General features: G+C 38.8%; 13 protein-coding genes and 2 non-coding genes across 49 annotated transcripts; 3 read left to right on the forward strand and 12 right to left on the reverse strand.

Moving 5' to 3' along the window:
* Nucleotides 1-25,635: 25,635 nt before the first annotated feature.
* On the reverse strand, nucleotides 25,636-29,665 carry LOC127953660 (60S ribosomal protein L3). Its single transcript, XM_052552915.1, has 9 exons — nucleotides 29,525-29,665; nucleotides 28,583-28,775; nucleotides 28,199-28,367; nucleotides 27,738-27,873; nucleotides 27,014-27,200; nucleotides 26,632-26,792; nucleotides 26,437-26,538; nucleotides 26,127-26,342; nucleotides 25,636-25,748 (listed from the first exon to the last, which is right to left on the reverse strand). Exons 1-9 carry the CDS (start codon nucleotides 29,525-29,527, stop codon nucleotides 25,704-25,706), a joined length of 1,212 nt encoding a protein of 403 aa, XP_052408875.1. The 5' UTR covers nucleotides 29,528-29,665; the 3' UTR covers nucleotides 25,636-25,703.
* Nucleotides 25,821-25,955, reverse strand: LOC127953968 (small nucleolar RNA SNORA54). Its single transcript, XR_008153394.1, has one exon. It is a non-coding gene; the product is annotated as a small nucleolar RNA SNORA54 (small nucleolar RNA).
* LOC127953970 (small nucleolar RNA U83B) lies at nucleotides 26,858-26,953 on the reverse strand. Its single transcript, XR_008153396.1, has one exon. It is a non-coding gene; the product is annotated as a small nucleolar RNA U83B (small nucleolar RNA).
* Nucleotides 29,666-30,937: 1,272 nt separating the features above from the next.
* Nucleotides 30,938-41,314, reverse strand: LOC127953663 (probable mitochondrial glutathione transporter SLC25A39). Of its 5 annotated transcripts, XM_052552921.1 has the most exons (13): nucleotides 41,148-41,305; nucleotides 39,791-39,850; nucleotides 39,069-39,178; nucleotides 38,732-38,791; nucleotides 37,730-37,780; nucleotides 36,583-36,692; nucleotides 36,440-36,507; nucleotides 34,576-34,700; nucleotides 33,941-34,114; nucleotides 33,738-33,847; nucleotides 32,660-32,741; nucleotides 32,386-32,469; nucleotides 30,938-31,837 (listed from the first exon to the last, which is right to left on the reverse strand). In XM_052552921.1, the coding sequence occupies exons 3-13, from the start codon at nucleotides 39,163-39,165 to the stop codon at nucleotides 31,719-31,721; spliced, it is 1,080 nt and encodes a 359-aa protein (XP_052408881.1). In that variant the 5' UTR covers nucleotides 39,166-39,178; nucleotides 39,791-39,850; nucleotides 41,148-41,305; the 3' UTR covers nucleotides 30,938-31,718. The 5 variants fall into 5 exon arrangements, with proteins under 5 accessions (XP_052408881.1, XP_052408882.1, XP_052408880.1 ...); XM_052552922.1 differs by lacking the exon at nucleotides 39,791-39,850 and having other exon boundaries at nucleotides 32,386-32,466; nucleotides 41,148-41,314; XM_052552920.1 differs by lacking the exon at nucleotides 39,791-39,850 and having other exon boundaries at nucleotides 41,148-41,314.
* Nucleotides 41,315-45,554: 4,240 nt separating this feature from the next.
* Nucleotides 45,555-50,312, reverse strand: LOC127953685 (60S ribosomal protein L27). The gene is made up of 5 exons (XM_052552952.1): nucleotides 50,231-50,312; nucleotides 49,688-49,770; nucleotides 49,445-49,614; nucleotides 48,313-48,423; nucleotides 45,555-45,646 (listed from the first exon to the last, which is right to left on the reverse strand). The coding sequence occupies exons 2-5, from the start codon at nucleotides 49,766-49,768 to the stop codon at nucleotides 45,598-45,600; spliced, it is 411 nt and encodes a 136-aa protein (XP_052408912.1). The 5' UTR covers nucleotides 49,769-49,770; nucleotides 50,231-50,312; the 3' UTR covers nucleotides 45,555-45,597.
* A 781-nt stretch (nucleotides 50,313-51,093) lies between these two features.
* LOC127953644 (RUN domain-containing protein 1) lies at nucleotides 51,094-57,084 on the reverse strand. Its single transcript, XM_052552887.1, has 5 exons — nucleotides 56,371-57,084; nucleotides 54,821-54,979; nucleotides 54,494-54,692; nucleotides 53,682-53,777; nucleotides 51,094-53,596 (listed from the first exon to the last, which is right to left on the reverse strand). Exons 1-5 carry the CDS (start codon nucleotides 56,749-56,751, stop codon nucleotides 52,725-52,727), a joined length of 1,707 nt encoding a protein of 568 aa, XP_052408847.1. The 5' UTR covers nucleotides 56,752-57,084; the 3' UTR covers nucleotides 51,094-52,724.
* A 937-nt stretch (nucleotides 57,085-58,021) lies between these two features.
* Nucleotides 58,022-86,033, reverse strand: grna (granulin a). Of its 22 annotated transcripts, none has more exons than XM_052550929.1 (35): nucleotides 85,927-86,000; nucleotides 85,576-85,661; nucleotides 84,751-84,888; nucleotides 84,190-84,327; nucleotides 83,720-83,848; nucleotides 83,414-83,498; nucleotides 83,151-83,257; nucleotides 82,616-82,766; nucleotides 82,428-82,523; nucleotides 82,228-82,325; nucleotides 81,959-82,112; nucleotides 81,787-81,878; nucleotides 80,383-80,536; nucleotides 80,186-80,277; nucleotides 79,917-80,070; nucleotides 79,745-79,836; nucleotides 75,543-75,696; nucleotides 75,346-75,437; nucleotides 75,077-75,230; nucleotides 74,905-74,996; nucleotides 71,198-71,351; nucleotides 71,001-71,092; nucleotides 70,732-70,885; nucleotides 70,560-70,651; nucleotides 70,292-70,445; nucleotides 70,094-70,185; nucleotides 65,390-65,543; nucleotides 65,193-65,284; nucleotides 63,783-63,936; nucleotides 63,584-63,675; nucleotides 63,226-63,465; nucleotides 60,893-61,168; nucleotides 59,800-60,042; nucleotides 59,471-59,719; nucleotides 58,022-58,871 (listed from the first exon to the last, which is right to left on the reverse strand). In XM_052550929.1, exons 3-35 carry the CDS (start codon nucleotides 84,886-84,888, stop codon nucleotides 58,719-58,721), a joined length of 4,563 nt encoding a protein of 1,520 aa, XP_052406889.1. In that variant the 5' UTR covers nucleotides 85,576-85,661; nucleotides 85,927-86,000; the 3' UTR covers nucleotides 58,022-58,718. The 22 variants fall into 22 exon arrangements, with proteins under 22 accessions (XP_052406889.1, XP_052406888.1, XP_052406894.1 ...); XM_052550928.1 differs by having other exon boundaries at nucleotides 80,186-80,286; XM_052550934.1 differs by lacking the exon at nucleotides 60,893-61,168 and having other exon boundaries at nucleotides 85,927-86,033.
* A 1,024-nt stretch (nucleotides 86,034-87,057) lies between these two features.
* On the forward strand, nucleotides 87,058-90,615 carry LOC127953662 (interferon-induced 35 kDa protein homolog). Its single transcript, XM_052552919.1, has 10 exons — nucleotides 87,058-87,250; nucleotides 87,738-87,767; nucleotides 87,842-87,913; nucleotides 87,997-88,155; nucleotides 88,257-88,373; nucleotides 88,629-88,773; nucleotides 89,370-89,476; nucleotides 89,589-89,775; nucleotides 89,862-89,968; nucleotides 90,051-90,615. Exons 2-10 carry the CDS (start codon nucleotides 87,756-87,758, stop codon nucleotides 90,261-90,263), a joined length of 1,119 nt encoding a protein of 372 aa, XP_052408879.1. The 5' UTR covers nucleotides 87,058-87,250; nucleotides 87,738-87,755; the 3' UTR covers nucleotides 90,264-90,615.
* Nucleotides 90,616-90,816: 201 nt separating this feature from the next.
* On the reverse strand, nucleotides 90,817-100,385 carry LOC127953658 (branched-chain-amino-acid aminotransferase, cytosolic). 3 transcript variants are annotated; one of them, XM_052552910.1, is made up of 11 exons: nucleotides 100,338-100,385; nucleotides 98,614-98,688; nucleotides 97,950-98,150; nucleotides 97,016-97,126; nucleotides 96,765-96,884; nucleotides 96,513-96,676; nucleotides 95,047-95,189; nucleotides 92,576-92,661; nucleotides 92,133-92,273; nucleotides 91,965-92,039; nucleotides 90,817-91,867 (listed from the first exon to the last, which is right to left on the reverse strand). In XM_052552910.1, the coding sequence occupies exons 1-11, from the start codon at nucleotides 100,353-100,355 to the stop codon at nucleotides 91,826-91,828; spliced, it is 1,176 nt and encodes a 391-aa protein (XP_052408870.1). In that variant the 5' UTR covers nucleotides 100,356-100,385; the 3' UTR covers nucleotides 90,817-91,825. The 3 variants fall into 3 exon arrangements, with proteins under 3 accessions (XP_052408870.1, XP_052408869.1, XP_052408871.1); XM_052552909.1 differs by having other exon boundaries at nucleotides 97,950-98,311; XM_052552911.1 differs by having other exon boundaries at nucleotides 98,588-98,688.
* A 1,267-nt stretch (nucleotides 100,386-101,652) lies between these two features.
* On the reverse strand, nucleotides 101,653-104,091 carry LOC127953673 (17-beta-hydroxysteroid dehydrogenase 14). The gene is made up of 9 exons (XM_052552939.1): nucleotides 103,696-104,091; nucleotides 103,573-103,611; nucleotides 103,374-103,477; nucleotides 102,961-103,027; nucleotides 102,691-102,782; nucleotides 102,504-102,608; nucleotides 102,355-102,422; nucleotides 102,119-102,215; nucleotides 101,653-102,044 (listed from the first exon to the last, which is right to left on the reverse strand). The coding sequence occupies exons 1-9, from the start codon at nucleotides 103,781-103,783 to the stop codon at nucleotides 101,901-101,903; spliced, it is 804 nt and encodes a 267-aa protein (XP_052408899.1). The 5' UTR covers nucleotides 103,784-104,091; the 3' UTR covers nucleotides 101,653-101,900.
* LOC127953649 (potassium voltage-gated channel subfamily A member 7-like) lies at nucleotides 104,054-113,652 on the forward strand. 4 transcript variants are annotated; one of them, XM_052552894.1, is made up of 3 exons: nucleotides 104,054-104,198; nucleotides 107,166-107,881; nucleotides 111,987-113,652. In XM_052552894.1, the coding sequence occupies exons 2-3, from the start codon at nucleotides 107,195-107,197 to the stop codon at nucleotides 112,896-112,898; spliced, it is 1,599 nt and encodes a 532-aa protein (XP_052408854.1). In that variant the 5' UTR covers nucleotides 104,054-104,198; nucleotides 107,166-107,194; the 3' UTR covers nucleotides 112,899-113,652. The 4 variants fall into 4 exon arrangements, with proteins under 4 accessions (XP_052408854.1, XP_052408852.1, XP_052408853.1 ...); XM_052552892.1 differs by lacking the exon at nucleotides 104,054-104,198 and adding an exon at nucleotides 105,675-106,343; XM_052552893.1 differs by lacking the exon at nucleotides 104,054-104,198 and adding an exon at nucleotides 105,675-105,884.
* Nucleotides 113,605-116,229, reverse strand: LOC127953680 (fibroblast growth factor 21-like). The gene is made up of 4 exons (XM_052552947.1): nucleotides 115,949-116,229; nucleotides 115,599-115,676; nucleotides 115,237-115,340; nucleotides 113,605-114,249 (listed from the first exon to the last, which is right to left on the reverse strand). Exons 1-4 carry the CDS (start codon nucleotides 116,100-116,102, stop codon nucleotides 113,929-113,931), a joined length of 657 nt encoding a protein of 218 aa, XP_052408907.1. The 5' UTR covers nucleotides 116,103-116,229; the 3' UTR covers nucleotides 113,605-113,928.
* A 1,020-nt stretch (nucleotides 116,230-117,249) lies between these two features.
* Nucleotides 117,250-140,161, reverse strand: LOC127953639 (excitatory amino acid transporter 2-like). Of its 2 annotated transcripts, none has more exons than XM_052552880.1 (11): nucleotides 139,772-140,161; nucleotides 128,660-128,803; nucleotides 126,276-126,428; nucleotides 125,894-126,147; nucleotides 124,670-124,775; nucleotides 124,343-124,469; nucleotides 122,881-123,114; nucleotides 122,052-122,246; nucleotides 121,120-121,254; nucleotides 120,545-120,977; nucleotides 117,250-119,455 (listed from the first exon to the last, which is right to left on the reverse strand). In XM_052552880.1, the coding sequence occupies exons 2-11, from the start codon at nucleotides 128,796-128,798 to the stop codon at nucleotides 119,240-119,242; spliced, it is 1,992 nt and encodes a 663-aa protein (XP_052408840.1). In that variant the 5' UTR covers nucleotides 128,799-128,803; nucleotides 139,772-140,161; the 3' UTR covers nucleotides 117,250-119,239. The 2 variants fall into 2 exon arrangements, with proteins under 2 accessions (XP_052408840.1, XP_052408839.1); XM_052552879.1 differs by lacking the exon at nucleotides 139,772-140,161 and adding an exon at nucleotides 134,973-135,150.
* A 9,743-nt stretch (nucleotides 140,162-149,904) lies between these two features.
* Nucleotides 149,905-159,824, forward strand: LOC127953652 (uncharacterized). 4 transcript variants are annotated; one of them, XM_052552900.1, is made up of 3 exons: nucleotides 149,905-150,428; nucleotides 158,111-159,466; nucleotides 159,584-159,824. In XM_052552900.1, exons 2-3 carry the CDS (start codon nucleotides 158,130-158,132, stop codon nucleotides 159,636-159,638), a joined length of 1,392 nt encoding a protein of 463 aa, XP_052408860.1. In that variant the 5' UTR covers nucleotides 149,905-150,428; nucleotides 158,111-158,129; the 3' UTR covers nucleotides 159,639-159,824. The 4 variants fall into 4 exon arrangements, with proteins under 4 accessions (XP_052408860.1, XP_052408859.1, XP_052408858.1 ...); XM_052552899.1 differs by having other exon boundaries at nucleotides 149,906-150,424; XM_052552898.1 differs by lacking the exon at nucleotides 149,905-150,428 and adding an exon at nucleotides 151,110-151,450.
* Nucleotides 159,825-163,502: 3,678 nt separating this feature from the next.
* LOC127952482 (liprin-alpha-3-like) lies at nucleotides 163,503-202,443 on the reverse strand. The gene is made up of 30 exons (XM_052550960.1): nucleotides 202,321-202,443; nucleotides 200,828-200,992; nucleotides 199,015-199,089; nucleotides 198,859-198,918; nucleotides 198,655-198,783; nucleotides 185,799-185,891; nucleotides 184,918-184,970; nucleotides 184,704-184,797; nucleotides 183,069-183,203; nucleotides 182,867-182,950; nucleotides 181,898-182,029; nucleotides 180,424-180,486; nucleotides 180,225-180,304; nucleotides 179,526-179,691; nucleotides 179,239-179,432; nucleotides 177,784-178,024; nucleotides 177,572-177,705; nucleotides 177,307-177,458; nucleotides 176,078-176,171; nucleotides 175,905-175,986; nucleotides 175,494-175,694; nucleotides 174,288-174,350; nucleotides 173,619-173,645; nucleotides 172,675-172,850; nucleotides 172,368-172,465; nucleotides 169,326-169,501; nucleotides 167,534-167,602; nucleotides 167,193-167,355; nucleotides 165,557-165,615; nucleotides 163,503-164,335 (listed from the first exon to the last, which is right to left on the reverse strand). The coding sequence occupies exons 2-29, from the start codon at nucleotides 200,936-200,938 to the stop codon at nucleotides 165,569-165,571; spliced, it is 3,192 nt and encodes a 1,063-aa protein (XP_052406920.1). The 5' UTR covers nucleotides 200,939-200,992; nucleotides 202,321-202,443; the 3' UTR covers nucleotides 163,503-164,335; nucleotides 165,557-165,568.
* Nucleotides 202,444-204,541: the final 2,098 nt, after the last annotated feature.

Genomic DNA, 204,541 nt, shown 5'->3' on the forward strand with positions numbered 1-204,541 from the left:
TAACTGAATTACTCTATAATAAAAGTAACTCGTTACCAGGGAAAGTAACTATTTGAGTTACTGCCAAAAAAAAAAATCACCACATCACCATCATCACCACGCCCAACTGATAACCAGTTCTGCACATTCAGGATTTTTTCGGCCCTACTGGCTGGGAAAACTATTTTCCCGAAAGTGGACCTTATTCAATGTTACCATCAGGTGCCAGTCTTCAAGGAGGATATCTCAAAAACAGTGGTGATAACACCATTTGGGCTTTATGAATTTTTGCGAATGCCGTTTGGTCTCAAAAAAGCTGCACAAACCTGGATTTTTTTTATTTGTGTACTTAGATGACATTTTAGTCACCAGTGCCTCCACAAGAGAGCACCTCACTCATTTGCAATTGCGGTTCACTCACCTTGGCCAACATGGCTTGATAATTAACCTGCCAAGTGTCAGTTTGGCCTGGCTGCTATCGACTTTCTTGGTCACCGGATCACAAGCAAGGGTGCAGTTTCCCTACCAGACAAAGTCGATGCTATTACAAAGTTTCCTGTTCCCCACGCAACGAAGGCACAGCAAGAGTTTTTGGAGATGGTGAATTTCTATCATCGTTTCATTCCTCAAGCAGCTGAGCTTATGTACGCTTTGTACAAGGCCCTCTAAGGACACAGCAGGAATACACAGATCAGCTGGTCAGTGGAGATGACTATGTTGTTTGTGAATGCTAACCCGCCTTAGCACAGGCAACCGTGCTTTCCCAATCAATTCCAGATGCCCCCATTGCTATCACTACTGATGATTCAGACTGTGCGGTGGGTGCTGTACACGAACAGCTGGTAGATGGTGTTTGGCAACCCCTTGCATTTTTCAGTCGGCAGCTCCGCCCAAATGAGCAGAAGTACAGCACTTTTGACATAGAGTTGCTCACACTCTACCTGGAAGTAATTTATTTTTAGAGGGATGTGTTTTCACAGCGTTTGTGGATCATAAACCCTATGTTTATGCTATGTCCAAAGTTTTTGAACCCTGGTCATCACAACAACAATGCCACCTGGCCTTTATGTCCTGAGTTCATGACAGATATAAAGCAAATCGACAGAAAAAGCAACATCGTGGCAGATTGCCTTACTAGGGCCACTGTGCAAGCAGAACACTTGGGTATAATTTTGTCCAGTTAGCAGCTGACCAGCAATCTGATTCCGATGTACAGGCTTACAGGACAACTATCTCAAGTTTGAAAATATTCATGGTGGCAGGAGTTACGCTGATGTGTGATGTCTCCAGAGGCCACCCTCGTCCAGTGATACCTGTGGAGTGGAGGAGAGCAGTGTTCGACAAGTTCCACAGTTTGTCACACCCTTGGCGGGAAGCTCCACAGAAACAAATCTCATCAAAGTTTGTGTGGCATGGATTGAAAAAGTATGTGCAGAGCTGGACTTCAATGTGTGTGGCATGTCAGTGGGCTAAAGTGCAAAGACACATGAAAGCGCCACTGGAAACTTTTGAGGTACCAGAACAACCACTTTGGTTGTGCATTTCGGCACATCATTGGACATATCTTCTGACCCCATCCCTTAATTTACATCTGTGGGCAGAGGTGGCTCAGATCCTAGGTGTGCAGCTTCACCATACTACGGCCTTTCAGCCTCAGGCCAATGGGCTGTGTGAATGCTTTCATCGCTCTCTCAAAACTGCATTGAGGGCAAGTCTGACAGATGGAGTGAGCAGCTACCCTGGGTCCTCCTGGGCCTGTGAACGGTTCCCAAGGAGGATCTACAAACTTCCTCAGCTGAGTTGGTGTATGGTCAGGCTCTGCGGGTCCCAGGAGATTTAATCGCAGACAGCACAAGGCCATGGAATCCATCTTCTGAACGCTCTGCCCTCCTGGACAGAATCAGTACTTTCAAACCTGTTCCTACTTCTCAGCATGGACTGAAGGTAGCTTAGATTCCCAAAGATCTCTCTACGGCTGAGTTTATTTTCATTCGTCATGGCGCTCACCATCAGTCTTTGCTGCCTATGTAAGGTGGCCGTTTTCTAGTTCTGGAGGCTGGAGTTTTTCTGGAACTTCTGGAACTTTCCTGGTCGACATCAGAGGCTGTCCAGAATGACTCACTGTTGATCGACTTAAACCAGCTCATGAAGAAATAGGTCAGCAGATGGTTCCCACACTGGCTCCTAGGAGGGGTCGCCCAGCCACCAACAAAGGGATGGACCCCAGGGAGGAATCTCAGACTGTTAAAGAGGTTCAACATGCTGCAGACTCAAGTTACTGCATGTGTTCAGGGAGAAGTGTTCGAGCCCCAAGCAAGCTGCTGTTGCCGGTGTGGGTGAATTCTGGGGGGGCCTGTGTGGGCAAGCAACCCACACATCACTGATACATAATTGACACATCACTGACATACACACACACACATGCATATTTGACATGTCCCCTTTAAGAGTTAGAGAGTTTTGTTTATGTGTAGTTAAGACACCTAAAGTGCGAAAATAATAAATATACGACCTGATGCAGCAATCTTGACTCTTGAATCTTGATTTTTGATTGTTTACAAAAGCTACAAATACTTTGTTTGTCATTTTCACCCATCTTACTCATGCTGCCACAAATTATTTTCAACCTTTACTTATATAAATTTTACCAAGGTGACAAGCTGACAATCAGAACTTGCACCTAAATGTAAACGAAAACCTGATGTTTAAGTTTGGAAGACATTCACATGATCAAACATGTGTGTAGCGCTGTTCGATCAGCACAGTATCACTTAGACACAAAGACTTGTGCTACACTTTTTCGAACAAGCTGCATCAGTGCTATACAGTAGCCAGTTAGCAAGTCGATTTCTTTTTCTCTGACTCTCTTTGGTCCTGATTCTGTTGCTAGGCTTAGAGAGGCCGTTTGGGATTAAACTCTAAAAATATGGTGTCCCTGACACACTTTCCCAGTGATCCATCATGGTGGTTTCACTCTGTCACAGACAACTCCAGCAGAGTGTGACTGAAGTCAGCAGTGAGCCACAGATCATGTTCCTGTGAGGTCACCCACTCTAGTCCTGTTATAAGCTCACTTCTTCACTCTGATCTCCTCATTTACTTGCTCACTCTGACAAATTAAGGCACTCAGCGTTTAGTTTATGGCTAAGGGGTTAAGGATATTGTGAAACGGGCTGTGTTAACCCTACCATTTAGAGGGCAGTTATACTTTATTTTGTAAGGCACAGAGATGACAGTAAGGTTCTGTCATCCTCAGCTGCATACAGGGTCTAAACTTAACTTTTTGCTACTCAAAAGAGTAAATGTATCAGCTGTGACACAATTTTCAACTATTATTTACATTTAATATTTTTCTCATTATAATTATCTTATTTAAGCCATTTCATCCTTTGTTTCATTAACAGTTCATGCAGTTCATGGGAATTATTAAACATCAAAGATAAACTTCTGACGATAAACCACTGAGATTTAATCTGTTTACAACACACAATGTTTTCTTAGAAAAATCAGTTTGTATATCTTCATATGACTTAAACCTGGTATTATCAAATGTTTAAGGCAAGGCAAGGCAAGTTTATTTATATAGCACATTTCGTACACAATGGTAATTCAAATTGCTTAACATAAAAGAAAGTAAAATAATAGTAAAGAAAAATAATAACAAGCATTTTTACAACTTTTATGTACTTTAATGTACTTATTTAAGATTAATTTAAAACAGTTAAATGATTTTACTTTTTTTTTTTTACTGAAAATATAGTGCAATCAGGCTGGACATTTCACAGTGCTCATTCAATAAATGCACAGCTAAACAGATGAGTTTTAAGTCTAGATTTAAATGTGACTAGTGTTTTAGCACATCTGATCTCTTCTGGAAGCTGATTCCAACTGCAGGCGGCATGATAACTAAAGGCGGACTCCCCTTGTTTTGTGTGAACCCTTGGTATTTCTAACTGACTCAATCCTAGTGATCTAAGTGGTCTGTTAGGCTTATATTCAGTGAGCATATCTGCAATATATTTCAGTCCTAGGTCATTTAGTGACTTATATACGAGTAAAAGTACTTTAAAATCAATCCTTAATGTAACTGGAATTCAGTGTAAGGACCTGAGGACTGGTATGATATGCTCAGATTTTCTGGTTCTAGTCAGAATCCTGGCAGCAGCGTTCTGGATGAGGTGGAGCTGTCTATTGGTCTTTTTGGGAAGGCCGGTGAGGAGCCTGTTACAATAGTCCACCCTGCTGGTGATAAAGGCATGAATAAGTTTCTCCAAGTCTTGGCTGGAAACAAAACATCTAATTCTTGCAATGTTTTTTTAAATGATAGTATGCTGATTTAGTTACTGCTTTGACATGACTACTGAAACTAAGTTCTGTCTTCAGAATCACACCAAGATTCCTGACTTGATTTTTAGTTGCTTGACCCCTAGAGTCAAGGTATGCATTCACCTTGAAAACTTTGTTTCCCAATGCAGTGACTTCAGTTTTTTCCTTGTTTAACTGAAGAAAGTTCTGGCACATCCAGCTATTAATTTCATCAATGCATTGGCAGAGGGAATCAATTGGGCTGTAGTCATTTGGAGAAAATGCTAAGTAAATCTGGGTATCATCAGCATAGCTGTGGTGGGCAATTTGTTTCTTTCTCATTATTTGACTTAGTGGAAGAATATACAAGCTAAACAAGAGCGGTTCAAGAATTGACCCTTGTGGGACTCCGCATGTCATGGACGTCCACTTAGACTTATGCTCTCCTAGACTCACATAATAGCCTCTGCCTTCTAAGTAAGACCTGAACCATTTGAGTACCATCCCAGAAAGCCTGACCCAGTTTTCCAGTCTCTCTAGAAGTATGTTATGATCGACAGTGTCAAACGCAACATTGAGAACTAGCAATCTGATTAGCAAGTTTAAGATCTATTCAAAAACACAAACCTTCATACAGACAGTAACTTTAATAAATATATTGTATAATTGTGTGTGTGCTTCTGATTTATCAATTAATATAGATTTTTTTTTGGGGGGGGGGGGTGGAGACAAACATTTTTCATGTGGTGTAACTGTCAGTTTGAACTGTCAGTGAAGACTCCCTGCAAATAAAAGATATAAAAGCTGTCATTATGTGGCGATACCCTTTCAAGAGGTATTAATACAATATGTACCATTTACGTAAGGATATATATATATATATATATATATATATATATATATATATATATATATATAGATATAGATAGATAGATAGATAGATAGATAGATAGATAGATAGATAGATTGATAGATAGATACTAATGTGTCCATTTAAAGTACCTTTATACATCTTTTAGGGGCAAATATGGTAAAAGGGTACCACCCCAGGAACAGTTTTTGTACCATTTTTCTGAGAATGTAGATTGTGAAAAAAGCATTTTAGCCATGACTTTGAGGTTAAACTATCTCCTCTCTTCCCCACAGGCCTCAGTAACATCATTGGCATGATCGTGTACATATCAGCCAATGCGGGGGATCCCTCAAAGAGCGACTCCAAGAAGAACAGCTACTCGTATGGCTGGAGTTTCTACTTTGGTGCTTTGTCCTTTATCATGGCTGAAATGGTGGGCGTGCTGGCCGTGCACATGTTCATCGACCGGCACAGGGAGCTGCGGGCAGGCGCGCGGGCTGCAGATTACCTGCAGGGCTCTGCTATCACACGCATCCCCAGCTATCGGTACCGCTATCGGCGCCGCTCACGCTCCTCATCCCGCTCCACAGACCCCTCGCACTCCCGCGATGCCTCACCAGTGGGCTTGAAGGGCTTTGGGGCTCTACCCTCCACCGAGATCTCCATGTACACACTCACCCGTGGGGGTGACACCCTAAAGGGCGGCCACGGCACTCCCACCACCACCTACAATTCGGAGAGGGACCACAACTTCCTACAGGTCCACAACTGCATCCAGAAGGACTTGAAAGACTCATCCCACACTAACACAGCCAACCGACGCACCACCCCCGTATGAGGCACAACCTCCCCCCATATAGATAGCTGGGTGAGGGAGACGGGAGCAGGGCAGAGAGGGGGCGGAGGCCCAAAATATTACAGACAAAACTTCATGTACCATGTGTTTTCATGATTTGGAGAAACCGGGAGGATTTTTACATTTCGATCAGAGATTACACATGTATGCATGACTTTGCCATTTGCCATTGACAAAATGATGCTGGTTTGGAATGAAGAAAGGCTATAAGAGATATGCAGAGGGGTTCTTTCGGCCCGTGACATGGGAGCTGTAGCTTGTGACATTGATTTGACATGTTTTTGTTAAGGAAGCATTTCACCACCCATCAGTCTACATGGATCAGCAAGCTACTGCTCCCTCATAAAGTCTTCTTCCGCTCTCCACTATATTCATCATATTTATTTGCTCATTTGTTATTTGCATTAAAAAAAACTGTGAACCACTGCAGTAAGGTATTCAGTAAGAAATAGCCCGGTCTGCAATCTCTTACAAAAGGTACAATATATATACATATAGTATATATATGTGTGTGTAAATATATATTAATTTTATAAATAAATCAACATAATAATCAAGACTTTTCAGAGGCAAAAAAAAGTCAAACTGCTGTTTGCTGGAGCTACGACTGTAGCTGGACGACTGATGAAATCACAGAGAATCTTCACTGCAAAGCTGCTGTACCACGAGACTGACAAAGACGTGCAACCTTAGACAAAATTCTATTCTTTTAAAAGAACCTTCTCATCTTTTTCTCAGTCCCTGTTTGCTTCCTTTTTTTCTCTACTCTCGCATTTGGTCGTCATGGGAGCGAACGACAGAAGAAGAAAAAAACGCAAACCCCTTGGCTGGCACGAGTGACAAAAAGGGGTCAGACTTCGCTGAAAGACTCCAGAAACGACTGCCAAGACGAAAAAAAGGGAGGAGGGGGGAGGAAAAGAAGAGGATGCTGAACTCTTAATAAATACTTGCAAGAACGCAAGCGACAAATAAAGTACGAAATATTACGAGTGACTCACGAATACAAAGATTAAATGCATGCTATAAATTTACAGCAAACCTGCTCTTGAAACTTAAGTTTTAAAGGATAATGATAATTATAAAGGGAAAAGCAATGTTAAAAAAGTTCAATATTAATGTTTTGTGTACTTTCTATTTTGGTTTTTATTATTATGAATTACATTATTATTATAATTAATCATTATAATAATATACTTTGGTGATAAACCAAGCAAACAAAATATGACAAAACTGATTTTTTTTTATTAATTCTGAGTTGGTTGTTTCTTTCTATCCAAGTGCATTTCATTTACTCCTTTCTTTTTCTCGGAATCACACGCCTTAGTCATTTCATATTTCTATGGATTCATTTTAAACGTGTCGTTTTCTTTGAAGTGAAATCTAAAGGTGCCAAAACAGAATGATCCTAAACTTGGATGCATCAAGTCCTGATGAATAAACAGACAAACCCAAGGGGGAACGAACTCGATGCTTCTCTGTGTTTGCAAACCCTCACGCACCCGACGAAGTCTAGAGCGCCATTCAAACCAGCAGAAAAACAGGCCGTGTTGTGAGCGAGCACGAGGCTTTCCAAATGAGTCAGACGTGAGTAAGTAACAGTAGGGAAGTGAAGTAACAGGCCACGTAATTACTCATCTGTTCCAGGCTCATCATCTATATGTGGGAAATGGTCTCTTAAGTATGTAATGTATCTGTTGCGCTAATAATGAGTGTGAATGATTCGGCATGTTTTGCTCTGCTCTGATGGAGCGAACCCAGAAAAATGGAGGGAAAAAAGAACGTGGCGGGAAAGTGTGCCATGTTCCAGAAAAACAGAACACAGGTTTGTAATAAAACATGTGACCTACTCAAGCGTTCTAGCATGCTTAAATCATCACTTTCATTTCCGAAGACCTTGGTGTAACAGGTTCGGATTTACACATATAGGACAGAATAGCTTCAGAGAGGGCTTGAGTTTTACTTGCAGAATGAATACATATAAGCATGAATTCATGCTCAATAAGAGAATATGTCAATCTAGACAACAAGCTTTCCTGTGATGAATTAATTTTCTCATGCAGATCTTTTTTTTCTGCTACTATACATATTGGATTCAGGCCTTCTTAATATATGCCGGAATATGATCCACTGTCTATAAGCGACAGCCATTTTGCGAGTCTTCCCTCCACCAAGGAGGCAGAGAGAGTGTGGAATTACAATCACACGCAAGCTGTGCTTTATGCCTTTTTCAGTTCTCTGAATTAAAATGCTTCCCTCATTCTCCCACTCCGTGTATTCGCTCATCCATCTCCCTCCATCTTGTTGGGCCAACATGCTTGTCCTTAATTTGCCTCCCCTGCACAATCTCTTATTTTTCCCTCCCTCTGTGAATCATCTACTTGCATACTATACCCCTCCCCCACCTATCGCTCTTGCTCCTTTCTTTTTCTCTCGCTCTCTTTTACATCTATCCTCCTCTCTGTTACACATTCATCACTCGCTCTGTCCTTTTTCTCCTTCATCACATTCCGACATCTCTTGCATCAACTTTCCCATTCTTCTCATCCGGCAAATCAAATTCTACCCCCCCCAGCTCCCTCTCTCCTCATTTCAATATTGTGGTAAAAGGGGAAAAAATCAACGGATATAAACAGACAAATCAATCATCAGGTAATAGCCTCTTTGTTCCCGAGATCAAGATTACTGGCTGATGAATGAACATGCTCACTCTTTAGTTTCTTCTAAATGAGTCGCTGTCTCTCAGACTTTGGGATGAAGCGGCATGTTTGCTGCCTCTGCTCAAATTTCTCTGTGCTTTTATGTTTTTAGACAGATTTTAGGGAGCCGGAGTAAAACAGTAGCAAAACTTGAGAGCTTGTTGATTTAATTGAAAATTTTAAGGTTGTCCCTGACTAAAGATTTTTCCGGGAGACTAGTCATTCATTTGAAGCATTAGTCAACAAATCACATGTTTATTTATAAACCATTTAAATCATAATACAGAGCCTTTAATTGCCTTCATAGCCTAAGCGCTCAAGCACGCGCATAAAGCTTGCCACAGCGCACCGGCAGAAGTAATGATTATGATTGAGGAAAAAAATAACAGTAAGGAGGCTACAATAACATTTTTATAATTTATTGATAAACTAGCTTTCTTTGTTTTTGGTTAAAGAGATGAAGTCGGCGACAGTTGTGATGCACCTGTATGCATGTTTCACATGGATTACATAATCTGAGAATGTATGTTTCCATTTGAATTGGTTCATTTGAAAGTAGACATTTCGTTAGATATATTTTGAATGCCTGGGTTAACATTAGATTGAGCGCTAATGTAAATTTGCTAATACTTTTCAGAGGATAAGCCATATTTGAGGTAGATGCATGTACGCAAGCGTTTGGATGTCCTGCCCGATGTAACTAGCCTATATTACCACATAAACCGGCCGTTAAGATCTGTTAGTCATGAACTGCATGACTTCGCTCATGCATGACTTCTCTTTTTTTTTTTTTTTTTTTTTCTGCAACTAAGCAACTAATACAATTTTGGTCGACCAAGCCTCTTCTAGTCGACTAATTGTTAGTCGACTATTAGGAGGCAGCCCTATAAAATTTACACTCACAGCTCTGATTTGGAAAGCTGAATCTTTGTTTGTAAATACAGACAATAATCTAAACACCCGTGTTTTGATTCGAAGCTGCAGATTAAGAGTTACAAATAAGTAAAATGACATTCACCTAAACAGAATGAGACACAAATGTAGAACGTATTTACTTTTGCACTTTACTTCAGTTTCGCTGTATAACCTCGAGTTGGCACTTGCAGATCAAGTTCAGATCTTAGTGCTTTGACTATTGCTACTCCTTTCGTGATATTCCTGTAGCAAAACTCACTAATGCACTTGTAAATGCAGATGTCGAGAGAGCAGAACTGGGTGGTGGGGCTGGGGTGGGGGTGAAGCCCTTTTATATATTAATATATTAATATTGACATTATGACAAGTTCTCACATTCAAATCAACAAGTATTCAAGTTTTGCTACCTTCATACAATAGGGGGCATAAGAAAACTTCCAAGGGGCAGCATGAATTTCAATTTAAGTGAAACAAAACAAGCATTAAAATAACCCAAAATAACTACAAATAAAGATATTTTTATTCATCCGCTGAACAACTGGGTAGATTTAAATTTTATTATTATTATTATTATTAACTTTTCCAGTAAATCACAAACAAATGTAAAGGTCTTGGGGCCATTGAATATGGTTGTGGACAATTAGGAGCTTTGGAATCAAAAAGATTGATAACTACTTAACTAATATCTATTACAATTTATGTTAGTTATATTTTAGTGACATTAGGCAAACAGCAGAACTTCCTGTAAATCCCATAGTAAAATTTTGAATAATAATTTTTGTCTGATTTCTTTTCCTAAAATTCCTTGTGAGATGATAAATGTAGAAAAATAAAATATGAGGAGAAATAATTGAGAAATATAAGTCTTAAGCTAAATATATAATATATTTTTAAAAGTATTGCTGCTAGGAAAGGGAGACATTACAGGGCAGCTCAGTATTTTTGGTTACTGGCCTTTTATTGATTTTTCACATGTATACTTATTTTTATATAGTGTTAAAAAAAAAAACATCTCCTTTATGATTTTCATTTCAATTCTAATATGTATACCAAAAAGGGACTAAAGAAAATGAGACTCTCTGCTTTATTCAAAGAAAGATCTGAGTGCAGGGTTTGCAGGGATGTCAGTGTGTATGTGTATGTGACACTGACGATGTGGCTGAAGGCTTACAGAGAGACCTACATTTCCCTCTCCAACGATCCCATTCAGTGGCTGGGAGGCACAAACTGTCAGCCTTTAAAAAGACTATTAAAAAGATATTCCATGTCTAAAGTGTGTCTTTCTCTCTCTCTCTCTCTCTCTCTCTCTCTCTCTCTATACCACCTGAAGCTCTGTTCACACTTACAGAGAATTACAGTAACTAACTTACCGTACCAGAAGTTGTTCATTTTCATTGATCATTTTCTAATTCATGTATGGTCCACACTTTGAATGGAAAAATATTTGCAAGTAAATTGCACATATTTCATTAGATTATGAAGGATATCTTTCCAGTTTTTGGACTGCTCTGAAAGGAACACTTCACCCAAAAATTACAATTCTGTCATCTTTTCATCGTTATCTTGTTGTCCCAAACCTTTATGAGTTTTTTTTTTTTTTTTTTTTTCTGTTGAACACAAAAGATGTTTTGAAGACAGTTTTGGTTTCCATTGACTTCCACTGTACAGACAAAAAATTCAATGGAAGTGAGTGGGAAACAAAACAGTTTGGAACGACATGAGGGTGAGTAAAAGGATGGCAGAATTGTTATTTTTGGCCAGACTATCAGACTACCCTTTAAAAGCATATTACTGTTCTATTTGATTAGTCTTAGTCCACATATTAAAACCATGTCAGAAATTGTCAGCACTCTTTTTTTTTCTGCAAAAATTTAAAGGGGTATATGATGTGATTTTGAGTGTTACAAGATCTTGTTGCATAAAGAAGATCTGTAAAGATGCAGACTAAAGCCTCAAATCCAAAGAAACATTCTTTATCAAAGTGAAGACTGTCCATGCCCCCCTAAAACGCCTTGTTTAGACACACCCCCACATGTCTACATCACTATGGGGGAAGATTTCCATAACACATGACGCTGTGTGACAGATTTTATGGAGGACTGTTTCCCCGAACCTGCAGAGTAGCCTACAATGGTTCTGTGCTCAAAGGCTGTTTCTATAAAATGGTAGACTTCCCAACTTTGCAAGGACAGTCAGGTGCTTCTGACTCAAAGCCTGTAAGTACATGTTTTATATTTAAAGGATTTGCCACTGATGATTCAAACGCAAGTTTTGAGCAGTGTAGAGTAGCACTTGTTGTTTGTCGTTTCTCAGATCACAAATGCTGATATGGTTTAATGTTAACGCGGCGCGATACGCAACGCAACAAGTAAAAAGACAGTATAAGTCATTATAATAAATAATTACACTCACCTAAAGGATTATTAGGAAGACCTGTTCAATTTCTCATTAATGCAATTATCTAATCAACCAATCACATGGCAGTTGCTTCAATGCATTTAGGGGTGTGGTCCTGGTCAAGACAATCTCCTGAACTCCAAACTGAATGTCAGAATGGGAAAGAAAGGTGATTTAAGCAATTTTGAGCATTGCATGGTTGTTGGTGCCAGACGGGCCAGTCTGAGTATTTCACAATCTCCTCAGTTACTGGGATTTTCACGCACAACCATTTCTAGGCTTTACAGAGAATGGTGTGAAAAGGGAATATCATCCAGTATGCGGCAGTCCTTTGGGCAAAAATGCCTTGTTGATGCTAGAGGTCAGAGGAGAATGGGCCGACTGATTCAAGCTGATAGAAGAACAACTGATAGACTGAAATAACCACTTGTTGCAACCGAGGTATGCAGCAAAGCATTTGTGAAGCCACAACACACACAACCTTGAGGCGGATGGCCTACAACAGCAGAAGACCACACCGGGTACCACTCATCTCCACTACAAATAGGAAAAAGAGGCTACAATTTGCACAAGCTCACCAAAACTGGACAGTTGAAGACTGGAAAATGTTGCCTGGTCTGATGAGCCTCGATTTCTGTTGAAACATTCATATGGTAGAGTCACAATTTGGCGTAAACAGAATGAGAACATGGATCCATCATGCCTTGTTACCACTGTGCAAGCTGGTGGTGGTGTAATGGTGTTGGGGATGTTTTCTTGGCACACTTTAGGCCCCTTAGTGCCAATTGGGTATTGTTTAAATGCCACGGCCCACCTGAGCATTGTTTCTGACCATGTCCATCCCTTTATGACCACCATGATCCTCTGATGGCTACTTACAGCAGGATAATGCACCATGTCACAAAGCTCAAATCATCTCAAACTGTTTTTTTTTAACATGACAATGAGTTCACTGTACTAAAATGGCCCCCACAGTCACCAGATCTCAACCCAATAGAGCATCTTTGGGATGTGGTGGAATGGGAGCTTCATGTCCTGGATGTTCATCCCACAAATCTCCATCAACTGCAAGATGCTATCCCATCAATATGGGCCAACATTTGTAAAGAATGCTTTCAGCACCTTGTTGAATCAATGCCACGCAGAATTAAGGCAGTTCTGAAGGTGAAAGGGGGTCAAACACAGTATTAGAATGGTGTTCCTAATAATCCTTTAGGTGAGTGTATGTCCCTACTGAATAAAAGAAAATACCTAATTTGTTATGGGTTTTATTGGTTTTGTCTTGTCGTGCCGGGACACCTCATCACAGTATGGTAAAGGGCAATAGATTTCCGTCAAATGCTTGAGGTATTCAGCCAATCACAACGCACTGGATAGCTGGCCAATCAGAGCACACCTTTTTTTTTCAGAACAATGAACTTCAAACGTGTTTCAATATTATAGATTTTGTGGAAAATAATGTGTTTTTTTTTAAACCCTAAACCACATAAACACATTGCATTACACTAAATAAACAACATAATGTTCTTTTTAGCAATGTCATATGACCCCTTTAATATTTTCAGCAATAAATCTTATTTTTATCAGCAGTAAATGTATTTTTTTTGGTAATCAAAAGCTATGGCCAGTTATGAAGCACTACAGTGAGAAACAACAGTGACCTGGTGACCTCCAGCACTCTTAGTATAAATGAGGGTTGAATCTTCAAATATTGTCTTTGCATTAGATTGCTGTTTTTCTATCCGTCTTTCTCTTTTCCTTACCCGGAGTGTCAATATCTGCATCTTGCTGTGAGACAAGATGTTAGGTATTAGCCCCTTGCTGTGTACCTGTCAGTGTCTGTCTACCCATCTCCAGCCTTCTCTTTCCTGCTACCTCTCCATTTGACACCTCACTCTGTCTCTTCTCTCTCTCCCTCCATTCTTATCCCCCATCACTCTGTATGTCTATCCACGCATATCTGTTTCCTTTCTCTCTCTCTCTCTCTCTCTCCTGTTGTGGTGATCAAATGTGCCTTGTGTGTCTCACTGCAGTGCTGTGTGATCAGAGTGGAGAGTGAGCAGAAAAGAGAGAGACTGTGTGTGTGGTTGGTTTCTCAGAGACCCAAGGAACATGCTGTCCCCTTCTGGCTGGGAATACTAAAGGCACAATCCCACAGCTGCTGCCTTTGTGTCTCCATCCCCTGACCACACTTATATAAGCCCAGACCACAAAGCCAACTGTCCAACAGGCCTAAAATTCAGTGTATCTCTATCATCCTTTCAAACGGTCAGGGATGAGACACGACACAGAGCTGTGCTGTGTCTGTTTTTTGGGGTTATCTCAAGCTTGTGATGCTCAGCTGGGATCTGAGCTCAGCTGAGTCTCTTCAAATGAGACTCAAATACTGAAACAGGAAATAAAAAATAAAAAAGCTTAAAGCTTATTTTATTTTATTAACAAAATATTTTAGTTGGTCTTGATTTTTTTTTTTTTTTATTGGACCAGATTACATTTTATGCTGTATAATATATTGCCAAATGTATTGGGAAAACCCCTTATAATGAACATATATGACTACTTTAGTTTTTTCTATAAGATCATATCTTAATGTTTAAGCATATAATGATATTCAAGGGAACTGTGTGCTTCTAATATTATAGCAACAGTTTGGACAGGAAACTTTTCTATTCTAATATGCCTCTGTGTATAAGGCAGCAGTTCAAAAATAAATGATTGATTCAGTTAGTGTGGAGGAACTTGACTGGTCTTCAGAAAGCCCGCTGAACACCTCTGGTGTGACTTTAAATGCAGACACCAATGACTTGTCCATATGGGTAAAGCCATTATAGACACTTTCAAAACTGTTACAACAAAGATGGAAATTATTAAAATAAATCATTAAGATTTATAAACTTTATATTAACAGTATATTGCATAGCTTTACTATACCACACACATAGTTATGCGAGTAGCCTATAGGTCTAAAGCCTACTTATATTTTATATATATTAATACAAAATCAAACTAAAGATCATAATCAAGTCTCTTCTGCTTGCATGTTTTATCTAGAGTTTTGTTTATATGTGCAGACTAATCGGACAAAGCCGTAAAGCAAAGAAACTCCGCGAACTACAACTAAATTGGTTAATGGACTAACTGTTACTCAAGTGATAAAAGACTATTTGACAATGTAATGAATGTAAATTATGACACAACACATAAATGGAGCAGATGAGCAGCCCGTGGCTAATTATTAGCTGTTATCACCCATTACTCACCACGATGTCCAACCGTTTCTCCATGTCCCTTTGCACATGCATGCAGACTGTGTGGGGTGCACAGCTCCGCCTCTCGCCCTCTAGTGGTAAGGTGAGAGTTAGGTGGGCCTGTGTTCTGCTCAGGAGTCTGCTGATGCTGCTGCTGGCTTTTAGAATGCAGCTGTGTCCATAGGAACCAGCTCAGAATACTGATTTCACAGTGCAGCACTTGTGCATCGGGGCTGCAGTCAGGCAGACGCTAGCCAAAAACTGTCCACTGTCTCTACCGCATCTATCTTCAGAAAATAATACCAATACATGTGAATTATATTCTGCAATCGCAAATAGAAACTCATACTGAGGGGTTTCAATGCAGTCCATAAAGGATAAATAAAAAAATTAATTAAATAAATATAGAAATGACAGCCGAAGACAATGAAAACATATATAGATATAATCTTTATAGTGTGTATATATACATACAGTACAGACCGAAAGTTTGGACACACCTTCTCATTCAAAGAGTTTTCTTTATTTTCATGTCTATGAAAATTGTAGATGCACACTGAAGGCATCAAAACTATGAATTAACACATGTGGAATTATATATGGAATTATACACATAACAAAAAAAGTGTGAAAAAAACTGAAAATATGTCATATTCTAGGTTCTTCAAAGTAGCCACCTTTTGCTTTGATTACTGCTTTGCACACTCTTGGCTTTCTCTTGATGAGCTTCAAGAGGTAGTCACCTGAAATGGTCTTCCAACAGTCTTGAAGGAGTTCCCCGAGAGATGCTTAACACTTGTTGGCCCTTTTGCCTTCAGTCTGCGGTCCAGCTCACCCCTAAACCATCTGGATTGGGTTCAGATCAGGTGACTGTGGAGGCCAGGTCATCTGGCGCAGCACCCCATCACTCTACTTCTTGGTCAAATAGCCCTTGATGCCTTCAGTGTGACTCTACAATTTTTTTTTGACATGAAAATAAAGAAGACTCTTTGAATGAGAAGGTGTGTCCAAACCTTTGGTCTGTACTATATATATATATATATATATATATATATATATATATATATATATATATATATATATATACACTCTCATCTTATTAGGTACTCCTGTTCGATTGCTTGGAAACACAAATTGCTAATCAGCCTATCACATGGCTAGATGTTGTGAAGACAACTTGCTGAAGTTCAAACCGAGCATCAGAATGGGGACAAAAGGGGATTCAAGTGACATTAAATGTGGAAAGGTTGTTGGTGCCAGACGGGCTGGTCTGAGTATTTCAAAAACTGCTGATCTACTCGGATTTTCAAGCACAACCATCGCTAGGGTTTATAGAGATTGAAAAAGAGAAAAAGAGAAAATATCCAGTAAGCGGCATCTGTGTGGTCAAAAATGCCTTGTTAATGTCAGCGGAGAATGGGCAGAATGGTTAGAGATGATAAAAAGCCAGCAGTAACTCAAATAAACACTTGTTACAACCAAGGTATGCAGAATAACATCTCTGAACGCACAACACGTCCATCCCTGAAGCAGATGGGCTACAGCAGCAGAAGACCACACCGGGTCCCGCTCCTGTCAGCTTAGAACAGGAAACGGAGGCTACAATTCACACAGGCTCACCAAAATTGGAAAATAGAAGATTGGAAAAACAATACCTGCTGCGACATTCAGATGGTAGGTGTGGTAGGCGTAAAGGACATAAAGAAATTAAAACATGGTTTCTGAAGTTCTGAAGGCAAAATGGGGTCCAACCTGGTCCTAGCAAGGTGTACCTAATAAATTGGCCAGTGAGTGTATATATGTTTTCTTTATGTTGCACAGATGCTCTTGCCTATTAAAAAACATCAATGCACTATAATAATATTAGCAGACATAGACCCATATTAGAAGTGCATTTAGGCATTATATCCTCCTGACATGTAAAACAGCATAACCAAGGACAAACATATTTTAAATATATATTTACAGTTAAATCAACAATAAACGCTGTTTGTAAGTGTTTAGAAGCTTCTGTCACCTCTCTACTACAGTTTTGGCCCATTCCACACCTGAAAATGCTTTCAGATCACTGTTAATCTTTGGTTTTCACATAGCCACTGCTTTCTTCAAATTCAGCCAGATATTTGAAATGAGAATTAAGCCTGGAGACTGAACAGGTCACTCAAGTAAATTCTGTGACTGATCCCTGTACCAAGCAGTAGTAGATTTGGATGTCTACTTTGGGATGACTGTCCTGCAGGAAAGTCCATTGATCATCAGCTTCAGTCTTTGCACCAAAGGCATCATAATTCTTGTCAAAATGGCCTGATGCTTCAAAGAGTCCATGATGTCCTTCATACAGTCATGATTTCCACTTCCTTCTACAGTAAAGAAACCCCATAACAGGACTGATCCACCTCCAAGTTTGAGGATGGAGATGGTGTTCTTCTGCTTATGAGCTTATGAGCATACCGCTGATCCATGGGTCTAAAAAGTTGCAGTTTGGTCACATCACTCCATATAACATTCCTCCAGAGCTCCACAAGTCTACACAAATTTATTTTATCAAGTTCAAATTGTCCTTTGTTCTTCTTGATCAAGAGTGGTATTCTACAAGATGTCTCATCATAAAGGCAATACTTGTCTAGTGATCTTCTTACACACTGCTTTGAAATGGTTTTCCTCCTTTCATCGGCTCATCTTGCAAGTCTTTGGCTTAGCATTGCAGATTTTTCTCAGTTGCTCTGATTAAACATTTTATGATACTGTGCTTTTTCTTCCACAACCTCAAAGATTTTCTGGTAAAACACACTTTAAGCTAAGGAATAAGGCTGACAGCTGTGTCTCTAGGAACTTTCAATGTCTTGGAAATCTTCATATAGCCTTAGCCTTACTAAAGTAATACAATATTTCTTCTCTTTAGCTTTTGTGAGATCTCTGTTGACATTTTTGCTACTCAACACATGCATGGGCTAACTGTATGTGTAACGGCTCAAGCTAATTCTGTTTTTAATAGAGTTTCTAAAGGCTTAATTGTGTTTTGAGACTGTTTTATTTCCCACCATGCAAATAAGTGATTTAAAAACAGCAATGGGGTTGAATAATTATGACATAGCAGTATTATTAAAAAAATCTTATAACTCAAAAGTATTACATTATGTATGGACAATATCACTTTTAATATGCCAGTGAACTGTTATAGATACAATTTTTATTTTATCCTGGATCTTCAGAAAAGCTTGTATTTGTAAAGTACTGCAGTCTCTAGGGGGTTGAATAATTTTGAACACAACTGTATATATTTATAACTTTATTATATATTTTTTTATGTACGAATCATACACAGCAATGGTATCTTGAGTTTGCTAACTGAGAGTAACCAGCACATTTTTAAGAGCATAAATAATGAAATGAAGGGTAGTTATAACATGATAGGGAGGGGAAAATGAGGAGGGGTGGAGAGCAGAAGTTAGGACAGTGTGGGGAATAGCTGTATGCCGTGCCAGAGCTACTTACATAAGTGCACTGCACAGAGAGGAAACCAACACAGACTTGCCCTTCAGCCACAATGACATTCTGCTTCGGCCCTTTCATCCCTGCGCTTCTCTCTTTTACTGCACACTCCATTATTATATCTCCCAATAGTACCAGAAAGACATCTGCTCCTCCCTCAAAATAGAGTTTGCTTTAATTATAAGTTAATAGTTCTACTATGTACACACAAATAACATGAATATATATATATATATATATATATATATATATATATAAATAAAAATAAATAAAAAACACGGTATATAGTGCATAACAAAATCACTTGATTAATCACTTGATTAACTGTTAATAAATAATATTAATAAACAAATAATTGAACACCATCACATTGTTATTTTAATAACAGAAATATCGTGTTTTTTAATTTTAAACAATGTTGAAAATACATGTATAGGGTAAGTGAAAGTTTATTAACTAACTGTGTCTAGTCTTAAAAAAGTATAAATTTTCTTTTTTTTTTTTCCCTTCAAGACCGGTCATAATACGACTGGCTAAAATTCTAGTTGGTCAAATACATTTTTTAAATACAGTCTTAGCATAGTGGCTGTTTATGCAAATGGATCCAAGTATCTTCAGCTATGAAGTATGTTAATACAAACATTAAAGGGATAGTTCACCCAAAAAATGAAAATTGTGTCATTACTCAACCTCATGTCATTCAAACCTGTAAGACCTTCCTTCATTTTCAGGACACAAATTAATAAATTTATGATAAAATCCAAGAGCTTTCTGACCCTCCAAAGACAGCAACACAACAGCCAAGTTCAAGACCCAGAAAGCTAGCAAGGGCATTGTAAATAGTCCATGTGACATCAGTGGTTTCTAACATAATGTTACTAAGAATACAGTACTTTTTGAGCATAAAGCAAATGAAAATAAAAATTGTATTCAACAATTCTTCTCCAAATCATGTCTTCCATCATTATCTAGAGTACAGTATTGTTCAAAATAATAGCAGTACAATGTGACTAACCAGAATAATCAAGGATTTTCGTATATTTTTTTTATTGCTACGTGGCAAACAAGTTACCAGTAGGTTCAGTAGATTCTCAGAAAACAAATGAGACCCAGCATTCATGATATGCACGCTCTTAAGGCTGTGCAATTGGGCAATTAGTTGAATTAGTTGAAAGGGGTGTGTTCAAAAAAATAGCAGTGTGGCATTCAATCACTGAGGTAATCAATTTTGTGAAGAAACAGGTGTGAATCAGGTGGCCCCTATTTAAGGATGAAGCCAACACTTGTTGAACATGCATTTGAAAGCTGAGGAAAATGGGTCGTTCAAGACATTGTTCAGAAGAACAGCGTACTTTGATTAAAAAGTTGATTAGAGAGGGGAAAACCTATAAAGAGGTGCAAAAAATGATAGGCTGTTCAGCTAAAATGATCTCCAATGCCTTAAAATGGAGAGCAAAACCAGAGAGACGTGGAAGAAAACGGAAGACAACCATCAAAATGGATAGAAGAATAACCAGAATGGCAAAGGCTCAGCCAATGATCACCTCCAGGATGATCAAAGACAGTCTGGAGTTACCTGTAAGTACTGTGACAGTTAGAAGACGTCTGTGTGAAGCTAATCTATTTTCAAGAATCCCCCGCAAAGTCCCTCTGTTAAAAAAAAAGGCATGTGCAGAAGAGGTTACAATTTGCCAAAGAACACATCAACTGGCCTAAAGAGAAATGGAGGAACATTTTGTGGACTGATGAGAGTAAAATTGTTCTTTTTGGGTCCAAGGGCCACAGGCAGTTTGTGAGACGACCCCCAAACTCTGAATTCAAGCCACAGTACACAGTGAAGACAGTGAAGCATGGAGGTGCAAGCATCATGATATGGGCATGTTTCTCCTACTATGGTGTTGGGCCTATTTATCGCATACCAGGGATCATGGATCAGTTTGCATATGTTAAAATACTTGAAGAGGTCATGTTGCCCTATGCTGAAAAGGACATGCCCTTGAAATGGTTGTTTCAACAAGACAATGACCCAAAACACACTAGTAAACGGGCAAAGTCTTGGTTCCAAACCAACAAAATTAATGTTATGGAGTGGCCAGCCCAATCTCCAGACCTTAATCCAATTGAGAACTTGTGGGGTGATATCAAAAATGCTGTTTCTGAAGCAAAACCAAGAAATGTGAATGAATTGTGGAATGTTGTTAAAGAATCATGGAGTGGAATAACAGCTGAGAGGTGCCACAAGTTGGTTGACTCCATGCCACACAGATGTCAAGCAGTTTTAAAAAACTGTGGTCATACAACTAAATATTAGTTTAGTGATTCACAGGATTGCTAAATCCCAGAAAAAAAAAATGTTTGTACAAAATAGTTTTGAGTTTGTACAGTCAAAGGTAGACACTGCTATTTTTTTGAACACACCCCTTTCAACTAATTGCCCAATTGCACAGCCTTAAGAGCGTGCATATCATGAATGCTGGGTCTTGTTTGTTTTCTGACAATCTACTGAACCTACTGGTAACTTGTTTGCCACGTAGCAATAAAAAATATACTAAAAACCTTGATTATTCTGGTTAGTCACATTGTACTGCTATTATTTTGAACAATACTGTACCTCTGCACATAACACATGCGTGTGGTGCTGCTGGCATAGAACATGCATGTGCTGAGCCTTGTTTACATGCAGAGGAATGCACACGCATACATTCTGGTACTCTCTATAATGGCGGAGAAATAAGTTTCTGAGCCTGGGAACATTTCAGTTGCATTGCTCTCTATTTAGGGTCAGAGAGCTCTCGGATTTCATAAAATATATTCATTTGTGTTCAGGCTAATTTGAGTTTGGAGCAACATGATGGTGAGTAATTAATGACAGAATTTTCATTTTTGGGTGAACTTTTAATTCACTCATTATAATATAGTTTAATCTACAAATATAACACTATTTTGTAGGAATTATAAACAGGAGTGAAACAGAACCCATTAAAAGGTCTTTGAGCCAATGGGGATCGCTCTCAATGGAAACCCTTTTTCAAGGTAGGACCCGAGTTGTCTTAACACAGGCTCAAAAAATGACTCTTTGAAATCAGCTGTTTTTGATAATGGAAACCACAGAACTGCATTCCAAGTAACTACACACCTCAGCTGCTACATCATTAAGCACCATTGAAAAGGCCGTCTCGAATGAAAGGATCTTTGGAAGGCAACCTTCATTTTCATGACCTGCATTGTATTTTGAAGGATGCATCAAGTGTCTCCTTTGTGTCTTCCAGTCACTCACTATTCTTTACACATATTCCAATTCATGAAAAATATCTGGTGAGAAATGAGGAATGAACAATGAACATTATTATTATATTATACTTTCATAAAAAAAAAAAAAATCAAAGACAAGTGTTTTCGGAGATAAAGGTATTATATTTTCTTTTGCAGTGTACAGTATTGTTCAAAATAATAGCAGTACAATGTGACTAACCAGAATAATCAAGGTTTTTAGTATATTTTTTATTGCTACGTGGCAAACAAGTTACCAGTAGGTTCAGTAGATTGTCAGAAAACAAACAAGACCCAGCATTCATGATATGCACGCTCTTAAGGCTGTGCAATTGGGCAATTAGTTGAAAGGGGTGTGTTCAAAAAAATAGCAGTGTCTACCTTTGACTGTACAAACTCAAAACTATTTTGTACAAACATTTTTTTTTTCTGGGATTTAGCAATCCTGTGAATCACTAAACTAATATTTAGTTGTATGACCACAGTTTTTTAAAACTGCTTGACATCTGTGTGGCATGGAGTCAACGAAACTTGTGGCACCTCTCAGCTGTTATTCCACTCCATGATTCTTTAACAACATTCCACAATTCATTCACATTTCTTGGTTTTGCTTCAGAAACAGCATTTTTGATATCACCCCACAAGTTCTCAATTGGATTAAGGTCTGGAGATTGGGCTGGCCACTCCATAACATTAATTTTGTTGGTTTGGAACCAAGACTTTGCCCGTTTACTAGTGTGTTTTGGGTCATTGTCTTGTTGAAACAACCATTTCAAGGGCATGTCCTCTTCAGCATAGGGCAACATGACCTCTTCAAGTATTTTAACATATGCAAACTGATCCATGATCCCTGGTATGCGATAAATAGGCCCAACACCATAGTAGGAGAAACATGCCCATATCATGATGCTTGCACCTCCATGCTTCACTGTCTTCACTGTGTACTGTGGCTTGAATTCAGAGTTTGGGGGTCGTCTCACAAACTGCCTGTGGCCCTTGGACCCAAAAAGAACAATTTTACTTTCATCAGTCCACAAAATGTTCCTCCATTTCTCTTTAGGCCAGTTGATGTGTTCTTTGGCAAATTGTAACCTCTTCTGCACATGCCTTTTTTTTTAACAGAGGGACTTTGCGGGGGATTCTTGAAAATAGATTAGCTTCACACAGACGTCTTCTAACTGTCACAGTACTTACAGGTAACTCCAGACTGTCTTTGATCATCCTGGAGGTGATCATTGGCTGAGCCTTTGCCATTCTGGTTATTCTTCTATCCATTTTGATGGTTGTCTTCCGTTTTCTTCCACGTCTCTCTGGTTTTGCTCTCCATTTTAAGGCATTGGAGATCATTTTAGCTGAACAGCCTATCATTTTTTGCACCTCTTTATAGGTTTTCCCCTCTCTAATCAACTTTTTAATCAAAGTACGCTGTTCTTCTGAACAATGTCTTGAACGACCCATTTTCCTCAGCTTTCAAATGCATGTTCAACAAGTGTTGGCTTCATCCTTAAATAGGGGCCACCTGATTCACACCTGTTTCTTCACAAAATTGATGACCTCAGTGATTGAATGCCACACTGCTATTTTTTTGAACACACCCCTTTCAACTAATTCAACTAATTGCCCAATTGCACAGCCTTAAGAGCGTGCATATCATGAATGCTGGGTCTCATTTGTTTTCTGAGAATCTACTGAACCTACTGGTAACTTGTTTGCCACGTAGCAATAAAAAATATATGAAAAACCTTGATTATTCTGGTTAGTCACATTGTACTGCTATTATTTTGAACAATACTGTATATTAATCACAACTGTCCATGATGTAAATCAACGGGAGACCAGACAGTTGCCATTCACTGCTTTAATAATATAGTTAATTAACATTATTTCAATATGAATTTTTAATAGTATTTTCGTGCAGTGACTCTTTGACCAATCAACACTGGAAATTCAATGTGATTAGACCAGTATGCTAATCAGCCAAAAATGGCCCCCTTAGCTTCTTTTTCTGAGTGAAATCTAATCCGATTCTAGGATTCATGCATCTTATAATCCAAATGATATAATTTATTACTTAAAAGATCTTTAAAAATGAAATGTTTTAGGGTGAAGCGACAGAATATCTACCATGCGAGGAAGAAAGGCCTAAACAGTGTGCAAAGAGCTTCCAGGCTTCTTATTACAATGTGAAATGATGGGGAAGCAGTTTTGCAAAGAGGCAGTGAGGACAAAGAGTCTTAATTAGGTGAGCTCCCTTCGGACTATCGTAAACAAAAGCCTCGATTCCAACTTGACGACCCCAACGCTCAGAGGGATGCTCTGTTCTCAAGGACAACATCTAGAGGCTTTGCAAGCTTAACTATTGTTGTTTGAGATTGCTATAACAACATTTATACACGAGGAGAACAGACAGAGTGTGAGGTTGCAACTAAAGTCCCTGGCAGCCCTTTTCTATGATGTAATGGTGGGAGTGGGGAGAGCCAGCTGTTTCTTTGGTATGGACATCTGGGCACAAGTGCTGTGGGGTGTTGTGTTTGGACAGATGAACATGACAGGGAATGGTAGAATTCCTGACACCGCCCTCATCATTCCCATCAGCCCTCATTTACAATGAAGCCGTTGTCAGACAGAGGCAATTTGAGTGCTTTGTGATTTTAGCAGATTATAGACACACTGAGACAAATGCTTGTCAAATATGGAGAATTACAGAAGTAGCATATAATGCAAGTGTTTTAATCAAGACGAGATTACTGTGAACTTTGCCCATGTTCCCAACCAACTTTTGTCCTCTAGAGGAGCCCTGTGAACATACAGTACTAATTAAGGCATATACAGCATTCATTATAGACCAAGCACCTGAAGACCAGGAGTTTAGCTGAGTCAGTGGGATACACAAAGCTGCCATTGATCTGCTTTCTGCTCTGCTGCATTGCTTTTCTGGAGCAACCTTTGACAGAGGTCATACATGGAAAAAGTTAGACCACATTTGTACAGTGGCTGAGAGAGCTCAATGCGCCGCAACTTTAGAAAACACGTGCAAACAGAAAAGGCACCAGCAAATCGAGAAAACAGACAGAAGGTGCTGCAAATGCTCACAAATTTGTATTTGCGGCACTGTCAAATTGAAGTGGTTTTACAAATTTGCAGGTATTCTATTTGCAGCACATTGAGCTCTTTCAGCCACTGAACATTTGGGCCGAGTCCTACATCCAAGATTAAGTGACTTATAATTTGGTTTGTGTCAGACACAGCAAAACATGTAGATGGTGTGGACAATTGACAACGTTCGCTGCACAACACAAATTTTTTTTTTCCCAACATGCATGCTTAAGGATTGAAAGGAATAAATTAGGCACAGTTAATGGACTTCTAGACCTGGCAGTCATGTACAAAACTCTTTAACCCCAGGGTCATTTTTATATTGCATATACCTTACACAATTTGGCGGGGTATAGATTTATACAAAAACAACCCTAGAGAACAAGCAGCTGTACTTGGGGAACCCTAAATTTCTTGCATTACAAAGCCAACACCGTGGGGATGGTCATGTCACAGAGGTTGAGAACCGCTACACTTTAAAAAAAAAAAAAAAAAAAAAGTGGAGAATTGAGAAGAAATGCAAAGACGTTAGACCATTAATTTGATTTTTATTAAACTCTGCAGTATTGCATGACAACAGATACATAAGAGTAGGATTATGACATTTCCTCCTTGGCAAGGCGGTCTTTCTTGAGGGGCCCCTGTTGAAACAAGAAAAGATTGGTTACCAGCCCATTTAACTGATTTTAACAAAAAGGTACATGACTGGTATAAAATGTTGTCAGAGAGTGAACAGGGAGAAAGCACAAGAGTGGCACCACTCCCCTGCCTCACTGAGCTTTTATCTTGCACTGGAATGGAACCCAAATCTCAGATTGACAAGCTGAAACAGGTTACGAACAGTGCACTAATCTGCAGAGGTCCATGGGCAGCGAGGCAGATAGGTGTGGTGTGTAAAATTAAGCGCAGAATACACAATGCTACAGAACATTCAGACAACGCCTAATTCAGAATTATTCTGGGTGCTCGGGTCACAGCAGGGATAAAAGGCCGAGTAACCACTGCAGGCATGCACTCACCATGAAACTCTTCTTTTCCTCGATGGTCTGGAAACGTCCATGACCAAACTTGGAGGTGGTGTCAATGAACTTGAGGTCGATCTTCTCCTGGGCACGGCGGCTGGTCTGGACCAGAAGAGATTTGCGAAGGGTCAAAACCCTCTTCCTGGTTCCAACCACACAGCCTTTCAGCATCAGGAAGTCATTGGTCACCTGACCATAGTGCACAAAGCCACCCTAATACAGAAGAAAAAATAAAGTTAGCTTAAATTTAAGACTATACAACCTTAAGTAACTGAAAACCCCATAAGGCAGAAATCTGCACACTCACCAGGGGGTTGATGCTCTTGTTGGACAGATCATATTCAGTAGCGGCGTTGTTCTTAACTACTTTTCCATCCTTGGTGTGATAGCCAGTACCAATCTTGTAGATCTAAAACAATACATCATGAGAAACAAGACTCAAGAGGAAGATCATGTAAAACTGATCCTACAGGATCGCTAGGGTCTAATCCTGGGGCTTCACCTTCTTGTTGATCTCCGTGCGGTGGTGGTAGCCCTTCTGACCGGCACGAGCCACAGAGAAAGCCACACGAGCAGGATGCCAGGCTCCAATACAGGCCACCTTACGCAGACCACGATGGGTCTTACGGGGCAGCTTTTTTGTGTGCCAGCGGCTTGTCACACCTACAAAAATGGTTTCTTTGATTAGAAAGTGCTCTAGGAAGCTCATTGGTTTAAGATACAGTAAGTGTGCTGTCAGAAGGAAGGCAGCATGGGAAATTTCCTCATGCGTTTCGGGCGCCATGCCTGACGCGATTAATCCATGTCTTTCATCATTGTGCACAATGGTTGTTAAATCAAGACTCACAGGAAGACAAAAGCTGAACAAAAAGACATCCACCTACCCTTGTATCCGTGACCCTTGGTAACCCCGATAACGTCAATCATCTCATCCTGACCAAAGACGTTAGCGATGGGAATGGGCTGCTCAAGCTTCTCTCTGGCCCAGTCAACCTTGTCAGCGATGGAGCCTCCGTTCAGCTGAATCTCCATCAAATGAGACTTCTTCTGTCTTAAGGGCAGCAGGCGCATCTACAGAAAGTGGGATGGTTGGTAAAGCGCCATTTAAAGTCATGCAACAAATTTAAATAATAGGGTTCACAATGTGTTGCACATTTGACAACAATTTTGAAGAATAAGGTTCATTACACTGGTAAAGATTCATGAGTTTTGACAATTTAAACTTGCGATTTAACTTTTTCCATTATGTTGGTTGGGGGGAGGGGGGTGTAAAAAAGATATTTGGGTTCGAAAAGTGAATGTTCTGTTCCTGTGGCTCAAGTGGTAGAGCTTTGCTTTAGCAGCACAAGGTTTTGGGTTCAACTCCCAGGGAACACATGTTAAAAACTGTTAGCCTGAATGCACTGTAAGTCGCTTTGGATAAAGGCGTCTGCTAGATGCATAAATGTTCTTGTAACAAACACATGGAATTGATTTAATGGTATGGGACCAGTAGTGACATTTTAAATGAATAGATATTTAGGCCATAATCTCCTAGCCTTTTCAATAAGCATTAAAGTGGTCACTAAAGCTCACAGCATTACTTTGTGCCACAGCTTGTAAGCTCACCTGCGTGTGGGCAATGATGCGAATGATCTGGCAGTACTTCTTCATGGAGGCAAAGTCTTTCTCCAGCTGCTTCTTGCCCTCTTCATCTTGCCACCTCTTGCAGTACTTGGTAAAGGCCTTCTTCTTGGACTTGTACCTAAACGTGGCACAGAAAGGTTGGCACAGCTCCTTCATAGCCCAGCGGGCTAGAGGAAGGAGACTGGGCATGGCTGCTTGCCCATCCCTCGTGGTAAAGGGTGGGCATTAACACTAGGTCACTTCGGCTCATGGCACAGTTTAAGCCACCGTTTCCACCAGCCAGAGGAGCCCGGAGCTCATCAGGGCACTAGGCACCTGAGCGGAGCTGCACCACACCGACACATTAGACTGGCTCAGAAGAAACATGACAAATGTTTATTCTGGCCAGCGACTATCAGCTCCAGACTAAAACCCAATCAGAAGTTACCTAAAGCAAGCCTTACCAGTTCTTATAGAAGCGACGCTTGCACTCATCACTAATGTGCTCAGCAAAGATGGTCTTGAAAGAGCGCAGGCCACGAGGGGTCATGACGTATCCAACAACACCCACCACAATCATGGGCGGAGTCTCCACAACAGTCACAGCCTCAACCACCTCCTTTTTGTTGACCTCTGAGAAGCACAAAAAGCACAAGTTAGTTTAATTGCAAACCAGTATGCCCATTTACAACCAGGATTTTAAGGAGTTAAACTTTTCTCAGAACTCGACATTCAGCAAGGGTTTAAGGCCCAAATATGTCCGCCCGTCGAGGTGATCATCACTGGCAGACATCCCAATAGCAAAAAAGACTTCACACAACATGCAACACCTGTCTGCTTCAACTTACTTGAGCCAGGTCTATCGACCTCACGGACAATGTGGGTCATGCCAGCCTTGTAGCCAAGGAAAGCGGTCAGGTGAACAGGTTTGCTGGAATCATCTTTAGGGAAACTCTTCACCTTGCCACGATGGCGTTTGCACCTCTTGCGGGGCAGGAAGCCCAGAGAGCCGTGGCGTGGGGCCGAAAACTTACGGTGAGACTACAAAAAAAAAAAAAACAGCTCTGAATTAATCTTGCGAAGTTACTTCTGTAACGATGCACCATTAATTGTGGGGAAAAAAAGCCTGCGGTCTTCATTTTTTTTTCTAGTAAACTCCCTTATCTTTGCAACTTACACTAGATAAGCTTAATAGTGCAATTTCTTAAAATTACATAAGGCCATAAGAAGAAAAAGCCGTTAACGTTAGTCAAGTCTTGAAAACGCAACTCGTTAGGTCTCCTGAATTGCACGTAAAAAATTATCTTGCACGAGTTGAGTCAAATCGGTATATCTTAAACTAATTTTACATTAATTGGGTCGCCATTTGGAAATACCAGACACTACAAGAAAATACTGACTGCTCATTTTATCTAGTTAATAAAATTTACTTCGACGCTTAACTTGCTAAGGCCCTAAAAATTAGCGCAGAAACCATCTTCCACATTGAGAAAACAAAGTCAGAAAAATAACAATTTAGGTAAAATGGTTTATGATATCTCGGTTTCATTCTTGTGCCTCCTAAAACGTATTTAACTGTAAGAAATTCAAAGCAGAACAGGACGCTGCCATTTTCCCCTTCGGTCAAACACACACAACATGAGCAAACGCCTAGACACAACGGTTACCGTGTATAATCCCTGCAAAACATTCGTTTGCCCTCTGTGTGTAATATTCAGCACAGGATGTGTTCGAAATCAGACGGATGACTTAGATTTAGGGTGGATTGTAAGGCAGAGTCAATCACTCACCATTGTGGCCCCGGTCCGATTGAGAGAGAGAACGACAGAGAGGCGGCGCTTCGCTTTAAACGAAGACGCGCGTTCGACGCATGTGCGTCACTGCATACGTCTCTCGTAATGGCGGTCCTCCAGTGGCGTCGCCCTCTATGGGCCAGTAATGCACTGTCTGCCACATGTAGATTAAGTATATTAAATATGAACTTCATTCGAAATTAGTCTAAAAAACAATATTTGTGCCAACTCATTTTTTATTAGATTTTTTTTCATGTCCGCTATAATGGACGCCAGGACTGAACATAAAAATGATCATATTTTAACCATAGTTTAATCAGTAGAGTTTGTGCACTATAGTTGAACTAGTGTTTAAAATTTTGAAAAGAACTCAAACTGTAAGAATGACCAATGCAATGAGAATGTGGAAAGAAAATGATACGATCGGTGTGAATCTGAGTATATGTATAAATGTTTTTATGACTATGTGAATGTGTACTTACTTTGTAGATTGTTTTGATGAATATGTTTGTGTGCATCAAGGCATCTGTGTGTGTGTGTGTGTGAGTGAGGGCCAGGGGGTGTTAGTGTGTGTGTTGCTGTTTATTCACTGATCTCACATGAACAGTGGCTGTTTCTCACTAAAACCAATGAAACATTGATTGACAGAATATGGTCACTTTGAAGACATACCTGTAGATGAAATCACATTAATATTAATTTAATTAACATAAATGTTCATAAAGAATTAACATTATTTGTAGCTCTGTATTTAGCTTTGAAATGCTTCTGCAAATTTCTCAACCTCTTATACAACTAATTAATGAGGTTCCTGCTGATATCTTTCAAGACCTGATGTTCATTGCAATGGATATTACATTTAAATTGGATATTAAATTGAAAATGATAATTTGATAGTCTTAATTTTATAATATATGCAAGTTGATGGGCTTCCTCTTCTTCCTGTCTAGGTTCATAGTCATGTCTCTTTTTTCTGATGCCTGTAGCCCAATCAGATAAAGTTAGGAGTCATATCTTCACTGTGATTGGTTGATCAGTGACCAATCAGTGACCAGGCATTGCTCTTATTATAAAAACATAACATTTTATTGGTTTAAACAAAACAAACCAATCCATTTCAATGGACGCAGGCTCTAAAGGAGTTAATGGTAAGTTTCTATGCAAGTTTAAATAAGTCATAAAATGTACACCACCAAACCTAGAAGAAGAAATAGGTTGAGGTTTATAAAATATTTGCTAACTTTCAAGTACGCTATTTATAAAATTTTAATTAAATTTGATCATTTAAGTCACCCTCATGTCTCTGTCTAGAGGAACAGACAACACACAACCTTCTCACATTCACTCAGAAATGACACAATGACTAATTTTGTAGTATGATTCACGTAGAGTGCAGTAATACACATTACATTTCTTAAAGGTCTTTTATTAAATAATATCTGAGAACTGTAATAATTTCAAGTCAGCAATAAGTTTACAGCAGTTCATATCAGAACTAAATGCAGTGAACATGTGTAGCAAACAGGAGGAGACCAGAGACCCATCCACTACACACAAGAACAATTCTTGCCTTACAAACAAACAAAACAAAAAATTGCATTATATTCTCAATGCAAAAACAAAACTTCAAAAATGTTCTTGTGGCTATTCCCAAGTCCAGTGCCCATAAAAAGACAAGTATTTTACTTCAGGAGAGTTAAATATTTGCAAAAAAAGAAAACAAATAAAATATTTTTTTCTGAAAATAAAGACACTGTTCAGTATTGAGTAGTTTATCCATTCAGTCCATTTGTCGGCTGACGTTTCTTCGATATGAACAGAAGAGAGCAGCACTGTCTTTAATGAAAGGGACTAAAGACATGTTTTACAGAAACAACAACCTGGATGTCACCTTCAACCGGCAGCCATTTCAATAAGTGGGGCATTATTGGGAGGTAGTGCTTCTGCCAGCATGCTTTGGTACGGTTACTTAAGGCATCACAGGGTTTGTGGGGAATTTGTGCATTTATTGATGCATCATAACACAAGTCTTTCATCTCAGATGCAAAGAAGTGGTTTAAGTCTCACAGCTTTTAGTCCTTGTGCCAGTCAGTAGGCACATATCACCCAACAATTAAAGTATTTCAGAGCACTAAAGTCATCGATGTTTGCAGTAGTTGCTGAGGAGGAGCCTCTGGTCCTCTCGCTCATCTCAAAGTCCACATCTCGCCTGATTCAGATTACGCTCCTGAAAGAAAGTTTTCCCGAACTCATAAGTGCTGATCATGACTGCACAGGCGGGAGCAACTTTGATCACTCTTGGAAGAAAACCTGAAAAAAAAAAGTCTGTAATTTCAGATCCAGGGTGGTCCGACCCAAACCTAACAATACAGTTCTATGCATAAAATATATTATACATCCAAACAAAAAGCTATATTTTATAGTATTATATTACTACTCCTTTAAATAATCTGACTAGGGCTGCATGTTATTAGAAAAAACTGACATTGTGATATTTCGATTCTCCGTGTTTTATTGCGATATGAATTTCCACCAGATGACTTAAGAAGCTATATTTGGAAAGAATACATAATTCAAGAAAGAGTAGGATGATTATTTTGACAGGGGCAAACAAAAATATGCGCTGCTGAACATGAGCTACAATGAGTGTAAATAAGTGCTGCGATTCAATCTGAACCTGGTCGTGAATATGTTTACAGAAATGGCAGCGTGATATGACAGTGATGATTTTATTTCAATATATGGTGCAGCCCTAATCTTGACTTTAACAAACAGGCCTCTTTTAACTAATGCCAATCTCTAGTTAGTGAAGTTATATAACTACTCTGACGTCAGTATCATTAGATCTTAGAGCTTACCTGCAAACAAACCCCTGTATCCCAGGTCTATCCAGATATTCTTCATCATGTTCCACGTGGAGGAGGGTTTCTTCACAGAGACTGCTGTGAAAGGTCAAAATGTCAAGACATCTGATGCCTGATAAATGTAATTAAATCTAGCTTAAGTAATCAGCTCCGAACTGTTTTTAAAAGAGAGTCGTCACCGAATGACATCATGTGTCAGTCAGCATGCAGGTTGCATTACTTCACTCTTTCCAATGTGTTAACAGAGAAACGACAGAAGCTGCTATACCTCCGAGTGCCTCCATTTCTCCTAACTGGATCTGCCTGCGTGTTTTCACCACGTCAAACGGCAGGGTCAGAATTGCTGCGATCTGTGTGGAAAAAAACAAAACATGATATTCTGATAAACCAGGAGGGTATGAGAGACATTAATTATTTTATTATTACTTTAATTGAATCAGGTTTAAAAACAGATTTAAAATTGTATGCATAATGTTATATAAAATATGAAAAAAATAATAATTATATTATATTATATATATATATATATATATATATATATATATATATATATATATATATATATATATATATATATATATATATATAAATCTGTTCTTTTAAACATTATTATAAAAAAAATTGCTATCACAGTTTTCACAAAAATATGAACAAGTATTCAACATTGAGGATAATAATTAAAAGAGAGGTTTCTTGATTTCTGAAGGATCAGGTGTCACTGAAGTCTGGAGAAATGATGCTGAAAATTCAGCTCTGCATCACAGGAATAAATGACATTGTACAGTCTATTCAAGTAGAAAACATTCAATTTAAAATGTAATTATATTTCACAATATTAATATTTTTCTGTATTTTGGTCAAATGGTTAAAAGGAGAGATTTATTTGGGAGTTAAAAACACAAAACAGAAAAACTTAAATCTTAATTTTAACTTTCTATATATTAATTTCAATACCTAATGATTATTCTATTTTCATTGCAAAAACAATACATTTCAAAATAATTTTGTATTTTTTTAATGTAGTAACATTAAGTATGTACTACAATTATACAAAATGTAACTTGGCCTTTAGTTAGATTTCAATTCAAAAGACCAGTGTCACTCATGTCCTGTATTCATCTGGGACAGAAGTTACCCCAGCATTTGTTCTCATGCTAAATGCCCTTGTTGTTAATCAGTCAAGCCAGATAAGGTTATCAGACTCTGCTCACATTGTTTTATCTTTCTCACCGAAGCTTTATGTAATCATTCATAATCTCCTGTTTATTAATTTATAGCCATTGGGTTTCTTATTTAAAAGTGTCAACAAGTCAACAATCATATCCGGCTTTTGAGAGTATACTCACGGCTCCTGAGACGGCCCCCGCTGTAAAACTGATGGTGAAGGAGGTCTGTGGAGCCCTGTATCGCTCACACAGCTGTGCCTTCACTAGCTCATAGTTAAACCAGTACAGGGCTAAGGGGAAAGACACAAAAACAGTCAAACACTGCATCTGGGGAACATCAGCTCACCATCACGCTGTCAGAGAGTGTACAGGAGGTCACTGACCGGAAAAGGGCACGTCCCGTAGGACAGTGGGTCCCCAGCCTCTCCAGAGAGATAACCAGCCATCCTGAGCTACAGCCGAGCGGATGCACACCATCAGCTCACTGTACGGTAGCTTGCGGGACTGCATCTTAGTCCGAACTAACTCCAGAGGGCTGATCACAGACACCGCTCCCACTGAGCAGCACAGAGAGAGGAGGAAAAAAAACTCACACCACAGCAATAACTAAAAACAAAACTAGGGATGCACCGATAGTAACATAATGTTTATTTTTTTCCTAAATACATTTAAATCAACCATTATACATTTTAGAATTGCGACAGTATAAACATTTAGCAAAAGATTCCAATTAAGAGTGTATACACTAAAGTTCCAAAGTGTGGGGTCAGTAAGAACTCTTTTTTTTTTTTTTTGACAGAAATTAATACTGTTATTCAGCAAGGATTAACCCAACAGTATTGACAATAAAAACTGACAGCAAAGGCAAATATAATGTTACAAAATGTTTTTGAGTAAATTCAGTTCTTTTGAACTTCAACTCTCTATTCAAAGAATCCTAAAAAAAAAATTATAATAAAAAGTTGTAAATTTTGTACACAGCACTTGTATGAGACGACAAGGCAAAGTAAATTCTCACATCTTGCTAACCCTCCTGCTATGAGAGGGATATGGTCCCCCTGATAGCCCATGCTGTAACGCAGGAAGTCTCGCAGCTGGTCGTAACAGGTGAAATAGATGACTGTGGCAGGAACCGCCATCACCCTTCAAACACAAACACACTCACTGAAAACAACCGGTGCACTAATTACAAATGGGTGTCATTCCCAAGACTGATGTTTTTTGCTGGTTTGCAAAACCATGCGCTTAAGTGAACCGACCCCAAAAAAGGTTAATCACAGTGAACTTGATACAGACGTTCAATCATTATCACGTTATTTATACATTTACAAAGTCAAAGGGTCATTTGCTTGCACAGCGTCTCCTGCACCGCTATTCGGTAAAAAACATGTCATTTTATTTACAAATAATGACCCTTGTGAGGCCGTTCTTTTAATGGATCCCTTCAATACTCTCGAGTTCGTCTCTTGTAGCCAGACCTTCAGACTGACGGCTGTAAGTCTGGAATCCAAGGCAGATTTCTTTGGCCAAGGCTTATCTGAAGCTGTTTGACCGACATGTCATCTGTCTGAATCAGTCTACAGAATCCTTCACTTAATGATCTTTGTATCCATCAAGGCATTTACATAATTAAAGGGGGGTGAAATGCTATTTCATGCATACTGAGTTTTTTTACACTGTTAAAGAGTTGGATTCCCATGCTAAACATGGACAAAGTTAAAAAAAATTAAGTTGTACGTTTGAAGGAGTATTTTTGTTCCAAAAAAACCTCTTCCGGTTTGTCACATGTTTCGGAAAGTTTTTTTCGAGTATGGCTCTGTGTGACGTTAGATGGAGCGGAATTTCCTTATATGGGTCCTAAGGGCACTTCTGCCGGAAGAGCGCGTGCTCCCGTATAGCACAGCACTGAGAGCACAACAGGCATTCACTGATCAGAGCGATTCACTGATCAGTGCGAGAGCGTCGCAAAAAGTCACAAAAGAAGTGTGCTTTTGGTTGCCAGGGTAAGACAACCCTGCACAGATTACCAAAAGAGAAACACCATTAAGGGACCAGTGGATGGAGTTTATATTTACAGAGCATCAACGGAGTTGTGCAAGTGTTTGTGTTTGTTCCCTGCATTTCGGATTGCACATTGTTTATTTCTTAAGGATGATGCAGTCCCAACTAAAAAGGGTCACGATTGTGTGTTGGAACCACATGCGGTGAGTAAAACTGCTTCAAATATCTCTGTGTTGTTAACTTAGCTATCGGCGCGTAAGCACATCAAGTAAACAACATGCGATGTTGGCATCAAACTGCACTTTCCACATGTACAGCTTAAAAAAAAAAAAAAAAAAAAGATGACAAAGTGCAACTTAGTCATTTTCCAAAACCGCTAAGCAAATATATACAGTTTCAGTACATACCACATAGCATACCGCCTTTGCTGATGCTGTTCTTGTTAAATTTCAGCCTCTGGATCTGTGTCACAGCTTCCACATGCTCTCAACTTAAAAGCCTACTGGCGCTCGTGATTCTTTAGCTCCGCCCACACGTCACGCCTCTAGGCGCTCGTGTTTTTCCTGGAAAAATTGGTACAGACTATCTTTCTCTTATAAATATAATAAAACTAAAGACTTTTTGGAGTTATGAAGGATGCAGTACTACTCTATAGGTACTCAAGATTAACAGGATATTGAGTGAAAACGAGCATTTCACCCCCCCTTTAAAATCGGACTTATTTCATGATCTGCGCTTGTTAATAACACTGCACTTCTTCGATTAGAATCAAAGTCTTTAGACTGAGCTGGAGTTACAGCACACGGTTTATTAATAGACACACAAAAAACAGGTGTTAATGTTTATGTAACTCTACACTGACATTATGATGCTGCACTTACAGTGTGGGAGGAAGTCCGCTCCACAAAGACCTCAGCCCCTCGTTACGAGTGATCTTTACAAATGCATCCTGACAAACAAAGAAGATCATTAATCAAGTGTGTGTGTGTGGTCACAGTTTGGAAAGATGGGAATAAGTTCTCACCACGGTCCCGCTGAAGTGTGTAGGGGTTTTGTACCAGCTGGAGCAGCTCGACATATTCTGACACACATAGACATGGTCCATCAACCCGTTACAATAGAGGAAGCATTTCCCTAAGAAGACAGCCAAAATGCAGCAGAATAAATCTAATTTGCAATCATTTTGCAAATATATTACCAATGGCCAAGTACCCAAAATACCGTACTTAGAACTGATTGCAGTGATCAATTATGAAAAAAAAAGACTTCAAAACACTTGTTCAAAACAATTTTTAATCTTGCAATTGGTTGAGGTAGAATTAGGTAGGTTAAACAGAAACTTTGTTAAATTTGTGCACTATACATATCGTATGGGTTCAAGTCAACATGAAATGACAAATTCATTTTTTTTCTAAATGTATGTTATTGATCTAATTTGATGTTGATCTGTGCACAATCCATACATGCATATAATGTGTCTTTTTAAAAACAAATTAGCTTAACTCAATCTTCCAGTGAAACAGCAGACTTCTCTTTGGTGACATATGCTGGACTTAAGTCCGCTTAAACCCTGACCACTTTCTTACAACTGACAGCAAGCTTGTATTCAGATCTGCCTCCAGCCAATCAACAACCACTGAATAGGCAATGAAGTCACTATCATGTTCAATAATCTGTTTTACTCAAATGTATGTCACGATATAGAAAAAAAGAAGATCTGTTGCTACTTCTGTTACCTTGCAACAATGCAAAGAGACGGAAAAGAAAGAAACTTCTAACAAAAACAAGCAGTCTTCGTACTATTTCTGGACATTACACAAAACAGCTTCAAGGTAAGATCTACCTGGCTTGGATCTTAGTTTGTCCTAATGAGTTCTGTTAATGGCCACTGCTATAAACACGCTGAATAAACATTTACATACAGCAGAGTAGACCTCGGAATAATTTTTGAATGCATTTTTTTCCATCTTGTTGACGTTTTTACATATGCACACATTTGTCATGTCTGTCTGCAATGTGACATTGGGTTTAGCCCTTCACAGATCTAGTATATAAGCCAAAATGTGATTTAGTAGTTTTGCAGAGTGCATTGGGAATTCTTTGAGAGCTGGTTAGTGAAGCGAGCTTCTGGGCTTTGGGAGGGGACCATACAGTTCACACACAGTACTCACATTTTGAAGGATGGATGACCCTAGCCCAGGGCCTTGACTCTGATGCTACAGCTACGAGAGAGAGAGAGAGATAGAAAGACATCTCATAGGCCTCATGCTGGTTTGCATTTGCTATATGCACTGTTATCAAAAGCTTACAGCAGGTTATTAGACTACCATTCAAATGTTTGGGGTCAGTAGACTTTATATAAGAATAAAAGAGAAGTTAAACTTGTTATCTAAATTGATAGTAAATATATTTATAATGTTCCCAAAGATATTTATGTGAAATGCTTTTGCCACCAAAGAATTCTAAAAAAACATTAAGCAGTTTTCAACATTTATAATATGATACCTGATAATAAATGTGTTTTCAGCACTAAATCAGCATATTAGACAGATTTTTTTAAGGATCATGTGACTCTGAAGACTGAACAATTAAGCTTTGCCATCACAGAAGGAATAAATTACTTTAAAAATATATAATAAAATACAAAACATTTATTTTTTCATTTGAAAAAGCTGAATGACTGTAGATTCATTTTTGCTGGTATTAAACGCAGAAATAGGTCAATTTCCTCTAGCCCAGCTTAATATGCACTGAAAACTGTATGTAAAGCCATGTCTACGTCAATATGCCCAAAACATTTAAACACTGTAGTGCTATCAAAACCTTGTTTTGTTTGGATTATGACTGACACAACATAGCAAGGCTGATACAATCAGTGGGGTAAGTTTGGGGCAGGACTGAGTTTAGCAAGCAGCGACAGACAAGGGTGTTTTATAAGAAACCGGTTTGAAATCAGTCACTATTTTTACTATTTTAACTGGTGTTGCTAGTTAGTAGCACAGAAATTATTCACTTTAACTTTAAAACACACATTTAAGCTAAAAACGTACTTGGAGTAGAAAAAAAAACCCTGATGTTAAACTGGTCTGACATGTCTCATGTCTAGAGTAAATGCATGAAGTTTAATCATCTGTCATTCTTTCTGTGAAAACGTAAGAGTTTAGTATCTGTACCTTGATAGAGGGGAGCTTGCTGGGCTTGAAGTCTGATCTTCACTACATCCAATGGTGTGACTGCAGAAAGAGAAAAAGTATCAAAAGTTAGCATTTTGATTCCATCTCTGAAGTATAAGGCTTGCACAAGCACAAAGCTTCCAATGTCAAATTAAACTATAAAACTGTCAACCCAGTTAGGCCACTTTATGAACACAATTAGATTACATTCAGTATCACTCCAAAGTTTGGGGTCAGTACATTTTTTTTTTTATGTTTCTGAAATAAGTTTTTAAGCTTTTAAGATATTACAAACATGTTCAGAATTTCTACTGAATAGAGATATGATTCTTCTCACCAAAAAGAGATGTTAGTAGAGCCCCAGTGCCAGACGCCAGCATCTGCTGCATGGGTGTGATAGCAGCCGAGGGCCTGACCACGGGCCCTTCCCCCATCCTGCCGGCCCACCTGAGAAACACAACGGAGCACTCCTCTAAACACTCAAGTTAAGCTTACATTTCATTTCATGGTCCTGTTTTATAGCTCCTATCATCGGGGAGACCTGCTGATCTACTCAGTCCTCTGAATAACAGCGTAATGTATTCAGATATTAAGAGAAAGCAACCGCTAGAGGCAGTGATGATCATAATGGCTAAGCAATAGTGTACTGCTATCTTATCTATTGAGCACAGAGCCGTGGGTGGTTCACCCGCCCCTTAGCCCCAGTATAAGACACAATTTAGCATGTGACTTTGACCGACCCCAAGTGCAGCCCGGATGCATGCACCATGCAATGTGTTCAGTGTCGAAGATTTGGGCAGACTGGCATCATTTGCAAGTCAATGCAAGTCAGATCTGTCAGCATTTGCTCACGTTTTCATGTTTCAGGCCTGTATTCCACGGAGCATAAAATAAAATATTTTTGAAAAATCTTAGTGACAAACAGTTTCGGTTCACATTGACTTTCATTGTATAAGGGGGAAAAATGAATCAAGACTGTTTGCTCGTCAACACACTTTAAAATCTCTTCTTTCATGTTACAGAGACTCATACACAAGACATAAGGAAATAGCATCTTACTAGTAGAGGGTAGAGGACTGGAGAATTTTAATCATCAGACTGGTATTACCTCCTACAATACTGAAAAAAATACAAAAGCTAGAGCAAATAGTACAGCTTTAGGCTACTGACACAGAAAGGAAAATCCATATGCAACTAACTAAAAGAGGAACAGAGCAGATAGTATTTATCAATGAGCACAATGATGGAATTATGAAGTACAGGGGGCTGCTGCCAATACACAGTCATATATTTCTGCTGCAATGCTGTAACGTTCATCAGTGCAAACCCCTCGATCTATCTCATGTGTTAAGACACTCCAGAAGAACCATTGAAGTGCAGTCCATCATCTCTAGGGCTGCAAAACAAACCCTAAACAGCTCTTAACTCACTCCTTCACATCCCTTCTTCCAAAATATCAAGCACAGCTCATAGATGATGCAATACAAATACTACTGCATATGCAGAAAAACTAGATCATTGAGAGAATGACTAGTAAAAAATTATTAGTTGAAAAAAAACACCATATTCACTTTGAAAATAATCAGACAAATGTATAGATCGCACTGAATCAAGACAATCTTAATTCAGATAATGCCTTGCCAAATGAATGTAGCAAAAGTCATAATATTTAATCTTATTTTTTTCCCCCTCATATTTTCTAATCTACATCAGAATATTTTACTAAACATTTAAGACACATTTAACATTAGAAGTAGAGTCATGTGACCCTGGAGCACAAAACCTGTCGCCAGACAAAAAAACATTATATGGGTCAAAATTTATTTTCTTTAATGCCAAAAATCATTAGGATATTAAGTAAAGATAATGTTCCATGAAGATGTTTTGTAAATGTCTTATTTATTTGACGATGTATAAATCTCAATTCCCAAAAAATGACCCTCGTGACTTGGATCTGTGGCCTAAACGGTCACAAATTACATTAAAAGTAATAGGTTTGAAAAATGTTACGACTGCTAACGTTGTATCTTTGAGCCAAGGAAAACAAGACGAAATTCAAAAACAAAGAACAAAACGTCCTGTTTACGCAAAAGAAACGCAAGGCGAGGAAGCTGACCAAATCATGGGTAGCTAACATTTTGCCTGTCCCGAAAAACAGACTATAACTGGCCTGGTTACTGCTAACGTTACTGGTTACAAATAAACTGAAACGGCTGTAAAAGGTCTCGATGATTAGATGACTCTCCTGCATCAGCCCAGTTTCATGAGCTGTGCGCTTGATCGCATTAAGAGCAATGGCGCAAGATGGCACATTGCCTACAGAGCAGTGATAGCAACCGAGCGCTTTTGAAGCTAATGGAGCAGAAATGGCAGTGCAATCAAGGAGTAAGCAGGGCTGCTCGTGCAGACAACTCACCTTTTGTCTAAACCGGAGGGTTTCCGCGCATCGGTTCTGTTCGTGTCATTCTGAAGCGAGACTGAGAGGCTCCTCCGTCGCGCGCTCGGAGCGTCTCAATGCGCACAGCGGCGCGTCGCAGCGGGTGTACTGTACATCAAAACACACGGCGTCCCCTGGCGGACGATCTGCTGCCAAATACACCAACGGTTCAGGGTTGTTTGTGTCATGAAGCGAGAAAGAAATGGGCTAATCGTGTCACGTTGTCCTCTAGGCAGTAAGAACTATAGAGGAAAGGAGTAAATTGAACACGCATATTTATATTTCTGGATGTCTGCTATCAACTGAAATTATTATTAGACAGCGTACCATAGAAACATGATATATATGACTTTAAAAAAAAAGTTACATAAGAAATACATTAATAGTTTATTAATAAGGTTATTAACATGCTATAATGGACTGCAGAAGCATTGTTATACATTTCAATGATTAAGGTCGCAGGGGAAAATATACGCAAGTTCCTCCTTCTGGTATCCACAAACATGAGGACATTTACCAAACTGAGAGATTGATAGCTTTAACTATTTTGTTGGAAAAATCTTGTTTTCTTTTAATGTTTATTTTCTTTCTTATTAAATATTTTAAAGGAGACCAATAGCATCCAAGACCAAGGCCATCTCAAATAGGGATAGGTATAAATTACATATTCAGTTCAGTTACATATTCAAAATGGCTATTCAAAATAAGTTTAAAATATATTTTTGGACCTGGATAACTTGCGTTGACAAAATACATTTTTACTCGTAATGTAGAAAATTGTCAAAAGAACAAATAGAAACGGTTTGGTCTAAAACATATTCTATGCTTATCAGACTATATAAATATATACAGGCCCGGATGGAAAATTTTGGGGTGAATTATCCCTTTAACATGACAATTTAACTTTCATTAAGGTTTTAGGTCTCCGTTTTGTGTACAGAACTACAGCTTTCCCATGATCAGTCATGACTATAACCACATTCACTTTGTCATAGTACTCCATTACATACTTTCACAATATACAGAACAGAAACACAGGCTTGTTTTCTGCCTTACAACCTCAAGAGGTTTATTAAAAGGTTTCACTCTCAAGTCCTGAGAGATCACTTCCCTCACACTAGCATGAAATTAATTAACACTATAAGCTTGTCTTTTTTTTTTTTTTTTCATGCAGAGAGAAATCACAATCAGGGTTACAGCAAAAGGTTTATTTTGCGATTCTGCAGTTCATTGTCAAACACAGCATCAACAGGTTAGGTCATCCATTTCGAGCAAACGTAGCGGTCATAGGGTGGATGTCACCGTGATGCCTTTGCTATTATATGGCTCCAATATTCAAGAGTTTAAAACAGTTGTGGAAACTAAAACGTGTTGGTCTGCATTACCACCAGTGGTGTCAAAAGTACTGGCATTCATTACTCAAGTAGAAGTATAGATACTAGGGTTTAAAAAGACTTTTGTAGAAGTTGAAGTATCAACTCAAGCTTTTTACTCAAGTAAAAGTGTAAAAGTACTGGTTTAAAAAACTACTTAAAGTATAAAAGTAAAAGTAATGTAAGGGGAAAAAAATGCCATTAAGAACAAAAGCTTAGGCCGCACCACAGGGGCCTATTGTGCACTACCCCTCCTCAAAAAAACATTTTTCTAAAGGCCATAGGCCATAATGACTATAATGTTATATTAAAATGTTCATGTTGAAAAATTTGGGATGCACTAGGCTTCCTGTTTCAGCCGCATATATGAAAATACAAAAATGGTGTGCACATCCCAAACATCCAATTAGGACACAGGTGCAAGACAACTGAATGATATAGACAAATAAAGAAGTGAAGTCTGAACACTGAAAACTACTGCTCCAGAGGAATTTAATCAAGCAACGTTTCGACCTTCAGGTCTTCCTCAGCCGCATATATGCCCATTTAAAATGAACGCACTTTAGTACAATCCAAATACATTAAAGGACTAGAGATATGATGACTAGTTGCCAATAAGTATTGTTATGGTGCAAAAAGTCAAACTTCAGAGGCTTGTCATCAATAACTTTTAATGGAATGTTTATGTACATCCATGATTAGCTGCAGGAATCTGCGAGGGCAATGGACAAGAACATTGGTACAGGCTTAGTAACAATTACACTTGTATGGTTGTCTATTTACAGTAAACATTATAGTGCTGTCAAAATGAATGATTAATCCAAGTGATTAATCAAAAACTAAAACTGAAAAAGAAATCATAATCCTGATACTTTCTTGATTGATAGCTTCTTGTATTTGGTCCATACGTCTGCTATGTCCAGTGTTGGGGGGTAACGAGTTACAAAGTTGGTATAGCCTACTTATCACAACTTTGTCAATCGCATCGTCAATCGAAAACGCTAAATTATTCAAACGTCTCGCCACCGAACTACCTACAGTAGCTTAATGTGTGGAGGACGAAGAAAAAGCACTCATTTGGTAAATGAGCCAGTGAGAAATAATAACTTTTAAGTAGGGTCCAGTGCCTTTTCAATACTTTTAAAACGGTACCGGCTCCTAAACGGTGCCTGAACCGATACTTTAAAAAAAAGAACCACAAAAAAAACTATGGATAACTTTAAAGAACATTACAAATATTTTAAATAAATCCATAGCTTGTTGTGCAAGTTGTGCTTCCCTTAATCTAAGCCTAATAAATGTATTTCACAATCTGGGTCATTATTTAATACAAAACCACACATAATGTTTCTACTGTATCTCTGTCACTCACTCTGATATTTAGTTAAGATGAGTGCTGTCTGTCACTGTCTTAAATCAGTTCTGTGAATTACTGTATGGTCATTCTTTATAAAGTAGCAACAATGTCGTTTTTAAAATACAGTACTGTGCAAAAGTCTTATGGAAAAATGAGTATTTTCTCCCCAAAAAGGGTTTTAAGACAGTTATTTATATCTTTTGCTGTAGTGTGTCAGTTGGAAATATCAGTTTGCCATTAATTTTAATAATAATCTAGTGCGATTTTGAATGCACAAGCAGTCTGACAACGGCAAAATTAATGTTTGGAAATGTAAACTGATATTTTATACTGACACACTACAGCAAAATATATAAATAACTGTCCGAACACCATTCTTTTAAGTGAAAATACTAAAGTGTCTAAGACTTTTGCACAGTAGTGTATGTATAAAGTCCGTATGATTAAATTAAGTATATTTAAGTAAGTGTAATTAAAGTATGTGTTCGTTCATGTGTTAAGGGCTAGATTTTCGCTGGAGGAAACGGCTGTGGTGTGATGAGCGAAAACTTTACAGATAAGAAACCGACTGCTACCTCGTGACCTTTTGTAAACTGTATTTATGACAAAGAACTGCACAGATATGGATATTCTAACAATCTATCGATAAACACACACCTTGTGTTCTCTGTTTGTTTAAGTGCGCATGCGCTGCTCCGTTCGCGGTCTGCGCCTCTGCGGATTGAAGAGCGCGCTGAAAGACGGGAGGAGACCGGTCTGACGCTGGTTTCATGTGAAATTTAAGCGGACTGACTCTGAGGCGATCGGATACCGTTTCCATACCCAACCCTACTTTTAAGAAATATATTTTTTGATAAACGAACCCAAAACTGTCTATGTCCTTGCTGGAGTGTGATCTGATTTGTGTCATGTGCAGGTGCGATGGATCGCGTACAAACCAATAGGGTGTCAGAATGGTATATGTTTATACTTCTCATCCAACCACAATCAAATTCACTCCATCCGGATGGCGCGATTTATCTGGATAGGTTTTTTTTTATTTTTTTTATTATTATTAATGATGACAAGCCGGAATGTAAACAAGCCGAAATGAAACAGCAGTAACGAAGCTATTTTTAAAATGTAAGGAGTAGAAAGTACAGATACTTGCCTGAAAATGTAAGGAGTAGAAGTAAAAAGTCGGCTGAAAAATAATCACTCAAGTAAAGTATAGATACCCCAAATTTCTACTTAAGTACAGTAACGAAGTATTTGTACTTCGTTACTTGACACCTCTGATTACCACTAAGCTATTTGTTATGCAGCGTGTTATTACATTTTGTCATGTAGCTGACGCTTCTATCCAAAGCAACTTATAAATGTCAACAAAAAGAGCAATAATATGCAGGTGCTATGACAAGTCTCAATTCAATCAATTAAATGATTTCATGTATTAGTTGTATTACAGTTGTTAATCTTGTTCACAAATCTTTTACGTGATGCAACACTCTAAATGATGACAATGTGAACAGTTACTTCAAACAAGACAGAGGACCCTGATGGCAATAATGAGAAATTATAAACGCATCAAGCAATATATGAAATAAATTGAAAGACTAATATCATGAGTAATACAAGATAATAATCTAAAACCAACAGAAATAAGGCAAGGACCACTTTGTGAGATTTTTACAGATTTATTTGTGAAACCAATGAAAACTTAGAATCGGAGCTTCTGGAAGAACCATTTGTTCTTGCCTGTCTTGTATCTGTAGAAGAGAACATTCACTTATCAACACATGCAGGACAATACATGCTTATCATACTGAGAGTATCAAAGCAAATAGAATGTACAGTGCCCAAGAAGATCAAACTGTTCCTACAGTCATCTCTCTGAACACAAGTCAGCATGTGGGTTTCAACTAGGGGTGCAACGGATCATAGATGACTCGTACGGTTCGGCACGCTTGCGGTTTGTGGATTACCGGTTACATTTAACCATCATATAAAGTTTTTCGTTTGCATGTGTTTTTTTTTTCCTGCCAATTTACCCATTCAAACCATTTTAAACCATTAGAGCAAAAGAGCATGCACACGCTTTTCTTCCACTTTTCTTCCGCACACATCCGAATCAAGCACACGCAGAGAAACAGAGAGGAACGATGCACACAGATTGATTCATCATTCACTCTCTTTGAGCGGAAACATACACAGTTATATTAAAATACCCATTTTGGCAAGTATTCTGGTAAACACAGTCAGTAATGTCTTAAGTGAACTGAAACAGCTGAGAAAGCAAGCAGATGTGTGTCAGTATATTAGGTATGTGCATTCGGTCTTAAAGAGACAGCAGCCTATACACAAATCTGCCGCAAACTCTATGGGCGCAGCCATCTTCCTTGCCGCCATTTCTGCGTGCCTGCGAAGTGTGACGGTGTGACACTTGCCGGTGCACTCTAATGACATTTCAATGAAAGCGGATCCTGCTCATTAAAGAAAATGGTGAAAGGGAACATTGGGTAGATGATGTCAGGCAGTGGCCAAAACTTACTGATAAAGGTCATTTATTGACAACATAGTGTAATAATGTGAAAATATGTAATGAAATTAAGTGTATTAATTGATGACAACAAAACCAAACGCTGTCATTACTAGCTGTGTTGCTAATATGTTCAACAAGCTTCATAAGTTTCAAATACCTATTAGGCCATCCTTAAAAATATTATTGTTATGTGTTTATAATATCAGTTATATAATTTATAATATCCAACCGACCCAATTAATATTTTTTTCCCCCTTTTAGTCAGAACGACTTTTTACTCTTCAGACAACTAATACAAATGCAATAAAATGTGAGACACACGCAATTGACGCTCTCTCACACCACACATCCATTTTCCCACGCACAGAAAAATCGAAGCAAAGAGGACACGGAGACCGACAGACTAGACAGAGCAGGTTACTTATGATAGAAAAAAAAAAAGCCTCAGCTCTTAGGCCGGTGACACACTGGATGCGTGGCGCAAGCGTCTCAGCCGGGTGGCGTGTCGGTTTTTAATTCGGCTCCCATGTTAACAGGTTAGAGCTTACAGACCGCCTGTGTGAGACGCGCGTCTCAGGCGCGGCTCGAGCCGCACGGAAAACGCTTGCATGCTAGAAATAGAACCGACGCCTATTTTTACCGCGACACGCGCGGGTGTTGGAAGCTTTTCCAGGCAAAATATAATAGGAAAATGTGTTTAAATGTCATTTTGTACACAAATACATATGAATTCCTGATATTTTGATATTTGAAATTCTATAGGTTGACATAAATTCAGATATAAATGTAATTTAAAAAATAAATAAATTATCGATTTTCAAATATTGCACCTGTCAAACATAATCTATTTCGCCGTCAATACTTTTGACGGTGTCCTTTATCAGTAGGCATAGGTGTAGGTGTGTAAAAAAAAAGTATGTATTGTTGTAATGAAGACATGAGCCTGGTCTGTCAACGGTCTCCCTCTACAGCAGCAGCGCGCCAGCGCCGCGTCAGGCACGCTTCTGGTGTGTAAAGACACAGAATCCGCCACGCTTCTGGGACGCTTCAGACACGCGGTGCTCACGCCACGCAGCCAGTGTGTCACCGGCCTTAGATTGTCAATTTTATTATGAAATACAAACAATAAATACGATAAATTTACAAAACTCCGTTCGTAAATTTCACAAGCGGTTTTATTCCAGGCCTGTAGTTTTGTGCTGTTGTTAAAACAGCCAACCACACAACACGCTCTTCCCGGCATCACTGGACAGTATACGTTCTAAAAAAACTACATAAAAAAATAACGTTTCGTACAGCTAACATCTGCTACAGCCGCCTACAGGACCAACAAGCTATTTCTGCTACTTCCTTAGCAGCAAGGCATGCAGTAATGGCGGCGCTGCTTTACTTCCGTGTTTTGCCGGATTAGTGTATAAATACCTGCTTCTGTCTGCTATATTTAACTTATGCAGTGAAGAACACTATTGTGTTATTTTACAATTATTACATTTCCACACCTAAATACTAGTGTCACTGCCTTTACTAGTAACTAGGGTGTATTCATCCATGCATGTAATTTGTCATTAGTTTATTTCATTAATTCATTAGTGCAGCATGTAGTTTAAGCTGTGGCCAAGAAGCACTTGAAACCTTCAGTAATTATTAAAAAGCTAACTTTTTTCGCTGATCAGAAAATGATCCGATCCGTTGCACCACTAGTTTAAACCCACAAGACTGAGTAAACTTGACAACACTTTTTCTGCATCAAACATATGTCTACACACTACACTGCAATGAGACGTTTTTATGAAGTTTTAATTAGTCCTTAACGTAACATGTAAGCATTAACAATCAAAAATTTTCAATTTAATTGTAAAATTGAGTAGTCAAGATCCGATGATAAAAACATACCTCTCCTCAAACTTAACCTTGGCCTCTCTCCTGGCTTTGCGCTTCAGGGCAGGATCCCTGAAAACATCCTTGTTGACAACAGTTTTGTCCAGAGGAATATCAACAGAGTATCTGGGGAAAGATGATACATTAACTAGATAAATATACATAATTTAATCAGTAGACATAACTCAGCTTTTGTGATTAGTTAAGATATTGAGTTCTTTATATTCTAACAAATAAAGGTAATCACTAAAGCTTTTGAAAATCCCAATATATAAATCCCAATTATTATACAAATAAGTATATTTGGCACACAGGAGATGACAGACAGGGAAACTCATTCACCATTTCATTGGTGACAGCACATCATTCCGCCAAACATCTCCTTTTGTATGTTATGTGGATAATAAACAAAAGGTATGTGATACGATGTTTTATTGTTGGATAATTTTATTCACAAAAGTCTCTCTTAAAATATGTTACAAGCAGAGCTCATGCAAACATCCACATCGCTGTAATCAGATGTGTTTTTTTTAGCTGTACAAAACTGCTGCTTGATACTGCAAATTGGAGTGTCATACCTTATTATTTCTTTGTATTATCTTCATCAATAGTTCAACTACACAAAGATAATAATAAAAACCATAACTCAACCTGAATCAGTCATCAAACACTGTGTCTATATACACGCTACTGTTCAAAGTTTAGGCTCAGCAGGGCTTTCTTTGGAAAACAGTGCTTTTATTCTTCACGTTCTCATTCAAGTGATCAAATCACAAAGACATTTTCATTTACTTTCCATTCATTGAAAGAATTCCAAAACAAAATGTCAACAACTATTTCCAAAACTGACAATAAGTAGTACTTCTTGAGCAGCGAATGATTTCTGAAAGATCATGTGACACTGCAGACTGGAGGTAATGATGCTGAAAATTCATTCCCCACTGGGAATGGGTAACAAATATCTTTCTGGATACTTTAGATCGGTCGTGTGGGCCCTGTGTCTCACCTGGCTACCCGTTGCCAGCAATACTACTCAGAAAGTTGCCCTGTGTAACATCTGCCTTACTCTGAAAACATCTGTCAATTCTAATACGGAAGCTGTATGAAGATGTGCACAGACTCCTCTGACTGTTCAGGATCTACATACCTGGTTGGCATCAGGTGGTTGTAGTTGAACACCTTCACGAAGGCCTTGATCTTGGACCTCTTGGCAATCTTCTTCTTGCCCATGGTTGTGGTGACTTTCCGAGGGTAGCGGTCGATGCCTGCGACCAGAGCGTGGCTGTAAGGACGGTCCGAGGTGCCATCATCAATGTTCTGAAGAGAGCACAACAGTGTCAGCACACACACTCAACACGACTCACATCACACCGTGAAATACTGAAGATACCTTGACGATCACAGCTTTGCGTCCGGCGTAGCGTCCAGCCAGGACCATCACCACCTTACCAGGCTTCATAAACTTGCCCATGTCTGAAAAACATTAATTATTATATGACATGTGGACTGCAAATCTCCAGAAGCACAGATCTGAAATGTAAGCTGTATCTTCTGGGCAACACGTTTATAAAATACGATCGGTCTTAACATAGCATTGTGCTAAATGATAAATAAATGGCTGTATGGAGACGATCACGGAATAACAAATAAACTTTATTTGATCGGGTTCACATATTGCTTCTTGCACAGGTGTAAAATTAATAATAATACACGTATTCGCTCGTGGACGGGGACAGGAAGGCGATCCTGTCTGAAGCAGGGAGACGTAGGGAACTCTAAACCTATCATCATCTCATGCACACGGAATATTCAGACGATAAACACTTTCAGAGCTCGACAGGGATACTCGCTCTATAAGCAGCGTGAAAGGAAGCCCTCGGGTTTTATTTCTTTATCGATGTTCACGGATTGTTTTCTCATATCTGACACTTACTGATGGTGCTCTATGGCCGACGAGATCGGGAAAGGAAGTAGAACGGGCGAGCGTGACCCTTGACACTTACGGCGAGTGACGTACTTCCGTCGATTTGTTCTACGGAGTGCACACCACTGATCTATGCCTTTTTCCTTTGCCTATGTTTTTATACAGTCTATGGTTTCTTCACATTTTTTATTTCCTAAGCAAGTGTTCAATATCTATAAATATCTATTGCTCTCTCTCTCTCTAAAATGTCTCTTCATTTCCCTGCTCTTGTACATTTTGTACAAAAAAGTAAGCAACAGTAACTTTACGTGTAAGTAAGGTGTTGATTTGAAAAGTTCAAAGAAAAAAAATACGTAATAAAGCGTAAATGTCATCATATTATTTTCATGAAACTTTAATTATTGTTTGAATGTAAATGTATTTCTGTAGCCATTTGATTAAAAAAAAAAAACCTCGCGTTTATGATAGTGTATTGGCTATTTAAAATAATAATAATAATTAAAAAATACGCTTAGTGTACTTTTATTAATTTCTTGTCATTTTATTCTATTTTAATTATATATTTCTTCATTTAGTGTTCTGCATCTTGCTGCCTCAATTCAAATTCAGAAATCCAATTAGAATTTCTTGTGATTATAATTCTAAATCCTTAATTTCACATTCAATTTACAGTTCTAGTTTTCAGAAATACAAAAATGCAAATGAAATTGAATAGAAGACAAATCTCAGTTAAATTCTGACTAACATGAAATTGAATAAAAACTTACAACTATAACCACAATTACTACTATTAATATAAATATAAAATAAAATTACATCTTCTATAAAAGAGAGCTGAAGAGAAGAGAGAAAAAGTAAATGTGACCCACTCATAGAGCATTCGGAACATTTAATCCATGAAATTACTGAAAAGAGACCATCACAACATCCAAAAACGATGGCACAAATTTTATAAAAGGGAATGTAATTGACCCAGATTTGAAATCACTAGTGAAATAATTGATAGTCTATTTCTTTCTAAGAAGAGGTACAAAGACAATAATAATTTCTTAAATAGATTTGATAGAACAAAACAAACAAATAGACATCAAAATAGGCCCAAGCATGTATTCAAACTGATATATTACTATAAAAAAGAAGAAAATAAAGGAAAGAATGGGGTGGGGGAGACTACATTAAATAAGGGTTAGCTAAGCAGCCTTAATAAATGCATCACAACCATTCCTCCATATTCTAATGCTGCAGAGAAATACACAGAGTACAGATTCCATTTCCATGATATGGGGTAGCAGACAGTCCCTTCTTACTTGATGAACGTATCAGTGAATCAGTATTCAGAGTGGTTTAAGGAACCTGGAATCAGATCAGCTACAGTAGCACGATACAATCCCAAGGATTGTACATTCAATATTTCAGAACAGTAAACAAGGATTGACAAAGCACAGAAACGGCAGGTTTTCAAGCAGAGCCTCTGAATGCTGGCATTGCAAAACAGGCCATAAATAATTCAGTCAGTTCCAATGCACAGCATATCAGACACATATTCAGCAAATGACCTCATTTCATTCAGTTCACATGCTGTTCATGTCCTCCGGCGAGCGGGCAGCACGACAACAAAGATGCAGTTTTCTACAATCATTTTTAAGGTGTCACCTGGCTGGAAGGGCCAGGCTGTGGAAAGGAGTTAGGGAGAGAGAAGTGGTTTTCCAGTGATTTACAAACACTAATGAACATCTTTTTGTTTGTTCAGAATGACCTGAGTGTGTTGCTTGACCTAAGAAAGATGCAATAAAACAATGAACCAGTGATATGTGCTATGCCACTGTTTGAAATGCAATGACCCTTAATAATGCAACTGTAATCCAATCTTTAATTAAAACATCCTATGATTTGTCTGTGAACCACTGTAAAATAATGTAGTACAAGCTCAGAAAATGAGGGCATTTGGCTACATAAATTTAGAACCAAAAAAGATTAGTCACTATTTTGTCACTGTGTGTGTGTGTAGAATATGTTATATAGATACTGTAGTGCTGTAGATCTCAAACATTTGCAATGGCCCTTGAAAAGACTTCAAGTAATAACTCATTCTTCTACATAGTGGCTGATTTTGGTAAAAGCTTAGCATAACAAATCCATTCAAAGGTAATGTAGAGGCATTTACTCAGGGACACTAAACAGAGCACATTTCCTTTGTGTTGTGACCCATGCAGCATATTAAAACCTGCCTTCATCATCATCCTCTTCAGCAACAGCAACAGACCCAACGGAGTCTCAAGAAAGTGCACAAGTTGCTTCATTTCCAATTTTTAATTCCAGTGTACTTGTTGATCTGGGAGCATCTTTTAAGTTGATTGAAATTAATTTTATATATAATGTTGTTAGTGTTATTTCTATTAGTGTTAATAGTGTTATTTTTTATATATATTTTTTAAGATTATGAGGGTTGGGATGGTTATCCCTTTTCCCTCAACCCAACAAAATTCCCATTTATTTATTTTGCTTAGAATGCATCTTTGATGTTTTTAAGCTGCCTGACAGCCAGATCTACAGGAAGGCTGAATTTGAGATGGCTGAGGTGGCCCAAGATACGCAGGGCACCTTCGAAGCCCGTCTGGGCCATGTAGCTCCAGGGCTGGTAGTGTGAGTGGATGAGTGTCCCAGACTTACACAGCAGGTTGAGCCAGGACACAAGCCTCTGTTCATTGAGCGCCATGCACACCAAGGCCTTAAACTCAGAGTCTGCGCTGCGCTTGAATCGCCCATGCTCTTTAAGAACCGTATGGATGGCCCATAACAGAGACTGCTTGGGTGTGACCGTCACAGGACCGTCCCCTACAGGTAAACTGAAGGACTGAGAGAGCTGGCGGGCGGGCGATTCCACAAACGCCTGGCCATTTTTGGAATGATAGTACTTGACGAAAAGTTCCCAGGGATGCAGGCTCTCGGGAGAAGAGCTGAAGGGCAGCAGGCAAGAAATGGGGGCAAGGACCAGGCTCATGCCTTGAGAAGGAGCGTAGAGTCCGTGGGCCAGTAGGTCCCGGAGCGCCAAGGCCAGTTCTTTACGCACAGAAGCGGTGAGTTCGTCCCGAGGTCCTCCAGGCGTCAGACAGGCAGAGTAGCTGACCACGTGTTCGTCCTGAGAGCTGGGCTGCTGGCGGGAGGCTTGCAGGCGTACACGCTCCACGGCTCCTTCAAGTTTCTGCAGCAGGGGGCCGAAATCTTGAGCCTCGCCACCCTGAGACCACATGTTCTGGGGCATGTGACCCGCGGCACATCCGAACTGACTCAGAGCAAAGATCTGCAGCACCGCTAAGGCTCTCTGGATCAGCTGAAGCCCGGTTTCCCGCATCCTCTGGGCCTGTTCGGGATCCACTTTGGAAAGAGAGAAGGGATTTAAAGTTACACGTCCGAGCTGTAGAATCAAATGTAAAATTATTATGAAGTGAAGTATAATTACCTCGCTTCATCCCTCCAGTGGCTCCAGTGTTTGGTCCGGCAGCACGGGCCTGTTGGCTCTTCACACCATCATTTAACAGAGGGTTCCCCACTTCATCTGAACGGAGCAAGATCAGGATGGTAATCTAGTTGTATTTATATTGCTCCAAATAGCCACATCAAACTTAAAGCACAGAAAACCAGTACAGTGGGCTCTGCAGATAGTGGCATAAAGCCTAATGATATTCACTACTGTTCACTACTTTATTGATATATGATACTTTAATTTAAGAAATATACATTAAACAGAGCAACAACAATCTTTAAACAATTGTTTTGTAAAAAAATAATAATAATAAAGCCACACAACTTTTAATATTTAAAATATTTAATATTGTTTCCAGAGCACCAAATCAGCATTTAAGAATTTTTTTCTGAACCAATGAGGATTAATATTAAGAAAATATTCTCGAACACAAACTTGAACTGAACTGGCTCAACAATTGAGTCGTTTCATATTTGATGAACTTTGCAACACTGACACTGTTATTAAACTGAATTGATTCAACACTGAAGCTGAATTAAGTTAGATAATGACACTATTGTCTGCAGTAGAGCTACTTTATAGCCGAAACTTCATTTGGTTCATAAATGATGAACATAAACAGTTATTTTTCTGTTTATTACTGTGAAGCTGCTTCGAAACATTCTGTATTACAAGACTTGCTTAAAAAGTAGTGCTGCAATTCAGCTTTGACATTCTAAGATTTTAAAACAGTAATTGTTCAATTGTAATAACATCACATTTACTGTAATTGAGATTGACATCCTCACCCTGTATGAAGTTAATGAACATCTCCAGGTCTCTGATCTGGGTCTTGAGCTGCTCCACCAGCTGCTCTTTGACTCGAGCCGGGTTGACTATCTGAGCTATAGCCGCGTCCACTCTCTGTCGCAGCTCCTCTGGAGTGAGGTTCCCAATGTCTTCATTCAGATTCACATCCAGCTTCTTAATCAGCTCATCAATGATCACCTACATTACAGCATTGAGGTGGACAGACACTAAATCAAATGTCCAAACAATGGTTTTAAGGGGAATTACTTTGACCGATAAATCTTCAGAATGACGTCAGCAGCATGAGAGTGTATTATCAGATGTACCTTCTGTCTCTCCATGACCACAGACTGAGGCAGGGAGTCATAGCTGCCCTCCTGGTAGGCGAAGCGCTCCAGGTCATCAAGCTGAGTCTTCAGCTGGAGAATCAGCTCCTTCTGCTTCTTTCTCTGAGCTTCCAAGCGTTCCCTCTTCTCTCTTTCACTCTGCATATTATAAAAACACAAACACAGAGTCAAAGAAGCTTTAAAAAGTGTTTACATTGCAGCTAGCTGAACATTTTTGCATATGCTCTGGTGAAGGATAATGAGATTTTAATTAGTTTGCTCCATTTGGTTTAGCTTTGCTTATCCAGAAATGCAAAGCCATTCAGAATGGCTATACACACACACAACACAGTTATAGTTTAACTACAGTCCTGTTAAGCTTGAATGTTTGAGCCTCCGGGGAACAAAAATGTAACTGATTAATATAAAAAAGAAAAAGAGACTGAACAAAAGCCAACCAAGTATTAACTCTTATCATATCAGGAATACTTAAAGTAAACACTGAAGATTAAAGAAAGACTGCACAAGGGTCATGTGCATAGTACTCACCAATTTATCCTGCAAGCAAAGAGTGCAGAGGAGGAAATAAAAAGAAAGCAATGCATTTTAATGGCAGTAACAAGATGCTCCAGCAGGAAGAAATACAAGGGGAAAGTGATGGGAGCGTATTGTTACAGGAACTTTTTGAGGTCTATTGAAGAATTCAAGGCTTACTGAAAATAAAAACAACACTGATGACACTGTGGATCAGATGTTTTGTCAAATAGGGGACCACTGAAAAGTTTAGATATATATAAAATAATAATAATATTATATATATATATATATATATATATATATATATATATATATATATATATATATATATATTTCAAATACATGTGATCTACATCAGGGCTTTTCAATATTTTAGACACCACAGGCCCCAAACATGATCATCTTCAAGTGAGGGACCCAATCCTATAATTTAGAAGACATTACATAGTTAAAAAAAAAGACCCAAATTACACTGTGGACAAATAGTTATTTGGAAAATATTTACCCTCTGTTTACTCTCTGTTGAGTTACATTATTACTTTTTCTACTCATTATATCACTGTACTGTTGGATGTATTATTTATTTGCTTAGTTTGGTCAAAAATGTTAGTTATAATAATATAAGATTATTATAACTAACATTTTGATCATGTTTGGGGCCTGTGGTGTCTAAAATATTGAAAAGCCCTGATGTAGATCACATGTATTTGAGACCGTTTCAGGCCATTCTCCTTACGAAGCACTTGTTTTGAGTCATATTTGAGATTTGAGAAGCCTGTTTGCTGGTCTAAGCTAACTTGAAGTGGTCTAGCTGGACCCCCAGCCTGGCCATGCTGGTAATATCTGGATTGCCAGCTGGTTTCACAGCGCCCAAACACCTTCAAAAGACTAGCAGGACTATGACCAAACTGAGAGACCAGGTCTTGGGTTTTGGGAGATCTTGTTTTTTTTTACTATGTTTTGTTTGTTTCTGCAGAGTAGAGATCATTATGACAGAAATCAACGGAACTCACAGCGTTTTCCAGCATCTGAGCATCCTGTGCCCTGCAGCCTATAACATGAGGACATCCTTTGAAAGCAAACTCCTCGAGCTCCAGCAGCATCCTCTCTTTCTCGTCGCTCTGCGCGTGGACGATCTGTTTCAGCCGAAACTGCACTTGAGCGAAGTGAGACGTTAATGCGAGGAGCGACGAGTTCAGCTGCTCCTGCTCATCCTCCAGCTTCCTCAGCCTGGACACCAGGTCTGCATCGCCGGACGACACAGAGACAGCCCGTGTGCCCCTCTTCCACTGCTCATCCTCCGGGCTGGCCACGGCCCCCACCGGCGCCCAGCGCTCCCCAGCTTCCGCGAAGGCAGCCTCGCTGTCGGAAGTGGACAGATCCTCCGTCGACATGTGATTGATAGTTGAGGCAGACAGCCTGGCTGTCCTTAAACCGAAAACAACCTCGACCAACTTAATCGACGCGCAACTATTTTAACGTGAATTCAGAATAGACGCAGCCGTCGCTTTAGCAGGTGCAGCGCAGTGTAACACTCACGTCTTCAGAAAACATTGCAACGTAATCGAAACGACTGAGATCTTGAGGCAACGTGGAACCAACTCACCAGAGTTCCAACGAACGCGTCGTTCTATCAATATGTTCTATGTATCAACGAATGCACGGGCAGGATGTTTACGTCAGTGCGTCATGACGTCAGATAAACGCACACAGTTAAACCGAGGGCTTTGCACTTTGTTGAGCGTTTCTGTCCATATTTACTCTTCCTTCCATATTGTCTGTGTGTTTGTTTTAACGCAACGCCCTTAGTGTCAGTGGGTTGGACTGCGTGTCAAACACACCTTTGACTGTTCTGACCTGACCCAGCACAGATTTCCATCATGGCACGATCGACCAGGGGTGCGTTCCAAAAGCATCGTTTGCTAACTATGGTCGCAAGTTCTGTTGAACAAATGAACTTGCGACAATAGTTGACCTTCGGGAAACTAACCTCAGGTTGATTTGGTAGATCCCAACTGCAGCAAGTGACAGTTGAAGGATTCTTGGTCAGTTATATGGGATTTCTGATGCCCTCTGCCTGCTATGAGTTAGTTGCTGTTGTGCCAGTTTTTTTTTTCAATTGTCCTTATTTTCCGGGTTCTTTCTTATTAATCTGCATAATAATCAACTTAAAATCTGGTGTACTGTTCTTAGTTTGTCTCTAAATTCTGGTTAACTTGTCTTAATTTGTCTCTAACTAAGTAAGACAAACAAATAAGCTTAGGCTGGTCTGTTCTTTCTTTTTCTTTCTTTCCAATTACCCAGAAAATTACAGCCTAAGTTGTTTATACAGACAAATTTCATGAAAGATTAATGCCTTTATGGATTTGTTTTTACTTTTAAAAATTACATTCCCCACAAAAGGAGTGGTGTGAAACCGGAATTAAATGGTGAACTGGTTGATCCGTCACAGCACATGACATTTCTACCTTAATTCTAACCTACAACCTTGATTTTGAGAAAAAAAATGGACATGGTATTTTTCCTTTGTATTTGTATTTTTTTTTTTTTTATAAAATACAAAATATCATATTTAAAAATATTCTAATTAATGCAAATTTGAAATAAATTGAATACATTTGAATTTGGATACATTTGAAAGAGAAAAGAAGGAGCACAATACAATTTCCTTTTATCTCTCTTTTATTTCTCTTTTAGAGCTGACAAGATTTCAGATTGGCCACATTTTTACTTCAGAAAACTTTTTGTAATCTGTCACAATTCTCAATCAATATAACCAGCATTTAAATCAATAAAAAAAGACAATTATACAAATCATGGTAAAAAAAAAAAAATCAAGATCCTGAAATAAGGAAGTTACACAGAAAAGGTGATGTTTGCTATCTGAAGAGATTCATTTAATATGTTTCCTTATCCTGGGCAAATGTGTCATAATCATAAGACTGCACGATGTCAAGTCTGAACAAATGTAACCTATAAATCTTTGAGGCCTGTGGTATTAATTTGTACATGCCAAGTTAAAATGAATTAAATCCAGCCACTAGAGGTCATCTATGCTTCAGTATGTGTTACATCTTTCCATCCTTCCATAGTCAAATAATTCTTCAGATAAAACTGAGCAGGAAACTATGCACAGCTATGAACAATGTACACTTTACAATAATGACACCTTCTTAAAATGTACAAATGGCTTAGTGGATAAAATGTAGTTTTACTGATAGACAATGGAAACATATTAGCCATCATAGTCAGCTCTAATGAAACTGCAAAAAATCAGCCTTTGCATTAAACTTTCTGATTAGCTTTAATTAGTACTTTGATAAATGTAAAATTTTTATTTTATATTTTTATAAATCTTTTTTTATAGAGTAATAGCTCGATTATTTTTGGAGAAGAACACCCTCCAGTTGTCCCAGTTGTTCCAGTCAAAGCCTACAGCTGAAGTACAAGTTCCACCCGCGCCACATTTGTATCCAGCAGGGCAGCAGTGTTTCATATCGTCACAGCACACGGCCTTTAGAGACAGCGATAACAAAGGAAAGAAAGGAGTAAGAGAAAGTACAAGGACAAGAATAGATTAACATTACTCTTTGACCAGCATTTAAAGTGACAGAAAAGTCAACAGAACTGAAATCACAGGACAGTGTGCTCATTTCCATGAACATATTAGTTAATTCTTCCATACAACTATTATGCACTGGAACTCTAAACTGACATCTTTAACCCATTAACTTCTTCAAATGAATTTTATAATATTGGACCTATACTATTAAAAAAGTTTCAACTATTTGTGTGTGTATAATGAAGCTCATTGGTGTTCAAAACAACATCAGAGCCCAATGGTTTTTATTGTAAGGACAAAAAAATATAGAACCAAAATATCTCCTTTTGTTTTCCCCCAAAAAAAGAAACCTTGGAACAACGTGGGGGTGAGTAAATGATGGTTTAATACTTTACCTTTGAAGATCTGCAACTAGTTTCAAGTAGGTATGTGCTTGCAAAAATATTTGAATGTGTTTTTCTTCTTGTTTTATGCTTAAAATAACACACAAATAACTTCGCTAATGGTAAAAATGAATTTCTGGGTAAAGGTTTTATTGTTTAATGCATTACCTTTGGGGATGGGCAACAGCCCCAGGTGGTCTTGGAGGTTGGACAACATGTCTCACTGTCTTTGCAATTATGTCCACCTCCACACTGAATGTCATTTTCTGTGACGCTCGACTGTGGCTTTTGGTCATCAATGTGGGCAAGTGGGACTTTTTCCACATGCAGCCAGCTGGTTTTTATGCAGGAGCGTCTACGCAGGTCACACCTGTAGCCTTTGGGACAGCAGTGCTCCTGGTCTGGGCAGCAAACAGCCTAGGGCATAGAAGAGGTGCATTAAATCTATTGAACATGAGTAGATTTTCTGTAGCCAGTCCATACACACATATTCTTACCTCAGGAAGAGGGCAGCAGCCCCATTCTCCCGTGGACAGATGGCAGCAGGTCGAGTCTGCAGAGCAACTCATCTGCTCATCGCACTCAACAGCGCCGAGATCCAAGCTTGGTGCCGGTGTGCTTTGAGCAGACATTTTATTGTACCAGGGGATCACCACATCTCCCCTGATGCAAGACACCCTGGTCACATCACACTTATAGTTAGCCGGACAACAGTGTTCCCCATCTGTGCAACATACAGCCTGAGAAAAAAGAAAATGAGAAAAACATATGAAAAACATATGGGCAATCTGACCTTCACAACATGCTCTGTGTGTTTCAAAATTTGCAAAACAAATTACATATAGCCTATTTCCATATAAAAGTGTTTGTGGGCAGTAAGACTATTTTAATCTTTGTGAAAGTCTTTTATTCTCACCCAAATGTGTTTATTTCATAACAAATGCAGTAAATGTAATTTAGTTTATTTCTGTGATGGCAAAATTCTTTTTTCATTTTCAGCCATAACTCAGTGTCACATGATCCTTTAGAAAATCATTCTGATACGCAGAGTTAATGCTTGAGAAACATTTCTTCTTATTATCAGTTGAAAATGTTGTGCTCCTTAATATTTTTGATAATCATTATTATTATTATTATTATTATTATTTTTACGATTCTTAGACCTCCACAGAACAGCATTTATTTGATATAGAAACCTTTATGTAACATTTTAAATGGCTTTACTGTGTAAAATGTCTTTTGATCAACTTAAAGCATCCTTGTTGAATAAAATTATTCTATATAATTTCTTAAAAAAAAGTAAAAAAAAAAAAATTTGATTTTTAAACAATATTGTACTTGGTGTCTGTTTTCGAGTCAGTAAGGACTGTGCTGCACGCACACGGAAGTAACTGGAACTATAAACACACTTTAAAACAAAGGGCCTTCTCAGTAGATAAACTTGAATAGATTCAATATCATGATGATACAACTGGAAAAACAGGTAGTTTAGTAAAACAACAACCTGCAGAACATGGCTCTGGTGAGAATTTAGAAGATGTTTAGCACAAATAAACATCCTTGTGTTATATGTAACTGAATCACACTCACATTAGGCAGAGGGCAACAGCCCCATTTGTTGGTTTTTGCAATAAGACAGCAAGTAGTGTAATCTGGACAGGAAGTTTGTAAATCACACGGGACCCTGCTATTGTATTTCCCCACTTTGTCTTTCACTTCCCTGTGCTGTTTCTGTTCCTCCTTAGTTGAGGGTTGATTAATGTCAGTCATAGGTACAGATGTGGTGTTGCTAGTGCAGGTGAGTGTTACAAAGTCACAAGTGGTGCCGTGTGGGCAGCAGTGGATATGATCCTTACAACACACAGCCTGCAGACAGAGCAACCTGACTTTTAGTTATTTTCTTATGATTTATTCTTTATGATAATATAGACACTATTAGTATGTGATACAACTTGTCTAAAGTAACTTAGTGCCTTTTGGTAGCAAAATACATTTTTAATGGGTATTTATTTATTTATTTCCATCATTAAACAAGATAAAAATACTTGTACCAGAAAATAAAATAAAAATAAATAAATATATATATAATATTAAAGCATCTTTTTCTTTTTTTTAAAGAATCTAATACAAATGTACTAAGGTTATAATAAATACATCATATTTTAAAAAAAAAAATCAGTTTTAAATAAATGCTGTTCTTTTGGACTTTCTACTCAAAGAATACTTTAAAAATGTATCGTATTCCACAAAAAAATTTGTTTATCTGCTTACCCCCAAGGGCATACAAGATGAAGGTCACTTTAGGGCCTTTTGCACCGCTCTAGTTCCAGAACTAAATGTACAGTATTAAAGTACTGGAACGATTTTGTGTGAACTATTTCCCAGCACCATTTAAAGAGTTGCATTCGCACCAAGAGTGTGTACTAGTAAATGATGTTAGCTGGTCGACAGCCATTTTTATTTGTGTGCGATGTTCAACAATGTTAACAAAGAAGAAGAATGTTAACAACAGGAGGATGGAGGACGCTGTGATCGGAGCTGTGTTTTCTGTTGTGTCTAATGGGTTTCACAATAATGGACATGGAATGTCGATATATAAGTTAAGCACTGAAAGAATGGAAAGGAGGACTAAGAGCACTTCAGCGTCCGTCCCTTTATCGCTGTTCATCATACTTGCGAAAAATGTTGACCGAATGTTTACAGTATGTTACAGCATTTTAATTCATGGCAGGTGAGGACATTTTCAAACACATCTGGCCAATCAATGTCTACTTACGTCATGGTTAGTACCAGTTGTGCTGGTTAGACCCTGCTCCAGAGTAGGAGCTAATTTGGTTCTTGAAAAAGGCAGTCCGGTACTAAAATCGCACCTAGTTCTGGTGATATGAAAACACCCAAAAGTGGGTAGTTCCACAGTTAGTTCTGGTACTATGAAAAGGTTCCCTAATTGAGATTGTAGATAGAGTGTCAATGGTCCATTTGAGAGATAGGTGGCGGTAATGCACTTATAAGTCTGCAACCCGCTGTAAAGCAAAAAAGAAGAAGAAGAAGACTCCTCAACGGCCTGCTGTTGAGAACGCGCACAACAGGACGTGCTCAGGAGAGTTCTAACAGTTCGGACATTGTGAGAATCAGAGGTAAAAAAAACTATATAAATACTGTTCAGTTTCTTGCACAGATCGATCGTTTCGCGTCCTTAAACATCACTGTATTGTCACGAGCCTCAGAGTTTAATTTGGTTTTATTTGTTTATGACTTTTTGTTTTGTTTTATTGTATGTTTTAGTCCTGATTCCCATCCACTTACATTATAAGAGTGACAGACTGCAACAGTTTAAGCTAAAAATCTTGGTTTGGGTTCTACTGAAGAAACAAAGTCACCTACATCTTGGATTGCCCTGGGGGTAAACAGATAAACATAAAATTTTCATTTTTTGGTGAACTATCCCTTTAAGCAGTACAACTGTTTCCATAATTGAAAATAATAAGAAAGCAACAAACCACAAACCACAGCATATTTGCATGATTTCTGAAGAATCATGTGACACCGACTTCGCTATCACAGGAATAAACTACCTTTTAAAGTAATTAAAAAATAAAAAACTTTTTAAATTGTATTAGTCTTTCGCTTTAGTACTTTTTTTCTATCAAACAGAGGCACCGTTGGTGAGTGTAAGGGATTTTTTGTAAAGGCAATAAAAAATCTATCTGACCTCAAACTTTCAAGCTATGGGGTAACTCTCTGAAAATAGGTGTTCGACCACTTGGTTTCTCAAATAAATGTTGCTGAGCACTTAAAGAATATCATTGTGAAAGAGGAACTGAGGGACATTACCAAGAGTAATAAAATTCAAAGTTGAAAACTTTTCACATTTGGTTACTCATGCAAGATAAGATTTCTCCTCTGAGAATACTATACTATACCTCAGGCAAAGGACAGCAGCCCCAGTCTCCATCAGTGTTCTTACAGCAAGTGCTGGAATCAGGACAGATGTGATTAGAGTCGCAGTTCACATTCCCAGGTGACCTTTGACCTGCTCTAGGTAGAGCAGGCAGTTTCTCAAACCAAGGCTGAGATCCTGAAGGTTCATCACAAGATCCAGCAGCAACGTTACATGTCGTATCATGTGGACAGCAGTGGATGAAGTCATCACAACACACGGCCTATAGAGAAAATTTAGTTATTATATCAAAATATCTTTCCTTTTGTTCCACAGAAGAAAGAAAGGTTAAAATAATTATTATTCTGTGAATTATTCCTTTAATAGATCAATAGATTTACCTCAGGAAGAGGACAGCAGCCCCATCCTCCTTCTTTATTTTTACAGCATGTGCTTCCATCTGGACAAGATTTGGTGCTATCACAGGTAACATCTGAATACATTGAAGACACAAGAAAAGATAAAGAAAGTTCAAGAACAAATAAAATTTTAGTTTTGTAACATTTGTCTGTGTGTGCTGTATTCAGAGCTTTGATCTACCTTGTGTAACAGCCACATTCTGACTCCTGATCAGTTTGACAGGCAGCTTCTCAAACCAAGGCTGAGATCCTGAAGAGTCCTCACACTTCCCAGCAGCTGTATTACATTTCTTACCATGAGGACAGCAGTGGATGAAGTCGTCACAACACACAGCCTATTGAAAAATTTAATGTACACCTTTAACTTAAAGGTCCTATGACATTTCACTTTCACTTTCTGAGGTTTTAAAGATTAATATGAGTTCCCCTAGCCTGTATATGGTCCCCAAGTTTCTAGAAATTTGAATCGGTGTAAATCGAGATTTTTCTATCTTTCTCTGCCTTTGAGAAAATGGAAGCTCAAACGGGCTGATCTTGAATCTCCTCGTTGTGACGTTGCAACGAGAATTGTTACCTCCCCTTTCTCTGCTTTGCCCGCCCAAATATTTACATATAATTCAGCACAGGCGTTACAAACAGACTTTTATGATATGGATTCGACAGCACCGGCACAAACAGTGAGTAACAGTGATTAATGCCTGATCTGTGATCAGTGATTTCTGATGTGTAGCTAATCATTCAAGTTCACACAGACTTTCTTTCTAAATCGTTTAATACTGTTTATGCATCAGTGAATCAAGCCAGTGACTAAACGATCAACTTCGCGTTGTTTCTCTTAGTAGCATGAAACAAATCTGTTATTTAAATTGTGATTTAACTACAGAGAGCGGTCAAAGAAAGCTCACTTTTTTTCCGGAGCTGTTACACATCGCGAGTATATCTGCACACTTGCCCAAACTGCCGTTACAATGAATGACGCTGTTATGCTGCACAACGGAGCTCTTACTGTATTCATGTGTTTGCTGTTAGCTGTGGTGAAAGCATTTTGTGAGAGAAAACGTGTTGCAATAATGACGAGATCACTGCATCCACGCGATAAACAGACTCTGTCTACTCAATGCTCATCACTGCAGCCTGTCATGTGATGTGGAAAGATCGAACATTTTTTTATATAATCCACACTTCCACGATTCATTAATCTCGACAGCTGTTATTGTAAAAATAAATCTATATATATAACGTTATATTTGAGAGGGGTTCCACATGAACGCAAATCGAATGCAAAGATGTCAGCCAATCACAACAGTTGTGGTTTACTCGGAGTCTCACAGCAGACACGCCCCTTTAAACAGAGCATTCAAGCCAGAGGGCTAATGTCAGGATCTAAAAATGCTTTTTATTTCTAAATTTTAAATGTAAAAATCATACTAACAATATAATTACACCTAAGAGAACATTAAAAAGCATTTAAAGATAAGGAAATGATCCATGTCATGGGACCTTTAATGCAAAACACAACTCTGCAGCACAATTGGTTATATAAGGTTATATAAGATATAATGGTCAAGCTACTTGTCAGTGGGTGAATTACCTCAGGCAGAGGACAGCAGGCCCATCCTCCTTCTTGAGTCTTGCAGCATGTGCTTCCATCAGGACAGGCCGCAGTGTCATTGCAGGGAACATCTGAATGCACCGAAGACACCAGAAACTTTATAAACGCTTCAAGAACAAAGAAAATGGTGGTTGTTTACAGTGTCTGTGTGTGCTGTATTCAAAACTTTGATCTACCTTGTGTAACAGCCACATTCTGACTCCTGATCAGTTTGACAGGCAGCTTCTCAAACCAAGGCTGAGATCCTGAAGGTTCATCACAAGACCCAGCAGCAACGTTACATGTCGTACCATGAGGACAGCAGTGGATGAAGTCATCACAACACACAGCCTATAGAGAAAATGGAGTTATTGTTATCAAAATATCTTCTATTGTGTTCCACAGAAGAAAAGAGGTTAAAGGGGATGTCTAATGCTATGTCATGAAAATAAGTTATTTATAATGCTAAAGAGTTGGATTCTTGTGCTAAACATGGGTTCGTACAAGTTTCAGATGTCAAGTTTCTTTGTTTTTTTTTTCTTCAATCATGGCTCTTCATGATCTCATGAAGGGGGGAATTCCACACATTGACCAGAGTGAAAGTGCATCCATCATCGTGCTTTATTTGTCAGCGATACACAGGACTTTCTCAGTGTGTTTTTGGTTGTGAGGGAAAGACAACCTTGTTCAGCTTCCCAAATAACCCATTGTTACATGAAAACTGGATGCAGTTTGTTTTTACGGGGTCAGCAACAGAGATTCGCAAGTGTGTTTGATTGTTTCTGTTATTTCGGTGACTAATGTTTTAAAAAGAAGACCCAGTTCAACATTGGATTTGCACATTGTTTGATACTGAAAAATGGAGCGTTCCCAGAAATAAAAACTCCCGGTCATGATTCGGAACTACAGATGTTTCGTGAAACTGCATAAAATTTCTTTGTTTTCTTGGCAACTGGCACTAAAGTGCTCATAAGCTCCGCCTATGGCATGCTTCCAGGAGCCCAGGTTCCTTAAGGGAACGAGCTGCGTTGAAAGCCAAGACGTCATAGGCGGGTGACATCATTGACCAGGAAGCTTAAAGGCATGTGTGGCAATGCCAGTGTCAGCATCTAGGAATGAAGTGCTGGGAGGGGTGCAGGGAGTATGGCCTAAAGATGCAGTGTCTTGTTCCCTCGAGGAACAATAACCTGAGACATTCCTCTTCAGGAACTCGAGCTGCATCTAAATGCTATGGGAAACGGGGTGCCCACACTGCTAGACTTCCAAAACCCTGCCTATTGTGTATCTGAAGAGCCAAGAGTGGCTTGCATATCAAGGCTATATAACCTCACAAAGGTGGAGGGCATGGACCATCCTGCAGCGTTGCAGATATCCTGCATGGATACACATGCTAAGAAGGCCTTGGAGGCCGCCATACCCTGTGTGGAGTGAGCATTGACACTCATCGGCAAGGGGAGATTAGAGGACTCATAGGTCAGGTTGATAGCCTCAACTAACCAACGACTAAGGGTCTGCTTAGTTGCAGGAAAACCCCTTTTGTGGGGGCCCATAGCAAACAAGCAGTTGGTCTGTCTTTCTCCACAGGGCAGCTCTGTGGACGTATGTGTCCAGCGCTCGAACTGGACACATGCAGTTAAGCTTCTTCTGGTCGGGCTCCCAGAAGAGAGGAGGGCAGAAGGCCTGCAGCACTATCAGTTGTGGTGTGACAGAGGGGACCTTTGGAACATAACCCGCTCAAGGGTATAGAAATGCATTGGCCATGCTGGGTGCAAAGTCAAGATGAGTAGGGGCCACTGAGAGGGCCTGAAGGTCTCCAACTCTCTTTAGAGAAGTAATAGCCAACAGGAAGGCAGTCTTTATAGCCAGATGTTGATCTGATATCTCTTGAATCGGCTCGACTGGAGTTTTACAGAAAGCCCCTAACACCACAACCAAGTCCCAGGGGGGAACACGGGACTATACTGGAGGCCTCAGCCTCAGTGCACCATGGAAGAAACGTGTCACTAGAGGGTGTCTTCCCCAATGACTGGCCATCGAGGGGGGCATGGTAGGCCGCAATGGCCGCCACGTAAACTTTTAAGCTGGAGTGGGTCAACCCTGCAGAGAACCTGGCTTGTAGAAACTCCAGAACTGTACCAACTGGGTAGTTAGCTGGGTCAAGCTGACAGTTTCTGCACCACGAGGTGAAGAGTTTCCACCTCATGGCCAACAGTTTCCTCATTGAGGGAGCTATGGATTGGAGGATGGTCTCAACAACCTTGGTTGAGAGACCAGATTCTATTAGTTGTGCCTCCTCAGGGGCCATACCCACAGTTTCCACAACTCCGGGTGAGGGTGAATTATTGTATCCTGCGCCTGTGAGAGTAGACATGTCCTGACTGGGATCTCCCATGGAGAGCCGTCTAGGAGCAAAATCAGATCTGAGAACCATACTTGGCCCAGCCAGAACTGGGCTACTATGAACAGCCGAACCCCTTCCCGGTGTACTCTCGCCAGAACTCGGGGGAAAAGCATACAGACGAAGCCTCAGCCAAATCTGTACCATAGCGTCCAGTCCCAGAGGAGCTGGATGAACTAGAGAGAACCAGAGGGGACATTGTGATGTCTCCTGAGTTACAAAAACGTCCACCTGAGCCTTGCCAAAAACTCTCTATATCTGCTTCACCACCTCGGGTGAAGCATCCATTCCCTGGCCCTCGGCCCTTGTCTCAACAGGACGTCTGCTCCCATATTGAGATACCCAGGAATATATAGTGCTCTGAGTGAGAGGCGTCATTTGTCCTGTGACCACACAAGGTTCTGGTGCGCTAATTTGTATAAGGGTCACGAACGCAGACCTCCTTGGTGGTTGACGTAAGAGAACACTGATGTGTTGTCGGTGCGCACTAACACATGGCGACCTCTCAGGTCTTGGAGGAAGTGTTTTATTGCTCGATACACGGCCAGCATCTCCAGACAATTGATATGGCATGTCAGATGGTGACCACTCCACAGACCATGGGCAGGGTGGCCACTCATGACCGCACCCCAGCCGGTGAGGGACACATCCGTTGTTATTGTTACACAGCGACAAGGAGCTCCTAGCACCGGGCCCTGATTCAAGAACCAAGGTTTCTTCCACATGTCTAAGGCACAGATGCATCATCGCGTGACCTTGATAGTTCAAAGTGGATTCCGCCTCGGGGAAAATCCCTGGGTCTTGAGCCACCACTGTTGGGGTCTCATGTACAGCAGGCCAAGAGGTATCACATTGGACACAGCTGCCATCAGACCCAGCAGTCTCTGAAACTGCTTGACAATGAGTGACTGGCCTTCTCTGACTCTCTTGACTGACGTGAGGATTGAATCAATACGAGCAGGGGACAGACGTACTTGGATCATGGTCACATCCCACACTACGCTTAGATAAGTGGTCCTCTGTAATGGAGAAAGTAGACTTTTCTTGGCGTTCAGTCTCAAACCCAGCTCCCCCATGTGGGCAAGAACAGCTTCTCGATGTTGAACCACCATCTGTTCTGATTGATCTAAAATCTATCAATCGTCGATATAATTTAGTATGCGGGTGCCCTGCAGTCGCAGTGGAGCCAAAGCAGCATCCACACACTTTGTAAATACGCGGGGTGAGAGTGCAAGTCCGAACAGAAGTATCCGATCTTGGTATGCTTCGCCCCTGAAAGAGAACCTCAGAATCTTCCTGTGTTGTGGAAGGATGGAGACATGGAAGTATGAGAGATCTATGAGATCTTTGAGATCTATCGTGACAAACCAGTCCTCAGACCTGATTTGAGATACAACATGCTTGATGGTGAGCATCTTGGACTTCAGTTGCATAACTGAGCGGATTAACTGACGCAGAGCTATGATCGGACACAACCCCCCATCCTTCTTTGGAACTATGAAATACCCGCTGTAAAACCAGGATTCCCTGTTGTGAGGAGGACCACCACAATGGCCTCTTTCCTTAATAGGGTATTCACTTCCTGTTCCATAACCAGAGCCTGCTCAGGTCCGACCACAGTTGGAATAACCCCGTTGAATTTCGGCGGTGGAGAGCCGAACTGAATGCGATAGCCTTTTTCTACAGTGTGCAGGACCCAATGAGAAACATTTGGCAGTAGTTTCCACGCTGCTAAATAATCTACTAAGGTAATCAGTCTCTCAAGACTGACCTCTGGTGTTACTTAGGCAGCTAAATCAGTGCCCGTGGTTATGCTCGCGGGCAGAAGAAACTGAGAGCAGTGCTCGCTGGAAGCCGCTGCGCCCTGGAGCTCTGGCAGGGTTGGCAGATCGACTTCCCGAGGACACCGAGGAGAGACAAGCACCGTGTGATGCGGTATACATTCCCTCCAGCAGATCTATCTGTGAAAACCCAAAGAATGCAGCCACCAGCACCGTGAGGTGCGCTGGTGAATGCTCCCTCCTCAAAGAGAGCCTTCCGGGAGCAAAGCAAATGTAGTGGAAGATGCTTGCGATGCGGGCAGTCAGCCCCCTCGAGAGCCGACTGTGCATGCTCCACTCCCAAACAAGACAAAAAATTGTAAATAAGACTCACAACACAGATTGAGACTGACAACACACAGAGAACTTGCTGAAATGACAAAAGGCTGACTGCCGCACGTGCTTTTAAGCTTCCAGGTCGATGACGTCAGCCGCCTATGACATCTTGGCTTTCCATTGGGCTGATTACACATGTGATTCAGAGCGCTGTCACGCAGATGGAATTCCCCATAGAGTTTCGACTTAGCTCAAGTTCCTGAAGAGGAACTACAGACTTTTTGGAGATATGATGGATGCAATACTTCTCTATAGATACTCAAGATTAACACGAGAATGGGTGAAATTGCGTTTATTATGTCCCCTTTAACAAAATTATTATTCCTTTAATAGATCAGTAGATTTACCTCGGGAAGAGGACAGCAGCCCCATCCTCCTTCTTTATTCTTACAGCATGTGCTTCCATCTGGACAAGATTTGGTGCTATCACAGGTAACATCTGAATACATTGAAGACACAAGAAAAGATAAAGACAGATCAAGAACAAATAAAAATGGTAGTTGTTTACCGTGTCTGTGTGTGCTGTATTCAGAGCTTTGATCTACCTTGTGTAACAGCCACATTCTGACTCCTGATCAGTTTGACAGGCAGCTTCTCAAACCAAGGCTGAGATCCTGAAGAGTCCTCACACTTCCCAGCAGCTGTATTACATTTCTTACCATGAGGACAGCAGTGGATGAAGTCGTCACAACACACAGCCTATTGAAAAATTAACGTACACCTTTAACTTAATGCAAAACACAGCACAAGATCAGGATTGGTTATATAAGACAGAGATATAATGGTCAAGCTACTTGTCAGTGGGTGAATTACCTCAGGCAGAGGACAGCAGGCCCATCCTCCTTCTTTAGTCTTGCAGCATGTGCTTCCATCAGGACAGGCCACAGTGTCATCGCAGGGAACATCTGAATGCACCGAAGACACCAGAAACTTTATAAACGCTTAAACCATGTCTATGTAAGCTGTATTCAGAGCTTTGATCTACCTTTTGTAACAGCCACATTCTGACTCCTGATCAGTTTGACAGGCAGCTTCTCAAACCAAGGCTGAGATCCTGAAGGTTCATCACAAGACCCAGCAGCAACGTTACATGTCGTACCATGAGGACAGCAGTGGATGAAGTCGTCACAACACACAGCCTATTGAAAAATTTAATGTACACCTTTAACTTAATGCAAAACACAACTCTGCATCAGGATTGGTTATATAAGACAGAGATATAATGGTCAAGCTACTTGTCAGTAGGTGAATTACCTCAGGCAGTGGACAGCAGTCCCAACCTCCTTCTTTAGTCTTGCAGCATGTGCTTCCATCAGGACAGGCCGCAGTGTCATTGCAGGGAACATCTGAATGCACCGAAGACACCAGAAACTTTATAAACGCTTCAAGAACAAATAAAATGGTAGCTGTATACTGTGTCTCTGTGTGCTGTATTCAGAGCTTTGATCTACCTTGTGTAACAGCCACGTTCTGACTCCTGATCAGTTTGACAGGCAGCTTCTCAAACCAAGGCTGAGATCCTGAAGAGTCCTCACACTTCCCAGCAGCTGTGTTACATGTCTTACCATGAGGACAGCAGTGGATGAAGTCGTCACAACACACAGCCTATTGAAAAAATGTAGTTATTGTATCAAAATTTCTTATTCGTTAACACTTTATTTTGAGGTGTCCTTATTACACATCTTACTTGTACTTACTATTATAATAACGATAAATTATGCATAATTAGATGCAAGTAACCCTAAACCAAACCCTAATCCTGACCCTTACCACACAGTAAGTATATGTAGTTAATTAAGATTACTCAGTACTTAAATGTATCATTACACTGTAACGAGGACACCTTAAAGGGGTCATATAGTTTACATTTTTCCTTTCTCTTTGGAGTGTTACAATCTCTTGGTGCATAAAGAAGATCTGTTAATTTGCAAAGACTAAAGTCTTAAATCTACAGTGGCCGAGAGAGCTCAATACGCTGCAACTTAAGAAAACAGAGGAAAATTGAAAAAACACCAGCAAATGAAGAAAACATCTTCATCAGTTTGACCATGCAAGTGTTGCAAATCATAACAACACATGCATATAACGAAACGCGCTGAAAATCCTTAACAACACATGCAAATTAAGAAATGCTGCACATGCTCACAACACATGCAAATAACGAAACGAGCTGCAAATCCTCACAGCACATGCATATAACGAAACCTGCTGCAAATCCTCACAACATATGCACATTAAGAAACAATTAATGAAAAATTGCAAATTTATTTTCATTAACCTTGAAATTATATTTAGCTGAGGATATAAAAGTTAGCCATCTTAAGTAACATTTTACATTTAATCATGTAATTATTCATCTTATTTAGGCTAATAATATCCAAAAGATAAAGGGATCATGCAATCAGAGTGTTTTTTTTCTTTCTTTTTTTTAACTCACCTTTCAGTTCACCAACAACTCCACTGACCACTGCACGATAAGCAAATCCCAGCTGGGTCCGACACTTTTTGGGGTCTCCTTGAAACATTTCCATTGTGGTCAGTGCTATTTGCAGAGCGTTTGTTAATTTGCATGTGTTGTGAGGATTTGCAGTGTTTCTTAATTTGCATTTGTTGTGACGATTTGCAGTGTTTCTTAATTTGCATGTGTTGTGAGGATTTGCAGCGCATTTCGTTAATGCATGTGTTGTGAGGATTTGCCGTGTTTCTTAATTTGCATGTGTTGTGAAGGATTTGCAGTGCGTTTCGTTATATGCATGTGTTGTGAGATTTTGCAGCGCATTTCGTTATATATGCATGTGCTGTGAGGATTTGCAACACTTGTGTTGTCAAACTGATGAAGATGTTTTTTTTTTTGCTGGTGTTTTTTTCAATTTGCATGTGTTTTTATCAAAGTTAAGAGTCAACCACGTCTACCTAAAATGGCTCATTCAAACACACCCCCACATGTCTATGTCACAATATGGGAGGATTTGCATAAAACTGCCCAGATGTTCAAGCAAAGAAATAAGCCATAACTTTTATTATCACTGTTGCCACCGACGCCATGTCGTGGAGATACTGTGTGTTTTGTTGTGAAAGCGAAGCTTCTTTGTTTGGCCCTCCAAAAGAGGACACAACTAGAAATCAGTGCTTAATTTGTATCTACAACACTATTCCAGAACAGATCAACCCAAATATTCAGATGTGTGCAGCACATTTTACAGAGGACGGGGATTGTTTCCTGAGAAAATTGCCTACAATGCCGGCGTCTGTTTCTATAAAGTGGGGCAATTCCAACTTTGCAAAGACAGTCTGGTGCTTCTGAGTCACAGTCTGTAAGTACGTTTTCATATGTAAAGAATTTGCCACTGATGATTCAAACAGAGTTTTGAGCAGTGTAGAGTAGTGCGTGTGTCATGGTTGTTAAACCGTCGTCTCTGCTTTGCACTATTTGGGTGGAGTTTTGTGTCTCTCGTCAGCACTGATCGTTTCATGTGGGCGTCTCCGTTTATTGTTCATCAGCCCCAGCTAGGGCTGTGCAAAAAATCGAATGAGATTTTCATGTACATCTCATCAGTAAAGTCACTCCTGTAATTAGCAGTATTATCTCCAGAACGTGTGTTCAGATCAGGGTTGCCAGGTTTTCACAACAAATCCTGCCCAGTTGCTTCTCAAAACTAGTCCAAACCAATCGCGATTCCAGGAGGTTCCCAGATAAAAAAAAAAATTGCTAAAATATATGTTTTTTTTTGGCATGGTTGTCTTGTAAAAAATTTGCATTTTAGGGGCTAAATATCACGTTATTGGTATTGGGGTTGCTTCGAACCGCGGACATAAAAAACTACCGCAGACTTGGCAACACTAGTTCAGGTGGAGCGCCAGTTACTACACAAGAGCCGTAGTCTACCGAAAACTAACACAAAATCGCTTTCAAAATCGACGAAGAATCATCACCGATTTTAAAATCGATTTTGTGTAGATTGTCAGTGAATTACGGCTCTGTGTAGTAAATGCCAACCAATGTTGCCAAGTCTGTGGTTGTTTTTCATGTCCTCGGGTCGAAGCGACAATACCAATAACGTGATATTTATACCATAAAATTCAAATTTTACCAAGGCAACCATGCCATAAAACTTACATTTTAACCCCGGAAAGCTATTTTTTATCGGGGGAACCTCCTGGAAACGCGATTTTGGACTAGTTTCAAGAAGCAGCTGGGCAGGATTTGTTGTGAAAACCTGGAAACCATAAACTGAACGCACATGCTGGAGATATGCTTCTAATTACAGGAGCGTCTTTACTGATGAGATGTGCATGAAAATCGCGTTCGATTTTTTGCACAGCCCTAGCCACAGCTGCCACTCATTACCTGATCCCTACTTATTGCCCTGTCTTTCGTCTTGTGTTTGTCAGATCGTTGTTGAAGCTACCTGTTGTATGCCTGGTTTCTCATTCCTGTTTCTTCTCTGTTCATCTCGTCGTTGGATCCTCTCACCCCTTGAACCCCACCCACTCTACACCACATCGGAGCGCTCATCTCAGTTCCTGTGTCACGCTCTCCTGCTGTCTCAACTCATCGCTACTTCCTGGATCACCGTGATATCTCTCTACATACCTGTTGTCCCTGCTGTTCATCTCTGTTCACTTGACTCTCTCAATAAATCATTTATCATTTACTTGCACTTGCTTCCTCACCATTATTACCATTACAGCTTGTTGTTTGTCGTTCTTCAAATCACAAATGCAGACATGGTTTTATGTTTATGTGGCGCCATACGCAATGCAATGCAACAAATGCCTTGTTAGTAATGGGATTTATTTTTTTGTTTTGTCACGCCAGTGTTCAGACCGGGACACGCATCACAGTATGGTAAGGGGCGTGACTTTTCTGTCACATGCTTGAAGTATTCAGCCAATCACAACAAATTGGATAGCTGGTCAATCAGCGTACACCTCGCTTTTCTGAATGATGAGCTTTGTAAAAACCTACGCATTTCAGAAAGGCGGGGTAAAGAGGAGAAACAATAATGTACAGTATGAGGAAAATAGTATGGTTTTTTTGCCTTAAACCACATAAACACATTGCATTACACCAAATAATGTTCTTTTAAGCAATGTAATATGACCCCTTTAAAATAAAGTGTAACCTATTATTCCTTTAATAGATCAGGTGATCTACCTCAGGCAGAGGACAGCAGGCCCATCCTCCTTCTTGAGTCTTGCAGCATGTGCTTCCATCAGGACAGGCCACAGTGTCATCGCAGGGAACATCTGCATGCACCGAAGACACCAGAAACTTTATAAACGCTTAAACCATGTCTGTGTGTGCTGTATTCAGAGCTTTGATCTACCTTTTGTAACAGCCACATTCTGACTCCTGATCAGTTTGACAGGCAGCTTCTCAAACCAAGGCTGAGATCCTGAAGGTTCATCACAAGACCCAGCAGCAACGTTACATGTCGTACCATGAGGACAGCAGTGGATGAAGTCGTCACAACACACAGCCTATTGAAAAATTTAATGTACACCTTTAACTTAATGCAAAACACAACTCTGCATCAGGATTGGTTATATAAGACAGAGATATAATGGTCAAGCTACTTGTCAGTAGGTGAATTACCTCAGGCAGTGGACAGCAGTCCCAACCTCCTTCTTTAGTCTTGCAGCATGTGCTTCCATCAGGACAGGCCGCAGTGTCATTGCAGGGAACATCTGAATGCACCGAAGACACCAGAAACTTTATAAACGCTTCAAGAACAAATAAAATGGTAGTTGTATACTGTGTCTCTGTGTGCGGTATTCAGAGCTTTGATCTACCTTGTGTAACAGCCACGTTCTGACTCCTGATCAGTTTGACAGGCAGCTTCTCAAACCAAGGCTGAGATCCTGAAGAGTCCTCACACTTCCCAGCAGCTGTGTTACATGTCTTACCATGAGGACAGCAGTGGATGAAGTCGTCACAACACACAGCCTATTGAAAAAATGTAGTTATTGTATCAAAATTTCTTATTCGTTAACACTTTATTTTGAGGTGTCCTTATTACACATCTTACTTGTACTTACTATTATAATAACGATAAATTATGCATAATTAGATGCAAGTAACCCTAAACCAAACCCTAATCCTGACCCTTACCACACAGTAAGTATATGTAGTTAATTAAGATTACTCAGTACTTAAATGTATCATTACACTGTAACGAGGACACCTTAAAGGGGTCATATAGTTTACATTTTTCCTTTCTCTTTGGAGTGTTACAATCTCTTGTTGCATAAAGAAGATCGGTTAATTTGCAAAGACTATAGTCTTAAATCTACAGTGGCCGAGAGAGATCAACACGCTGCAACTTAAAGCTGCGGTAGGTAACTTTTGACGCTCTAGCGGTTAATAAACAGAGCTGCTTGCATCTTGCGGAAGAACATCGTAGCCAGAACTACTTCTCTCTGTTTATGTCTATGAAGAATCACAACGGTACTGGGTTACTCCGCCGCGGTACCCCCGAAGCAATCTAAAATAGTCTGAACATAAACACTTATTATAGATGCACCCTAGTGATTCAGGACAAGCTAAAAACATGGTTTGGAAAATGGATTCATGGTGTACTCGCTTATTATATACATTTTTCTACATTTTGAACACAAACAAAGTTACGGACCGCAGCTCTGATTGGTTGTTTTCTTACCGGGATCGCATGACTTTCTGCAAATGGCAATAGGACCACTGGGAGGAGCCAGAGGAGCTTGATTTTTTCACAGATTATCTGTCTCATATTCTACTGTCAGGACATAATGACAGATTTAACAAATATGTAAAAGAATATATTTTTACAAAAGTTACCTACTGCAGCTTTAAGAAAACACATGCAAATTGAAAAAACACCAGCAAATGAAGAAAACATCTTCATCAGTTTGACAACGCAAGTGTTCCAAATCATCACAACACATGCATATAACGAAACGCGCTGAAAATCCTTCACAACACATGCAAATTAAGAAAGGCTGCACATCCTCACAACACATGCATGTGACGAAACGCGCTGCAAATCCTCACAACACATGCAAATAACGAAACCTGCTGCAAATCCTCACAACATATGCACATTTAGAAACAATTAATGAAGCATTGCAAATTTATTTTCATTAACCTTGAAATTATATTTAGCTGAGGATATTAAAGTTAGCCATCTTAAGTAACGTTTTACATTTAATCATGTAATTATTCACCTTATTAGGCTAATAATATCCAAAAGATAAAGGAATCATGCAATCAGGGTGTTTAAAAAAAAAACCTTACTGTTCAGTTCACCAACAGCTCCACTGACCAGTAGCCACTGCACGATAAGCAAATCCCAGCTGGGTCCGACACTTTTTGGGGTCTCCTTGAAACATTTCCATTGTGGTCAGTGCTATTTTCAGCATGTTTGTTAATTTGCATGTGTTGTGAGGATTTGCAGCGCATTTCGTTAATGCATGTGTTGTGAGGATTTGCAGTGTTTCTTAATTTGCATTTGTTGTGAGGATTTGCAGTGTTTCTTAATTTGCATGTGTTGTGAATGATTTGCAGTGCGTTTCGTTATATGCATGTGTTGTGCGATTTTGCAGCGCGTTTCGTTATATGCAAGTGTTGTGAGATTTTGCAGCGCATTTCGTTATATGCATGTGCTGTGAGGATTTGCAACACTTGTGTTGTCAAACTGAAGATGTTTTTTTTTTGCTGGTGTTTTTTTTCAATTTGCATTTATTTTTATCAAAGTTAAGAGTCAACCACGTCTACCTAAAATGGCTCATTCAAACACCCCCCCACATGTCTATGTCACAATATGGGAAGATTTGCATAAAACTGCCCAGATGTTCAAGCAAAGAAATAAGCCATAACTTTTATTATCACTGTTGCCACCGACGCCATGTTGTGGAGATGCTGTGTGTTTTGTTGTGAAAGCGAAGCTTCTTTGTTTGGCCCTCCAAAAGAGGACACAACTAGAAATCAGTGCTTAATTTGTATCTACAACACTGTTCCAGAACAGATCAACCCAAATATTCAGATGTGTGCAGCACATTTTACAGAGGACGGGGATTGTTTCCTGAGAAAATTGCCTACAATGCCGGCGTCTGTTTCTATAAAGTGGGGCAATTCCAACTTTGCAAAGACAGTCTGGTGCTTCTGAGTCACAGTCTGTAAGTACGTTTTCATATGTAAAGAATTTGCCACTGATGATTCAAACAGAGTTTTGAGCAGTGTAGAGTAGTGCGTGTGTCATGGTTGTTAAACCGTCGTCTCTGCTTTGCACTATTTGGGTGGAGTTTTGTGTCTCTTGTCAGCACTGATCGTTTCATGTGGGCGTCTCCGTTTATTGTTCATCAGCCCCAGCTAGGGCTGTGTAAAAAATCGAATGAGATTTTCATGTACATCTCATCAGTAAAGTCACTCCTGTAATTAGCAGTATTATCTCCAGCACGTGTGTTCAGATCAGGGTTGCCAGGTTTTCACAACAAATCCTGCCCAGTTGCTTCTCAAAACTAGTCCAAAACCAATCGCGATTCCAGGAGGTTCCCAGATAAAAAAAAAATTGCTAAAATATATGTTTTTTTTGGCATGGTTGTCTTGTAAAAAATTTGCATTTTAGGGGCTAAATATCACGTTATTGGTATTGGGGTTGCTTCGAACCGCGGACATAAAAAACTACCGCAGACTTGGCAACACTAGTTCAGGTGGAGCGCCAGTTACTACACAAGAGCCGTAGTCTACCGAAAACTAACACAAAATCGCTTTCAAAATCGACGAAGAATCGCCACCGATTTTAAAATCGATTTTGTGTAGATTGTCAGTGAATTACGGCTCTGTGTAGTAAATGCCAACCAATGTTGCCAAGTCTGTGGTTGTTTTTCATGTCCGCGGGTCGAAGCGACAATACCAATAACGTGATATTTAGACCATAAAATTCGAATTTTACCAAGGCAACCATGCCATAAAACTTACATTTTAACCCCGGAAAGCTATTTTTTATCGGGGGAACCTCCTGGAAACGCGATTTTGGACTAGTTTCAAGAAGCAGCTGGGCAGGATTTGTTGTGAAAACCTGGAAACCATAAACTGAACGCACATGCTGGAGATATGCTTCTAATTACAGGAGCGTCTTTACTGATGAGATGTGCATGAAAATCGCGTTCGATTTTTTGCACAGCCCTAGCCACAGCTGCCACTCATTACCTGATCCCTACTTATTGCCCTGTCTTTCGTCTTGTGTTTGTCAGATCGTTGTTGAAGCTACCTGTTGTATGCCTGGTTTCTCATTCCTGTTTCTTCTCTGTTCATCTCGTCGTTGGATCCTCTCACCCCTTGAACCCCACCCACTCTACACCACATCGGAGCGCTCATCTCAGTTCCTGTGTCACGCTCTCCTGCTGTCTCAACTCATCGCTACTTCCTGGATCACCGTGATATCTCTCTACATACCTGTTGTCCCTGCTGTTCATCTCTGTTCACTTGACTCTCTCAATAAATCATTTATCATTTACTTGCACTTGCTTCCTCACCATTATTACCATTACAGCTTGTTGCTTGTCGTTCTTCAAATCACAAATGCAGACATGGTTTTATGTTTATGTGGCGCCATACGCAATGCAATGCAACAAATGCCTTGTTAGTAATGGGATTTATTTTTTTGTTTTGTCACGCCAGTGTTCAGACCGGGACACGCATCACAGTATGGTAAGGGGCGTGACTTTTCTGTCACATGCTTGAAGTATTCAGCCAATCACAACAAATTGGATAGCTGGTCAATCAGCGTACACCTCGCTTTTCTGAATGATGAGCTTTGTAAAAACCTACACATTTCAGAAAGGCGGGGTAAAGAGGAGAAACAATAATGTACAGTATGAGGAAAATAGTATGTTTTTCTTTGCCTTAAACCACATAAACACATTGCATTACACCAAATAATGTTCTTTTAAGCAATGTAATATGACCCCTTTAAAAAAAAGTGTAACCTATTATTCCTTTAATAGATCAGGTGATCTACCTCAGGCAGAGGACAGCAGGCCCATCCTCCTTCTTGAGTCTTGCAGCATGTGCTTCCATCAGGACAGGCCACAGTGTCATCGCAGGGAACATCTGAATGCACCGAAGACACCAGAAACTTTATAAACGCTTAAACCATGTCTATGTAAGCTGTATTCAGAGCTTTGATCTACCTTTTGTAACAGCCACATTCTGACTCCTGATCAGTTTGACAGGCAGCTTCTCAAACCAAGGCTGAGATCCTGAAGGTTCATCACAAGACCCAGCAGCAACGTTACATGTCGTACCATGAGGACAGCAGTGGATGAAGTCGTCACAACACACAGCCTATTGAAAAATTTAATGTACACCTTTAACTTAATGCAAAACACAACTCTGCATCAGGATTGGTTATATAAGGCAGAGATATAATGGTCAAGCTACTTGTCAGTAGGTGAATTACCTCAGGCAGTGGACAGCAGTCCCAACCTCCTTCTTTAGTCTTGCAGCATGTGCTTCCATCAGGACAGGCCGCAGTGTCATTGCAGGGAACATCTGAATGCACCGAAGACACCAGAAACTTTATAAACGCTTCAAGAACAAATAAAATGGTAGTTGTATACTGTGTCTCTGTGTGCTGTATTCAGAGCTTTGATCTACCTTGTGTAACAGCCACATTCTGACTCCTGATCAGTTTGACAGGCAGCTTCTCAAACCAAGGCTGAGATCCTGAAGAGTCCTCACACTTCCCAGCAGCTGTGTTACATGTCTTACCATGAGGACAGCAGTGGATGAAGTCGTCACAACACACAGCCTATTGAAAAAATGTAGTTATTGTATAAAAATTTCTTATTCGTTAACACTTTATTTTGAGGTGTCCTTATTACACATCTTACTTGTACTTACTATTATAATAACGATAAATTATGCATAATTAGATGCAAGTAACCCTAAACCAAACCCTAATCCTGACCCTTACCACACAGTAAGTATATGTAGTTAATTAAGATTACTCAGTACTTAAATGTATCATTACACTGTAACGAGGACACCTTAAAGGGGTCATATAGTTTACATTTTTCCTTTCTCTTTGGAGTGTTACAATCTCTTGGTGCATAAAGAAGATCGGTTAATTTGCAAAGACTAAAGTCTTAAATCTACAGTGGCCGAGAGAGCTCAATACGCTGCAACTTAAGAAAACAGAGGAAAATTGAAAAAACACCAGCAAATGAAGAAAACATCTTCATCAGTTTGACAATGCAAGTGTTGCAAATCATAACAACACATGCATATAACGAAACGCGCTGCAAATACCTGTTGTATGCCTGGTTTCTCATTCCTGTTTCTTCTCTGTTCATCTCGTCGTTGGATCCTCTCACCCCTTGAACCCCACCCACTCTACACCACATCGGAGCGCTCATCTCAGTTCCTGTGTCACGCTCTCCTGCTGTCTCAACTCATCGCTACTTCCTGGATCACCGTGATATCTCTCTACATACCTGTTGTCCCTGCTGTTCATCTCTGTTCACTTGACTCTCTCAATAAATCATTTATCATTTACTTGCACTTGCTTCCTCACCATTATTACCATTACAGCTTGTTGTTTGTCGTTCTTCAAATCACAAATGCAGACATGGTTTTATGTTTATGTGGCGCCATACGCAATGCAATGCAACAAATGCCTTGTTAGTAATGGGATTTATTTTTTTGTTTTGTCACGCCAGTGTTCAGACCGGGACACGCATCACAGTATGGTAAGGGGCGTGACTTTTCTGTCACATGCTTGAAGTATTCAGCCAATCACAACAAACTGGATAGCTGGTCAATCAGCGTACACCTCGCTTTTCTGAATGATGAGCTTTGTAAAAACCTACACATTTCAGAAAGGCGGGGTAAAGAGGAGAAACAATAATGTACAGTATGAGGAAAATAGTATGTTTTTCTTTGCCTTAAACCGCATAAACACATTGCATTACACCAAATAATGTTCTTTTAAGCAATGTAATATGACCCCTTTAAAAAAAAGTGTAACCTATTATTCCTTTAATAGATCAGGTGATCTACCTCAGGCAGAGGACAGCAGGCCCATCCTCCTTCTTGAGTCTTGCAGCATGTGCTTCCATCAGGACAGGCCACAGTGTCATCGCAGGGAACATCTGAATGCACCGAAGACACCAGAAACTTTATAAACGCTTAAACCATGTCTGTGTGTGCTGTATTCAGAGCTTTGATCTACCTTTTGTAACAGCCACATTCTGACTCCTGATTAGTTTGACAGGCAGCTTCTCAAACCAAGGCTGAGATCCTGAAGGTTCATCACAAGACCCAGCAGCAACGTTACATGTCGTACCATGAGGACAGCAGTGGATGAAGTCGTCACAACACACAGCCTATTGAAAAATTTAATGTACACCTTTAACTTAATGCAAAACACAACTCTGCATCAGGATTGGTTATATAAGACAGAGATATAATGGTCAAGCTACTTGTCAGTAGGTGAATTACCTCAGGCAGTGGACAGCAGTCCCAACCTCCTTCTTTAGTCTTGCAGCATGTGCTTTCATCAGGACAGGCCGCAGTGTCATTGCAGGGAACATCTGAGGCTGAATATAAAGAAGGCAATGACAGAAACCATTTGAGAAATTTAATTTTTTATGTACACATATAAAACATGTATGTATTGCCATCTAGAAACTTGCACATACTCTTTGGTAGTGCACCAGGCAATGTAGTCATTTGCTTGCCAGCAGTAGTGATTTGTCTGGTTGTAGTGAGTTCAGCTTTAGCCCTACTTTCTACAACTTTTGAAGAATAAGGGCAAATACATGAAAATGCTGAACTGCATTAGTTGAAGTTATCAGAAAATTAATAACTGTCTGGGATAATAGCCTACATTTGTGATCTTCCCATTCAGCTCTAAGACGAGCAGGGAATTTGGCCCACATAGGCAGCTCCTGATTGGTGGAGGACATGCATTTGGAGCCTTCAACATCACAGACACTGTCCTCTGGACAACAGTGGATTTTATCGTCACAGCATACAGCCTACAGAAACCACAAACGACAGAGGAAAGAATGCAAGAGAAAAAACATTCATGAACAAATTAAGAAAAGTTTATTCAGCAAGGATCCTTGAATTAGATCAAAATTGTCTTTAGCAGCTGTCTAACAGTAATTAAATTAGCATATTATAATGATTTCTCATGGATCATGTGACACTTTGCCCTCACAAGAATAAAGTACATCTTAAAATATATCACAGAAGTACATTGATGAATAAATATTTAAAAAGTTTTTTTATTTTAAAATAAAGAAGAAAATTCAGTTTCAAAATCTATATTTATTTAAAGACTGTGAAAACTTTCTGAACTGAGAACTCTATGTCAACATGTCTCTGCACATATTACTGTATTTCAGCTGGGCCGATACCTTTGGTATGGGACAGCATGCCCACTGACCATCTTCTGTCCCACAACATGTGGTGTCCACGGGACACTCTGAGGTCCCATTTCCACAAAGAACAGCTTCGGCTGGTTCTACAAACAATCACAGGAAAACACCATGAGATGCAAGTACATCCTATCCAAATTAATACAGCGAATCTCTAAATTAACCTGTTATAAATGTATATGGGTCTTTTTTAAATAAAGCATCTTTCAATTGTTAAACGCTCTAGTCCACATCTTCCATACCTTTTAGTTTGACACAGGAATTGCTGTCTGCACTGCATTCATGGTCTTTTGCGCAGCAGTGTTTCCCGTCTGAGCACACAAGGCCCTGAAAAGGAGAAACATTATATATGTATATTCTTACATATATAATATAGTATATATTCCTATAAAACAAACAAAGAATAGAAAGGAGTATATATCTAAGGGGTCAATGTTTTAGCAACACTATGCTTCTTTTGTGATGAGGTGAGAGGCCTTTCAATACACCATGTCTTGGACAAGGAGATAGTGGTTTTGGGCCCATGTTCCTGTAATAATGTAACTTACCTGTGCTACAGGACAGCACCCATATGAAGAAGCCATCAGCAGACAGGAGAACTCAGCAGGACAGAAGGAGCCATCGGGACAGGTGATGTCGTCTTCACTTGCAGGTAATGAGGGAATCATTCTGAATGACTGAGGAATGAGGATTGTTAAAGGAACACTCCACCCAAAAATTTAAATTAGGTCACCATTTACTCAACCTCCAAACCTGTATCAGTTTGTTTCTTCTGTTGAACACAAAAGAGAATATTTTGAAGTAGGTTGGTCACCAAACAGTGGACGGTAGCCATTGACTGAAAAATGGCAACCATCTGTTTGGTTACCTACATTCTTCAAAATATCTATTTTTTTATTAGGTTGAGTAAATGATGACAGAATTTTCCATTTTTGAGTAAACTATACATTTATAACATAAGAAGCAGCTTTGAGTACTCTTTTATTTATATAGTTACTCATACTATATAATTTCTCACTTTGGGAAGGTCTGTCCGTTTAGCCGGTGTCCTCTCCACAAACAGCAGTGTATGTGTAGCGTTTATACACATGGAGTCCATAACACTGCACAACATGTCTTCAGGACAGCAGTGCAGGTGATCCTCACAACACTCTCCCTACACACACACACACACACAATTTTGCCCATGCATGAGCTGACTGAGCAATACAGTACTGAAGCTGGACATTTGACAGACAACCTCCTGATTACAGCTTCATTTCTATGCGCTCTTTGTATATCATCAAAGTCATCAAAGAGTGATTTGCATGTTGATATTTTATGGGTGCCTTATCATATCCCATATTACAAGAGCTAACAGTGTGAATGTGCGTCAAAAAGGGTTCTATTGAGGAATATCTGAGAGAGTATAAAAATACGAGCAATAAGTTATAGTAAGTTCCTTAGCATTGTGCAGTTTACCTACCCTTGTCTGAACTCAACTGATTTCTACAACCTTTATTGTATTTATAGAAGAGTACCTGACACTATTCTAAAATGAAACTGTCTTTATGTATCTGTCACAAGTTCGGTCTCTCACATGATGGAAAGGGCAGCAGCTGAACTCTCCGGTGGGATCCTGGCAGCATGTCTGGCCTGCCTCACACACTTCATTGTTGGGGCACTGCGAGCACGCAACCAGAGTCACCAGAGCGAGGCCTAATGTCACTTTCAACATCTGGATGGAAAGAGATAGAGTTAACACGTTAAAAGTAACAGATTTGAAATATGAAATGTGTCTGATGTGTTTTAGCAGAAAATGATACACGCTTTCACTGTAACCCATCAGACCTTTATATCTCAGATGCAGGGTTGCAATTTAACAAACATTTTCTGATGTATAATTCACTGTCTCCTCTTTTGTTGAGCTATAAAAATCCAAGTATATCATTTTAATTCTTGTATCACTTCCTCTTTCACATCTAGAAATTTGAAGCAAAAGCTTACCAGAGAAACTATGCTGAACTTAGAAACATTAACTGAAACTCAGGATTACAGTCAAAATGTCTCAGACAAAGTGGTTCAGTCAGCAAAATGCTTTTTGTTAGACAGTTGGTCAGTGTCTTATTCTCATATTTCTAACTGAGGGCAAACCAGGGCATCAATCAAATTAAAATTGTGCAGTTTTATTTCCTTGTTTTGACAAAGGAAATTCCCCTTTATGAATGTCAATCCACACCGAGACCGAGACTGGTTATAGCACTAGGCTTCTATGGCAGCAAAAAGGGGAAACTGTGAATGTGGTATTTTCCCTTTTTTTTTCAGTTGCTATTTCTCACTGAGCATAATGGTAAAAATAAAATAAAATATGTTTCATAAAGAAAATGTTAAAGAAAGAGAGAGGATGCACTTCAGTTCATCTTACTATTGATTGTTGAATGAACAGGTGGATTTGTAAACGGCTGAAGGTGAATGACCAGTCCGTGGATCCGTGGACTCCAAGTTACCGATCTGTGAGCAGACATAAATAGATAAGATAAAATAATAGAAATCCATCATGCATTAATTATATTTTCCCCTTTACTACATCAATATGCCACATAAACGTGAGTAAGTTCCCCTGTAGGAAAAAAATCTGCCATAGCAACGAGTGACGTCTAATTCTGCACAATAAATCTCAATGAGCAAAGCACTTTTGCATACAACTTTTACCATGCTGTGCAAAAAAAGCACAAGGTCGTCTGAGACGAATGAGGGAAATAGCTACAAGACCTACCTTGTCCCCTCGCAACGATTCCACACTGTGCTTGAATTAATTAATGTTTGCCCCTTAAATGCAGAGCTCTGTCAAGCTCCGCCTATATAAGAGGACAGCCTTTGGATAATGTAACTGTGTCTATCAGTAACAGAGGTGTGTCATACGTGGTTTTATTTCTTTGGAAATGTGCGTGGAAAGATGACTAGTTTATAATAAACAATTATAACTAGACTGAAATTAAATTAAATTAAATTAAAAGGCAGCATGTTGTTCATACAGCCCTAGAATAATTACTCTTTACTTTGTATTGCTCACATTTGTAAGGCACTTTGAATAAAGTAAGTCTTTTCAATTAACCTAATGTAAACAGCGTTTCATTTATGACATCATCAACACAACCAGACTGATACCCAGTTTTCCCGTAGCCTGCAACTTGGATATTAAACTATAATTTGATATAGATATCAGTCTTATAGATTTTTACAACAAATATCTATATTTATTGTGATTTTTGATATGTAAATTAATAACGTACAAGCGACCCACATAATAAAATACTATAGTAATACTATAATGTTTTTGAACCATATAGTAAAGTGAATTATACTGTATAGCTATAGTACTTACAACACTTTGCCAATGAATGCTACAGCATAGCTATTGTATTAAATATAGTTAACTGATAAACTGTAATAAACACTGTAGTACTTTATTTTTCTCTACATTAAACTGTAGTGTATTGTAGTATAAAATACCCAATGGTTAAAGAAAACCTAGTACAGCATTGGGTAAAGTAAACTGTTTATATTACTATAGTTGTTATAATACCACAGCAACTATAGAAATACCACACCAAATTAATTCAAGAAGCATACTTTGCTATAGTATGGTTCAAAAACACTAGTAGGCTATTTACTATTGTCACAGGTCGTCGAGGAATGAGAACAGCAAATGAAGATACATCACTCAAAACAGACTTTACTGAGACTTCAGACTGGGTACAGGCAGCACATGTCATAAGCTATAACCTACCAAGACTGGAACAGAACCAGGTCTATATTACACACATGGTGAATGAGAGAAGTAAGCAGGAACAGCTGGACAAGGATTAACTAATCAGAAACCATTGAAACTAATGAGAGCTCACAACAGACATGACAGGAACTAAACTAAACGTAATCGTGACAACTATGTGAGTACTGTTATAGGCTACTGTTAAAGAATGATATTATTGTTTAACACCACCCCCTGGTGAGTAAAGCTCGTGTTGATATATATTTCAAGGATTACAACGCCTGAAACGAAAGCGAAACTGCTCTCTCTAACGGTTTGCTTCATCACGGTAAGTTTTTCATCTGTTTATTTATTTATTTTTAGGCCTATGCACAAAACAAATTGTCGTGAAACAACACAAAAGTTATACAATTGTTTAAAAGACTGCCGTTACAAAAAGTTACTATGTTAACTGTGTGTTGCTTTATTGTTAAAAATGCAGTGGTGTCTAAGACAAAGCGTAGGCTAGGCCTAACTTTATGACAAGCGAAAGAATGTAAATTAAGCATTTACGAGCACTAATAAATGTAAATGTGTGCTGGCGCCTAAATTAAGTGTCAAATAGGTTTCATTTAAATTGTTTTATAGCGCTTTTGGTGACGTCAACAACACATGCTGTTGAACTTCATGTAGTTCATGCTACAGCTTAAGTTTAGTAGCCAAACACAACCAGCAAATGTTCAGACGTTAAAATATTACGTTCGATGGAAAACAAGGTGCTAGTATAGATTATAAACTCTTCTGTCCTAGTAATAATACTTCCTGTTTGTTTACAGGTTCTTGCGTAGGTAGAAATGTCTGCTGAGGTAAAGGAAGACTTTTATTTTATTTTTGGCATTCGAGACTCTATTCAGTACAGTGACCCTCTTTCTCTATTTAGGATTTCAGCATTGTTACAGACTGTGAGTCTCTGAGATGTCAGGACAGTGTACTGGAGATCAACAAATACAAGGTGTGTCAATGGCTTTTAAGTAGTACCCGTCAACCAGAAAACAAGCTAGGCCTATTAACCATTGTCATCTCATCTGTCCACAGGCACAATATGAAGCGTTAGTGAAGGAACAACAAATACTGAGAGATGGAATAGATACCAACAAATACTATGCCAAGGAATTTAAACAACGAGCTAATGAAAAGAAAGCATTATCTGAAGAAGAAAACCAGAAACGTATTAAGGCAACTCAGAAAGAGAAGGTCTGTTAAAAAAAAATACATAAATAAAAAAGACCAGACACTCATTGTATCCCTTAATTTAAAGACATTTAAAAACTGTGGTAATGGGTTCCTCTGTGCAGGAGCGATGCAGAGCTGTACAGGAGGAGAACGCCAAGCTGCAGAAGGAGATCCTGAGACTAAAGGAGGAGATGCAAAGCCTGGACTGTAAAAACAGCACTCTGAAAAAGCAAACTGAGGTTCAAAAGTGTCAAAATAAATATATTCACACTTGTTTTTGTTGCATCCATTGCACTGAATTGGCTGTGTGGCTCTACAGTATATCAGTACAATATATTGAAATACTTTTTTAGTAATCTATACATTTTCTATAATATCCCTTGTATTCATGCAAATTTGAACCTAAGGTCACATTGTTTATTTAAAAACAAACAAAAAAACATGAATGATTTAACAACTGTGAGAATTTTAACAAGGTTCTACGTTGACTGCAGATCTCTACAGCGGTGCCTGAGAGGAAGGTTGTGTTTCGGGGAAATACAAAAGAGGGAGCCCATGCTGTGAGTTTTGATGTGAATCCCCGAATGGTTTATCCGATGGAGGGTGGAACCGCACTGATCACCTTCGAGGAAAAGGATGGTATGTAATTGGCCAAACTAGAATCATAGTGATAAAAAAACAATGTCAAAAGTGCCTTAAAGTTCACCTGTAATAAAGAACAATTCGTCATAATTGTGTCTTGAGTCGCTGGCCAATAGCCAAAAAAACATTATATGGGTCAAAATTCGTATTTTTTTTTTTATGCCAAAAATCATTAGGCTATCAAATAAAGATCATGTTCCATGAATATATTTTGTAAATTCTCTGCTGTAAAAATAAAAACACAATTTTTGATTAGTACTATGCACTGCTAAGAACTTAATTTAGACCACTTTTTTTTTTTTTTTCAATTCCAGATTTTCAAATAGTTGTATCTCGGCCAAATATTGTCCATTACAAACCTTACATCAATGGAAAGCTATAAATCTCAGTTTAAAAAAAAAAAACCTTACGACTGGTTTTGTGGTCCACATAATGTTTTAAGTCATTTTAATTCATCTCAAGGCACCCTTGTAAGTTTGTCGAGTATCCCTAGCGGATCTGGGCTGTCTGGTTATGAATCACTGCCATAGATTTTCCCCTTGTGACTTATTACTTTAACCTCTATTCAAATCTCTGCTGATATTCCATCTTAGTGGCTCAGAAAATACTGAACCTAAAGGATCATTCGGTGGAACTTGGAGACTGTACCATCAATGTGCAGGCAAAACCCATTCAGTTCCTGGTACCCAGCTATGTTGAGGTAATGGAGACAAGCTGACTTCCATTTACCAACATGGATTGTTTGTTTTGGATTGCATTGTGTTCGTATGGACTAACGTGATCCAAAACGACTCTCTCTCTCCATCTGTTAGATGGAAACACAAGTGTGCCCACGCAGAATCCTAGTCTCCAACCTGCCAAAGGAAGAACCAGAGGAGAGAGTACTAGACAAACTGGACATCCATTTCTCTAAGAAGAAGAATGGAGGCGGCGAGGTGGAGGACAAGGACATGCTACATGACTCTGGCACTGTGGTCATTACCTTTGTAGATGATAACAGTAAGTTAACTAAATTCATTCAGTCTGCCACATCTCCGTGCACAATGCTTGTTTTGTTTTTTTCAACCGTTTCTATTTGTCTTCAGTTGCTAAACGTCTTTCTGACAAACAAGATCATGAGGTAGACTTTGGTAGAAAGAAGTACAAGGTGAAGGTCACTCCATTCCTCAATGGCGAGATTTCACAAATGAAGGTATGAAGTATAGAGTATGTCACAATTTCAACTCTCAATGCTGTATAGTTTCTGATGTAAGCTGGCTGTTGCTCCCTATCAGATCTGTGACTCCGAGTGCATGCGCACAGTGCTGCTGACGGGCATCCCTGACATCATGGAAAAAGATAACCTGCAGGACCACCTGGAGATCCACTTCCAGAAGACAGCCAATGGTGGAGGAGAGGTGGAAGGCATCGCCTACAACCCTCTAGGCCACACCACCCTGGCTCTGTTTGATGAGGACTCTCCTCAAAACAGCCAGAGTGAACGTTAGAAACCTATAGACTTGACCGAGCAAACTCCTAATTTGTATGCATCTTGCAAAAAATTATATTGTATGTATCTCTTTCCCTCTTATTTACTGTAATATTTACTGTGATTTTTGCAATACACAAATGGGAAAACCCCCCAAAAAATAATATACACTTTTATATATTTTTTTTTTTACATTTCAGCTTATTTGTTTAGCTGTTTCGATTTTTAGCCAGTCGTTCTATTATTTTTGTCTTTCCAGTAGTGAGGAATGTTGGCAGATATGGGCTTAATAGTCATAAAAAAAATTAACTATGCAAAATAGTCATAAAAAAATTAACTATGCAAAATTAAAAATGGTACTTTTTCTTATACTTTCTGATTTATTTTATAATATATGAGCCAGACATGTTTTGGGTTTTTGAAATTCAGCAAATAATGGGTGCAAGAAGTTTCTACACATATTACATCCACCAAATATTTATGTTGATCAAAATCTATGCTTAATAACCAAGCAAACTAGACTTTCAGAAACCAATATTTATAGGCGGTTGAAGCCAAAGGCATATTACGCATTTGGATGAAAATTTAATTTATTTGTAAAAATACAGAAACAGAAAAAGTAAAGAAATCTACTCTGAAAAACCCTTCAAACAAAACAAACCAATCATGAGTGCAGTAGCAGCCCACTCCATCAGGCACTTAGACAGAAAAGATGTGGAGTAGTGCATGGATTAAAATAAAAAGGAAAAAAAAGTTTAAAATGAAGGGGAAAAAAGGGGGGAGGGGTTCATAATAAGCTGATATGTATTCTAAACATTAAAACAACACCAAAAATAAGTTAAAACTAATACATTATACATGTTCAGTGAATGCTATACATTTCACAAACACATGTACATACAGGTCACATTGTTGTTCTGGATATCATATAGATAACACACACATAGAGTCTATTAATGATCACCTATCTATGATTATCACATCAAGACTTTTCTAGGGGTCTCAAGAGCTGCTATGTCTGGGCCGTCCTGAAGTCCTTTGTGCGTGCATAAGTTCAGCTCATGGTTTTAATTCATCTAAATCTGGCGATAGATAACTCCTTGAATGTGAATTCAAATGAATAGCTGTCTGTCCTCTTACTAGTAAGATAGAAAATCATGACTGTTCTCCTGTTACACAAACAAACAAGCAGCTCAGTGAATTAACATTTACATTAAAATGATTACATGCTGAAGCCTGAACCTGATTTCTTAGCACCATTCCTGCAATATAAAAGTTGAAATGTTAATAAATAAATAATATTTTAGAAGACAGCAAAAGATGATAGGTTGACAAAAATAAAAGTTTACAGATTGGATCAGTAACTATTGCAAGGAGAAAATATTAGTTTGTTGCTTATGACGCTTGAGCTTAGGTTTAAGGATGATCTCTAGTGCTACAAACTATGCCATACTGATTTCCAAGCAAGCATGTAAGGACATTAGGAAAGACTGCGTATATTTAATAGGTTTAATAACAGCCCTGTCTGTTTAGTCCACACACAAACACTTGAGATGAGAGGTTTTAGACCAATCCGATCAGTTAGATGATCACTGGTGCCCAGTCCCGCTGAGTGCGTCCATACTGTACATAGAGATACGGGACAGAGGTTAAGACAGTGTAACAATGGAACGAAAGAAAGCTGTTATTAATTCAAGGGCTATTTGAAAAACGTCTCTACCTGGATGTCAGTGAGCTCCTTATGGAATCTCTTGGCAAGGTCCGGTCCGTTCTTCATTGTGGGAATTTGGTAAGTCTAAAAGATTGAAATATCAAGAACTGTGTTTGCAGTAAAATGTTTATACTGGCAAGATACTGTCAGAGGACATTTGCATTAGAGAAGCGTTACCTGTCCTCTATAGAGAAGACTGCCAACTGGACACACCACACATGCAGTGCCCGAACCGAACACCTCCAGAATCCGTCCGTCATCTAAAGCGTCTATCAGCTCCTTCATTAAAACTCGGCGCTCTGTCACTTTAAAGTCCCCCTGAAAAAGACACGCAACCCTTACAAACAGTACTATGGCAGAGCTATGATACAGGTATGGCAACAGATGTCTTGGTACTTGATATGCAACATGTCACTGAACAATTTTCCTATTCATATACCATTGTATTTTCATTGTATTACATGGTATTAAAAAGAATGCCATACCATGTCCTTAATGTGTCACTAACTTGAATATTATCATACATATATGGTTTTGCAATCTAGACAGGTATTAATGTTTTAAAGAACATGTGAAGGTGAGAGTTGAAAAACTTCCCCCTTTCCATTCTTGTTTCTCACCCATTCTCTGGCAAGGTCCAGCAGAGACTGCCTGGTGACTCCTGGAAGAATTATTCCATCTAGAGGAGGGGTGACCAGCTCTTTCTCTGTAAAGATGCAGCAAATGCATTCAAATTTACCACCAGCAGAGGGAGACGATCATTCTTCAAGGAAAAGAAAATGACTAAATGTTAACATCTTACATACAGCAGGCCACACTGCACACGCAGTTAACTTGACTTAACCTTGCTGTTTTGAGAGTGAGAAATAGACCAGAAGCAATATATGCTCTCAGTGATTTTCTTGTCAGGGCTTCCATACCATTTGGATAATTAGTTTTTTTATTATTTATTAAAATGATATAACATACTGTCTACAGTTACAGCTGGCACTTAAAGGAATAGTTCACAGAAAAATGAAAATTCTGTCATTAGTTACTCATCCTCATGTGGTTCCAAACCTGTAAGAACTTCATTCATCTTCAGAACACAATTTTTGATGAAATCCGAGAGGATTCTGAACCTCCATAGAAAACAACACATCTACCACGTGTCCATAGGTGCCATATGCAAAAATTGAGGTAAAAATATCCATAACATGACCTACACGCATCAAAAGAATGAGAAGAAATAAGAGCAATGATGTCATTAAAAAAATGTCAAGTTATAGTGCTGCAGAGATATCAACCTTAATTAGCATTAGCATTACTAGCCCCGGCCCGACAGGTGTCGTAATACCAGTTTCGGCCATGGGAGGCGGTATGCGGGCAAGATAACCACCAGCCGACCTGCAATACACTAATAACTCGCGCGGCTTGTCGGCGTGCCTGAACCTGATGTCAATCATGTGGAAAGTACAGCCCACTACTTCATTTCAGTTCAGGGAAGAGATAGAAAGGATGTCTCAAGCCCTTGGCAAGAGACCACCACCCGCTACAGGGAAACAACCGCGCTCGGAATCACAAATCAAATCCGATAAGAAAAGGAGCCGAACCAGAGTAAACATCGGCACTGCTTTTAATCGCTGGAGACAACTGATGGACCTGAAAGAAATGAGGTACGACTCCGAACTTGCAACATTTCTTTTGGATTGTTAAGTAAGATGCTGTTAGTATTTCGCTAGAAGTTTGTTTTATATGTTTGTGTATTTTTTTTTTCGGGAAATTATAACATAGAAATGTATCGAAGGCTGTTCGATAAACGTGCTAATGTTAGCGATGGCTAACCGTAGCTGCGTTTGATAATTAGCTAGCTATAACTTAACGTTACCCATTTTATTATATCATAACTAACCTGCTCTGTCTAGTCTGTTGGTCTCCGTGTCCTCTTTGCTTCGTGGTTTTTCTGTGCGTGAAAAAATTGATGTGTGGCGTGAAAGCGTGTGAAAAGAGTCAATTGCGTGAGTCTCACGGTGAATGCTTGAGTGTTGGCACATTAATTCCCAAGCAGAATAAAGGACAGGTTGATTATTGCTGTTTAGCGTTTGTATTAATCTATGATGCGTCCCTGTTTGCGTACAGGGACATACAAAATAAATTAAAAGTGATACGTGGACCAAGGTGTCTGAGATTGTTCATTTTAAGTAAAGGATCATAATATTTTGTCCACAACAATATTTAATGAGGTTAACTTATAACTCCTTGTGGTTAGTCTGCATGAGATCAACAAGCTTGTGAAGGCGAAGTGAACGCACAGTTATGCTTCGGCTGTGGCTGTAGTGTTGTTGTGAAAGTAGGGGCGGAGCATAGAGACTATGCCGTTTCTCGTTTGTTACTCTAGAGTAGACCAATTCACTTTATTGAGGCATACTGCCCCCATCTGGTATGGAATGGGGAGTATGACTTGATTTTTTTTGCCAAACATTACAGATGGCACCTTTAAACACTGAATCTAAACCAATCATCCAAAAATTTCGACCTTGTTAGGGAAGGATGACAAATATGCCAAAACTCAGTGTGCAAGGACCTTTAATCTCGTGAACGCACATCAAAGACTGACACAGAAGAGAAGACATTTTTGAATAAAGTTGTTATTTTTGTTTTCTTTGTGCACAAGAAGTATTCTCGTAGCTTCATAAAACTACAGTTGAACCACTGCTGTCACACGGACTATTTTAATGATGTCCTTGCTACGTTTCAGGGCCTTGAAGGTGGTAGTTGCATTGCTGTCTATTACTTAAAAACATCTTAATATGTGTGATGAAGATGAACAAAGGATTTACTGGTTTAGAACGACATGAGATAACAGGAGTAATTAATGACAAAATTTTCATGAGACAACCGCTGTGGAGTACCCAGTACCTGCTTGACCTGTCTTATCCATGAACAGAGAAGTAGCTCTGGCTACAATATTTTTCCACAAGACGCATGTAGTTTTGTTTATTAACCACTAAATTGCCAACAGTAACAATGTGTATACAATGGGACCTAAAGCACACGTTTGCACCTACAAACACACGTTAGGACTGCAGAAGTTTTTGATTCTCCCTCTCACCTCCTTTCTCTGTGGTCCAGTAGATGAAGAGATTCATGGTTCCGACCTCAGTGATCTCCTCATTCTCTCCGTACAGCCAAAGGACCTGCTGGCATTTCTGCTTGGCCGCCTCGCTCTGAACAGCAATCGTCGGCCCGTAGTTACTATGAGATGCACATGAGGCCACAAAACATTATTACATTGAAACATTTTAAAGGAAGAGGTTTATAACAAACAAATCATAATATAAACAGACATCAGATAATCTGAACACTTGCAGAATTGGACCTTCCATGCATAATGGCACAGTAAGATACGGACTGATAACAGAGGTGAGCGGGGACAGATACAGCACATAAACAGAAACCAGAGCTGCATTAGTTGTAAAGGGTCAGCAGACTGCAAGGAATTTACAACGATGCCAAGTTGCAACTTGTCCATGTCCAGCGTACTGCAGCCTGTGAAAGCTGATGAATTCCTCTGGATAACCTCAACGTGAAAAGCTACTTCAAAACTCCCAAGTGTCAGGAAAATGGTGGGCTATACTGCACAATTAGGTCCATATACATTTGGACACTGACTCAATTTTCATAACTCCATGTTTTTTATGCCACCAGAATAGAATTTGTTGAAATGGGGATTTGGTGGGTTTTTGTTAAATGTGAGCCCAAATCGTCACAATTAAAAGAACCAAAGACTTAACTACTTCAGTCTTTGTGCAATGACTTTATTTAATACACGAGTTTCACAATTTGAGTTGAATTACTGAAATAAATAAACTTTTCCACGACATTCAGATTTATTAAGATGCACCTGTATATGCCTCAAGTCATTCAAAGGGCAATGGAGTGTGAAAAGAAAAAAAAACTAGCAGAAGTGTAATTGCTCTTCTGCAATTCATGATCTAACCATTAAAACAAATAAGAAGATGCATCAGTATTCTGCAACAAGGAGGAATTGAAAACGGAACCGTCTTACCCACAGCAGCCTCGAAAAAAACACTTTCTGATGCAACACTACGGAACAGTTAACATTTGAAATACTTTCGCTTATACACTTCAGAAAATGGTTTCTGAAAAGAGTTCTGTGACTTATTTCTGCTTTAATTTAGCAGGGTAAACCTGACAAAGTGATATGCGGTGCTAATAGAGTCTCATGAATACAGAAGACCATCTGCAAGGCCAGGATTTTCACTAAATAAAAAATTTAATTTCAGAGGTTTTTTTTTTTGTTTTTTTTTTACCAAACCCTGTTGTATATCCCCATAACACTGTATACGTATCATACAACCGTTCTAACACGTTTGCGCCTTTTATTTGTAAAGTTTGATGTTGGTTGCCATTCGATGCCATTGTGCAAGCAGTACATTTTTCTAAACTCTCCTTTTGTGCTTCATAAAACAAAGAAGGCCATACGGCATCAGGACAACCACAGGAGAAGTAAAGCAATTATTTTTCATGTTTGGTGAAATAATTGTGAAAACCCACCCTCCCATCTTGTATTCTCCAACGCCGCCCCTCCAAGCCCGGACATATCGAGGATCTGCCAGCAGTGACACCGGACTAAAGCCTCCAGTTGCAAAATAAGGTCCAACAGGCCCAATGATGACAAAGAGCAAAGCTTGACCGGCTCGAGACACACCTAGAGAGGGCTGCAAGGAGAAGGAGGGTCACCACTAAAGATAAAAAAAGACCAAAATCATTCAGTAAATTATATTTTAATACCAAAAGTTTTTTTACTTCAGTTCCTATGAACGTTGGTCTGATGTACAGGCTGGCGTCTGTGGAGTAAGGAACCCATTCTTGGTCGATCTCAATCAGCTTATTGATACACTTTATCAGTTCGTCCTTATCAAACAACTAAGAGAGATACAGAGAGAGAATATGATGATGGAGATGGGAGAGGATTGGCTAAGTGGAAATGTGATCAAATCACAGGGAATTAATCAATAAGCTGAAGTAATGCCTTATGGCATAAGATAAAGACTAACAGGCAGACAGCTCCTCTCCGTGCTCCGGTACATGCGCTCCATATTCAGCAGAGGCCTGAAGAGACGGATGCGGTTATCTACTCCGCGGAAAGCCTTCATGCCCTCAAATAGCTGAGAATAAAACAGAATATCAAAAAGAATTAAATTAATGAAAGATTTCTAAAAAAATAAATAGGACATTTTTGGGGAAATTAGTCTTAAAGACTAGTAAGGCCTACAGTTCACTCCAGTTCAAAATGGATCATATTAAATAAACCTGTATATTAAGACAAGGTCAAATAACTGTGCAGAAGACTCATGGACATACTAGCTGTAGCAATACAAATACTCCGTCTTAATAAGCTTACCAAAGGAGTTACAGCTAACTTATTATATTTTTACAATTCAAAATAGCTGTTTTCTATTTTAATATATATGATATAGATGAGTTCTTATGATGGAAGCCATTCCTCCAGTCTTTAGTGTCACATGATCCTTCAGAAATCATTCTAATATGATGATTAGGGGCTCAAATTCTTATTGCTACCAATGTTGAAAACAGTTGTGTTGCTTAATATTTTTTTTTTTTTGTTATCTCATACTGACCCCAATCTTCAGAGAGTTATTGCATATAACATGATTGTCTAGCTGCATAATTAACTATATACTCATCAAGATTATTTAATGTAATATAAATTTAACTTATTTGATGTATAAGATGTATAAGATTTAGAATTATAAACAACCTATACATATATAAAATAATTATTATTATTAAAGGCAATGTATCAAAAATAAATGATTGCAATTACAATACCAAGGAAAACACTGCAGATATTTCATTTCTATATTTTCAATTCAGGTAAAAACACCAGACTTGGGAAATAAAGTCAATTATTTTTTGAATAAATGACAAAAAGGTACTAAGAGCCATGTGGCTCACACACTGCCTCACCTCTATGGAGTAATGCAGGGCTGAGGAAGCGGGGTGAAGGGACAGATTCTGGAAGGGCTTGATCTGAGGTGCCTCCCATCCTCCTGCTGCAGACCAGCTGACTGTCAGCATGTGGTCTGAAAACTGCTTGCCAAACACAAGGGTTGAGGGGTCTGGCTTTGGCTTCAGTACAGGGTTCCTCTCTATGGTAAGATCTGCAGCCTGGCACAAACAACCGCGGAGAGAGAGAGAGAGAGGGAGAGAAAACAAAAAGACAGAGAGGGGCAGGGAGTAAAGCGGGCACGTGGAGAGATGTTTATTCATTATCACTGATTGGACATGCATTTGAAAAATTAATCTGGATTCATCATGCCAGTCAAGCTCTTATAGAAATTGAATTTAATTAAATTGTGGTGAGAAGGGAAGAGAGGAGAGGGAGAGGGGGGAAAGCGTGCAAGAAAGCAAAGGCACAAAGAAAAGAGACGTCAGATCCCACAAGGTGACACCGATGCCTGTTTAAGTGAGAAAATTCAACTCTGGATGAACCTTAAAACTTGTGAACGTAAACTCTGAGCCAACTAAAAACAGACACACAATCACAAGACCTGGGAGGCCCAGACTGACTTGTGGTGGCATGGATATGAAAGTAGTGCACAAACCTGGCACAACAGGTTAGTTTCAGTACCTTGAAGGAGGAGCTGATGAACCGCAACGACCCACATGACAGGGAGAGAGGCTGAAGAAATCGTCCATTCAGGGCCTTAAAACACAGAAACAGAGTGTGACTTCGACCGTTGCCTTTCATAGCCCAATCAGACACAGAGCATGTTGTTCTTGACAGCTGTTTTTGAGCCCTCGTGAGATGTGAAGGTTTATTATGTGCCAGCTGTATATACCTGCATAACAGTGCTTTCAATAACTTAAAAAAACCCTGAGTGAACAAGCAAAGCAAGGAAATCGGATGTGTGTTTGCCTATTTTACTGTAAGACACAGCTAATCCTACTTCTATTAGTGTTTTCTTTTCTTTTTTTAGACATTTGTTTACATCATAAATAATGTAGTAGGGTTACATGATAGCTCTGATGGGTGACCTCACTAAACTCTGTGCATAATTTGGCAGGCAAAAGGATCTTATGGCAAGATGTTTTACCATTAGTTCCTGAAAAACTAACTAGCATATTTTACTGCAACTAGTATTATTTGAATTATTAATAAGTAATCCAATAGGTGCTAGAATTGTTTTCAAATTCACTATAGTAACTATTCATTCAATTCTCTTTGCTACTCACTTCCAAAATATGGCCAAGTTAGGTAAACAAATTGTTAGCCTGAATGCACTGTAAGCCACTTTGGATAAAAGCGCCTGCTAAATGCATACATTTTATTTAACTAAATATAACACCAATGCTACAGGCATCAATTTTGGAAAGAATTCAAATGCAAAAGTTGCAACTATTCAACTATTATATTATTATATTATATTTACTATTATATTGGTTCAACTAATATTACTCAGCTGTAAGATAAAAAAAAATCATACTATTTACGCAATGGCTTTTTACTTGTGTACATGTAATGACAGGTCAGAATTTTATTGTTCAACATTTCAAATTAAATTTCATTATTAAAATCTAGTATGATTAAACATTATATTACATGTAACTAAAATATAGGTACTAGCCACTCATGACAAGATACAGGTAGAAAAGGAATATCAGCAACAAATGGATGGTCAGAAGTAGGTCTGGGTAGTTAATATAGACACCTTTTGATTACATTTGCAAACTGTAACCAGTAAAAGTGGAATAGTTCCTTGTTGGACTAATAGCAAAGGAATAATAGTCACACAACTGAAAAGGCATTGATTACTATTACTGGAATGAATTATAGCATTCGTATCTAATAAATAGTTACAAGTAAAATTAAAATTGTAAATCCTACTAATCGTTTTAGAAATATTAATAGTGATTTCTTAGAAAAGTGCTGGCAACGTAAAAAAAATGTATTATATTTTTGTGAACGATTGTAAACACGGCTTGCAATAGGCGCATGCGTTCATACGGAAATACGTGGAAAACTGCGCTCTCTCTCTCTCTCTCTCTCTCATTCATCAGGCTTTCATCCGCGTCTGGAGATTTACAGACAGATTTGAGTATGAGCAGCAATTCAAAGTGACCCTCCTATGTTTTATATAAATATAAAATCAAACACTTAAAAACGTGCAATTATGTGATAACTGAAACATCCGTGTTGTCGATTCGCAATGTCCATGATCTGCTGTTTAACGGTGCTAAATTCGGTTCTGTTAAATATACTCCAGATAGGGAGTTTAGACAGAGCTGTTAATTATTGACAGCAGGATGTGGTGTAAGGGGGCGGGGGATAAGTGAAATGATCTTTGAACTCACCGTCCTGATCGCTGCCATCGCTGCCGTGCTGAGAGATGAATGGTAAACTAGTCCCGGACTCTCTGCGTTCCGGATTGGTCCCCATAAGAAAACAGCGGCAGAGTGCTCAGGGTTTGAATTCTTCAAATGTATAAAAATTAGTGTATAAAACACTCATATAATAAGATTAATAAATAGGTATGTGTCGATTATATCATCATCATCATCAATATATTTATCATCTATATATGAATTTTAAAAGTCATTAATGTTACAAACAAAACTATTCTTGTCCATTAAAGGGTTAATAGTGACCCGCGGGTGGGAGTGACAGGTGTCTTGCATCTGATTAGATAAAAAAGTAAAGAGTCAGTGCCGGAGGTGGGGGGGCGGTTGTATGGGGAAACATTCCGGTCATTGGCCAGTAGTTCATTCTGGTCATGAGGCATTAGTCCAATCCCGTTAAACGATTGGCTTTTGGACATTTGAAGAAATATATTCTATGTCAATATGTTATATGCCTTCAGCTGACGATGTGTTGAAAATAAAAATAGCCTCCCACTTGTGTTGGTCACTATTGTAAACCAGGCTGTTTGGCTTTAGATTACAAAGAAACCTAGTTTCCATTTGCATATTAAATTGAATTGGGTTTTCTTTCTTTGAATTTAATTTTAATTAGGCATTGCTACCAAATTTACACCAATCTGATTATTATTTACTGTCTTGTAACTTACATATAATGCGATGCATTTCCAGCTGTTTAATATCGTTGAGGACTAACCACAGCATTTTGATATCAAAAGACTAACAACATTATCAACTTGTTTTATATCATAATATCAGAATAACCCACATTAGTGGCATAGGCCATGCTTCTGACATACTTTTTCTAGCTAATATTAAGTAAAATAATATGACAGCGGTGAAAATTGTATATATATATATATATATATATATATATATATATTTATGAATACAAATAATTTTGTGTTTGAAGCAAATCACAACCTGTCAAAAGAACAATCACTACATCACAATTGAAAAATTGGATTATTGTGTAACAAACAGTCCATGGAATGTTTACATGTAAACATCAGTAAGTCTTTGCACATTCATGGCACTGTAATTCATAGTGCAGGTCCCTTACATATACTATTTAACTAAAATTTGTATTTAAAAAAGGAAAAACTCAGCATTTAGATTAATTAATTAAGATTTCACCGATACCCCCAAAATGTTGATATACAAATAAATGTAGTTGGCTCTAAATTGAACAATTATTGCACAATTTACCTGATCATAAGTGAATGAAAAACAATTTTCAATTGCTTGGAAATTCAGTAAACGTTCAATAATCTGATTGTTTAATATGAAACTTAACCTCACTCAAATAAAAGTTGTGCAAATCGTTTCGCACAACGATTTGAAATTCTGCAATGATTAAAAAAAATTTATTGGTTACAGTGAGAACTAGTTACACTGAGAACACAAATAGTTGCACTGAGAAGCAGCATGAAACAAGCTGTCAGATGAAAAATTATGCCCCGTTATCATTTCATGGGCCTTTCCATCACTGTCGTCCGGTTATGGAATTTGGCTTTTGAAGCCGTAATTCAGTTCAGCCCCTCCGCTCAGAAACAAATCTATCCCAGTACAGAAAGTGGCATCAGCTGCCAAAAAGAGGGCCGCTAATCCACTCTCAGTCTCCGTTCCCATTCGACCAATCAGCTGTTGAGTAGAAATATGTTACTAGAATATATTCAGCAGAACAGCATTGCATATTCAACCTTATGAACACCTACCTGAGCATTTTCTCCCCCCTTAACAGTGGCAGCAGCGTCTTCTGTGCGGCCGGCAAGCTCCTCCCACAGAGGCGTCATTATATTGCTTGGAGAGATGCTATAAAATAGTTTAAATGTTAATAAACAGCATGTTCACAGATGGAAATTCAATTGGATCTGAACAAGAGAAAATCCTATATACTTTAGATATGAATAACGAAGTAAGGGACAGCTTAGATGTTAGCAGGATCACTCACCAGTTCACTCTCACTTGATAGCGACTCTCATCCACAGCCATTGCTTTAGTCATCGCGGTGATCGCCCCCTTGTGTATATATTTGAGCATTACTGTTACTTCCAACTAAGATGATCAAGGAAAGCACCCAGGACAAGCAGAGAAACTCACCTTGGTTGCCACATAGGGAGCAGCATCTTTCTGACCTATTGAGGCCACAAGGCTGGACAGATTGATGATGTTTCCTTGTGTTTTACGCAGATACGGCAGTGCATACTGACCCGGGGTAATGAAAAGAGGTTAAAAAAAAGTTGTTGTGCACAAGAGACTCAAGTTTTTTTTTACATCACTTCCTTACCTTTGAAGTAAGGAAGTAACTGATGAGGTTCAGATTAAGCAGGTCTCTAAACTCTTCCGCTGTGGTTTCATCTGTGGTCTTGTGAGGGGGGTCTGGCAGGGGATTTTATATACAGAAAACTGTTTATTTATTAATTTATTATACATTTATTTATTATTATAAATATTTTTTTCTCCAAAGAAATCCAAAAGGCCCTTGTTAAAATAAAGAGTGTAGAACAAATAAAGAAGTTTAAATAAAAAATAAAAAAAAAGGGTGAATAAAACTTACGCCAGCCAGCGTTGTTCACCAAACAGTCTATTTGTCCAAACCTCTCGATCGTCACATTGATTAATCGCTTCAAGATGATATACGACAATCAAATTAGTGAAACAATACATTTTGAACTATACATTAGTTTTGAAAAAGTCTATGCATCATGTAAATGTAAACTACATTATAATTATACTTATTTTATATGCTTAACCCACAAAAAAGCACAAAAATCGTTGTATTTTATATTACTGATCTCAAGTTTTACATGGAACCCTTTTCAAAAATGAAAAAAAAAAAAAAAACATAAAAGTTGAACTGCATTAGCTAAGTTTTACTATTATTGTATCCATTTCCTCTGCATTATGTATTTGCTCTTATGTATATACAAGTTTAAGAAGCAAAAATAAATGAGTAAGACAGTGTGTTACCTTGATGTCGTCCTCTTTTGTCACGTCACATGACACAAACGTGCATGATCCCAGTCCTTCCTTGTTCAGCACAGACTCCAGAGACTGGCCAGCTGACCACTCAGCTGACAATCGTAAAAAAAAAGAAAGAAGGAAACGTTATTGCATTTATTGGCGAATGAGCCGTACAATCGAAAGGCTATTTAAATCAATCACATACTCTCTTGTGCGCAGAACACAACTTTGGCTCCGTTTTGCACTGCAAAGCAAACACGAAATCAATTTGACTTACTCCCTTTACTTCCGATAACTGAGTGGAAAGATAAATATGTTAAACCCTTACCAAACACTTTAACGATGCCCCTTCCAATGCCTCTAGTGCCCCCAGTAACGATGACAACTTTGTTGACATAACGCTGCGCACAAGCCATATGTTACAAGCTACGATAAACCTTCACTTGTGCAGCAAATGTAAATAATGCCAACTTTCTGCACAGGCTGACAGAGTCTGCTCGAGTAAGAGGTTTCTAGTGTAATCAAATCATCTGATAGAGAAGTGGTAGTGACCGATCGTGTGTGTGTCAACTAGAGATGATCGCTTCCTGGACGAATCGAATATGTTGAAGTTATTTTAGTAAACTTGATGAACCGGTTCGCTGAGTCCGACTGGATCGTCTGAAATATGATCCTATCCCGGTCTCCCAGCTGTTCCTGAGTCAACAGCGCTGCCCCTGCAGGTGCTCCAGCGGACTGAACCGAGAACAGATGTCTCTGTAACATCATATGTGACGTGCACAACCGCTGGAGAAAACTGAGCATACGTGACGATGGGCTGGAGTGTGTGAGGTTGGCAAAGCAGCTGTATTTTGTAACACATTTACTTTGTCCCAACAGATATTATCTAGTAAAAAAAAAAAAAAAACTGAACACTACCAATATAAATATTTCCACAAAAATCATCCGTGAATATCCTTCTGACTGAACTAGAGTTGCAGAAATGAGTCAAGAGCACTGATCTATATATAGATCAGTGGTCAAGAGTCACTTTATGAACGAATAAGTTACAGACGTGGATCGAGGACTTGAAAGAGAAACGAAATGCAATTTCCTTTTGGGTTCTCATGAATAAGGTGAACTCACTAATAAGGTGAGTTTTTATATGCGTTTACATAGCATTCATGTATTTGGGGCTTTTTAAAACTTGAACGAGTTACTATTAGGCCAAAGGCGAAGAACACGTGGACTTACGCCACCCAGCGTTGTTTACAAAACAGTCTGTTTGTCCAAAGCTGTCAATTATTTACAAATTTAAAACTATGTGACATATCATGAAATGAAAAGTACTTACACCATTAAAATTATTTTAAACGAAAAGCAATAATTTATTTATTCACAAAATAGCAACAACAACAACAAAAAAACGTATAAGTTATTAGTGATCTCAGTTTTAATATGGAAAAGGTTTTAATATTCAAACTAAATCCTAAAACCATAAAATGATAAACTACTAAAGCTTTTTCACATCTATGTAATTGTTTTATTCTTCTAGACCTACTCTTCCTTCTCCTCCTCCTCCTACTAATTCTAATAATAAGGATTATTGTAATAATTATTACAATTATTATTTTATATTTGTATTATTATTTGATGGATTAACATGTAAATCAGCTATGAACTTACACATTACTATTTTTTAGTAATTATTATTATTTTATGTATTGATCAGGTTAATCGAAACATACAGTCCAAGGGAACCAGTTTGCAGGGGGCAGGGGAATCAAGTTCCCCAGAGTGTCAACAAAGACGTCACAGGTTATGGTTCTTGTAGTTTTAGGTGTTGCTAAGAAGGTAAGAACTGAACTGAAAAAAAAAAAAAAAAAAAAAAAGATTTATAAGAATTATAGTAACCTTTGTTCTAGATGTTAATGTTTAAACATTAATTGTTATATTAACTGAGATTGGAATATCTGTAGAATATTGGAATTTTTTTATTCATTTTATTCATATAGACTATTTTAATGAACTACAAAAGAAATACACAAGTGACTTGGAAACCTATGTCATTAGTCTGGAAAAAATAAAAGAAAAAAGTTAGTTAGGAGTTTTTGTTTTGTGTATAATTAATTATTTGTTGGCAGAAATGCTGGGTTGGGATGAAATAACAAATAGCAAAAACCTGTTATGCATACATAAATAAAGGAAAATGATATAAAAAAAGAGATAAATGAAATAGACAGGCATTTTAAGGTGCTGGTGCTGGTACTGGTGTGACGATGTTTGGGACAGTGAGCTGATGAGGGGACGAGGGGCTCTGGATTGAATTTCAGCATGACAGCATTCCCCAGCGCTGCGGTGAGTGTGAGAGGGAGTGAAGACAGTGACCTACAAACAGCCTCAAGAATCTGTGGGCTACTGCACTGACCAAGGCCAGGACAGAGTCTGTGGTTCAGGGTACAGGAGAAAACTCCTCCTGTTGGACTCGTAGGCTATAGACCGTCTGGCAGTAGATACACAGCTCATGGTGTGGTGCAGGTAGGGAAGAAACACGAATAGCGTGGGGTAACTATTCTGGATTTACGGACACTAGTGGCAGAGGGTAAGTGGAGGGACAAACAAGGCGCCTTCTCAGAAACTTTTCAACGACTCAAGCCTCTATATTTCTAGTAGCTACTACATTTCCGAATTTTGGGAGATATTTCCTCGCGAGGGATTGTGAAGTTTTTGTTGAACATTTTTCACCCCTTAACTTCACTTAAAGTCTTGTTTTATTCTCGAAGTCAGGTTATTTTCCTGTCTTTGTATACACAGCTCTCTTAACATTTTTATTTTTATTTTATTTGTCTGAAAGTCTTGTAGTCTTATTCTCGTGGTGAGGGTCAAAGTGGTAATGGATCTGTCTGCAGGAGTCAACACAGGGTTCGGACAGAGTACATGAAATGTTGGTATATGATTTCATGGAACAGCAGGAGAAGTTTCTGCAGAAGAATTTAAGTATGGATACTATCTTTAGTTACATAACTGGAACATGACTGTATACATTTACCAAATTCTTGTTGTGGAGCAGTTTATTTATCTGTTACACATTTTAATTAAACATTTTACTACTTGGAAAATAGATAAAAGTACTTTGTATTATACATTTGCTTTTATTTTAATATATTAAATACTATTGTATTGCATATACTCAAAAAAAAAGATTTTGATGTACAGTAAATGAAAAAAAACTTTCTACTTCAAAAAAAATTCAACATGTTATTTGTTGTTTGTATTTCTAATTATTTGCATTTTTTGCAATTTCTGAGTGTAATGTTATTAACAAAGTGTAATTAAGTTTAAATGTTTTAAATTACATTTAAAAAATGTAATTTTTTATTTTTTATTTAATTTCATTTTACATTTTATAAATTTAAATTACATTAAATTTGAAGATGCATCACATATGTTTTAGCATTTTTTTTCAAATTCTATAATAATTGCATTTAAAAAAATATTTCCACACCTTGAATTGACATAGTTGGACACAATTATTATGGAATGATATAACGTTGAAATATATACATAATATTGACTTATATTGACTTACAGAATAGCAAATAAGTGCAAAATTATTTAACAATTGAAAATCTTTACTTAATATTGAATTAAAATAAACCAAATATATCTGTAATCAGAAAATGTATTCACAAGACTGTCAGATACGATAGAAGAAATGTCCACTTCTGTTAGTGTTACAGCGGTTATAGGTTTCTACAAACCTTTAACTCCTGGGTTCATGCTTGGCTGAGATGACTGTGTTTCTATTCAATATAACAGACTGAGTGAACAAGAAAAAAGAAGAAGAGATGGACAAAGGAGGAGGAGGAGGATCGGATGGGGAAATGGAGGTCAAAAAAGAAGCAGAGGAAGAGATCAGCGAAAGTGACAAGAAGCTCAAGGACCAGCGCAACAAGGCAGAAAAGGGTGACAAAGAGAAGGGTGAGAGTAAGAGAGAGAGTCGACGATCTGGTTCAATGTGGAGAGGAGGCTGGGCGCTGTCTGAACGTCTGGCCATCAATGTGTCAGGCATGCGCTACGAGACACAGATTCGAACCCTGGCCCAGTTCCCCGACTCTCTGCTGGGAGACCCTCAGCGCCGCCTGCGCTACTTTGACCCACTCCGCAACGAGATCTTCCTGGACCGCAATCGATTCTGCTTTGATGCCATCCTTTACTTCTATCAGTCTGGAGGTCGGTTACGGCGGCCTGCCAATGTGCCTCTGGACGTCTTCATGGATGAACTGCGCTTTTATGAGCTGGGTGAGGATATCATGGCTCGCTTCAAAGAGGATGAGGGCTTCCCCAAGGAGGAGCCTCGACCCCTGCCAGACAATGAGATCCAGCGCAAGCTGTGGATGCTCTTTGAGCACCCCGAGTCCTCTGGAGGCGCCCGCATCATCGCCATCATCAGCGTGATGGTGATCGTGCTCTCTATCCTCATCTTCTGTTTGGAGACGTTGCCTGACTTCAGAGTAGAGAAGGAGCTGAGAGAGGTGAGAGGTCGACGTTACAGTGTCTGACTCAACATGATTTACACTACTGTGTGACACACATAGTTGAATGATACTAAACACTAGCAAGTTGTTGTCAGTTGATATCACCATACAGAAAATGCAGGATTTATTTTTTTCATTAGAGTAGACATATTGCAAAAAAAAAAAAAAAAGAAAAGAAATTTGAGCAACAACCTCTAGCAAAGCCAGAGCAATAATTAAGAATGTTAGAAGGGCTCTTAGCATGAAGCAGATGGTTTCTTGAGCGTATACAGATAAAAGAGCATACATTAAAAAGTATTGTATTACTCGGCATGGAATGGAAATTCTCTTTGCTAAGTGTGTTATTAATGCATGTTGTTGATCTTATTGTGTACGATTTATCCATCTTTCTTGGTTTTCTTTTTTCTGACTTCATAAATTTTAATAACATTTAATAACTTGGTCTTCTGTTGAAACTAAAGCTGATGTACTTCCCCAATAATTAAAGGGATAGTTCACCTAAAAAAAAACAAAATTATCCCTTTAATGACCCTTAAGCCATCCTAGGTCTGTATGACTTTCAGAGTAATACAACTGGAATTATGTAAAAAAATATATATATATACTGGCTCTTCAAAGCATTATATTGGCTGTGAATGGGTGAAAATAAAGCAAAATAAAGCGCATGAATCCATCATAACAAGTGCTCCACACAGCTCTAGGGGTATTTAATAAAGGCCCTACTGAAGCGAATCGATGCATTTTTGTAAGAAAAATATCCATAATTAAAACTTTATAAACAGTTTTAAGTTGATCATGCAGATTTGATCTATTTTGACCAGCAGAAAGCTGCTTCGTTTGAAAGTGACTTCAATTTGATCTGAGCTTATTTCTCTTGACAATAGAGACTTTTTTGCATATTGCCTATTGCATATTAAAGTACAGACAAACTTATCCAAGTAGTGTGCTGTGTAAATTTACATTGCATTCTGAATTTCTATCAAAGGTAAAAAAAAAATGTTTAATGCTAAATGATAACTTTTAAGAGCACAGAGGCATTCTTACTGACTATACGCCTATACAGATTCACATACAAATATAAAAATGCGTACACATTTCAAATCACACATAATAATAGGATAAGTTTAAAAGTGTGAGAAGTTGCATTAAAAAAAAGAAAACACAGATGAAAAGTTCAGGAGCAGTGTAGGGTTATTGCTGAGATTATTTTAGACGTGTCGTTAAATCTGATCCACAGATTGGGAGCAGAGACTCTGGGGGGGTTGGTAAACAGTCAAGTGACGTGTCCGTGGAGAGATCGGCTCACACAGATAGAAAAAAATGGGAAAGAGATGAGAGATGACAGGTGATAGTATGAAAGAGCGCCTGTGCTTGATCAAGTGAGAGAAAACAGAGAGACGCAGGGCGGGTTAGGGGCAATGAGGTAAAAAGTTAGTAAAGAGTATCAAATTAGTTTCCCAGCAGCGCCCCGACTGCTTCGGCACAAGACCGCAACCTCCACACGCTGCCAAAGCAGCTCAGTAATTCTGCATGGATCAGACCGTCAACGAGCAGTAAACTAAAGCTAGTGAGAGAGAGATTGTACATTCTCAAGTTTCACCTTAGAGATCTGAGGTGCTATTTTTAGAGTAAGGACAACCCTTCAGAGCATATCAATACAGATACAGGAGCTTGTATTAATACATAGACCTTGAACGCTGAAATAGGAATGGAAACACACTTTCACAACATCCTATGATCACTTTAGCAAAAGCTAAATAAGCACTACGATAGGGAACACTTAATAATAGCCCGACATGAGATCAGACACACCACACGTGCATACAAACTCACATCTCACATGTCGTTTTCGAATCTTCTTTCTTGCGATTCATAAATCTGTTTTCCATGCAAACACGTGCTTAGCTTTGAGTTATGACTGGAAATTCAAGTAAGGCTATACGTGTTTATGGATACATATTTGAAAATAGCCCTACTCTGGTTACCTCTTTACATACTGATGTGGTTTGTGCTCGTGTACACATTAGATCAAGTCATTTTTTATGGAGTCAGGGTGATAAAGAGTGAAAATGACTGACCTTTGAGTGACAGGTCATGTTCTGTGACCCTAAAAGCAGAATGGGACATTCAGCTTCACTCAAGAAGTGGGTGTCAAATGGGCAACCAAATAGTTTCAGTCAGGCTCTTGTTAGGCAAAACATGTTTGGTGTCAAGAGAAGTTTCAGAAATGATCTTTCTATATTGAACATGGTTAGTGTTCATGTGTCTGTGTGTGTTTTTATTCATTTTAGATAACAGAAAATATGGGCTGTTCCTCGAAATGAGACCTGACGGCTCCGTTCTAGGGTCGCAAAAAAGAAAATAATGTCCATGTTTTGCACACCTTCGAAGCATCCTAGTTGTATGTGACTTTCTTCTTTTAGATGAATACATTTGGAGTAATATAAAAATTGTCTTTGCATTTCCAAGCCTTTCAATGGGGGTAAATGGATGTTCATTGTCAACAGATCCGAAGATGTGAAATAAAGTGCGCGCATCTGTAATAAAACGTCCCTAGCATGGCTCAGGGGGGTGAATAAACTCCCCCTGTAGCGAATCCATGTTTTTTGTAAGATAAATATCCAGATTTCAAACGTAATAAAAAAATAAAAAATCTCTCCTGCTCATTGTTAGGATGCGGAATATTTTTGAGCTATTTTCATCTTATGGCTGTGCTTTTATTTGTGTTTTTAGCTCAATAGGGGCGAGATGAAACTGTCTTCTTCTTTTATTTTTTTGGCTGTTACAGGTCAGCGTTGAGGTGTATACCGCCACCTATATTGGAGAGTGCAACATCATGACTTCCTGGTGATCTTAAATTCTTCTAATTAAACCACTTTCTTCCTCCCAAAAAAATCATTATTTCCATGGTAACTTCAGTCTTGATCATTTTTTATTCCTAAAACACTTCTAATGTTCCATTCCCTTCCAAATGCATTGTTTGAGTTTTTCCTCTTTCTTCTCTGAATTTCCTGCTTTTGTTCATGTGAACCGGATGTTGCTGCAGACTTTATTTGTGATGTATTTCCTTCTTAAACTGAATACTGAGTAGATTTGCACTCCTCCTCTCATCTTTCACTCGCAGCAAACTAACGGTTGAAGGTTGTAGTTCAGCAAATTCTTCCCAAAGCCATGGCTCATGCGTCATCATTCCGGAGAACAAGCAAATGATCAGATTTTGATTAAAGATTACCAAGACAAATCATTTTTTTCATAGGATTAACTTGCACGGATTAATTGTTCACCTTAAAACTAACCATGTGAACTAACAAAATAAATACTGTACATTTTGATTTCATGCTGGGTTCTTTGGGAAGCTGAACAAGGTTATCTTTCCCTCGTCAACCAAAAACAAAATATCAAATTCTTCTCAAGCAATTGTGCCGACGACTTCTGTAATCCGAATAAAGCACGTACAGTTACTCTCATTCTTCTTTTATATTGGCATAAAAGGCCGTGCTCATAGAAAAAATCCAGAAACTTATACAAAGCCTGAAGAAGTATATTTAGCACAAAAATAGTCCATCATATGTCCAACTTGTTTTTTGAGCCTTTGGTCATGTGCGATATATGTTTGGAAATTCAACTCTTTAGTAGTGTAAATATAAGTCAAAATGCATGAAATAGCATTAAAATCCCCTTAATATATGAATAACGAGATAGATTTAAAATTAGTTCTAAATTTAAAAGAATACATACTTCATTACACATTTAAAATGTATACATTTAATATATACAGGTTTTACAAATGAGGATGTCCACAAAATGTTATCAGATTTAGCTCACTTCTGGTTCCAAATGTATTTCCAAAATTCTAAAATACACACACACACATATAGCTGCACAGTAAATTAAAAGTATAAGGTTGTAACCACAAAGAAAATATTTCAACTACAGTATATTGAAAGCACACAAAATAAGCTCAACATATGCCTTCCTTGAACATGCAAAATGCACGTCACGCTCTAGCTGTGTTTAATATGTTTTTGAATGTCATATGTTTTTATCCCATTTCTGCATCTAATTTCTTATCTTTTTTTTCTTTACTCTGTATCTTTTGCAGCAAATGGCATACCAGGCTTTCCTTGCCGGAAACAATACCTCGCACATCCCAATGTCCTCTCCCTTCCAAGATCCATTCTTCCTGGTGGAGACCATTTGCATCTGCTGGTTCTCGTTTGAGCTAGTGATGCGGTTCTCCTGCTCTCCCAGTAAGATGTCCTTCTTCAAGGATGTGATGAACATCATAGATTTCTTTGCCATTATTCCCTACTTCGTCACGCTCGGCACGGAGCTGGCCAAGTCTAAGGGAGCGACGCCGTCCATGTCCCTGGCCATCATTAGGGTCATCCGTCTGGTTCGAGTCTTCCGGATCTTCAAGCTGTCTCGCCACTCCAAAGGCCTTCAGATCTTGGGCCAGACGCTGAAGGCCAGCTTGAGGGAGCTGGCGCTGCTCATCTTCTTCCTCTTCATCGGAGTCATCCTGTTCTCCTCGGCCGTGTACTTTGCTGAGGTGGACAACCCGGGAACGGCCTTCACCAGCATCCCAGAAGCCTTCTGGTGGGCCGTGGTCTCAATGACGACAGTGGGGTACGGCGACATGTACCCGATGACGGTGGGCGGAAAGCTGGTGGGCTCCATGTGCGCCATCGCCGGCGTGCTCACCATCTCGCTTCCCGTTCCCGTCATCGTTTCCAACTTCAGCTACTTCTACCACCGCGAAACGGAGTGTGTGGACAACCAGGAATACACACACGTCAGCACCTCCCTTTGGGAAGAGGAAGAAGGAGGGGAAGAAGAAGAAGATGCTGAGGAAGAGCCTGGGGAACAGGGAGACTGTGTTCCTCTTGAAGGAGGCACGACCTATATGGGGATCTGCGGCCCTCTTAATGGGACTCTCCTGGCTGGACTTTGCACAGGACAGTCCGGAGTGCAAAGTGTAGGGAGCGTTTACCCGCTAGTCACCCAAGTCTGAGAGACTGGAGATCAAAGAGGAGGAAAGAGAGATGGAGGTGTTCCTGTGCCATGTTTAAGGTACACTGCCTCACTGTGATTCACTGAATATACGTGGATGATGGGAAGGAATAAATGCAAGAAACACAAAACAGTTGATGAAGAAGGTACAAAATGCAGATGCATTATCTTAAGGAAAGGTATGAAGATGTTAAAAAAACATTGACTTTTATAACACGTCTTTAAACCGCCTTCCTAATGTTCCGGTAACCAAACGTTTTTTGACATCACACCCTTTCCACTGAACTTTAAATCAATGAATGAGAAACTATGTTTATCTATTTAGAGAGTGGCATCTCAATGCGTTTTGGAAAACTAGCTGAAGATGAGCTGAGCTGTGTTGTGCAATGAAAGCGCTTGCACCTTTGCTTTAAAGATCTTACTGGAACTGTTGACATATTTATTGTCTGACTTAATCGTAGGAAGAAGCGCCATGCGGTGTCATTTAAATGTCATGTATTTTGTCGCCCGTGTTGCAGCCATGAATGTGCCAGGGATTTGTGTGTCCCGATGAATGGATCAAGTCTTAAGTATCATTCATCTGGAACAGTTTTGTGTTACTGCTGTTCTGACATTGGTGAAATGCTTCTGTATTCAAAGGCTTTTTAGGAAAATATGTACAGTGATTTACGATGTGTGTGTGCTCCATGAATTGTGTAACGCTGAGCCATGTTTATATATTATTTATTAAAATTTTTAATGACACAAAAATCATACTGAAGTGAATCGGTGTATTACAAAAACAACAAACCAACTGCAGGTGGAATCTTCTCCAGCTGAATTTAAATATTTAAATGCACAATTGTATAATTTTTAATATAACAATATTTAAGTTAAATTAATTTAAATAATTTTAGACCATAGCAAATAAATAAATAAGTTCTAATAAATACAGTTTTGGGCAAAGAAAAAACACAGTGACAAAACATTTTTAAACATTGCAGTCCAGTGATAATGTAAAGCATGCCTCCATAACCGATGTTCTGCAGTCTTCACTTCCTAGTGTGCAGACTGGGACTGAAGACCGTCTCAATATGTGAGTGATGTCCTATTCCTAACGGGTCGTCAGAGTCCAGGTTTATGTCCTTAATGTATTGTTTGCCCCCCTGTATCTGGCTGTCCTCTCCTTTCTCTGCCATTGCCAACTGAGTTTTCACAAGAGGGAGGAACCGAGATAGTGGGGCGCTGTGTTTCAGCCCGGACTTCTTTGAGAGGAGCGACACGGGATTCTTAGTGTGTGGAGAAAGGAAATAAGAATATCCATCTGGCAGCAGCAACTCCTGAAAGGTGCAGTCTCCTTCAGTGTAATGTGACTGAAAAAGAAAAGAAAACTCAGAACCAGTGAAGTTCATGTACCTTAAATAAAACTAACAGCTTACTCAGTGTTTACTACAGGTGTTGGCAAACCATGTCAAATCAATTCCACATCGAATAAATAATGAAATACAGGATTCAAAAACGTGTGTAGAAAAACAAGATGTGTAGAATTATGTGTAATAAAGTAAAATCAACATTTCTACAAATCTAGAGTCTATCTATTTGAGTAGTGAAGAGAAAACAAATTATTAATTGAAAAAATATTTATATATCAATGACTTTTAAATGTTGTGCAAATCATAAAAAAATACACAAATTGTTTTTTATGTGTGTTTTTGAAGTCTCTTATTATGACTAAGGCTGCATTCATTTGGTTGCAATGTAATTTATTATTTATATTTTATACGTAAATATATTTTTAAAATGTCATTTATTCCTTTGATGCAAAGCTGAATTTTCAGCATCATTACAGCTTTCGGTGTCACATGATCCTTCAGAAATCCTTTTAATATGCTGATTTGCAGCTCAAAAACCTTCCCAAAATCTTTTTTCAAAATCTTTTTTCAAAATCATGGTTGACTTTCTTTTTCAGGATTCTTTGATGAATAGAAAAAAAATACCTTTATTTGAAATATATTCTCTGTGACATTATAAATATCGTTTATGTCACTTCTGTTCAATTTAATGCCACACTGCTAAATAAAAGTATACATTTCTTCTTTCTTTAAAAAAAAAAAAACTCAGTACCTTGACTATCTAAAGTTTAAATAAAATATCATATTATAATATTGTATTTTTTGCTTGTACAAATGGAAAAACAGTAAACGCCATAGTATCCATTTTATCTATACACTGCTAGGCTAGAATGGTATCTTTTTATCAATTGTCACTTTTCAGTTTTATAATATCTTAATTAATCTGTTTTTAAATAACCATGCTCTTTTGGATGTTTCACATTTGTGAAGATGTTTGAATGTTCAGACCTGTCCTTTCAAGTTGTCCTCATCATCCACGCAGAGGAAGAGCGATGTAGCCGCGCTCTGGATGACCGTCTCCCCGGCTTTCACCGAGCGCAGGTTCAGCACACCTGCAGCGCAGCAAACACACACATCACCTTCAGACCTCTAATACTGCCACTAGAAGATATTCTCATATCATCAGCCAAAATGACGACAATTTGTTATTATTTGCATAACCCTTGTTATCACAGATATTATGAATTGTTATCTTTTCTGATAAGGTATTTGTCCTTGAAGGACATTCGGAGAAGTAAGGATTACTTAATGATTACAATACTCCGACAGTAAACTGTGCTCTTCAACTCATGTTTGCAGCAGTTGCTTACAGTCGGGCTTCCTTTCTTGCGACCCTAGAACGGAGCCATCAAGTTTCATTTCGAGGAACAGCCCATATTTTCTGTTATCTAAAATGGATAAAAACACACACAGACACATGAACACAGTTATTGCCATTACCTCAAGCCAGTCTTTGCTCTTTAGGAAGAAAACACAGTACAATTGTAGCGCAAAACGAATGCCCTTATATAAAAGGCACAGGACCATGTTGACAGAAGAATGTAGCACACATCACAGTCACCCACAATAAGCAGATCCTAGCATCTATTTAGACTCTGCAGCTCAAAATGAAGCAGAAACCCATTTGCAACAATTGTAACAGGTTAAAGGTTAAGGTTACCTGTGTAGAGCAGGCATTCCCTGACTTGTGTGCTAAACGGCAGAAGCACGCTCTCTACAGGAACATACATACACCAATGAAGAGGAGGACACAGAGCAAAAAAAATGAAAAAACAGGCAAAAAGCATGACTGGCGGAGTCGAACAGGTGCTCATCAGTACAAATGGATGGTATTCAAAAGTTGAAATATTCTCAAAAAGAAAATATCTGTAATAATAAACCTTAGAACCGACTTAAAATGTAAATGATATATAAAAAGTAAGAGGCGAACAAATTGCGATGTCCCCAAGACCTCCAGATGTTGAAGATGGTCTACACAGAAGACATGTCTCTGTAAACTTGTATTTATACGGTGCGCAGGAGAGAGCGACAGAGAATCCATGAGTCACTCGAGTACGAAAAGGAAAAATGATAACAAACTTGTTTTCAGGAAATGAAGGAGGAAAAACTGATGGTAAATCTCACATGGCCACGCCGGATATGCCACTGATCTCAGAGGACAGGGGACCCCCCCGACTTTTGTACTAAGAGGAGAACATATAGAATTGAAAATTGCATATTGCAGATAAATCATTGTTTATTTAATAGAAAGTGTTTCAGTTATTCCCAGTATTAAGAGACGATGGGAGTGGAGGTGGCAGTTTAAACAAGAACAGATAAGAGGCCATAAAAAGCACTCAAAGGGGGTTTCATGCTCATCTGAGCATTCATGACAGTAAGAGAGGACATTACACTACCGTCCCATCAGCTAGAGAGGGCAGTGTGGCATCAAGTGAAACTTTTGAATGAAAAAGTTCAAGTGTGCATGTCTTATCTTAACAAAAGTTAGCACAAACTGTCTGTCAATAATTGTTAGATCCCTGTAAATGATTAAAGACTGTAAATACGGAGGTGTAATTGAACAGCTGGACTCCATCAAGTGTTGACCGATGTCTTTTATCATACAGTCCCTAAAGAATCACATCCTTTTCTCCAATTGCCATTTTGCCCGTTCATCTTAATGCAACTACTTTAAGCTTTCGCATTCCGTCTCGGTGACGTCCAGGGTCCCCACGATAACGTCAGTGTCCCCTGTTGTCCTGGGACGAATGAGGAGGATTGACGTCTTTCTGGCCATCTGCTGCTCTCTCCCATCCTTTGCTTTCTTTGAGCGGATTAAGTGTTGTGATGTCTTTGTCTCATCATTGTGCAAGGAAATGTTGAGCTTGAAGGGATTTTGTTCGCCCAGACGGGATTTAAACATGCCTCGTGCTGACAGCGACTCTTACACAAGAGGCATTAAAGGACAAAGCACTCGATAAGTTAAATAAATCATTACGATTTTATTACGCACACCATAGACAGCAGCTGATTTCACAGGAAAATGAATTGAAGTCTATCAGACATGATAAATACATGAGTCAGACAAAATACATTATGAATAGCAAGCTAAGTTTGACTAATTCGAGTGCAACGCTAGACAATAAACATAATCCATAACAGCAAATGACAACAATATTAACATCAAAGTAATTCTTGAACTGTAAAGGAGGGAGAAAAATATTGCTTTAGATCTTTCGTAGTTTAAAAGAAATCCGTCTCAGAGATACTAATGCCAACAAATGAGATGATTGTAGATGTACAGTTAGATTACTGAGCTAAAGTGTCGATTGCTTATGATTTAGGAAGGTTTTGATGAGGATTACTGAAATCTGAGACTTTGGTTTAATGGCAAATCTGTTTTAACACAACCATTCACAAGTTTGGGGTCGCTAAGATTTGGAATGTTTTTCTAATATTGACCAAGGCTGTATTTATTTGATCAAAAGTACAGTAAAAACAGTAATATTAGGAAATATTATTACATTTTTTCATCTGAATTTTCAGCAGTCATTACTCCAGTCTTCAGTGTCACGTGAGCCTTCAGAAATCATTCTAATATGCTTATTTTTGCTGCGCAAGTAACATGTATTATTGTTATTATTATTATTATTCTTGTTTAAAACAGTTGCGCTGCTTAATATGTTTTGTGGAAAAGTTACATAAAATATGCAACATGTCATTTCAGGATTCTTCATTGAACAGAAAGATCAAAAGAACATCACACAATCTGTCACAGAAATCTTTTGTAACACGATGAATCACTTTACAGTCACTTTCGATCAACTGAATGCATAGTTTCTGAATAAATTATTCATTTCTTTAAAAAATGACTGACCTTCAACTTAAATTTTACTATTATAATTTAATATTATAATTTAATATATTATATTTTTACAAACTATTGTAATTTAACAATGAAATAATTTGTATTTAAAAGAAAATATTGCAATTATTTGGCAATGTGTTGTTAAGTATGAAAAGTAACTAAAGAAAAAAAATCTAATTTGTGTGTTTTTTTATTTATTTTATTTTTATAATGGACTGGATGTGAGTGAAAACTGCACTGGCATTCATACAGCATGACCGTGGACGACTTGTGCAAGAACAATAAAGTTGGCTGTCAGATTTGTGTAACTGCATTTACACTTCTGGTAATGCTGAGGTGTGTAAGCCTGATGTCATAGTCACACCCACTAATATAAACAGTGTATTGGTAAATCTGTACATGCAAATGATGTTTTAGTGTATGATTCACATTTTAAAGACACACGGAAATGGAAAAGAACATGAGGGGTACGTTGAGAAAATGGATCATGTTACTCAGAGCTGCTTGTGACGTCCTCGCCACCGTCAAAAGAAGAACCCAACAAATCATAAAACGGGAGATTTGGAACAACTTCGGACTGTTTATAGGAACCAACTGCTTCGACTCATTTGAATGGCCTGTTGTCATTTTGTTTATGTTGCACTGGCAACTGAACAGAGGACATCTAGTCTATAAAAGTAAACTAAGGCAGCTCAAGTGAGTCAAGGCTATCTTTTCCCTAAACCATTGAGTAAGTCTGGGATTTACAGAGCAGTGCAGTGACATCCAGTCTTATAACCAGTATCCCAGTAGCCTAGATAAATTATATGACAGGGAAGTCAACGAATAAATAAAGTCAAGATTGGCAGAGCACGTGCAATAAACGCGCGGAGCCACTCATCCGGTTTACAGTTACAAACAGTTGCTAGACTATAAAGCTGAAACACAGTGAACCCTCCATTGACTTACATCACGTTTCTCAATGCAAAACAAACACACAACGAACCTAGGTACTCAAAGTCTTTGCCAAAACAACAAAAATGCCAGCGTTCACCCAGAAAGGTGGGTTCTGAGATACGGAAGAAGTATTGTGGAAATGTGCTGCAGCTTTGTCTGTGGATCCCTTCAGGGCAGGTCACAAAGTGGGATGTTGTGGCGCCTGTCGTACGCCGTGTCGTCGCTTTCTTCTCCGTCACTCGCCACATCCATCATTCTTCCCTTCTCCTCGTCCTCCTCAGTCTCGCTCCCTTTATCCCGCTCCCGCTCGCGCAGTCTCTCTCTTTCTCTGTCTCTTTCCCGGTCTCTGCCTCTCTCTCGGAAACCTCTGGGAAGAGTGGTAATCTGCGGGATGCAAAGTGACGGGCGACTTTAACAGCACATTCACATCAGAAACACCTCAGTATAAGAACATCGGAATTACTTGATCAGACTTAAAATGACTAGTTTACTCACCCTCATGTCAATACAATGTCATTTTTACAGAAAAAGATGTTGCAGTAAACACGCTAAAGTAAAAACTATTTATTGATTAACTGTAAGCTGACATATACAGTGGAAAACTGTAAATGGTTCACCATTGTGGTGAAATTACTGTCAGATTTATGGTTGCAAGTAAACCTATGAATTTCTGGATTATTTCCAGTAAGAGGGCATTCCCCCCAGAGCCACATCACACATCATATATAAGTCATTTGCATATTCCTATTTTTGTTTTTTATTACTCTGATGGCGTTTTGTATTTGAAACCATTTTATTATGAACAATATGTGATTTAATTAAATATACAAGTATAATTAAAATATACAGACACCAAAACCTGAAACACTTTTCTGGAAACCACAGCTGATCATAAATTTAACAACATATTTTTTGTGCACTTTTTCTGTGTTGTGTTGTGTAGTGTATTTGTTCTTCCGCAGAACTTGGTCACTCTTTTTCATGCAATTACAAAGAACAAGGATAGAAGTTTTCAAAGGATGGTTAAAAAGGGTGCCAAAACAAGCTCCACAGATCAGTCGCATTTGCAAACAAATTATTCAGATTGGTGAACTGGAAATAACACATCACTGTCAAGATCAGACTCAAAAGAAAGACTTGTTCACGGATCAGACGGTGTAACTTCTCTAATGAAGAAGCTTAACAGTGAATAATGACTTAATGGCTGTCTGTTTCTTGCACAAAAAAACTACCTAAAAACACTGTATTTGTCTCATAATTAAAAATTGGGAATACAGCACACCAGTTTAATCACTTTTGTATGGAAAAGAAAAAGAGTGACTTTTGCGTTCCACAGAAGAAAGATGGTCATCCAGGATTAGAACAACATGAAGGTGAGTACATTTTATGTGACCTATTTGTGCAAGATCAATCTGTGCACTCGTAACTTAAAAATCAAACCATAATATAGCTATTTTCTGAACAAAGCCTCACCTGGTTGTCATGAGTGGGCAGGGCGCAGTATCCAGGCTCCGTCCTGCGTAAAAGGCGAGGGGAATGTGTTCGGAAAGGCCTCGGGGAGTGAGAGCACACGGAGCGAGGGGAGGGCGAGCGGATGGAGTGAGGTGATGGAGAGCGGACGGAGCGGGGCGAGTGCGGGATAGAGTACGACTGAGACTGTGAAGGGGTCAGAGACGGGGCGTGATGGTTGAGCTTTGGGGGGCGCGGGGAGCGAGGGGGCAGTTCGGGTGGTTTGAGAGGGTCTATGAGGTCTATTTCAGTGAGGAGGGGTGGAGGGGGGACAAACTCCTCGTCTGATAGAGGGATCTCCCCGTCGATCAAGGCAAGCTCTGCCCGTGATAGGTGGTCCACAATGCCCGCCCCGAAAGAGTCGCCCACTACGTTAATGGAGGTACGCATTCTGTCACTGAAGACACACAAAAGACAGCTCTAAACGCTGACACAGAGCAGCTCAGGACAGCTGTTTATGTTCAGAACATCAGTTGATCATTAAAGCAAGGCCGTCGTCAGGGCCCACACATAACACAAACAGAGCTGTTTGAACTCACAGAATCCAGTCGACAGCGACGAGCAGGCTAATGTCTTGGGTTGGAAGGCCCACAGCGGTCAGGATTAGCAACATGGTGACCAGACCCGCACTGGGAATACTGGCCGCTCCCACACTGGCTAAAGTCGCTGTCATACTGCAGAGAGAGAGAGAGAGAGAGAGGGATTATACCACCACGACTGAGACAGTATGGGGCGGCACTGACAGATATGATCTACTGAGGGGGTGAAACAATAGAAATTCAATGGTGGAAAGATGGAAAAATACAAGAATTGGAAGAAGATGCTAGCGCAGTTCAAGGAGGAACATCTGTGATGTAGCTGCAGGTTAAAGTTTTGTTTGGTAACTGTATTACAATTATAGAGCCATAGTAATAAAAGGCAATTCTAATAACTGGAATAATAACCAGATTGTTATAGCACAACACAAAGGATCATAAAACCAAACACGTGACTCATAAATCAGGACTGCATTCAGACTGAATGTGAGAACTAGCGGGCAGATGTTTAAAAGAGACAACAAATGACATTTTATACAGAATCAAATATTACCTGAATAAAATAGGATGTAAAATAAAATAAAATAATTTACTACAATTTTGCGGTCATTAAAATGTGATGGTAGCCTACAATCTAAGAATGGTATTTTATATAATTTTATATTAATATTATATAATATATATAAGATCTGGGTTTGTATTTTCAAAAGTCAACCCATTTACAAGTGAATTCTAAGGAATCAAGTCTTACCGGAATAAAAAAATGAATAAAATGAAAAAGGTTAACTGAAAAGGTTCTCTGAATAACCTAAAAGCTGAATCCCTCCGTGGATAAGGGGATTTTGTTGTGTGCATGTGTTGTAATGCAAGGATTTCTTTATTGCAGCCGCTGCATAAGCCACCATTTGTCTTGTTTCAGCTCCACATCTCCTTACCTAACAGTGACAATCTGTCCTCCATCGAGGGAAATGTCATTCATCTGGGCGATGAAAATGGCTGCTACGGCCTCATACAGTGCAGTGCCATCCATGTTTATGGTGGCTCCAATGGGCAGCACAAAGCGGGTCACACGCTTGTCAATATTTAGATTCTCCTCCAGACACCGAAAAGTCACTGGCAATGTCCCAGCACTGAAAAAGAGAACGTTAAACCTATTATAATTGTCTAACTAATGCTAATTTGTTGTTTGAAAAATTGCCCTGACTAAACATTATTTCCAAAAGAACCCACAAAACCCGTAATAAAAATAAATAAATAAATAAACAAAAAGAACCGGTTGATAGGATTGCATGCATATTCTGTGCCAAACTGACAGTTGGTTTGACATTCAGAAAATAGTTTGGTGCAACAGATGTAAACCCAGATTTATTCATAAACAACTCTCTAAAATATGTTTCCATAATTTCCCATCCATTTACACTGATTAATCCTTCTAGACTTGCATTCTGGAGAACATCAGACAACTTGTTCGGCCAGATTACATAGTGTGGATGATTTATGTGCTGCCTAAAATATAAGTCATCCATCTGATGTTTTTTTTTTTTTAAGTTGTTATGTTGGAGTTTATATTAAAACATTTGAGACCACATACCAGTATAAAATATATATATATATATATATTTTTTTACATGAGAATGTGTTTGGGCTGTGCTACATGTAAAAGAGAGAAAAACAGAGATAGATCTTGGTTCTCAAGATAAGTGACCTTTAACTCTTTAAGTCAGAACAGCATGAGACACATGAGGAGTGGTCTGCTGTCTGTACCTGCTGGCCGTTCCCAGAGCAGTGATCCACGCCTGGAAGATACCAGAGTAAAACGTGAAGGGGTTTTTCCGAGTCACGGCGAAGAATATGACTGGCAGGATGAGGCCGCCGTGAATGATGAGGCCGACTATGACTGTGACCATGTACATGCCCAGCTGCCTCGCCATCACTTCCAGGTCACCGATAGCAGCAATTTTCCCACAGATGAGGGAGGCAATGCCTACTGGAGAGTACCTGAAGACAGATCAGTTGAGTTATTAGTCTGGTCAGTTTAGCTGTTTACAGTTGATGTCAAGTGTTTTGTTGTTGTTGTTGTTTATGTTGCTGAGCGATAATACTTCTCTAACAAGCAGAATAAAAAAATTTTTTTTTTTAACAATCAATCAATTTTGTTTGTATCAACTATGTATGTATGGAAAATATATATATACTGTATACATATATATATATAAAATACAGTATTTAAGTAAATACAATTTTATTAAGATAAATAATATATGTTTAAATAATAATAACACATATATCTATACCTATATATTTATATCTATATCTATATCTGTATATCTATATCTATATATATCTATATATCTATATCTATATATAGATAGATATAGATATACAGTATATATACAGTATATATATATATATATATATATATATATATATATATATATATATATATATATATATATATATGGTCTGAATTTAATTAATCTGAAATGCTGCTCATAAATATTTCACAGTGTGTTATAGTAAGCAACAGATGATCTTTATTGTACCATTTGGAAAACACAGAACACAGTTGGGACGGTCTCAGGGCTGAGCCGGGACTGTCTTTGATGTCATACGCTTTTATTTTGGGCTGTTAACTTATTCCATGCTGTTTCTTTTTATTGTTAAAGATGTATTAGAATATGAAACGGACATGTTCGTTCCCACTGTCTCACTTCTCTTGTGCTGTAAAATGGCCTGTTAGCATTTCGGATCAAGCATTTCATTTCTGCAGACATGAATCATACTGTAAGTTCAGTGCTCTATCAGTTTTCTGCCAGCGTGTGGGTATCTGTCTGCGGTTTATGTGTCGGAGGATATATTACATCCAGAATAATACTCCCACATTTACTCCTGGGAACACAAATACGAAGTTGCACTCTCTCAGATTCCTGTGCTGTTTTCTCCCTGACAAATCCCCCTCTTTCCCTCTTCCTTACATGCTATATACCATTCCCTCACTCTGCTGAACTCCTCTGAACATGTTTCAAACACAATAATTCCTTAGTAAAAAAAAAAAAAAAACCTTCTACACTTCAGTAGCCTGTTTAATCCCATGCTTCAGCAATCAAAACATGGAGAGATTAATGAATGTTATTTATGAGTGGATGACAGCCATAAAATGGCTAAAATAAATTCATTTGTTTCAGTTGCAACAGATATATAATCATAATAAAGACAGAATACTGACCACATGATCATGGACACCATCTTCATGATGATCTCATTGAGGATGTTGAAGAAATCACTCATGAGCTTCCCTCTCTCGCCCATTTTCCCCATGTAGATTCCAAATGTGATGAAGAACCCAATCAAACCTTACAACACAGAGAGGTGAGAAAAATGACCATTAAAAACAGTGACAAACAGAAATTCATCTATTGAGAAATCATAATATTTTTTGGTTTTTCTAATAATGCATCACAAATTGAAATGACTCTTTTTGATGTTACTTAAAATTTCATCTATGCTGTATTTTGTGTTTTAAGTACAGAAAAACCCCAGAATATACTCTAACCTAAAACATTCATTCCCCACTTCATTTCCAGTTTTTTCCTGTTGACAAGGATCGGTTCAGTTTGGTTCTGGACTGGGACGGCTACTTTTTTGAGCACCGTTTGAACCTGAAAAGGGAAGAAAGAAATATATGTTGATTACGTGTATATTTTTATGTGTATATTTTTATGTATATACACATACAATTTATTTTCAGTAATTCAACTCAAACTGTGAAACTTGTGTATTAAATAAATTCAATGCACACAGACTGAAGTAGTTTAAGGCTTTGGATCTTTTAATTGTGATGATTTTGGCTCGCATTTAACAAAAAGCCTCAACAAATTAGAATACTTCATAAGACCAATAAAACAAAAAAATCGATCAGCATTTAACATCTAAGCACCATGAGAACTATTAGAGAGCAGAAGCTCTGCAGGCTGACAAATCGCTCTGTCATTACACACAGACTGATCTGAATCACTGACACGTGAGGAAGTGGGATCTACAGGGAACCAATGCAAATTTTAGACTGTTTAGTTTATTTTAATGTTTAGGCCCTTAAACAACTGCATGTACTCTGGTAACTAAGTTGGATGAAGGAATTACAACTTACAACACAGATGAAATTGCAATATTAAAACAATAATTGGACAATAAGTGTACTGTTTTTATCTGACAGCAGGAAAAAACTATGCTTGAATGAAAATAAAAAAATAATCATCCAACGTTAGGATTGCAAAATAAATAGGCCACTTTAAAAGATAATAGAAAATGATTCTCGTATTGTTTGTAGGAAAAATTCAACACAAATTCATCCTTCACTTGTTAGAAGCAAGACAAACTAGGCAGATGGACAGGACAGGTTGCTCAAAAACCATTAACAAACAATGTAAAAAACAACAGCAGTGAACCAATGGCGGCAGACAGCCTGAAACTATAGGTCAATTGGGATGTGACCCAATATACATCACGAGCAACCCGCTGTGCCACTGTTCTGAAAGATTCACATTTTCTAAACATCAGAAATGCAGAAAGATGAATTTTTTTTTTTATATTTTCAATAGAGCACAAATATAGAGAAAAGTCCTGAAGAGAGAGACACAAGTCATCAGAGACACAGACTCTCATCCATGATGTTTGTGGGCGGTACCTGGTTTCATGGTAAACCACTGACCCCAGATGCATACTGGGTGATCTTATGATTACATTTAAAACTTTCCAAAGCTCAAGCACATTCTTTTACCTGCTGAAAACAGGCCTGGACCAGGTTCTCAGGGAAAAGGTTCCGGATCAGATCCAGAAAGGCATCCATACTGCTGACTTCTTGGTTCTTGGGGGCGGAGCTGAACTGACTGGACCTGAGTTTTGGGTTCCCAGGGTGTATTCCAAGCACCAGGATGACCCCTAGAACAGCAGCGATTACTGTGGTGGACATGTAGTACACCATTGCTCTGGAGCCCATTCTTCCACTGGAGCGAGCATCCAGACCGGCCAGGCCTGCGAGCCAGACAGAACAAGAGAGAGATCTTGCATCAACAAAGATAAATGGATTCTTTTCTGGTGATATAGAGACTCTGTTCCCATTTAGCAATCTTAAAATACAACACATGTGTTTAAGCACTGACCTGTGATGAGACTGGAAATGATGAGAGGCAGGATGAGCATCTTCAGCATTCTCATTAGGAGGTCTCCCGGAAACGAAACCAGCATAAGAGTGTTTGCGTCCAGATCAGGAATATAACGCAGCATCATGCCCAGCACTGTGCCCGCTATAACACCTGTGAGAGTGTTGATTAAACAGTTATGTTTGGCCTGCTTATTAAAAGTTGTATGGATCATTGTAGGACACTGGGTATTTCACATGCACCACTGCATAACTGTCCTGTATCTGCAACATATCAAACTACTGTTGTATAAACAGTGTCACTACATTGGGGCCAAAAAATTTGCTGAGAACTTGCTATTTTGGTATTTGTCTACATTTGACCTACCGATGACCACAGTTATGAAACGACAGACAAGGTTTATCTTTTATATTTCTAAGAATGTATAATAGGAAAAATATTTATTTGATCCCCTGCTGATTTTGTAAGTTTGACCACTTACAAAAAAACAAAGAAAAACAAAGGGTCTGTAATTGTTATGGTAGGTTTACTTTAATTTATAGAGACAGAATACCAAACAATCCAGAAAAAAACACATTATATAAAGGTTAGGAATTGATTTGCATTTCAGTGAGTGAAATAAGTATTTGATCCCCAAGCAAAACATGACTTAGTACTTGGTGCAAAAACCCTTGTTGGCAAGCACAGAGGAAAGACGTTTTTTTGTAGTTGGTCACCAGGTTTGCAAATATCTCAGGAGGCATTTTGGTCTACTCCTTTTGACAGATCCTAAATCCTTGAACTTTCTTAGTTGTTGTTTGGCAACTCAATGTTTCAGCTCCCTCCACAGATATTTTACAGGATTGAGGTCTGGAGACTGGTTAGACCACTCCACAACCTTAATGTGCTTCTTCTTGAGCCACTCCTTTGTTGCCTTGGAGGTATGTTTGGGGTCAGTGTCATACTGGAAGACCCATCCGTGACCCATGTTCTGGCTGAAGGAAGGAGGTTCTCATCCAAGATTTTAAAGTACATGGCCCCTTCCATATGCCCCTCAATGCAGTGAAGTCATCCTGTACGCTTAGCAGAAAAACAGCCCCAAAGCATAATGTGCTTGACTGTAGAGATGGTGTTCTTGGGGTCATAGTCAGCATAGTCTCTCCCACCAAACATGGCGAGTGGAGTTAATGTCAAAGAGCTCAATCTCAACACATCTGACCACAGCACTTTCTCCCAAACCTTCTCTTAATCATTTAGATGTTTATTGGCAAACTTTAAACAGGCCTGTATATGTGCCTTGCGGGGCGTATGTCAGTATGTAGTATGTTACCAATGTTTTGCTTGGTGACTATGCTCCCAACTGCCTTAAGATCATTAACAAGCACCTCCCGTGTAGTTTGGGGTTGATTCCTCACCTTTCTCATTATCATCCTTACCCCATGAGGCAAGATCTTGCACGGAGCTCCAGACCGAGGCCGATTGATGGTTGTTTTGTATATCTTCCATTTCCGAATAATCCCACTAATAGTTGCATCCTTCTCACCAAGATTCTCGCTGATGGTCTTGTAGCCCATTCAAACCTTGTGCAGATCTACAGTCTTGTCTCTGACATCCTTTGAAAGCACTTTGGTCTTGCTCATGATGGTGGGAGAGGTTGCAATGAAAGATACAGATTGTGTGGACAGGTGTCTTATACATGGGCTGACATTAGGACTAACTTCTTAAAGTGACAGGTTTAATCTGTGTTCCACATGAACTCATACCCAATCTGTGGGAGCCAGAATTCTTGTTGGCTGGTAGGGGATCAAATACTTATTTCACCCACTAAAATGCAAATCTATCTCTAAACTTTATATAATGCACTTTTTCAGGATATTTTGTTTGGTATTCTGCCTCTATCGTTAAAATAAACCTAACATAAAAATTACAGACCCTTCATTTCTTTGTAAGTGGGCAAACTTACAAAATCAGTAGGGGATCAAAGAAATATTTTCCTCACTGTAAGTATAAAGAATAAGTAGATGAAAGCTGATGATAAAAGCTGACAAACTGAGATGAAATTGGTGGTATCATACATTTATAAATTGTTTTTGGACCCTAGTAATATTTCAGTTTTCATGACCATTTCTTTCCTCTTTCCAACTGCTACGCCTCTTTTTGCATACGCAATCAACTAATCTCTTCCCATATATTATCAACAATTTTAGAGATAATACCATCTCTCCTGTTTTGTCCTTATCACCTCACTATGACTTGCTAGGCTTTATTAGTTTATGTCCACCAAACAATAAAATGGCACATTTATTTAATACCCTTAACTTCCAAGGAAGGAGACACAGACAGATCTGAAAATGTGTACAAACACTCCCACACATGCATACATGCACGCACACACAGAAGCACACCTAGCACGGTGAGGGCAAGGAGCAGGTTGCGTGAAAACCAGCCACATTGTTGGTTTGTGTTGCCTTGTAATTCTGCGTCCACTCGATCTTCCATCTGCAATGCTGCACTTTTCTGGTTGCCCAAATGCTTATTCGTCATTCTGTCTGTATAAGTCAAGAGAAAAAAAGAAAGAAAGAAAGAAAGAAAGAAAGAAAGAAAAAATCCAAGGTAAATAAACAGTGATGCTAACTTTAACATCCTATGCTTCACTTTATGCCTCCAGTGAACTCGGGTTGTTCAATGGGTCAGGGGGTCAGGTTTTTGCTGGTTAGCATGGCCCAGTTAGATCCTGCTGGTTGGATGGATGGATGATGCTTCTCCAGTTCTTTCTACTATAGAAAAGTGAATCTAGAACATGCCAGTATAGCCACTGTCATCTTGCGATAATGATGCTATTTATCAATACACTATCAAATAATGAACTAAAAGCAAACTTAACCACCTGATTCTTCAATGCAGAAGTAAGTCTATAGGTGAGACTTATGGTTGATTAGCAGAAGAAGAAGAATAAGAAGAATAGCAAAGTGCAAGTAAATGGTAAAACTGTTTGCACTACTAACCGGTGTGTTCATAATTAAGATAATAAATTGCAATTATATGGAAAGACACACCAATCTGCATTATCAACCAGTAAAACAAGCTGTTTTTTACAGCTAAAAATAGCTGGAGGCAAATGAGACCGGAAGCCAGACCCATAAAATTTACAAATGGCCGTGTCCGCTTTTCAGGAAAAACAAGGAGGATTTGAAAATGTTTTACATACGTCAGCATGATGAGGATTATACTTAAACCATCTTTGGGAATTTTTTTTATTTTTAAGTGTAATTTATTTATTTTGCCTCAAGTACCATTTGTTTACATATAGGGTTTATGACCTGTACTACAGCCAGCCACCAGATCTGAACATCAAAATGTTTTGGCTTCACCTTTAAAGGACATTTGCAGCACATTTGGTTGATATCAAAATGATTAAATTCTACTGCCAAAGGCGGTTTCTCCATTTTTGTAATGTTTTTGAAAGTAGTCTCTTATATTCATTAAGGCTGCATTTACAGTATTTGACCAACACAACAGACAGTAAAAAATATATATATATATATTCTATATTCAAATTTCGAACTCAAAGCAAATTTAAATTTTCAACAAAACTTTTTGATCAGTCTACACTTAACAGTTTGGACTGCCAGCTTAGAATAGTTATGTTTAAGTTCTTTAATTAGCCAGAACAAAAATAAAAATATGTTTTAAGTCAGGCATTGAGGAAGGTTGTTATCATCTTGCACAGAACGTACGCAAGCTGAGTAATAGCCATTAAGATGAATGGGAATTCAAAGGTATTCTTTTCTCCAGGTCTGGCAAACTTCCTTCATCATGCCTGGTTTCCAAAAATTGCTCTAGACAAATACTAGTGCAATGATGAATAAGTAACAATGAAAAATATATTTCCCGATACTTCAAGCTCTCCTTCTGTCATCAGTGACTAAGCAAAACAATTCACCAGAATTACAACAAACTTAATGTGTGTATTAATGTCATATTAGTCATAGAAAACACAAATACCACAGAAATAGATGAAGTAACATTATGTTTGGTAACCCTTGTTCCTCGAAGGAGGGAATGGAGATGTCACATCAGATGACTGACGAATTGGGATCTCACTTAGAGAGACCAATCCACTCGGAGTGTAAACTAAACAAGCCAAAGCACACTGACATGTGATAATTACATCCAGCTGTTGCTGATCACAGTGTGGGTATAAGTAGGCAGCTGGTGCAGCGCATATCCAGGTTTTCGCTGAGAAGCTGAGCTAGTAACCCAGCTGCTCAGTGGTAGTACAGAAGCTATGGTGTAGGGACGTGATGACCGACGCTGACCAACGAATTTTTATCCCTACCAAAAGGGCAATAGCTACTGCCCCTTTCAGTGTCCTGTGGAAACTTCCTGCGCCGCTAATTTTTGGCACAGTCCAGGGATTACTACACGAAGACCAGCTACTACTGCTATGGCATGTCTGGCTGCTGAGGGGATGGAGGAGCTCGACAGGGTCTACTGTATGGGCTCTCTGGAGTGTTTTTAGCAAGCCAACCCAAAGCCGGGGCCTCTAAGTGCTTCTACCTGCTTGAGGTGAGAACACAGGAGGATACTGGCTCCATACGAAGGCTACAGAATCTAGTGAACGTGTTGCATCCTGTTGCATCCTCCAACACTTCTAGTTGAGTGAGCTTGCAACCTAAATGGGCAGGGCCACCCTGTGCCTGAAAAGCCAGGGTGATGGTACCACTTTCCAGTGGGCCATCCTCTGCTTGGAGATGGCATTCCCCTTCTGCTGGCCTCTGTGACAGACAAAGAGCTGGTCTGAGGTCCTGAAGCTTTGTGTTTGGTTTATGTAGCATCTTAATGCTCGGACGGGACAGAGCAAAGCTAAGGCTGGGACTGCCTCCTCTGGGGGCTGCGCTTGCAGGCTCACTACCTGATCCCTGAAGGGAGTAGTGGGAACCCTGGGCATATAGCCAGGCCTCAGGGTTACCTGAGAGTCAGACAGCCCAAACTCTAGGCACGATTCATCGACCAAAAATGCGTGCAGGGCCCCTACCTTCTTGATGAAGGCTAATGCAAGCAGAAGCAAGGTTTTTGTCAACAGAATCCTAGACTCGACTGTAGTGCTGTAAAGTCAGGTCCCAAGAGGTTATAGAGGGGGGCCGTGGAGGATTTAGTCTTCTCATCCCCCCTAAGGAACCTGATGATCAGGTCATGCTTCCCTAGCAACTTCCCTTCTACGGGGTCGTGGTTAGCAGCAATCGCAGCAACATAGACTTTGAAGGAGGAGGGAAACAGCCTTCGCTCCAACCCTTGCTGCAAGAAGGACAGCATGACTCTGACCATGCATCTTTGGGGGTCTTCTCTGTGAGAAGAGCACCACTCGATGAACAGGTTCCCCTTTAAGGCATAATTGTGTCTCATAGATGGTGCTCTGGCTGAAGTGATAATGTCAACTACCTTTTGGGGTAGGTCACCTAGAACCTCTGTGTCCCATCCAGGGACCAGAAGTGAAGTTTGCAGTGGTATGGACGCTGGTGCCACACGGTGCCCCATCTCTGAGTCAGTAGATCCTCCCACAAAGGAATCGGCCAGGGAGGTGATGTCACGAGGAGTATTAGTTATTGGAACCAGGTTCGGGTGGGCAAAGAGGGTTCCACTAACCGGACCTGATCATCGTCCTCCCTGACCTTGCACAGTGTTGTGCTAGAATGCTCACAGGGCAAACACATACTTGCACAGGCCCCGCAGTCAGCTGTATGCCATTGCGTCAGTGCCGAGTGTTCTCTCGGTCAGGAAGTTAAAGGGTTAGTTCACCGAAAAATGAAAAATAATGTCATTAATGACTCACCCTCATGTCGTTCCAAACCCGTAAGACCTCCATTCATCTTCGGAACACAGTTTAAGATATTTTAGATTTAGTCCGAGACCTTTCTGTCCCTCCATTGAAAACGTATGTACGGTTTACTGTCCATGTCCAGAAAGGTAATAAAAACATCTTCAAAGTAGTCCATGTGACATCAGAGGGTCAGTTAGAATTTTTTGAAGCATCGAAAATACATTTTGGTCCAAATATAGCAAAAACGACTTTATTCAGCATTGTCTTCTCCTCCGGGTCTGTTGTGAGCACGTTCAAAACACTGCAGTTTAGTGATATCTGGTTTTTGAACACATCACTCGATGTAATCGGATCTTCTTGAACCAGTTAACCAAATTGAACTGAATCATTTGAAACAGTTCACATCTCCAATAAGCATTAATCCACAAATGACTTAAGCTTTAAAAAATTTTAATGTGGCTGACACTCCCTCTGAGTTAAAACAAACCAATCTCCCGGAGTAATTCATTTACTCAAACACTACACTAACTGAACTGCTGTGAAGAGAGAACTGAAGATGAATGCTGAGCCAAGCCAGATAATGAACGAAAGATTGACTCGTTTCAAATGATTCAGTTCGATTTGGTTAATTGGTTCAAGAAGATCCGGTTACATTGAATGATTCGTTTGCGAAACGGATATCACTAAACTGCTAAATCTAAAATATCTTAAGCTGTGTTCCGAAGATGAACAGAGGTCTTACGGTTTTGGAACGACATGACGGTGAGTCACTAATGACATAATTGTAATTTTTGGGTGAACCATCCCTCTAAACAACAGACAGTAAGATGTTTCTGGGAGAAGATCTACTGGGTGAAGTTCTCCACTGTGTGTTAGAACTTCTGGGTCGTGACCACTCTTGTGCAGGTCCTTCAATGCCATGACCTGATGAACCGGCAACAATGCCATGGCGTGTAGGGTAGAGGCAGCTTCTCCGCAGGCAGCATAAGCACTGCCGGTCAGGGCCAAAGAGTACCTATAGGCCAGGGAGGGGAGCAACGGCTTGCCCCACCAGGTAGCAGTGGTATTTGGACACAATTGCATTACAACCGATCGCTCCACCCTGGACTTTCGTATACCCCTGTGCTGCACCACCATCAAGGGTGGTGAGGAAGGATGAACCACTGGGGTGGCTTCTGGCAGTGAACAGTGCCGTCCATGACCCAGAGAGCTCATCATGCACCTCTGGGAAGAAAGGCGGGCAAGTCAAGAACCAGCATGAGCAACTCCAAGAAATCAATCATCCAGCCTCGAGGGTTCAGGATGCGGTGGAGGATTCCACTCAAGCCCGACTCTCTCAGTGGCCCGGAAAAGCATAGCCATCATTCCCAGATCTGCATCCACATCCGCATCTGCATCATCAGTTCTTTCGGCAGCTCCACTGGCTGTGAATTGTTAGCAGAAGGAGGATCCTTCAAAAGTTGGATCCTTAGAGGAGAATTCTGGGAACTGCTCTTTTAGTGTGCTGAAGCTCACTGGGGAGATGGCCGCCTGCAACTCAAACATGGAGTAGTGAAGCATGATGTGTGCAACCCGCTCGACACCCTGAAGCACCATACCACCAGCATGAAAGCTTCCAGAGAGCGTTCTGAACTCGATCAGTTAGATCACTCATAGCAGAAGGTCAGGAGAAGAACACTGAAACCAATTGGCTCCGAAACAAAAAGCTGAATATGTGCTGCACCAGCTGCCTACTTATGCTGTGATCAGCAATAGCTGGATGAAATAATTGCATACCAATGTGCATTGGCTCGTTGAATTTACATTCGAAGTGGATTGGTCTCTCTTAGCGAGATCCCAACTGCGATGTCTGAGACTGATGAACTATTGTTGTAAATGGGAATAACACCCTCACAAATAATGCACTGGTCACAATGTTTTGCCTCAGCAACACAGGCTGAGAAAAGATTCCAGCAGGAGTGTGATGGCAGGTTCATGCATTTGCATTAGAAATCCTTGACCGACCCTCTGCTGTGTTTACGTCAGCATGCCGACACATAAAACAACAGATTACCATAATTGGTCAGTATTATTTTCATCTGTCGCCATTTATGCTCATGACGCCAGAGGCCAATGTATCGCACAGCCTCATTTCATTGTATTCTTCTTTTTAATATTTAAATTATTTATTTATGACTGACTATGACCAAGTCTAAAATGCATAAATAAACAAAAGGTTTATTAGAAACTTCCAAAGCAACATCTGCACCACACAACATGATGCTTTTCTCATCCACATCAAGCAGTTGCCAATTCCGTCATCCCTATGATCGTCCGAAACAGTCAAGCAAGAGATTTACTTATTCACCTCCTCACATCACATGCATCTTACAGCTGTTTCTCCTATAACACGCTGCCTTTTTTATAATAAGAACTCAAATTATGCTGAAATGGAGCCCTGCTTCGGTTTGAAAGTTACTGAGATCACAGATCGCACAGGAACAAAAACACAAAGCCTTGCAGGAAAACATTATAAACCCCTTCCAATCGTTTAATCTTCTAAACTGCTATTTTTCAAGCGCTCCCTTACACGCACACACAGACACACCCATATATACACTGTCAAACCTCCATATGGGAATCATACAAAGCTCCTGCTCCTTTAGAATACCATGTGACTGCCAAGTGGGACCAATAAACATTTCATCAGCCTCGGCCCATTATAAACATCTGCCTAAAGCCGGACACTGATCGAGGTAGGGGAAACTCAGGGTTGAGTAATGAGACATATAGAATAAACACACGTGTTCAGAAGAAAGCAACAGCTGAAAGACAGAGCGACAAACATTTGTGAATTGCATCATCACAAAGAATAAGTCTTTTTAATAGTCTTTTAACTAGATGAGAGGAATACTTACCCGAGTTTCCCGTCTTGGCCTTTTTGCCCTTTCCCTTCTTACCGTTTTTCGGTGTTGTTTGATTCTGACTCTTTGAACTGCATTTCTCTTTCTTTCTCTGGATGTTCCCTGTCCTGTTCATCTGTTTGTTCTTCATGTCAGATTTAAACTATAACAACAGTTGCTGCTCAGACATAAAGACAGATTGGCAGCACTGCTGAAATGTTTTTGGGTTTGTTTGTTTTTTTGGAGGGTGAGGGAGGGAAGTCATTTGCCAAGTTTCAATTGCACAAACATAATCCTCTGTGAAGCCTCATGTGGAGAAGAGAGAGAGAAAGAGTGAGAAAGAGAAGCTTATGACCCGTGAGTCTGCATCCCTTTTACAATACCTCACAATTTTTTCATTTTGAGCTTAAACCTGTTTTCACAAAGGTCTCCACATTCAAATGCAGGCAACAACATGCCAGAACCGCATGTATAAAAATGAAGCTCTGCTACATTCTGCTAATCCCTTTGTTGGAGAGCTGCTTTGTATTTTTAGAGAGGAGGTTACGTGTTGTAACCAAGTAAGTGATTTTAAGGTCAGGATGTTAGTGAAACATTGAGTAATGACAGTCAACAAGTAAGGCACAAAGACTTAAATTCATTAAAAATTGTTAACCTTTGCAATAATAAAGAGCAAGTACTTTCACAATGAAATGCATAATTTCTTAACCTGTTCTTAAGACATAATGCAGGTCTGTAAGATCAGCCAGAGTCACAATGCATCCTTTTTCTTTTCCACCAATCCATGCTGATTTATGAATAAGAACATGAATAGGATTGGCCACCTATAATGTAAGAGCTTTGGCTGTCAGTCAGAAGATAATATTAAAGTGGTAGTTCACCCGTAATACCAAAGGAAATCTTCTTTCATGTTCCAATGAAGATGGAAAAAATCATACATGTTTGGAAAACTACAGCTACTTCTGGTTGTCTGCAGAGTCTCCATGGATATGTTTGAGCGAAATTGGCGATATTGGAATATTTGGTAAGATATCGGGCCATTACTTGGGCCCAGTGCTGCATTAAGTACCATTCACACAGGATGTGAGATGGAATATCAAGATGTGTTTTTAGATTAAAAGATTTAGATTTAGATTTCTAATCAGCATCAGAAAATGCAAAGCAGATGGTGTGAAGCATTTATGTCTATTTTTATTACTTTTAGGTTTTTCCACCCATTGTGTCCTTCAAAATACTAAAAAAGTCATAGGTGATAGATCGTATAAGATTCTGTGTATAAGAATGAGTAAAGCTGTTTGTTGTTAGGATGACATTTTTTTAAAAGTTTTTAAGCTGGTCTACCTCAGTGGCCCAATAGCACTCGTCAATGTCAAAATGATCAAGATCGCCAATCAAATCAAAGAAGGCAGGTCTTACCGTCACTGTCACAACGCAATGAGAGTTTGTGTAAAGTTTGTGTTGTGCGAAATTTCTGCATTTTGAATTGAAAATATGCGATCATTATTAATGTAAATCATAAATGAACGTGACAAGAGATGTTTGCGTTTTCGACTATTAGACATACAAATAAAGAGTGAATGTGCACATTTTTATATAAAATGTTATTTTCAAATTGTGTAAATTGATTACTACAATTGAATAACTACAAACTTATCTTATTTTAGCATTCTTTTACAGAACAAGTTCAGTTTACAGTTGCAAGCTCTCTATGACAGAACATGATACTCAGGAATGGAATGGATGAAACTATTGGCCACAAGCAAAACTACAGCTTAAAAAAACAATCTCGGTTGGCCTCCTTTTGTAGATCACACAGTGTGGAAATGAAAGATTCTGGTTTTGTTGATCAGTGTTCCAGAAGATGTTGGATAGAGAGAGATATAACTTTTACTTCTCCAGTCAGAAGACTTGATGTTGCGGTCAAAATAAAAACCCTGGAAAACAGAAAGGCCTGGGGGAATCCCTTTAGAAAGCTAGCCAAGAAGCAAATTAAGCATTTAAGAATGACAAAACGATTAGTGTAATGGAGCTAAACCTTGACCAAGCCTGGTTTAAGACAGTTTAGCTAGTCTCCCGATCTTGACCAGCTGACTAAATCTGCTATTATAACCATCACACGGACACCTGCTAACCACATAGCTGCTTTTTTCCACCCTTTTGTTTTCTGGAGGTAAGTTGGAGGAGGTAAGAATGTGTTTCTTGTGGTTTGGCTGCCCTTATTTGCAGGAGCTTCAGTAACAGTGTGGAAGATAGCAATCAATGTCAAAAAAAGAAAAGAAAACAAAAGTTATGCAACAAGTTTGAACAACCAAATTTCTCTCACATTACAGATAACTTTCTCCAATTGGTGGCTTAAACTAAACAGGAGAACTACTGAAGAATATGATCTTATGGATATTTGTTTCAAGATACATTCTGTTTTAAGTTTCTGTTTGTTTGGTTTATTATTATAGTCATTTTTGCATTTTCATATGCATATGTCTATGTTTTATTATTTATTAATCACTTTTTCTTTTTTTGCTAATTTTCTAGATCAAATACGATTTCAACATAGCTGGGTAATTATACATTTTGGGAGGGTAAATCATACAGATTTTTTTTTTATTTAATTTTTTTTAAAAGTAATAATGCAAAAAGTTTACTGTGACAGGTAGGTTTAGGTATAGGGTTAGTGTAGGGCGATAGAAAATACAGTTTGTACAGTATAAAAAAACATTACACCTAAGGAGAGACCCTACAAGGACAGCTGACCAGACTGTGTGTGTGTGTGTTTGTGTCTGTGTGTCAGTGTGTGTGTGTGTGTGTGTGTGTGTACTGTATGTGGATTATTTTCTGAGGTTGATTGTTTGGTGTGGGCTTTGCAAGAGGATAGAGATATAATCCCATAACTCCCTGCCTCAGTGAGAAAATTGAAGCAACACAGTGACAGACTGGACACCAGTTATTATTCAACTTCACACATGAACTATGCAAATTAGACCCATCCACATAATCTCATTATATATGGATGGGTTACAATACATTTCAGATAAATACTTAATCCACTTTGAATTTAAACTATATATTTGACCAGTTACATGATCTTGTTGAGCTACAGGAATTCTTTATTGTTATAGAAAACATCTTAAGTATTATATTACATTCCAACCATCAAATGCAATTAACTATTTTATTAATCAGCGTTTTAAATTTGCTTTTAAATAACTACACTACATTTATGTATTTGGCAGATGTTTATATCCCAAACATGTTACACTGCATTCATGGTATATGTTTTTGAGGTCAGCATTCCCTGTGAACCAAATCATTGACACTGATGTTTTCAATGCCATCCACTACTGTTTGAGCTACAAAAAATGAAATACATTTAAAATACATTCAATTATATATATATATATATATATATATATATATATATATATATATATATATATATATATATATATATATATATATATATATATACACACTTTTTTTTTATCTAAATTGTACATTAAATAAACTTTTAAATACATTTTACTTAAACCAAAATGAATTATGTTACATTTTCCAATGGGATAATAATAATAATACATTTAATAAAAAGATACATTCTGTAAAACAAGTCATAATATAAGTAAACAATTTCTATCCTCAATTACGAAACATTATTTTAAGGAAGTTTAGGTATTTTACCTGGACAAAGAGATAATAAAAAAATATTAAGAACTAGAAAATAGAAACGAATGTATCTCAAGTTTGCACACATGAAAAAAAAACAAAACAAAACTATTGCATATTATTTCAAAGCCATGCATCTTAATCTTTTACCAGAATGCTATCATAATATGTCACTAAACAATAAACACTATTTTAGATTGATGTAAAGCAATAAAATGTATGCATACAGTAAAGAGATAACGTTTTTAATTATTTTGCCCGTGTTTAACATTAAAAGGGTGATCATGCACATCTGCAGGTAAGTCCATCTGGGGGCTTATTCCTTTGCATGTGCAGACGTGTATGGGTCATCTTGCTTAACCACACACATCCGTGCACACACCCTCCCCCTTACCCCTCTATCTCTGACTATAATCTGAGTGTATTAATCTGTTGTTTGAACTCCTTAAGCACAGACTGTCTATCACATCTGCTCGCCTCACCCTGCTAAAGCTTTACAATTTATAAATCCCCAATTCCCTCTTCTCTGTTTCTCTACTGCAAGTTTTTCCCTAACTAAGCCCCGAGGAACCCCCATTTTACCTTCCTAAATCCATGTCAATCTGTCCTTAAGCTCCATGTCTGCACAATCAACTCTTTCATTACTTCATTTCTGAAGCCGCCCTGGTCTCCACTCATTGTGACAGCGATATATGTCTCAATCTAGCGATCAATCTGCGACTGGCTGACTCCTCTTTCTCTAGTGGCTCTAATGAAGCATGCCTCATTCATAATCTGCACTCTTAAAACCATCCATCATCTCTCTGCAACTTCACACTACCACTACACTCAAAAACTGCCCAACCAGGGCTATTTGTTAACCGATATGTGCTGCAATGACATGTGCAACGACAACACTGAGAGGAATTTAAAGGCAAAAAGGAAATGCTGTGCACGCTTCAACAATCATGGACAACCGGTGATAATTATGAGCAAGAAATCAAGTAAAGTACTTTATGTCCAATATACGGTGTTTTAGCATGTCATAATATAACAAGCCCAATTAAATGAAGCATGAACAAAAATATAGATACAATTATATGGCATACGGAGAAGGTAAGGGACAAGTTTAAATGGAAACAAAAACAGCATCATGCATGAGTTCATTGCCTTACCTGTGCTGTTGTGCCTTCTCCCATCCAAAAAGATTTAGGCATTAGGTAAGAGACATGTGAAAAGAATAGACAGAGGGTGATAAAGAGAGAGAGATGGAGTGAGAGAGAGAGCAAGAAAGAGATGAGGCAAAGTCACAGTCTTTGCGTCATCTGAGAAAATTCTCAGATTAATAAAAGCGGTTTGATTCCCTGAGCCGGGCTTGCTCGCTCAGCTTCTCTCTCTTTTGCTCTCTCTCCCTCTTTTTCTCATTTTCACACTGACACTATCCCAATCAAATCTATTTTATTAATCCTCCAATATCCTGCTATTCTGTCAGCTGTGTCTGCTTCCACCAACTAATACATAATCAGACTAATTCACTGAATTATGGCCAGACAGACGGATGGACAGACGGACAGATAGATAGATAGAGAGAGAGAGAGAGAGAGAGAGAGAGATAGTAATACATGAATGACATCAGAATTTGGAGGCTATGTTAAACTAAGAGGAAGATGGAGAAATAACATTAAGATGTAGGACATGTTCTTAATCTCAATGTGTCCCACTTCTACCCACTGGATGGCGATGTGGCTCTGTTTCTTCATATATATATATATGAAGCTGAGGGGCGGGGCTTAGGACAGGTATTTGCATATATTGTATCACATCAAATACCTAACAACTTAGTCATAGGAAAGAGGAAGATTGAGTAATCGTCATCCCCTGTCACCTGAAATCGTTACTTTTATAGCTGTGTTTGGCTGCTGTGAACCTCATAAAAAATGTTTAGTGATTTATGCATCTCTCAGATTCACAACAATGGTATGATAAAACCACACACAGGCTTATTAGATCTCCTGGATGTAATGGTTTAAACACGTCCAGATGCACTGCTGAGAACTCAAAGTGCTCTACTAAATCATTACTCAGCCCTGAAGGCTTTAATCAGTAGCAAACCAACTCTTTTAGGCTCCAACCACTCACCTGGATTTATTTGTTGTGGAAAGAAAAGAACACATAGGGACTCACTGTGCCAAACTGCATCAAAACAAACACTGCCACAGGTAAATTAAAGTTTTCCCCCATAAAACATCTGTATGGAATCCGGTAACATATTGAGTAAAAGACATAAATTACTTAATATGATTCCATTTTTTTTGCAGTTAATGTCTATATGAACAAAGACCCTAGTGACTTTTTTTCTACTTTTCATGGCACATATTATTAGATCTGTCCTGTCACAGTTGAATGCAGAGGAAAACGAATACTGAACATGTTAAATGACCCATTACAGTGTCAGCTGGTTTTGTGTGTCTAGAGAAAGATAATGTAATAATACTAATGTGACAGTGTTTCTCAGCTTCAGTACACTTCTTTTAAACACCTGGATCTTACAGGGATAGTTCACCCAAAATGAAAAAAACTCTCATCATTTATTCACCATCCCACCTAATAGGGAACATTGCCAAAACTTTTGCTAACATTCTGGCAAGGTTCTCAAAGTTCTTCTATTAACATTAATAGAATTTTCGTTCAAAGTTATCTTGTCTTTAAAAACATTTTCAAAAGCTTGTAGCACAAAATATTATTTAGAAATTGTTAGTGGAACATTTATTTGTAAGTTTTATAAAACGTTTTAGTTGGATGTTCATCTAGAAAAATGTAAATGTTACTACTTGTTTTAGAATATTCAGCTCTTCAAAAAAAAAAAAAACATTCAGATGTTTGCAAAATGATAAAAATGGAATGTTCCCTGCAACGAAATTTGAAGACAAACATAAAAAAAAAAACAAGGAACATGCAGAACATTACATAATGGGATTAGTAAAACGTTTATTTGATTTTTTCTTTTTCTTTTTTTTTGTAATGTTCCAAACCTGTATGACTTTCTTAATAATAGTAATATAGAACTGTTTTTGTACATGAATGTTAATGGGGTGCGAAACATCACTGGACCTTCACTTTAAAAACATTTACGGGAAAACTATGTTAAGACAAATGTACTGTACAACATCACATTGCCCCCCCCCCCAACACAAAGTTATGCAATGACCCCAAAAAAAGAAAGGAAAAAAAAAAAGAAATGACAGGAAAATCTCTTTCCACACATACACAAATATACAACAAACACATACATATATGCATTCCAGTCACTATCACACACCCTGTCCCACAGGACTGACAGATGGAGGGGCAGAGGAGAGCTACAGAAGTGGGGCGGCCTCTCTGTCTATTCCCCTCTCTCTCCTGCTGTCTATTGTGCAGCGGATGGGCTGTAAGTCTATCTCCTGCTAATTGCCACAGTGGTTCAAACACAAAGTCTGCCGCTGAAACCGTACCCAACAGGGTGTTGTATAGTGAGTTAAATTTACAATGTGTTACATTTCTCCTTCAGCATACATCAGGGAGGAGGGAAGTGTACCACATCAGTCAGAATTGCACAGCAAGGGCACTGATTTATAAACAGTCTCTAATTTGACATCTAGGCAGCAAAACAGTTATTTTTTTGAGCGCACTAGTGATTTTGGTGACTATTTGTGACCATTTAGACAGAAATTCCTGTCTTGACGATTGGAGACAACATTTATCGCAATGGAAACCGCAACAACCGTGTTCCCCAAGTAAAATACGGTTCATGCTACCCCCGCTGAGAAAAAGGAGTCACGTAACTTAAAAAGTTGCAGTATATGATACAACTTCTAAAGGAGTCCCAGGAGCTGTTATGAATGGTTTGTATTGCACTGGAGAAAGACAATGGTGTGAATGCTATTAAGACTCTTTAGGTACAATGAGATAAAACATGTCTTATACTTCCTTTGCAACCTGAGCCAATTGTTGTCCATCAAAGAAACTTTAGAGAAACAGACTATCACCATTCAAATTAAATTAAAGTGTTCCTATAGCTCAATTGGTAGAGCATTGGGTGTTCAATTCCCCGGGAACACACGATAGGTTAAAACTGATAGCCTGAATGCACTGTAAGTCGCTTTGGATGAAAGTGTCTGCTAAATGCATAAATTTAATTTAAATTCTAAACCAACCAACAACTTTTGCAAATGGAATGCTTTGCATCCATTACAGCTTTTTGTTCCATTTTTCCACAATAATTAGACTGACACACAATAATATGGAACAGATTCAGACCACAAGAAGTGCATCTAAAATGGGGCTTAATAAAAACATTGCCACACAATTGTTCTTATTCCATGATGTTTGACATTTAAAATCACTTTCTTCTCCCCATCTCCAGATGCAGTTTAATTATGGGAACTTCAAAAGCCTGTTCCTCTTCATTCCCTTTCGACAAACTGTCATACATTTCTTTAATGCTTTTATTAGGAAAACATGCTGTGGCTGATTACTTGGTGGCATAAGCCGATTTAATTTAAGGAACAGACAAAGCATAATTAGTTTGGTCTTGTAAAACATGTCAATGCTACTCTGCCTAAATAACTATCATCTGTGTAATTATCAAATAGCAAACATGTCATTTATGCAAACCTCAAGAAAGTCCACTCATGGTATATAAACGAATGGAAGAGATAATGTGCTCAATATGACTACAGTCAAACCTTCAGACAATCATCTCACAAACAACAGCATGTAACACCACCAAAATCATCATTGTTTTAATTCCCAGGGAATGCATGGAATGAGAAACTAAATGCAATGTAAGTTGAAATGCCAAGTTCTCTCATTAAATGCTAGATAGGGCAGGCTGAAGGGTAATTAACACAAATTGATGATATTCACAGCGTTGACTTGGCACAAGCTGATTGGTTCAAGTTGCATATGCAGCCAATGAGGTTACTGTTTTACATTTAAATGGCTGGTTAGCATTCACTTGAGCTGTTTGCAGCATCTTCTGAAACCCTCCACCTCCCCAGCTCCACCTGTATTGAACTGCTTATATATGTTATTTGTGCAGCAAAAGAATGTCTCACAGTACTGTATTCACAGCACCATATCAGCATTATGTAATAGCTAGCAATAAATTGTATGGGTGAAAATTATAGATTTATTTTATGACAAAAACATTAAGATATTAAGTAAAGATTATATTCCATGAAGATATTTTGTACAATTCCTAACACAAATATGTCAAAACGTAATTTTTGATTAGTAATATGGATTGTTAAGGATGTCATTTGGACAACTTTAAAGTGGATTTTCTCAGTATATATATATATATATATATATATATATTTTTTTTTTTTTTTTACTCAGCTTACAGATATTTAAATAGTTGTTTCTCAGTCAAATATTCAAACTACACATCAATGGAAAGCTTATTTACTCAGCTTTACTCAGCACATACATATCCTAATTTCACATGTCCTCTGAATTTTGCAGTTCTTGGTTAAAATTCTCAAGAGAACTTAAAATAAACTACCTGATTTGACTAATAGCAGATGGTGCTTGTATGAATTTTGAATGCCAAGCTTCAATGGTTCAGTGAAAATGTGAAATGTTTTGGAAAAAAATAATATTTGAAAATGTAATGAAAGAAATGCAAAACGCTAGAAGAATTCTCACAAATTCTCTTCTTATTAAAAATGTTTTTGAAATAAATGAAGTGGGAGAACTGTTTTATATTCATGTAATTCATTCTAAATTAACTGCAAGAAACAAAATTCAAAATAAAAATCATCTTGCATTGTGGTTTTGTTTCTATGTCCTTTTAAGCTGTCATACATGATTGTATACTTATATAGAATAGATTTGGTTTTACTTTGAAGAATGTTTCAACTGTTTTTACTCTTACAATTCAAAGACCACATTGGACCCCATTTACTTTCATTGTATCTACAAAAAAAAAAATCAAATCAAAATATCTTCTTTTTTGTTCCATATAGGAAACTCACATAGGTTTGGAACAAAATGAAGGTGAACAGATGATGACAGAATCTTCACATTTTTGGGTGAACCAAATCAGTGGTCCCCAATCACTGGGTTGCGAAACGCGCATTAAGCGCGAATGGTGCTTTTTGTGCATTTAGCGTTTGACGCGAATTCGCGTCTGCCGCCCCAGTTGAAAACTTTTAACTTTGCCGTCAATTCGCGCCGCGTTAACCAATCAGGAGCCTGCTAGGAGTCACTCATTCAACAGTATGTTCCTGCAGCCTCCGGTTGTGCAGGAATACCCTTCTCCACTCATTCAACAAGGAGGAATGACTGATGTTGTCAGTGAGCAGTCAACCGGAGCTATATGACAAAATAAACAGGAATAAAAAGGACCTATGTATCTATCTATATATATAAACATATTAATAGATAAATTGAATAAAGGCCAAAGATAAGAAACGTTTTATTTTACCCCAAACTAATTATATTTTATCTTGAACCACTAAAGAGACATCAGAGCCAGCGGCAAATGTCAGAAGATCTATTCGAGGTGAGGCTGCTCTCGGCGGATACATGATGACGGAGCTCCCGCTGATCGCATGGAGCTCATCTCCGAGATCGGCGAAACACATTTTTTTAAATAGACGCTGTCATTATAAATAAACCGCATATTTGAGTTTAAAACAACTACATTCTCGCCTGAAATACTTTTAAAACTACATTTCATGACACAATAACAGTAATATTTTGAAAATTATCCGAATAAAAATGTCGGTTGAAAATGCTGTGTGAATTCGCGTCTGTTGTGAAGTTAGGGCCGTTTCATAGTCAACGCATCTGTACGCATACTCGTCCGAAGCATCGTTACGCTTCGGCCGCCATTATGCGTCGGTGCGTAGCCAAATGTGTCGTCCTAGTTTTTGATACGCGACGCGCCGATTCACGCAATACTATGCGTTGTCGGTGGGGGCGACATTGCAAGTATTGTACATTAATTCAAGTATATTGTGTTTACAGAATAAGAAATTTGAATACAATGGCGGGCGAAGAGGAAAAATTATGGGAACTTATACGTATTCATCCACATTTATACGATAGTTCATCAGCAACAGAATACACTCCTCTACAGTTGCCATTGTGATCTGAATATCACGCGACCTGACTCTACTACCCCCTGTTGCGTGAGCGGTGTATTGCATACACGCATCACCCGTGACGCTTGCGTTCACTGTTTAGACTATGAAAGGGAGCCCGTCGCTCGCGTCGCTCGCGTTTCTCGCGTTGACTATGAAACGGCCCTAAATTTCACGCGCGAATGAAGCAAATTACTCGCGAATGATCTCAAAATGGTCAAGCGGCAAACTAGGCGGGGTAGACGCGAATTTGATGCTCTATTCGCGTTTGGTGTGAACACAGCATTAGAGTTCTATATTTTCATTGTATGTGATTGATATGGAGCAGCAACTTGGCGATTTGATTGTTCTGATCCGTCATATATTGGATCGCAGTTGGATCGCTAAATGGATCGCAGTTGATCTGTTATTATACGTACGGACCACAGTTATTAATTTGCCAAATTACACATTTAAGTGATTTTAAACCACAAAAATAAGAGACTACAGAGAACTCAATTAGCAACTCAAGTGCTGTTCTTGCACACCCCCAAAGACCCCCCCCCCACCTCCAGTTTGGTCAGTGAGGATATTTTCAAAACATTAGTGGTGTGAAAAAGGTTGGAGACCCCTGCTTTAAGGAAAGCAAGGCCTTTCTCAAGGACAATCACAGTCTATGCTTATCTTCTCAAGGACACGACTTACGGATAAACTCAAGGAGTAAAACATAAAGCTATTAAGACGGCATAAGAGCCCACCGGATGCCTGCGGCAACAGCGGTCCACCACACTGTACTCAACCAAGAACCATTGGGACTGCTAGCCCCATTTCCATACTCAAATCAATGGAGGAATATTTCAAGTTGCTTGTTGAATGTTTTTCTCTAATGGCTTTCCCTCTATTGGTGTTATGAGGATTGTAAAAACGAGGCTGAGGGTGAGTTTATAAAAACGGGCTCCATATGAGATATAATCAGATCGTTTTACAGAAAGCACACACAGCATGGAGCCACACTTTTACGTGCTTTATAAAGCTGACAAGCTTTCCCTCGTGCACTATCGTTCCCTTTAAAGTTCAAGCATTTTTTCTGCTTCCCTCCATTCCATATGAATCTGTTTCTCATTAAGGATTAAACAGAGAGTTAGGTTCTCCATTCCCATAATTAAGGAATTCCTAAAATCAGTCTCCCCTCTTAAATCCCTTGGTCTAACCCTACACTTTTCCCAGTAGCAAGGCATTCCACGGATTCGATACCAAGCCCCTATCATATCAAGGTGTGTGAGATTGTGGATTAGTCTGTGTGTTTTGTTAAGAACTGCACTCCTTTGTTCTTGACCTCCTTTTGTCTTACTGCGAAATCCAATTTCAGGCCTCAGTAACCCTCTCTGATCCCAAATACTGAAGAAATGACAGCAGTCGCACTTTCAAGCTGGACACTGACGAACACACCCTTAATGCTGCGGGACCTGACACATCAATCAAAGGCGCTTCTCCCTTATCCGATCCGTGCTCCTACCTACGACCCCTGACTTCTGACCTCTAGCCTGTCTGCCATGGTGGGTGCTGTTGAGGGTGGACCCACATGACGGGGGCTAATTAGGTCAGATTGCGGCGAACTGCGCATTACAGCCAAAATTGGAAACACATGCTGTAGCCCACAGAGAGGGAGAGAAAGAGAGAGAGAGAGAGAGAGAGAGAGAACACACCAGGAAAGAGGTAATGGTGGCGCTTGGGGTGAATAAAATGGGGGTAATGTAAGGTGGTTCAGTAATGAAGGAGATCTATGAAATTGAAGAGTGTGAGGGGGGATAAAGAAAGGAAAAATGAATTTAATGAATGAATGACACCTCTCTGAGACCATAAATCTAACCTCAGGCCCAGGAGAGCGTCTGTGGACAGCATACTGGTCTCCTTGACAGCTCCGCTATTTTCAATAATTGCTATAATGGCTATGTAACAGAATGTAATTGCTTTGATATTTGAGGTTTGAGGTTGGATATCCATTGCCATGGAAATAAATCCAATGTAGACACACACTATGAACAAGGGACAAAGAAAACAAAATGTACCGCAAGCAAAATTTTCCAAAGTTTAAACGAAGACTGAACTAATATTAACATTTATATGATTAAATAATAAATATTACATTTGATTATTACATTTATTATTAATATTATAATTCTTTATTTTTTTTATATTATCAATTCTTGATAATTTTACATTTATTGAATTTTTATTAAACTATATCATAATTTTAATATTGCTTTTTGTAAGGTTAAAAAAAACAAAAACAAAAAATTATAATATTTTAAATACTATTATTATTTTATTTCGATTATTATTAATACTAAATAAAACTGTTACAATTACTTACGTTATTGTTTTAACTGTATTTATGTTTACATTTTAATAGTATAATGCATTTATGACTTATTAGTTCACCGAAGCCATAAAAAAAACATTTTGTTACTTTTAAAATAAACATTAAAAAACATTTTAAAAAGGACACATTTCTCATTTTAATTTTGTTTAACTTAAAATAATAATAATAATAATAATAAAATAAACAAACATTAATAGAAAAAACTATATATACAAATATCTTTAAAATTATAAAAAAAAATAAAAACAATTACATTTTCTAATGAAAATAAAAACAAAATATTTACTCAAAAACTGTAACTTATAGTGTATTAATCATACTAAAACACTAAAAGATTAGCATCTATTTATTGAGTGTCTTTTGCAAAGCTCAAGGTCATATTACGTGAGAATGACTGTCTCTTATCTGTGGTATGGTTACGGCATCTTAAAGATGTGCAATTTCATCAAAAGCTCTCATGTATGACTCAGTGTTAGTGACATGCGGTGTGGTCCTTGTGTGACGAGTTGCCCTGTAGGTGTTTGGGGTGTAGGGTGCTAAAAGGTCTTTCACAAAAACAAGTAATGCTGGTTCACACTACTACTTGATAAGACCTTTTGCATGACATGCAGAAATGTATTTTTATCCTCCAACAATTAGCCATCAGAGCTCTCTGTGCATGTGCGTGTCAGTGTGTTTAGCCATCTGAGTGCGAGTGTGTGAAAGAACTTTTGTACCTGCATTTGAGTTTGTCCCTTCTTCCCCTTTCTACCTTTGTTCGCCTGTCATCTCACTCAATACCTCAGTGACTCCTCGCTCTCAATCATTCTCTGTTCCTGTGGCTCTCTCTCATTCTCACTTCTTCAATCTCACCAATACGCCCTGGGGTTGAAATATCTAAGTGCATACGAAACAAGTTCAGACAAAACCAGAGAGACAGAATAGTGTTAAGGAGGTAAAGACTGGGAATGAATGGCACTAAATGCCAAGAGGGAGGAACAGCGTCAAGAGAGGACAGGAGCGAAGATATGAGGGGGCTTGACCACATTTTAGACCTCACTGAGCTTTGTTTGTGTGTGTGTGTGTGTGTGTGTGTGTGTGTGTGTGTGTGCTCACCTGTGTTTGTGTGTGTTAAATATGAAGTTCCACACCGGTTCCCCATTCCTCATTTGAAAACCTCTTTTCTGTACCCCTCTCGTTCTCTTATTCTCTCCCCCGTCTCTCTCATCCCCTAACTCTTTCACAGACAGTCTCACAGGGGCAGGGTTGTAACAGAACACTTCTCTCTTTTGTCTCCTTTCTTTCCCTTATCCTTTCATCTTTTTAAACTTTCTGGGGAAATGGGTTTTGGTGGGATGCAAATTTCTGCTAGGTGAAAGGAGGGGAGAACGAGAGATGGAGAACGAGAACGAGAGAAGGCAATATACATCTCCTGCTTTAAAAAAAAGGGTTAGATGATGTAAAAAATAAAATAAAGATATCGAATTGCCCCCTTATTCAAAATCCAAAATCCAATCTGTGCAGATCACCATAAACTGACATGAATTGAATTAAATTCCACTTTCCCCTACTTTTAGTTACAGTTATTAAAAGCTAAAAGGTCATAAGGTGTAGACGAACTTGCTTGGGGTGATTAGTTTTGACTTAAACTCAATTTAATGACAATAAATCAGTTCCTACCACAGTGCATCCACTAGATATAAGCCATTTTCCACTCTCTTATGGTTTCCATTATGAGAACTCTCAACACCCACTGACAGCAGATGGTCCTCGTCCTTTTTTCCCTCCACCATAATGTATTCTTTCACTCTGTCCATTCCTCTTCTTCTAAACCAGCCCTCTTTCACTCCCACTGGCTGTTGTCCCCTCAACGCCTTTCATGAAGATTCCTTACCTTACTTCAGCACTCAAACCTTCCCTGCGCGGGAACTTATGCGTTCACTTTACGATCTTTTTTAAACGAGTATTTCAGATTAAACGTTGCACATTTATAGCTCAGAGCTTGCGATTTGTGGTCTGACTGCTGGAAAAGTAGAGCTGACGCTCACGCACGTAGTGTCAGAGGTGTATCATTGCTTTGGTTGTTCACCGTTTGCATGCCAATCCTTTAGAAAGTCGCGCGTAAAGAAAGACCTGAGATTAAAAGGCGCGTTTTAAACAGATAACCGTGGAAGTACAACTCGACGTGGACCTTTCTGACTGGACTCCGAAGATGATAAGGAAGACTTCTGCAGTTTGAACGATGTGAATCGAGAGTTCTTCTGGAGATTTCGTTACGTTTTTGCGTGACACTGACGGACTGAATCAATGTGGTTTTCTCCGAAGATACGCGTGGCCCGAGACTCACCTAAACAGTAGGTGCTGCGTGTTTTCAGTCACTTTTTATTTGTATTTAGCATGTTAGCGTACTACGGGTATTGTGTCTACTGCTGATAACATATAAAGTGGTGTAATGACAGATAGTCAGTTTATTTGGGTTCATTTTTGTAACAGTTAATTTAATGTGAAGCAGGTGTTGATTGGACTCGTTGACAGGTTGTCAAGCTTTGGAATTAACCGAACGCAAACGAATCGTTCATTTGAGTCGAATCTTTACGGTTCGCAAAATATTTCGCTCACTGAATTCAATCCGAGCGAGTCTGTCAATGAACCGAGTCTCTTTCGATACATGAGCTCATAGTATGTTTACGAAAACAGCTGGTTTTAATAGAATTTTATTAAAACATCCTTTCCAGCCATGTGGTGTAGATACGTTTCAGTATTGTTTATTGCAAATTACATTTAGGTAAATTATGTTTCAAATGAGCTAAATCATGGCTGAAACATACTGTTCAACAAATCACAATAAAAAATAAAAAATATATTGAAACGGCAATAAACAGCAATTGTCTGGACATGTAAGCCTGATATTTTTGCTGAACCGGTTAGCAGAGCATGTAATATGAGACCCCATCATCACGTACAGTCATTTAAACAGCTTTTTCTTCTTCTTCTTCTTCTTCTTCTTGTTTTTTTTTTTTTTTTACCTGAAACGATTTCTTTGAAAGAACCGATTCATAAAAATGAGTTGGTTTGATTACCAATCGGAATTAAAGCGATCTTGAGAAGCGTTTCCCCCGGGCCTCGAAAGGGATTAGTGAAAACTATTTTGGCGAAAGACCAAATATGCTTGATCTAATATTTTTCAACAGTAGGCTAGGCGCTAGCGAATCGACAAAACTAGAAATTTATTTGCGTTCAACGGTGCGGTCCCGTCGCTCGCGTGCGGTGTGCGTTTAAATCGACGCTCTCCGCTGTCCAGCTCAGGTGTGCAACCTCAGCGTACCTCGGAAGAAGCTTCTCTGAAGCCAGTCCAGCATGCTGTTTGAAATACACAGTAGGTGTGTTCTTGTTTTTGCATTTACAACTAATCAGAATGACATCATAATCCAAATCGTTTTATCGTATATACTTTGAAGGAAGTTTTAAAAAACAAATGCATGTTAGATTTACACACGAGAGTAGTAGTTGGTCAGTGTTAATGTGTTTACACATTAAAGGAGTTAAAGGGTGGGAGCTGGCAGCCATTAAAACAATAGATAACACATGCAGATCCTGTCAGTCACCTGTCCAGCTAGCGTTTGAAAACAGAAACCAAAACAGAAGCTCACAACTTTTGTTTACTTCATTATGAATGTTTCTGTAACTCGGTGATCCTCAAACCTGGCTCGCGAGATCCACGTTCCTGCAGAGTTTAGCTCCAGTCCTGATCAGACGCACATACCTGTGTGATTTTCTAATGACCCTGAAGACATTGATTAGGAAACTCTGGTGTGTTTGATTAGGGTTAGAGCTAAACCCTGCAGGAAACTGGATCTCGTGAGCCAGATTTGAGGATCACTGCTGTAACTGTTTTCTCACCCCTGTGACACATAAACAGCCACTGAGACAGAACACGTGAGAATAAACCTACAGGCATTATAGGGATACTCCAACACAAAATTATAGTTTTGTCTTTAATCACTCACCCCCATGTCGTTCCAAACCCGTAAATGCTTTGTTCGTCTTCAATTTCAGATATTTTGGATAAAAAAAGGGAGGCTTGTGACTGTCCCATTGACTTTCCAAGTAAATTACACCGTTGAGGTCCAGAAAAGTATGAAAAGCATCATCTGAATAGTCCATCTGCCATCGGTGGTTCAACCGTAACGTTATGAAGCGACGAGAATACTGTTTGTACACAAGAAAACCTCAACCTCCTCTGTGTCTCTCCACATCACCGTTGCGCCATTTGGGAGAACATCCACTGAACACAAGCAGTGTGCGCTCTTCTGTGTCAGCCGCGACACAGGGATACGTTTTCTACTTGTATTTACGATTTGATTTGAATGAAAACAAATGTTTGCGTTGAGCTCAGATTCTCCAAAATGGCGCTACGCTGACATGGAGAGACACAGAGGAGACAAATTGTTGAATAAAGTCATTTTTATTTTCTTTGCGTAGAAAAATTATTCTCGTCACTTCGTAATTTTAGGGTTGAACCACTGAAGGCAGATGGACTATTCTGACGATGTCTTTCATACTTTTCTGGACCTGAAACCGTGTTTCGAAGATGAACAAATCTTTTACGGGTTCGGAACGACATGTGGGTAAGTGATTAATGAGAAAATCTTCATTTTGGAGTGGAGTATCCCTTTAATGTGAACTCTTCCTCCAGTTATCCAGACAGGATCGGAAGCAGACCAAAGTTCTTTCTCAGAAGAAAGAGGGAAAGTGTGGATGGAGATGAATATCCTTAAGTGTGAGAGGAGTAAGAGGAGTGTGTGTGGAAGCCATTTTCAGATGTGTTTAAGCTACTGATTTCTCAGCTTGCATTACATTGCCTTGACCAGAAACATCTGTACAGCTAGGTTTGTTTTAATGTAAATTATTTAGAGACAAAAGTTATTTTACGAGAAAGACGAGGGACAAGTTATGTATGTTTTGAAATAATAATCCCTGTCTGCCAAGAACTTTTTGTGCAGTATCTTTTTAGGAAAGATGTCTTTCTTCCTCTCTTTCTCAATTTAAACTAATATTAAAGAGGTCAAACAATTGTTTATCTTTTTTTTTATAATTATAATTGTTATATATTATGATTGGCGTCGCCCCATGCTTCAGTTAAAGCCTTATCACAAAGTCTGCAATAAAGACATCTTTATAAAGCCACACAAACTACAGTGATGCAATTAAGGAACTATACAAAGCCTAAAAAACATTTCCTAGAATTTTTTTTACTTTGATTACTTAGAACTTAGAAAAATGACTTTCTTTACTTTTGAATCATTTTAAATCCTCTTCCTTATTTTTTGACTGGGTTTGGTTTGGACAGATTGCTAAACACTGAATAGCAATGTGTAAACGTGGCTGGTCACTGGTTTATATTTTCAGCTGTCTAATAGGAAATCTTTGGAAGCTGGAAGCCATTTCTGCAGTTCAGTTCAACAAATGGTCTGGTTTTTGGACTGGATAAAATGTTTTGAGTTCTCAAAGCTATAATACAAATAAATATAAAATATATCAATGTAAATAAAAAAATTCTACAATTAAATTTCGTCATGACACGACCTGTTTAACTTGATTTTGAGTCTTTATGTTTCATTTTCCCTCCACGTCTTTGTGGTTTGATAAGGGAGTTCAGCCTGTGCTGCATTGGACGCTTATGGCCGAGTGTATAGGGTGAGTGGGACGATGGGAAAATTCCAAAATTGTCAGTCACGTCAAGTCTGAACAGGGGGATTGTGGGATGTCTGTCGTGAGTCACGCTGTTCGGATTGGAGAGGATAAATAATGAATTCCATACATCTGCAATAATTGATTTGACAGGCTTATTATAGAGTGATGGCGTGAAGTGGTAGTGGATCCTCTGGCTGACTTCCAGTGAAAAATCTTAGAAAGAGGTTGTTTATAATGCGGGTTTCAAGTTTTCAGTGGCATGAAGCCGAGAATAGAACGAGGTGGGAGAGCCGAAGTGTTGTTCGAAGGTGGCTTTTGTCTAGAAGATGGCAGATTACGCTTGTCATGGGGGTGGGAGCAGTGGGTCAGATCAAAGATATGTGTGGATGTGTGCGCACAGGTTCCTGTGAGGTAGAGTGTGTAAGATCGGGTTAAACATGCGGGTTCATTGTGTTCAGGAGCTTGGCATTTTTTTTGTGAGGCTGGAGGCTCATTTTTGAGCTGCGCGTAAGGTGAGGAGAGAAAGTGAGGGGCTTCTCTGGATGGCAGAGTTTGTGAAGCATGTCATTGCTGCAAATGGAGCGCGCTGATGAAGTGATTCTGCCTGTCGCCCAGCGTCTGCAGATATGTTTCCTGCACGTGTGTCTGCCTGCCTACTGTTTGTGTTCCTGTTCCAAAGCAAACATACATAATAACCAGCAAGTCTTCCTCTCAGGTCACACACACATATACATGCACTACACCCTTTTTCACGTAGGTGTGCACACACACACACATACTACCGTCAACCATGAAAAGTGCTTTTATGTTAACACATAACTTTAGTAAATAAGTTTTTTAAAATGCAGTTTATACACAAAGTAATTTAAAAACAGTTCTTCTATGTTAAACATGCTTTTTATTAATGGGAAAAAAAAACACCCATGACTGTGTTTCAAGTTCAGCAAGTCTCCTAAAACATCAGACAGTTTGACCTTTTTATGACAAGGCTAGATTAGTTCAGTTTACTTGAAAAATGCCATGTGGTGTGACATCTAAAAACTTGATTATCTTATCATGAATATAAACAAATATTTGAAAATCATTGTCGTTACTTCAAAATTGTTTTAATATAGATTCATATGAATGTATATAATCATATATTTGAGGTGTAGAGAAAATAATTTAGTACATTGATTTGATGGTTACACATTTTTAGAGTCATTCAGTGTAATCTTTTCTTGAAAATGGAGAAACCCATTTTCAAAACCATATGAAACCAACTCGAGTGCAAAGAGTACATTTCTAAGAACTTGTCTTCGTGGGTTTCAAACAAGATTTGTCCTTTATTGGACTCGCTTGTCGTTGACCTTTTAATCTAAACGTAGTCTAAATATTGTGAAGCAATACCTAAATATTGATTCTTCCATGCTGTCCTATATGTAACTTCATTTCAGCTGTCAACAACATGCTGGGATTTAATGATATTTGTTTTGATATTGTAGCATTTTGTAGTTTCTGAGATAGCATGAAGGCATGTCAGATGCATAAAATATGATTCTGTCATCATTTGCGGTTGTCCAAGGCTATAAATCTCTCAGCGAAAATACCTGAAATTCTAATATGTGCACAGCTCCCTTAAGCAATATTTGCATTTAAAAGATGATAGGAACAGTTGTGATATGTGCAAATGAGGCTCTATGTTGAACGTAAACAGGAAGTAGGCACTTATACGTGTAGTGCTCCATGTCCCGGCATGTATACGTGTGGACTTGGTGACATTCTTTCCCTGCATGTGACCGCAGGCTCAGTCGTGCATTATGTGCGAGTGTGTTTGCTTGCTTTGAGTGTTATTAGAAAACCGTGTCCGGGGCGGGGTGCTGTTATTATGAGCGTCACAAGTGGTGAGTTTGCACTTCACACACAACCTTTCTGTCCACCCACTCTCTCCCTGTGAGTCTAATGATTATCTATTCTTCTCAAAGGAACAGTCACTGGCTTTACTCGCCCTCAGCCCCCTCCTGCATTCTAGCGTGTCCCGCCTGGGGAAACCCAGGAGGAGTTTTCTCAGTTGAAGCCCCATGACTGACATTCTGAGAATTCTTCTTTTCTTGAACTCTCCTTCTCTCTAAATGCCTCTCCCTCCCTCATCTCTCAGAACAACAACAACAGGACTGATGAGTGATTTACACCTGGCCTTAACATTGGAAAGGTCGAGAGCATCCCTCACTGTATCATCAGCAAGATGACACACTCTCGGTCTGTGTGGTCATATTTTTCTTGTCAAGCACTTGCTAGAAAGCAAATTGTCTACATTTTTGAGTAGATGTGTTTTTGTTGCCGTTAAGAGCATCGCACCTCATAGCTTACATACTTTATGTAGTTTGGACTCATTTTTTATTCATTAGGTATAAGGTATAATGTCATATGTCCATATGAACTTCCATTTAAAAGTTTCCGGTCAGTAAGGTTTTACAAAGATTGTTTTTTTTTTTTCTGCATCAATGCATTAAATCAAAGAATCCTGGAAAAATAGCACTACTGAGCACAATATCTGCATATTTAAATGATTTCTGAAGGTTCATGTGACACTAAATACTACTTTGCCACAGGAATAAATTAAATTTATACAAATATTAATACAATACTGTATTTTTGATCCCTTAAATGCAACCTTAGGGAGCATAAAATATTATTGTAAAAAAGAGAAAAATAAAACAGCCCCCGATCTTTTGATCAGCAGTGTATTTTATGTATTGTTTGATGATATTTTGGTTTCTGTACTGAATTAATCTTTTGCCAAATGATGAGGCGCATTTATCATTTTTGATGTGATGGTTTTGCTTCCACCTGGTGGATGACAGTATGAGTGTTTGCTCATTTAGTGCTGAAAGTCATCTTCTGTCAGTGTAGTTTTACTCTGACCCCCACTAAATAAGCACATAAATCACTACAACTGAGCAGGTAACCACCCAAGAGCTTGTTTTAGGTAGAAGACTACTGAACTTTGGCGTTCCTGTCAATAAATAACCCAAATCTCTGAGGTATTCTCAGTACTGCAGAGAGTCATATTACAGAAGCATGTGAATACGGGATCATCAGGTCAAACGTATGGAAAAAAAAGGATATAAGACGAGCACAAAGAACAAAAACCTACAAATAAAAATCATAAAAGATGACGAAAAGAGCATTTATTTGAGGCCTAAAGCAACATCATCTTCTTTTATTTATTTATTCTGTTGTAAAGTGGCATCTTTTTGTTTGCCTCTGTCATACTCCTAATCTGTAGAATTTACAACCTTTTCCACACATGCCAGGGTTGATTGTGGTCTCGTGTGAAGCTAGGCCAGCCCCGGACCAACACTGTTCATGTCTTTATTTCATGCGGGGCTTTGCCAGATGTCGGCTAGCCGGTGACTTCATGTCTGCGCCAAGCAACCGGAGCAAGCGATAGTGAAGCAAGTTTGCATCTTTTTTTCCACCAACATGCCAGAGCTGTAAAGCTTTTAGGCTTATTTTACCCTATTTTTATGAGCTGGCATCGAGCCTGTTCTTTTGAAATCCTTTTTTTTCACCTCAAGAGTAAAAAAAAACGCTAATTGCGAATTTGATCTCCCAGTTCTGATTTTACATTCTCAAGTCAGCATAAAATGAAACACCCTATCTATTTTCCATATGCATGTTGTATATCTAATTGTGTGCATTTCATCCATACAAGTGTTTTTTTATTTTTTTATTTTTTTATTTCAAATAATCTTCTGGAGAAACAACAGACTTCTCTCGAGTGAGGTATGCTGGACTTTTCCGGTAAACCCTATCAATTTATTACAATTAAAAGCAAGCTTGCATTAAGATCTGCCTCCATCCAATTGACAACCAATCAACAGTTACACTTGGACAACTGTAGGTAATCAATAGGTGTGTTGGAAAAAACAACCAAAAAAAAAAACAAGTCCAACATCAAAGCAACAAAAGAATAAGCCCCACACACCCTTTGCACTTACAACTGTATCAAAATATATGATGAGGTAGGTTTCATCATGTATTACATCATTGATTTTGATTGGTACTGTAATGGTGTGTCCATTTGTTGCAGCGATGTGTTGTTTTTAAATTGGATTGTCAGAACTGTCCGAACTGGCACCGAATAATACATTTATATTTTGATACAATTGTAAGTGTGGATAGTGTGCAGGATTTATTCTTTTTTGTTTTGTTTCGTTTCAACAGTCTGTTACACTCAGATGAATTCTGTTTTGCTAACATTCTAATCATTCCAAAGTAAATATTTGTGATGTCATCTTAATCGCCACTGTTCTTTCTTTTTATGTGCTTTCTAATGCTTGCTTTTTTTTATCAACTTCTAGTTGACACGTCTTGGGAGTGATGCACTGGCTTCCCCTGGTTGCCATGGTGATCGCCTCGGCCCTGCCTTTCTCTCAAAGTCCTGTGCCCAGGCTTGTTGCCGCAATGATAAAGCCTGGCAGAAACCACAGTGACAGCAGCAGCAGTGTCCCGACAGCTAACATCAGCATGCTGACCAACTCATCAGTGGACCATGACTCTTCTCACAACAACTACAGCACACATCACATAGCTCCTCACAGAACAGACGATGAGCAGAGCACGTTTGAGGAGGACCATATATCCAAAGGTAGAGCAGACCAAGAGATTCTTCAAACAGAAGACATTTTTGTCAATAACCCAGAGCAGGACCACACAGGTGGAGGAAGGACTACGGGAGCAGATGCCTCCAGGCCGCATAATCCTAGGAAATACAAATCACCAAAAATAGACAGCTCCAAAAGCAATGATATTCTCAAAGACTATCAGCTTGAACGTAGCCAGTTTCGTGAAGAAAGCAGTATTGAGGCAGAGACTTTCCTTAAAGATGATGGGAAGGCAAGAAGTGAACTGAAAGACGGGCCTCTTGAAGGTCCCAAGGTCTCTCTGCAGAGCTCTCCAGTGCAGGAACATCTGGACGAAGCTCAGACAAATGCGAAAGAGTTGCTGCAGCAATATGGAGGATTTGATGACATAGGCCTACGAGAAGAAGATCAGCTGCTTTTGCTGGATGCCCATCCGCGAGTACTCTTCTCCCCGGCCCTTTCCCCACCCAAACACCCGCCTCTGCTCTTAATGCTGGAGTTGGGCTTATTGGCCGATGACGTTGAGGATGAGGAAAGTCATATGATGGATCCTGCCACGTCTGGCCACGGAGCCGACAAAGAAACATACAGAAACTTACTCTTGGGCCTCTCGGATTCTGACGGCCCCGTTCCAGGTGTACGCCGCAAGCGTCAAGTCGGCCACAGCGTACAAGAACGCTCCGTATGCGAGGCCGAAACCGGGTGGGTAACCAACAAGAAGACGGCGGTGGACTATTGGAGCAACACCGTCACTATTCTGCAAGAGATCCCAACCAAGACTGGGCCGCTCAAACAGTATTTCTACGAAACAAAGTGCCGTAAGCCAGATCCAAACAGGAGAGGTGAAGTGCAGGCGGTGGAGGGGACCAGCTGCTTGGGGGTGGATAAGAAACACTGGATGAGTAAGTGCGAAACCAAGCAGTCGTACGTACGTGCGCTCACCTCGGATCAGAACAAGAGGATAGGATGGAGGTGGATCCGTATTGACTCCTCCTGTGTTTGCGTACTGCTCACTAGAGGAACGTACTACACTGAGAAGAAGTTGGAGAGGGAAAGAGGGCGAGAGGGAAGAAGGTACAGATAGCTCTGACTGTCTGAACAAAGGATTGACGCAGAGTTCATGTGAATAAAAGAGCGTTTAAAGGACTGTATCTGTTCTGGTCAACTGTGTGGGGGATATTTCTTTTACAGATGTTCCTGCATCTCACTTGACAAAATCTTAACGCTGTACCACTGTGAGGGATAGTCATGAAAATCACCCTCATGTTGCTCAAAACCGGTATGATTTATTTTCTCCTGTGGGACACAAATGGATACAGCAGTGGAGTTTTTGGACAATAAGGCTGATGATACACGGGCAACTTTTTGCTGATCAACTTTGGGCAAGGTTGCCATCTTCTCAGTGGGAAAATGCTGAAGCGACATTGCTCAAAAAGTTGCCCCATGTATCATCAGCCTAAGTCACTTTTAAACATGTTTGCATTTCAATGCATTAAAAACTAATTAAATCAAACCTAATGGCATCTGCTAACAAATAATGCCCAAGCTTTTCACTTTTCTGAGCCACTTTTTTAAAAGTTGTTTTTACCAAGGTGTATGAAGTCAAGTTTATGCAGGTTTTTGTAGTAGAATAGTAATCAGTTTGACCCCCAAAAATGACTTTTTTTTGTCTTCATTTTGAACAAGATTTTAAGACCAGTTAACCATAAATTTGTACTTGTGCAACATTTCTTTTAAAAAGAAATGCCTCGTTTTGATATTTTCACATATAATGCTAAAAACATGATGGATTTTTAAATGTGGCTTAAGTGTCCAAATATTGTATATTTAATGAATTTCATACAACAAAATCCAGTGACTTTCAAGTTGTTACGCTCCAGAAAAGTACTTTGAAAAGAATCCATGGTTGTATGGACTAAATCAAAGTACCTTTTGAGAAAATTCAGTTCACTCTGCAGCCATATTTGCAATGCCTCCAGGTAGGTATTTAAAAGGGATAGTTCACCCAAAAATGAAAATTTTGTCATTTATTACTCAGCCTCGTGTTGTTCCAAACCCGTAAGACCTTCGTCCATCTTCAGAACGCCAAGATATGTTTGATGAAATCCGGGAGCTTTCTGACCCTCCATAGACCTTAAAGGGGGGGTGAAATGCTCGTTTTCACTCAATATCCTGTTAATCTTGAGTACATATAGAGTAGTACTGCATCCTTCATAACTCCAAAAAGTCTTTAGTTTTATTATATTCATAAGCGAAAGATAGTCTGTACCGATTTTTCCCGGAAAAACATGAGCGCCTGGAGGCGTGATGTGTGGGCGGAGCTAAAGAATCACAAGCGCCAGTAGGCTTTTGCGTTGAAAGCGTTTGGAAGCTGTGACAGCTGTGAAGGCTGAAACTGAATGAGAGCAGCAGCAGCAACTACTCGCTCCGAGCGGGGCTCGAACCCGGGTCTCCAGTGGGAGGCGGACGCACTAACAAGGAGGCAGAGATATTTGAAGCAGTTTTACTCACCGCCTGTGGTTCCAACACACAATCGTGACCCCTTTTTCGTTGGGATTGCATCATCCTTAAGAAATAAACGATACGCAAATCCGTCGTCAAACTGGGCTTTGTTTGTAAAACAAGCATTTTAGAAATGCAGGGAACAAACAAAAACACTTGCACAACTCCGTTGATGCTCTGTAAAAATAAACTCCATCCACTGGTCCCTTAATGCTGTTTTTTTTTTTGGTAATCTGTGCAGGGTTGTCTTGCCCTGGCAACCAAAAACACACTCCTTTTGTGACATTTCGCGACGCTCTCGCTCTGATCAGTGAATCGCTCTGATCAGTGAATGTCCGTTGTGCTCTCAGTGCTGTGCTATACGGGAGCACGCGTTCTCCCGGCAAACGTGCCCTCAGGACCCATATAAGGAAATTCCGCTCCATCTAACGTCACACAGAGCCATACTCGAAAAAAACTTTCCGAAATTTGTGACAAACCGGAAGGAGTATTTTTGGAACAGAAATACTCCTTCAAACGTACAACTTAATTTTTGAAACTTTGTCCATGTTTAGCATGGGAATCCAACTCTTTAACAGTGTAAAAAACTCAGTATGCATGAAATAGCATTTCACCCCCCCTTTAATGTAACTGAAATGTTCCCAGACCCAGAAAGGACATCCATAAAATAGTCCTTGTGAAATCAGTGGATCAACCGTAATTTTTACGAAGCTATAAGAATACATTTTGTGTGCAAAGTCTGGAAAACGCAAGTTTCTGTTGCGTTGTGGTCTACGGAGGGTCAGAAGGCTCTCGGCTTTCATTTGAAGTTTCCTAATTTGTGTTCTGAATATGAACAAAGGTCTTACGGGTTTGTAAAGACATGAGGATGAGTAATTAATGACAGAACTTTCAACTGTACCTTTAACAAATGTAAGACCTATCCTTGTGAACGGGGAAATACTGAAACCCTATCAAATAATGGCCAAACTCACATTTAAATGACATCTTTCCAAGTCGGCAAACAAATCTGACATGATCTGTCCCATAAAGAATGTTTCTTAAGCTCTAATAGCGGTAAAAAGCATGTACTTAAGGTTGCGCAAGTCTCAGATTTAAGTGAGAAATGGAGATTGTGTTCCTGTTTCGCCAATTTATAGCAATAAAAGGGAACTGTTTTGGGTAATAATATGTCTGCTGATATTCCAAGTCTTGTCAAGTCATGTAAGAATGCGGCTGAAATGTTAGTCATTCAATTGCGTTTTTTTTCTAGACGCATTCACTGTAACTTATTTGGTGTTTCATGAAACCATATACTGGTTTGAAGTTATATGAGGTGACGATGAGTTCCTCCACTCTCCAGTCCATATCTACTTCTCGCTAGGCCAGTGTGTAAAGTCACACAAACAAGAAAACCTCATTACTGAGAACGATTTTTTCCGTACTTTTCATATATTTTTGCATTTGTTTTTTGTATCTATAGTATGCAGACAATAAGTTATTACTGTTGAATTAGTATGTAAGCGTAAGTACTTGATATTAATATATTTCCTATACAATATGTGAAACATATACATTATGCAAATATGTGTATTTATAATAACCAAAAACAATTGTGCTGTTTGGAGGTTAGCAGAATCTCTAATTGAAGGCATTCTCGTTAGGTGTCCTTCAAATGCCTGTCCCAAAACATGTGCCTCTTCGGTTTCAGTGTCCGCTCCGATGGTTCACCCATGTACTGTTCACTCAGCAAATGTTACAGAAATACAGTTAAAGAAAGAGTGTTGGAAGAAATGAACTGTAGTCCAATTCCCTGAAAGCTGTGGAAGTCTGTACACAGGGTCTGATGTCATTTTTCACATCGAGTCATTGTAATAAAAGTATTATTGTAATCTTTGTAAGGTAGATACTTTTGCATATGTTTTTTTTTACAAAGTAGATGGAAGAGTGAGAGGGGCTTTAGTAAAATGCAAAGTGGAATATATGAATATGTGATTGTAGTTCTATTTGTTTTGTAATAAAAAACAGGAAGTACTTTGACTCACAGTGGTGGAAATTCGAACAAACCTCTCCTCGCACACAAACGAGCCTCTGAAAACTCTTCAGTAGCATAAGGAACGCTTTATTTTATTTTGATTTCCATCATTATCATCATTATCATTATTGTTTATTTTGCAGACATCATTTTCGATTTGAATCACTGTCATCCTCATCGACAGTAATGGTTTGTTTTTGAATCATAACACAATTTTGTCAAAATGTACACATACAAGTAGCATATCTGAATGACCATGTTTTTTTCTTAAGATTTTATATTTTTACGCTTTAAACTAGATAAAATTAAATTACAGTTATTAAATGAACATGTACATACAGTTATTCAATACATACATAAAGAAAATAAATATAGTTATCATAAAAATAAAAAGTAAAAATGAAAATACACACATTTTACAAATTGTTCCCCAAGCTCTTTAACCTCATACGTTCATGTACACATAATTTGTATTTTTAACTTCATATTGTCTTATTCCCCCGAAGGTTTTAGATCGTTGTCGTCTTGGTTGTTTGACATGCATCGCAACACAGAAGCTAAACGTTTTCTCTCACTTTGGCCCTCCCTCCCTCCCCATCCCCCGTTTCACCGCTTGTCGTCTTTTTTTATGGCTTGCGTTGTTAGAATGATTCCGTCCATCAGGACTCATGTCTGCTGGTCACTTGCTTGGTCCGCAAGCATCGATCTATCTGCCACCACCAGCTTCCCTTCATATGCTGATACTCTCTGCTGACTTTTAGTCTTTAATCTAAATGCTTGAAGATGAAAAAAACACCTAGAAGTAACTGAGCAAGAATTGTGCCCTCGGCAGCCTCGCGCCTAGCTCTCGCTGCGGTCTTTCTCAGCTTGTGCTGATTGAGAAACACATACAGTGAAGTGTTGGCCTCACACAGCCTGACCCCTCCACTGTGCTCTTAAGAACACTTCCTCTGGCCCTAACCGTATGTAAACATCCCTGAAGTCCAGCTTGAGTTGCCACAAACATCCTTTGCTATCAAGAGACTCAAGAGACCAATTGCAGGCGGTCAACGAAAGCCATTCTGAGGAACTAGGGCTGCGGGCAGCGCCATTGAAACGAAGGATGGAAAGACGAGAGAGTTCATCTACAGATGTCCCATCAGCACAGACACAGGAAGTGAGAAGAGAGAACGACAGAAAGAAAGATTAAACAGTCATCCGATTCCTCCAACCATCCCATTTCTTACCACTCTTGTGTCGTACATTCTTCATGTTGCTCTTTTTTTTTTTTTGCTCTTTCTCCATCCCTCTTCTGTTATTGCAGAATGGTCAGACCAGTAGAGTTATATTTATAAATGTATATATTCATTGCTTTTTTTCTGCTTATCCCCCCTCCTCCCCGTGAATGAAATGTAAAGCCGGTTCCAGCTCTCTGACAACGGCGCCTCCTGTGTGCGAAAGACACAATTATCAAACATTGTCAACATTTCGTGCATAGACATTCATCAATAAAGCATCGATTAAGTCTGATTTATGGAAGCCAATTTCTACCACATAAGAAAAAAAATTATGTTCCGAGATATGGAAAAAAAGATATGAGTTATAACACTGAGGCATAATTTTGAGGGTCGTAAATTATTTTATTGATATATACGTAATTGATATTAAGTTTCAAATAGAAGTAAATTGTTATGACGAAAAAGTTAACTTTTTCATGTCACATCTCAATTTTGACTGTTTGTCATATAACTTCTACATGACAAATGATCAAATATTAAGTCGTAACTGACAAAATTTTTTGAAAATGATGAGTTCCATCAAAACGTTTTAGCTTTGTATGTCATAACTGAAACTTTTAATCTCATGATTATTGTTATAATTTTTTAGTGATCAAAATTATGGCTTTTTTATGTCACAAACATATTTAGCAATGCATTATTATTCTCCCTGTGTGGTGAAAATGGGCTTCCATACAGATGGAATCTGCAGACTGTTGTTTATTTTTCTGAATTTAGGATAAGCTGTGCATTTTAAACCAGTTAAAAGTGTTAAATGTGCTGAAAGTATGACACTGCTGGAAGCTGGAAACGAGGGCTGTTTGTGTGTGAAGGACTTCAGAATTCTACAAAGTTTTGTGGCCACAGACTCCATGTGGGCCTGATAATGATTCACACACAAACCCAAAGCACATGATGAATCTCAATAAAAACATGAAAAGCGACATCCTTTCCAAAACAAGTTTAATGTCACAGACATATAAAGAGCGAGCAAAATACAGAGGAGTCTACTCCATTACAGAAACCCAAGGAAACCCAACAGAATGCTAAACGCGCTTCAGTCAAACTCATAAATGAGCAAATTTTCGCGATTTGGTATTTACAGGCATCAGCAGAGGGTAATCTTTGCTAGTGGCGTACCACAAATCTAGGAGGCCCTGCCCACACACGGTCGTTAAGTACTTCCATGACATACTTTACTCTTTATCCTGTTCTGTTAAAAAAAAAAAAAACTCTTTATCCTGTTATGTTAAATAAAAAAATGTAATTTTTTTTTTACTTTCTAGATTTAGAAAGTCTGTTATTTATTTATATATATTTATTTATTTTTTCAAATTATCTATAATAATACATCTATGTTATAAAAAAAAAAGCTAGCTATTCATGTCTCACCTTTGCAGTCCCTCAACAGGAGTAGGTCCTCACTGAGCCAGACTCTGCCCTTGGAGATGCTGAAGAAACATAAGTGAGAGATGTAGCTGTGAAATGTATTTCTAAACAGCATTATACAGCATTCACTTCAGCACCACTTTCTCATAAGGAAACAATCTTCTTAAAAAGTTTATCTGAAAACTAACACAAAATCCCTCCGTCATAAAGTTATTTCAGACCTAATTGTGGGGATTTCCACAAAGCCTCGCTTATCTTCTTCAGGTCTTTAGGTCCAATCTTTTCATTAGTTTTTCCTCTGATTCATCATTTGTTATCTGCATTATGGTATGTCCTATTCTATTGTTTGCTGTGAAATAGTATACAGTACTGTATGTCTGCTTACTGGTCACGTGTATGTTGTATTATGTATATTAGTATGCAATATTTCACACACAAAGAGATCAAACTACATAAATGCACTAATCCTGTATAACTGACAGTTTCTCCACATCCTGTACCAGTATCTAGTTCTGTATATCAATTTTGTCAATGCATCTTATAATATTCAGAGTGCCATACACAAATTTGAACCCACAAACCCACAGAGCACAGACATTTGGCAAAATAACCCAAAATGAGTTTAAAATAGCAGATTTTTTTTAATGGTTGGCATGCATGCCTGTGACACGTGCCCCTGGGGAATTGCTGTGCCATTTCCTGACCCCATCAGCTTCAGACATCTTTCAGTTTACAGGTATTTCTTTCTCACTTAAGACATAATCACTGCAAAAACTCATAAAACACAATTGAATAAGATAATTTGCTACATTTCTACAGTATTAATGCCATATTGGAATATATTGCTAATACTAAAAAATTAAGTACTATAAAAAATGTTTTGATGTAGCTGGTAACTGCATTAAGGCCTATTCAAAAGAGGACAATTTGGAACTAGATTTGTACTGTATAGTAAACATAAACCATGTAACATATTCTGCAGGGAATTTTAAACAGCTGTCATTCTTGCTTTGTAAAAAAAAAAAAATAATGTTACAAAAGTAAACACTAGATAATGCTGCTTGTTTGTGTTTTTAGCTCATCATTTTGTGAGTGACAAAGTGTTTTTGTTGCTTGACAAGCTTTACTATTGTTATGGAATTACTGTAAATGATTTGATTTGAGACTGTGAAGTGAAGTGTCTTTTTTTTTGATTCAGTGCATTTTGGGTGTGAAATTATATACAATATATGTACAATATACAAGGACTGTTTCCTGCTCCTGGGAGAGTAGACTTCAATGCCGGTGTTCTGACTCACAGTCTGTAAGTATGTTTTCATATTTTAAAAATTTTCCACTGATGATTCAAACGTGAGTTTTGAGCAGTGTAGAGAAGCAATTGTTGTTTGTCGTTTCTCCAATAAAAAATGCAGATATGGTTTTATAAACAACGGGTAAAAGGAGAAACATAGAGGAGAAACATTAATGTACAGTATGTGGAAAATAATGTGTTTTTTGAAACTTTAAACACATTGCATGACACCAAATACAAAAAACAATGTTCTTTTTCAGCAACGACATATGACCCCTTTAAAATAACTGTAATAGGATTGTTTTAAATTAAAAAAGGGTCTTGACAGTGGAGAATGTGCAAGCTCACCATCGCTCTGGACCTTCCTCAGGGTGACTGAAGGGGTAGAGATGGCTGAGGCACGGAAGTTAGCAGGCAAGGTCTCTGAGGAGTCAGAGGTCACGCCCCTCAGATCTTTCTCCCGGAACATCTTCCTCCATGAAGGGGAGCGTGTGAACGTCTTGGTGCCATCCTACAGGACACAGGAACAGAGGAAAAACACCAGAATCACTTCTGAACTCAACTATCAGTCATGTCATCATGGCGTCTGACTGTTGAAAGTCCTGTAAGAGGAGTGTCATTCTACTTTCAGTGGTGGGAGGTAAAGGATGATCAACATCCAGCTGTGTTCATGTCCTATTGGTGCTCACCTCGTCTGGCCTCCTCTCTGTTGCCATGGCGATGAGAGAGTTGTATTCCTTCTCCAGAAGTTGTCGTGCCTGGATGTGGAATAAACATACTTTACATGTAATCAACCCGGTCCAGTCAGGAGTAATGAGTAGGCACTGCTTTCATCTAGAAAGCTCTTATTGTTTGGAGACTTGATGAATCAACAGGGTTTTCATGCAAAAAAAATGCATCTACTGTATAAATAGACTGTCGGTATAAATAAATATTTATTTTATGAGTAAATTTCATTTATGAGTAAATTGGAATATTACAGAAATAATTTGCAAGGAAAGCAGTGCTTCTATCCCATTTGTTCAAAAGAAAAAAAAAATCATGGTTTGATGTGCATGTAAGATTTTGTTAACATGTTTTCTTATCAAATAACATTTATTCACCCTAAACAAATATGTTTTTCGTATGTGCATTTTCCATCTGAAGTCTGTATAAAAATTTTGACATTGTGATACATTCATATGTGACAGGCTGAGTTTGAATGAAAACAAAATTCCATCATAAAATGTATAATATCTGTTTAAACTTCTGTTTATTGGCATAATTAATTTAATCATTATCCCTGACAATAATAAAGAATCATCTCTTCAATGAGCACTTAAAGGGTTAGTTCATCCAAAAATAAAACTTAGCCCATAAATTATTCACCCTTGAGTCATCCTAGGTGTATATGACTTTCATCTTTCAGACGAATCCAGTCAGAGTTGTATTAAAAATGTTTATCTTTCAAGCTGTTTAATGGCACTCAGCGGGTGTTGCATGCATCAGTCCAAAAGCAGTTAAATAAAAAGTGCCCATCCTCAATAAAAAGTATATCACACAGCTCCAGGGGCAAAACAAAAGCCTCCAGTATCTAAACTATTATTTTGATTTTAGGAAAAATAACCATTTTTAAAACGTAATAATCACTTTAATCTAGCTTGCGCCACCAGTTGTACACAGCAGTTCTGGGAGCATGACATATGAGGTCAGCGCTGCGCTTGTGCCGGTGAGTCTCGTGAAAAACCAATGTTTGTTTACAGGTCAAAGGAAGCAAAGTTTCCTTACTGTAATAAAAAGAAAACCAGTCTCCTCTTAGCTTGTATCGAAATCCTCCGACATTCTTCTTTACAAATCCTCATTTTGTACTTCTAATTAGTGACCGTTGTTTTGTTTTGATCTCTCCGCTTCGTGTCCACATGTGTCACTTCTGAGCAGTGCATGCGCAGCGCTGACCTCATATGTCATCAGCCCAAAACTTCTTCCATGAGTATCAACCGTGAGCGCAAGCTAGGTTAAAGTGATTACTCTGTTTTAAATATGGTTATTTTTCTTAGAAAAACATCGTTTCGCTACAGGAAGCCTTTGTTCACCCCACAGAGCTGTGTGAGACACTTTTTATTAAGGATGGGGGCTTTTTATTGAACTTCTTTTAGACTGATTCATGAAACACCCGCTGAGTGCCATGGAACAGCTTGAAAGATCAAAGACCATTTTTAATATAACTCTGACTGGATTCGTCTGAAAGAAGTAAGCCATATACACCTAGGATGCTGCGGGGGTGAGTATATGGGCTAATTTTAATTTTTTGGGTGAACTAACCCTTTAACAGCATCCTGCTTAAAATATGAAATAAATAAATAAATTACAAATTACAAAACGTAACTGATTATAGTTTTTTTTTTTTTTGTTATATTATGTAATTCTTCCGTTACATGTAACTAGTTACTCCCCAAAACTGGTCATGTCTGAAAATGTGTAAAAGGAGTGCTGTGATTGTACCTGTGTGTTCTGATTGGGTATCTGCAGGAGCAGGGCGAGGTCAGTGTAATCGAATGTGTCGTCCAGGGCGAGCAGGGAACCATGCACACCGCTCTCAGTCAGATTATCTGCATACTCCTTCAAGCCGATGGACTGCACCCAGCACATCACACGCTCGTTTGACCACACCATCACATCTAGACAGGAAACACAAGGGCCGGGCTATGAATAGACTTCCAGGAGGGTGTTAACCAATGATCATTATCGCTGGATAATCATCGATTTCCATCTTGGGTGATGACACTGGATTTCAGCTTTTGTTTCAGTTGCTCCTGATCTTTCAGGTGGACCACTTATGGCCAATGCAACATTTGGACACATGTGTTTTTGTTTCAGACAAAGTCTTTGTCTCTGTTTTGTATTCCAGGGGATTGCATGGGCTTTGCACTTGTTTTGTTGATTCAGCTTCTCTAAACCAAAGTTCAAAGGAAGGAATGCAATCGTGGAAAACTGTCAAACCGTTCCTACTGAGTCATTTAATATAATGGTGACTATATTAAAACACCCTCAGCTTCAGATAACTGTCTATAAAGGGTGGAAAAGCTATTGATGACAACATGTCATGAACAAGGGGCCTGGTTTAGCCAGCATTGCTACTGTTAAATAAAAAAAGAAATGGATTTATTTGTTTTAACAAATAAAACTAGTACAAACAATTGTCACTGGCTGGAAGAAAGAAAGACTAAAATGGAAATATTTAAACACAAATAAAATTGACATAACAAATTACTAAAACTAAAAAAAATACTAAAAATAAAAATAAAATATTAAAATAAACCCAATTAAAATATTCCAAATATGATTTTTTTATTTTTATTAAATTTGTATTATTTATTTTTCAAGACTCACTCTGCATGTAGCAACACTCAGAAAAGTATCCCTGCACTAAAGCGAGCAGAGAGATGTGTACATGCAAAGCTATTCACTCATGCTTAATATAGTCTCATATGGCATGAAGGCATCTGTGTTGCTACGCGATGAATAACTTCTAGATCAGCGAAGGCATCTGTTTCTAATCAAGGTACTGAATGAGGCGTTAACTGCACCTTTAAAACAACTCACAACTGTGAGATTAATAATGCGATCTGTGCATTGTGCTTTGATCAGTTGAGTCTTCAAATGTGAAATCTCTATTGTGCCGTTGAATCATGTGCATAATGGAAGGCTGGGCTGCTCAACGCTTTCCAGACGTCATTGCTGGTAAGGTATGTTATTACTAACAAATGCATTCTGTGTAAACACCCTTCCTCTCTCTCTGCCTTGTTCTCATTCACTGTCTGATGTTTTGATGAACTGTACATTCCACAAGTGACTGTTGTTGCTTTTTCCATCTTGTACATTTTGTTTATCAGACTGTTCTGCTGTATGAACTGATTGATGATGCAAAGCAAAGATTAACATGATAAAACCCAATGGGAACTTGGAAAACCACCAGAAAATGTAATGAAATTCCTGCTCTACCAGCTTAGACCAACTTAGACTTCCATGCTAATGCAGACTGGTTTATGCTGGTTTAGTACTGGTTTAGCTGGTGGATCAGTATAACTCAGAATGCAAAACTAAGCAAGTTTTGAAGGACAGTCTTCCTGAATGAACTAATTAGTGTAAAAGAACAAATAAAAAAAAAGTACACTAGCAATCAAAAGATTGGGGATGAGAAAGATTCTCACCGAGACTTTATTTATTTGACCAAAACTACAGTAAAAATTATAATATTGTGAAATATTATTATAATATAAAATAACTATTTCCAAGCTTAATATGTTTTGAAATGTAATTTATTGTTGTGATAGCAAAACTGATTTTTTTAGCACCATTGCTACAATCTTTAGCATTACATGATTCTTCAGAAATCATTCAGAAAGTGAAAAATGTGAAAATAAGAAATAAATAAGATTCTTTTTTTTTTTAAAGATAATATTTATTTTCATACTTATTATGATTAATGCTGAAAACAACTGTGCTCCTTAATATTTTTGTGGAAACTGTGATACATTTTTTTTCACAATTATTGGATGAGCAGAAAGTTCTTAATAACAGGATTTATTTGATTAACCTTTCATAACATAAAAAGGGCCAGATTTACTTTCAGCTTGCGTCAACTCAAATCTTTATTTGACGTTATAAAGCTAAACTAGATGGGAAGACACACGGTGGGAAATTAGCGCTGAAAAGGCATGGACATGACTCACCTTATCGAATACGAATTTGTAGGAATTTCCCTTTTGATCGGTAAATTAATGGGAGTAGAGTATTAAAATGAATCACACAATGTGATTTACTAAGATTTGCTCGTCAATTCACTGGTATTTGCTGCATTATTTAACGCTCAATAAAGCAGTCGGTAATTTGCGCTGTTCTTGGTGCTCTTGAAATGAGATGTTGTGTTTGTGGTATTTATTGTGTACCTTAGTCAGTCAGTAAATCACATGAAGAATTTTCCCCTCCCACTGCACTAATTTCCCATTTATTAAACCTGGCCCTAAATGTCCAATCAATTTAATGCATTCTTGCTGAATAATGTTGTTAGTTATAAAAAAAACAAAAAACGTACTGACCCCAAACCTTTTCAGTAGTAGGGATGTAACGATTCACTCCACTCACGATATGATACAATTCACGATACTGGTTTCATGATACAATTTCCTCTAAACATTTTCCAATTTACTACACACAATTTCCATTTACTACACAGAACCTTAGATCACTGACAAGCTACACAATATCATGTTCATAATCGCAGGCGATACATGGCTGAAAGCACGTGATAGAGATTTTCTACTAATCACAGAACCGGCTTTACTGACGAGATGCACATGATAATCGCATTCCATTATTTGCAAGCTACAACAGTGTTAATGATGTGTTACAGACACCAACATGCCATGCAAGGGAACAACATCATATGCAATTTGGAAAAGACCCCTATAATGACACTGTACCCTTGTACTCAGTGTTAGAGATCTCTGTTAGCAAAGAGAAGCAAGTAAGAAAATGAAAAACCTTTATTCTGGTGCTGGCTCTCATCTCTCCTCCTCTCCAGCTCCTTGCGGTCATAATTGAGGCGCTTCAGGCACATGATGCCATAATGCATGCTCACCCTGTGGGGTCAAAAGGTCACAAGGATCAAGAGAGAGGTTGCTGGGCTTTCTAAATTCATTAGGACACTCCACCCTGACAAACTGTTACAAGAGCTGACCCCAGGCACATCAGAGACTAGGAAAGGCCCTAAGACACACACCTGCACCATCAGAATAACAGATTGGTATTAGATGGAAGGAGATTAGGAATGATAAAGAGAAGGAAATACCTGTGAAAACTGTCCACCATTTTCAGCTGCCCACGCAGCTCTTTCTTGGTCAGATGGTCCAACATGCGGGCGTCCACCAGTGACTCCATGAAGTAGCTTCTGTACTGGGGCAAACCCAGACTGGGCAGCCAATCATTGCCCACCCACTCATGGTTCATATCTCCATAAGCCAGGATCTACCATAAAGGAGGGCCAAAAAACATGATTCCTATCACAATTGTACTTCATTCATTACAATGTGTATCTGATGCTTACAAATCCAAACTTTAGGGCTTAAAAAGAAAGTTCTGGGCCAGACACTTGCCTTATTGGATCAGCACTATGTCTTCTCTTTTTATCATAAGTTCAAAAATATTTATGCCTTGCATAAAACAGTGTTGTTATTGTTAACTAAAGCTAAAACTAAAAATATAAGCTAATAAATATAAAAAAATATATACTATAATAGTATATATTGCTATTACAGGTCTTACTCCACATTTTCTTCGGAAAAAAAAAAACATTTAAGATAACTAAACTAAGATTAATATTTCACAGAAAATTGTATATATTAAATTAAAACTAAATCTTAAATAATAAATATTTAATATAAATAAAACATAAAATTGTAAATAATGTATTGACAACAATACATTATTTTAACATTTTATTTATTCTATTGTATGCATTATTATTGAATATGCATTTAAAATTTGGAAAATCAAAAATGTAAAATCTGAAATTTAAATGATAAATATTTTTTAGTCTTGAGGCCAGAAAAAACAATCCTTACTGTTGAGCTCTGACCTACCTTCCATTTATCAAAAAGGAAACAGCGGTTAAGCGACTCTATGTGATTTTGAAACAAATATACACTTCATTTACTCTTAAAGATAATTTAGTCTCAACTATCTGATGGCACCATCAGTTTGAAAGTGTTTAATGGACGTATTGACGTTACTCACCTGATCCCAGCTAATCTCTTTCAGCTCCTTGTGTGCGGAGGTGACAGCATGATAGGAGAGAGGTGAGGAAGAGGAGATAAGGAACGCCGCAGAGGGGCAGCAGGAAAGACACATCGATGGACAGGAAGAGGAAAGAAGAGTGAAGAGGGAAAGCAGGAAGAGAGGTACAAAGGGAGGAACAGACTGTTAGTGACCGGGTCATTAGTTGGAAGCAGTTCACACTGAAACAGAAAAAAGAGGGAAAGTTGAGGATGTTCAACACTACAGCCTAGCCAGACACACAGAGGGGGAGAGAGAAAGAGAGAGACGCATCAACACATGTCTGATCACTCCACTCTCTCCTCGTGCTGCCTCTCATACTGTCCACTAGGCGGCAGAGCAGTGTTTATTTTTATCCAGATGAAATTTACTATACAAAATGTGCACTGGAATGCAAGACAGTGTAATTAATACAGAAATATTCACCAATGAAGTATCACATCAAAAACCGTCAGAAGTGCAGTCATTGGTGGATAAGAGGTTTTGTCAATATCCATTCTTTGAATGTATTCTAGTAGTTGATGGCTTCAGCACACATTATTTGGATCTGTTACATGTTCTTTTCTCAAACTAGTAATCTAGTCAGGCATCAACAAGTACTGACAGAATACAAGAAGTGTGGCTACTAACTGGTTTGGTGGCTGCGGTCAGGGACTCCATCTCAGCATGGGTCATCCACACGTTACTGGTTGACTGTGGTAAGAAAAGAAAACAACACTTACAGTCAGAATTACTGTTTATTAGTATTATTTTGGGTAGAGTGAAAATGTCTGAGATCACACTGAAAATCAGGGATTCACACTCTAATGTTTGACGTGTGACAAAGTAATTTTATGATATAAAAGGAATACAAAAAAATCATGACGCTGTACTCTTTCTAGGCCACTAATTACAAGTAAATCAAGTAAATTTGTGATACTGATCATGTGTGTTTTTTGATCATTCGTTAATCAAGTTCATACAGCACAAATGCTACCGTCAAAAATAAATAAATAATAATAATAATTAGTGCTCTCAAACAATTAATTATTAACAATTATTTACGTAATATATGTGTGTGTAATGTGTATATTTATTATGGATATATAAATACACAGTGTTTATTTTGAAAATATTTACATGTATATAAATTTATATTCTTATATTTTGTATTATATATAAATATATTTATTATATAAATATAACATATTTTTCTTAAATATATACAAGTATGTGTTTGTATTTATATATACATTATAAATATACACACATATTATGGAAACAAAAACTTTTATTCTGGATGCAATTAATCGCGATTAACCCTCTGACAGCACTAAAAAAAATATATCTACATTTTGACATTTACGCTTCTTTTCAAAAGTCTGAGGTTAGTAGTATTTTCCTTTTTTTAAAGAAATTAATACTTCCATTCAGCAGAGGAAAAACAGCAAAGACTTTTACACTGGTATAAAAAATGGTCTCAAATAAATGTTACTATTTTGAATTTTTATAATTTTTTTATACTGAACTGAAATAATATTTCAGAATATTACAATGGCACATTGTATTTTTGATGTAAATATAGCAAGCATAGACTTCTTTCAAAACCATTTAAAAATCTTACTGACCCCAAACATTTGAACGGTAATATGTTCATTTTTCATTTGAACTTTTCACTTAAATTGTTTTGCTGAAAATATAATGTGTAATAAAACTAAATTAAATAAAATTATAAACAGAGTATTTTAATTGTGATCTTTAGATTTTTGGACCCCACTGTACAATTATTAAAGAATCCTCTTCTTTTATGGTGCATTTAGCACACGTAAGTGTGTGTGTGTGAGTGTGTGAGCGTACGGAGCGTGTGCTGGCCGGGGCGGAGGGGCTGGTCAGGGACACCATCTCCTGAATGGCCAGCCTCAGTTTGAGGCGGTGCAGAGGGTTACTGATGCCGATCTCTCTCTGGATCTCTGTGTCTGACAGGTTAGCCATGATGGCTCCACTCTTCACATTAGCACGACAGGCTGCCACGTACCACGCCGGCATGCCCACCCACAGCTGAAACAGAGAGATAGGTGACCTTTAGGAAAGCACAAAACAAAACAAAGGTGCTTACAGAAAGCACCTTTTCTTAGGACATCAAAGTTACAGAGAATGTGAGTAGATGGTCTGACACAACAATGCCATATGTTTAAACACAATAGCACATATCAATGTAAAACGAAGCCCCTTTCTATCCATTGCAACGCTCAAGATATGGAGTCATACTTCCAGCCAGGAGACAACAGTGGGGCCGTCCCAAGATGCAAAGGGTAGCCCCTGTCGGCAGGCCTCCTCCAACAGCTCATGCCTAAAAGAAAGGGAGAGAAGTCAATTCAGGGCAAAGAATAAGATACAGAGTGAGAAGAAAGACTAAACTAGACTGGTAAGAGTAAAATTACTTCTTCTTGCTGCGACGGTCCTTGTCCACTGGACCGGCCATCTTAGTGAGTCCGAGGGCATCCCCAGAGCCCAGGTCATCTGAGGGGGTCGAGGCTACAGGAGGCACAGGAAGGTTAAGACTCGCAGTTAAATGAACAGTGGATATTAAACACTTTAATGCCCATTAAAGAAACATTAAGATGTTGCAGGCAGTTTATTCTGATGCAGTTATCAATACCGCATTGATTACCATTTTTGCATGGTTATATAATAATATTTGGTAATTAATTGCATACTGCAGATATAGTTCACTGGGCTTTTTTAGGAGCCAGATCTGTTTCTTAAGCATCAAATCATCATATTAGAATGATTTCTGAAGGATCATACAACTTAATATATTAAAACAGAAAACAGCTGTTTTAAATTGTAACAATATTTCACAATAATACTGTTTACATCATTTTTTTTTTTTATCAAATAAATGGAGCCTTACTTAAAAAACATGAAAACATCTTACAAAGCTTTTAAATGCTAGTGTGCACATATAAAACAAAGTTTTTCTGTTACTGGAGAATGAACAAAAAATAGCATTTACACGTTGCACTACACTGATTTTTGTCTAATCAAATGCTCTCTAGAATGAGAATGTCCCTCTCTAGTGCTAAAGGAAACAACTGGCATGTAGAAAATCATGTTGAATACAGGTTATTTGTTATTTAAAAAGCAAATGAGCCCTTTGATATGTCCCAAGCAAATGAATGGTTTCATTAGGAACAAGTCAGCAATTTTAAGGAGCTTCAAGGAATCTTTCAAAATAATTAAAGCATATCCCTCTGATTTTGTGCAGAGCTATTTTTTATTTTGTTGTCAAACACTTTTTTTTAAAGGGGTAGTTCACCCAAAAATGAAAATTCTGTCATTAATTACTCATCCTCATGTCGTTCCAAACCCGTAAGACTTTCATTCATCTTCAGAACACAAATTATGATATTTTTGATGAAATCCAAAAGCTTTCTGACCCTCACATGGACAGCAACACAACTACCACATTCAAGACCCAGAAAGCTAGTCAGCACATCATTAAAATTCATCTCCCAAAAGAGTCACCATCTGCCGTCAAAAATATCTTAATTTGTGTTCTGAAGATGAACGAAGTTCTTCCGGGTTTGGAATGAGGATGAGTAATTAATGACAGAATTTTCATTTTTGGGTGAACCTTTAAGTATTTTTTTTTGTAAGTTAGACTCACCCAGAGATGCTGACTCACGTCCAGGCTGACCCATTCGGACCTTTTCCTTCTTCCCAAAGAGCCGGCCGATGGAAGACTTGATGCTTTTCTTTTTGCTGGCCTTGTGGAGGGAGTCCTGGCTGCTGTTTGAGCTGCTGCCATCAGCTGAGAGACTGGAAACCCACAGAGAGAGACAGGGAAAGGTCACTTAAAAAAGGCTGAAATACATTTTGTACTGTGCAATCTCTGTGTAAAGATGGATTTCAGGCTGGGTGGTGTAACGCACCTGCGGAACTCGCGACTGTCATCCAACATTGCACCAGGGTGAGTGTGGGTCATCCTGTCCAGTCGCAGCGCACGAGGGGTGGGAGGAGGGGTGGAATCCAGAAGGGCCAGGGACCTGTCGTCATCTTTGTTGTTCTGATGGGCAGAATGGACAGAGTCAGAGGTGTGCATGTTTATTCAGTGTGTGCTAGCAATGCTTGTGAATAATCCCACCTGTCTGTCTGTCTCGCGCGCTGGGGAGTGGGGCAGGCGGGGAGTGGAGTGCCCGGAGCTGGGTGGAGAGGGGGATGCCAGGGTGGAGGATGTGAGGGATGAGGGGATGAAGCCACGGCCTGTGCTGTCCCGCCCCAGAGAGGTCGGGGGGACTGGAGGGCCGTCCAGAGCCACGCTGCTGACTCTGCTCTCGATTTCTTCAGCGCGAAGCTCGGTGCTCTCCTTCTCTTCCTGAATCAGCCTGAAGAAAATATGAAAGGAGGGTAAGACAACGGCTTCTGTAGGTATCATGAGGCTAAATTCAAGACTTTTTTAAAGGTGTGTTCACACCAAACATTATATCTATAAAGATAACCATAAGTTTAACTATTTTAGCATTGACAATGGACAATACTGTTCATTTTTATTTTAAGCTTGCCTTGCAGTTTTGTCATCTACCATTTTAAATGCCTGAATTCTTTAAAGAAGGATGGATTCTGGTTGGCTGTATAAAAAAATGATTGATCATCAGCTGAAAGTGAAAGTGATTCAATGATACTGTTCCCTTTTGTCATTATGCGGTGGACTTCCCTTCGTTCTAACGATTATTGAAACTTTATAGTTATTGTCCAACATAATTTTATTTTCCATAATGTTAAATTTCTAGGGAATGCACTTGCAAACCTGAGTTCTTCAATGCCACTAATAAAGCATAAATATAAATGTACCTTAAATCTACTTAAATCCAACAAGGAATCAATCATAAGTGCTGTATTCCATCATAAAACATTAAATATTAATACAAATATGGAATGATGGCTCAAATTTCAGACCTTGAATGAAAAACATTGAATAAAATACTTTTTTTATATTTACAAAATCCTAAGGACAGACAGAATAAAAAAGAGAAATAAAGCACATTTTAGGATGGTAAATGTCATTCAATCTACTAGTTATGTATGAGGTTAGTGATATTTTTTATTGTCGTTTTTTGAAAGACATGAATACTTTTATTCCGCAAGGGAGCATTAAAATGATTGAAGGTAACAGTAAATATGTTTATTTCAAATAAATTTTGTTCTTTTGAAAGTTAGAAGAACCATGTTTTTTTCACAAAAATATTAACCAGCATAGCAGCTTTGCCATCACAGGACTACATTTTAAACAGATCAACCATAAATTATATTAATAAATGTATATTAATTTATTACGTAGTTTGTAAAACGTCCAATCAGGGTCATGTAAACTCAAAACTAGCGAGGTTTTCTTAAGAGTTCAAGCAATCCACCAACTACTTGATGTTGAAAATACTGTTGTGCACCGATGTTCCCTGCCATATACTCTCCTTATCGAGTGTCCTGCTCTTTCCCATTAACCTCCCTTTCTGAGCGCTCTCCATTTTAAATGTCTTTCCCATTAAGTAAAGGTTTGTTTTTTCAAGCGGTCTCAAGGTCCCTCCGTCTGCAGTAAACTCACTTAATCTCTTTGTTGATGGCCTCCAGCTGCTCCTGCAACATGATAGCGAGAGTCTGCACATCTGTCTGGCCGCTTGGCGAGAGCAGCTCCGGTTCGAAGAGCGTATGGCGATCCTCTTCATCATCAGAACACCTGTCCTCTACGCCCCCCTCGAACCCAGTGCCCAGCAGAGCTCCGCTGTCCCAGTCGCCGTACTGCACATGAGAGAGGTAAGAAGAAACTCGTTTAACTCCATATTAAACTATTTCTATTAATTTATTTGCAGGTTCATACAAAGATGTTCTCACTTTGCTAGGTTCCTCCCTTGCCCCGCCCCAGCGTCCACGATGAGCCCGTCTGACCACGCCTCCTGTGCCTGTGTTTCCATAATGATCTAGGTGAGTGGTGGAGCCAGCAGGAAGTGACCCACCTCCCTGGGAATACCGCAGCTCCAGAGCACTTCCTGGCAGAGACCTGAAAGAGACGCAGAGGAGGCCATGGTTTATGATTTATGCTCAGTGTTTCCCCACTTTTCACAATGCAAATGATTTCTGATGGATAAAATCATCCCATCTCATATGTCCTTTCCTCAATAAATATTTTGTTTCACTCAGAAATAAAAAATACTGATTACAATTCTGATGTTTTTTTGTTGTTGTTGTATTTTTACTTTAACATTATATAATTTAATATTTGAATATATATATATATATACATATATATATATATATAAAATTAAATGTAAAATAACTCCTCTTCTTTGGTAAAAAGGAAGTTAAGTTAGTAGTTAATAGTAAGTTAAGTTAATAGTAGTATTAATTTATTTGAAAAAAAAAAAAAAAACCTAATGAACCCCAACTTTGAATGTTGCATACTGAAGTAAAATTGAAAGTGAATGTCTTATCATGGAAACTTTAGCATAAAGAACTAATGAAGCAGTCACACATTTCATGAAATGAACATAAATGACTTAAATGAGAAGAGAGCAGAAATGTTATGCATCTTACCGTGAGTAAGAGGAACCCGGTCTTCCTCTCAGCTGGTCCAGCTCTAGTTGAAGCCTCTCCAGCTCTGCAATCAGTTGATCCTGGTAGGACACATATATTGGTATCAGATAATGGAGCCATCTGGACACAGGTCAAGTCAACAGAGCAGTATTTCCTTTCATTTATTTACAATAGCATTATAGTTTAAAGACAAACATACCTTGTTCGCTAAGAGATCATCTTGAATCTTCTTCATGTTAGCGAGTTCCTCAGAGAGAGCGTTCTGTAACACATTACACCAGATGCTTACATATAAATTCATTCAGTTGTAAGGTTTTTTATCCAAATTAATCTTGTGTGTTCCCTGGGAATCAAACTCATGACAGCTAATATCATAGTAGGAAGGGTCGCAGTGGAGAAATAGCTGATCAGTCAACCAAGTAGTCAGGTGACACTGGCTAGTTTAGATTATAATAATATTCTCTTTTAGCTTTTGATATGTTTTTGCTAAAATTAGCATACTGTCTGAGCATGCCATATTTAGCTGTTAGCTAGTTTGCATGGGAATACCAGAGAAACAACAGTGGTTCGTACTTTTATAAAGCTACGTGAATGCTTTTTGTGCACAAAGAAAAAACAAAAATAAACACTTTATTCAACAATTTCTTCTCTTCCATGTCACAATCACGAGAGTGCCTCGACGCGACCAAAACTAGCCGCAGCACATCCAGGTTCTACGTCAGAAATGACAGTTAAACCACTGATATCACATGGACTATTTTAAGGATGTCTATACTACCTTTCTGGGCCTTGAACGTGTCAGCTGCATCACTGCCTGTGGAGGGTCAGAAAGCTCTCGGATTTCATCAAAAATATTGTGTTCTGGAGATGAATGAAGATCTTACAAGTTTGGAACCACACGAGGGTGAGTAATTAATGATGGAATTTTCATTTTTGGGTGAACTATCTCTTTAATTCTTAAAAATAAAAAAATAATTACTTAAAAATATAAGTAGAAAATTTTTTTTTATTATTTTTCTATGACGTTCTAGACCTAGAAACCATGCTTTTGAGATTTCCTCATATTCACATGACCTTTAGATCCCTGAGTATCATATGTTTTTAAAACAGTATGTTGAGTTAAAAATAGCTTTCCAAACGGTTAAAAACGCGTCTTGAGACTTGCTCATTCGGTTTTTGAACACGCCTTTTGTGAATGGCCTCTTACAAACACATTCAGCTGCGCTCAGAGGAACCAGAAACAGCCTAATTATACTTCCTCGAAACTGATTAGTTAACTACAGTGGTTGTTCAGGCATCCTACAACTAGTAGATTTAGAAAATATGTGGTTCGGCACATTCCTCGACCGCTCCAGTCTAATGTCTTCTGTTTTCAGGAACACGTCTTCTGTTTCTGACATTAAGCGCAAATTATGTTTCAGCCATTTATTCGCGGATTCTCTGATGAGAAACGCAGTGAGCGTGAAACACCTGCTTTTGTGCTGAAATAATGAGGGGGGACACATAAGGGGAAGCCTGGAACTCCTATTAGACGCGAACATAATTGAGGCAACATCTGGAGTTTTGAGGTAAACATCAAAGACGTGGTGACAGGTCAAGGCTATTTTTCTGTTTTCTGGATGTGCATGCAACGTTGTCAGGGAAATCAAATCTGAAATAGTGGGGGACCACACCTTCTCCTCCAGGGCAGCCATTCTCTCCTTCAGGTGCAGCTGCAGTCTCTCGTTGGACTCTGACAGAAGCTTGTCCACCGTGTCAGAGAGACGCTTGTTGTGTTCGTCATTCATCCGCTCCCTCTGCCTGGCCTGGGGGGAGGGAGTGAAAAAGAGAGGGAACAGTCATGGACAGAGAAAGATGGAGTATATACTTGACTAACAGTGAAAAAAAGATTTGTGGCGTTGATGAGAGATTATGCTGTGTGATTTCAGGCATATCCAAGAATAACACTTCTATAACACTATTTATTTATACATATATATGTATTTTTATGTGAATGTTTAAAAAAACTAAATTGGTTTAAGAAGCACCAGATTAGTTTTTATTGTTATTTTTACCTGTATTTGAAATATACTAATTTACAATATTTAAAATATAATTAAACATTTTAAAATCAACATAGATTTTGAAACATTTTTTGAAAAGATTGAAAAAAAAAATTCTACATATTAACTTTTTACTGGTTCCAGATGTTATCTCCTTTAGAAATTCTTAATGTAATTTTTTTTTTATCAAACAAAAACATATATTTACTCTTATATCAAAATCAATGTCTCAGCATTTGCATTTAAATTTTGGAGTAATCCTATTTTTAATGTGCTAAAAGTCCTTGCACACCGAGTCCGAAATTCTCATCTCAAATTTTTGCACATTAAAAAACAAATACAACCTCCCGTTGTCAGTCAGTCATGTTTCATTGGCCATAAATTATTTTTGAATCGGGTTAAAATGTCTGGGGGGGGGGGGGTGTTCGTATCTGTAGCAAGCAGAGGTATTTGTGCGTAATTAATTTTTAGGGTGACAAATGCAAATTTCGGACTCAGTGTGGAAGGATCTTTACACTAAAAGCCCATTCAAAGTGAAACTACTTCACTACATTTGAGAGTCACATGCTGAACAAACTGAAAAAAGAGAGGATGAGTCACCCTCTGTAGCTCCTGATTTTTCTCTTCAAGTTGTGCCTCCAACTGTCTCAGTCTCTCCTCAAAGTTACCATGACGCTCCTCCGCCTTAACAACAGAGCAAGGACAAAATGTGTATTAACATTAGTTTGGACCTGTTCTCAATTTGAAAGGAGTTAATAGCACACACAGCACGTCAAACAGATATGAACCTGACAGCACACACCTTGTTGAGTGCCGCCACCCTCTGGGCGAGCTGAGCCTCGATCTCGGGCAGCGTCTCGGCCCTCTGGAGGGTTTGCTGCAGCTTCTGTTTAGCATCGTCTAGACGCTCCTGAAGCTGCCTGTTCTTCTCTTCACTCTGAGTGACACAACAATGAGGCCAAACAATACAGAACACCATAATGAACACACTCTCTTCAGGAAAAATAGTGCTTTGTTTTGGATGGAGACCTGGTGAAAACACAGTGGGACTTCTTTTTGTTAGAAACAAACCATGAGAAAATAATAAAGAAATAAAATTTTGAACAAAAATCTGGCAAACAACAGTTTAGTGATTGCATTATCTATAACCAGAGATTATTTCGTTATGTATGAACAGCAAAGACATATGTGACGTAAAACCAACACGTCCGGACATATCATCACGAAGCTTGGAAACAGATTCTAAATTCTTGTAGTCACAATTACAGACCTCACCCCACAGGCCTTTAAAACATCAAAATAAATTCAGTTAGATTTAAATGCCAATAGCAATTTAGGTGCAGTAATACTGTCATGTGGTTCCTTTAGCTAAGAATGTGTAAATCTGCAGAGCATCTCTATTTACTATAAATACATCTCCTACTGCGAGATCTGTTTAGCTTAAAGATCTGACGGGAAAAGGCTTTGTGCAAATATACAAATCAGCTTTAATCAGATAAAAAAAAGAAAGAAAAAAGGTAGAAAATTAATTTCAGGAAACATTCGTCTGTGATAATAAAATAAAATACGTTTTTTGATATCAGAATATTAATCAGTTTGCATGTGCCCATTTATAACCATTACATTTTAAAAGCCTTCACAAGTTTTTATGAAAGAAATTAATACTTTTTTATTTAGTAAGGATGAATTAAATTGAAGGGGACAGTAAATACTTTTTCATTAGTTGAAAATAAAGTTTGTTCTTCCTATTTATCAACAAATCCTGAAAAAAATGTAGCATGGTTTTCACAAAAATATTAAGCAATACAACTGTCTTTAACATTAATTTAAATAATAAAATAAAAAACTTGGCCCCATAAATATATTCAAATAGAAAACTAAAAAAAGTTATTTTAAATTGAAATAATAATTTGGTCATACATATTTTTATACAGACCTTTGGTCAAATAAATTTAGCTTTGGTGAGCAAAAGAGCTTTTATTTAATAACCATTTAAAAATCTTACCAACCCACAACATTTGAATGTTATTTCAAATTATATTTAATGTAAACCTTTAAATTAAAATCATTGAATTCAGAGTTAATCTAAATATATTTAATAGATTTATGAAAAAACATCATAGTTTGATGTTGTGGTTAGCAACAAGGCTATTTGTTGACCATTAATCTGAATACTGGAGGGGCCAACAGTGGCTCTCTATGGTGGTTATAGCCCAATATACCTTGAGATGTTCAAATGTGAAGGATTTCTTGAAAATTCATTGAAAAGAAAGAAAAGTCTTGAAATGTTTTTAGATGAAACACTAAATCTTCAGGCACAAGTGGCGCCATACCCTGAGAATAACCCCCAGAGACTCCTGCCGATGAACACGCTGTTAAATGATCCTTCAATAGTTACACCTTTCATGTGTGTCTGTACATGATTTTTCTTTTGTACCTGTCTGTATAAAGACTCTTTGCTGGCAAGCTCGTTCTCCAGCTTGTCTTTGATGTCATGGAGAGAGGTTGCCTCCCTCTGGGCGCTGAGGTACCTACAGACAGAAACACACACGGTGAGGATCTGCAGGGCGCTTGACAAACCAAAACTGCGACTCTATCTGTGTGTCATTCAGAAGTGCGACAAAACAGCTGTGAGATCTGGTCTAGTTTACCTGCGTTCCAAGGTGGTGATTCTTTCCTCCATGTCCTCTCTTTGACACAGCGCCTGAGGTTGAGGGGGTGGAGAAATTTGAGATAAAAGACAGAAAGCGTCAAAAAGAATCAAAGACAACAACATATGGCTAACTGATTGCAGAGGCACAAACGCACACTAAACGATCACAATCAGACCATTCGGTAACATTATTACAGTCGGGCGTCTGTCTAGACAGCACCGTAACTGTTTACTTCAAATGGAGCTGACTATAAACAGTTACTGCGAAACCAAAAGAGCTGTATTTAATATTACATAATTGCTATGAGGGAGGAAGAAAAAAGGCAACGAAAGACGAGTGTAGCGCAAAGAACGAAAGGCAAAGTGTCTTGGGAAATGAGGAAAACACCCTTCACTCGCCATTATCAAGATTTTACTTTATGACAGTGGAAGCAGATCATAAGCAAAAATCTGCTCAAGGCATCCAACGTAAATAGGACGCCAAGCCAGCACGGAAGCTGCCGGCAATTCCGGAAAATTCCATAAGTAGCGAGTCTGTGACATGAAACGGGCGCCGCTGCCAAATTGGCAAGTCTTTGTGTTACCGCAGGAGAATACAGCGTGCTTCTGTACTGTTATACAGAAAACTAGACTTCTTCCGTGAGGAATGTCAGGTAGACAGCTGATTATTTTGTCGGCAGTATGACTGATCTCGCTCTGGCTGACAGGCACACCCATCAACAACTGGAGCACTTTACCGGCAATTAATCACTGCATCGTGGCAGGAAACCCGTCTAAATGGGAAGGGAGGCGGGATGACAGCAAAACCATGGTTGCGTGATATAGGGCTCTTGATTTTGTTTTGGAGCACTCTCAATGAGAACTTAACCTCTGACCCACCTCTTTCACGTCCCTCTGAAGCTTCTGATTGGCTTCCTCAGATTTAGCTAATTCCCTCCTGGCGGTAGTCAGCTGCTCCTCGATCTCTCCAACCTGCGCATGGGAGACAAGGCTCAGACGTTAGCATGTGCGCACGAACGCATGCAAACACAAAAACCAGCCAATGTAACTTGGATGCATTCCAGTAGCAGTTTCTCCCTCTGTCCTTTCTTTTTTTTTTTTTACATTTGGGAATGCTGCGTCCATCCACCAGAGGGCAGAATCTGAGACAGTCTTTCGCTCAGCATCTCCTCTCATTCTGTATCTCTATGGCAACCATAGGAATGCCAGACTAACTGGAACCTTCTCATCCAGAAAGTGTGAGTGCTTTGAGTGTTTCATACTGTAGGTCTTCTCCCACCCCGTCTGTCCCGTATTTCATTCCTGTGTCTGTGAACATTATATACGTATCATACACAAACACGTATAAGCTCTGTTTCAAAACCCAACTTGTTTCTAAGACAGTATTCTAACCATCATGAAACCTCATATGTCACTGATTTGGACACTGTCAATACCTTGTGTGTGTGTGTCTTGCAGCTTTGCAACGACATGAGGATGAGTAATTAATGACAGAATTTTCATTTTTGGCTTAACTAACCCTTTAAACAAGCTGCTAATTTGCTGCTTATTAATAGTTAGGTAAGGTAGTTTTTAAGTTCAGGTATAGAGTACGATTAAGGTATCTAAAATAGTCATGCAGAATAAGGGATTTTAGTACTTAATAACTTACAGTATTTCATAAGAACTAATAAAAGGCTAGTATGCTAGTAATATGCATGCTAATAAGCAGTATTTAATAGTGAGAACTGGGCCTTAAAATAAAGTGTTACCACAAAAATATTAAGAAGCAACTGCTATCAACACTGATAGCGATAGTTTCTTGAGCACCATTTGTGCATATTATAATGAGTAAGTTCACATGGACATCAGTAATCTAATTACCGTATTTTCCAGACTATAAGTCACACTTTTTTTCATAGTTTGCCTGGTCCTGCGACTTATAGTCAGGTGCGACTTATTTATCAAAATTAATTTGACATGAACTGAGAGAAATGAACCAAGAGAAACGAACCAATAGAAAATATTACCGTCTCCAGCCACGAGAGGGCGCTCTATGCTGCTCGGTAATCCTGTAGCCTACACTGAAGACATAGAGCGCCCTCTCGCGCCTGTAGATGGTAATGTTTTCTCTTGGTTCTTGGTTCTAAATAAATGCGACTTATAGTCCGATGCGACTTATATATGTTTTTTTCTTCATCATGACGTATTTTTGGACTGATGCGACTTATACTCAGGTGCGACTTATAGTCCGAAAAATACGGTAATGACCCTATTCTGAATAAGACCATATTATGATTAAGGTGTTTACACGAGTTGCTTTTAGAATATTCCTTTCATGTTCCTGTTTTATATATTATAGTACATAGTTTGATTAATGGCACACATTTTACTCCCCAAAATGATGCCATCCGACGTAGTTTGGTTATAGTACCATATACAGTTTTAGGTGTTTTATTTTTAACTTCAAGTGCAGTTAATTATTTTTCATGCAATACATGCAAACAGGTGTAGCCCTATGGGAATTTTGGATATTTCCTAAAATCATTATTTTTATTTTGTTTATTTTCTTTAAAATGTAAATTTCATGATGTTAAAAATGTATAAATAATGTTTGTGTGTGTTAAAACATTGAGTTAATTAAAATGTATATACCCGGAAAAAAAAGATCCAATCAGCAATCGGGGTGAGAGGTCGCGAGGTGGAGGAAGAAAGAGATCGGGGAAAGAAGATTGGGGAAGAGGAGTGAGAATCGCGCTGTGACTGTCACGTTAGAAATTTGGTAAAACACCAAGTTAATGTTTGTGATAGTACATGTACTTGTAGACTGCACGAAGAGTGAGTTACAGACATTTTTATAGAAGTTTACAGTGTGTAAGCGTGAAGTTTATGGTTTTGCGGAACTCGGTCAGAGTTTTCCACGAGGAGAAAGAGTGAACTGCTAGTCAGAACGATTTAGTTATAAGGACTTTGCCAGCGAGTAGCCTGCTCGGTTGCCTTTTTGTGCATCGTCTGAAAAAATGCACTCATCTCCAGAACCATTCCCTGCATAGCTGTCGGACGACGTCTTCAATCACCAGCATCGCAAGCATCGCGTTGCCGCGGCGTGAATGACGACACGCCTGTCAGCGCTACAACAGCAGTGAGTTTTTTTTTCTGCGCCACAGCGCGAAGCGGCCATTGTGTTTAAGGTCTCCCCGCTCCCAAGCCACACTTCAGGCCTGCAACGTGTCCTCCTATGACTGTTGGGGTATTCATTTTATCTCATTGAGTGGCCATTTAGTCATTTTGCCGGCTTTGTTTTAATTTTGGGGTTATTTAATTGTGTTTCATTTGAATTGCACTTGATATTTGAACTGTATATATTATGTACATATTTTATTTTTCCAGTAAATAGTTCAAACGAATTTCTGTTGAAGATTTGCATTACATTGGGTTTATGACATTTATAATTTTGATACTTGAGGCAAGATATTGAGTTTATAATAGACTGGTTTAAAGTGAAAGTATTTAACACTACTGATTAAGATAAGTGATCTGTGAATTGACGTTTATTTCACTTACATTATTGATAGCCATTTAAAACGGGTGGAATATTAATGAAACTATAAAAGTTTGTTAATTTAACCCAGCATTTGAGAAACCTACATACAATTAGTGTTTTACCTTAATTTGGATATAAAGACATTGCATCACCACTTTGCATTAGTTAAGTTGCATAAATTAGAAGCTGCTATTAAGGTAAACAGTAACAAGTGATAATTAGGGAATTACATTTAGTGCATTAATTAATTTAGAGAGAGATTTTTTGATAAATAGGAATTCGGGGAGCGTACTCCACAATAATAGCTAGACATGCTAGGGGGCGCTACATAAAATGGGGGCTCGTCCGGGATCAATAATTAATGCAATCAACTAATTTGTAATTTGATGCTAATAGCGTTAGCTGTTAAATTGTTGAGAGTTTCTTAAGTAAATTTTCATAAGATACTTAATACGCTAAATTAAGGTAATATCTGTTGACAATTAGCTTGGATTTTATTTATTAGCTATTTAAAAAAATAAAATAAAAAATAAGTCAAATAGTTTAAGCTAAAAAACCCAAAAGAAAATGGAGGCTAAGTGTAGCACTGCAGAATTAGTTCAAGAGCTCAAAGACTGGTGCAGAAGAGAAGAGCTGGATGATGCACATTCCCTCATGGTACTGATTCCAGAAGACGTTGCAAATGCCCAGATTGAAGAAGCTCTAGGAACTATCAAAGCCTTAGGGCGAGTGCGAGTAAGAGGACGGACTGTTAGTCTGAAGCTGGATAGCCACAGGGTGCTATGCGAGTGTAAAGAGACAGTGGACCCCACCAAAGTCCCTCCTGAATTGTTGCCAGAGGGCAAGATGAAAAAATGGATGATTGTTATTGCTTCTGAAAGTCATAATCCGTCGACTCCGTTTAAGAGTCTGTTCGAAGAACCTCCTGAGAGTGGCTCAGCAGAGTCTATTATTCGTGCGGTGGGTGATTTGTTGACTAAGATGGGGACACCATCAGGTGACAACAGTAGTTACCGTCGTCTGAGAGTGTTCTCCGGTACCTTGCCAACTCCAGTTGGAGAAGAGTCTCTTGAGCATTGGTTAGAACATGCACGTCTGATGGTCGAGGAGAGCGAGTGTTCCACTAAGGAGAAACGACGACGTATCATGGAAAGTCTGAAAGGTCCTGCGCTAGCTGTTGTAAAGGCTGTGCGGACTGCTGATCCAGAGGTTAGTCCTGCTCTGTGTTTAGAAGCCCTTGAGAGTGCTTTTGGGTCTGCTGAGACCGGCGAAGACCTGTATTTTGCCTTTAGATTGCTACAGCAGCAACCAAAGGAAAAGTTGTCTGACTTTCTTAGGCGCATAGAGTTGTCATTGACCAAGGTAGTTCGTCGCGGAGGTCTCCCTACAAGCCGTGCTGACCGTGCTCGAGTGGAGCAGCTGCTGAGAGGTGCTATTCACTCCGATATGATGCTTGTCCAGCTCAAACTCAGGGAGAGGAAGGAAAATCCTCCATCATTCTTGGAACTGCTGAGTGAGATCAGAAGTGAAGAAGAGTACGAGTCATCAAGGACGAAGCTGAACACCTCTGTTCAGAGAGTTCACACAAACCCTGCTACAGACAATAGACAGGATGATGTTGAGCGTTTGAGAACAGAAATTCAAGAACTCAAGTCGATGTTCACTGCCATGAGTACTGTGCCTAACAAGGTAGGAGCAGATAGCAAAGGACCTGTGTTAATGACAAAGATGCACACTCCAGAGATAGGTAGTGATAGTGAGGTAGCTGTTTTAAGAAAACAAGTGAAAAACTTGCAAAAGCAAATGACAAGCCATAAGCTAAAAGTCTCTGAATCCCCTACTTCAGTTCTTCGAGTAGAGCCATCAAGACAAACCCATAGTGAAAATAGAAAGCAACCATCTAACGACTCGGATGGGAACTTTTGTTATCGCTGTGGTGAAAACGGCCATTACTCTGCCAAATGCCAGAATGCTGAGAATCAGGCCAAAGTTATTCGAAAGCTGATACACGCTCTAAAGAAAGCTAAACAGGGTGATCTATCTTCTCAAGCATCAGGTGATTGTCACACCGTGTGCTCAGCTAAGAAAAGCGAAGTAACCACCCTTGAAAGAGGCATTCCTCCAGGATTGATCGGGCCCTGTTCCATCATCCCAGTGAAGATAAATGGCCAGCACTGTGATGCACTTCTGGATAGTGGCTCTCAAATCACAATTATCTTCGAGCCCTGGTATGAGCACCACTTACCTGATGTCCCAATCCAGCCAGTGTCAGGGTTGGCAATATGGGGTTTAAGCGAAACCAGTTACCCCTACCTGGGATATGTCGTAGTGGAGATGGAATTTCCAGAGAAGGTTACCGGGGCAAAAGAGACACTTTCCGTCCTTGCTCTGATTTGCCCAAGTTCAAAAAGTCCTGAAAAGACCCCTGTGATCCTAGGAACAAATGCAAACCTGTTCCAGAGACTGTCTATGCTCTGCAAGGAGACCACAGGAGTGGACATTGCACAGACCCTTGGCATAAAGGCAAAGAACTCCATTTGTCACACAGACAAACCAACAACTGAGGGTGAAGAGGATGAAGTTGCATGTGTGAAGTGGATGGGTCCAGGCTCACTAACCTTACCTCCTGGTGGTGAATGCTGCGCCATCTGTGAAGTGGAGTTGAAGAGGCCTCTGGGTAAAGACATGTTAATGGTTGAGGCATCACCCACCGCTCCATTACCATCCGGAGTACTGCTGCAGCCTATGGTCGTGCATGGTACTGCAGTGGATGATCACCTCACTATCCTTATCCAGAATGAGTCAATGAAAGACACCGTCATTCCAGTTGGAACTGTCTTAGGCCAGCTGTGTCACGTTGATCCAGTCATTCCATCTCTGAAAGTTGAAACTGAGGCCGCGACTGTACCAGAGTTAGACCCGCAACTGATCCAGTTTGGCGACTCGCCCATACCATTACAATGGAAAGCACGACTCCGTCAAAAGTTATGTAAGCGAGCAAACGTATTCTCATTGTCTGAATGGGATGTTGGCCTGGCAAAGGATGTGGAACACCATATCAGGATGACCGATGCAAAGCCATTCAGAGAACGTTCAAGACGTTTAGCTCCTGCAGATATTGACGATGTTCGTCAGCACTTGCAAGAGTTGTTAAAGGCTGGTATAATTAAGGAGTCACGTAGCCAATATGCATCACCAATTGTGATTGCCAGAAAAAAGACTGGGCGTATCAGAATGTGTGTTGACTATAGGACCCTTAATAGGCGGACAATTCCAGATCAGTACACGACTCCTCGCATAGACGATGCGTTGGATTGTTTAACTGGGAGCAAATGGTTTTCTGTCCTTGATTTACGTAGTGGCTACTACCAGATCGCCATGGCGGAGGAGGACAAAGAAAAAACCGCCTTCATTTGTCCCCTTGGATTTTTTCAATTTGAAAGGATGCCCCAAGGCATAACTGGAGCGCCTGCGACGTTCCAAAGACTTATGGAGAAAGCTGTCGGCGATATGAATCTCCTTCAGGTGTTAGTTTATTTGGATGATCTCATAGTCTTTGGACGTTCTTTAGAAGAACACGAAGAACGCCTCATGCGAGTGTTAGATAGGCTTGAAGAGGTAGGGCTAAAACTCTCCCTTGACAAGTGTCAATTTTGTCAACCCAGGGTTAAGTATGTGGGTCACATAGTGTCCGCTGATGGTGTTGCTACTGACCCTGAAAAGCTAGAGGCAGTCGCTAGGTGGCCTATGCCCACAGACCTTAAGTCATTGCGGTCTTTTCTAGGTTTCTGTGGGTATTATCGACGCTTTATAGCAAACTACTCTGTGATTGTTAGGCCCCTCACTGAACTGACAAAGGGTTATGCACCCACCCAGCGTGGAAGGAAGCAAACCCCAGACAAGACCAAGACATATTTTAAAGACTCAGAACCATTCAGTGACCGATGGGATCAGTCCTGCACGGATGCATTCAATCGTATCATTCAGTGTCTGCTCAATGCACCGGTACTGGCATTTGCTGATGCCAATAAGCCATATGTTCTACACACTGATGCAAGTTTCAAAGGGCTTGGTGCCGTACTGTATCAGGAACATCCAGAAGGGTTAAGACCGGTGGCGTTTGCCAGCAGAAAGTTGAGCTCTTCTGAACAGCGATACCCTGTACATCAGCTAGAGTTCCTTGCGTTGAAATGGGCTGTCGTGGATAAATTTCATGACTACCTTTATGGAGTCAAGTTCACTGTATGCACCGACAATAACCCGCTGACTTACGTACTTACAACGGCCAAACTCAACGCGACAGGTCATCGTTGGCTTGCAGCCCTGGCCACTTATGACTTCGAAGTAAAATATAGGCCTGGAAAAGCAAACATTGACGCTGACTTGCTGTCTCGCAACTTACCTGAAGACGGTGAGTGGGATGACATGTCTCAGAATGAAGTGAAGTCCATATGCCGGCGGTTGGAAGTGGCTGTATCTCCAAATTCGTCCCCCAGATATGTGGAACAATTAGGAGCTTCGCCAGCCTGTATACCGGACGTGTATTCATTTCCGTCTCAGTTACACCTCAGCTCACTGGAACAACTATCAAAAGCTGACTTGATGACTGCCCAGAAGAGGGATACTGTGATCAGACGGGTGATTGAGGCATTGAAACAGGGAGTTTGGCCTAGCAACAAAGACTTAGACCCAGAGATGCTACTGATGAAGAGGGAAGTTGGCAGACTTGTGAGAAGAGATGGACTTCTGTACAGAGCAAGCAAGAAAGATGCAGAGGAGGCATTACAGCTTGTGCTGCCTGCTGAGTTCAGAGAAGCCGTGTTGCACTCTCTTCATGATGACATGGGCCATTTAGGTGTGGAGAGGGTAACGCAACTCCTAAGAGCAAGATTCTACTGGCCCAAAATGGCTCATGATGCAGAGGAGTATGTGAGGAATTGTGGACTGTGCATTACTTGTAAAACACCTGCCAAGAAAGCTGCCTCTCTACACCAAATCACCAGTAGTGGTCCTATGGACCTTGTGTGTATTGACTTTTTGTCAATGGAGCCCGATTCCAGGGGCATTAGTAACATCCTGGTTGTGACCGATCACTATACCAGATATGCACAGGCCTTTCCTGCAAAGAATCAGAAAGCCCTGACAGTAGCTAAGATCCTAGTTGAAAAGTTTTTCATTCACTATGGCCTACCTGTTAGGATTCATTCTGATCAGGGAAGAGATTTTGAGTCGAGACTGATAAGAGAACTGCTGACAACTTTGGGCATACGGAAATCACGAACGACTCCGTATCACACTCAAGGGGACCCCCAGCCGGAGCGGTTCAACCGTACGCTGCTCTCTATGTTGGCTACATTAGGGCAAGAGAAGAAGAGATCCTGGAGTCAGCATGTAGCTTCATTAGTGCATGCGTACAACAGCACAAAAAGTGATGCAACGGGATACTCTCCGTACTACTTAATGTTCGGTAGGGAAGCTAGACTGCCTGTAGACCTGTGCTTTGAAACTTCAAAAGATGGAACTCAGGAGAGGAATCATTTTCAGTATGTTGAAAGCCTGAAACAGGACCTGAACAGAGCCTATCAACTGGCTAGTCAAGCTGCTGACAAGACTCACTTGAGGAACAAGAGAGCATATGATCAAAAGGTCCGTTTTCAAAACATACAGGGAGGAGATCGTGTTCTTCTAAAGAATCTCGGTCTAAAAGGGAAACACAAGCTGGACAGCCGATGGAGTTCCATACCCCATGTAGTGGTAGGAAAGATGCCAAACTTACCTGTATTCCGTGTGAGACCTGAGGGAGGCAGAGGCGGAATAAGAACCATCCATCGTGACCACATATTACCTATTGGGCAATCTGTGAGGATCCCAGTGGAGCAAGCCTGTGAGGAAACCACTGTGATACCCAGAACACGTTCAACTCGAAAAAAACAAAGACCACCGATAATGAGGCAAAGAGAAGTCTCAGAGATGACTGATTCCTCATCTGATGTGGAGTGTGACCATAACAGTATACCATACCGGGATTATGTGGAACGTCTACTGAAGAGGATAGAAGTGTCTGATGGAGTCTCAGATTGTTCACCGTGTGAAGACGCTATAGAACCAAATTCTGTGCAGTCAGCAGAAGAATTAGAGTCCAACATAGAATATGACGAAGAAGATCAAGCAGTGACAGAGGCAGATTCGTATGATTCAGGAACAGACCTGGATGCTGGGCGAAATTCTGTCTGTGCACCTAAAGAAAAACTGAGCTCTAAAACAAAAGTTAATAGTGTACCTGGACCAAGATTAACTGAGAAGAGACAAATAAAACCAGTATTGAGACTTACATATGATGAACCTGGAAAGTCAAGTGAGCAACCACTTACCATAGTTCACCGAGGAATAATTATTAAACTAGGAAAACATTAGGTTTCCATGTAGATCATAATTAGGAGCTCATAGTAAAAAAAAAAAAAAAAAAGGTTAATTAGTCTACATAGTGGAATGTAGGGATTTTGTTTTATGTCTAATGAGGACATTTAGACATTTAGTAAGGGGAGGATGTAGCCCTATGGGAATTTTGGATATTTCCTAAAATCATTATTTTTATTTTGTTTATTTTCTTTAAAATGTAAATTTCATGATGTTAAAAATGTATAAATAATGTTTGTGTGTGTTAAAACATTGAGTTAATTAAAATGTATATACCCGGAAAAAAAGATCCAATCAGCAATCGGGGTGAGAGGTCGCGAGGTGGAGGAAGAAAGAGATCGGGGAAAGAAGATTGGGGAAGAGGAGTGAGAATCGCGCTGTGACTGTCACGTTAGAAATTTGGTAAAACACCAAGTTAATGTTTGTGATAGTACATGTACTTGTAGACTGCACGAAGAGTGAGTTACAGACATTTTTATAGAAGTTTACAGTGTGTAAGCGTGAAGTTTATGGTTTTGCGGAACTCGGTCAGAGTTTTCCACGAGGAGAAAGAGTGAACTGCTAGTCAGAACGATTTAGTTATAAGGACTTTGCCAGCGAGTAGCCTGCTCGGTTGCCTTTTTGTGCATCGTCTGAAAAAATGCACTCATCTCCAGAACCATTCCCTGCATAGCTGTCGGACGACGTCTTCAATCACCAGCATCGCAAGCATCGCGTTGCCGCGGCGTGAATGACGACACGCCTGTCAGCGCTACAACAGCAGTGAGTTTTTTTTTCTGCGCCACAGCGCGAAGCGGCCATTGTGTTTAAGGTCTCCCCGCTCCCAAGCCACACTTCAGGCCTGCAACGTGTCCTCCTATGACTGTTGGGGTATTCATTTTATCTCATTGAGTGGCCATTTAGTCATTTTGCCGGCTTTGTTTTAATTTTGGGGTTATTTAATTGTGTTTCATTTGAATTGCACTTGATATTTGAACTGTATATATTATGTACATATTTTATTTTTCCAGTAAATAGTTCAAACGAATTTCTGTTGAAGATTTGCATTACATTGGGTTTATGACATTTATAATTTTGATACTTGAGGCAAGATATTGAGTTTATAATAGACTGGTTTAAAGTGAAAGTATTTAACACTACTGATTAAGATAAGTGATCTGTGAATTGACGTTTATTTCACTTACATTATTGATAGCCATTTAAAACGGGTGGAATATTAATGAAACTATAAAAGTTTGTTAATTTAACCCAGCATTTGAGAAACCTACATACAATTAGTGTTTTACCTTAATTTGGATATAAAGACATTGCATCACCACTTTGCATTAGTTAAGTTGCATAAATTAGAAGCTGCTATTAAGGTAAACAGTAACAAGTGATAATTAGGGAATTACATTTAGTGCATTAATTAATTTAGAGAGAGATTTTTTGATAAATAGGAATTCGGGGAGCGTACTCCACAATAATAGCTAGACATGCTAGGGGGCGCTACACAGGCAATGCCAGATACAAATTCTCCAGGAACAGGCCTCCTCTGCCCTTTCATTCGACAACATATAATTAATGCCCCCGCGACAAACTCTGAGGTACTGGATGAGAGTACAAAGTAAGGAATGGTGGGATAGAACTGTGTTAATGGAATTTGATGATGCAGAATGAAAAAAACAACAACTTGCATGTCTCGGAGCGCATTTGTAAGAGCCATGGGTAAAACTCTTTTGAACGGTTGACCACTGCTGTGTGTATCCTGTCGCAAAATGTGGCAGTAGGCAGTATATTACAATAGGTGTGTACTTGTCTATACTGTACTTTGACAATGTGACTAAAATAGGAATACTCTACACCTCAATTCAATTTGTGTTTACTTCAAGTATGACTTTAGCTGGATTAAGGAAATCAGAAATATCTATTTACATGGTAGATTCTAAGTCAGAGTACTGTCCTAATCGTGTTAATATCAGACTATTGTTGTCCATGTAAACATACTGAATTATTTCTGAAAGACAACATGACACTGAAGACCAGAGTAATGATGCTGAAAATTCAGCTTTGCATCACAGAAATTACTTTTAAAATATATTAAAGTAGAAAACATTTCAAATAACTATTATTTTAACATTTCAGAATATTAATGTTATTACATTATACAGTATTTATACATTTTTTTTATTATTTTATTTTGTTTTTGTTTGAGTGTGTAATTCTTTTAAAATGCAGTCATGGTGAGCATGACTTCTATCAAAAATCAGCATTGTCTTCTCTTCCGTGTCTGTTGTGAGAGAGAGTTCAAATCAAATCAGTCTGGATATCCGGTTCGCGAAAGAATCATTCAGTTCACCAAATCGAACTGAATCGTTTTAAACGGTTCGCATCTCTAATACGCATTAATCCACAAATGACTTATGTTAACTTTTTTAATATGGCTGAAACTCCCTCTGAGTTAAAAAAAAAAACAATATCCCGGAGTAATGCATACACTCCAACAGTACAATGACTGAACTCCTGTGAAGAGAGAACTGAAGATGAACCCCGAGCCGAGCCAGATAACGAACAATAGACTGACTCGTTCACGAGTGAAGAACCGGTTGCATCGGTGTTCGGATCAACAGTAGTTCTTTCGGACAGTTCGATTCAATAAACCGGTTGAAGAAAACGGTTCACCATTTCTTTTGCGCTCGACGTAATGGCGTCATTTGCGATGATTGCCCTTGATTCAAGCCTTCGGTTTACCCGCGCTCATAACACTAGCACAGAATCAGTTCAGAATCAGTCACCAAAAGAATCAGTTCAGTTCAGACGCTCTGTGTGTCGGTCTGCTTCACGCTGAATCACACATGCGCAGTATAATCAGCTCCTCGGTTCACGAATCGGACGCGTCTGACAGAAACGGTTCTTGACTCGTGAATGAGTCAATCTTTTGTTCGTTATCTGGCTCGGCTCGGTGTTCATCTTCAGTTCTCTCTTCACAGCAGTTCAGTCAGTGTACTGTTGGAGTACATGCATTACTCCGGGATATTGGTTTGTTTTAACTCAGAGGGAGTGTCAGACACATTAAACAAGTTAACAGCTTAAGTCATTTGTGGATTAATGCGTATTAGAGATGCGAACCGTTTAAAATGATTCAGTTCGATTTGGTGAACTGAATGATTCGTTCGCGAACCGGATTTCCAGACTGCTTTGATTTGAACTCTCTCTCACACAGACACGGAAGAGAAGACAATGCTGAATAAAGTCGTCGTTTTTGCTATTTTTGGACCAAAATGTATTTTCGATGCTTCAAAAAATTCCAACGGACCCTCTGATGTCACATGGACTACTTTGATGATGTTTTTCTTACCTTTCTGGACATGGACAGTAGACCGTACACACAGCTTCAATGGAGGGACTGAGAGCTCTCGGATTAAATCTAAAATATCTTAAACTGTGTCCCGAAGATGAACGGAGGTCTTACGGATTTGAAACAACATGAGGGTAAGTTATTAATTACATAATTTTGCTATCTGGGTGAAGTAACCCTTTAAATAATTTAATAATTAAAATAAAATAATAGGCACGTTCCTGCAGAGTTTAGCTCCAACCCAAATTAAGCACAGCTGAATCGGAAAATCAAGGGTTTTCAGTATTCCTAGAAACTTCCAGACCAATATGTTGGGGAAGGTTGGACACCCCTGTATTATTGGTCTGCATTTTCTCTTTGGCTAGAATGCGGCTTTCTTTTGAATCAACTTGCCTTGTTGAGAGTGTGCCAACGATTCCTTAAAATGCCTGCTCTACAGGCAGCAGTGCAACACTAACCTGTCTGCACATGAGTGCCAGTCTTTCTTTTAACTGTGAAAGCTCTCCTCTCTGTCTCTCGATCTCTCCCTCTCTCTGTCTGTCAATCTCGCCATCATCCAAGATGGAGGAGGGGCCATTCGGGAGACGCTGTGTGAAAAACAGAGGAACATGAGAAAAAAGATTCAAAAGATTCAAAACAATATCCAATTAGTTCTGACTCACCTCCTTTCCATTGTCCAAACCCCGCTCTCTCCTTTTAATCTGATCCCGTAAAGACAGAACCTAAGTATAGCGAACAAATCTAAGCATTCAAGGCCAGTGTGCCACGTACAGAGAGAAAAGGAGGTACAAAATACATCGCAAAAGTATGATTTTCACCTCATTTGTGGACGCTTCCAGCTCTTCTTCTAGAACAGAAACTCTCTCTAAAGCCACACGCAATCTCTCACGCACCTGAGGAAGAGAAGAACAATAGACAATGAATCAACAGGGAGAACCTGTCCAAAAAAATTACACCAAGTCATTTCTGTAGATGTCTGACTGTTTAAACACTGATATCAGCGTTAAAGTGTCCCTATTATGGATTTTTGAAAATTGCCTTTCATGCAGTGGGAAACACAGCTCTAAGTGAATGAAAACATCCTTCAAAATTGTAAATCTGAAAGTGCACCGTGTATAAAGTTATTGTCTCTTAAATGAAAGAGTCCACTCTAAATCATTAAAACAAGTCGTTTTTAAAACGAATCCAAAGCCGTTTCATGTTAAAGGGGTCATATGATGCTCTTTTAAAAGATCATTATTTTGTGTATTTGGTGTAACAGAATATGTTGACATGATTTATTTTTTCAAAAAACATATCATTTTTCAAATACTGTACATTATTTTAGGTCTTCTATGCCCCGCCTCTCTCAAACATGTAGTTTTCTACAAAGTCCCTCCTTCCAATAAGCATACTCTGCTCTGATTGGCCAACTGACCCAGTGCATTGTGATTGGCCGATCACGGCAAGCACTCCTCGGAAATCTACTTCAAGGTCAAATAAAGTGGTTTTGCTTTTGTCTAGATTCACACAGCATCTCCCTGACATGGCTTCTTCAACACTAACTGTGGTTACTGTAACCATGGCTTCTTTCATTGCGTGAATATTTGGGTGGCATTACGCAAATATTTCCACATAGTGACATAGACATGTGGGGGCGTGTTTGAATGAGCTGTTTTAATGGGGCGTGGCAGAGTCTTAATTTTATAAAGAATATCTCTTTGGTTTTGCTACTTTACAGATCTTCTTTATGCACCAAGAGCTTGCAACACTCCAAAGAGAAAGGAGAAATTGAAACAGCATCATATGATCCCTTTAACGTCAACATGATACATTAGCATATTGCCTGCTCACTTTTTGGTCTTTTCGCATTGGTCTGGATGAAAATGCAGTTTATTGTTTTCCACTATGGTGCCGCTTTTGGAGCGATAAAAATTTGCGGTTTCCACAATAACGCTATACACAAAGCAGCACTGTGCTCACAAACACTGCTTTATCAGGCGTAACAAGCATGATGAAATTAAAATGAGACCAATCACCACAGATTAGGAGCTTGGAAAAATTAATCGTTGAGCGAATTATTTGGGAGTCATTGAGCAATTAAGGTAATAATAAATGCATATTATAAGACAATTAAAGTGTTTGTTGACCTTGCATGCATGTCAACCTGTTGTTGGGGACTCCCAAAACCAAACTGTGAACCTTGCATTACCCATAATAGGGGCACTTTAAAAAAATATGAGAAGGTTTCCTGCATCATTGATAGCTGTGCCTTAAAACAGAATGAATAGGTTATGTTTTTTCTTGGTTTTTAATGGACCAAATGAAACTACTTTTGCACCAGAGAAATAATGGCTTAGATTTTGTTATTTCCCTTCACACAATCAACTGTATTGCTTTTGAAGACTTTAAATACAGCACATGAGTCATATGGGCTACTTATGTCATATTTTGATGGTGCTTTTTGTCATTTTTGCAGCTTTAGGCCAAGTTTTTTTAGTTTTTTTTTTTTTATTATGAGTAGGACTAAGCAGCACAACACAACGAAAACAGAAATCAAATAACAGCTGTGCTCGGAAAACTTCACATATTTGGATTCATCATCATGCTGACAGTGTAGGACAGGAGAGAGTAGTTGCTGGGGCTGCTGACCTTTTCGTCCAGGGCTTTATGGTGTTCGAATAGGGACTTGAGGGCCTTGAGCACCTCCACCTCGCTGGAGACTCCAGCAGGAGACTGAGCCTGCCTCTTCACCACAGTCATCCTCAGAGAGCGCTCATGACGAGACACCAGACACTCCAGGTGCTCCAGCAGCAGCTAGACGGCACAGGAAAGAAACAGAGAAAGTAAGAATGTAAACAGGGAGATATTTCCCAGAGAAGGACCGACTCCCAGAGATTATTCTTAGGAGAAGTGTTCAGGGTAATGCGAGTTACATAATCAAATTACTTTTTTAAGTAACTAGTAAAGTAACACATTACTTTTTAATTCATTTTCAAATAAGTAACACCAGTTACTTTGCTTCCCATGTCTTGACTGACAGCTCTCGTGTTGCCATGTTGAGAGAATCGCAGAGGCGTTGTGTGTGCTGTGTGAACATGATGTTACTGTAGCTCTAGACTAAACATTGACATCTATTTACTCATCTCACCTGCAAAAAAAGACATTGTTTCTCAAAATGAATAAAAACAGTCAAATGCAAACTCAGAATAAATATTTTACAAACCTGCAATAATTAAATATGTTAAATAAGACAAATATAATTTATGTATGTAATCCCATTCTATTCTTTGCTACTACTGACCTTTGATGATCCAATTCAACCATATACTAAGCAAAAATGGCACATTTGTGTCATGGCACTTTTTTGTTATTGCTGGATAGTGTTGAACTTTCTTCTCCTCGGTCATATTCTTCGTGCAATTTGTTTGAGCTGCTTCCTCTACTGTACAGACATTCATTTATATTTCCTTCAGCCTGAGGTGTATTTAATTCATTTTTGTTGTGAAAGGGCTTTTGCATTTGTAAAATAAGACTTTTTTTTAATTAAAAACAAAAAAGCAACAAACTTCCCAGATTTAAAAACTAAAAAAAACAAAAAACATAACGCATTACTTTCCATAGAAAAGTAGCTAAGTAATGTAATTAGTTACTTTTTTAGGAAGTAATGCAATATTGTAAAGTATTATATTTTAAAAGTAACTTTCCCCAACACTGCTTAGGAGAGTATTATTATTATTATTTAAAAAAAAAGTCTCAAACTACAAAAACTGAATATTTTCACCATTATTCCAAAGAAAAATAGTCAGTTCATTGGACACAATAGTAATATAAATCAATGTAAGCTGGAATGAAACAAAGAAATGAAAATTTTTATTTGATGCATTTAAGGGTTAGTAACTAGCTTAAGAAAACATTTATGTCACTGGACTTCTGACTCTAGTTACTGAGACAAAGCCCTTGTGAAAAAGTCTATATACAGTATGTAGTAATGGATATGGTGCGGAGTGGGATATCGCACCTCAGCCAAAAAATTGCATTAAATACAAACACCCTAAATACAAAACCACAAACACAGGCAGGGGATATAAAGAGGATGTGATGTCTGTTTCACACGCACAGATTATGGTTATGGAGTTACTGACCCGTGTATTGTTCCTCTCCGCCTTGAGCTCAGCAATCTCCTCTTCTCTCTCCAGCAGCTGCTCCCGACATACATTCAGCTCTTTGGTCAACACCGCAAACTCCTGCTCACACACACAAACACACACAACAGAAAATCAGCTCTGTTTTGATCTTTACAGGCTCCTAACAATCAACACAAATAAACTGATGAGTTTGTAGTGGTCAGCCTGAAATATATTTACGGATCGCTCAAACCACACACACATATAACACAGAAATAAACACATACACCTCATATGTGTGTCCATCGTGCAGTCTGGGCTTCAGACAGCCTGCCTACGAACCACCCACAGACTCACTGACTGTCTGAGACACACTGCATACACACAACTGAAACACACACTTCCTCAGTCTGGCAAGCTCTAATCTGATTGGCTGACTACAGTCTGTCTGTAAAGTTGTGTTTAAATTGCAGACTGATACGAGAAGTTTAGTTGTTTTGAAGATGAAATAATCACTAGATTTGCCTATAGGATTGAAAAAAAGTGAAAGTTAAAAAATAAAGAAAGATAGGAATGATATCAAAAGATACTACAAATATATATGTTTACCAGGGCTGATATTGTTGACTAAGACTATCACAAATTTTGTAGATGAAATTAAGCTAATATATATATGCTGACAAACATTTAATCATGATTTGCTTTGACTATATTGAACAATTTCTTCTCTTCTGGGTTATGAATTGAAGGTCTTAGTGGTTTGGAATGACATGAGGGTGGGTAATTAATGACAGAATTTGCATTTTTGGGTGAAATATATGTATATGTAGTGCTGTCAAATGATAAATCATGATTAATCGCATACAACATAAAAGTTTTTGTTTACATTATATATGTGTGTGTACTGTGTATATTTATTATGTATATAAATACACACACACATATATATTTCAGTAAAATATATTGTGTTTATATATTAAATACATTTATTTATAATATCAATTATATGAATATAAATATAGACAATTAAATGCATTTAAATACTTTCAAAATATATACTGTATGTGTGTGTCTTTATATATACATAAATATACACAGAACACACACACACATATTGTTTTATTAATTACTCACCCTCATTTCGTTCCAAACCACTAAGTCAATTCATAACCCAGAAGAGAAGTAATTGTTGAATATAGTCATTATTTTTGTTTTCTTTGCACATAAAAATGATTCTCGTAGCTTCATAAAATTATGGTTGAACCACTGATGTCACATGGACTGTTTTAATGATGTCTTTACTTCCTTTTTGGGTCTTGAATGTGGTAGTTGTACTGCTGTTTATGCATAGTCAGAAAGCTCACGGATTTCATCAAAAATATCTTCAGTTGTGTTCTGGCGAAAATAAATGAATGTGTTACAGGTTTGGAATGACACGAGGGTGAGGAATTAATGACAGCATTTTCATTTTTGGGTGAACTATCCCTTTAACCACACAACAATGATCCATGAATAACATGCTGCAATTCAGCACAGTTCAGCAGTAGTTTTGGGCAGTGAGATATGAATGGGAGTTAGATGTGAACATTAGTGAATAACATTTACATTACATTTACCTTTTGTCATTTAGCAGACGCTTTTATCCAAAGCAACTTACAAATGAGGACAATGCAAGCAATCAAAATCAATAAAAGAGCAATAATACACAAGTGCTATAACAAGTCACAGTTAGCTTAAACACAGTACACATAGCAAGAGCTTTTAAATAATATAATAAATAAAAAGAAAACCGATAGAACACAAAAAGATTTGAAAGCTAGTTGGATTTTTATTTTTTATTTTTAATTTTTAGTATTGGAATAGTGAGTGCTAAAGTTAGAGGGCCAAATAGAGATGAAAGAGATGTGTTTTATGCAGATTCTGCTCGGATTGAGTTAGGGAGGTCATTCCACCAGGAGAGAACAGTACATTTAAAAGTCTGTAAAAGAGACTTTGTGCTTCTTTAGGATGGCACCATCAAGCGACGTTCACTTGCAGAACATACGTCTTAAGTAACAAATTTAGGTAAAGGGGTGCAGAGCCAGTGGTGGTTTTGTAGGCAAACATCAATTCCTTGAATTTTATGTGAGCAGCTACTGGTAGCCAGTGCAAACTGATAAACAGAGGTGTGACCTGTATTCTTTTCGGCTCATTAAAAATTAATCGTGCTCCCCCATTCTGGATTAATTGTAAAGGTTTG

This window comes from Carassius gibelio, chromosome B3, assembly GCF_023724105.1.
Source record: "Carassius gibelio isolate Cgi1373 ecotype wild population from Czech Republic chromosome B3, carGib1.2-hapl.c, whole genome shotgun sequence".
NCBI lineage: Eukaryota > Metazoa > Chordata > Actinopteri > Cypriniformes > Cyprinidae > Carassius > Carassius gibelio.

Excerpts from the sequence above, each read along its gene's own strand:
- LOC127953644 (XM_052552887.1), bottom strand. The coding sequence starts at position 56,751 with ATGTCGACGGAGGATCTGTCCACTTCCGACAGCGAGGCTGCCTTCGCG. Across the intron at positions 54,980-56,370 it reads CTCAGATGCTGGAAAACGCT|AGTGAAAGAGAGAAGAGGGA; the intron begins GTGAGTTCCGTT and ends TATAATATGCAG. Across the intron at positions 54,693-54,820 it reads TGGTCATGGAGAGACAGAAG|GTGATCATTGATGAGCTGAT; the intron begins GTACATCTGATA and ends GCTGTAATGTAG.
- LOC127953639 (XM_052552879.1), bottom strand. The coding sequence starts at position 135,108 with ATGAAGAACAAACAGATGAACAGGACAGGGAACATCCAGAGAAAGAAA. Across the intron at positions 123,115-124,342 it reads ATGGTGTCCATGATCATGTG|GTACTCTCCAGTAGGCATTG; the intron begins GTCAGTATTCTG and ends ATCTGTCTTCAG. Across the intron at positions 122,247-122,880 it reads GCTCTGGGAACGGCCAGCAG|TGCTGGGACATTGCCAGTGA; the intron begins GTACAGACAGCA and ends TCTCTTTTTCAG.
- LOC127953649 (XM_052552894.1), top strand. The coding sequence starts at position 107,195 with ATGGACAAAGGAGGAGGAGGAGGATCGGATGGGGAAATGGAGGTCAAA. Across the intron at positions 107,882-111,986 it reads TAGAGAAGGAGCTGAGAGAG|CAAATGGCATACCAGGCTTT; the intron begins GTGAGAGGTCGA and ends TATCTTTTGCAG.
- LOC127953652 (XM_052552900.1), top strand. The coding sequence starts at position 158,130 with ATGCACTGGCTTCCCCTGGTTGCCATGGTGATCGCCTCGGCCCTGCCT. Across the intron at positions 159,467-159,583 it reads AGAGGGCGAGAGGGAAGAAG|ATGTTCCTGCATCTCACTTG; the intron begins GTACAGATAGCT and ends TTTCTTTTACAG.
- grna (XM_052550928.1), bottom strand. The coding sequence starts at position 84,888 with ATGTTGAAAGTGACATTAGGCCTCGCTCTGGTGACTCTGGTTGCGTGC. Across the intron at positions 81,879-81,958 it reads GAATGTGGCTGTTACAAAAG|ATGTTCCCTGCGATGACACT; the intron begins GTAGATCAAAGC and ends CGGTGCATTCAG. Across the intron at positions 59,720-59,799 it reads GCTGCTGCCCTCTTCCTGAG|GCTGTTTGCTGCCCAGACCA; the intron begins GTAAGAATATGT and ends TCTATGCCCTAG.
- LOC127953673 (XM_052552939.1), bottom strand. The coding sequence starts at position 103,783 with ATGGCTTGTGCGCAGCGTTATGTCAACAAAGTTGTCATCGTTACTGGG. Across the intron at positions 103,478-103,572 it reads TGTGTTCTGCGCACAAGAGA|CTGAGTGGTCAGCTGGCCAG; the intron begins GTATGTGATTGA and ends TACGATTGTCAG. Across the intron at positions 102,783-102,960 it reads GGTGAACAACGCTGGCTGGC|ACCCCCCTCACAAGACCACA; the intron begins GTAAGTTTTATT and ends ATCCCCTGCCAG.
- LOC127953658 (XM_052552909.1), bottom strand. The coding sequence starts at position 98,650 with ATGTGGGTCGTTGCGGTTCATCAGCTCCTCCTTCAAG. Across the intron at positions 92,274-92,575 it reads TGGACCTTGCCAGAGAATGG|GGGGACTTTAAAGTGACAGA; the intron begins GTGAGAAACAAG and ends TGTCTTTTTCAG. Across the intron at positions 91,868-91,964 it reads AGGAGCTCACTGACATCCAG|TATGGACGCACTCAGCGGGA; the intron begins GTAGAGACGTTT and ends CTCTATGTACAG.
- LOC127953662 (XM_052552919.1), top strand. Across the intron at positions 87,914-87,996 it reads TGGAGATCAACAAATACAAG|GCACAATATGAAGCGTTAGT; the intron begins GTGTGTCAATGG and ends ATCTGTCCACAG. Across the intron at positions 88,374-88,628 it reads CTCTGAAAAAGCAAACTGAG|ATCTCTACAGCGGTGCCTGA; the intron begins GTTCAAAAGTGT and ends CGTTGACTGCAG.
- LOC127952482 (XM_052550960.1), bottom strand. The coding sequence starts at position 200,938 with ATGACTGTGGTGAAGAGGCAGGCTCAGTCTCCTGCTGGAGTCTCCAGC. Across the intron at positions 182,951-183,068 it reads GGGTGGCGGCACTCAACAAG|GCGGAGGAGCGTCATGGTAA; the intron begins GTGTGTGCTGTC and ends TCTGTTGTTAAG. Across the intron at positions 169,502-172,367 it reads GAGCCAGCACCAGAATAAAG|ATGTGATGGTGTGGTCAAAC; the intron begins GTTTTTCATTTT and ends TTTCCTGTCTAG.
- LOC127953685 (XM_052552952.1), bottom strand. The coding sequence starts at position 49,768 with ATGGGCAAGTTTATGAAGCCTGGTAAGGTGGTGATGGTCCTGGCTGGA. Across the intron at positions 49,615-49,687 it reads GCAAAGCTGTGATCGTCAAG|AACATTGATGATGGCACCTC; the intron begins GTATCTTCAGTA and ends TGCTCTCTTCAG. Across the intron at positions 48,424-49,444 it reads AACCACCTGATGCCAACCAG|ATACTCTGTTGATATTCCTC; the intron begins GTATGTAGATCC and ends ATCTTTCCCCAG.
- LOC127953680 (XM_052552947.1), bottom strand. The coding sequence starts at position 116,102 with ATGAGCACCTGTTCGACTCCGCCAGTCATGCTTTTTGCCTGTTTTTTC. Across the intron at positions 115,677-115,948 it reads GGAATGCCTGCTCTACACAG|ATAACAGAAAATATGGGCTG; the intron begins GTAACCTTAACC and ends TATCCATTTTAG. Across the intron at positions 114,250-115,236 it reads AGGACAACTTGAAAGGACAG|TCACATTACACTGAAGGAGA; the intron begins GTCTGAACATTC and ends TTTCTTTTTCAG.
- LOC127953660 (XM_052552915.1), bottom strand. Across the intron at positions 28,368-28,582 it reads GGTCGATAGACCTGGCTCAA|AGGTCAACAAAAAGGAGGTG; the intron begins GTAAGTTGAAGC and ends TGTGCTTCTCAG. Across the intron at positions 27,201-27,737 it reads GCATCATTGCCCACACGCAG|ATGCGCCTGCTGCCCTTAAG; the intron begins GTGAGCTTACAA and ends CACTTTCTGTAG.
- LOC127953663 (XM_052552920.1), bottom strand. The coding sequence starts at position 39,165 with ATGGGGGAAGGGCCCGTGGTCAGGCCCTCGGCTGCTATCACACCCATG. Across the intron at positions 34,115-34,575 it reads AGCAGGAGGGTTAGCAAGAT|TGGGAGCGGTGTCTGTGATC; the intron begins GTGAGAATTTAC and ends TGTGCTGCTCAG. Across the intron at positions 33,848-33,940 it reads ACGGGACGTGCCCTTTTCCG|CCCTGTACTGGTTTAACTAT; the intron begins GTCAGTGACCTC and ends CTTTCCCCTTAG.